Source organism: Cryptomeria japonica, chromosome 9, assembly GCF_030272615.1.
Source record: "Cryptomeria japonica chromosome 9, Sugi_1.0, whole genome shotgun sequence".
In the NCBI taxonomy this organism is placed as follows: domain Eukaryota; kingdom Viridiplantae; phylum Streptophyta; class Pinopsida; order Cupressales; family Cupressaceae; genus Cryptomeria; species Cryptomeria japonica.
The window spans coordinates 112215376-112503733 of NC_081413.1; positions in this window are offsets into that span (position 1 = coordinate 112215376).

The following is a 288358-nucleotide window of genomic DNA, read 5'->3' on the forward strand; positions in this document are numbered from 1 at the left end:
CAGGTAATACACTAATCTGATAACAACACTTAATGCCAAGGTAGATCCACTTCAGTTCCTTTACATCTGCAATCACACTCTACAGATCTCTACTCACTTCTCCGGTCTGGAAAGAATCACTTCACATACATTCATTTGCCAACAACTTCAAATGAAAATCATCATCGACCTTATAGACAACAATTAGGTCGGTGGCAAAAACCTAAAACCCTAAGCATCTAGGTTAACAATACAGTCAGTCCAATCCTGGCCATTTAAACACATTACATAGGGTAAAATAATCTTGAACAAATCTCAAAACATTCTCCATCGTTCGTTCTTCACCACTTCTGGAAGTTGATAACCCATCATGCGCTCTCCACCATTTACTAAGATTTTTCACATTCTTGAGGTGGATAGAATCAATCTTATTCATGCAAGATCCTCAGGGAAATTCTTCACGCGCACAAGGCTGATGTGGCAATGCGATCTAATCTTCATTTCAATGCTAACTCATCACAGGATGTCGTCGGTTGAATCACACAGAATTGGAACACATCAACCGGAAACCCTGAAGCCAAGACTACCAACCGATAGTTATATCAAATGAAACCCTGATAAAAACTTTGCATATACCGGTTCACACTCCAACATACCGGTTCACTTTTTGCATATACCGGTTCATACTATCATACCAGTTCACTTGCCAGTTTGCTTACTTCAATATACAGGTTCATACTTTAGCATATTGACATCAATGACAACATACAATATCATCATGTCATCAAACTCTGTACATATGCCAACATGCCAGGGGTCGAGGGACGTGCGATAGTCACAAGCATAACTATCTATGATTTTTGCATAGGATATTTGTCGAATGAACATACCAACACAGACACCCACTGGAACTATTGCCCCAAAACTTCATTGGTCCACACCACAAACAACAAACAAAGAAAAAGGTAATGCCACCATGACTCCTCGAGTCACTTGTGGACATCCTTGAGTAGCATAGGAACATAATCTATCGCCAAATGATAAAAGATAAAGACTAACTAGGACCAAAACTAGCAGTCATACTGATATGTGTCTTCATTTTGATTGTTTGATGTGACAGTTGATAATGTCTGATCTCATAAAGTTGTGGATCTCCTTTAAGACTGATCTGTCTAATTTTGAGTGTATCCATCTCTGTTTAAGACAAGATAATGATCACTTGATATGGATATTGATACCATTGATAAGACAGTTTGATTAGTTGATTGTAGATGTTTGATTAGATAGTTGTATCCTTTGTGAACTTTGTGCGAAGCGTTTGTTGGATATGTGCTAGGGTATTTGTTTCTTGCGAGACATTTTATTGCAAGTTTTTTTATTTTTTTATTTTTTTAGGACTTTATTTGATTTTTTTGGATTTTGTAAATTGATATTTTGTAGATTGATATTTTGTAGAACCCATAGCAGAAAAATGAAATAACAAAAGAGCACAAAAGCACAAGAGACACGCCCCCAAATTCACTCAATCAAGGTACTAGTGTGTGTACAATAGGCCATTTGCAAACAATGGAAAGTTGGACTTTTGATTTTGTTTTACAACTACCCCAATAGGTGAAGAACTACAAAGCAAAAGACCAAAATGATATATCTATGCAATACAAGTGCCAAATTGGCCAAAACAGACCATATGTTGAATGTACAATTTCCACTCAAAATCACTACAAAATGATAGTAGATTATGAAAGTAGACAAAAAATCATGCACTTTAAAAAAAATGACACCTGAAAAGGAGTTCGTATGATCCCAAACGGAGTCTTGGAAGTTGTAAAAATGGGGATTGGATAGGTACAATCACCAAAAACTAATTTTTATAAAAAATCTATCCACCCAAATCAGAAAAAAAAACAAAAAACACCACCATGTGAAATTACATGAAAAATTAGCACATTTCAAAAAAAATTGCACCAAAAAGGAGCAAAAAAGAGCAAGATATGGCCATTTGAAGTTGAACTGCAAAATCAAAAAGCTCAATGGTGAGGGGGAAAAAAATTTCAAAAATGTGATGATGTCAGTATAACACTATATTAAATTTGATGATCATATGACCATCACAAAAACTTCACTCCCCTGCTGACTGGGCATCCGTACAGTATGGACTGATCGATGTGGCAAGTACAAAGGTGTTTGCATGGACTAGTGATCAACTTCCACGTGTCACCAGGTGTCACTACCTGTTCGACCGAGTGCCAGTTCTAATGTGCCATGTGGCACTATCCGGGTGCTCATGACGCAAATGATAAGGTGCCATGTGACGTGTTTGCAAGTGAGAACGTGCAAAACAATTGGTAGGTCTTCGATGACTCTCAAAGTGCGAGAATCTTAGGAGGACGACGCTAGAGACCGGTGGGGAAGAATGACTGTTGGTGAGGAGCGCAACTAGTGACAGGAGGAGCTCGGGTGGTGGCCAATGGTTAGTCGGCGGCCAGGAACTATGGAGGCCAGAAGTGAAGAGTTGAGCGGAGCTGAAAAAAATATCACCAGGAAATGTTGGGTGTCGGTGGTGTTGAGGCAAGAGTCGGTGAGAAGCACAGGTCACCAGTAAAGGGTGTGTTCGATGCATGGGATGTGACGATAGATACTGCCTTGCATTTTTGTGGGTGATCAATGTATCCCCCCCTAATTTATATATTTTTTATTTTTATTTTTAAATTAAAAGAATCTTTTACAACAAACTATTAAAAAATGTGAATTTAAAATTATGAATTAAAATAATTCACAAAAATGATTTTTTTTAAATTTGTTTGAACAAATCTGTACCGTATCGCCCAAATTGGGCAAAAAATTTCCTTCGAGCCCCAAAATGCACTTTCGCCAATTATACACAAATTTATAGTCAAGATTTATGTAAATGACCACCTGAACTCAATGGCAAGGTCAAATCTGGTCTAGGACCTCTCCATAAGATGCTTGTCCTTAGATCTACCTCTTGACCTCCTTCAAAATCTCTCCAAAGGCAATACAAAGGTGCTCCAACTGCCCTGATACCATGTGAGATTATGCTTGAAGCAACCAAGATCAAAGAGACCACAAGATAGCACAATGACAAGAGAGATAAAATATGACAAGAATAAACTATATTCCTATCAATATGCAAAAGAGATCAACTAGATCATCAAGATTATTATATACAATGTAGATGAGCCTGCTTATAAAGGCAAGGCTAAGAGACAAGAGAGCACACAATGATGACATGTGGCTCAATGAGATGCAAGGGTAGGCAGGGGTAGGTAGGTGAAATAGTAAAATATTCCACATGAGGTGGATCACCCACCGAAGGTGGAATTATCACTCCACAATAAGTGGATATGATAAAGTAACAACTATATCACACCATAAAAGGTGGAAATTCTCCTACATACACACTCCCAATGTATGCACATCTCCCTAAGTGTCTCATATGAAAACTACAATGAGGTGCATGTACCTAAGTAAACTTAAGCAAAGTATAATTATATCCAACATAAATAAATAATTACACCAACATCCTCCATTATCAAAACCTTTATATCATTTATCAAAGAGCTAAATCCTCAATTATTATTCCCTACCCTCTTCTCAAACATTTTGTTCAAATTGATTTCCCACACATCTTCTATATTATAGAGGCATTGTCACACATGATAGAAAAATCTTCACAAGATCTTACTACACTTGTTGAAGCACCCAACTTCTGCACTTTAAGAAACCACATATGTAAATATTTATAATATTAAGTAGAATATGAAACCTAATGGATTTATTGAGGAAATATTCCTTAAACAATAACCCTATTTTTTCCTCCTATAGGTTTGGGTACAAATATCTTCATATTTAGAAGGTAATTCCAAAATTTTCAAGCACAACAAGGAACACAAGGATAATGCACAAATCTCTAGAAACTTTTACATGTGTGCAAGGAAAAGACAACACCATTTATTGTATGTTTGTAGTGTAATTTAGAGGTTGGCAACCCAAGTTGGAGGTTATTACTACAAAAGTTGATCTTCTAAACAACAACCTTAGAGGGGATGGTAGTGCACACCATAGGTCACCTACATGGTTTTATATTGGTCATGATCTCTTAGGTCACAATTATGACTTTTAGGTTAAGTCTATTTGAATTTTGTGTTAGAACCCTAGTTTTTGGAACCTTCTTTCATATATCTCTTATATTTTCTTTAGTTTTTTGTCTTCATTGATCATTGAATTAGAGATGCACTCCATATTATTCTCTTTCCTTTAAGGTTTCTCTTTCTAGGTCAGTATATTTAGACTTAAATTTTTTAATGCTATTTATTTTTATGATTACAATAAATGATTGAACATATATACTTAGCCAAATACACATAGAGTAGATAAACACCATTTCTTCCTTGATTCCATTTATAGTTTGAATAAACACCTTATACATGAGCAAAACACATATAATAAATCATGCTATAAATAGTAGTTTGTTTCCTACAATGAGCATTAGGGCAAGCTATAATGTATCATAGAAATTTGTGGGTGTCATGAAATGTGTGTAGAATTGACACTCCAACAATGGGTAGTGGATTTTGTGTGTCCAAATGTGTTCCCCAAAGAATATGTTTTCTTTGTTCTTGAAAGAGAAAGAAAAATCAACATTTGAAAGATGCAATAAAGGCTATGACTTGATATCTCTAGTGAGGGTGGGATCAACATATTAGGTGATGGAGTCTCTCAAAATTAAAATACCCTACCTACTCTTCTCTTTACTCATTTCTTCTATTTTAAGAGATGTATGATAGACGTGTAATGCTTAGGGAAACATCTTGTAGGAGAACATCTAAGTTGTCTCAAGGATCCACATGTTTTCATGACATGACAAAGTTTTTGTAATGACATATCTTTTAGTGCAAAAAAATGTTGACTTCATGATCACCAATAATAGTATTTATGGAGTGCAAGAAATTTTTTGTTTAGCCCTAAAGAGGCCTTGTCCTAAAAGAAAAGGAAAGGCCAATATTAAATTTTGTGGAGTAAGTTATGCTCATGCATGGACAAAATACATGTAGTATTGTATATATAGTTTTGTAACTCAAAACATAGTTCTATTTTGGGTTGATTTAATAACTCAAAACATTGCTTTGCCCCCTTTTCTAGGGATTTCTTTAATGATTTTGTGATTTGATGGTGGTTCTATGTTCATCTACTCTTCCTTCTCAATTTATGTATTCAAATATTGTGAATTCTAGATTGTTTGATTAGTCTTTGGGAGCCATATTTTCTTTGGGGAAACTTTTCATGTTTCTTCATTGTGGTTTTGTCTATGACACCTTACAAAATAAAACTTTTCTTCTTGTCTTTCAATATTTTTTGCTCATACTCCTATCACAATCTTTAGATTTGTCTCTCGAGGAAGGATGAAATTGTAATTATTTGAATTTGTGCTTACAAAATGGAATCATCTTTGACCATGCCAATTTTTAGCGTTTGCCCAATATTATCACTGATTTTGTGTATGCTTTCTATACACCATAATTCAAATGAAAAATTATACAAATGGATCCACAAAGGTTTTTCTTCTGAATTCATCACAGTGGGATCAAAATTTGGTACCCATCACTGTACAAAGACATAGGAGTTTTCAAATTTCCATGGACCATTTGCCAGAACTTCATTTTAGTCTACTTCATTTTTTATCTTTATCTACTATATTTGACAAATCAATTTTGACCGCCTTGTTGTTTATGCATGAGTTAGGTTTTTTCAATTATGAAGAAAGATGGTTTCTACTTTTCGCTCTATTCTACCTTTGCGCCATTTTTTAGCCTTTAGTTTATTGTAATTATAAACGAATTCATCAATTAAATTTTATTTATCATTGTATATTTTCATACTAAAATTTATTCTATTATTTTAGACACTTTAAAAACATTTATTGCTTTGTAACTAGTATTCAGTTATAAAATAAAGAGAAATATATATTAATATAACATTCTATATCAATGAATGGTATAAGTGGAAGAGGTGCACCTGCATGTGCAAGGGAGGAGGAGACATTAAATTAGAAAGAAGGGGAAAATAGAGAGGATGGTGGTGGTTCAAGAGTGGGGATTTAATGTTATATTTGTTCTTTTCTCTTCATAAATCCCACTACATGTATCCCATCATGAGCACTGAATATAGGACTGGGAAATTCATTATTCTTGGAGGAGAATTTACCACCTAACTTTTCTTTTATATGGGGAGAGGAGGTACTATGATTAAAGGAATGGATCGAAAGACAAGAAAGAGTAGAAACCTAACACTCCAGGCACACACTATCAATATACATAGAATATTGAACTAGTATTTAATCAAAGTTTGTATGCATAGATGCCTCAATATTAATCTTGTACCTCTTTGTCTCTATAGTCCTTGTTGGTTATTTCATGTGGTTACTTAAGCCTTCTTCTCATGAAGACTATCATCTAGCATTTAATAGAACCCATGTTTTCATTTTACTATTTGATACAAGTCTTCATTTTGGCTTAGTCGTTGGATAAAGTAGTGGGTTGAGATTCATGTTAGCTAAATGTATTAATATAAGTATTTAAATTATTTCTTTATATTTCTCTATTGTGGCCTTGATCAATACTAAAGAATGAATTTCTTAGTGATATATGCATTTTGTTGTCCCACAAATGCATCCACATTTTTGTATTCATGTCTTCTAGGTAAACACCACCACGCATGTACTTTCTAAAAATTCTCTTTACTTTAAAATTAAATTGTTGTCCTTATCTTTGTCCAATTTTCATTGCATTTAACAAAGAATTAAATCTGTGGGTTTTTCTCTAGGAAATAGAATAGTCATTTCAATTATTTATGCAAAATGCAACATCATAAGTAGGAAACTATCATTACAATTAGAGTTTATTTTATTTGATATTTAGTAATTTATTATTTAAGATATAGTTAAAACGGTTAAAAAATTATGTATTTTCTATCACATATGTACGCAAGTAGTTGAGGAACAATATAATATTAAATGTCATATGGGTTTAGTTTGTATTATTAAATGACTTTATTCAATCTTGTTTTGTTTACCCAAGCTAACAATAATATAAACAAAGAACAAATTATATTATTAAGTATTAATGGTAAGAACTTTAATTCTCTAATTGATAAAAACCATGTTTGAAATGTTATATATAAATATTATCCTTATTGATTAAATATTTAATCTACCTTATATAGTTTCAGTTGTATTAAAGTATAGTGGAAGAATCATCAAACCATATAATGTATGGAAATAAGGTTCACAAGTTCATACATGTAAAGTAGGAATTAAATTTCACAATGATTACATTAAAAGGAGAATGGACTCAATAGATTCAACCCCAACTCTATTAAGAAGAGGGTTGAATGCAAATTGGATTGCACTCCTCTTGATTGAGTTGAAAATGAGCTATTGAAAGGATGTGAATTGAATGTGAGAATTAGGGCTAGAAGGTGAAAAGTTGATAACAAACAACAAAAATAGATAAATGCAAAACTAATAATCATATAACCAACTTAGATCTGGAAAGAGGATGTAGAGGGGAACCTATGCCTAAAAATTGAGTTGAAATCTGATGTACAAGGTCACCCAGAACACCCTTGTATTTTGATGAATTTCTACAAATTGGTCCAAATATGGACCTCAAAGACACTATATTATAACCCTATCAAATTTCAGCCTAAATCTAATCTGGGAGAACAATGGTAGGCCCAAGTGCCCTTATCTAGGACAATGGTGAATAGAATGCCCTTGCCCTAGTGTTTTCGAGGTATGCTCTATCTCTAAATTTTAAGTGTTTTATGATCTTCCATCTCTTTCAAGTACTTATAGCTAAACCTAAATCTTCACATAAGAGGGGATGTTTGTGATGCAGAGCCAGACAAGAAACTAGGTGAAGACCTTCTCTCACCCACAACTACTATGTCAAAAATAGTTTCTTTTACTTGTTCAAGGTTTTAACATCACACCTACCAAATGCTCAACTCACACAACAATTTGTGTGACCGGATCCATACCGGTTTAGTCTCTTTTGGTACCGGTATGAAACACTCTGCCCTTGTGTGAACCGGTTTAGTATCTTTCGATACCAGTGGGATGGAAAACTATTGGATTTTGTCTATTGGTGGTCCAACCAACACAAAACACCCATAATATCTGGCTATCATATGTGTTAGGAATACTTTCCTCACAACTGTCCAATTGTCTAGTAGCCCTACCGATTGAGTTTTCCAAACACAACTTAAAAAAATTCGAAAGGAAAAGAAAAAATAAAGGTCGATTCAGATACCCTTTATCTAGTTACACAATTCCCCAGAAACTTAAACTCTAACCACAAGTTGAAAGGTTTTTACCGTTACTGTCCTTCCAGACGTAATTAAGCCAATTAGGCCTAATTTACAAAGCAAGTACACCTTGTATTAGTCCCCCAACTAAACCAACACTTTTTCAAGGTGGGTTAAGGTGTCAAATCACCAAATCCAAGGTTTCAAGATCTTCTCCCATCTTCTTTATCTTCTGCAAGTAATTTCCATTTCTACAGTTCAGGCGATCACATAGAGATGTTTGCCTAGGGTCAATTCAATCTCTTTGGTCTTGGATCCTCCCTACAAACCAACACTAAAATATTATGATACAATGTCCCTTATAAAATTTTACCCATAGGTGTTTGGTCCTCTAGTGAAAATTTCAGATTAAGGGCATCTTTACAGTGAAACCCTAGGTGTTGGTAGGGTTTGTGACCAGTTTAGTTAGATTTGGATGGATCCCTGCAACCCGATTGTTACAAAACCTCAAACTTGATTCAAATGAGAGGTAAGAGACTTACCTAACTCATTCAATTAGTTTTAGACATAGACCAATCCGTACTATTCAGAAATGAACCACATAAACACAAAATTTTAGAAAAATCCAAGTATATTGTATTGCTCCAAACTCCAAAACATCATCAAATTTCATCAACTTCAACAACTATGCCAACAAAAACCTGGAATTGATCCAAGTGGGCATAATATATCCTCCCTAATTATTTCCAACCACTTTTCAAACTTCGGAACCATTGCAGGATTAGTTATCCCTTTTTACAACATTTTCCAATGACAACAAAAGTTGTCAACTTGCACTTTTCAAACTTTGTCAACTCCAACATGTATTCGACCTATTCCAAAGATTGGTTTGATTTTTCTAGGACCAATATTTATTTTCCTAACTCATGCCTAGACTCCTACTGACCCACATGTTCATTTATCCATGGTGGCTTATAAAATGCAACCACGACAATGACTTACATCAATTGGGACTTATTGACTCACAAACCATCAACCTATTACAGATGATCATTTTCACCTTATGGGTGATATTAAGCTCTTTTAGACTTCATCTGTGTCCTCCTTTATGTCTTTGGGTGCTCCTACACCATACTCCTCGGGTGATTGAATCTCAAGTCCACTTGAGATGAGTTCCAACCATGTAGTCTTAGGTTTCTTCATCTGGTCTTCATCCATCCATACTGTATCTTCCTCAGGGTGTCCTTGCTACTTGACAAGGTATTGTTTGTAGATCTTATTCCCAGTTTTCTTTACAATCTTGGTGTCCAATATCCTTTCAAGTTTGGGTGGCCCTTGACTTGGAAATTCTTTCAATATGTCTGCAACATTCTCCACCGGAAATGTACCATCTTCCTGCACTGTACCTTTGAATGGTGTCAGATCTGCAACATTAAAAATTGGGGATATACTTATATCTAAAGGTAATTAGATTTCATATGCAATATTCACAAACTTATTGAGTATTGTACAAGGTCCAACCTTTCTCATCATGAGCTTTGTGTGTTTCCATTTTGGCAATCTCTCCTTTTTCAAATTTGCCCATACCATGTCTCCAACTTGGAACTACACATCTCTCTTTCTTTTGTCATCCTACCCCTTGTACTTCTCTACAATTGCATCTGGACTTGGTCATGAATCTCCTTTATCCCTTCAACAAATTATTCTCCACAAGCGTTGACATGTTCAGTTTAGGGTAGATCTCTCAATTCCAGCACACCTCTCAGATTCAGTCCATAGACAATTTGGAAAGGGCTCTTTCTGCCACTCCTATTGATAGAATCATTATAGGCATATTCTTCTTAGGAGATGATGAAATCCCACTTTTCACCATGTTGTTTGGTGAGGCACCTTAGCAAATTTATGAGTGACCTTTCCATAAAGTCCTCCAAAAATATCCTACAAATTTCACATCTCTATCTGACAGAATGTTCAAGGTTAAACCATGTATTCTCACAAATTCATTAAAGAAAAGGTTTACAACATATGCAACATCACTTATGCTCTTGCATGGCAAGAAATGTACCATCTTGCTAAACCTATCAACAACCACAAAAACATTGTCAAAACCTTTTTGAGTTCTTGGCAAACCCATCACAAAATCCATGCTCACACTTTCCCAAGGTCTTGAAGGAATGGGAAATGGCTAGTATAGTCCTACGTTTGTTGTTGTCCCTTTGGCCTTTTGACACACCACACATGAATCCACAAATTTTCTAACATCTATTTGCAATTTAGGCCAGTGATAAAATATTCTCATCAACTCAAGAGTTTTGTCTAATCCAAAGTATCCCCCCATACAACCACTACGTTTCTCCTTAATTATGTTATCCCTCATTGAAAATTTAGGAATTTATAAATGACATCCTTTGAAAATAAGACCATCTTGAATTAAATAATCAGAATACTCTAGATGATGTTGTCTACCAAACTCAGTGCATACCTTGTAAATGTCTTTGAAATCTTCATCTGTAGCATACATACCCTTGAGGGAATCAAGTCCTACACTCTCCAACTGGATTTTTGAAACTGTTAGTGCCCTCCTGCTAAGAGCATCTGCAACTTTGTTTGAGATATCTTTCTTGTGTTTGATTGTAAAGGTGTAGGCCTGAATGGACTCAACCCACTTCATATGTTTATGGCTTGATTTCTCCTGACTATTTAGGAAAATTAGTGTCGGATTATCTGTATACACAACAAACTCTTTGGGAAGCAAATAATGCCTCCACTTCTTTAGTGCTTGAACTAATGCATACATCTCCAAATCATAGGAAGAATATTTCTTTTTAGCATCATTCAATTTTTCACTAAAAAATGCAATTGGCCTACCCTCCTAACTAAGTACTACACCTATTGCGAAATGACTTGCATCACATTCAATCTGAAAGATTTTGTCAAAAGCCAATAAGGTAAGAACCGGTTGTTGTGATACCTTTTTCTTCAACATTTCAAATGCTTCATCTGCCTCCTTGGTCCATGAAAATTTTCACTTTTGTCCATCCCTAATGGTCTCTAACATGGGAGCACAAATCTGGCTAAAATTCCTGATAAACTTCCTATAAAAGGTAGCTAGGCCATGGAAACTCCTTACATCACCAATTGTTCTAGGAGTTGACCATGTGAGAATGACATTCACTTTATTAGCATCCATGTTCGTATTTCCTCTATAAATCACAAATCCAAGGTAATTCAGTTCTTCCTGCAAAAACACACACTTTTCCATGTTTATCATTAGTTTCTCTTCATTCAACCTTCTCAAAACCATATCCAAATGTTTTAGGTGCTCCTCCTCTATCTTGTTAAACACTAGGATGTCATCTAGACACACTATGACAAACTTAACAATGAACTCCTTCAACACCTCATTCATGAGTCTCATTAAAGTGCTAGGGGCATTTGACAACCCAAATAGAATCACCCTCCATTCATACAAACCTTCATTTGTTTTAAAATCATTTTTGTATTCATCACCGGATCTAATCATTATTTGGTGATAACCACTTTTTAAATCAATCTTGGAATAATACCTTGCACCTCCTAAACAATCAAACAAATCTTCTATTCTAGGCATAGGGAATCTATACCTGATGGTTATCTTGTTAATGTCTTAGGAATCAATGCACAATCTCCATGTTCCCTCCTTCTTTGGTGCTAAGACAATCGGGACTGCACAAGGGCTCAAGCTCTTTCCTATCAAACCTTTATCAAGAAACTCTTGGATCTGCCTTGTAATTTCCTCATTTTGTTGGGGAGTCATTTTATAGGCTAGCTTGTTTGGTAAGGTGGCACCAGGAATAAAATAAATGCAATGGCTTATCTCCCTTATTGGTGGTAGGGTTCTTGGAAAATCTTATGCAACTATCCTTGTATTTTCTCAACATTTCCTCCACCTCCTCAAGGACTGTCACCCTTTTCTTTTCTACTTTGCCATTTGAAATGGGCTCTTCTTCTTGCCTTGGTATTGACATGACTGCAAAACAAGGTGTTCCCTCTTCCTTGATTGCCTTGAGGAAATATTTTCCTTCCATGATCAAAATCTTGGCATCCTTCTCCTTTTGATCCTCACTCTGATCTGGTAGGGGTATCAATTCAATCACTTTATCATCTTTGATGATGGGGTAGGTGCTCTTGTATCCATCATGATGGGCCTTGAGGTCATATTGCCATGGTCTCCCAAAAAGAAGATGATAGTCATCCATATCGTTAATTATTTAAACATAAATTTGTCTTTGTATGCTCCTATCTGAAATTGAACCCATGATTTCTCTTCTACCAAGATCTATTTTCCTTTAGTAAGCCAAGAAACTTTATATGAAAATGGATGAGGAATTCTTCTCGAATTTAGTTTCTCTACCATTTCTAAGGATATTAAATTTTTCAGTTGAACCTGAATCTATTATAACCTTACATGCCTTGCCTCATTCTTTCCATGTGGTCTGGTAGAGTGTCTTCCTTTGTGGAGGTTCAGTATTGCTTGGTACCTTTAGCAATGTTCTCCTCATCATCAAGGCTTCTCCCCTCTCTGGAAGTTGTACGAATCAACTGAATTGACACTCTCACAATCAGTGTCTTGAACCAAATGTATTCTCCTCTATCCTTGGGAAATTGATTCGGTCATCTTAGGGCACTTAGCTATGGTATGACCTACTTGATTGCAGTTGTAGCATCTGAAAAGCTCCGAGCTTCTTCCACCAAATCTACCTCTATGGTTGGTTCTTCTTCCTCTAAAACCCCCTCTTGTGTTACCATCTTCATGCTGACCTTCTTGATTATCATCTCCTTGTGGCCTAGAACTTTTTCCTCTACCATTCAAAGGGCCTCTACCTCTGAAGTTTCTGCTCCCTCTACCTTTGTTATTCTGATCATTCTTTCTCTTTAGCTTCTCCTCTGCTCTTAGTGCTATTTGAAAGCACTTGTTCACTATCTTCAGTGCTAGTATGTTGATCTAATCTTGGATACTATATTTCAATTCACTATGATGTCTTGCCACTTTCTCTAGTTCCTCCTCATGGTGTCTAGTTCTTAGACTCAAACTATAGAACTCCTCAGTATATGTACTCACATCAAGGGCTTTTTGCCTCAAACCTTACAACTTCTTGTAGACTTGGACTTCATAGTCTACCGGGATGAATTGCACCTTCACTTTCGCCAACATTCTATCACATAAGGCTCTCATACCTCTGCCTTCCTTCACCCTCTCACCTTGGAGGTAATTCCACCAAGTGAGCATTGTTCCTTTCATCTTGGACTTAGCGAAGATAACCTTATTATTCTCAGGGGTCTCTTTGCATTCAAAATGGTTGTTCAATGCCTCAATCCAATCCATCACTTGTTCTGCATTCTTTTTCCCACTTAACATAGGGATGTCATCTTTACCAGATGAGGATTATCCTCCAATGGAATTTAGGGCCTCAATAAATGCCCTTTGATCTACAGGTAACTCAACTTCCTACCTTGGGGTCTCTTCTTCTCCCCCTTGTTCTCCTTCTTCATCAAAGTTACATTCACCCTCCTTTCCTTTGCCTTTGGCCATCTCCAACTCCCTCACTCTATTTTCAAACAACTTCTTGGTGGCATCTTGAGACATACTCTTAGGAGGCATGTTTCTAACCTCTCCCACACTTCCTTCCATGGACATACACCACAAATCACTTTCCCCAAGTGATCCAACTCATGCTTTGATACCAATATGATGCAGAGCCAGACAACAAACTAGGTGAACACCTTCTCTCAGCCACAACTACTATGTCCAACACAAGTTATTTTACTTTTTCAAGGTGTGAACATCACCTACAAAATGCTCAACTCACACAATAATTTGTGTGACCGGATCCATACCGGTTTAGTCTCTTCCGATACCAGTATGAGAAAAACACTCTGCCCTTATGTGAACCGGTGGTATGGAAACCTATTGGATTTTGTCTATTGGTGGTCCAACCAACAAAAAACACCCATAATATTTTTCTATCAGATGTGTTAGGGAATAGTTGCCTCACAATTGTCCAATTGTCTAGTAGCCCTATTGGTAGCCTAATAGCCCTACCAGTTGAGTTTTCCAAACACAACTTAACCAAATTCCAAAGGACAAGACAAAATAAAGGTATATTCAAGTACCCTTTATCTAGTTACATAATTCCCAAAAAAATTAGGCTCTAACCACAAGTTGAAAGGTCTGTACCATTACTATCCTTCCAGACCTAATTAAGCCAATTAGGCCTAATTTACAAAGCAAGTACCCCTTGTATTATTACCTCAACTAAAAAAACACTTCTAAAAGGTGGGGTGAGGTGTTAAACCACCAAATATAGGGTTTTATCACTTAATCCCATCTTCTTTATCTTCTGCAAGTGGTTTCCACTTGTACAGTTCAGGCGATTACATAGAGATGCTCGCCTAGGGTCAATTCAATCTCTCTGGTCTTGGAGCCTCCCTGAAAACCAGCACCAAAATCATGATAAAATTACCCATTAACATTTTCCCCACTTGTTATTTGGTCCTCCGGTGAAAATGTTAGATTAAGAGCATCTTTAGAGTGAAACCCTAGGTTCCAGTAAGGTTTGTGACCAGTTTGGTTAGATTTGGATGGATCCCTACAACCTGATTGTTAAAAAACCTCAAACTTGATTCAAATGAAAGGTAAGAGACTTCACTAACTCATTCAATTAGTTTCGAACATCCACCAATCTGTACTGATCAGAAATGAACCGCAAAAAGTATATTGTATTGCTCCAAACTCCAAAACATCATCAAATTTCATTAACTTCAACAAATACACCAACAACAACATATAATAAATCCCAATGGGCATAATATAGCCTCCCTAATGGTTTAATACCACTTTTCAAACTTTGGAACTATTGGAGGATTAATTATCCCTATTTACAACATTTTGCAATGACAACAAAAGTTGTCAACTTGCACTTTTCAAACTTTGTTGACTCCAAGGTGTATTTAACCTATTCCAAAGATTGGTCTGATGTTTCTAAGACCAATATTTATTTTCCTGACTAATGCCTAGACTCCTACTGTCCCACATGATCATTTATCCATGGTGGCTTATAAAATCCATCCAGGACAATGCCTTACATCAATTGGGTCTTATTGACTCACAAACTATCAACCTATTACAGATGATCATTTTCACCTTATGGGTGATATTAGGCTCTTTTAGACTTCATTTGTGTCCTCCTTTGTGTCTTTGGGTGCTCTTGCACCAGTTTGGTTGATAGGGGATTGCCTAGGTCAAACTATGGGTTTTGAATTAACCCTATAATTGAATTGAAATGGAAATGGAAAACATGCCTTGAGATGGCAGAGGCTAGATTTGAAATTGAAATTATTTAATGAAAATACTTAATTGAAATTGTTATACCTTCAATTGATGATGCAATGCTCTTAGGATAAATCCTCCATGTGTTGATGCAATAACATGATAAATCATCATAAACTCTATCATGAAATCATAATTGAAGATGCTTTGATGTAGTTTGTGTACTCCTTAAACTTAGATCTACTCTTGAAGTATTGTTTTGAATTGAAATGATAATAGAATATGATGAAATGAATTAGGAGGGGTAACTTATATATCGATCCCAAAGTAAAATAACCTTTTGGCTGACTTAGAATTATCATATTTTTTCATCGAAGATAGTTTTGGAAATTGTATGACAAACATTATATCCTCCCAAAATTTTAGCCAAAAAGCATCAAACAATGCTACACCAAGAACCATTGTCCAAACAAAATAGGCCCAAGTTTTTTGAGATGCAAGATAACATGATCTTGATACTAGAAATATATTTATGTGAAAAATTATAATATTTGGATGTGGGAAAATGGTCATCGAAATTTGAAATGACATGGGACCCATATAAGCATGAAATAAATAAGATGAAGGCTACACTTAAAATAAGGGCTCAAATAATAATGTGTTGATGTATTAAATTGAAATAGGACATAATAATAAATTGAATATTAATTTAACATAATAAAGGTTCTATAATGCATGTAGGAATGGTAAATATTAAGACGAGTATTAGGAGAGTGTGAAATTGGACACCCTAATTAAAGGTGTACAATTTATGATGCTATGTTTAGTCCACACTTTAGTGAGGTATGATCTTATGATCATACTCACGATAAAGTAGAAATGAAGAGATGGAACATCTAAGAGCAAGACAAGCTAGAGATAGGAGAACACTAAGTTTGAGGGATGATAAAGCCCCCAAGGATAGAATCTTATTAGTACATGCAAGTAACCTTTAGATATACACAAAGAAAACAATGTTAGTACCAAACAAAAGTTCCTAGTCAACTAGTTGAAGAGACCTTGGCATAAAGACTGTCTCAACCACTGACACTATTCTTGGTATTGTAGACACCTAAAATTGTCCTGTCTAATTAAATAAATGTCTTTTTTTATTTAATTATTTTAGCCTAATTCTTCTATTAATTGAATAAATCTTTATTTATTTAATTAATTCATTTATCCTCTTCTAGCCTTAATTATTTATTTAATTATTTTAGCCTAATTCTTCTATTAATTGAATAAATCTTTATTTATTTAATTAATTAATTTATCCTCTTCTAGCCTTATTTCTCATTTAAATAAATACCTTTATTTATTTAAATTGTCCTTTTCCTAAATTAAATAAATACTTTTATTTATTTAATTGATCCCACTTCTTCTATTAATTAAATAAATCTTTATTTATTTAATTAATTCATTAGCCCTTTTCTACCTATGACACATGCCATTCATCTCTTAATTCCTACACTACCTACCCTCTCATTATTTTCTTATTTTCTCTACCTACCCTCTAATCTTAGCCGACCATTTATCTTTTACATCTCTCAATTGTATCCCTCCATTTCTTATAGTGTCTTCTATATATGAAGCAAGATCAGTGGAGATAGAAAGAATGGAGATCCAAACCCTATTGGACATGTGATGGTATAATATTTGTTATTTCATTTGATTTGCATTGTCTTAGGTAATCTTCATATGTTATGGTGGATCTTTGTTGTTGTTAGGCTAGGGTTTTGTGGTTGAATTCATTTAGTCTTTCAATATTGTTGTTTTCATTTTTACCATAAACATTTTGGCACGCCCCATGGGATATGAATTTTTGTTAGATCTATGTTTTTGGTAGGTATTCCTAACCATATATTGCTATTTTGTAAAACAATTTGGAGAATAACCTTGTGCAATTAGGGTTTTGGACACAAAATCAAGATCTTGGAGATATTTGATCCGATCTCACAAACGGCTATGAATTTTTGCATCAAATTTTGTTTTCAAGTTGAAGACAGTATCAAGAGCTCTCAAACCAAAATTTAAATCTATTGGAGCATATTTTAATTTTCTATGAATTTTCATAAAAAAATAATTTTGAGAGCAAATGAGCGAATTTTTCAGATTTTCTTATATTTTTGGAAATCTCTCTAATTTATACACAGGATCCGTTCTTTGTAATTTTAATTTTGATGTAAAATATTTCCTAAAAAATTGGATCTTTAAAAATTAGGGTTTTTCATTATTTTGATCATATCTCACAAATGACTTTGAATTTTGGCATTAAATTTTTTTTGCAAGTCAAAATCAGTATCCAAAATTCTCAGTAAAAAAATCAGATTTTTTGGATCATACATGAATTTTCTATGAATTTTTTTATACATTTTCATAAAAAATTAATTTTGAGAGCAAATGAGAGAATTTTTTAGATTTTCTTACATTTTTGGAAATCTATAAGAATTATACATGGGATCTATTCTTTGTGATTTTAATTTTGATGCAAAATCATTCCTAAAAAATCAGATCTTTAAAAGTTAGGGTTTTGCATTATTTTGATCATATCAAACAAACTGCTTGGAATGTTTTTAGGAATTTTTTTATGAAGATTTGGAAGGCTATCAGGAGTGTCCAGTAAAAATTTTAGATTTTTTGGAACAATTTTGCATTTTCTATGAATTTTTTATGATGTTTCTTAAAAAATTAATTTTTGGAGCAAATTAGATTTTTTTTGGATTTTTTTACATTTCTGGAAATATCTTGAAATTTAACAGGTGGTATGTTTTTCATGATGCAAAATAACTCATGAAAAATCAGATCTTTGAATCTATAAAAAAAATGCATTGTCGAAGGCCCCTATTTCACAAAATCTTTTGGATCTAAAATTTACCTAACTTGTTTGCTTGCAGGAAGGGGTAATCATTTGAAACAACCCAAACTACTAACAAATATTTGTTGCAAGATCTTGGCAAGGGTTTTTGATCTTTATAGTGTGCCTTGTTTTCATAGATTACCAAACACTTCAATTGGTGCACTAAAATTGGACTAGTGTCTTTTGTGTCTTGAGCAATAGGCTCTTTTTGTTTAATCTCTAGAGGGCCTATCTCCCCGTGTGGTCATTAGGACTACTAGTGAGGAGAGGATGACCCAAGTGGTAGCAAGGAAAACCCACCTCTTCTGAACCACTATAAATAACTATATCCATGGTGAAAGCCATGGGTAACATGTGTTGATTAGTTCATACCGACACTATGTCTCCCCATTAACCTGTTTGATCAAACTTATTTGATCACTTGTAGGGCGTAATCCCTACCAGGTGGGAGCCTTTTTTATTTACAGAGCTGAAAGTGTTGCATGTATGGCCACATGAGCGGATGCCCTTACTAGCACCTTTTTGTTTTAGAAAGTCAAAATCATTCTAGTTGTTGGGGCAGGAGATCGGACCTCTGGAGTGGCCGACACACATACGGTTCTTAGTAGAGATACAAAGTTCGCCATGGGGAGTTTTTGTGAGGACTGATGCTTGGCTGCCCCAGAGAAGTGAGTGCTGAGGGTGGAGCCAATGGGGTCAAGCATCTAAGTATCCACTCTAAATAGTGTAGCCTCGGGGGAAACCCCATGTGGGATCAACAACTATTGTCCTGGCCAGCCATAAGAATTGTTCTTGTCTTCTATTGAACATTCAAACATTCAAAACCAAACATCAAAACATTATGTCTTTTGTGTCTTCAAGTGTATGCAAAATATTTTTACATCAAACAACACACTTTTCTTTGAGTCATTTTGAGTCTAAACACTTGCAAACATTGAGTCCTCATCAACATTGTGTCCTCATCAACATTGTGTCCTCTTGTCATGAAAAATGGTCACAAATTTAGATTTGATCACAACAACAACTTCACAAATTGGAAAAATTGCACTCATATTTTGGAAACCATGTATGTGAAGTATACAGGCACGTTTGTGTTCAGTATTGGAAAAATCTATAGTCCAACAAACAAGAGCAATCAGTTTCAAAATTCTTGAGCTTCCTAGGTTATTTCTCTATGTTTTCATCTAGAATTCAACCTATATTTGGGTCTCACAAAGTCCATCATTGCTTTACATTCACATTTGTCTAAATTTGAGTCAAAAGGTCACTTGCTTGTCCTCATCATACTTTGTCAACACACTACATACAACAACATTTTGCTAGGTGGTCCCTCATCAAGGTCTATCACCTTTGGGTCTCATTTGGTCTTACTTAGAGTCAAGGTCAACTTACCTCATCAAGAGAAACTATCATCTCTTTGGAAGCCACACCTACTCTACTACATACATACTTGGTCTTACACTTTGGACATTGCAAGTACACTTCAAATTCATTTACATTCCATCCAACTCTTGGTCTTCCATACTCTTTCCATTTTCATCTAGTCTCACACATTTTGGTCAAGACCTAGTTCATGGTTGAAACCCATTCCCAAAAATATAGGAGAGAAGATAAAGAGGCTCAAGAGTCCGCAAATATGAGTGCCTATGAGTATGAAAATGATATCTTTTTCAATTCTGATCATACCACATTACCTAACATGGATGCCTATAGAAACATTCCAAATGTTGAGAACATGGACACTACAAAAAACAATGATACACACAATGAAAATATGGAAAACTTTTTCGTACATTCAGCAGAAGTGGAAGACTCCATTATGGATCCCCGTTTTAATTGATTGGTTGAGGAAATAATGAGGAGAGATATACAATATTTCTTACAAGTGATGGCACAAAGTGGAGCCATGATCCTTCATGATTTTGACATGTCTCAAATAATGGAAAATCGACCTTTGCAACAACCTCACCTCAACATGGATCAAAGGAGGCCTAATAATGGAGGCAATAGAGGACCATGTATTTTCCTTGAATCACCATCATCCTTGTTTCAAAAACCTGAGGTCATACATACATATGGTCAAGCATATGATACTCACCTTCATAGACAATTATGGAAGTCTTATGCAGAAAAATATACTCAATCACATACCAATGCTAAGGACCAACCACCAAAGCAATTAGATATCCAAAGGCATGTTCAAAATTTGGACACAAGGAAACCCCACGTCAAATTTTGGGGCAACACATTAGAACAAACTCATGACATGCCTGTAGAGTATGGTATACATGGACAAAACATATATTCCATTCCTCATCGTGACTCTATACCAAGTGGTCCTTATACACAACATCATTATAGACCTCCTCCATATGAATGTGTATGATCAATACCATCTATATATGCAATATGCTCCTCCTCCACAGGGTGGTTCAGGCATGGGGTATGGTCCAAGAAGTCGGTCTCCACCCAAGAACAATTTGGAACAACAAATTAAAGACTTACAAAAGAAAACAGAGGACATTAATACACCAAAGCCAACTTACACAATGAGAGACATATGTCCTTATCCGTTTGAAAAAAGCATTCCAATGCCTCCATTTCCTACACACTTTGTGACACCTAATTTTGATAATTACAAAGGAAAAGGAGATCCTAAGGCACATTTAGGATAGTTTTTCATGGCTTGCATTGAAGTGGCAGCAGAAGAGACATATCTGATGAGATTATTCCCATAGATCTTAGGTGATCAAGCTATGGAATGGTTCTCCCAACTTCCACCCAAAATTAAGTCATGGGGTGATTTAGCAAAGGCTTTTATCCAACATTTCTCATACAACATAGAGACAGACATATTAGTCACCACTTTGTGCAACACCAAGCAAAAGGATGGAGAATATTTTTCATCATTTTTACAAAGATCGATAAATCTAGCCAGCAAATGCTCTTGTAAAATTCCACAAAAAAAAATGGTAGAGATGTTCACCCAGAATGTCCATAGAGAAATTGGTTATGATCTAAGGAAAGATTGCTTGTCCACTTTCTAGGACGTCATTGAAAAAGGCTTAGCAATAGAGAGAGTCCTAATTGAGCAAGGCATCGTTAAAATATTAAAAGAAAACAAAGAGGACTTTAAAGGAAAAGACAAACCAAGATTTTGGATTAAAAACAAGAACATAGTCAATGATGGTGTTGTTGATGCCAATATAGTACGGCCCAAAATCATTTTTTCTGGATCAAGCTCTACAAACAATCAAGTGAATACCCAAAAAACTTCAAAACCATGAAGGAAATACACCCCATTGGGAGAACCACTTGAATCAGCTTTCAGGAAGCTAGTGGCAAACAAGATAATAACAATTCCTAGTAATCCTCCATACGAACCAAAGGTCAAACCAAATTGGTGGAATGATGATGAGTATTGTGAATTTCACAAGAGCAAAGGACATAAAATAGGAAATTGTCATCGGCTGAAGAACATCATACAAGATCTTATTGATAGAGGTGACATTGAGATTGAAGGGCATTCCTCCAATCAAGAACATGAGATGTTTAAGGAACCATTCCCTAAACATGACAAGGGAAAAGCCAAAGCCACAGATGAGCAGACCAACTATACCAAAGCCTCTTATAACTATGATTCAACTTTTAATCACATTTCAATGGACAATTATGTCTCTACCATTATCATCAAGGACAAAACGCCTGAAAATTCTACCCAAAGACCTAAAATTGTCCTAAAAGGCATTGGACCCTCTTCTGAATCTACCTCCAAATGTAATGTCATAAATCATCAAGGTAAGGTCACTTTGCAAGGTGCTCCAGCTAAAAACACTGCTTCCTCATCAACCAAATCTGAGTATGACCTTGTAGAATAGTTAGGGAAGACACCCACGCTTATCTCAATCCTTGAGCTCTTACGCATATCCCCTACACATAAGGCCATTCTTGACAAAACTTTGAGAGACACTTCCATCCCCACTGATCTGAACATGGACCAGTTTCAAGCCATGGTGGGATACCTTTTTGTTCCACACTCCCTTGCATTCATAGAAGCTGACGATGCATCCATAGACCATCCGCATAATGCACCTTTACACATTGAAGCCGTCTTACAAAAACATCAAATAAAATGAGTCCTAATAGATGGAGGAGCTGGTCTCAATATATACTTTGAACACAATAATACAATTAGGATATTCTGATAAAGCTGTGAATGCTACAAACAAAATTACCATCAAGGCATATGATGATGAAGAGCGTTCATCCAAAGGCACAGTCACCTTACCTCTTAGAGTAGGCCCAGTTACAAAGGATGTGGTTTGTCAAGTCCTAGACCTCGATCTCACATACAACATATTGCTAGGATGTCCATGGATTCAGGAGATGAGCGTAGTACCATCTACATATCATCGATGTATCAAGTTTCCACAAAATGGAGTTGAAGTGACCGTCAAAGCTAACCCAAACCCATTCATATATTGCAACAATCTGCAACCTAGATAAAAAAATAATAATCCTAGTCAATCAAGAAGTTGTTTCTTCATCAACATATGTTGATCCAGAATCCTTGAAAGTTTCTACATCAAAACAAGCAGAGATCAAAGAAAAATTCAAGGTCAAAGACATGGGATATGGTGAATATATATTTCATGTTGATCAACTCCTACTATCTCCTAAGGCATTTAGTCAACAGGAACAACCTACAAACAAGTTGCAATATCAAGGAATTGGGTGTGAACCACCTAGTGTTGTGGCTACTAATTCTGAAGGCAAATATCCTCTAGTGGTGCAAGCAGCTCTTGATATCAATAGTCCTAATAGTGGTTCCATCAAAGAATTTGTTGAATATATCACCAACCCTCTTAAGAACTCACATAGCTTTACCATTTCATCCACTCATTCCATTTCCAGTCCTCTCCTAGACTTGGATCAACAAGAATCACAAAAGCCCTTATTTATTGGGGATCAAAAATCAAGCTATGAAAAGAAAAATATAAAAGTAAAAAATAAAGAGAAGTCCTTCAGTCCAAATCAAAATCAAAAGCTATTGGACTCTGCAAAAGTCAAGGATAAAAATCCTATAAAGAAAAAAGAACAAGAGTTGATCTCCCCTAATATTAAAATAAGTGGGGGCATAAGTTCTACAATTTTAATACAAAAAACATACTTGTTGATCCTAAGTTTCTATCATGCCATCCTACTTTCACTTTTTTTCGCAAGAATAAGCCTTCATCACTCATCCACTTGTTCTGCACATCCTTCCCCTTCTAGCGATACATCATGGACCTTTAATGGAGCTTCCTCAAGGGACTTTGTTATCAGGGATGCCCAAACTTCTTTAGGTGACATGCATATGGGACTATGTAGTCCACACATTAGTAATTCTATCTCAGTTTCTTTATCAAGAAAGACAGCCACTCGAGCTACACATCATTCAGTCAAGGAACAATCTAGCTACAATCATAAGGTAAAGCCTCATACATTTGAGGTGGGTGACTTAGTTCTCAGAGAAAATTCTAAAAATGAAAAAGATAGAGAGAAGAAGGACAAATTCGAACCAAATTGGCTTGGTCCTTACATCATCACAATAGCCTATGGATCTGGTGCATATCAGCTCTCAACTCCAGAAGGCGAACCTTTGGAGGATCCTATAAACAACATGCACCTTCACAGGTTTTACACATAGCTCTTCAGAGTATCCTAATTCAAAAATATAAAAAAATCAAAAAAACTCAAAAAAGACAAAAAATCATAAAAATAAAAAAATTGTTACTTGGTGAAAACCTGGCAAACAGGCGCCTTGTGATGTAAAGAGAAAACTTTTCATCCAATGGTGAAAACCACTTCAGTGGTGCCCTGGGCAAGTACCATGGTGAAAACTAGGTCACCGACACCATGTGTAGAGACATTGCTCCTCCCTCCTTCAGGATTCGATCTCATTCTTCACTTTCCACACACTCACAGCCTATCCATCCATAATAAACTTACCCATTCCCATCATGGCTTGTTATTGATCTACCTAAGATTGGTTAGCCATTCATAATAATCCTTCCTTTTCACTCCTTTCCATCCATAATAAATCAGCTCCTATCTGTGGCTAAGGCAAATCTTATATCTAGTAATGGGTGTGGAACTGAGAGCATCACACGCTTTGAGGAGTACAATTTTTTCTAGTTTTCTTTAGTCTATCCGCGCACAATCCACAATAAAGAAGCATTTTCATCGCCAATCTACAATAAAGTTTCATCTTATCCACAATAAAGTATCAGTTGCATGGATTCAGTCAGTTTCAAATGAAACACAACAACAACAATGGGCTTCAACAAATCAAATCTTTCAACAGACTTAGACAACATTATGGTTCAGTGTTATCTATCCTTTTGTGAAAGTAAACATAGTGACCACAATCAAATAGACTTATATAGGTGACAAGAGACACTAAACTTGAGGACTACAGTGGGTATTGGTGTCGAGTCTTGGTTTTATTTTGATTTTATCTTTTGGTGACATGTCTTTTAGCTTTTCCGGGATGTCTCTAACTAGAGATTTTATCTCCAGGATGTCTTTGAATAGAAAGGAAAGGATGGGGTATCGTCACCTATTTTTCTTTTGATGTTTGTGGATTGTCTCTTAGTAATTCTATGACTTGTCCAAAGATGTGAGGACACTAAGAGTCTATTATTAACTAGGGCATTTCTTGTTTGAGACTATCTTATCTCCATGCAAATGAGTACAATGACTTTCTGGGTCAAACATATATCTGGATTGTCATAACCTATTTGCCATAATAAAGCTCAATTATGATAATGCACAAGAAGCTCTTTCACTTCCATATCTTCTATCTTTCATCCCCCTTTCTTGATTGACCTCCATCATCATTCCTAAGTCCATGTAGCCTACTATCACATGATTGAGTATAATGACACCAAAAATATCTACATTTCATGTAACTTGCATCTGCATTATCACATGTTAGCATTTCATACATACATATAGATATCACAATTGCATCACATCCTGCACACAACACATATTAGCACATTTTATGTTTTCATCATATAAATAGTTATTTGCATCATATTCATTTTCATTTCATACATTTGCATTTGCATAACATATAAAAAACCCAGAAAAAGAACAAAAATATATTGCATTTCATCATGTACATATTTGCATCCATATCATCAGCATCACATAGAAGCATCACATAGGTACACATGCATATAGCTTCCTCAAGGATGAATCATCTCATATATATAATCATAAGTGTCATGATACAATGATGTCAAAATCATATGGCTACAATCACTCGAAGGTGTCATCATACAAAATGGTACAAAACCGATACATAGGGAGCCCTCTAAGGCTATGATGAACTCCCTCCCTCGGAGCCAGCTGGTCTTGACAGAGTTTGAGCCCTAGAAGGATCCACCCTAGGATCATCTCTCATGTCCCCTCTATCTGGTGGTGATGGAGGACCCATAACCCCACCGCTAGACGCCTGTCTCCTATCTCTCCCTCTGGTGGTCGTCGTAGTCCGCGATGGTCTATGAAAGCTCCTAGCCCACTGATCTGGTAGCACCACTCCATAGTATAGGTCTCTCCAATAGGCTATCTCCTCCCCTACCTACAAAACATAGGTGTATCTGACCCCTGTGTCCTCTGATGCTTGCCTCTCTGCCCTCAGTGTTGTCTCAGCCTCTGTATAGCGCTAAATAGCCTGATCCCTGTCCCGCTCAGAGTCCCTAAGCTGTCTCCTGAGCCTAGTCACATCACTCTCTAGATCTTGGATCTCATTTGCCTATCCCTGGAAGATCTCTCTCAAGGATAGTAACTCATCCCCATCCCACAACCAACCCACATGTCGCCCTATCCAGACATAGGAACCCGCTGATCACTCTGGCTAGAACCGTCGGTAGTGCCAATCCTGTTACTATCATGGTATCCAAAGCTACATGTCTAGCCCTCATCTCCAGTCTTGGATCTTGAAAAACTCATCTCAGTGCATCCCTGTCTCCCTCTCGATCGTAAGGAACTAACTCCCCATCAATCGGTATCTACAGTATCCTATATACATCCTCTAAGGTGACTGTCATCTCACCCATCAGGAAATGAAACATACATGTCTCTGAGTACCATCTCTTAGCTAATGCAGTCAACAATCCCATGTTCATCTGAAACTCATGAACATACAGAATATATTGCAATCCCATAGCCTGAATTGTTGCGCTATTCTATCTGGTCTGTCCATTAATACAACAGAGTACAAGGACATTTTGTGGTAAACACTGGCTCTCCTACATCTGCTGGCCTCTGATATCGACAAACACGATCGAATCTATGCACCAATGCCATCGCTATTGATTGTTGACTTCTCTCTTCTCTCTCTGCACTCTGATCTCTTAGATGTGTGGATGACAATGAGGATGTTTTCCCTCATATTCTATCTTATAGACTACCCTAGCCCTAGTCTCTCGAGTCAATCTTATTTATCCCATGACTCTGTCACTCTATCCTATCTGGTTAGTCATTTCTAGCCTTTCTTTCTTATTGAGAGATTGTCTATGATCTTTTCAAACAAATTCATCGAATCTCTCGAGGGGGCATATCATTCCCATCTTGGGGCAACTTTGCATTAGTTCATCTTATCTTCTTTGAAACAATGCGACAAGCTGCATTGTCTCAAAGAGGGGCAAAATGTAGACACCTAAAATTGTCTTGTCTAATTAAATAAAGATCTTTATTTATTTAATTATTTTAACTTAATTATTCTATTACTTGAATAAATCTTTATTTATTTAATTAATTCATTTATCCTCTTCTAGCTTTATTTCTCATTTAAATAAATACCTTTATTTATTTAAATTGTCCTTTTCCTAAATTAAATAAATACTTTTATTTCTTTAATTGATCCCACTTCTTCTATTAATTAAATAAATCTTTATTTATTTAATTAATTCATTAGCCCTTTTCTACCTATGACACATGTCATTCATCTCTTAATTCCTACACTACCTACCCTCTCATTATTTTCTTATTTTCTCTACCTACCCTCTGATCTTAGCCGACCATTTACTTTTCCACCCCTCAATCTTATCCCTTCATTTCTTATAGTGTCTTCTATATAAGGAGATGCTTCCATCATTATCAACCCAAATCATTTTAATCCACTATTCAATCCTACACGCATTCAACTCCAACCATGCTTTCAAATTTTCATATGCGATCAAGTCTACTTGCAACCATATTTTTCTTTCTTTGTTGAGCTCTTGTGCACACATAAAATTTGAGAGCAAATATATCAAGCAAGATCAATGGAGATAGGAAGAATGGAGATTCAAACCCTATTGGACATGTGATGGTATAATCTTTGTGATTTCATTTGACTTGCATTGTCTAGGTAATCTTCATATGTTATGGTGGATCTTTGTTGTTGTTAGGCTAGGGTTTTGTGGTTGAATTCATTTAGTCTCTCAATATTGTTGTTTCCATTTTTACCATAACCAGGTATATTATTGCAAGATCACAAGTGGACTTATATAAATAACAAGGATAGACACCAATTGGTGTTACAAGAAACCATGATCCAACATTGAAAAAGTGTGTTATGCTATGGGTGAGAGAAAGAGAGAGAGGAACATGGATTTCACTAGCTAGCAAGATGTGTTATGCTATGTGATCCATAAAAATATGAATTCTCATGGGACATCAATGTGTTATGCTTTGTGATCCATGTGAAATGAGAGTTGAAAGGTCTAGAAAGTTGTGTTATTCTAGTCAACCCATCCTACAAAAGGGGTTCCTAGAAAACAAATCTTATTGCAAGGCCATTGATCAATGAAAATTGAAAAAGGAGAGTCAAAAGGTCTAGCAAGTTGTGTTATGCTACTCAACTCACCATGCTATGATATTGTCTAGTTCTAGGAATGAAGCATAAGGATGCAACAACTTGTATAAGAAAAATTATAGATGAAATGCCCGATTTCAAGAATGAAACATGAGGATGCAACAACCCATATAAGATCAATCATAGATAAAATGGAAAATGTATGGTTCTTGGAATGAAACATGAGGATGCAGTTTAACCTGTATAAGACAAATGATAGTTGATAAATATTGCAACTAGGAGGCTCCATATGTGCCCCCCCCTAATATTTATGTTGATATCTTAAGGTAGAAAAGAACAAGGATAAACATATTCATCACTAGGAGATACCATTTAGGCAAAAATGCATGTATTTCAAGATAAAAAGAAAGACACATGTATAGGCTTTGTTTCTTTAAGCAGGGAAGAGATGATTGTAAAAGAGACATTTTGCAACAAATGTAAAGGGATTATTTTGAGGTATGCATGATTGAAGAAGGAAGAGATCCTTGCCTAAAGATATCTACTTCTGAAAATAGTGGAGATCTTTAATAAATATGACATCTTTGAACATAAGGGAGGATAAGGAGAACACAAATACTCACCTTCCCAATTGCTAGAAAAAAAGTATATTCTTAGTGAATGATTGTACACTTTCTATCACTAAGGAGAGATTATTCATAAAAGACATGTCATTTCAAGCAAGGAATAGGTCATAACCAAGAAAAACACATGTACTCACATGAAGGATAATTATATGCAAGAAAGGACATCAAGTTATGAAATATGCAACTCAACAAAGGAAAAGTGAATCCTTAGAAATAATGAATTATTAAAAAAATATTTTTGCACCCAAACATACAGACAAGAATAAATAGACTTTTATGTTGCTCACCAAGTATGATTACAACTAAAATTGTACCACTATGAATGAAAAAGATCCCCCAATGGTAAGATACCAATTTCACATAGTGAGGAGCAACATTATAGGTCATAATTGTTATTTAGAATGGTGGTGAAAAAGATGCCACTCCTTGTCACCTATCACTTGAATGATGCCAGAGTCAATGAATTGCTGAATTTTAGTATGCAAAGCTTGATATTCATTAGTGGAAGGGCCATGCAGTTAATGATACATAAAAAATGAATAATTATTAAGATAAAGTCTACGCTTCCTTCTTTGTTTGGACCAAAGTGGGGTAGTCAAATTGGATTGAAGAAGGTCAAACAAGACACTATCTTTTTGTAATGAAAAATTGGAATAAGAAGACATGGATGCATTAGACAATGAAAAAGGGGATGTGAAAAAAGGAAGGGGTTTGAAACCTAATACTTCATTGGAAATGTGTGATATATATTTTTCATGAGCATCCAAACTTCGTTTCACACACATCCTAAACAATGTCTATTGTATCTGTGTTTAGCATCACATAGGGAGTTGAAATGTCTAGAGAAGAGGGTTTAAAAGAGCACCATTCATCATTAAGGAATGTGTTATAATAAGAGGTGGGAATTGATTAGAAGAAACTTGGATAAATGACATGCAAGGAATCATACTTAGATTAAAGGACCTTATATCCATTAAAGGAAGGTGTAAATTCTAATGTACCCTAATTCTTTGTTAAAGTGTCATTAATAGGATACTATTTTGTTGAAGGAATCATAATGTAAAAGGGAGATATGAATTGTACTTCATCTTGAAAAATATCATGAGTAGAAGGATCAATATTGATTATGTGGATTTTTTTATTATGTATGAATTTGATTGTGAGGTGAAGAGTAGAAGGGACTACTTTCATAGCATGAATCCACAGTCCACCTAGAAGAATATTATAATTAAGATCATTGGGCATGAGATGGATAGGAGTGGGTAAAGTCACCAGATCCTACTTTGATAGGTAATATGACTATATCAAGTGACTCTCTAGCAATATTATCAAAGCAATGAACATAGAGAGAATCAAGTTGAATGGAAGAATAATCCAATTTATCTTGTCTAATAATTCAACACAAAAAATGTTAAGGGATAACCTATTATCAATTAAGGTACCTTTTATTTTATCTTCATAAATGCAAGATGTAATCATTAAGGGCTCATCTCTATTTTCAACCTCTAAAGAACACAATTTACCTTGTGAGAATGTTATATCATTTGGTCTAGTACAAGGAGGGGAAACTACACTTTTTAAGGCTTCATGGATCAACCCATGGTATAATGGTGAAGTCTGAATCAAGCCCTAAATGGATATCTTAGTTAAGGTTGCATGAAGTTGTTCAAAAAGATTAGGTTTCCTACCAACATGATTCTTAACATGAAGGGAGGAAGGAAGGGAAGTGAGAAGAACATTGGAATGTTGCTTGTTGATTCTACTGTCATATTTGTGAGGCACTTCAAGACCATATTTTCATGCTAGTTTCCTTTCCATATCACATATGTTTTATGCAACCCTTAAGAAATGGTCTTAGGTCTTGTTGGTTTGTTAATAACATTTTGTTTTTGAGGTTGGGTGGCATGTTGACTAGATTTAGGCTTCATGTGACTTGAAAGATGAGTAGGATTAACATCATTATGCTATTTTTTTCTCAAGTATTTATCTCTAAGATTGAGAGCTTGAAGGAAAGTTATCATAATTTCATCCTCTTGCTCATAGATATCTTTATGAGTAGGAAAAAATTTGGGAGAAGGATTAGAAATATCTATTAATGCTTCATCTCTAGGAGATATACCATGTAAGGTAGGTAAAGTGACATTATATAAGTTGTTTATGATATCATCCTCTTGCTCTAAGATATTCTCATAGAAGAGGAACATTTCAGGAAGAAGATCAACATCATGCTCAAAAAATTTCATCCTTAGGAGGGAGAGTTTTAAGAAAAGTGTTGATAGTCTCTTCTTGCACCAATATGTCTTCATGGGTAGGAAGATCTTTAAGAGAGGTTAAATAATAGCTATGGAAGAATGGAAGAGATATATTGTCATTATATGCATGAAAGGGAACATGAAAATATCGAACAAAACTTGAAATTAAAGTAGCAAAAGAAGATAACAACTCCATGTACACTTACGATCAAACAAGAAACTCATATGCCATACTAATAAATAAACATTTAAATAAAGAAATGTTTATTCAATGTATGCAATGAAATTATGCAAAATCAAATTTAAAACTAGAATATATGTAAGAGGGGTCTGGTTCTTCAAAATGTAATATATGAAAATAGGGTTCACAAGTTCATGCATGCAAACTAGGAACTAAACCTATTTCACAATGATTACATTAAAAGGATAATGGAATCAATAGATTCAACCTCAACCCTTTTAGGAAGATGGTTGAATGCATATTGGATTCCACTTATCTTGATTGAGTTGAAAATGAGCTATTGAAAGAATGTGAATTGAATGTGAGAATTAGGGATATAAGGTGCAAAGTTGACAATAGACAACATAAACAAATAAATGCAGAACTGATAATCATGAAACTAAATTAGATTTGGAAAGAGGATGTAGAGGGGAACCTATGCCTAAAAGTTGAGTTGAAATATGATGGACAAGGTCACCCAGAATGCCCTTGTATTTTGATGAATTTATGCACATTGATTTTGATCTAATCCTCAAAGACCCTGTATTGGCACCTTGTAAAATTTCAGCTCAACCTAATCTATGAGGACAATGGTGCACTAAGCACCCTTGTCCTAGTGTTTTTTAATGAGCTTGTGAGGTATGGTTTGTCTCTGAATTTTGAGTTCTTTCAAATCTTTTATCTCTATCAAGTGCTTCTAGCTGATCCTGAATTTGCACATAAGAGGAGATGTTGGGTTGATAGGGGTTTTCTTAGGTCAAACCCTATAATTGAATAAAAATTAAAATAGAAAGTGTGCACTGAGAGGTCAAATTATAGATTTGAAATTGAAATGCCTGAATGGAAATAATTGCTTGAGATGATTATACCTTCATTTGATGATGCAATGCTCTTAGGATAAGTCCTCCATGTGTTGATGCAATAACATGGTAGATCATCATGAAATCATAATTGAAACATATTTGAATATGACTTGATGTATTTTGCTTCTCCTTAAACTTAGATATGCTCTTGAAGTATTTCTCTTGAATTGAAATGATAACAATGATATGATAATTGAAGATGACGAAATGAATTAGGAGGGATGACTTATATGGGGATTTCAAAGTAAAATCACCTTTCGGTCAACTTAGAATTATCATATTTTTTTATTGGGGGTAGTTTTGGAAATGGTAAGACCAACATAATATCCTCCTAAAATGTTAGCCAATAAGCATCAGACAATACTACCCTGAGCGCCATTGTCCAAACAAATTAAGCCCAATTTTTTAGGGATGTGCAATAATCGGGTCATGATACAAATTTATATAAAAAATTGTAATATTTATATGTGTTATAAGGTGCATTAAACTTTTAAATCACATTAGATCTATATAAGCATAAAATAAAATAAGATAAAGGGCACACTTCAAATAAGGGGCCAAATAATAAAGTATTGATCTATTAAAGTGAAAGAGGACTCATAATATTAAATTAAATATTAATTTAATACAATAAAGGTCCTATAATGCATAGATGAATGGGAAATACTAAGATGAGTGTTAGGAGAGTGTGAAATTAAACACCCTAATTAAATATGTACAATTTACGATGCTACAAACACAAACACAAACACACACATAATCTCGTATATTCTTAAAAATTACTTTGTCATCTTGGATACACGTATTTTGTGCCAATAGATTGAAAAAATATTATAGTTACTTAGAATTTTCTATTCTTGAAAAAGGGTTTAAGAGGAAGTTAAAGACTTAATGAATAAGATAGTATAATGATATGATTAATAAAAACCAAATTTTTCTCAATAATACAAAATTGAGTCATCCTTGTTTGAAGAAATGTATAATATTTGATAGTTATCAAATAATTCACTTGGAGTAGAATTACATTTTAGAATAAAAGGCTAGGATGTATTTGGTAAAGTATAGGTTTATTATTGTTTTCATGTTTGACTCTAGGTTTTGATGATGGATACCATTGGAAAATAAATCAAAATATTGATAAGTTAACTTGTATATGAATATCAAAGGATCTAGGAAGTTAAACTTAAGAGTTAAGCATGCCAAAAATATGGTCTCCTAGTCTATCTTATTTAACATTATTTTCAATCATTGTTCAAAGTTAGCTTAACATAATGATCATAAACTATCAAATTATAGATGGTAAGATATGTTGTCTCAAATGTCATAGATTGTTGATCTTTGACTTAATGAAAGTTTCATAATGAGTATCTTAGCATATACTCATAATTTTCTAGGATAGGGTGTTGATTATCATCTTATGACGACTTGTTCTTAATTGGTTTTAGCTTGTTGAAATCAATATATTTTAGAGTAACTATTCATGATGTTACATTTCAGTCTTGTTAAGTAAACATGCTGATTTGCATAGATTGATGTTCTTGTATTCTCTTATGTGTTCTTATATGCTTTTATTTCTCGGCTATACTTTTGTGAGCTTTAATATGCATAAAATTCAATAGAAATTTGTACTATATTTTTATATGCTTATGAATGGATATATGTATTCTTATGTTTTTAATAATTGTTTTATGTGAGGTTGAACTAGTGTTGTGTGTGGATCAAAGAGAAGGGTAAGTTTCTAGAGAAAGGTAAGTCCCTACTTTAACTTATCTTCCAATAGTCAATTCAAAAAGGCTCTTTGGCCAAATCTTATTTGATCTCTTAGTATTTGCTTGTATTTCACCATTATGTCCACACTCTCTACAATATCATGATATCATTACATTAGCATCTAGAATGTAAATATATCATTTCACACCATATTCCATCACCCTACCAGTTCTAAGTTGCTAGGCATTCTCATGCAAGGTCAAGTACTCGGTGAAATAATTTTGGGGAAGCATAGTGCTTTTTAGTTGGGTGGTAAAACACTCTGGTGATGTTCTCACTCATTACATGTTCAAGTGGAGATCATTTTTAAGATGTTCCTAGTAGGATTGTTATCAACATTATACTTTGTGTAATCATTATATTTTGACCTGGTAATCTCTTGTAAAGGAAACAATTTCCTTCTTTTTTTCTTAATCATTGGGCTTATGTATTTAGACAATATGCCATGATTTAATAAAAAAATTTATCTTAAATATGTGTGAGCATATCACTTAAATGTTTATTTATTTATGTGTAATTGTTTATGTATGGTAATTTAATAATATGGAAGACCTTACAATAGAAAATGTGCATGTAAGAATGCACAAGCAAGAAAAGTATATGTACCCCCTTAAAATGTTAGCATATTTACTATGCTAATAATTTAGGAAAAATAAAAATGGAAGAAAGAAGAGAGTGAATCCTCAAGAGGGGAGTACACCTCCTAAAACAAAGGTGTCCTTTCCCCCAATGTATAGGTGAGGATAACTATGCAAGAAACTATTATTTGAGATTATGGTTGCACGTAAGATTGTACCACCATGAATGGAAATGAGAAAGAAAAGAAAAAAATGGCACATAGTTGATTAATAAAGAAATAGAAGAATAGAGATGTAAGAACCACATGAGAAAATACTTAGCATGTATAAAGAAAAAGATAGACATGAACATCAATATCACTTGTCATGTAAAGAGGAAGAAATAGGTTTATCAATAAATGAAGGATTTATGACACCATAGTCAACAATTTGTTATATTTTATCCTTCAACTCATTTTCTAGTGAAGTGGTCAAGCACTTAATGATTTACATAAGAATAAATATTTTATTTATCATGTTAATGAAACTTATTATTGTTGGGAAAATGGTGTCTCAACCTTGCATTTACATAATGTTACTATTTATAGTAAGATTTTGTTTGATCATGAATTGGTTTGAAATTTTCCTTAAAGTTTCAAATTGGCTAGATAAACATGTCGGTAAATTTATGTTGCAAGATCATAACTAGATTTGAAGATATTAAAGTTTCTATTATTAGAAGTTACAATAAATGTTTCAAACTCAATTTTGAGGACTTTAGAGACTCCAAAACAGCTTGAAAAGTGGTCGTAACCAATGTAGAAGACTATGAGGTGATAAATCATGTTGTGAGCTTTCTAGTGCTTCAAACGGTTCATCAATCAAACACCCAATTCAAAAGTTATGGCCTCTGGAAGTTTGGTCTCCTAAAATAGGAAATATAAATTACATCAAACACGTAAATGTGCTGTAAAAGGGAGGTAGACACATTGATGAGTGTTTTGACACATCATAGGGCATCTAGGATTGGAAATCTAAGATCAGTTCCACTTTATTAAGTGGTTTTAGCCCACGGTTTTGTAATACTATCTAACAGTTTCATGTATTGTATCTCTTATATATGAGGTGCATGAAATGGATGTTGAGTGTAAGAATATTATAGCTATTGAATTACCTCTAAATCTCTAGTTGGTGGTACTATTGTGAAAAAATTCTCTACAATTATATTATAATTTGTTATTGTTTTTTAAATAATCTATTGGGTGGATTTTGGAGTGTGGAGTTTTTCTCTTGAAAGATTTTTCCTAACATAAATCATTTTGTTCTGGTATACATGCTTTTATGTCTATTTTTTTTAGTTTCTATAACTATTATAATGATTTGTAAAAATTTTTACATTATCCTCCTCTCATGGTTAGTGTAGGAAATTTTTCTACTACTTAACTTCCTTACAAGTGGTATTAGAGCCTAATCACTATGGTTTCAGTTGTTGGTTGTTGGTTTTTTTTAACTAATTCAAATTTGAGTGGAAGCTCATGTAGAAGGTAATTTAGATCTTGTTGTAGGAGTTTTGAGATGGCAAGTTCATTAGGGAGAATAGAGGTGAAGAATTTTTTTGGAAGTAAATTTGGGATATGGAAATTGAAGATGGAGGATTTACTAATAGATCAAGATCTGTGAGATGTTGTTGATGCGAATGTCTCAAGACCTTCAGATCCTACTTCAGCTGTTCGGTATGATGTTATGAATTATAAATCCAAGGGTCTAATAAAATTATGTTTGAGACTCTTTTATAATAAATGTCCACAAAGAGACCTATGGAAAAAAGCTATAAATGAGGAGGAGAAATGTTAGATCTTTCTTTGTTCTTTGCTTGATTCATGGGATTCTCTTGTTATGGCTAGCAATAGTACTTATGTTGTTTTGAAGTCTGAAGATGTGGTGGGTGCCTTGCTTGATGTAGAGATGCAAAGGAAGGTATCCATCGGTTCAAAGGAAACCCTAACTACTCATGGAAGACTTAAGGAAAAAGACAAGAAGAATGAGAAGTTTAATAAATCCAAGTCTAGAGGGAGACCGAAATATCCTAGAAAGTCCATAATTTGTTGGAATTGTGGTAAATTGGGACGCATCCATAAGGACTACAAAGAATAAAATAAGAAGAAAAACAAGAAGTTCAATTCCAATTCAGAGTCTAATGTAATAACCCACCATAATTAACTCAACAAAATTTACCATTCTTTTTTTTTTGTTAAATTTAATCATTATGTTTTATTCAATCGCATACTCTGGGCATCCATCCATTTGGATTAGGCATTCATCCATCCAGGATGAGCATCTAACCATACAGGTTAGACATTTGTCCATACAAGACATAAGATTTCATCTATCCAATACGGGATAGGCATCTACCCATACAGGGTAGGCATCTATCCAATCAGGATAGGAGGTGCTTTGGCTAGAGACTTAGACTCATTGGGACCATTCAGGTCCTGAGCCACTCACTAAGTACTACACTCTTCTAATAGAAGTGCATTGAGGTCGTCGTCCTTAGGAGTAATTAATAACATAATACAAGCTTGAATTTCACCTCAGAATTTGGCTTAAAGCCTCGGGAAGTCAAGCGAATCCATACGGGATTCCTTCCGAGTATGCATTGAATTACTTTTTTCCAATTTAATTATCTCATCTTTCAAAATAGGATTCTTACTCAACCTTTCTATACCAAGCCTAGACCCCACCCACGAATGCCTGAGTATGAGGGACAACTCCATCCCAAGACTGCATACATACCCGCTTTGGCACGGGATCAAGGCGTAAAGTATGTAGTTCTATTTTCTACTCTATGGTTTGATGTAAACTGATTAGTGGGTACGCAACCCTTTCTAGGGTCAATGTCCCAGACAGTTTCTCTGCAGTTGCTACCCATGGTGGTAGCGCTTAAGAAAAGGCTCAAGATGGCCTATTGCTTGTGGCCTAAAACACTAGATCCTAAATTCTTATCATAAGCGTCACCCATGACCAATTGTCAATTGACAACAATTCTTTGAGATTAAATCAATTTCATAAAAGCATTTCTCTCAACATCCCTATAGGGGTTTACTATAGTTTAACTTAGCAAATGAAAGATCGTTTTAGAATTATCTTATTAAATTATCGATCCAAGGGGGATTACCCGCCCCTTGGATTTTAACTTCCAAGTGTCCCTTATTACTCCCCAACGATTTATAGGGACGATGCCACAGACGATGTAGCTTTATTAGGCATTAAGTGCAGTAGTTCAACATGACGGCATTACCTGTAAGTGTGACCCAGAGGCACTGTATATACCGAACGCTACTAGGTTTTGGTTTTCCAACTTCTTTTATTTAATTTTCTAACTTATGATAAACATCATGCTTGAAAAATAATTATGAATTTAGACATTGCAAGGCTCAATTAATTTAGATAACTACTTGATGAATTACATGGAATAAAAGCCATAACTAACATTATTTATTATTCAAAACTTGAAATATAACTTTGCATAATAATAACGAATGGGAAACTTGCATAATAATAATGATTAGGAAACTTGCATAATAATATTTAAACGTGAAACTTGCATGGAGATGGAGACGCCAATAAAGGTAATCAATGTAAGGAATTTGCATGAGGCGAAGGTAGTGTAATTACATGCGAGGATATCACTTATAAAGCCACTAATCCCAAAATAGAATTTAGCTTCAAATCATTTAATATAGATCAATTGCTTAAGTGGATTAAAAAAAAAGTCTAATTTATAATATTTGGTATAGTTTAGTTTGCGGTTTATAAATTGCTAAAACTAATTATAAATCTAAATTTTTTTTACCCAAGTTAAAATTTTATTAAACTAAAATTATATATATATAAAAAGAATTTAATTAAACTAAAACTTTATGTATATACAAAAAAAGATTTAACACTTAACATTTAAAATTGATTTTTTTTTGTTTAATGGCATGGTACCGGGGAGTGGGAAGGGCCCACGGGTCCCATCATCATTGCGGGCCTGTGGGCATAGGCCCACAGTGATGAGGGGACCATTGTGGTCCCCCCCACTACCCTGCGGCCACTATCGTAGGTTAGTGGAGGGTACCACTAGGTACCCTCTCAACCTGCAACATGACTATGTCATCCCCTCCCTGCAGTAGCCCTCATCCCTTTGCAAATCATTTCACTGTACATTTCTTCGTATTGTGTTGCATCATCATTTTATTTTCTCTTGCGATAATTTAACAACATATATATATATATATATATATATGGTTTCCAATCTAAATTATTTAAGCATAGAGAGTATTATATAACTAGTATATGAGAGATGAATATTAATGTAAACAATAAGGATTTATTTGCAGGAGTGAATAACACAGAGGGTTATTCACAGAGAGATCTATTCCTCAGTTTCAACTATTATTTTCAGAGAGACACAGATAACCAAACATAAAAACATTAATGGAACCAAATGAGAATATCACAGAGAATTATTCACAGCGAAATCTATCCCTCCTTTTCAACTAATTTTCACAGAGGAAATATATATAACCAGACTTAAATTATTAATGGAACCAAATGAGAATATCACAGAGAATTATTCACAGTGAAATCTATCCCTCCTTTTCAACTAATTTTCACACAGAAAATATATATAACCAAACTCAAATTATTAATGGAACCAAATGAGAATATCACAAAGGATTATTCACAATGAAATCTATCCTTTCATTTCAACTAATTTTCACAGAGAAAATATATAACCAGATAATAGAAAAATATTTATGGGATCAAATGAGATCAAGGATTCATTCACAGGAGATATATTCTTCAACTTCAACTGATATTCACAGAGGAATTTTGATTCAACTATTATTCACAGAGAGATCTATTTAAAGAATGAGGTTCAGATTTCCTATTCGAAAAACCAGAGAGATGAATTAGAGGGAGGAAATAAGGATCAATCTAATCTAATTCTCAGCAAGGAATTGAAACAAATTTTTTTTTTTTTTTTTCCTCTTACTAATCTAATACTCAGCAAGGAATTGAAACAAATTCTTTTTTTTTTTCTTCTTACTAATCTAATACTAAGCAAGGAATTGAAACAAATTCTTGTTTTTTTTTCTCTTACTAATCTAATACTTAGCAAGGAATTGAAACAAATTGATCTAATTCTCATCAAGGAATTGAAACAAGATTGATCTAATCTAATTCACAGTAAGAATAAGATGCATGATTCAAAATAAAACAAAACTGAATTAAAAGAACCTGGATACTTGAAATTGATGTAGAATCCCCTATGAATCCTTCAATTAGCCTCCCTTGATCCTTCAAGCTTGAAAAAAAAATCCTCCAAAGCAACCTTAGCTATTCTCCAAAATTAAATATGACTACCAAAAACAAATACTTGAGAGAAGAATTTCTTCAAGGAATAACCAACTCCCATTTTTGAAAACTTGCATATCATTTATAAGAAAATTCCCTCTATTCCATTATCTAGAAAATTTAATTAAAAAGGAGATTCTTTCCCAATTTTGGACTTCATGCAAATTGATTAGACTTAGTGGAGGAGTTACATGCAAGGTGGTGGAGAATCCTCTAGAAGCTTCTTATTCTTCCTACAACATGTGCCATAATTGAATGTGGAAAAATAAATAAATAAATAAGAAAAATGTATATTTTCCATGTGTGTGTGTGTGTGTTTTATTTTATCCTTTTATAAAATTCATTCAATCATTTAAATAGCTTATCCAAAAATATAATAGAATAGTATTTTAAATCTAAAAGTGATAAAGGAGGGTTGTGACATCTAAGAAGGAAGATGGTGATGCATTCATTGTTGCTTTGACTACTCATGCAAAAAATGATGCATGGTTAATTGACTCAGGTGCATCTTTTCATATGACTTTCAATAGAGATTGGCTTTCTAGATATGAAGAATTTAATGGAGGTAAGGTGTACTTGGGTGATGATTCATATTTAGATATTGTTCATCACAATAAAGTTAGAATCAAGTTTCTTGATGGTATAATAAAAATGATTAGTGGTGTGATGCATATCCCTGGGCTAAAATGAAATTTATTATTTGTGAGTAAATTGATAGATGTGGGTGTACAATTAGTCTTCTTTGTTGTAGGATGTAAAATGGTTAAGGGTGCTATGGTACTTGTTAGAGGTGTCATATTCAACACTTTGTACAGGCTAGAAGCATACACTATTCAGTGTAATAGCACTTTTGTAAAAAGTAAATCTATGGATACTTCATTGGAAGATTTGAGGGTTTCACCTTTAGTAGATGGACTTGGATTTTGGGTACCTGAGGGTGCTCTTTTTTCTAAAGTAAATTTACCTATAGAGAAGACTATGTTATGGCACTAGAGACTTGGCCACATTAGAGAAAAGTGTCAAAGAACCTTGAAAAATAAAAACCTTGTTGAAGGTTTGAATGATTGTAATCTTGACTTTGATTTTTGTGACCATTGCATTTATGGAAAACAAAACTGTGTTTAGTTTTACTTGCATTCTTATAAATCTTGTGGTGTTTTGGATCTTATTCATTCTGATGTGTTGGGCTTTGTAGATATTCCTTCCATTAGAAAATCCACTTATTATGTTTTATTTATTGATGATTTTAGTAGAGAACATGGGTATACTTTCTAAAGAGTAAATCTGAAGTTTTCAATTAATTTAAAGAATTTATGGTAATGGTTTAGTTGGAGACTATAAAGAAAATTTAATGTTTGAGGATTGATAATTTTGGTGAATTTTTCTCTAATGAATTTGATAGATTAAGTAAAGAATATGGTATTAATAGATAGAAGACAACTATATATTCTCCATATCATAATGGAGTTTCAAAAAGAATGAACATGACACTAATGGAGAAAGCTAGGAGTATGTTGAGTGGTGCTATTATAGAACAAAAGTTTCGGGCTGAAGTAGTTGCCATTGTTTGCTACCTAATTAACAGGTCTTCTACATCAACTATTTTTGATAAAATTCCTATAGAGGAATGGTCAGATCACAAGCCTTCATTATTCATCATCTTAGAGTTGTTGGTTGTGAGGCATATGCACATGTGCCAAAGGAGAAGTAAAAAAAGTTGGAGAACAAGACTATGAAATGTATGTTCATTAAATACAGTTATGGTGTAAAGGATACAAGTTGTTGGACCCCCTTGCACAAAAGGTAATACATAATAGAAGTATTATTTATAACAAAAAATTAAGTCTCCTTCTAATACATTGCATCCAAAATAGACTAAACAAAAATACATGTTTCAATTCCCTTCTACACTTGAAATAGTTGAATTGAGACCACTAAATAGGCAAGATGTTGAGGGGAGCTCATGTAGCTCTGAATCTTCAGAAGAGGAGGAAGAACCTCCAACTCAACTTGTTTGAAGGTGTACAAGACATAGGAAACCACTTGGAAGGTATTCACCTGATTATTGGAGATATATTTTTAATTTGAATACTAATGTGGATGAACCTCAATCTATAGATGAGGCATTAGGAATGAATGATGCATAATCTTGGAATATTGCTTTGGAAGAAGAAATGATAGCCTTAAAAAACAAAGATACATGGGATCTTGTACCATTTCCCGAAGGATGAAAACCTATTGGTTGTAAATGGGTGTTCAAGAAAAAGATTGGTTCTGATGGAGGTATTGAGAAGTATAAAGAAAGGTTGGTTGCAAAAGGCTACTCTCAAGTTGAGGGTCTTGATTATGGTAAGATATATTCTCTTGTTGCAAAAAAGACATCCATTATATTTTTTCTTTCTATTGTTGCTGCTTATGATTTAGAGGTTGAACAAATGGATGTAAAATTGCTTCCCTTCATGGGGATTTAGAGGAGGATATTTATATGACATAGCCAAAGCACTATGTGGTGAAAAGGTAAAAGTAATTTGGTCTGTAAATTAAAGAAATCTTTTTATGGCCTCAAATAGAGTCCTAGGATGTGGTACCAAAAATTTGATACATACATGTTAAGTTTGGTATTTGAGTGTTCTAGATTATATCATTTTGTTTATTATAAATTAGATGGTGATCATTTCCTATATATTGCATTATATGTTGATGATATGTTATTTATTGGTAAAGGGAAAGGTGTGATTTCAAAACTAAAGTGTTAACTTGCTGCTAAATTTGAAATTAAAGATCTTGGTGTAGCAAAACACATTTTTGGGATGAAAATTACAAGAGATAGAGTGAACAAAAATGTATGTCTAGGCCTAAGTAAGTATGTGAATTCAGTTTTATAGAGGTTCAACATGTATGATTGTAAACCATTATGTGTTTTTTTAATAGTTGGAACAAAATTATCTATTTTAGATTGTCCTACATCCCCATTAGAGATGGAAGACATGAGAAAAGTGTCTTACTAGAGTGTAGTTGGAAGTTTGATGTATGCTATGGTTTGCACTAGACCAGACATTACCCAAGCAGTGGGAGTTCTTTCAAGATATATGTCTAATCATAGTAGAGTTCATTGGGATGAAATTAAAAGTCTTTAGATATTTGAAAGGTACCTCAGAGTATTCTTCATGTTATCATGGTAATTTTATAGGAGATCTGATTTCCCTTGATATTCATGGTTATGTGGATTGAGACTAAGCAAGTGATATTGATAGTAGAAGATCCACCAATTCTTATGTGTACTTTATTTGGTGGTACAATTAGTTAGATGAGTAAGTGGCAGGTTGTAGTTGCTTTGTCCACTATAGAAGCAGAGTATATGGCAACTACTCATGCTTTTAAAGAAGCCATTTAGTTAAAATACTATGCTCAGTTATTGAAATAAAATAAGGTACAGTGACAATCAAAGTATGATCTTCTTAGCCAAGAACCTAATATTTCATGCTCGAACCAAGCACATTGATGTTCAGTATCATTTTGTTTGAGATATTGTCAAAGATGGTAGGGTGAAGCTAGTTAAGGTAGAGATTTTGATGAATGTTGTAGATTCATTAAATAAGGTTGTGAGCACAGAGAAGTTCAGATGGTGTTCGAAGTCTATTGGCCTCATAGCCCTTAGCAATTAATTTATGGTGTAGATACTCCTTTTTCTCTTGCAAGGTGTTCGACAAGTGGGAAAATGTTGAAAAAATTACTAGTAGAAATATGGCAAATAAATGACCAGGTGACTAAAACTTTTAGTCATGACAAGTAAAAGTGACCAAATTCTAGTTATTTTTGCAACCTAGCTATAAATGACTAATTTGATCATCTGGTAAGAAACACAACTAAATAATTAGTCACACAAATAAAAATAACTAAATAAATGACGATTACTCCTCTATTACAACTAAACACCAAGATTATGCTTGGACAAAATATATGTGTGTGTGTATAGATATATGTATATATATACATATATCTATATATGTGTATGTATAGATATATGTATATATATACATATATCTATATATATATACACATATATACATACCTACATACATACATACATACATACATATACATATATATTGTTGTTTATTGGAGCCTAATCAAACTTGGAGGTTATATATATGGGGATGACCCTTGCAACGTGATGGTTATGTCATGAGCCTCCAATTGGGGAGGTCATGAGTTTGAATCTCTACCCATCTGCACTGGTATGTTGGGTGGTTGGAGTGCCAACTAGCAATGGGTGCATCGTAGCTCACCAACACCAGAGAAGAGCTTGCAGAATATGCATGGATGGAATTTCTTGTAGAAGATCATGTGTGCAAGTCGACAACTGGTGCTCCAACCACCTTGATTGTCCATCAATAGCAGTAGAGTCCAGGGGAGATGACAGACAAAGGTTGTGTGGATGGCATCCCTGCATAGGTGTGTCCACATACCCAATGTAGTAGAGTGCCAGCTATGGTGGCACACTTGTGGAGAGATAAGGAGTACACATTATTGATGGAGCGATAAGGAGCTATGGAGAGATAAGGAGTCTTAACTTGAAGTCCTAGATATTGAAGAGATAAGGTGTTGCTTAGGTGTGGATGATAGAGTTAGATGACACAAGGAGGTATAAGGGTGTAAATTGTTGATTATAACTAAGGATGAGGCCCCTCAAAAATTTGGTCTCACTGGTATGCTTGTTGATGGGTGTTTTGACACACTCTCTAATAGTCAGGTAGGATATGAGAACGTATACCACCTCAACTAAAAAGGAGTCAATCTTAAAGACTAGAAACTCCATTTCTCTGTAGACGGGTCATGACGGTGTTAGATAACTTGATGGCTAATGTAACTATACCTGTCAAGGGGCCTCCTAGTTGGAACAAAACAAACAAAATCATTTTTTTTGTATTTTTTATTTTCACTTAATAAAGAAACCTTAAAAGATCGGTTAGGGTAACAAGAGACAATAAAAAAACTAATACTTAACAACAAAGTGAATTACAAAGTTGGTGTATCACAAAGGAGTATTATCAATAACATTCAATCAACATTCAAATAATGTTCCAGCAAATATGCAAAGTCAGTCAACTCACATATAAATGGAATTGGATATCAAAAGATCATAAAATTGCTCTACTATTTCATCCTCATATAACATTCACTTACATAAGACTCATAAAATAATAAAACTGAAAGGACAAGCTACTGATTAGAATGAGAGAAGATACTAGACTCCAAAGAACATCAACTATGAAAACACGTATTGCAGATCTGGAAATCCACAAGTTTCTTTCTATTGATCTACAAAAATGGATAACAAAATAAATCGGAGAAAGAAATTACAGAAAAATTATAAATTCTCTAACTAAATGGCTTTGAATCATTATTTTGCAGACCCTCTTGTTGGAATCAATGAATACTAAGAGGGTGTTGGACACAATATACCACTGAGAGGGGGGTGAATCGGTGGTTTCCAATTTCTTAACCCTTAATCTTCTAACTATGTGTACTGGTTAACATCCTAATACCTAGTGGGCCTATTGGTAAGATAAATCAAGACAATGCAATGCAAGCATACATAAGGGAACCTCACATAACACCAGTATATATGAGGAAATCCCAAGATGGGAAAAACCTTGGTGAGAAATGTTGCTGGAGTCTACTGCTCCAATCCAACCTCATAGTAAAATAATGTACTACAATTTCTAGGGCACCAACCCAAGGAGAACCAACCCCTGATAGTTTATGGGAACCAACCCCTATTGTTTATGGGTACCAAACCAAAGGACCTACAACCCCTACACCGAGCACCAACTCAGTGACCAAAATACATGATATCGTAACAAAAGTAATAGCCCGGTTATAAATGAGTTCTATAACCACTAATGGTTAAGTTCTCTGTTGGTTTCCCTTCTCATCAACTTTATCAATAGCATGTTCTATCTTCCACTCAGCTTCCTCTCTGTCAGATCACACTCTATCACATTCATTGTTGCCTCCTTCTATCTCTACTACTCTCTTGCCGACTCAGCCTCTACTGGTTGTTTATCTGATAGACTTTGTACTTGACTGCCAGTTACTCAGCTTACTAGTTTATCCCTACTATGTTCTATACCTGTTGAATCTTCTCTTCCACACTTGCACACAATTGCTTCACTATGAGATACCTTCGTGTTGGTTCTACCACTACTAGTTGTCTTCACTATTTCACTTTTTCAGTTTACCGGTTGCTCCGGCCTTATTGGTTAAACCTCTGCTAAACCCTTCCACTGGTTGCCTCACTCTCATCAATTGAACTCTTCAACTTGATTCTTTCACACACTCAGTCTCTTCTCTGATCGATGTTGAGTACTTGACTAAAAATGATACTCTTCACTTCTTCTCTCTCTCATTCAGTAGCGACAACAACATTCCTATCTTTGGCCTGCATACATATACATGAGTTTTCCCACCAAAGCTTCAGTTCAAACTTGGCGCCTTAGGGTTTCTTCTTCAACCAACATGACATATCATATCTAATCAGATCTGATTGGATCTCATCTCCTTTATTGATGATATACAACTCATCAATCAACACCACCATTGTCGTGCCTTCCAGAAGACACCTTCTATATTTAGCAATCTACATTTAATTCGTTGGTTGATCTCTTCATTGATCACCAAGAAAGGTTTGGCGGTTTCCTTCACCTACTTTGATATGCTCAATCAATCTATCCTAGATCTTTGTTGTCCTTTTGATCTCAAGTCGCAAACCTTTGATTTTCTTCCTCGAGCTTCGTAGTCGCCATTAAATGTTGGACCAGTCGCCAACGACCTCACCAACAAATTTCACCAACCAGTGCATGTATGCCACTTCACCTTCATGTGGCCCCTTTGTCAGCATCCACCTTTGATAGGTCATCTATCTTAGTCTAGATAGGATCACTAACCAATCCCATAACTAGGTTCATCTACTGGCTCACAAACCCTGCCGGTTATACCCTAACTGGTCTGTCTTCAACCTTGCACTTTTCTTCTCTTCTGGTGGAACACCTTCACCCATCATCACTCTTGCCAAAACACCTCATGCACATCTTCATTAGATGAGAGCCTAACACCTCTACACCTTGTCAGCTTTACTGGTGGACATACTTACCTTTAACCACTTTGATGACACCATGCCATCAATCTTCAACGAACTCCATCTTCAATTTGACAATGTCCTCTCTTTGCAACTGTTCCAACTTTTCCTTCTTCATCATTTGACCGGTCATCCTCTTAAGTAACCGGTTTTCCAAGATGGAAAACATATCCTTCCTTCTCTATACTAGTAACTCAACATGTCTACCTTTGTAGATTGAGTACACATCTCTGATCTTAAGGTCAGGAGGCTTCCTCATCATTCACATTTGTCATCTAGTCTATGCATCCAATCTTCTACCTTTGCTTCCTCTAACTGCCTTCTCTGAGAGGGATATGATGCATTCCATACATATGGTGAGATAAATTACACTTACTGGTGAGAGTGGATCTATGTCACCTTTTGGTATTAATGTGACATCTTTGAGAAGTAGATGCATCTTCAACTTGACATATGACCTGGCAGCTTTCCCATATGTCATATTTGATTACTGAAGCAACACATTCTATGTCAATCTTTTCTTCATCTAGTGGGAATCCAATTGTGTGACATCCAACTCATACTGGTGGCCTACACATTCTTCACCTCCGGTGTTGATGTGATTCTTAGTAAAATTCCCCCTCTTCATCATAATCAACAACCAACAACCTTGCACTCTTGCAGAAGGCATCATACCAGGTTGATCTCCAATACTTTTCTTTAACACAAGTCCACACTGACTTGTGTACCGGTGATCATCAATGACATCACAAAGCTGGTTGACATCAAAGACATCATGTTAACTATTCTCCCATACTGGTTATCCTTCTCTATTAGTAACATACAATACCGATGATAGATATACCGGTAATCTGCTATACCGATTGACATCAATGACAATACAATGCCAACAGAGGGGGGGGTGGGGGTGAATCAACGTTCTATGGGTGAGTAAATTTTCAGACTTATTCTCAGACTACCATAAGCAAATGCAAGAAAGGAAAATATAGGAACACAAGATAGTCAAACACAAAATCATAACACCAAGATTTTTACGTGGAAACCCAGAAAGGGAAAAACCATAGTGGGATTGGAACCAACAATATTCATATACTGTGATTAGGAGTATATAAATATTACATAAGGGGAATGCACTTGCATTCAGACACACTACCTAGAACCAATGGATCAATTACAATATGGAAGTATTAGTGACTTACAGATCATTTACAATGAAAACTACAATGATTGAACTCCAAAATAGCATCAAACAATGCCTGGATGAGTTCCGATTAAGTGCAAAAAGTCTGACTATAACTGCTCTGCAACTCTACCATGTTCTTCTTCTTAGTTAGCTATTGGATCAAGAGTGCACATGTGAAACTACACCAATAGGTTTCTCGGTCACTTCTTTCTCACATCACACCTCAAAAAGATCTTGTACATTGATCATATATATCCACAATCACAAAATGAAACATTCATTAAGTCGGCCATTCATATTATGCAATCTAACATGTAACCAAGTGTCGGCTTAGATCAGATCTCTAAAACATATGCGGATCAACTAAATGATGTCAAAATGATTTCTACATGTCGAACCTATCATCCTATGTATGAATCTAACTACAAAAATAATCACAAAGATTCCGAACCAAAAATGCTTTCTTATCTTGAAATATTGGTAACATGTTACCGGACCACATGCTCTACCATTTACCAAAATCCATAACTACCAGATAGGATTTCCATGAAGAGTTGCCATCAATAACAATCCTAATCCATTATCCATGCATTGCTATCCACCAAATGAGTGTCAATTGCCAACACCTCTAAATGGCCCAATCTTTATAATTTATAGTGTTTCCATCCCTATAACCTAGGAATAAACCATGCCAAAACTTAGGCTACAAAATGGTGGGAGTCGCAGTCGACATGCAAGTCACTGTCTATGAACTCCACTTAACTGTTACTAAAATGGTGCTTGCAATTTATGCTCTTGATGGTACATCATCTTCATAACCTCTAGGTGTGCATGGGCGGTGCAAGAGCATGATGAGTGTAAAAGTGCTAGTTGGTTAACTGTAGTGGTGACATCCCTCTAGCATGCATTTAGTTGCTAACTATATATTTGTCTCTTGCTCTTCTTACAGTTTTGGTAGTTTCTAATGAAGCATTTTATGGAAGCAACAGGTGGGTCAGCTATATAATCCATCCTGAATTTAGAAACTCTTAGGGTTTGTTTGGTGCTTTCCAACCTACTCACCATTTCGACCATCATTGATTCAACTCCTTGACAATGGAATACCACATACATATATCAGTTCATTATATACACATTGAATTCAACTGTGGTTGCAAAGTGATTAGTAGTGTAAGAATCCCATCTGCTAATATGGTCTCTGAATGCAATGCTCCATGTTGCTTAAGATTATAACCATATTTCCCTAGCAATTTGATAATGAATTTCTCGTATTGTTCAAGCACGTTGAGGAGTGAAGGGTGTTCTTTGAGAAGCTTGATGTGGCACTGCTCTATCATCTCTGCCTTTAAGTCCAAAATATCAATACATGATTGTAAAGTCTTTATTCTCTCACCTCCCAATAAGTCCTCCTTAATTATGATATCCTCCCCAAGTTCCTTGACTTTTCTTAATGTCTTGGCTTGTCTTGAAAACTTGGTGAGGTGTTGTTCCCATTGTGTGGAACAATGAATGAGGACCTTCTCATTGAAATGTCGAGCTTCTTCATATATTTCCATGGTATCTTGTAAAAATGATTTTACCATGTTTAGTTGGTCCTAGGCCCAAGTTTTCACTATGGTAGCCACCTTTCTCATCTCGTATAATGCCTTTACTTCACCTAGTGGAAGAGATGATGTAGACAACAAAGTTTCGTCTATCCTAGAATCCAGTAGATTGGCTATCTCTATGATCAGTTGTTTATATTGCCTCAATTATGCCTTGACTCTGCCTTTGACTTATGTTCTTTCTCTATCCTGGTCTTAATAGTAGAAGTCACAACATCAAAAGAAGCTATTTCCCCCCACTTGGTTTGTTTACCCAGATTGACCTCTGACACTTGGTACTTTGGGATGGTTTTAGATTGTCCTTCAGGTGCTAGTACGAGGGTAGCTATACTGGCAATCATGTCTCCTGAGTCACTTATTGATAGATGATGAATTGTTTTAACCCTTTTAGTTCTCCTTGGGGATTTAGTAATTGTTTCTTGTAAAGAGATTTTGGGGAGAATGATGTTTTATTTCTTCTTAAAACTAAAATTAAACCATTGAGGCATGTTATCATCTTGCAAGGAAATAGAGCACTTTGCGAGCATTTCGGCACTTCAAACGGTTCATCAATAAGACACACAGTTCTCAAGTTATGGCCTCTAGAAGTTTGTACTCCTAAATAAGAAATATAAAATACATTGGACACATAAATGAGTTGTAAAAGGAAGGGACACACGTCATAGGACATCTAGAAGGGAGATAACATCGACTGCACCTTATTGGGTGGTTTTAGCCCATGGTTTTGTAATACTGTTTAATAGTTTCTTGTATTATATCTTCTATATATGAGGTGCATGAGATAGAGGTTGTGTGTAAGATTCTTATAACTATTGAGTTACCTCTAAATCTTTGAGTAGTGGTACTCCTGTGAAGAGCTTTCTCTGCAAGTATAGTGTAATCTGTTTTGATTGTTGAATAATATATTGGGCGGCTTTTTGAGTGTGGGGTTTTTCTCCCAAAAGGGTTTTCGCCACGTAAATCAATGTGTTATGGTTTGAATGTTATTATATCTATTTCTATTTTCTGTAACTGTTGTGATGATCTGTAAAAAATTTTGCATTACCCTCCTCTCCATTGGCAATTGACACTCATTTGGTAGTCACCTTCGGAGGTAAATTGCATTTTGGGTTGTCATTGATGGCAACTCATCTTCAGGTGTTGGTATTTCTCATCTGGAAGCATTTCTTTATCATTTTTCTCTGATACCAATTGTTGGAATCCAAGAACACTAAGAGGGGGGTGAATCAGTGTTCTGCCAGTAAGTTAATTTCTGAACTTATTGTTGATCAACCGGTTAATAGAATATAAAATTAAAGTGCATAAAAAAATCAACACATAAATCAACAATACCATAAAACCAATATTTTTACGTGGAGTAAAGGGAAAAACCATGGTGGGGTTGATACCCACAATATCTATATACTTGATCAAGGTATACAAATATTACATAAAGGGGATTGCACATGCAATCAAGCTTACCACCTAGAGCTCATTGCTCAAAAAGAAGTCTCACTGACTTACACAACATTACATAATGATTACAAATAGAAATGAACTTATATAATGCATCAGACCATGCTCGATAAGTTCCAGTTCAATCTCTGACAACCTCCTCTAAACCAATTTTTTGATACTCTTTTATGTTATGTTCTGCTACCAGTTGGGATTGCGCATGTGTATCTGCCCACAAAAGCTAACACTTGCACACCCATTCACATACCATAAATCACTGACTGATTCATATCACAAATTGCATAACCACTCACATATAAAATCCATCGGTAACATGATCTCCCTTAAATACCCTTGTAACTTGTTTATCATGTCGGCCTCAAGATGAAAAATAAACTTCTCAGCTTCTGGATCACGAAGTATTTTTTGCATTAGCCCGATGATTATATCTGATGTTATCCCACACGCTATCTTAAATTCCTTCAAAGACATTACCGGGTCCCAAAATACCTTAATCGGGTCCTATACTTAATCAGGTCCCAAATATATGTTACCGATACCAAGACTAACCAGTTAACAAGTGTAAAGCAAAGTGTGTGTTGGTGTAAATAAATATTCATCATGGATATTATTACACTTTAATTAAGTTAATTTAGGATAATGCATCTCATCGTAGTTTGGATATGAGACACTTAGGGAAGTGTACACATAGGGATATAGCTTGTAGGAGAAATTCCACCTTTTGTGGTCTTATCTTGCTGTTACATTCCACATTCGGTGGGTCATCCACCTCTTGTGGAATATTTTATTCTTTCTCCTACCTACCCCTACTTTTTCTTACCTACCCTTGTTTCTCATTGAGCCACATGTCATGACTGTGTACTCACATATCCATATGGCCTTGCCTATATAAGTAGGCCCATATTCATTGTATTGGTTAATCTAGTTGATCATTTGCATATTGATGAGAATACAGTTTGTTCTTGTCATTCTATTGTCTCTCTTTATGCTTTTCATTGTGCCCTTGATTTTGGTAAAATCTAACATGGTATCCGAGCTATTAGGTCTTCATTGATTGGTTTTGGGAGACATCTTGGAAGGCTTTTATTTTTGGATTTGAGGTACTGTGCATTTTGGAGGCATCCTAGAGCATTTGTGACCTCTCCATTTCGTTTGGGAGGTCATTTCCATAAAAATCAAGTATAAACTTGACCTATTTTGGTGAAAGTCGAATTTTGGTTGTTGGAGGATTTTTTTGCCCAATTCGCGCGGTACGGTACAAAATTTTCAGATTTGCAAAAAAAAAAAAAATTATTTTTTCTAAAAAAAAATTTCCAGTTTGAAAAGTTTATTTTGAAAAAAAAAAAATCATTTTTGGGGGGATCTGTGACCTACCCCCCATAGTACCTGTAAGTAATGTTCGCAGGAGATTGCAGGTTATAGTAGTGTCAGCGTCGTACTCTGTGCAGACCCACAACAACTTCCTCGCCCACCATGCAACCACCGGCAACAACTTCCTCGGGTGTAGCTCTTAGCGGCTGCACCAACCACTCAGGCCCCTTCAGCCACCGCAACCCGCAACATCCCCGATGACACTGCCTCCTGCCAACCACTCTGGCCCTGACGGCCCCCCCTCCTACCGCCATCCGCTAGCTGACCAACTTCCGTCGCCGACCACCTCCCACCATTAACCAAACCTCCCGCCTGCCACGACATTCACCACGTCAAGTGCCACCTGACTTTTTCTGCTCAGTCAGCAACGTATAGTTAGCCGCCCAGTCAGCACCCAGTCAACCTGGTCTAGGGGCATGATGACCATTTTGATGGTCAAATGAATGTCAAATTTTACATAGTGTTTTTCTGACATCAGCATTTTTTGAAAATTTTAGACCCCTCTCCGTTGAGCAGTTTGGATTTTTGGGTCAACTTTGGAGGCTCATAACTTTCTCAATTTTCCTCCTTTTTGGGTGCAATTTTTTTTAATTTGGGCTAATTTTTTGTTCTCTCTGTAGGGGTGTGGTTATTTTCTGATTTTGGTGCATAGGTTTTTTAGAATTGTCAGATTCTCATAGTTGTACCTTTCCAATCCTCAATTTCGCAACTTCAAAGGCTTCATTTGAACTCATACGACCTCCTTTTTCAGGTGCCATTTTTTTTTAAAGTGCATATTTTTTTCATCTACTTTCATAATATATGATCAATTTTTAAAGATTTTGAGTGGATATTGTACTTTCAGATATTGGTCTTTTTTGGCCTACTTGGTACTTGTAATTTTCTTGGATCTTAGTTTAGATCTCTTGCCTTATTAGTCTGAGTCTCCTTTGGCCTCATTGAGGCAGTTGTAAAGTTGAAATCAAAATTCCACTTTGCCATTTCTTTGCCAGTGGCCCATTGTACATGCACTAAGTATAAAGTGTCAAATCATCATTTTTTTTGGAGGGGGGGGTTCTTTGATTGAGTGAATTTGGGGGGGGTGTCTCATTAGGGGGGGTTAGCTAACTTCTCCTTCCTCTCTTATGGGGGGGACTTTTTCCTCTTTGAGGTTTTGTCCTCCTTCTTTGAGAGTCTTTTGTACATTCATCTCTCTTTTGGGGGGGAGTTTTTTCCCATTGGGTTTTCTCCCTTTCTCCGTTTGTGAGAGATTTCATTGCATAGGTTTTCTTGTAATTGCATATTGTACATGGGTACCTATCATGGCCTAGTAGCCGGGACCCATCTTTCATCGTTGACTTGAGTCTTCATTCCCCTAAGTTGCACTTAAGGGGGGTGTTGGTGTAAATAAATATTCATCATGGATATTATTACACTTTACTTAAGTTAATTTAGGATAATGCATCTCATCGTAGTTTGGATATGAGACACTTAGGGAAGTGTGAACATAGGGATATAGCTTGTAGGACAAATTCCACCTTTTGTGGTCTTATCTTGCTGTTACACTCCACATTCGGTGGGTCATCCACCTCTTGTGGAATATTTTATTGTTTCTCCTACCTACCCCTACTTTTTCTTACCTACCCTTGTTTCTCATTGAGCCACATGTCATGATTGTATGCTCACATATCCATATGGCCTTGCCTATATAAGCAGGCCCATATTCATTGTATTGGTTAATCCAGTTGATCATTTGCATATTGATGAGAATACAGTTTGTTCTTGTCATTTTATTGTCTCTCTTTATGCTTTTCATTGTGCCCTTGATCTTGGCAAAATATCTCAGTGTGTATACCGGTTGGCCCAATCAAAGCAAAATGATAAAGCAATGCTTCTGGATGAGAAATACCAACACTTGAAGATGAGTTGCCATCAATGACAACCCAAAATGCAATTTACCTTAGAAGGTGACTACCGGATGAGTTTCAATTACCAACAATCTCCCCCTTTGGCATTAATGGCAACACTCATGTGAAAAATGATATAACCTCTGAGTCTGCTCCCCCTATCCTGTACATCCATGCAACTCTCAAGGTTAGTGTAGGAAGTTGTTCCGCTACTTAACTTCCTTACAAGTGGTATCAGAGCTTGATCACCTTTGGTTTCAGTTGTGGGTTGTTTGGTTTTTTACACTAATCTAGATTTGAGTGGGAGCTTGTGCAGAAGACACTTTTTGATCTTGTTGTAGGAATTTTTAGATGGCAAGTTTGTCAAGGAAAATAGAGGTGGAGAAATTTAATGAAATGAATTTTGAGATGTGGAAGCTAAAGATGGAAGATCTACTAATAGATCAAAATCTATGGGATTCTATTGATGTGAATGTCGAAAGGCCCTTAGATCCTACTGCGGCGGCTTAGTATGATGTTATAGACTGAAAAGCCATGGGTCTGATCAAACTATGCCTGGCAGAATCTATTCTGATCAATTTCCACGAAGACAACATTGCAAAGAAACTATGGGATAAGCTTGGTGAAATGTATCGAGCGAAATCTTTATTAAATTAGATTATTTTGAGGATGAAATTGTATTCCTTGAAGATAGAAGAGGGTGGACGAGTTGTAGACCACTGGAAGCATTTAATATGTTGGTGGCTCAATTAGTATTTGTTGGTGTTAAGATGAATTAAGGAGAAATGTCGAATCTTGCTTTGTTTTTTGCCTAATTCGTGGGATTCTCTTGTTATGGCTATCGGTAGTACTTATGTTGTTTTGAAGTCTGAAGATGTGGTGGGTGCCCTACTTGTGAAGAGATGAGAAGGAAGGTATCCCATAGTTTGAAGGAATCTCTAAATGTTCATGGAAGACCTAAGGAGAAAGGCAAGAAGAATGCGAAGCGCGATAAGTCCAAATCGAGAGGGAGATCGAAATCTCCTGGAAAGTCCAAACTCATTTTCTAGAATTGTGGTAAACCAGGTCACATCCGTAAGGACTGCAAAAAAAGAAAAGAAGAAGAAAAAGAAAAATGTTGATTCTGATTATGAGTTCGAGAAGGAAGATGGTGATGCATTCATTGAGGCTTTGGCAACTCATGTATGTAATGATGCCTGGTTAATTGGCTCAAGTGCATCTTTTCATATGACTGGCAATAGAGATTGGTTTTCTGAATATGAAGAATTTAATGGAGGTAAGTTGTACTTGGGTGATGATTCACATTTAGATATTGTTGGTCAAGGTAAAGTTAGAATTAGGTTTTCTGATGGTAGAATAAAAAATATTAATGGTTTGCTGCATATCCCTGGTTTAAAATGAAATATGTTATCTGTGAGAAAACTGATAGATGCGGGTGTGAAGGTAGTCTTTTGAAGCAAGATGTAAGATGATTAAGGGTGCTATGGTAACTGCTAGAGGTGTCAGGTTTGACACTTTGTATAGGCTAGATGCATACACTGTTGAGTGTAATAGAACTTCTGTAAAAAGTAAATCTGTGGAAGATTTGAGGGTTTCACCTTCAGTAGATGGAAATGGATTTTGGGTACCTAAGGGTGCTCTTTCTTTTGAAGAAAAGTTACCTGCAAAAGAGACTATACTATGGCACCAGAGGCTTGGCCACATTGGAGAAAAGAGTCTAAGGACCTTGAAAAATAAAAACCTTTTTGAAGGTTTGAATGGTTGTAATCTTGACTTTGATTTCTGTGAGCATTGCATTTATGGAAAACAAAACCGTGTTCATTTTTACTTGAGTTCTCATAAAACTTGTGGTGTTTTGGATCTTATTCATTCTGATGTATTTGGTCCTATAGATGCTCCTTTGATTGGAAAATCCATATATTATGTTTCATTTACTGATGATTTTAGTAGGACATGGGCATATTTTCTAAAGAGTAAATTTGAAGTTTTCAGTCAATTTAAAGAATTTAAAGCAATGGTTGAGGTACAGACTAGAAGGAAAATTAAAAGTTTGAGGACTGATAATGGTGGTGAATTTTTCTCTAATGATTTTTGATAGATTATGTAAAGATTGTTGTATTAATAGACATAAGACAAATTCGTATTCTCCACAACAGAATGAAGCTATAGAAAGAATGAAAATGACACTAATGGAGAAGGCTAGGAGTATGTTGAGTGGTGCTAGTCTAGAATAAATTTTTTGGGCTAAAGTTGTTGTCAATGCTTGCTACCTGATTAACAGCTCTCCTACATCAACTCTTGTTGATAAAACATCTATGGAAGCATGGTTGGATAACAAGCTTTCATTGAGACATCTTAAATTTTTTTGTTGCGAGGCATATTCACATGTGCCAAAGGAGAAGCAAACAAAGTTGGATAACAAGGCTATGAAATGTGTCTTCATCAGGTATAGTCATGGTGTGAAATGATATAAGCTTTGGGATCCTATTGCACAAAAGGTAATTCATAGTAGAAGTGTTATTTTTAGAGAAATTAAGTCTCTTTCCTGTTACATTGTAGCCAGAAGAAACTAAAAAGGAAGATGTGATTCAATTTCCTTCTACACTTGAAAGAGTTGAATCAAGATCCCTAGATAGGCAAGAAGTTCAGGAGAGCTTGTCTAGCTCTGAATCTTTAGAAGAGGAGGAAGAACCTCCAACTCAGCTTGTTCGAAGGTCTACAAGACATAGAAAACCACCTTAAAGGTATTCACTTGATGATTGGACATGTATTTTTTTTTTGAATACTAATGTGGATGAACCAAAATCTATAGAAGAGGCATTAGGTATGAATGATGCAGAATCCTGGAAGATTTCTATGAAAGAAGAAATGACATCTTTGAAAAAGAGTGATACATGGGATCTTGTACCATTGCTTGAAGGATGAAAGCCTGTTGGTTGCAAATGGGTGTTCAAGAAAAATATTGGTTTAGATAGAAGCATTGAGAAGTATAAAGTGAGGTTGGTTGCAAAAGGCTACTCTCAGGTTGAGGGTGTTGATTATGGTGAGATATTTTCTCCTATTGCCAAAATGACATCCATTAGATTTTTGTTTTTTATTGATGTTTCTTATGATTTAGAAGTTGAGCAAATGGATGTGAAAACTGCTTTCCTTCATGGTGATTTGGAGGAGGATATTTATATGACACAACCAGAGGATTATGTGGTGAAAGGTAAAAGAAATTTGGCCTATAAATTAAAGCAATCCCTATATGGCCTCAATCAGAGTCCTAGGATGTGGTACTAGAAATTTGATACATATGTGTTGAGTTTGGGATTTGAGCGTTCAAAATCAAATCACTATGTTTATTATAAATTTGATGGTGATCAATTCCTATACATTGCATTGTATGTTGATGATAAGTTTTTCATTGGTAAAGGGAAAGGTATGATTTCAGAACTTAAGTCTCATCTCGCTGCTAAATTTGAAATGAAAGATCTTGGTGCAGCAAAACACATTCTTGGGATGGAAATTAAAAGAGATAGAGTGAATAGAAAGCTATGGCTAGGCCAGAGTAAGTATGTAAATTCAGTGTTACAGAGGTTCAACATGCAGGATTATAGACCATTGTGTGTTCCTTTTACAGTTGGAACGAAATTATCTATTGCATATTGTCCTACATCCCCATCAGAGATGGAAGACATGAGAAACGTTCCTTACCAAAGTGCGGTTGGAAGTTTGATGTATGTTATGGTTTGTACTAGACTAGGCACTTCCCAAGCAGTGGGAGTTCTCTCCAGATATATATGTCTAATCATAGTAGAGTTCATTGGAATGCAGTTGAAAAGAGTCTTCAGATATTTGAATGGTACCTCAGATATTTGAATGGTACCTCAAAGTATTCTTTGTGTTATCATGGTAATTTGAGTGGAGATGACATTTCCCTTAATATTCATGATTATGTGGATTTAGACTGGGTAGGTGATATTGATAGCAGAAGATCTATTGGTGCTTATGTGTTTACTTTATTTGGTGGTGCAATAAGTTGGATGATTAAGCGACATGTTGTGATTGCTTTGTCCACTACTGAAGTAGAGTATATGGCAGCTACTCATGCTTGTAAAGATGTCATTTGGCTTAAGAGACTATGTTCAGACATTGGAATAAAACAAGGAGTCGTGATAATTTATTAGAGTGTGATCTACCTAGCTAAGCACCCGTCATTTCATGCCCAGACCAAGCACATTGATGTTCAGTATCATTTTGTTAGAGATATGGTTGAAGATGGCAGGGTGAAGCTGGTTAAGGTAGAAACTTTGATGAATTTAGCAGATTCTTTAACTAAGGTTGTGAGTACAAAGAAGTTCATATGGTGCTTTGAGTCGATGGGCCTCATGGCCCCTAGCAATTGATTCATTGTGTTGATACTCCCTTTTCTCTTGCAAGGTGTTCAACAAGTGGGAAAGTTTTTGGGAAAATGGTGTCTAAACCTTTCATTTACATGAGGTTACTATTTATAGTAAGTTTACATTTGAGCACGAAATGGTGTGAATTCTCCCTGAAGCTTTTGGTTGGCTAGATAAGCATTCCGGTAAAGTTACGTCGTAAGATCACAACTCATTTTTTAGATATTAAATTTTTCATTTTGGAGGGGTCCAATGAAAGATTTAAATTTGATTTTGAGGACTTTAGAGGTCTTGAAACCCCTTGAAAAGTGGGTGTAAATGGCATAGCCATTTAAGAGGCAATGGAGCACTTCACGAGATTTTCGACGCTTCAAACGATTCATCAATAGGACACACGGTTCTTAAGTTATGGCCTTCGAAAGTTTGTACTCTTGATAGGAAATATAAAATACATCAGACACATAAATGGGTTGTACAAGGGAGGGACACATGGCATAGGTCATCTAGAATTGAGATAAGGTTGACTACACCTTATTGGGTGGTTTTAGCCCATGGTTTTGTAATACCATTTGACAATTTCTTGTATTGTATCTTCTATATATGAGGTGCATGAGATAGAGGTTGTGTGTAAGAGTCTTATAACTATTGAGTTACCTTTGAATCTCTGAGTAGTGGTACTCCTACGAAGAGATTTCTCTGCAAGTATAGTGTAATCTATTTTGATTGCTGAATAATATATTGGGCGGCTTTTGGAGTGTGGGGTTTTTCTCTCGAAAGGGTTTTCCCCATGTAAATCATTGTGTTATGGTTTGAATGTTATTATATCTATTTCTGGTTTTTGTAACTATTGTGATGATCTGTAAAAGTTTTTGCATTACCCTCCTCTCAAGGTTAGTATAGGAATTTGTTCTGCTACTTAACTTATAGATCTCCACCTTGGGTTGTCACTTCAGTAGTTACCATATGTGATTCTACATGCTGCTCCTTCCCTTCATCTTCCTATTGTTCTTCATTTATTGGTTGCTCATGTGATTTCAGTTGTGAATGGTCTATTACATGTGTGGTTGACATTGCACCAAAAGATCAACCCATTAATGCCTGATACAACCACTAGACTTATGTAATCCATAGGAGGGCGTTAAGCCATGTCACAAACCTAAGTGTTGCACTACACAACACAAGGAGACCAACGGCACACACCTTGCAATAATCTCCCCAGGGCGAGTGAGGGGTTTGAACATATGACCAAGCTCTGATAGCACTTGTTACAAGTGTGGTTTCCATTGTACCAAAAGATCGACCTATTAATGCCTGATATAACCACTAGACTTATAGAATCCAAACGAGGCGATTAAGCAATGTCACAAACCCAAATTTTGCACTGCACAAAAAAAGGAGACCAAGGGCACACACCTTCTAATAGGGTCTTCATGGTGTGAAGGCAGTTGAGAGACTTGTTGGGTGAGGTTTTTTGAAAGCACTTGCTTGTGGGTCAGTTGGTGTTGCTTGGAAAATTCTTCTAGTTTCTTGCCAACCTCTTATTCAAAGGTCTCCTTTTTAGTTTCCTTGTGTTCCTTTTTCTTATTTCCCTCCAACTCTTTAAGAAACAATTCTTGGTCTTGAGGGGTTAGAGCCAAACATTCATCTCGCTCTTCATGTTCCTCCTCCTCCATAGGTTCTATCTGTTGTAAAAGTGTTTCTTGTTGAACATGTTGGGTGGCAAACTGCCTTTGCATTGTCTCACCTCTCTTCTTTCATGTAATCACTGAAATAGGTTCATCATCTTCATCCAAATTAGATTCAATATTATGGAAAGCTACCTACTCATGAGGTGGTATGGAAGATGGTGTGGGTGTCTGAGTGGCGGGAGGAGTCGGTTGTTCCTCATCTTGTACTTGTGTTTGATGGTATGATAAAAGAATACGTATCTAGTAGATTACTGAGAGGGGGGGTGAATTAGTAAACTGAAAAACTGATACAAACTCCCAAACTCAAAAATAAACTTATCAACAAATAACTTTGTCAAGATAATATCTCAAAGATTACGAACATCAACCAACATCAACCGATTTGACTATTATGACAACTTAACAGTAAACAACTTCAATCTTGTAAACATAAAAAATGCTTAATCATATGTCAACATATTCATCTCTCAATGCTTCCAATTATCATGCCTTATCAAAATAGTTAAGTATTTAATCAAATCAACTAATAAGATCATAACCACAAAAGCATTCACCACTTAACACAACTGTTTATACATGAAAAACCCAAATAGGTAAAAACCAGGTTGAGATGAGACTCACAAGGATAGCTATCTAAAATCTTCTGAAGTTCACCCTATTAGGAGCCAATCCTGTTAAAACTTTTGCAATAAGTCCTATTAAGAACTGGTTCTGTTAGGAATCACCTAGTTAAGGGATTTACAAAATGCCTTGATGAAAAAGCAAAATACCTTGTTAGGAGTAACCTAAGTAGAGGGTTTGAGAATCCAAGCTAATGGACCACCTTGCTAGAGGATTTAATAAGTAACCAAGCTTGTTAGAGCTTACCCAGTTAGGGGATTTCAATTTTTGTTGTAATTGTTAGAAAACAACATGTTTTCTTGATCTGTCTGAATAGCACTACATCTGCTTGATCAGATCCTGCTTAAGCTTCAATCTGCCTTTACTCAAACTATAGATCCATTCTCCAGTTAGGCAACCACACACTCAACTGGTTTTTAGCCAACACTTTGCCAACTTTGCCAAAAATCTACCCCTTTGGCATTGATGACAATACAAATATCAACGCCTCTGATTGTTTATGTGATTGGTGAATAGGAATCGTAGTTTACATTACTAAGTATTCACCATGCTCTATGTGTCTTCATTATGTCACTGGTTCACCTAATCAGACACATAATTCTTCTCCCCCTTTGACAACAATTCCAAATTGAAAGTAAAACATGTAATTCCAAATTCTCACTGTGCATCAACATACTGCAACTTGATGCTCTCCTATGGAATATATCCACTTCCATAAACATCAATCCATGTAAGATTATGCAAGTAATTCAGGGACTGATACAATCAACATCATGCTCAATTGACTTCATGAAGAGGGACAATCCCCAACTAACTTCTAAGATACTTAAAAGTAGTCTTAGGCAAAGGTTTGGTAATGATATCTACAAGTTTCTCCTGGGTAGAAACATGCTCTAGGATAACATCTTTACTTTGAACTTTTTCCCTCAAAAAGTGATACTTCAATTCCATGTGCTTGGTATGAGCGTGCAAAATAGGATTCTTAGAGATATTAATGGAACTTGTATTATCACATAAAATATTTATAGGTTCTGAGATCTTCATCTTAAAACCTTCCAAAATGTGCCTCATCCAAATAGCTTGTGTGAAATTCATATAAGCTGCAACATACTCAGCTTCAACAGTATATTGTGAAGTAGAACTCTACTTCTTACTACTCCATGAAACTAGCCTTCCTCCTAGAAAGAATGCTCCACCAGTAGTACTTTTCTGGTCATTAATATTTCCTAGCCAATCAGCATCATTGTATGCCTTCAAATCAAAGTTTCCTCCACATGGATACCATAATCCATAATCAACTGTACCTTTTAGATATCTAAAAATTCTCTTGGTTGCTATCAGATGTGCTTCCTTTGGATTTTTCTGAAATCTAGCAACTATACCAACTGCATGGGCAATATCCGGTTGACTGTGAACAACATAGTGCAATTTTCTAATAATTGACCTGTATTCCTTTTCATCTACAAACTTAGATGCATCTTCCTTGGACAACTTAGAACCTGTAACCATTGGTGTTCCAACTGGTTTATAGTCACTCATGTCAAAAGTCTTCAAAACCTCTTTCACATACTTAGATTGGGTAATGAAAATACCATTCTTCATTTGTTGTATCTGCAAGCCTATGAAATTTTTTATTTCCCATACTAAAGACATCTCAAATTCATTTTTCATTTCATCTACAAAACTGTTGCTCATGACATCATTACCTCCAAAAATAATATCATCAACAAATACTTCACTGACTAGTATTTCATCTCCTTTAGACTTGAGATAAATATTACTATCATCACTAGTTCTTGCAAAGCTTATCTTCATCAGATGTGTATGAAGCCATTCATACCATGCTTTGGGTGTCTGCTTCAATCCATACAAAGCTTTATGCAATATGCATACCATGTCTTTCTCATCAGTCAATGCATAACCATTAGGCTTCTCTATGTATACCTCTTCTTCCAATATCCCATTCAAAAATGCACACTTAACATCCATCTGGTATACCTTGAACTTCTTATGGGCTGCAAATGCAAGTAAAGTTCTGACACCTTCCAGTCTTCCTACTAGTGCAAAATTTTTGCCATAATCTTCTCCTTCTTCTTGTGCATAACTCTTGCAAACTAATCTTGCCTTGTTGTGAACTACAACACCATCTTCATTTAACTTGTTTCTGAATACCCATTTAGTACCTATAACATTCTTGTTTACCGATCGGGGTACCAGGGTCCAAGTTTTGTTCTTCTTAATTTGATCCAATTCCTCCTCCATATATTTAACCCAATGATCATCACCAAATGCCTCCTTAGCACTTCTAGGTTCAATGGTGGAGATCATGCAAGAGTTCTCTTTTATTTTCCTTCTAGTTAGTGTTAGGACTCAGAGGCAACTGAGAGGGGGAAGGTGAATCAGTTGTCTAATAATTTCATCCCAAATATAACTTAATCAAACTAGATACTTAATACCAGTAAACCAAACTTAATGTCGGTTAACAGATTAACAGTTAATACCAATACTGGTGAAACTTAATGCATGAAATAGAAAGAGAAACAACATCCACAACACATAACACAAAGATTTGTACATGGAAACCCTGTAAGGGGAAAAACCACAGTGGGAAACCTTACCCACAATCAGATGATACTAATGCAGATAGTATGAGTAGACAAATGGGGTCTACACATGCAGAAAGGCCAACCGCCTAGAGCTCACTGCTCAATCACAAAATAGGAGTCACACTGACTACAATTGGATGATTAAATCCAATGATAATGTACTGCTCAAAGTAGCATCTCCAATGTTGGATTCAGTACCGGCTAAGCTCTGATTATCTCCTTCTCTATGGTCTGCTCATATGATCTTTAATATTCACACATACCATGTTATAATACCATAACCATATACCTTCCACTTATTAATTCACTTACTCCTTCCTTTTTATTATCTCACAAATGAGATCTTACATATATACCAAAACCTAAGACCAAATGTGTAGGTCGGCTCACTAAGAATATTACAATAAAATTGATTACAACAAGCAAGTCAAGATGCAATGCATCATGTCGGCTCAATAACAATACCAATTGATTAATTTATCTCCATAAAATGTCGTGCTGATCTGGAATAGATAATGCATGTCGGTCCATAACCTAGACCAATTTGTTGGTAACAACAAATATGTCAACCTGATTAGACCAATAACCAAATCACCAAAACCAAGTGTCCAAACCATGTCTTAGACATAACCAAGTGATCTCTAGTTGATAACAAGTCATCCTCAGTGTCGGTGAACAATATAACCTGTCAGTGAACCAAATACTGGTGACTGTGCATACGTCACTAAACTTGCCGGTGAACAAAACCAAAGATCTCCGGAAGGATAAGCGTTGATAAGTGTTGATAAGTGTTGACATCAATGACAAAACAAATGCAACATATCCATAATACCAATAGTTAGTACTTCAACATCCTTATCCCCAATAATCTGCTCAGGATTGTGGTTTAGTATCACATACCTAGGAATAACATGATCATTCTCTTTAGGTTCAGCTTCTTCATTGTCATCTTCTTCTGAATTTATTTGTTTCGGTTGAACAAGTACATCAGGATTTGCTTTACCAGTTTATGATTTAACAGGTTCAATTTTTAAAAGAAAAATGCAAGGATCTTCATCCTTCTTCTCTGAACTGGTTCCATCTAAGACTCCAGGACATTCATCTACACGAACATTAGCACTCTCAATAATTCTTTGTGTCTGGTTGTTGAAGAATTTATAGGCTTTACTCTTGGTGGAATAGCCAAGAAATATGCCTTCATCACTCTTAGCTTCAAACTAGCTAATGTAATCACCTCTTTTAATAAAACATTTGCTACCAAATATCTTGAAATAGCTAACATCAAGTGATCTCCCATACCAATATTCATAAGGGGTCTTGTCCTTACCTCTTTTCATCAGATCTCGGTTCATTGTGTAGACAATTGTACTTACATCTTCTTTCCAAAATGTTTTTTGCTATATTTCCTTGTATCAACATTGTCCTAGCAGCTTCAACCACTAACCAATTGTTCCTCTATGCTATACCATTTTGTTGTGGTGTCATTGGTGCAAAAATTTGCCGCTTGATACCATTCTCATCAGAGTACTTAGTGAATTCCTTAAAAGTAAATTCACTGCCTTGATCTGTTCTCAAACATTTTATCTTTTTGCCACTCTCTTTCTCAGCTAAGGTCCTAAATGCCTTGAAATTACCAAAAGATTCATTCTTATCCTTCAAGAATGTGACCCACATCATCCTTGAACAATCATCAGTGAAGATCATGAAATATGTATCACCTTGAATGCTTCTTGTTCTTATTGGTCCACATAGATCAGTATGAACCAAATCTAACAAGTTCTCTGCTGAGAAGGACTTTCTCTTGAAAGTTGAAGAAGTCATCTTTCCTAACTGACATTCTTTACAAAGAGCATTAATCGGTTTCTCTATCTGAGGTAGACCTCTTACTATCTTAGACTTTCTCACTTGAACAATATTATCAAATTTTATATGACAACATCTCCTATGCCAAAGACAACTATCATCTACCTTTGCAATCAAACAATTGCTAAAGTTAGGATTAAGCTGAAATAGATTACCTCTGGTCTATTTCCCGATTGCAATCAATTCACCTTTGTTGTCAAAGATTTTGCACATACCATTTCTAAAATCTAGTGGGTATCCTTTGTCATTAAGTTGTGCCACACTGAGAAGATTGTGCTTTAGGCCTTCAACCCAATAGACATCGTCAGCACTGCTCTTCCCATTAGGAGAAATAACTCCCTTACCTTTAACCATACAGGGTGAGTCATTGCTAAATCTAACAACACTGCCATCAAATTATTTCAAGGAAATAAATTTTCTTTGATCACCGGTCATATGATCTGAACAATCAATCATCAAAGTTATCCATCCTGGACACTAATTCATTATGATTTGATATCTCTTCCTTAATAGCTACAAACACAATATCTTCACTAGCATCATTATCAGATTCTTCATCAGTAATACCACCATCAACTACTATAAGACAAGCTCTCTTGCCTTTACCCTTATACTTCTTTAATTTGTCTCTCTTATATTCATTTTCACCATCAGGACAGTTAGCTACTATGTGACCAATCTTGTTGCATGCAAAACATTTTAAAGGTAGCTTACCTCTATATTTCCTAGTGCCTCTAGGTAGTCGTTTTGCCAACAATGCTTCAAGTTCCACTAAGTTGTCTTCATCATCAATATCTCTACTGGATCTGGATTCATAGCTATGGCCGATATCTCTACTTCTTCTCATAGATGGGTTAGAGATAGAAGTTTTGAATGCAGATTCTCATTTTTGTACACTACCATCGTAGCCATTTAATTCAAAAGCAGTAAGTTTGCCAATGATAGAGTCAAGAGTTACCTTTGTTTTGTCAATGGACTTCAACTCCTAAATAGCTACACCTCAGATAGCATAGACCAGTAGCAGGGTTCTCAATACCTTACTGATCACTATGGAATCTTCTACTTTTGCTCTTGCACTCTTTATTTCACCAACTATCTCTTTTATCCATTGACCATACTGTTGGATATTCTCACCTCCAGACATTCTCATGTCATCAAATGTTCCTCTTAAACTCTCCTCTTTAGCAATATTAACATGTTCATCACCACTATAGATCTCTTCAAGGTTTTTCCATACTTCATATGAAGTTTCAAGACCATGAACATCTACATATTCAACATCAGATAGGGAACTGATAATAGCCTCTAATGCTTGATGATTATCTTGTTGTTCTTTCTTCTGATCATCAGTGAGAGTTCCAGTAGCTGCATTATACTTAATTTCTACATGATCCCAATACTGACTTCCAAGACTCTTAATGTAAATCTTCAATCTGTCACTACATATGCTATAGTTATCTTTGTTGAACTTCAAACCTTCTTTCTTTATCATGATCTAAAAGATATTTTCCTCAAGCTATTAGGCTTTAGGTTAAAGAGGACCTGAGATGCTCTGATACCAATTGATAGTATGATGAAAGATAAGTATCTGATAGATTACTGAGAGGGGGGGTGAATCAATAAACTGAAAAACTGATACAAACACCCAAACTCAAAAATAAACTTATCAACAAATAACTCTTTCAAGATAATATCTCAAAGATTGCCAATGTCAACCGGTTTGACTGTTATGACAACTTAACAGTAAACAACTTCAATCTTGTAAACATCCAAAATGCTTAATCATATGTCAACATATTCATTTCTCAATGCTTCCAGTTATCATGCATTATTAGAATAGTTAAGTAGTTAATCAAATCAACAAATAAGATCATAACCACAAAAGCATTCACCACTTGACACAAATGTTTATACGTGGAAAACCCAAATAGGTAAAAACCACAGTGAGATGAGACTCACAAGGATAGCTATTTGAACTCTTCTGAAGTTTGCCCTATTAGGAGCCAAGCCTGTTAAAGCTTTTACAATAAGTCATGTTAAGAACTAATTCTGTTAGGAATCACCCAGTTAAGGGATTTACAAAATGCCTTGATGAAAAAGAAAAATACCCTATTAGGAGTAACCTCGGTAGAGGGTTTGAGAACCCAAGCTAATGGACCACCATGTTAGAGGATTTAATAAGTAACCAATCTTGTTAGAGCTTACCCAGCTAGGGGATTTCAATTTTTGCTGTAATTGTTAGAAAACAACAGGTTTTCTTGATCTATCTGAATAGCACTACATCTGCTTGATCATATCCTTCTTAAGCTTCAATCTGCCTTTACTCAAACTGTAGATCCATTCTCTGGTTAGGCAACCACACACACAACTAGTTTTCAACCAACACTTTGCCAACTTTGCCAATGGTGTTGTACTATAGGATGAATAAAGGTCCGCGACACTCCTTCCAACCTAGTTGTGATCTCGTGCTCAGATGTCATCTTGAGGAGTTGGGACTCCTTCTTTTTTGCATCAATTTGTTTCATTAATTCTCCCTTATCAATGGTTTGAGCAGTAATTTTTGGATCTATAAGAGTTTTTTTCCTTGATTATGATCTCACCTAGTGTACCCCTTGGTTGTTTTGGATATAGGATTATCCATAGCTTTACCTTTCTTATTTTCCTTTGTCATTCTCAGACAAATCCTCAAATTCAACCACTACATTGTTCTTTAAATTAATATTTTGGAAACTGTATCCACATACACAATTTCTTGATCTAACCATCAGATAGGAGAGAGTGGTTTCTTATCAATTCTTGTTTCTGTATACATGGGATCCAATATCTCTCCATCATCCCTAAGATCCTTAGGAAGATTAGTTCATATATTAAAGTTCCTAATCTGAGGAACTATCATCTTGATATCTTCTTTCCCTAGCCTCAAAATTGTCCTACAGGTTTTCCCAAAAGCCCTCCAAAGCAGGCTCGTGACCTAGATATGAGTTTGATATCATTTGTTTCAGTTTACCCATCAGGTCATACCTATCTCTTGCATAGTCAAACTCCTTTAGGTTTAGGTCCTATATGTTGGCAATATGCTATATTTGGTTAAGTGTTGTCATTGATGTCAACACTGTATCTCTGTTGGACCTCTCCCGGTTAGTCTTGGTGATCATCTTGGTTTTGGCTATGATTGTGATCTAGTATGATCAGATCTCTAGAATCATTTTTGGATGCTTACTCTAGATGGTTATATATTTGCAATATTCTATTGGCTCATTTTCTGGTGCTCTGATAACTATTGCTTATGTTCCCGGTTGGTATTTCTCAGTACCGATTAGCTTTACCAGTAAGTGATATTTGGTGTTTTGGTCAATCGATTTTGGTCTAGCTTATGGAATCAGTTTCTATCATGCTGAAGGTGTTTTTTGATCATATTCTGAGTATTTAGTGACTTTGCATTGGCTGGCGTGTTGTTATGGTGGTCCTATTTGGATCCGGTTAGAATTTTTGTGTTACTTCACTAAGGGTTTCTACCGGTTGGTGAAGTGTGTTGGATTTTGGTCTTAGCACAATTTCTAATGGATGGAATTTTTTGGTTACTTGATTTAGGTCCATGCTATGTAATGTAAATCATAATATTGGTCCAGTGATACCCTGTAATGTAATTTTTGTTATTATGGGTTTATGGGTTTAGGGTTTAGCCGACCTTGTCAATAAGGTTGATGATCTATATTTATAGGTGACTTATTCATGTAATTTGAATATCAGTGAATGGATGGGATCAATGGTTATGTCTTCATTATCAGAGGAAGGTTTATGTATGAATAAGTAATACATTATTTGGTGAAGGTTTTTGTATTGTAGGGGAGAAATATGTTCTTAACCAGAACTATATCAAGCATTAGGAGATGCTACTTTCACAAATCATTCTTTTAGGATTATAGTTTGATGGTTTTGTAAGTTAGTGAGCCTTCTTTTTGTGATGAGCAGTGAGCTCTAGGCAGTTGGCCTGATTGCAAGTGCAATCCCCATTGTAACTTCACATATTGATGTAGAAGTATTATCTGATTGTGGGTAGGGTTTCCCATTATGATTTTTCCCTTTATCGGGTTTTCCATGTCAAAATATTGGTGTTGTGTGTACTGTGATTTCATGTTCTATTTTTCATTGTGTTGGTTTCTTTATGTTCCAGTTTAATGGTTTTGATATACATTAGTTCTGATTCCTGATGGTAAACTGATTCACCCCCCCCCCCTCTCAGTTTACTCTCGGTATTAGATTTGTCTGACACTATAACTCTTGCTTAGTTTCCTTAGTTGTTTTAATGTTTTGACATGTATTATATTCCAATGAAATCAGAAAAGTAACTCTATCTTTATGTTTGAGGGTTAGAAGTGCTTGCAATCCCACAATCTGCCTAGTGTATTCAAGAATAATTATCTTATTGCTATAGAATCGGGGAAGGGAGAATGGGCTCCTAGTGAATTCACTTACTCTAATGTAAGTAGAGTGTTGGTTTTGAAGGAACCAACAACCCCACTCACTTATCTTTTTCATTGCTTCCGGTGAGATTCTATAGCCTACATCACCCATGAATTTATTTATGACCGCATATATGAATGTATCATTTATTCTTTTAAAGTGGAGGTTTGCCTGCGTGATGGGAAGTTGGGTGTAATACTCCCACACCTTCTTTTGTCTTGGGTCTCCCCCCAATTTTCCCTCTATTTTCAAGCTTGGGCATTTTCCAGCTCGTGCCACTATCCATATAATGTAAGAAGTCATAAAGAACTTCTTCGTTTGTAGTATTGTGGTTAACTGGTTATGGATGTTGTCAGAAATAATTTGGGGCCAATCAAAACACTCTTTCCCAATTAGGATTGTATGCATATAATTAAACTTACATAAATGAAAGAATCGACAATTTGGTTTACCAAAAGCATGACTCAACATAATTACTATGTCCTTGGGTGCTTCCCTGAAGTCCACCCTTAACATGTATGTCACTTTGAGGCCTATATTACTAGGTTTCTCTAGCCAAGCCTCATTGATGTGGCACTTATAATTTGAGACATTCTTCTTAAATATGGAGGTTGCTTCCTCTTATGTATTTTGGAGGACTTTATCAAATTTAGGAATTTGAATGTCATACCAATCATTTTAGGAGAGAGGTCTACTATAACATTACCAGTTACATCCACACTTTTCCTGGTCTCTTGGTTATAGTGTTGAGCTATTGTGAGTATCAACTCAGGAGATTGTAAGGCCTAAGGAAATATGGTAACCTCAACCAAATTTGATCTTCTAAATCTATCTGTAAGGTGCATCCAAATTAGGCTGACTAATTTGCCTTTTGATATCTTCTACCTCATTGTGACCTACTTTAGTATCAAGAACCCATTGTACCTCATTATCTAGTTTGGATACCAAGGTTTGTCCCTGGTATTGGTATTTCATTGTGGATGGGTTCTTCTCCAACTTTATCTCTTTGTTGGTCTTCTTTTGATTGGATGTAGATGGTTCCATATGCCTGCTTTAGCCTGCAAAAAAAGATACATAATCAACTTCATGATATTAGCAAAGCATGAGAGAGTTTGGAACTTCAGGGTTCCAAGGTTCTGAGGTCTAAAAAAACTATTACAAGTGATTCTAAGATTCTGGGGTTTCGGGATTCTAGGGTCTCAAAAGAGCTTATGACAGTCAATTTCAAGATTTCGGGGTTCTAGGATCCCAAGATTTAAAATATGGGAAAAGAGACCTGCTTTGGGGTTTTGGGACCTCAAAATGGTATAAGGCATCAAAAGAGTTCATTTCAAAACTCTAGGATTCTGGAGTTTCGGGGTAGGAAGACTTTTGCAAGACTGGATTTCGGAACTTCGGGGTTCTGGGGTTCTGAGGAGATCATAACACCTCTCGAGATAGTCTTTGGAATTTTGAGGTTCCAGGATCCCAGAGAGGCTTTTTCTTTCATGGTATAAAGGGTTTTGGGATTCTGGGGTTTCGGACTCCCAAAGGATCTTAAATTTAGGCGAGGAGAAGCTTCGAAACTTCAGGAACCCAAGGTTCTGAAGTTGGGCAAAATGAAATTCTTTAATTTTGGGGATCCAAAATCCCAAAACATTGAGACAAGGGCAACAAAACCCTAAGGTTTGATGAACATCAAACTTATCAGAAAGCATAAAACTAAACTAAACCCTAAACTAAGGAAGCAGGAGACAAAAATTGAAAAAAAAAACAAGAAGAGGAAGACAATGACCTACTTGGAAAAGGAAGGATGGTGAAAAACATGCACCACGGGAAGCAAGATCACCGAAGGAGAGAAAGGAATTCATAGAATATGAGTACACAAATGAGCTGAAATGACTCACACAACACTATTTATACCCCTCCTTTAGGTGACTATATATCCCCCTTAATGCAAACGACCTCGAAGTTTCGAGATCCTGAGGTTTAACAAACAACAAAACATGAAGAACCTAGGAACTCAGACACCCAAGATCCAAGGGCTTCAAAACAAGGAGCAAAGAAAGCCCAACAAGACTTTGGGATTTTGGGGTTTTGGGATCTTGAGGTCTTGAGAAACAAAATAAAATGAGGATTTGGGATTGGGAACTCGGAGTTCTGAAAAAAGGCTTTGAGGCTCCATAATTCTAAAATTCTAAAGCATGATAAAGAAAAGAAGGAAACAAATACCCACCCCAAGGTTTCGAAAACCCAAAATCCCAAAGGAATAGAACAAAAAGAAAAAGAAAAAGAAAATAAGGAAAGCAAAAAAGGGGGACCCATATTTTCAAGACAAAGAAAAATGATGGAGCTAGATATGCAAGGCATAACAGTGTTGCAGTTAAAAAGAAACTATACCACTAGGACTATTGATAAGCAAAATAGATATCAATAGATAGATAGATAGATAGATAGATAGATAGATAGATAGATAGATAGATAGATAGATAGATGGGTAGGTAGATAGATAGATAGATAGATAGATAGATAGATAGATAGATAGATAGATAGATGGGTAGGTAGGTAGGTAGATAGATAGATAGATAGATAGATAGATAGATAGATAGATATAAAACAAAAATAATAAGGTTATATTTTATTCCTCCCTCTTCTCTTGATAACTCTTGCTTTTTCTTTTAAATTATATTTTCAATTGTCTCAAATAAATGAAACTTAAATAATTTCCCTTCATTAACCATAATGGGTTGTGCAATGAATCTCATCCATTAGATTGTTTTAATCCTACCGTTGGATCTAGGTATCAATGGAAAACCCTAACTTCTATTATGAAGGAAAGAAAAGAATTTCTAACCCAATTCTCTCATTTTTCACATTTTCTCAATCTCTCTAACCCTAGCCTCCTCCAGGGAATCCATTGTTGTAGGTTGATTTTCTTTTCTTTCCCTCTTATTTTTGCAGATATAACCCTTGATCTAATGCATCTTTTCCTTTTTTTTTTTGAAAATATCTCAAGTGTGGATTGGGAAAGAGTGGTGGCCATGAAAAATCCATTGTTGTAGGTTGATTTTATTTTATTTCCCTTTTATTTTCCTAGAGATAACCATTGATCTACTGCATATTTTCCTTGCTTTTTATTGCATATATCTCAGGTGTGGAATGGGAAAGAGTGGCAGCCATGAAAAATTTATAAGGGTTCGCTTCTTTTTAATGTGCAACATTTTATATAGTTTTTTTTTAGAGGGAGGGGTTTGAAACCTACCCTCGCCCCCCCCCCCCCCCCACTTTCAGCCCTATCATGAGGACCTGTGACCTCTATGGAGGTCACAGACCCCACAAGTTGTGGGTTTTGTGGCCTCCATGGAGTCGCAGCCCCCACAAGTTGTGGGTGATGCGGCCCCATGGAGTCATAGGCCCCACAGGCTATGGGTGTTGCGGCCCCACGATGTCACAACCCCCCATAGGTTGTGGGTTCTACGACCTCCATGGAGGTTGCAAACCCTGTAGATTGTGGGTGTTGTGGCCCCTTGGGGTTGCAGACCCCTTAGCTCAAATTTTTTTTTAAACAAATAATATATATATTGTATTATATTATATTATATTATATATATTTATACATAGTTATAAATAATATCATTATATATATATATGTATATATGTATGTATGTATATTTATAAATACACACACACACACACACAATGACAAGATCAAAATTGTGGTTTCTTTATTTTACTTGCAGCTAATAAATGTACACATATTCTATAAATTTACCTATGAATTTGATAGTATAAACATCCATATGCATATTGTTATGCCCCACATTCTAGCCCCCTCCATTTCATTCCTAGAAATGAGGGTCCCCCTTTCTTGTCTTGTTTTCTTGGTGTCTTCCTTTTCTTTTGGTGTTCTCTATTTTGCCTCTCCAGAGTTTTGGGTTTTTGAAACCCCAAAGTCTCTTTTGTTTTCTCCTTTGTTTGCACTCTGGAACCCCAGGTTCTCAAAATCCCAAAGTGTGTCTTGTCCCTTTATTTCCTTTTTCTTTTGTTTGGCTTCGAGATTTCAGTTTTCCAAAAACCCAAAGTCTCTGTTGTTTCTTTTTGGATTCTTCAGGATTTTAGGATCTTGAAATCCCAAAGTATCCCTTTGGTTCTCTTAGGTTTCAAAACTCTAAGATTCCGAAGTCCCGAAGTCTTGTTGTGCCTTGATATTTTAGGTTTTTGAAACCTCGAGGCTCCCCCTTTTGTTCTCACTGGAAGACCTCAGGATCCTAGGTTTTCAGAATCTTGAGCCTTCCCTTTCATCTTTATATGGAGCCTAGGAGCCCCATAATCTCATAACTATAGGTTTCTCTTAATGTGTGTGGTCTTCCTCTGGAGTTTAGGAACTCTAGAGTTTTGAGGTCAATTTTTTAGTGACCCATGAAACTCTGGGATCCCGAAACCTCGAGGTGTGTCTTGGTTTCTATGCTACATCAGGAGTATAAATAGCCTCATTGTGGGTCTTTTTGCTCATTTGCACCCTTTGGTTTCTTTACGGCTCCTTGCCCCCTTGTGATCCAATTGGTCTCCCATGATGATCTTTGGGTATTCGCCTTCCTTTTTTCGAGTAGGTCCTCTTCTTTGTGGTCTTGTGGTCTTGTGTTCATGTTTTCATTTTATTTTCTTTGTGGTTCATTTTTCTTTTCATTTTGCGTGTTTCATAGCTTAGCATTTTTGCTCCAATAAGTCGAATCTTGTTTTCGATAGTTAGGGTTTTTTTTTCAATCTTCTAGCATTTTGAGATCCCAGGTCTTCGAGATCCCAGACCCTTGGCCTTTCCCTCACTCCAAAACCCTTGGTTCTCAGGTTCACAGAGTCCTTTGTTGGTTTTCCTCTCCCTTACTCTGGAACCCCTAGTTCCCAGGATCCCAGAGTCCTTTTCAAGGAAGTGCCTACCCCCATGATCGTCCAAGTTTGGAACCCCGAGTTCTTGGGGTCCCGAAGTATGTTCTCAAGCTATCTTTTTGTCCACTCAAGAATCCTGAAGTTCATTGAAGCCTGTCTATTTCAAGCCTTCATAACCCTAGAACTCCAAGATTTTGAAGCCATTCCATGAGCCTCTTTCCTTTTGCTTTAGAATATCGAGATCTCAAAGAATTGAGTTTATTGTCAAACTCACCCTAGAGTTTCAAAACTTTGGAACTTTGAGGTAAGTCCTTTGTTGAGTTTCCAAGTTTCAGGACTTTGGTATCCTAGAATCATGCTTAAGGGTTTATTTTGACCTCGAATCCTCAAGATTCTAGAGTCCATTATTTTCAAGAGAATCTGCTAAGGCACTAATTATGCATATTCCCCTATGCAGATTGAAGCAGTCCTATGGAAACATCAGTCAGTCCCTAGAAGAAGACTAGAAGTGAAGTTAGGCTTGAGAAGAACCCAATCATAATGAAGTACTAGTATCAAGGTCAAAAATTGGTCTCCAAATTTGAAAATGAGATATAGTGGGTTACCGATACAGAAATAGGGAATATTGAACTAGATTCAATTAAGAAGGAAATGACTCAACCAAATGTCAAAGCAGTATATAGGAGGATCAAGAGGTTTGGGCTCATGGAAGCAATAGTATTTCCTCAAGTGGTGCAATCCATAGAACTAATGTTAAAAATAGCTTGACACTATGACAAGGATACCTGGAGATGCATGGACACAAAAGAGAATGCAATGGTCGACCTCTCACATGACATGTTTGCAATTACCTTTGGTAACAGTATGAGAAAGTCCTTCAAACAATTGAAAAGGAAGCAGTCCAAATTTTCAATAAAAATGTTACAAACAACAGGCACCATATAAATGAGGTGTGGCTCGAAGAACCAAGGAAATTGAGATTAAGGGTCATAAACAACATCCTCAAGGCTAACTTCAAAGATGCACCAATGGACCTAATCATTATTCTTAGCCTAGTCTTTGGCAAAGAAGATTGTAGTTTTTACCATTTATGGATGTTCCACTATATTCACATTAATCTCATAGGGAAAGAATAATTTTAATAGGCACAAATTATACCTGATAACGTCCATGAGAAAATGTGTAATGTATTGGCAACAAAAAAGTTTTGTATGACCTCCTATGTAATCTGGGTAGTGGCTAGGAGTAGTATCTACCTTGGGTTGAGTACTAGTGGTAGTCTTGGAGAAGCACCTGGGGAACAAAGAGCATGGGAATACTATACTCAGCTGCACATCCAACAGGCCAAGCTTCATTTAAAAAGGATCAATGGCATTTCATATATGCGGTCATATGTAGACTTATGGGTGATGTTGGGTATCAAATCTCTCCTGGGGCCATGAAAATGATACAAGAATTGGGAACATGGTTCCTCTAGAACCAATGCTCCACCTATATCCAGTTAAGCAGATTCATAAGAAAACCCCTCCTCCTTCCCCGATACTGCAGTAACCGTATCATTATTCTTGAATATGCGAGGCAAGTTGTGGTACTTCAGTCCCTCATAACCCTAAAGCATAAGACCGGGGTCACTTTTCCAATTTCTCTTTAGTACTATAAGTGCCATAACTTGCAAATAGTCAAAACAGTTATTCATGAGTTGCAAGATCTCGGCCTCAAAGAATTTGACTATGCCTGAAAATGGTATGATCCATTTGGAAAAATTAAGGCTATGATATTGATATCTTATGATTTCTATCTACCTACATTGAAATATTTTTGGGAAGGCATGCAAGATAGTTTTAAAGCTGGTAAAAGACGGTTCTACAAATTAATAGTTCCCTAAATCAAGGAATTCAAAGTGGAAAAAAATACTCCTAATGAGCTCAAGGATGATGGGGTGATACTCAACATGACCTATGATGAAACCGTGGTTGAAAAAATATATCTCTCTAATTAGATGGTTAGAACAAGAGAAGGTGGATACCAACACTGACATTGAAAGGTAGTTGAAAGGATGAGGCAATGGTTGAGTCTCAAGATATGCCCCAATGTGTCTAAGGACAAGAAGAAAGGAAAAACTATAGGTAATCCCTGGTCAAAGACCACCACATAATATGTGAGAAAAATGAGATATAAATATAGAAAGAATACTCTAGTGGACCACAAGTTATTATGTCTGCCATGGGCAAGGAAGAATTGATGAAACAATTGGATGCAAAGATGAAAGAGTCTCAACTCCTTAAAATAGCAGTTGAGGATGGAATAACACATAGGCTACTAGTAGTGCCCCAGAATTCAATCACACCTATTGTGTCATCAATGATATATCTCCTGGATAAGGCACATCACAAGCACAATACACCAAATACTGGGCTCCTCCTACTCAAACACCGACATCAACCTTGACTCCATCTCACGAGAAAGTGATGGTTCACAATATTAATTCAAATTTAGATCAAGATGATGATCCAATCTCTATGTTGGCCAGTAAAAGGAGGGATAGCCTTACGCAAAGGCAAACACCTTCCACCCCTCAGCATGAACAAATTACCCAAACATTGGTTGAGGAGATTAAGTACCAAACAATAGGGCTGCCCCAAACACAATTATATAAGAATCAAATAGAGACCATGAAAGTGGATGAATAAGCTGAGCAAGATGAATGAATGGTACTCACTCCATAGGACTAGGAATTACTCCTCAAGCAGTTAGAAGGAGCCCAACCAAAGCAACAAGAGGAAATAGATAAAGGGGAATTTGAACAAGAAGTGGGTGAGAAGCTAGAAGAGTTTGCTAAGCAGCAACAACAAGGTGTCAAATAGGTTCTTCAAGAAAATATTGCTCAACAAATTCCACAACCTCCACAACAACATGAGGATCTCATACAACAAAAGCCATATGAGCAGCATCAAGATATAAATGAGGAACAACAAGAAGAGGAAAGATAAGAACAACAAATAGGAGCTCACATTATAACCGCCCAAGTCACCACCTAAGGTGAACAACAAGACTCTAGCATGCCATAATGGTTAAGTTTCAACTTCCAAAAGAAGATGAAGACTATTCTCCTGAGCATCACCTTGCAAGATGCAATTGCCAATTCCCCAAGGAGAACCAAAAAGGTAAAAAATCTCCACCATCTTTCGAGAAGTGACTTAGGAGATGTAATAGATAGTATAGCCACCTCAGTATAGGATTTAAAAGGCGAACAATAAACATCCCCAAGATACCAAGTCTCCCAAGTAAATCTTGGGAAGAAAACCAAATGGGGAGAGATAGCTTCTCTTGATGTCATCACTTCTACAATAAAAACAAGGATAGAAAAGGAGCATAGATCCAAAAGAGAGGTTAAGGCGCAACTACAACAATATAATTAATTTCTCATTGAAATTTCAAAATCATTAGATTCAAGGTCTAATGACACCCTACCTTCCACTTGAATTCTCCCATAAGAAGAGGTCAAGGCATTGTATGAAATGAGAAAAGTGGCAACCACAGTCAAAACTTGGACTAGAGATCAATTGAGAAAAGTGAGGTCATTCTTCCAGGATACTATAGAAATACATGAAGATGATCATCTCCTCGATTGAAAACAGGATCATCCTCTGTTCTACATAGTGGGAGGCTCAATCTGACAAGTTCTCATAGGAGGTCAAGGTGCTTAAGAAGATTAAGGGGTTGGGTGAAGATGTAATAAAGAACCGTGACTTGTTAGGGGGAGAGGACCTTATTAGTTTGCGATCATGTATTGATATCTTAGAGATAAAGGTGGAGATGATATATCAATGCAAAGACAAAGTGCTCAAGAAACACCCACCCGTCTTTGGTTTATTGGAACAATATGAATAGTATATAACAAAATTGTTGGGTAAGTATGGGATAAATTTAATGTAGTCTAATGCACTCTACTCAGAAGCGGTCCTCAAGAAATGGGATACATATTTAGCTAACTACTTCTTAGCGACTACTAAGTTTGATGTAGTAGTAATGGATAGATACATGCACTTGATTCTTTAGGGTTACCAAGCCACACAAATACTAGATGAACTGATCAAAAAGGTAGAGGAGGCAAGGGAGGTGTTAAGGGTTTAAAAATTCTGGATTGAGTACATATATGACCCACCATCCACCTCAATAGACTAGAACCTAGGTAATTACTGCAGCTACAAGGCAAACTGGCAGCAAGCAAGGAGTTAACTCTCAGTTCATCTCTATTACCAAAGAGGGGGAAACCGTAATCTTGGTGATAACTAGTATTTTGAATAATACCCTGGATCACACTTGTCATGCATAGATACCATTGCCAGGCAAACCTATAAAGAAGACTCAAGGTTCACATGCATGAAATGATAGCTAAGTGGAGTTCAAAATCAGTGACTTACATGTCGACTCCAACTACTACCATTTTGCAACTAGGTTGTAGGCATATTTTGTTCCTAGGAAATAGGGAGCGTGGTACTATAAATGTAACTAATCAAGCCATTTCGAGGGTCTAAAAATTGAAGATTGGAGGTCCCAATTTAGGATTTTATTTGTAATACTTTCATTTCCAACATTTTAAGTTTCAAACTTTGTTAAGATTACTAAGTATCAGTGCTCATTGGTACCATTATTCTTTCATAAGTAATCAATGCAAGTTGCTTTCGTGGATCACCTGTTCCATGATCCGTGTTGAATAGAGTTAGTATTTATGTGATTTGATATCTACTTTCATCTTAGATACGACTATTGGTCTAGATTTTATGGATTTCTTCTTTATGTTGTGTGAACTTTAATCGATTTAATTTCACGTAAGATCATAGATCTTACATGTGGATGAAAGTTTCATCTGTTTCTATCTAATTTGTTATCGATGATATATAATTGTTTGAAGTATTTATCTTTAAATTAACAAACTTGCATGATTATTTATATTTCTTCTTTCCCCCTTATATCTTTTGCATTTTATTTCTAAGTGACTCTTGTAAGTGTCTTTTGTAACTAAAAATACCACCTTGATTGAACAAGTCAGATGAACCTTGAGTTACCTTTGCATCATTGTGACCCAACAAACAAGACCTTGGGGAGCAGGGATTTCATAATCCTAGCTCTTTTTTTGAGAGGCTCCGCTTCATGAATCTTGCATGTTAGGTGAGTATAAAAGGCCCATCATCTCATAAATATAACTTCATATTCAAGCACTTTTTTTTTTACTCTAAATTTAATGAATAAAAATATAACTCAATATACTAAACTTAATGAAAATATAACTAATTATACTACCAATGGACTGAAGTAAATAAAAATGACTAAATATACTACCAAATTGATCAATCAAAATGACCAATAAATGACTAAAATAATTTATTCATAAATTTGTTCACGTTATAAATGATTGACAATAAACTACTAATGGTCACATGACCAAGATTAGTCATTTATATTAAATTTTTAGTAGTTTTTTTAGTCATATATTGTTGTTTTTGTACTAGTGATTGGTGTCTCAACTATGCATTTATATAAGGTTACTATTTATAGTAAGTTTTTGTTTGAGCATGAATTGGTTCAAAATTTTCCCCAAAGCTTCAGATTGGCTAGATAAACATGCCGATAATTTTTTGTTGCAAGATCATAACTAGATTTGAAGATATTAAAGTGTTTTTGGAAGTTGCAATGAATGTTTTAAATTTAATTTTGAGGACTTTAAAGGTTTCTAAATGGCCTGAAAAGTGGTCGTAATTGATGTCGAGGGTTACGAGGTGATAGAGAACATCATGAGCTTTCCATCACTTCAAACAATTCATCAATCAGATGATTCAAAAGTTATGGCCTCCAAAAGTTTGGTCTCCTAAAATAGGAAATATAAAGTGTCTAACATCTAGGATTGGATATAAGATTGGTTCCACTTTATTGAGTGGTTTTAGCCAATTGTTTTGTAATACTAATTGAAAATTTCATGTATTTTATCTCTTATATATGAGGTGTGTGAGATGGAGGTTGAGTGTAAGAGTCTTATAGCTATTGAGTTACTTGTGAATATCTAGTTGGTGGTACTTTTATGAAAATCTTCCTCTATAAGTATATTGTAATCTATTATTAATTTTTGAGTAATCTATTTGGCGACTTTTGGAGTGTGGGGTTTTTCTCCCAAAAGGGTTATCCCCACGTAAATCACTGTGTTGTGGTATGCATGCTATTATGTCTATTTATGTTAAGTTTTTGTAACTGTTATAATGATTTATATTTTTTTTGCATTATCCTCTTCTCAAGGTTAGTGTAGGAAGTTGTTCTACTATTTAAATTCCTTACAATTATGTGTAGGAGGAGAAAGAGTAATCAAGTGGGATTTAAGAAGTTGCATTAAGATATGATTTTTTTTAAATAATTGATGGGGAGAAAGAAAAAACCACTTCTTTTGTAGATAAAAGTTTGACTTTTGACAAGAAGATGACATATAGATATTAGACAGTGGAGTAGGAGATGTAGATAGACGAGAAGGTTGTAACCTAAACCCATTGTAAAAGAGTGTGGTGTTGGTTCCAAAAGGACCCTAACTACTTGTTCCATGCACCCAAGACCAATTCATTTGTATCCATACTTAGATAGAACATTAAATCCTAGATCATAACATGATTGCAACTCCTTAAGAAGGGGGGGATCAACATTACTAACATAGTTAATAGTGTTCACACTATCTCATGATATAGAAGAATAATCATCTTTGATAGTAGGTGTGAATAATATTTTTGGGATGTTTAAGTGGATGGGGTTGCCTTTATATTCTTTAATGAATGATTCTATAAAATCCAAGGGAGCCCAATCATTACTAAGGAATGTGTTTGATAGAGAAGAAGAATTTGAAGAATTGTTTTTAAAAGAAGCATTATTCTCAAGAGGAATATGATTGGTAAAATCATCCTCAAAATAAGTATTGGAGGATGATGTTACATTATTAAGAAATATAGAAGGAATATGTTTTTCTTAAATATGAGGATTCAAAAGGTGGCAAGATGCAACCATTTGACACAAATGCATAGCATCAAGATTATTTTAGCAATGAATTTGATTGATCGATACAAGGTAGCAGGGTTGCACACATAACATAAGAAGAATTTTATATGGTAGATGACCTAGAATTAGATGTACTAGAATGGGAATAGTAATGGTTCCAAGTTAAAAAGGTAGCATGATTGTACCTAGAGCTTGGTGGCCAACATTATCAAAACCATGAATATATAGAGATAAAGTAGAAAGTGAACTAATATTTATTTTAATATTAGGTAATATATAAATACTGCAAACACTGAGTATCAAAATGATATCAGTGAGAGTATTTTTATGTTGGATTGTTGGATTTGGTTATTGTCATTGCTGCTGCTAGGATATGTTGTTGTCATTGATGTCAACATATTCTTGTGATTTATTTTGGTGAGTTTGGAAAGAGTTTCTGATCCGGTTTTGAAGTTTGGTTTTGCTGATCACTATTTTATGGAATCCGGTATTTCCTTTGATATATTCCAGTATGATAACATCTTGTGTCAAGAATTTGGGATATTTATTAGGATGATCATGTGTATCTTCATTTCTAATGGTTTGTGATTTGGTGCTCTGCAAGTTATCTTTCTTCCTGATAGTTGTCGATTGGTTGTGTTCTTGAGCTTTCTAGATGTTGATCGATAAAGATTTGAAAAGTGGTGTTAGTGCAACTATTCGAGATGGTTCTAACATGCTTGATGGTGTTTTCTAGTCATGTCATATTTGTTTTGGTGATTTCTATGAACCGGTGATGATTTTTGTATTATGCGGTATTTCTGGTGGTGTAGCGTGTTGCGGTTGATCTTGGCATGATTTCCAATGGATGTGATCATTTGGGAATTTGAATTAGGTCCATGCTATGTAATGTAAATCATTATATTAGTTTGGTGATCAATCTTTGTATCGTGTAACGTAATTTTTGTAATTATGAGTTGAGGGTTGACGGTTTAGCCGACCTTGTTATCAAGGTTGATGATTTGTATATATAGGTGAGATAATTATGTAATTTAGGTGTTAGTATTTGTAGTGTCATAAAATTGTGACCCCTACAATTTTAACTACATTTGGGGTCCTCACCTTGGTGACGACATCTCCTTCCTTAATCGGGACCTATTTTTGCATTTCCAACCCTTCTCTCTTCCTCCTTCATGTCTTGTGTCTACTTTAGACCTTTTCCGAGCCCCAAAATAGGCCAGGACAGAGGTGCACTTGTCCCCATAGGATAGGGGTGTGGTGCCCTTGTCCTCACCCCTTAGGGTGGTCCTATGTTCGGTCTGCCCGGTCTCCTATGCATTTCTTGTCTTCGAGGTTTGTTATTCATCTTTGTCGGCCTTCGGTGGTTGAAAATTAATCCTTGAGGCATGTATAAAAGGGAATTAAATACCCTCATTCATGGATGGATGACAGATGGACAATGAAAAGATAGACAGAGAGCATAAGGAGAAGATACAAGATTTCAAGGTCATCATCAAGTATTCAAGCATTCAAGTCTTCTTCATTCATCCATTAGAGAAACATTACAACATTCATTTGCAAGCATGTGTGTGTTATAGTTTTTTCATGTTACATGCCATTTCATACAACATTTGTGGTTACATTCAAGAAGCAAAGCAATCATCATCAACAAGTTGAAAATCTACAAGGTATACATCTCCAATGTTTACATTCAAGCATTTGCAATTACTTTCTTTCTAGGTTGATTCCTCAACCGGGGTTTGACTGAGGTAAACCCATATCCACAACCCCCCTTTCTTCTATTTTATGTGTGTAGGTTATCGGTGTGCAACTGTAATATTAGGTTTTGGCTTCATTTGCAAAGGTAGAAGAACCCTTTTCTTTTCATGGATTTTGTGGCGGATCATGTACATTCCCACCACGGTCCCGATGAATTTTCTCCAAATTTGTAGGGAAGATTTGCATCAGTTTAATTAGCTTAGATTTGAAGTTACAACTCGATCCTGAACTAGTATCTCTTCATTTCACTCATTCCCCCTCTCTTTTCCACATAGTCAATAAGTCAACTTTTTCATTTACAAAAGAGGGTAAATCACACTTCAACCACTTGCAATCCACTCTGAATTCACATCCTTGCTTCCCTCAAATTTGGATCTAGCGGATTCAACCCCTCTTTTGAATGTAAAGTTCTTTCCAAGTGAAAATCATCCTAGTGGCTTCCTTTCTCTCTCCTGGGTGGGGAGTCACTAGGATCCAATTTTCCACTTTACATTTTGGTGAACCCGACGTCTTACACATTAATTCTAATTTCTCATTCTTAGATTTGATTAATTGCAATTTGAATTTCAAAATTTCATTTTCAAGTTTGATCTATTTGCAAATTTTAGAGGTTAATTGGATAAAAAATCTAATTTTTCATTTTGAGCAAATTAAGCTTGTGAGGTGTAAAATTTAATTACTTGTTACAAATTTATTTTCTATTTCAAAGTTGTAATTCAAATCTATCTCTTTATTCTGAAAATTTTGTGGTTAAATCATAAAACCCTAATTTTTAAGATTATTCTATTTTCGACCTTTGACGACAATTCTGACTGATCTAGAAGTCTCCAAATCGGTTGTTTTTTTGGATTCCGCATTAAAATCATAATCTCTATCGTCCCTAAAATTTTTGAAAAAGTTGGTCGAACCATGTGCGTTCCCGCCACAATCCTCGACTTTTTTCCGAAATTTTGGGAGACGGAATTGACTATATTTTTCTACTCAAATCCAAAAAATTGGCATACTTTATCAATTTTAACACTCTCTAAGGTCAAACACAAATTCAAATCTTAAAATTAATTTTCATAAAAAACTCCTAATTTTAGATCTGCTTTTCCAGCAAATTCAGATTTCAATTAAGAGACTTTTAATGACAATTAATAAATTGCATTTACTTGCTCTTTCGCATGTAATTACATTAATTTGTGCATATATTTATCATGTGTTGGATAAGAGTTTCTTCCATTTCCTATTGATTCTCTTTATTCATAGCACTTGGTCATATTGTGTTGTTAGGATTTCCAAATTAGTAGATTTCAAAGCTTTCATGTATTATTTATGTTGCATTATGGTGATGTTGCTGACAACATGCATTTCCTATGTTAATCACCTTAAACCTTTAGTAGATCCTAAACCTAGAGATCCTAATCTTTGTACCCCTCCTAGGGTATCTTGTATGAAAGAAATGAGATCTAATGCTTTACCCAATGATCTTTCTACAAGAGAGAAAGCATTGGAAAGTAATATGGATCCATCTTCTTCTTCAGCACATACCCTTGAGAAAGGGGGACAATATGAAAACATAAACATTATTACCTCTTTAGATCCTCCTTATTCTCCTAGGACCTATCTTCAACATAAAAGTCTATGTAGAGAGGATGATGTCATCCATTTTATTCATCACCTTTCTCCTCACATAGAAATCACTAAAAATGATCTTTTAGATGATGAAGATATTCCTCCCCAATCTTCCAAAGAGGATAAGCTTGATAAAGGAAAAGAGATTCTCATTCCACATGATACTCCTCCTTCATCTGCAAATCCTTTTCTGCCTCCTTACACATCAGATTTCAAAGAAATTCATGATCTTGTTCCTCGATCTAGTCAATTGCAATACTCTTATAGTCGTGGCTTTCATATAATCACAAAACAAGGTTTTAAAGGACAAGGAATTGGGAAATTTGAGCATGGAATTTGTGTCCCTATAAAACCTCCTACACAAACTACTGCAAGAGGCCTAGGAAGTGGTACCCCTCTTTCTATGGATGAATTCCTTCAGCTTCAAAACTTTAAAGATTACCTTCAACAACAACAAATCAAGAGAGCCCACAACAATGCTTCTTCTCCAAAGTGTCTTTTTTGTTCATTTCATCAAACTCATGACCATAATGTTGATGATGTTGGTATTTTGGTATGGTTTTGTCATTGATGTCAACACCTACTAAACACTTATCAACTCTAGTACTTTGGAGAATTAGCAACATTCACTGGTATTTGGTACACCGACAAGATATAATGATCACCGACACTTGGAATGATATGGAAAACACTTGGTTATGTCGAAGACATTGTGTGGAAACTTTGTCTTGGAGTTTTGTTCATTGGTACATTAGCATTTGCATATTTGTTGTTACCGGCAAATAGGTCTAGGTTATGCTAGCAGGTTTATCTTTTCCAGATCAGCATGGCACGTTATGGAGATGACTTATTATTGTTGTTAATGCATTAAGCCAACATATTGAATTGGTTATTGCATCAGGTATTAATTGATATGTAAATTAATTTTATTGTAATATCTTGTAGAACCGACCTACTAAAATTGGTCTTAGGTTATGGTATAAATGTAAAATCTTATTTGTAAGATCAAGTGTGGAATGTGAAAAAGGATTGTGTGAAGGTATATGCGAGAATAAACAGAGCTGTACATGCAGACATTATTTGAAGATTGAAGGAGGGTTTTTGTGAAGACAATCAGAACTACACTGGTACTGAATCTAGTATATGAAGATGCTAATTTTAGTAGTACATTCTTATTGGATTTAACCATCCAATTATAGTCAGTGTGACTCCCATTTTTTGATTGAGCAGTGAGCTCTAGGCGCTTGGACTTTCTACATGTGCAGACCCCATTTATGTACACTTACTATCTGCAGTAGTATCATCTGATTCTGGGTAAGGTTTCCCACCATGGTTTTTCCCCTTACAGAGTTTCCACATACAAATATTGGTGTTATGTGTTGTGGATAACTTTGTCTTTATGTTTCATGCACTAATCCTTACCGGTATAGCAATTAACTATTAAAACTATCTACCGACATATTGAACTAGTTTACCGGTATTAAGCATTAAGTTGGTTAAGTTGTTTTAGGTTTGAATTTTTTTGACAACTAATTCACCCCCCCCGCTCATTTGTCTCCAGGACCTAACAATTGGTATCAAAGCCTAGTCCTCTTTTGCAGAAGTTTAACAACTTGAGGAGATCCAATGTTTACTAACTATTTCAAGAAGAACAATCCTAAACTTGATGGAACCAACTATGACATATGGAAGATTAGAATGGAGACACATCTAAATTGCATTGGAAAGGATATCTGGGATGTTACAAAGAATGGTTATACTACTCCTACTCCAGGTCAACCTAATCCAACTACCTTGGGAAAGGATGAAGAAAATGATTGCAAAGAAAGAGAAGCACTTTTGAGCGCATTATTAGATCAACAAATCATGGGATTATCAGATAGGTTCACTGCTAAAGCTATTTGGGATCATTTGGAAACACTAAATGAAGGAGATTCCACAATCAAAATTGTAAAACTTGAAAGCTTCCGGGTTAGGTATGAACATCTGAAAATGGAAGAAAATGAAAGGATTTCTTCTTTTATGGAAAGAGTAAATGAGATTGTTTTGGGTATTAAATGTTGTGGAGGAACCTTAAGTGAGGATGAAATTGTATCAAAAGTTTTAAGAGGATTGCCACCGGCATATAAAATGAAAGTCACTACTATAAATGAGTTAAGAACAATGTCTAATACATCAATAACTTGGGATACATTGATTGGGAAACTTTTAGCTTTTGAAATTGAAGAATTTGGTCCTGTTGCTACTATAAAGATAGATTTGGCCTTTAAAGTATCAACATCATCTGCTCCATCATTTGACAAATCTGATTGGAAAGCCTTTTATACAAGAGAACTTGAAGAAAGCAGGAAAGAAAATGAAGAACTTGAAGCACTATTTGCAAGGAAAATGCCTAAAGGTCCTATTGGAAGTAAGTATGAAGGTAAAGCACCCTTTAAATATTTTAACTGTGTAGACACCCAAAAATGGTCAACGCTTGTGAGGTCATACTTTAACATTTACGCATTGCCTCATTTTAGGTTTTTGCGTCGCATTAACATTTCTCCTATGTCACGCACTTGGTCTTTATCATTTGCGAGCATCGAGTCATTCTTCTACATTCTTCAATCATCTCGTCCTCGAATTTGGTCTTGTCGACAACATTATCCAATCATGATTTTGATCGAACTTATCTTGTTGCATCAATGTGTGTGCTAATTTGTCATCATTTTGGACATCATCAATCCTAATTAGGGTTTTGTCCTCTTATCAATCCTGTCGTTTTGCAATATATTCTGTCATCGATTGTTGTCCTCCTGTCAATCTTGCGATCGATTTGTCATCAATCGTTGCTCTCTTATCAATCTTATCATCAATCTTATCATTTTGGACATCATCAATCCTAATTAGGGTTTTGTCCTCTTTTCAATCTTATCATCTGGCGATCGGTTTATCAATCTTGTCGTTTTACGATCAATTTGTCATCGATCGTTGTCTTGTTCAATTTTATCATTTTGCGATCGATTTGTCATCGATCGTGGTCATTATCTTGTCATCTTGCAATCTATTTTGTTGTCGATCCTTGTCCACTTGTCAATTTTGTCATTTTGCGACCGATTTGTCATCGATCGTTGTCTGTCTCAATTATGTCAATTTGGAGCAATTTGTCATTGTTCCTCGTCAATTGGTGCATTTTCATCAATCAAATCATTTTTGTCACATTGGTCATTTATCAATTCAAAATCATGACATTAATTATCTTCAATCAAGACCTAATTGTCATTTTCGCATTTCTAATTCGTCTTCTAGGGTTTTATGATTTAGTCATTTAACCTAATTTGCCATTTCTTCCTCTAGGATTACTAAATTATTTATTAATCCTAAGTCTTCTCATTACAATTAAATCTTTATTTAATTGGCTAATTATTCCTCTTTGTGAATTAATTAATAAATGAAAAATTATTGATTAATTCACTAAATTCTAATTTCCATCAATTTCTAATTCCTAATTGTCATCAATTTCAATTTTCTAATTTTTCTTAATTTCTTTTTCCTCCTATTTCATCTCCTAATTCTATGGGAATGACATTTCAATTTGTCATAATTTGTCATAATTGACAATCAATCAATTTTGACATAGAATGTGTCATAATTTGTCATCAATTATCAATCAATCAAATTGTGCATGGAAAGTGCATAATTTGTCATAATTTGTCATATTGATTTGCAATTTCCATTTGAATTGCATCATGCCAATCTTGTCATTTATCCAATTCTTCTATAAATTGGATAATTTTCTTCAATCAATCCCTTCATGAATCCCGAATTTCTATCAAACTACCGAATTTTCGTTTCTAGTACTCTTGAGCTTTTTGCTTTCAATTGTGTGAGCACTTGTAGGTGAGATCCACAAACCCATTGAAGAGGAAAGAACAACAATGGAGCCGCATGGAAGAAGCATCCGAATTGTTATATGGTTTGCATGACATTTTCTTTTAAATGCTTTGTTTTTGTGCCTCTATTGAATGTGCTTTGGAATTAGGTTCATTTCAATGAGTGTTCTTTTGATTGAGTTATCATGTCTTGTGTTTTGATTGATCTACTTGTTTTGATGATTCCTAATTTCTACGCTACAAACTGCAATAAGATTGGTCATATGGTTTCAAGATGCCCTGATAGACATTCTAGACTAAGAGAAGAAGCTAGAAGAACATACAAGCCTAACTTTGAATATCAGAGATACAGATTTCAGAAGAATAAAGACAAATCTTGTTACATTATTGATGAAGGTGTGACTGATGATTCTGATGAGGATCCGACAGACAATGGATGAGTTTTTGTTGCTATAACAGAAGATCAACCAGCACCTACTGCTCAACCGATAGAACAGACCTTGGCAGCTAAAGTTGAAGTAAAGGATGAATGGATCATTGATTCAGGATGCTCACATCATATGACAAGAGACAAAGGTAAATTCTTGAACTTTCAAGAATACAATGGAGGCTTAGTGAGATTTGGAGATGACAAAGCTTGTTTGATCAAAGGTAAGGGTACAATATCTCTTGATGGTAAGCATAACACTGACAATGTTTACTATGTTGAAGGATTAAAGCATAATCTTTTGAGTGTTGGTCAATTAGTTGAGAAAGGATTTCAGTTACAATTCAAAAATGGAAAATGCAAAATCATGAATAGAACTGGTTTGGAAATTGCAACCGGTAATCAGACTAGAGGTAATATCTTTCATTTGAATAATAGTGAAAAGACATGCTTAATTGCACATATTGATGAAAGTTGGTTATGGCATAAGAGACTCTATCATGTAAACTTTGATTGCATGGTGAAAATCAGTACTATTAAGGTAGTTAGAGATTTACCTAAAATTGTCAAACCTCCCAATACAGTATGTAAGGAATGTCAATTTCGAAAACAAGTTAGAGCTAGTTTCAAAAGTATTCCAGAAAAATCCAATAATGCTCTTGATTTAATTCACACTAATTTATGTGGTCCATCTAGAACTAAAAGCTTACAAGGTGATAGATATTTCATGCTAATCATTGATAACTATTCTAGAATGTGTTAGGTTACTTTTCTCAGAGAAAAATCAAAAGCACTTGGAAAGTTCAAACTATTCAAAGCAATGGTAGAAAATGAAACTAGTAAGAAAATCAAATGTCTAAGATCAGATCAAGGAGGAGAATTTACATCTAAAGAATTTAATACATTCTGTGAAGTAAATGGAATAAGAAGACAACTATCAGCACCTTGGACACCATAGCAGAATGGAGTTGTTGAAAGGAAAAATAGAACTATCTTGGATGTAGCAAGAAGTATGTTATCAGAAGAAAACCTACCACATGTTTATTGAAGAGAGGTAGTCAGTACAACGGTCTATACATTCAACAAAGTTCACATCAAAGGTGAAACCGGTAAGACCCGTCATGAACTATGGTTTGGTATTACTCCTACTCTTAAATATTTCAAAATTTTTGGAAGTAAATGTTATATCAGAAGAGATGAGTATATTGGAAAATTTGATCCTAGAAGTGATGAAGGAATATTTCTTGGTTATTCATCTAAAAGCAAGGCATATAGATGTTTTAACAAAAGATTGCAGAAAATTGTTGAAAGTACAAATGTAAAGATTGATGAACAATTTAGGGGAACTTCAAGGTATATAGACTCTGAACCGGCAACAAATTTTTTGACAAATGAACCTACACTAAATCCAGTGGTATAGAATGAAGATCCAGTTACCCCGGTATCATCTGAGAATTCCATAGTAACTGAGGAACAACATTAAACAGAGACACCCCGATATGTTAGACTGAATCACTCTAAAGATCATATAATTGGAAACAAGTTTAAAGGAGTTATGACAAGAGGAAGATTGAAAAATGAAGAGGTATGTCTTATTTCTCAAATTGAACCATCATCAGTTAATGAGGCATGTGAAGATAAATTTTGGATTAAAGCTATGGAAGAAGAATTAGAACAAATTGAGAAAAATAACACTTGGACATTAGTTCCTTGGCCTAAAGATAAAAATGTAATTGGAACCAAATGGGTATTCAAAAACAAAATTAATGAAGATGGTAAGGTTATCAGAAATAAAGCAAGACTAGTGTGTAAGGGATATTCTCAGAAAGAAGGAATTGATTATAATGAAACCTTTGCACCGGTAGCTATAATTGAGGCAGTTAGATTATTTTTGGCTTTTGCAGCACATAAGAACTACAAAGTATATCAAATGGATATTAAATGTGCATTTTTGAATGGAGATCTTGAAGAAGTTTACATTGAACAACCTGATGGATTTTCTTTGACAGATAACAAAGATATGGTTTGCAAGTTAAGAAAAGATTTGTATGGATTGAAGCAAGCTCCAAGAATTTGGTATGCAAGATTGGATAAGTATCTTTTGAAGATTGGTTTTTCTAAAGGTAATACAGACAACAATTTATACTATAAAGTGACTAATGATGACATCCTAGTTATAGAAGTATTTGTTGATGATATAATCTTTGGATCAGAAGATAGATTATGTAAATAATTTTCTCTTAAAATGCAGCAAGAATTTCAAATGTCTATGATTGGAGAAATAAAATTCTTTTTAGGATTGTAGATTTCGTAGATTGATAAAGGTATATTCTTGAGTCAATCCAAGTACTTAAAAAAGTTACTAAAGAAATTTGGGATGGAGAACTCTAAACCAGTAAGCACACCTATGACCACAAATGACAAATTATCACTAAGAGATGAATCTACACCTATTAATCCAACTAGATACAAATCTATGATAGGAGGTTTATTATATTTAACATAAACCAGACCTGATATTATGAATGCAATATGTATTGTTTCAAGATTTCAAAGTAATCCTAGAGAAAATCATGAATCAACAGTAAAAAGGATTTTCCGATACTTACAAGGTACTATAAATCTTGAATTATGGTATCCTAGAGATGAAAATTTTGAATTATGTGCATACACAAATGCAAATTGGGCAGGAGATGTGGATGATAGAAAAAGCACCACTGGCAGAGCATTCTTTCTTGGAAACAGAATAGTTTCTTGGTTGAGTATGAAACAAAGGTGTACATCTTTATCAACAGCGGAATCAGAATATGTTGCAGCAGCAACTAACTGTACATAGGTACTATGGCTCAAGCAAATGTTGAAAGACATAAAAGTGAAATGCAAGGAACCTATTACTATCTATTGTGATAACACTGCAGCAATTGATATATCTAAGAATCCGGTATTACATTCCAAAACCAAACATGTTTCTATCAAACTGAATTTTCTAAGGGAAAATGCTGAAGCAAAGGAAATAAAATTGGTTTATGTGAATACTAAAGAGCAGATTGCAGATATCTTTACTAAACCTCTGCCTAAGGAGACTTTTGAATATCTCAGAGATCATCTTGGGGTCATACCCCCACCAGTAGAGACTTAAGAAGTTGATGATTATCATCAACCGACAGAATTAAACAGAAAAATCTTTTATTCTGGCTTTGATGGGAATCTACTTCTCAGGGGGAGTAGTTGGTATACTAAATTGATTGGTATTTTGTATATGAAATTTTCTTGGTAAGAAATTTGGCATTTGATGTCAAAGGGGGAGAGATTGGTATGGAAAAACACAAGGAAAACACATGTTGCTCCTAGGGGGAGAGATTATTACTCTATGTATCTGTATTTTGATTTCGGAATTTGTTGGTTTTTGGGTATTTGGCATTTCTATTATGGCACTTTGATGTTTTTTCCATCTTGTGTTGCCATCAATGCCAAAGGGGGATATTGTTGGTATTGTGGTATAGTTTTGTCATTGATGTCAACACCTACTAAACACTTATCAACTCTGGCACTTTGGAGAATCAACAACATTCATCGGCAAGTGACTCATGCACAGTCACTAGTATCTGGTACACTGGCAAGATATAATGATCACTGACACTTGGAATGATGTGGAAAACACTTGGTTATGTCGAAGACATTGTGTGGAAACTTTGTCTTGGAGTTTTGTTTATTGGTACATTAGCATTTGCATATTTGTTGTTACCGACAAATAGGTCTAGGTTACACCAGCAGGTTTATCTTTTCCAGATCAACATGGCATGCTATGGAGATGACTTACTATTATTGTAAATTCATTAAGCTGACATATTGAATCGGTTATTGCATCGGGTATTAATTGATATGTAAATTAATTTTATTGTAATATCTTGTAGAGATGACCTACTAAAATTGGTCTTAGGTCATGGTATAAATGTAAGATCTTATTTGTAAGATCAAGTGTGGAATGTGAAAAAAGATTGTGTGATGGTATATGCGAGAATAAGTAGAGCTATACATGCAGAGATTATTTGAAGATTGAAGGAGGGTTTTGTGAAGACAATCAGAACTACACCGGTACTGAATCCAACATATGAAGATGCTAATTTTAGCAGTACATTCTTATTGGATTTAACCATCCAATTGTAGTCAGTGTGACTCCCATTTTGTGATTGAGCAGTGAGCTCTAGGCACTTGGCCTTTCTGCATGTGCAGACCCCATTTATGTACACTTACTATCTGCAGTAGTATCATCTGATTGTGGGTAAGGTTTCCCACCGTGGTTTTTCCCCTTATAGGGTTTCCACATACAAATATTGGTGTTATGTGTTGTGGATGACTTTGTCTTTATGTTTCATGCACTAATCCTTACTGGTATAGCAATTAACTATTAAAACTATCTACCGACATATTGAAACTATTTACCGGTATTAAGCATTAAGTTGGTTAAGTTGTTGTAGGTTTGAATTTTTTTGACAACTGATTCACCCCCTCCCCCCTCTTAGTTGTCTCCAGGACCTAACAGATGATTGCCCTGATTTTTAAAAATCTATTCAATATGGCATAGAAAGTGGCAAAATTAATATTGCGGATAATGAAACACCTTCTTCTAACAAACTTTCTTCTTCATGGGAAGATGATATTTACCATCTTGATAGATTAGCCGCAAGAATCTATTGGAGATTGAAATATGACAAGAACATTTCCTTTCCTCCTCAAAATAAAAACAAAAATATTAAGCAAGTGAAAGGTATTTAGTATTGCATTTTTCATGATTTATATTCACATTCTATTGGAAAATGTTATGCATTTAAGAAATTTGTTGAACTACAATATGATCTTGCACACATTTGTCTCATAGAAGATCTAGTTTTATTTCTTGGTAAAAACATCATGCCTTAGCACTTTTTTTCCCTTCATGTTGCTCTTCATCCTATGGCATAATTAGCCCATTTATCGGGGGCTCTTTATCATTAGTGGTGGTAGTATTTTACTTTAACATACTTTGGGGCAGCAACATGAAGTCTATTTCTCTTCTTCTTTATATACATTTATCTCTATCTTGGTGCATTATTCATTTTTAATTCTCTTTTCTTGCATAGGGCTATTCCTATGTGAGAATATAAAATTTATTTGGTTTTCCTCTTTGCTTGGAGAGGGGCATCTGTAATGAGTATTGCATTTCTTCTCTTTCCTTTGTTCTCTTGGAAATCTTACCTCTTCTATGGTCTCAATTATTTGAAAGTTTGATATGCCACTTAGCAAGGAATGATCTCTTGGGAGGAATGTATCCTTTCCTTGAGAGGATTTGTTCCACTAGGATGACATATCACTTGAAAATAATCACCATCTAAAAATGTGTAATATTTCTCCTTGTTCTCCTCACTTGGGGGGCAAGGATTTTTGTTGTTTTCCCTTGTATCATAATTTCCTTCAGGGGATGCATTTTTTATATGTGATTATCATTTCTTACAATGGTATGCTTTTATGACTAATCCCCCTTGGGGAATGTATAATGCTTTTTCTCTTCTTTTTGAAGATTACCACTTCTTGAGACATTATTTTACATTTACTAATGTCTTTTCTTGCATGCATTCATGTAAGTTCATTGCACATTTGCTTATGTTTAATCTCTCTCTAGTAGATTGTGTAATGTCATGCCCAAAATTTAGGGCAAAAACGGAACAAATTTTTTTTTAAAGATACTAATTTAATTAATAAGCACACTCTTGCGACAAGCATTAGAGAAAATTCTATTAATAAATTCGAGCTCATTCTGAAACGAACGAAGCATCGACAATCTGTTATATTTTAATTGCGGAAAAACCTACTGGTTTAAATTCTATCTCCAAAAGATATTTAGTTAATAATTTTATTAAATTAATCATACTAATAGTATTAAAAGAGTTATTTCAATTTGTCCTCTAACCTGACTATATAGTCTTAGCAAATTTAATTAATTTCTTCTTTATACTTCTTTTTTTTAAATCAATATTGTGTACATATAAAATGTACATATATATACATATAGATTATGCATATATTCTGTATAGTAATGATTTTAATTTCTTAAATCATTTAAACTCAAAGAGAAACATACATATATATTCATATATATATTCCCATATATATATATATGGAAACATATATATTATTATATATATATTCTACATATATTCCAATATTTTAATCCTAACCTCCTAAATCCATTTCACTTTCTAAATATTATCACTTAATTTCCTCAACCCTAATTAGGGTTCTAAATTCTTATGTAACCATTACCCAAATCCAAATTACATATTATTTTTTTGATCTAAAAAAAAAAACTAAACTTCCCTAGCCCCTATCGGGCTAGGGTTTTACCCATTTTCTTTTTTTTTAACAGGCGAAGAGCTCATGGCGGGCCGAAGATTCTACGGCGGCCATGTCCGAAATAACTTGCAGGTCGCGGAGGTTGTTAGGTGGTGGCTGGTCGCGCGCACCACTGTGTGAGCGCACAGTGGCGTCGCGGCACCACTGTGTGCTCACACAGTGGGCGCCGCTGGCGGCACCACTGTGTGGCCACACAGTGGCGGCCGCGGCCGTCCACTGTGTGCCCACACAGTGGGAGCCGCAAGCGGCTCCACTGTGTGTGCACACAGTGGGCGCCGCGCGGGCGTCCACTATGCGTACACACAGTGGAACCCGCGGGGTCCCCAACATAAATTTTTTTAAATTTAAATGTTAATTTTTTTGTAAATACCATATATATTTATATATATATATACATATATATATATATAAATATATATATTTATATATTTATATATATATATATATATATTTAAATGTTAATGTTTTTTTTTTTTTTTAAAAATTTAAATTTAAAAAAATTTATGTTGGGGACCCCGCGAGTTCCACTGTGTGTACGCACAGTGGACGCCCGCGCGGCGCCCACTGTGTGCACACACAGTGGAGCCGCTTGCGGCTCCCACTGTGTGGGCACACAGTGGACGACCGCGGCCGCCACTGTGTGGCCACACAGTGGTGCCGCCAGCGGCGCCCACTGTGTGAGCACACAGTGGTGCCGCGGCGCCACTGTGCGCTCACACAGTGGTGCGCGCGGCCAGCCACCACCTAACAACCTCCGCGACCTGCAAGTTATTTCGGACATGGCCACCGTAGAATCTTCGGCCCGCCATGAGCTCTTCGCCTGTTAAAAAAAAAGAAAATGGGTAAAACCCTAGCCCGATAGGGGCTAGGGAAGTTTAGTTTTTTTTTTTAGATCAAAAAAATAATATGTAATTTGGATTTGGGTAATGGTTACATAAGAATTTAGAACCCTAATTAGGGTTGAGGAAATTAAGTGATAATATTTAGAAAGTGAAATGGATTTAGGAGGTTAGGATTAAAATATTGGAATATATGTAGAATATATATATAATAATATATATGTTTCCATATATATATATATGGGAATATATATATGAATATATATGTATGTTTCTCTTTGAGTTTAAATGATTTAAGAAATTAAAATCATTACTATACAGAATATATGCATAATCTATATGTATATATATGTACATTTTATATGTACACAATATTGATTTAAAAAAAAGAAGTATAAAGAAGAAATTAATTAAATTTGCTAAGACTATATAGTCAGGTTAGAGGACAAATTGAAATAACTCTTTTAATACTATTAGTATGATTAATTTAATAAAATTATTAACTAAATATCTTTTGGAGATAGAATTTAAACCAGTAGGTTTTTTCGCAATTAAAATATAACAGATTGTCGATGCTTCGTTCGTTTCAGAATGAGCTCGAATTTATTAATAGAATTTTCTCTAATGCTTGTCGCAAGAGTGTGCTTATTAATTAAATTAGTATCTTTAAAAAAAAATTTGTTCCGTTTTTGCCCTAAATTTTGGGCATAAGCTCTTCTCATTGTCCCTTAACTTGGGGGGATATTATCCTTCTCTCTCTCTCTTTCTCTAGGGATCCACTTTTTCCTATTAAGTGGATGGTGTGTGTTATATTACTTGGTGTCATTCCTTGTGTAGAATTGTTGGTTATTGACTTAAGGATTCTATCTTATACAAGAAGTGTTAATCCTTGACTACAATCTCTTTTACACTTGGTAATGTACATCTATGATAAATCCAACCATCCCTCTGGGGGCTAAACATGAGTCATCCCTCGTCAAGAATCCCTTTCACCTAGAAATAGGAGGAAGGATTGCATTCTTGTTCTAGAAGATGTTATGCTTGTCTAAGACAACTCCTCTTGTGGGTAGATGTATTTTTGAACAAAGATCTCTTCTCCTCCAAGGATCACCTTTACACTTACAACAAGATATCTCTTTTCAACTATCTTATTCTTCCTTGAAGAGTATTCCCTCTCTTGTTTGGATTTATGACATTGTTGCATGGTGGATATCTTCTTTGTGATGAAGGTAGGTATCCTTGTTCTTCTTTCCTTAAGATATCAAAATTAACCTATGTTGACATCTTAAAGGGGGGGCACCCACACTGCTCCTTTGTACTATACTTCTCTCATGCATTAAATAGTGGGACATTCTTGGAACCAGAGGGAAACCTCTTAGAGAAAGATGTCGTTAGTTTTTGTACAGTGGGTCATTCTCAAAACCAGAGAAGAGTCTCTTAGAGTGGGATGTCTTCACTTCTTCTTGTCTTGTACAGTGAGACAATCTTGGAACCAGAGGGAAACCTCTTACAGAAAGATTTCATCACTTTTCTCTTATATAGTGGGTCATTCTCAGAACTAGAGCATGGTGTCTTAGAGAGAGATGATGCCACTTTTCTCTTATGTGGGGTGATTATTCTTGGAACTAGAGCATGGTCTCTTAGAGAGAGATGTCACACCTTTCTTAGTACTTGTACTATACATTCTATATAGGTTGTAGTGTACTCAGGCATAGACTCATATGAGGTGCTTTGAACCTCACTTGCACACATGTGCATGAGGTTGAGTGGAACTAACGGTGTTCTCACTCTCTCTCTTTACATGGATCACCTAGGCAAGCTCTAAAGGCAAGATTTTCCATGTCCTTCTCTCCATGGATCACCTATTTTTAGGGGTGAGACATCCATGGTTTCTTTCTTCTTTTCCTTTCTTCTCATGGATCACCAAAGTGTGTATTCATGTTCTCTCTCTTATTCCTCTCATGAACTCATAGTTTTACTATTAATAGTTCATGGATGATGTAAGATTTACTCTTTTATGTGATCACTCATGTTTATGTGATGGTATTAGTCTTTGTGTCATGATTAGTTATTGAGACATCTGAGCTTGAGATATCTTCATCTAGTTAGTTTGTCATCTTGTGTCTTGTTCTTGTTGTGTGTCTTTTATGCACTTTGTCTTTGTTTTGTGTGTCTTGTGCCTTTTTGTTTTGTGTTCTCTTGCATATGTTGGCATGAGTTAAGACCCTAAGATTGGGGGATTTTTTCTCCTCAATAATTAGTGATGTCTTACACTCCTTGTGGCATTGCTCTACATCTCTCATCTTCATCTCTCTTTTCTTCTACTTTGCCGACAATAGTGGCATAAGCCATACTCCCTCTAAAGTGGGGGCTAAATGTCATGGCATAAAATTGTGACCCCTGCAATTTTAACCACATTTGGGGTTCTCACCTTGGCGATGACATCTCCTTCCTTAACCGAGACCTATTTTTGTATTTCCAACCCTTCTCTCTTCCTCCTCCATGTCTTGTGTCTGCTTTAGACCCTGTCTAGGCCCCAAAATAGGGCAGGACAGGGGTGTGGCACCCTTGTCCCCCTAGGATAGGAGCATGGCACCCTTGCCCTCACCTCTTAGGGTGGTCCTATGTTCGGTCTGCCCGATATCCTATGCATTTCTTGTCTTTGGAGTTTGTTATTCCTCTTTGTCAGCCTTTGATGGTTGAAAATTAATCCTTGAGGCATGTATAAAATAGAATTCAATACCCTTATTCATGGATGGATGGTGGATGGACAATGAAAAGATAGATAGAGAGCATAAGGAGAAGATACAAGATTTTAAGGTCATCATCAAGTATTCAAGCATTCAAGTCTTCTTCATTCATCCATTGGAGCAACATTACAACATTCATTTGCAAGCATGTGTGTGTGTTAGGGTTTTTTCATGTTACATGCCATTTCATACAACATTTGTGGTTACATTCAAGAAGTAAAGTGTTCATCATCAAAAAGTTGCAAATCTACAAGGTATACATCTCCATTGTTTACATTCAAGCATTTGCAATTACTTTCTTTCTAGGTTGATTCCTCAACCAGGGTTTGACTGAGGCAAACCACTATCCACAACCCCCATTTCTTCTCTTTTTTGTGTGTAGGTTATAGGTGTGCAACTGTAATTGTAGGTTTGGACTTCATTTGAAGAGACGAAAGAACCCTTTTTGTTTCACGGATTTTGTGGTGGACCATGTACATTCTGGCCATGGTCCCAACAAATTTTCTCCAAATTTGTAGGGTAGATCTGTGTCAGTTTAATTATCTCACATCCAAATTTACAACATGATCCCAAATTGGTATCCCCTCATTTCACTCATTCCCCCTCTTTTTACCACATAGTCAACATGTCAACTTTCTCATTTGCAAAAGAGGGTAAATCACACTTCAACCAAGTGAAATATACTCAGAATTCACATCCTTGTTCCCCTCAGATTTGGATCTAGCAAATTTTGTTGGCATTTGCATGAAGATTGCATTAATGATATGTTATGTTGTCATTGATGTCAATTAAATGGGTAATGATATTGTTGATATTGTTGTAATATTGTTACTGTAACTGGTAAGAAGAATTTGTGGAGTGAATCAGTAACTGGTGTAAACCTTATCTATTGTTGTAACCAATAAACCCTACCTATTATTTTTTATAAACCCTAACTGATTAAGTCTGGTGAATTGGTTATATTGGTTTATGATCTGATAATGAGCGGTAATGATTATGACATGTATGATTATTTTATGAAAACAATTCCAAGATATTTTGGCGAGTTGTTGTAACAGTTTTTATCTAGCGAATGAGAAAACGTATTGCATCTAATACAGAGCGCATGATGAGTTACTAAGTTCGATGAAGTGGTGATGAAGGGGCGGTCAAGGTTTTCTTGATTGATGTGTAGAGATTGCTATGTAATCCAATGGTCATACTTGAACCGATTTGTTTGTAATCTTTATGAGAATTAGGTTTTTGTTGTCTTACTGACCTGATTGATTTTTTTATAAGGTTGATGAAGTTATTTAGTTTAATGAGTTGGCAAAGAGATAAACATAGTTTAGTTGAGTGTGTGGTTGTCGAACCAGATGATGTATCTATAGTTTGAGTAAAGGTAGATAGGAGCATGAAATGTATCTAATCAAGCAAGTGTAGTGCTATTCAAATAGTTCAGCAAAGCTGGGTTTTTTTCTAACAATTACAACAAAATTGAAATCCCCTAACTGGGTAATCTCTAACAAGCTTAGTGTTATTCAAATCCTCTAACAAGGTGATCCATTAGATTGGATTTTCAAATCCTCTACCGATGTTACCCTTATAGGTTATTGCTTCTAACAAGGCATTTGTAGTCAATGTGTTAATTGGGTGATTCCTAACAGGATCAGTTCTTAACAAGACTTTTTGTAAAGCTTTAATAGGCTAGGATCCTAACAGGGCGAACTTTAGAAGAGTTCATATAGTTATCTTGTGAGTCTCATCTCATGGTGGTTTTTACCTATTTTGGTTTCCACATCAAAAAATATTTGTTAGACACAATGCACCACTGAGAGGGGGAGGGGGTGAATCAGTGGTTCTCAAAACTCTTTCCCTTTTGCAATCTTACATGAGCATACCGGTTGATAGATTTAACTCAAAGTAGACTTACTGGTTATGGATTAGACTACCTTAATTGCAAACACACTCACAAGGGGACATCAGCATATACGAGGAAAACCCAAGATGGTGAAAACCTCGGTGAGCAATGTTGCTAGAGTCTACTGCTCCAATCCAACCTCACAATAAAACACATTTACAAAGTTTAGGGCACCAACCCAAGGAGCACCAACCCCTACCTGATTTATGGGCTACAACCCAAAGGATCACCAACCCCTGACTTTAGGGTACCAACCCAAGGAGATACAACCCCTGCACCGAGCTACAATTCAGTGTTCACAATATAAAACATCAAATACAAGCTAGTAATCTAGTTACAAGTGAATCTTATAACAACTTAATACAATCTTCCCTGTCGGTAAGGGATCTCCTCAGCCTTACTAGTTCTCTGCACATTCTAACTGAATCTTCACCAACTCAGTCACTATTGTACTAGTTCTTCTCTTCTTACTTACTGCTCTCTCTCCTCACTACTATTGCTTACCATTTCACCTTTCTCTTTGTCGGTTCTCTCTTCCTTCAACACTCTGCTGCTCTCCACCGATACTATACTTAGTCGGTTCTATGCCTGCCTATTCTCCAGCTTCCTTCACCTTTTCTCTCCAAGTATGGACACTACAGGTTCTTCTCTTCTACCAATTGAGCACTTCAACCTGGCTCTCCCTCACTCTTACTCTCTTCTCAAATATTTGTTGAGCACTTGGTTGTTTTCCTCTCATGTGTAGAAGTAACTCTTAGTCACTTGGCAATAGCATAATCTTCTTCCCTTCAGCAACATGATCTATCTTTTAGGCTCACGTATTTATAACTCAGACTTCCCACCAAAAACCAATTCAAACTTGGTGCCTTTGGGTTTTCTCAACTGATCACCAGACATACCAAATCTAATAAAATCTAATTGGATCATAAATCAGAGATGTCTATGTGTACATATCCACCATTTACGTGTCTTCTAGAACACACCTCCTTTCTTCAGCAACCTGCAACCATTCTATCGGCTTAGCTCAAACAATCGCCATAAATAGCCCAGCTACCTCCTTTGCCTACTTTGATCCACACAACCAATCTATCTTGGATCTCGAGCTGCACAACTCTGCAACTCTACCTCGATCTTTGCAATCACCATTAATGTTGTACCGATCACAACTACCTCACTGACCTTACTTCACCAGCCCGTGCATGTTTCATCTGCCACTTCATGCATGTTTACCATTTCATCCTTATGTGGCATCACTATTGGTATCCACCTCATCACATTGTTTTGTCGGTTCATGCCTAGTCACCGAACACCCACATAACCAGTTTCATTTACTTGTAAGAAAACCCTACTGGCTTATGACACCTTGCTAGTTGTCCTTCTTGTCATGACCTTTCCTAATCTATTGGTGTAACCCTCAAACTAGTCTTGAGACATGTCAATCCAATACATGCACATTCTCATTAGGTAGGAGTCTTCTGTACCTACACCTTGTCAATATTACCGGTGGGATTTCATACCGGGTTACCACTCTTGATGACATCATGTCATCAATATTCAACAAGCTCCATCTTTATTAGGTGAGAACCTTATCTTCCTTGTCTCTTCTTCGATGTTTCACCGGTTAACATAACATGTCAACTATCACCAATGCAGATTTTGGTTAATGTGTCTGCCAGAGGGCAACATGCTTTCCTTCTTGTAGGTGAGACACATTGATGACACCAAGTCATCACACTCCAACTGTTTTGCATCAACCTCTCTTCAGTATTCTAGTATCCCATGTATATTCCTGCAGACTCTTCATCATTCTTCTTCATCAACCTGATTCTACTCTCATTTGGTTTGTCAAGATGACAAACACATCATCTCAACTCCTCATTCATCCTTCACTGTCCTGGTAGCACACGTAGCATGTCCAATGTGTATTTCTGATCTCATACTCCTACTTCTCCTCGGGTGTACCAAGCAGTATTCTGCCACTTCAACATGACCAATCCTCATCATTCAATCTCTTCACCTCAGTTGTATGCAACATCATATCGACAACTTCTTGTTCACTAGTTGACATCAATGTCAGTAATACCAGTAACATCCCATACCGGTTGACATCAATGACAACACAATACCAACAATATTTGTGTCAAGTGGTGAATTTTTTTTGGTTATGTTTTCATGGTTGATTTTCTTAACTACTTAACTATTTTGATAAGTCATGATAACCAGAAGCATTGAGAAATGAAGAATCTATTTACTGTTAATTTGTTGTAACATTAAACCAGTTTATCTTATGAGTTTTTATCTTGACAGAGGTATTACATTATTATTCTAAGTTTACTTTGAGAGATTGATTTTTGAGATTGGTGAAGTTTGTATTAGTTTTTCTATCTACTAATTCACCCCCCCTCTCAGTAGTTGACCAGATACATATTATTTCATCATACCATCAGATTCAACCCCTTTTTTGAATTTAAAGTTCTCTCCATGTGAAAATCATCCTAGTGGCTTCCTTTCTCTCTCCTAGGTGGGGAGTCACTAGGATCCAATTTTCTACTTTACAGTATTGTGTCTACATTATCAAAGAGAGGTAATTGTGCAAACAAGAGACTTACCATTTAGTATAGTGTTGAGGTGAGATTAGTGTAGCAGATAAAACTATTGTGCTTAATCAAAACTGTCATCAAGCATTTGTAGATGCTATCATTGCAGTTCATTTCTTTCAGATCGTAGTCTGAATCATATTATAAGTTAGTGAGACTTCCCTGAGGGTTGTAGCCTTTCGAGCATGTATATTTTGAGCTATGATCTCTAGGAAGCATGCCTAAATACACGTGCATTCCACATTGTAATATTTTCACATACTACTATAGAGTATCATCTAATTGTGGGTAGGTTCCCACCATGGTTTTTCCCTTAATCGGGTTTTCCACATCAAAATCTTGGTGTTGTGTGTTGTGTTGTTAATTTTCTTATCTGATTCATTGTTGTAGTTGATCAGTTTAGGTTTTGAAGATTAATTTTCTTTGATCCAGTGAAGACTGATTCAACCCCCTCACCTCACAGTCTTCCTTATTGTTGCTAACAATTGGTATCAGAGATAGATCCTTTGGTAGAAGCTCAATCGCTTGAGGAGAGCTGAGATGGAATCTCAAGGTATTCTTTTTGAAAAGGATAGTCTGAGGTTTGATGGAAGTAACTATTTTATATGGAAGAGTCAGATTAAGGTGCATTTCAAATGTATTAGAGAAGATTACTAGAAGATTGATAAGAATGTCTAGTTTTTCCTCAGAATGGACCATCCACTCCTGATGAGGTTAAGTAAGAAGAATATAACATTAGAGTGAAGGAAGCATTTCTTAGTGCATTGACTGATTCTGAAATGACAAATGTTATGGGACTTTAGACCATACATGAGATCAAGGAGAATCTTGACATCCTGTATGAAGGTGATAGCCAAGTGAAAGTTGCTAAGTTGCAGAGCTTGAAAGGAAAGTATGAAACATTGAAGATGGTAGATGATGAGAACATACATTCGAACATGGATAAAGTAAATGAACTTGTCCTTGGTATCAGGAATGTTGGTGGAAAGATTGAGGAAGATGAGATTGTTGCTAAGGTGCTGAGATCTTTTCCTCCTTCTTATAAACATAATGTTGCTACTATTGATGAGATCCAGAGTGTGACTATAGTGACAAGAGATGTGTTGGTTGGAAAACTTATTGCATTTGAGTTAAGAAAATTTGGATAATCACATGGAGAGTCTGATACTGCATTTAGAGCACCATTATCTGTATCTAGTAAGAAGAAGTATGATCCTGATGAGTGTAGGATATCTAGATATGAAAGATAAAGAAGAGAGATAGTAGAGAAAGAAAAAGAGTTTGATGAGCTTAAAGCATTGATTTCTCGAAGATTGCATAAAGGTGCCGGTAAGTATGATGGAAATTTTCCCTTGAAATGTTTTTCTTATAATAAAATACGACATTTTGATTCTAGATGTTTGGAGAGAATGGATAAGTATGAAATACATGACAAGTTTGATAAGTATGATAGGAATGATAGATATGAGAAGCCTGAAAAGTATGATAAGCCTTACAAGTCTAACCAGAAGTTTAGAAACCAGATGAACTATTATTATGTTGTAGATGAAGGTATTACAGATGATGAATCAAAAGAAGATGAAGTTGTCTTTATTTCCATTACAGAAGATAGACCTATACCTATTGATTCCACTAGCTATTCAGTTGAGGGGAGAGCTTTGGCCACTAAGGTAGAAGAAAAGGGTGTATGGTTGATTTTCAGTGGTTGTTCACATCATATGACCGGTGAGAAAATTAAATTTGTAAGCATGGAAAGGTATGATGGTGGAATAGTTATATTTGGAGATGACAAAGCCTGTGTAATCAATGGGAGATGTTCTATTTCTTTTGATTATAAGCATAATACTGATGATGTCTTGTATGTTGAAGGTTTGAAGCATAATATTTTGATTTCTGGATAGATGGTTGATAAGGGTAATGATTTAGAATTCAAGGATGGTAAATGCAATATCTTGAATGCCTTTGGTATAGAGATTGCATCTGGGATTAAGATTGAAGGTAACATTTTTCATTTGAATGCTGATGAGAAAAGTTGTTTGATTGCTAAGATAGATGAGAGTTAGTTGTGGCATAGAAGGACATGTCATGTAAACTTTGATTCGTTGATTAATATCAGTTCTACACAAGTTGTTAGAGATCTACCTAAAACTGTTAAACCTGTTAATCTGGTATGTAAGGAGTGCCAATTAGGTAAGAAAATAATGATTTCTTTCAAGAGAAAACCTTATACATTTGATGCATTTTTGGACCTACAAATGTTAGAAGTGTGTAGGGTGATAGATACTTTATGCTGATAATTGATGATTATTCCAGAATGATGTGGGTTGTCTTTTTGAAGGAAAAATCAGAAGTGTTTGAGAAATTTAAGATATTCAAAGCTACAGTTGAAACTAAGTCTAGATTGAAGCTGAAGTGTCTGAGATCTGATAGAGGTGGAGAATTTTGTTCTAGTGAATTCAATTCATTCTATGAGATGCATGGAATCAAAAGACATCTATATGTTCCTAGGACTCCACAATAGAATGGGATACTTAAAAGGAAGAATTGTAATGTTTTGGATGCTACAAGAACCATGTTGATTGAAGGAAATGTTCTGAAGGTTTAATGGAGAGAAACTATTAGCACTGCAGTTTATACATTCAACATAGTTCATATCAAAGGTGATACTGGTAAGACCTGTTATGAGCTTTGGTTTGGTCATATTCCTAATATGAAATATTTCAATTCTTTGGTAGAAAATATTCTATTAAGAGAGATGAGGATCTTGGAAAGTTTGATGCTAGAAGTGATGAAGGTATCTTTTTGGGTTATTCCACAAAGAGTAAAGCCTATAGGTGCTATAACAAGAGACTGAGAAAGGTTGAGAGTGCAAATGTGAAGGTGGATGAGAACCTTGGGAAGGAGATTAGAGCTTATGATGATGATCAACATGTTGTTCTAACTCCTATTCAGCCTGAAGAGCCTATGAAGAATGATCTGGTAGAAACTGTTAATCCAGATGTTGCTACTGGTGGTGATGATGTGCAAGAACTTAAGGATCAGAACAATCATAAGACTTTGAGGTATGTTAAATTGAATAATTATGAGAATCATATTATTTTTTACAAGAATAAAGGTGTGATGACTATAAGAAGGTTAGCTGTGGAAGAAGTGTGTTTGATTTCTAATGTTGAACCTAAATATGTTGTTGAAGCCTGTAAAGATGAAAATTGGATAAGAGCCATAGAAGAAGAGTTGGATTAGATTGAAAAGAACAAAACTTGGGAACTTGTGCCTATACCTAAGGATAAAAATGTTATTGGTACTAAGTGGGTTTTCAGAAACAAACTAAATGAAGTCAGTGAAGTAGTCAGATATAAAGCTAGACTGGTCTACAAAGGGTATTCACAACAAGAAGGGATTGATTATGAAGAAATTTTTGCCCCAGTTACCAGAATTGAAGCCTTTATATTCTTTAATGAATGATTCTATAAAATCCAAGGGACCCCAATCATCACTAAGGCATGTGTTTGATAGGGAAGAAGGATTTGATGAATTACTTTTAAAAGAAGCAGCATTCTCAAGAGGAATGTGATTGGTAAAATCATCCTCAAAATAAGTATTGGAGGGTGATGTTACACTATTAAGAAATATAGAAGGAATGTTTTTTTCTTAAATATGATGAATCAAGAGATGACCAGATGAAGCCATTTGACACAAATGCATAGCATTAGGATTAAATTTAATTATGACTACCTAATTATTAGCAATGAATTTGATGGATCGATACAAGGTAGATAGGGTTGTGGGCATAACATGAATTCGTGGTTTTCCTAGAAGAATTTTATATGGTAGATGACCTAGCATTAGATGTACTAGGATGGGAATAGTAATGGGTCCAAGTTAAAAAGGTAGCATGATTGTACCTAGAGCTTGGTGGCCAACATTATCAAAACCATGAATATATAGAGATAAAGTAGAAAGTGAACTAATATTTATTTTAATCTTAGGTAATATATAAATACTGCAAACATTGAGTATCAAAATGATATCAGTGAGAGTATGTTTATGTTGGATTGTTGAGGAGATTGTTGGATTTGGTTGTTGTCATTGCTGCTGCTAGGATATGTTGTTGTCATTGATGTCAACATATTCCTGTGATTTATTTCGGTGAGTTTGTAAAGAGTTTCTGTTCCAGTTTTGAAGTTTGGTTTTGTTGATCACTATTTTGTAGAATCCAGTATTTCCTCCAATATATTCCGTTGTGATCAGATCTTGTACTAATACTTTAGGATATTGATTGGGATGATCTTGTGTATCTTTTGTTGTTCTCTATTTTGAAAACTTTTTTTCTTTCTCTTGAAAAGTGAAAACTACTGCCTTTGTGCTGCAATGGAAGAGAACAACAAAAGTTTAAAATAAAGACAACAATATGAGGTTCCAGACTTAGGAAACCTCCTACACTTTAAGCTTATAAAAGCTTGGGTAGGTGAACCCTTTAAGACTATTTTCTCCTAAAAATATAAATGTTTTGTAGGAAACCAGTGTAAAATCTTGCAAAATTTCCTTACTGACTAGTACAACTAAAACATAAATGGAAAGTTGATTTTGTCTTTTGAATAGGATCACAAAATGCACCCAAAGAATCAACAGATAAACCAGTGTCTTATCTGGGCAACAGAGTCATCTGTAACAGACTGCAATCTGACACGAGAAACTAATACACACATCACAAATTCTTGATCTATCAACCCTGAATATGCCTGACATATACAGAGTCCCAATCTACACTAGACTTCATCATCCAATCCACACCAAAAGTACTGATATCAATGATTTTGTTTCAAGTATATTTATACTTTCCTCCTTGAGAAAAAGACTAAAAACAACATCATTAGATGCCTAGCAAATCATTCAAAATAAGTGATCCTTGATTACTTAAATGGAATAAACATCGGTACAATGACACAGAGACAATATAAGTCTGAGTTTAAATTCTCTAGACTGTATATTTCATTCTTCTATCAGAAGGTTACAGTTACTTCATAATTGACTCAAAAATTGTTAAGACAAAGGCCTGCATTAATTTTGTGAGAGTTTAGCTACAAAATTGTGTCCCCTTCTCTAGGTAGCCTTGGTATCCTTTTATATAAAATCAGGATGCAACTAGCTTCGGACCACCTAGAAAAAAAATATTACCCTAACAGTCATTTAATGCAAAAGTTCCATTGCAGTTGAGGGAGAGATCTAACATTCCTTCTGGGATGCATGCCTCATTAATTCACTAGGAATTCACTTGGAAAATGGCCGAAAGGGTAGGCTCCTATTACCCAAAAATGGTTGCAACAAGTGGCAGCATCATAATATCGGTGGATCATCTCATACTAGAGAATTGATGAATTCTTATCTTAAGAAAACACATAGTTGTGCACCATTATGTTATCTATACATTGCCTTGAGTACCTCTCACCAACCCACTTTCATCTTGAAGCAATATCTGATGGGAGTTGCACATCTCTGCCATCATTTCTTTTGAATATTTAAATTTTTTTAGTGCCAATGGATCAGGAGGCCTTCTCTTTGAGCACTTTTCCTTCAGTCGCCAAGTCGCGGCCTTTAAAGTTCAGATGTAGTTTCCATCATGGTATAGTGATAGCCATAGATCTTCTTTGAACTTGCTTGTTCTTTACTTCCTCCAAACTACTCTTCCTTTCTATCAGGCCCTAGCACTTGGTCGCCGAGTCACAAATTTTAGCCATTGAGCAACTTTCCATTGCGACTTGGCGATAGCTGTTGGTCTACCTCAGATCACCATTGATCTGCCCTAACATGTCTGGCCTTTACCTCGCCTCTATCACTTTCTCTTCTGACAGGCCCGACATGTGGCATCCCTAGATTGGCTCCAAGGTCCCAGTCCTGCTGCCTCAGCATGACTTGGACTCATGATCATAATGAAACCATGGTCGTTCGATCAACCTTCATCTACTTCTCTTAGCGGTCCCCAACACTCAGTCGCCAATCCATGGTGATAAACATCACACATCTCCTGATCACAATATAGCGACCATCATTTGATCAAATCGATCGACCATTAGATCTTTATCAACCTGCTTGATCCTTATCTCTTTCTATGTGGCTCTCTATTATGTCATGGTGTAAGCATGTGGCACCCTCTGATTGGCTCCAGAGTTCACAATTGGGTGCCACCTATCACAAGGGTATTCATTATGGGCTTTCCACTCTGACACCTTAGCATGGCCCCTGCTAACCGGTGGAATGAACCACCTGCCTTAACCTCTTGCATTAACTGTCAGTCATGGTTCACCACTGGAATGGAGCTCTTCTTTGTCGCGGGGTCGTGAGGGATATGCCAACTAGTAGTTTCTCATCATGACCTAGCGACCACCATTGGATCATCTGTAGATCTGCTCGATCATAAGGTCTCTAGTCTTTTGGGTGTTAGCATTTTATGCTAGCGAGCTAGAGATTGGGTTTAAGTCGCGAGGTCTCAAATTGGTCTTTTCCGATCACCCCCTCTGGCGGTCCTGCCACGTGTCAGCCATTGGTTCACATTTGGATCCAACTAGGAGCCACTTGTCACCACGTCACTTTAGGCTGGACCCTCCATTGGACCTGGGCCTACCTTGTCACCTAGTCATGATGGATACTCTAACGAGCAGCTTCCCATCGCAACCTAGCAACCACCGTTGGATATGCCTTGACTTTATCACTGGTTATTTTGCCTTTCTGCTACAAAATTTAGTTGCCTCAGGATGCATGCACATGTGTGGGGTCCACTGGGTTGCTCAACTAGCTCCTTGTCAAAAGCCCTTAAGATTTGACACTATGAATGTGTGCAGCTTTACACTTAAATGCTAAAACGCTCCTTCCCACCACCAATGTAAGATAAATGGTTTCTTCCTGTCCCTTTACTTGAAAACCCTTTGGGTCCTTTCCCCTATCACGCGACTCCTGCCATTTACTTTCGCCTAAATGTTTTTGAGCCTCTTAAAGAACCACACAGGGGCACTGGCAATACACCAACCAATTGCATTTACTTGTAATTTTCACACAAGGGGAGGATACAAACTAGGTTTTCTTTTTTCATTCCTTGTAATGAATCCTTATTGATTTGACCCATTAGGTAGTCCTTTGATAGAAGATGAAAAAATTAGAAATGGGCCTCCCAAATTCATCAAAATTTTATAGGTCCCAACATATTCATTTCTGATGGTTTGTGATTTGGTGCTCTGCAAGTTATCTTTCTTCATGACAGTTGTCGATTGGTTTATTCTTGAGCTTTCTAGATGTTGATCAATGAAGATTTGAAAAGAGGTTTTGGTGCAACTATTCTGGATGGTTCTAACATGATTGATGGTGTTTCCTAGTCATTTCTTTTTTTTTTGGTGATCCGCATTGATCTTTGTGCAAGTTTTTGGTGATTTCTATGAACCGGTGATGATTTTTGTGTTATGCGATAGTTCTGGTGGTGTAGCATGTTGCGATTGATCTTGGCGTAATTTCCGATGGTTGTGATCTTTTTAGAATTTAAATTAGGTCCATTCTATGTAATGAAAATAATTATATTGGTTCGATGATCGATCTTTGTATCGTGTAATATAATTTTTGTAATTCTGAGTTGAGGGTTGAGGGTTTAGCTGACCTTGTTATCAAGGTTGATGATTTGTATACATAGGTGAGATACTTATGAAATTTAGGTGTCAATATTGTGTCTTCTTTATCAGAGAGAAGTGACTGTGCGAACAAGTGACTTAGAATTCAATGTAGTGTTAAGGTGAGATTGGTGTTGTAGAGAAGAAAATTGTGCTTAACCGGAACTATCATAAGGAATTCATAGATACTATCATTGCAATTCATTTCTTCCGGATTGTAGTCTGAATCATATTGTAAGACAGTGAGACTTTCCTAAGGGTTGTATCCTTTCGAGAATATATCTTTTAGGTAGTGAGCTCTAGGCAGTGTGCTTGGATGCATGTGCATTCCCCATTGTAATATTTTCCCATACTCCTGCAAAGCATCATCTAACTGTGGGTAGGTTCCCACCATGGTTTTTCCCTTAACCGGGTTTTCCATGTCAGAAACTCGGTGTTGTTTGTTGTGTTATAAATTTTCTTATCTAATTCATTGTTGCAGTTGATCAGTTTATGTTTTGAAGATTAATTTTCTTTGATTTGGTGAAGACTGATTCACCCCCCCCCTCTTAGTCTTCCTTCTTGATTGTTGCTAACAGTTTAATACCAATATTGACATGGACTATAATCATCAACAAATTAGCTTGATTTTTCACTTTAGAAGGAGGAAGTTAATGTGGATGGAATTTAATGTCTAATGTATCAAAGTGCATACAATCCATCCAATATTTCATATCATTCCATCTCAAGGATCTTTTGTAGAGCCTCTTGAAGCTTACCGTGATAAAGAGAATTTTGAAGAAGATACATGTTGTCACAAAGGATTGCACCCATGAAGCTAAGTATGAAACCCAACAATCCTGTGAAACATGGAAACACTTTCGAGCTTGTGGGTTGCTCAAAGTGAAGGTGAATCTCAAAATTATAGGTTGGCTTCCTATATGATGAATCTCTTTCAATTTAACTTTTGATGGAAAACGTATAGAAAATCTTGCATGTAATGAAAACCTATCCTAAATGGGGTGATTGCACCAAAATTGTCTAGTTCTACTTGTCCTAAAACTATAACCAGCTGCAATAAAGATCAATATTTATCTCACAAATTAAATAAGATCATGAAATTCATCAATATTTCATGTGAAAGCTCAAAGTTATCCAATTTTGTATTAAGGAAAAGTGAATTTTCACAAAATGCAACTGATTGGAAACCAGATGAACACAACCCACAACCTAAATTTACTATGAAATCTTCCTATTTTTGCAAAGCATAAATGAGATGGAGAAAAGGATTCAGAATTAAATCACAATAACTCTATCAAATCATTCATCCGATAATGGAGTAACAAAAATAATTGACAAGGAAAACTGAACTCTCTATTGCACACTGAAAATAAACTCTATTACAATGCTGAAAATTGATAGAAAGTTGAGCTACAGTGCTTTTTGTTGTATGTGTAAGCAAAAAGAAAGAACCGGAAAATAATAGAAGAGAAGATGAGAATATATAGAAGATAACTCCTAAATATAGAGAGCTAAATATAGCTGAATGGTTTTGTCTCAAAATATGCATTAAGAAATCTTTGGTTGAATTTGCCTCAAAAAGTGTGCAAAGAGCATGCAAAAATCTGCCAAAATTAGTCTCTGCTGCTAAAAATAGGTCCCCATCTCAAAAGGTATGCAAGTGTAACTTTGACTACTACAAACTTCCACATATTGCTTCTCAAAAAAGCACTTATCCCTCTGTAAAATCCGCATGTTGCACTAATGCCAAATATAGCCAAAAGATAAAAAAATCTCTCTGAAAACTACATGAAACCCTTTCCTTGCCTTTTTTAATTATTTTATTTTAACATTTATTGAAATAATTGATAATATTAATTTCAATAAATGATAAAATAAAATATTAATTCTTTTTGATTTTCCCATAGTTATTCCTTTTATAAATTAACATAACCTTATTAAGATTTTTAATAAAAAAATCTTAATAAAGTCATATTAACTTATAAATTACATGCAAAGTAAATATAAAACAACTTAATTGAAGCTTTTGCTCTTTATTTGGCTCTATACGTAGCCTAGGTCGAATACTTAGAAATCTTGACCCCGGGCCCTTTTACATGCATGATTTTATTTCTTAAAAAAACAAAACAAAATAAATGAAGCCCATTCGAAACATTGAGCTAGGCATGCAAAAAGGGGTTTGAACCCTAAAAATATTATGCATTCCTTCATTTTGTCTTCACAAAGAAGACACATTGTTGTTCCAGCCGCCATGCATGCTTTGAACTTGAATTAGGGTCCTTCCATGACCCGAACTGGTGTTGAAGGCTCAACAAGCACCTCTCTGCATGATGATAACATGATATGTAGCTGACTTTTCTCTCCTTCATGCAGAGATATGAGGGATTTTTTACTTTTGTATATCTATCCTTAGGGTTTAATATGAAATATTTATTTTCATACCTTCTTTGCATGGTCTTCAAGATTGTAATTGCTTTATCCAAGAACCGATACTGATTATGCAAACAGAAAACTGCTTTTATTGTATTTTCTCTGAGATAATAATGATGGCTCTATGGTTGTTCTTGTGATCTTCTATTGGTTGTTGCTCACTATAAATAACTACATGGTTTACTATCCTTATGTGTATCCTTTCCTTTAGGCATTATTATCTATAAATACAAACATGATGACTATAAAAACAAACATCATTATAAATAAATACCACCATAATGATTGGTTTTGACTGAAGCTCCCTTCTTTTGGATGGACGATTGTGTAAATGCTCTTATGTGCATAATTCTTTTACTACTCTTCCTTTCACTATTTTATGCTCATTCCTTTGAACTATTATTATTATGTGGACCTGTAGCATATAGGACATTTGATAGGTCATGTCAATGTGGACCCTGCCTAATGATACTGTCCATAACAGTATTTGTAGTCTCCTCTTTATCCTTTGTGAATTCTTCATTCTTTTCTCTTTGAATGATAGATGCCATCATTTTGATATATAAATATAGTTGTTTCCCTAAAGTCGTGGACTGCAAATCTATCTTAATACCTATCATTGTATAAATTTATTGGACATTCTTTAAGACTCAAACTCTATGATTGCACTTGTTTGACACTATCATTGTTATTTGCCTTTTTCTTGAGACTCTATCATTATAATCATGGCTTATTTGATTTGGTAAATGGCTTCTTTGGGGCTATAAATCTCCACACCCTTCTTTGTTTACACTAGGCTTCATGTTGTATTATGATCATTACTCATCAAGATATTCACTACCTTTTTAACCTAATTCATTATGTTGAAGTTCTTTATGGTTACTATTGTTCATTCATCGAGCTTAGTTTCCTCGAGAGATGACTGCTTTCTCCTTAATACTCATACACAATTGTCCTTGTATGGTGTCTTCGTGATTGCATTTATATCATGATTGCAACCTTAACTATATTGTTTATAAGGCCTTTGACTGCAAACTCTTGAGGGATTCTTTTTTTTTTAAAATGGATCCTTGAGGCTTTGATCTTTGACATCATTATGACTATCCTTTTGTGCTTATTGATGGCTCTATACCTTATATCTTCATGGCTTAATGTTTTTTTATGTACTGTCACTTTCTAGTAATGGATTGGCAATGAGGAAACTATGACTATAACAAGATTTTTTTGTGGTATAATCATGATTGTATTCTCTAATTGCAACACATGAAGACTATGACTTATCTTCTCTTCATAGACTATCAAAGGGCTTTAACATGGATGCAAATTGTTTGACTATGAATCTTTGTCCATTATTGATTAACATATTTGACAGGGACTGCTTTGGATATCTTTTATCAAAATACTACTTTGATAGCGAAAGGTGCTACTATTGAGACCTTTTGGATTTTCACAGCTCACTGTCATAACAGTGATTATCTTTTGTTTGCTATTCAAGAACAAAACATGATTGAAAGATTGACATGCTATCACCATTAAGAACTATATCTCCCTTAAATGTCTTTGGACAGTTATTTCATTTGGCTCTTGAATTTATCCCTTGATCTGAAACAAAACTCAGATGCTTTTGTTTGATAGTGTTACTCATTGTGTTTTACGAAGCTCATTATGATTGGTATAATGCTTTTTACTATCTTTGATCGATTATCCATGTTCCTCTCTATGATGAAGTTGTGTTCTAGTTGCTCATATATAGTTTTATTCTTATATTTTATATCTTTGTTACATTCTATTGCTTCTTGTGTGTGCTTGTAAATTTGAATGCCCATTGAAGGTCATTGGATCTTGAGGCTTTCTTCCTTATTTAGCTATGAGTTGTCATTGTGTCATTATTGTATTGCTACAAAAAAGCTTACTGTTACTGCTTTATTGTCATGGTCATGGATGTGAGGATGACTGCACGTTTCTCTTTCAGTTGTTGTGAATAGTGGTGTTTGAGATGCTCTATATATTATACATTTCATTGTTATTTTTGTAACTATAATCGATGTCATTTCTATTGTCGCATAACTTTGTCATGTATTTTCCTATGAATGAAAGCACTATCAACAATCAAAATAATACTTTTATATTGATTTCTCAAGATCACATTTCTTTATGACAGGCTGCCATTTTGTTCTCTCTGCTCATTAGGGTTGTGCATAAACTAGGTTGCTATCTTGAAAGTAAAGACAATGGTTGCTCCTTGTACAAACTATTACTACCTTTTTAGAAATTTAAGATTGTTCCATATTGGCTTTGTCCTCATATGCTTGCAACTTGTTGTTTGTTGTTATGAAAGCATCATATATTATTGGCTCTTTTATTTGTGATTGAATCTACACTTAGACTTGTGAATGGTTGATCTCTATTTTCATCTTTCAGTTTTACACTTGGTGTTATAGATCTTCAATGCAATTTCTTTGATGGTGATGATCCATTCATTGGCAAGGTGTTTGATTACGGTTGTTTGTTGCTACGGTCTGCTCCTTATAGCTGTTAAAGGTTTGTTGTGAGTCTACCTTTGGACTACTCCATTGTCATTGATTCAATGTGTACATTTACTATTTTCAATGGGTGTCACAAACCCTATTTATTCATAATTATTTAATTAGGAAAATAATATTTACTTTTCGCAAATGAAATAAAATTGAAATGGAAAAGGAAAATTTTAGAGGAATTAGATGATAATGTGAAAGAAATTCAAATGCAAAGAAATGATTGATATTATTGAATGATCGGTATTATTTTTATTATTGGGGATTATCATTGCTAATGAGCAATTGAGTGCAAGTAAATGCACGAATAGGCGAACACAGATGAAGGCAAGAATAGGGTTCAGGTAGAGTTGTCTTAGCTCATGGACTTCGCAAGAATAGATGGAATCTCACACACCACTTTAGAATACTTACCCGTGCATTTAATATATAATTGGAGTTTGTTATAGAATTAGAATTGAATTACAATAGTGATTGTGAAATATTATGCTTTATTGTTAAAAGAGATGTATTTTGTTTAATGATTTAAAAAATGAATAAATGACCATAAGATTTCATGTTCTTTTGTGTAGATATGTGTAATTTAATGAACAATATATTTATTTGCTTGATTATAGATGTACTTATAATTACACATATTATACATATATATGAGCTCGGATAATGATTTGATCATATACATGTTTATACATATATAATTATAATATATATATAGATAGATTTGATAATAACTAGTGATTTAATTAAATGACATATTAACCGAATGGTGGCAGATTATAAGTATTATGTTATAGGCAAGGTGGGAGTTTATTTAATGCAAAATAAATGTTAAATGAGGGAAATCGATAGTAATATCAACCACTCCCCATATTTATAGGGAGGGGTAGGTATTACCACTGACCACTCCTCCTCCCCTTTTTACTTTCCATATCAACCAAGTTGCAGATTTTGTTTTCCTTTGACCACATCGACCAAGCCATGGACAATGCAGTACATGGTGAAATTTGTGGGTTACCAACCCACATAAACCCACCGATATTAATATCTTTGAACAAAATGTGCAATGTGGTGTGACATAAGAAGTTAATGAATAACTTTGCATCGTGAACACATAAGTGTTTGAACCCGATCAAGACTGTTATGTTACAATGAAACAATGTGTGGTGTCATATAGATACCAATAAATCAGTCCACCTCTATGAGAGAATTGGCTCTATTATAGGAATTAATATAGATTTTGATCAATATAAATAGACTGTTGATTTTGGAGAAAAACACAGTGAGAAATATGCAGAGAATATAGATGAAAGAATAGAGAATAGAGATGATAGAACACAGAATGGAGATGAAAAGAACACAACAAAAGGACACACATAAAACAAAGGATTAGAGAATTGAATGTAGAAAAGAAAAGAATTGGAGATTTAGGAGTATTACGACCAGTCGTAAAAGATTAGTGATGATCATCTCAGTATTAGCATCAAATTTTAGAGGTAGGCTCTTAAACAAGCATTAATATGTTTTACTATTAGAAAATGGAAGGGAGAGAAGACAATATTGTGAAAAAGAGAGAAATTTGTAGAATATAGAAAAGATAAGAACTAAGAATAGAGAATGGAAATATAGAGTAGTAAGTAGAGAAGAGAGAGCTCATGAGATAGAATAGCGTGGAGGGGAAAAGCATTGGAATCTAGACGTATTACAAACAGTTCTGGGAGAAGTTATCAGTGATCATAATAAACTTGGATCGCATTTCAGAGGTAGGATCTATTCTAGCAAGTTTTGTTGTAGAACTAATGATCAGAAGAAAATCTGAAACAATGGAAAAATATTTTTTATATTTTTTTGTTTAGTTTTTCTATACATTAGTAATTGGCATTTTTGAAGGCCTTCGGGGCATTTTTAGCCCTTGAAAGTTTGGCCTATCCTTTTGAATATTTTCATAGACACATTTTTTCAGGACTTCGCCTCCAACTCTTGGAGACCTTTCCAATGAGTTAAATGGCTCATAATTTCGAGTCCTGTGAAGAAAGTTATGCCTAGTTAAAGTTAAGACAAAAATTTATATAGTTTTTTTGAAAATTCCATAGTTTTAGATTTTATTATGTAAATAAACAAGATGTGACTGTTGGGTTTTGATTCTCAAGGAGTTGTTGGTGACCCTTGGAATCCCTTAGACTGATATATGTTGGATTTTTGAATTGAATAGAACACTTTTTGGCTTGCTTCAATTCTATGCTTTCTTGTTCATGTAAACAGAATTTACAATACTGCAGGTTCTCACTCAGGGGTTGTCATCCGAATCCATAATTTGGATCGTCTAAAAGATAAAAGAATGTTCTATTTTGTTCAGATTTATAGAATAATCAAATGAAGGAATTAGAATCATGATATTCGATTTTCTGATATGAAACCATTTTAAATTGTTTTAAAATACGTTCATGTAAATAAAGATGCAATAATGAAATATTTTCTTAAAGTTTGTTGATAAACTTAGTGTAACTCATAGAAATTAGATCACAAAATCCTCTAGAAATAGAGCAAAGGGATAGAGAGAGTTTGTGCATTATAAACTTTGAATTTGAACCATAAAGAAGATGAAATACTAGGATAATGAACTATTAAATATTGAAGCTTATTTTGATTTCATGAAGAAAAGAGTTACACTCCCGAATTTGATCCTTCCATTAGAAGTTAAGATGATTATCTCATTTGAAAATCCATATAGGTATGCGCATTATGAATTTTCATCATGTTAAATGCTATTATGGAAAATTAGCAAAATCAATCAGTTGAATTCATAAATCATGAAAAACCTGTTGGTATTTTGGTATGGTTTTGTCGTTGATGTCAACACCTACTGAAAACTAGCACTTTGAGATCCAGCAACATTCACCAACAAAGCAAGTAACTATTGCACAGTTACTGGTATATGGTTCACCGATAGGATATAATGTTCACCGGTATCTGGAATGATATGGAAGACGCTTGGTAATGTCGAAGACATCATATGGACACTTTGTTTTGAAGAATTAATCATTGGTATATTCATATTTGCATATTTGCTTTTACTGGCAAATAGGTCCAGGGTTATCTAGGGTTACACCGACAGATTTATCTTTTCCAAATCAGCATGGCATGCTATGGAGATGATTTATTATTGATGTAAATGCATTAAGCCGACATGTTTAATCGGTTATTGCATCAGATATTATATTGTTTGTAAAATGATTTTATTGTAATATCTTGTAGAGCCGACCTACTAAAATTAGTTTTAGGGTATGGTATAAATGTAAGATCTTATTTGTTAGATCAAGTGTGGAATACGAGAAAAAAGAATTGAGTGAAGGTATATGCAAGATTAAGAAGAGGTATACATGAAGACATCATTTGAAGGTGAAGCTAGGTTTTTGTAGAAGCATATCAGCATTACACCGGTACTGAATCTAGCATATGAAGATGCTATTTTGTGTAGTACATTCTTATTGGATTTAACCATCCAACTGTAGTCAGTTTGACTCCCATTTTGTGATTGAGTAGTGAGCTCTAGGATGTTGGCCTTTCTGCATGTGCAGACCCCATTTATGTACAGTTACTATCTGCAGTAGTATCTTCTGATTATGGGTAAGGTTTCCCACCATGGGTTTTCCCCTTACAGGGTTTCCACGTACAAATATTGGTGTTATGTGTTGTGGATGACTTTATGTTTATGTTTCATGCATTGATCTTTACTGGTATAGCAATTTACTGTTAACATTGTCTAACGGCATACTTAACTAGTTTACCGGTATTAAGCATTAAGTTGGTTAATTGGTTTTTGGCTTGAATTTATTAGACAACTAATTCACCCCCCCCCCATCTCAGTTGTCTCTGGGACCTAACGGTTGGTATCAAAGCTCAGTCCTCTTTTGCAGAAGTTTAACAACTTGAGGAGATCCAATGTCTACAAATTACTTCAGGAAGGATAGTCCTAAACTTGATGGAACCAACTATGGGATATGGAAGATCAGAATGGAGACACATCTGAATTGCATTGGTAAAGACATCTGGGAAGTTACAAAGAATGGTTATACTACTATTGTAGCTGGTCAAACTACTCCAACTACCTTAGCTAAAGATGAAGAGAATGATTGCAAAGCAAGAGAAGCACTTTTGAGCACATTATCATATCAACAAATCATGGGATTATCAGATAGGTCTACTGCTAAAGCTATTTGGGATCATTTGGAAACACTAGATGAAGGAGATTCCATAGTCAAGATTGCAAAACTTGAAAGCTTCCAAGTCAGGTATGAACATCTGAAAATGGAAGAAAATGAAAGGATTTCTGCTTTTATGGAAAGAGTAAATGAGATTGTTTTGGGTATTAAATGTTGTGGAGGAACCTTAAGTGAGGATGAAATTGTTTCAAAAGTTTTAAGAGGATTGCCACTGGCATATAAAATGAAAGTCACTGCTATAAATGAGTTAAGAACAATGCATAAGAGACTCTGTCATGTAAACTTTGATTGCATGGTCAAAATCAGTACTATTAAGGTAGTTAGAGATTTACCTAAAATTGTCAAACCTCACAATACAGTATGTAAGGAATGTCAATTTGGAAAACAAGTTAGAGCTAGTTTCAAAAGTATTCCAGAAAAATCCAATAATTCTCTTGATTTAATTCACACTGATTTATGTGATCCAGCTAGAACTAGAAGCTTACAAGGTGATAGATATTTCATGCTAATTATTGATGATTATTCTAGAATGTGTTGGGTTACTTTTCTCAGAGAAAAATCAAAAGCACTTGGGAAGTTCAAACTATTCAAAGCAATGGTTGAAAATGAAACCGGTAAGAAAATCAAATGTTTAAGATCAGATCAAGGAGGAGAATTCACATCTAAGGACTTTAATACATTCTATGAAGTGGATGGAATCAAAAGACACTTATCAACACCTCGGACACGACAGCAGAATGGAGTTGTTGAAAGGAAAAATAGAACTATCTTGGATGCAACAAGAAGTATGTTATCAAAAGAAAATCTACCACATGTGTACTAGAGAGAGGCAATTAGAACTGCTGTCTATACATTCAACAAAGTTCACATCAAAGGTGAAACTGGTAAGACCCCTCATGAACTATGGTTTGGTAAGACTCCTACTCTTAAGTATTTCAGAATTTTTGGAAGTAAATGTTATATTAGAAGAGATAAGTATGTTGGCAAATTTGATCCTAGAAGTGATGAAGGAATATTTCTTGGTTATTCATCTAAGAGAAAGGCATATAGATGTTTTAATAAGAGATTCCAGAAAATTGTTGAGAGTACAAATGTAAAGATTGATGAACAATTTAGAGGAACTTCAAGGTATATAGACTCTGAACTAGCAATAGAAATTGTGACAAATGAACCTACACTGAATCCACCAATACAGAATGAAGATCCAGTTACTCTGGTATCATTAAAGGATTCCACAGTAATTGAAGAACAACGGCAAACTAAGACACCCCGGTATGTAAGATTGAATCATTCTAAACATCAGATAATTGGAAACAAATTTAAAGGAGTTATGACAAGAGGAAGATTGGCAAATGAAGAGGTATGTCTTATTTCTCAAATTGAACCATCATCTATCAATGAGGCATGTGAAGATAAATTTTGGATTAAAGCTATGGAAGAAGAATGAGGACAAATTGAGAAAAATAATACTTGGACATTAGTTCCCTCGCCTAAAGATAAAAATGTAATTGGAACCAAATGGGTATTTAGAAACAAACTTAATGAAGGTGGTAAGGTTGTCAAAAATAAAGCAAGACTAGTGTGTAAGGGATATTCTCAGAAAGAAGGAGTTGATTACAATGAAACCTTTGCACCGGTAGCTAGAATTGAGGCAGTTAGATTATTCTTGGCTTTTGCAGCTCACAAGGACTACAAAGTTTATCAAATGGATATTAAATGTGCATTTTTGAATGGAGATCTTGAAGATGAAGTATATATTGAACAACCTGATGGATTTTCCTTAACAGATGACAATGATATGGTTTGCAGGTTAAGAAAAGCTCTGTATGGATTGAAACAAGCCCCAAGAGCTTGGTATGCAAGGTTGGATAAGTATCTTTTAAAGATTGGTTTTACTAAAGGAAATGCAGATAGCAATTTATATTACAAAATAACTAATGATGACATCTTGATTATTGAAGTATTTGTTGATGATATAATCTTTGGAGGAGAAGATGGATTATGTAAGGAATTTTCTATTAAAATGCAGCAAGAATTTGAAATGTCTATGATTGGAGAAATAAAATTCTTTTTAGGTTTGTAGATTTTACAGACTGATAAAGGTATATTTTTGAGTCAATCCAAGTACTTGAAAGAATTGCTAAAGAAATTTGGGATGGAGAACTCTAAATCGGTAAGCACACCTATGACTACAAATGACAAATTATCTCAAAGGGATGAATCTACACCTGTTAATCCAACTAGATACAAATCTATGATAGGAGGTTTACTGTATTTGACACAAACCAGGCCTGATATTATGAATGCAGTATGTATTGTTTCTAGATTTCAAAGTAATCCTAGGGAAAATCATGAATCAGCAGTGAAAAGGATTTTTTGGTACTTACAAGGCACAACAAATCTTGGATTATGGTATCCTAAAGATGAAAATTTTGACCTATGTTCATACACAGATGCAAATTGGGCAGGAGATGTGGATGATAGAAAGAGCACCACTAGAGGAGCATTCTTTCTTGGAAAAAGATTAGTTTCTTGGTTGAGTAAGAAATAGAGTTGTACATCTTTAACAACAACAGAATTAGAATATGTTGCAACAACAACTAATTGTACACAGGTATTATGGCTTAAGCAAATGTTGAAAGACATAACGGTAAAATGCAAGGAACCCATTACTATATATTGTGATAACACTGTAGCAATTGATATATCCAAGAATCTGGTATTACATTCTAAAACAAAACATGTTTCTATCAAACTTAATTTTCTAAGGGAAAAAGTTGAAGAAAAAGAGATAAAACTAGTTTATGTGAATACTAAAGAACAACTTGTAGATATTTTCACAAAACCTTTGCCTAAGGAGACTTTTGAATATCTTAGAGATCAGCTTGGAGTCATACCACCACTGGTAGAGACTTAGATAGTTGATGATTGTCATCAACCAACAGAATTAAAAAGACAAATCTTTATTCTGGTCTTTGATGAGGAAGCTACTTCTTAGGGGGAGTAGTTGGTATTTTGTATAAAATTATTTTTTGTAGCTTTGGCATTTGATGTCAAAGGGGGAGAGATGTCTATGGAAAAACACATAATCTTTTAAGGAGGGTTTGAAAATAAATCTTTGGATAAACACATGTTGCTCCCAGGGGGAGAAATGGAGATTGTTGGTTTTTGGTATTTGGCATTTCTGTTTTGGCACTTTGATGGTTTTTCCATCTTGTGTTGCCATCAATGCCAAAGGGGGATATTGTTGGTATTTTGGTATGGTTTTGTCATTGATGTCAACACCTACTAAAAACTAGCGCTTTGAGATCCAACAACATTCACCGGCAAAGCAAGTAACTATTGCATAGTTACTGGTATATGGTTCACTAGTAGGATATAATTTTCACCGGTATCTGGAATGATATGGAAGATGCTTGGTAATGTCGAAGACATCGTATGGACACTTTGTTTTGAAGAATTAATCATTGGTATATTCATATTTTCATATTTTCTTTTACTGGCAAATAAGTCCAGGGTTATCTAGGGTTACACTGACAGATTTATCTTTTCCATATCAGCATGGCACGCTATGGAGATGATTTATTATTGATGTAAATGCATTAAGATGACATGTTTAATTGGTTATTGCATCAGATATTATATTGTTTGTAAAATGATTTTATTTTAATATCTTGTAGAGTCGACCTACTAAAATTAGTTTTAGGGTATGGTATAAATGTAAGATTTTATTTGTTAGATCAAGTGTGGAATACAAGAAAAAAGAATTGAGTGAGGGTATATGTGAGATTAAGCAGAGGTATACATGAAGACATCATTTGAAGGTGAAGCTAGGTTTTTGTAGAAGCATATCAGCATTACACCGGTACTGAATCTAGCATATGAAGATTCTATTTTGTGCAATACATTCTAATTGGATTTAACCATCCAATTGTAGTCAGTGTGACTCCCATTTTGTGATTGAGCAGTGAGCTCTAGGCTGTTGGCCTTTCTGCATGTGCAGACCCCATTTATGTACACTTACTATCTGCAGTAGTATCATCTGATTGCGGGTAAGGTTTCCCACTGTGGTTTTTCCCCTTATAGGGTTTCCACGTACAAATATTGGTGTTATGTGTTGTGGATGACTTTATGTTTATGTTTCATGCATTAATCTTTACCGATATAGCAATTTACTGCTAACACTGTCTACCAGCATACTTAACTGGTTTACCAGTATTAAGCATTAAGTTGGTTAATTGGTTTTTGGTTTGAATTTATTAGACAACTAATTCACCCACCCCCTCTCAGTTGTCTCCAGGACCTAACAAAACCACATATTAGTATCAAACTAAATATGTTATTCAAGAAAAGAGGTAGACAAACCAAAACACATGGAAAGATAGAGAACTTAGATGATATAAATGTGGAAATTCGAAACCATATAAAATAGAAAGAAATTTAATGATTACGCTCTTTAAATTTTATGATAAATGAATAAAAGAATGTGTACTCATTTTTTATTCAATTTTTATGTAAAGATACATACATATGTTACACCTTCTTATGTTTAATTCTTGTCTCAATTTACTTGAAAGATTGTTTTCTTGACAGATATAATTAGTTGCAAACGAAAGATTATTTTCTTCTATATCTATCTAACAAAAGCTTGTCTTCTTTAATATTGTATTTTTTTTATTATGCTTAAAATAGGAAGCTAGAATTGAGAAAAGAAAGATTATCTTTTACGTATTCATTATGATGAACATTAAGAAAGATAGATATGTTTGTATTATGGGGAAAGTTACCTTCCAGGATGGGTGCCGAATGTGGGTTATAGAGAGAGAGAGTTTTCTTTTTCCAAACTATATTTTATTGCTATGCATGGGATTATACTCGAGCGAGTAACCAATTGACCATTGAAATAGATGGATTTACTTATTTATCCACTCTACCACATCCTTGATCGATCTTGTTTGTTTCTTAATAGAAATAGAAAATTGAAAATACATGTATCATTCTTGGCATGCACCAGATTCCATCTTGTCTACCGAATTCTTTTTGCTAAGCAATTCGTGTAGGGTCGGGTATTCTTGATTGACCAATAATTTTGAGAAAGTGTAAGCTTCAAGGTTGGGTAGAAAAAGCACCTGAATCTTGACCGCGTCTTCATTCTAAAGATTGCATTGAAGATAGCTTGGATTACAGATCAAAGGATGCATCTCATCCTTTACTTTGTATCCTTTTGTTATTGAACTTAAGGCATTTTGAAAATCCGAATTATTGTATGATTGAGATACTACTTATATCTTTTTATTGAATGAAGAATCTTTATCTTTTTATAGAAATTTTGCGTTTATTATGATATAAATGGAATTCTCAAATGAAGTTATGGAAGGAAAAGTAGAATGAAATAGACTTATTAAAGGAATTATGAGTTTATTTAAGAATAAAGAGTGTTTCATTTTATTATTGAAGTTAGAATGATTTACATCTTTACATTTTGGTATTAGAGCACTAGGTTTGAAACACTAGGGCCTACGACCATTACGCTAAAGAAACATTCCTTGATATAGGAATTATTAAATTGAAATAGGTTCTAGAACTACTAGAGCTGGATCAAGTAGCAAGAATGAAAGACTTGACCAAATTCTTGATCTTTTGAATTAGTATAAAGCTAGGAGGGATGGAATTGAACAAGAAGCTCGAAGAGTTGGTGAGGTTAGAACAACCTCGTCAGGAAGAACAACCTAGTAATAAATTTCCTAGAGCTAAGGAACAACCTGATCATTGAGTTAGAATTGAAGGGGAGCTAGCTAAAGACTTGAAAAGGATAGTCCCACCTAAGTTCGATGGTAAGACCATTGGTGATGGTGTTGAAGCTTAGGTAATTGACATGGATAAGTATTTTGAACTTCATAACATGATAAATGAAACTAAAGCAGTATGGGTTGTTTATCAGAACTGGTTTATAACTCTAGGGCCTATGAGTCCACTTCATGAATGAAACCATGTTGCTATCTAATACATATTACAAGGTGAATTAATGACAACAACCCAGAAGAAGGAGGGTGGTTGAGTAAGGAAGAAATATTTCCCTCCTACTTTGGAATGAATTCATGATATTCAAGATGAGAATGATATGGTCAAGGAAGGCAATTGTCTATTTCTAGGATGAAATAAGAAAGGAAACAACTTCTAAAAAAAAGAAAAGCTAATGAAGCTGAGTAGGGTAAGGGAAATCTCACCTACCCCATTCCTTTGGGAGACAAGAATAGTTGGACTACCCTATTAAAGAGATAGACAAAGAATATCTATATGAGTGTCTCTCTATAGAGTTAACCATATTTAGTTTAGATGAATCAAAAGGATATACCCCATTGACTCCATGAGAAGAGATATAAATTTGGGTGATATTATTTATGAACAATTGATAAATAAAGTCACTTTTGTGAAATTGACATGGTGTCACGATAGGCGGAGAAAGACTATCTCCTAGAGTTAGCATACTTAATGGACACATACATTGGATAATATTTTATTGAGTAAGAGTTGAGCACTTATATAGTAAACCTGTAATTGAGACTATTCATATAAAAAATGATGGTTTTCATTAGAACCTAGATGCTTGGGATTCTTGATTTATTAGACTGGTAATTATTCTAACTTATCTCTTGCAAAAAATATTATTCTATATCTATAGTGTACGAGGTAGGTACTATATGGATATGAATTATGGTTGATATGATGAAATCTTCATAGGACTTTTGTATCTAGTCCTCATCTTCAACACATGAAATTGTTGGTACTATGTTTGATATTCTCTAGCACACTTTGGAAAACATACCCCAAGGTGTTGTAACACCCCCTCATATGTGACTACTCCTAGTCACTCGATACATTTGACATGTATTCAGTTTGATGCTTTATTTGGTTTATTTATAAATTATTTGATCATTGATTTTTGGATTAGCTTTGACTTCTTAACTTGATTATATATATATATATATATTTTTTTTTTTTTTTTTCTAAGTGGACGAGTCACCAATTTTCTATTTTTTGGCCCTTGGTCACACTTGACTTAATGTTTCATTATACGCATTTTATAATTTATTGTTGAAATTGATCACTTTTTCTCTTAACCTTTATGGTGGCTGATCTAATGTTTAAAATTTTTATTGTCTTGCATATTGCATTCCTTCCTTATCATGTTCATATTGAACCCCTGATAGTATGTCCAAGAGAGTAAAAAGCGGAGAGTGTACCAAACATAGGTGTTGTGTTAGTTAGGGCAATAATACTATGTATATGTGTAATTTTTAGTTTGAGTAATTTCAATTAATGGAATAAGAGAATAGGCCTTGCAAAGGTATATATTTAGTAGATAGACAAATTTGAATTAGTTCATCAATTTTATGTGATCTTACTTCCTTGGTTTTACCTTCGAGATCATGTGACCATGTAAGATGTCTTTTGTTAAAAGTTGGTTTTGGAGTCTTGAACATCCAAGAATATATGGTCTTTGGCATAAAGACACATTTGAGATAATTAAGTATAAGGTTGCACTAGTAGTTTTATAACATATGTTATGATGTTAAGAATTTTTTGTCATTATGGTTACCTTGTTATTTGTTGATTAAAAGTATACCTAGTAGTTTGGAAATCTTAATGGATTGATAGAAGTCAGAGGTATGAAGCAGATTTAGTTGGTTGAAATATTTGGAAATAAAAATGAAGGCAAATGATGTGTTCTCGTAGATCAAGGAAATTTTTATCTACCTTGGTTACTATAAGGTCAAACTTGAGATAGCAATAGTTGCGGAATCACTTGGAAGTGAAACATTATCTAAGGGTTAAGCAAGTTTTGGAAGTAGATATTATGGATCATAGATTTGATAGATTTGAGATAAGGACTTGAGGGTAATTAAGAACGTCAATGAAGGATGTACTCACTTAGAGGTAGAAACTTGAGGAAGTTAATATTAAACCTTATTTAGAACATTTGGAAATACCTAGTTAATCTAGAGATTGTTGATAAAGATGTGATGAAACTAAGAACTTTGGAAAAGGTAGTTGAGTATGTGGCATAATGTTTAGTGAGTGAAAATTGAGCATGATCGTCTAATAGGACTTTTGTATCAAAACCATAAACCTAAGTATAGGTGTTAGGAAATCAATATGAAATTTATTCAAGAATTGCTTTTCAGTAAGAACAAGAATGATATCATAGTTGGTCATTGTCAACATATTGATAGAGATTGTGCATTTCATACTTGGACATATTTAAAGATCAATCATTGAATCTTGTGAAGAAATTTATTCATTCAACTTATCGATTGCATGGAGTTCCAAAATTTTTTTAAAAAAAATCATAATATCAAATAGGAATGTCTAGATGACATTTTGGTCTTGGACAATATTGAATACATATTTGGGAACTAGATTGAATTTTAGTCGGTATGAAATCTTTAGATAGATGACTGAACATAAAAGAGTTAATCAGGTAGTGGAGGATTCCTTTGGGTGTATTGCATGGATTAGAAATACAAGTGGGATAAGTATTTGCCTTTGGATTGAGTTTACATACAACAAATATTTTCATGCATCTTTAAGGAATGACACCCATTAAGATGATCTATGATGGAAATGACAAACATTTGTCAGTTGGGATAGAATAAAGAGAGGATTATCATTAGTTCAGAGATGCTTAAGGAAATGGATGAGAAAATAAAATTGATAAATGTTACTCTTTTGAGGGAGAAGCCTCATAAGAGCTCTATTTTATTGAGGAAATAATTGAAGTTGGTACCAAGATATGTGGGACCCTTTGATGTGTTGAAGGTTATGAATCCAGTTGCTTATGGCTACAGGATCCAGGAATGGTGCTAGTGGAGAACATCCAAATTCTTGATCAGTGTAGTGTTCAACTACATAGCAGAGATTTCACTCAGTATTAGGTCTAGTGATACCGATATTTTGATGATAGTGCTACTTGGGAGGATGATGTGATGATTGACTATCATATTCCTCTTTCGATTTCTTAGAGTAGTATTTTCTTGATGCACGGGATACTTTGATACTTTGATTTTTGATTTACATGTTGTAAATTTGGATAGTATGGGTGGTACTATTTTTGTTATATTTTATTTGAGACCACAATGTATGGTCAATGTTTATGATGTTGAGAAAGTATGTGCTTATTGATAGAATAATAAGACATCGGGATGATGTTTCTTTTAAGAGGGGAAGGATGTCACGAACCCTATTTATCCATAATTATTTAATTAGGAAAATAATGTTTACTTTTCACAAATGAAATAAACTCGAAATGGAAATGGAAAATTTTAGAGGAATTAGATGATAATGTGAAAAAAATTCAAATGCAAAGAAATGATTTATATTATTGAATGATCGGTATTATTTTTATTATTGGGGATTGTCATTGCTAATGAGCAATTGAGTGCGAGTGAATGCAGGAATAGGTGAACATAGATAAAGGTGAGAACAAGGTTCAGGTAGAGTTGTCTTAGCTCATGGGCTTCACTAGAATAGATGGAATCTCACACACCACTTTAGAATACTTATGCGTGCATTTGATATATAATTGGAGTTTATTATAGAATTAGACTTGAATTACATTAGTGATTGTGAAATATTATGCTTTATTGTTAAAAGAGATGTATTTTGTTTAATGATTAAAAAAATAAATAAATAACCATATGAGTTTATGTTCTTTTGTGCAGATATGTGTAATTTAGTGAACTATATATTTATTTGCTTGCTCACTTATAGATGTACTTATAATTATACGTAGTATACATATATATATATATGATAATAACTAGTGATTTAATTAAATGGCATATTAACCGAATGGTGGCGGATTATAAGTATTATGTTATAGGCAAGGTGGCGGTTTATTTAATGCAAAATAAATGTTGAATGGGGGAGGTTGTTAGTAATATCAACCACTCCCTATATTTATAGGAAGGGGTCAGTATTACCACCGACCACTCCTGCTCCCCTTTTTCCTTTCCATATCGACCACGTTGCAGAATTTTTTTTCCTTTAACCACGTCGACCAAGCCATGGATAATGCAATACGTGGTGAAAGTTGTGGGTTACCAACCCACATAAACCCACTGATATCAATATCTTTGAACGACATGTGCAGTGTGGTGTCACAAAAGAAGTTTATGAATAACTTTGCATGGTGAACACATAAGTGTTCGAACCCAATCAGGACTATTATGTTATAATGAAATAATGTGTGGTGTCATGTAGATACCAATAAATCAGTCCACCTCTATGAGAGAATTGGCTCGATTATAGGAATTAATATAAATTTTAATCAATATAAATATATTGTTGATTTTGGAGAAAAACACAGTGAGAAATATGCAGAGAATATAGATGAAAGAATAGAGAATAGAGATGATAGAACACATAATGGACATGAAAAGAACACAGCAAAAGGACACACATACAACAAAGGATTAGAGAATGAAATATAGAACAAGAAAGCGTTGGATATTTAGGAGTATTACGACCAGTTGTAAGAGATTGGTGATGATCATCTCAGGTTTAGCGTCAAATTTCAGAGGTAGGCTCTTAAACAAGCATTAGTTTGTTTTATTATTAGAGAATAGAAGGGAGAGAAGATGGTATTGTGAAAAAGAGAGAAATTTGCAGAATATAGAAAAGATAAGAACTAAGAATAGAGAATGGAAATATAGAGTAGTAAGTAGAGAAGAGAGAGCTCATGAGATAGAATAGTGTGGAGGAGAAAAGCATTGGAATCTGGATGTATTGCAGATAGTTTTGGGAGAAGTTATCAATGATCATAACAAACTTGGATCGTATTTCAGAGGTAGGCTCTATTCTAACAAGTTTTGTTGTAGAGATATAAAAGATAAAAGAATGTTCTATTTTATTCAGATTTATACAATAATCAATGAAGGAATTAGAATCATGATATTCAATTTCCTGATATGAAACCATTTTAAATTGTTTTAAAATACGTTCATGTAAATAAAGATGCAATAATGAAATATTTTCCTAAAGTGTTGATAAACATAGTGTAACTCATAGAAATTAGATCACAAAATCCTCTAGAAATAGATTAAGGGGATAGAGAGATTTTGTTCATTATAAACTTTGAATTTAAACCACAAAGAAGATGAAAGAATAGGATAATGAATTATTAAATATTGAAGCTTATTTTAATTTCGTGAAGAAAAGAGTTACACTCCCGAACTTGATCCTTGCATTAGAAGTTAAAATGATTATTGGGTATCTCATTTGAAAAGCCATATAGGTATGCGCATTATGAATTTTCATCATGTTAAATGTTGTTATGGAAAATTAGTAAAATTAGTTAGTTGAATTCATAAATCATGAAAAACCACATATTAGTATCAAACTAAATATGTTATTTGAGAAAAGAGGTAGACAAACCAAAACACATGGAAAGATAGAGAACTTAGGTGAAATAAACGTGGAAATTCTAAACCATAAGAAATAGAAAGCAATTTAATGATTACACTATTTAAATTCTATGATAAATGAATAAAAGAATGTGTACTCATTTTTTATTCAATTTTTATGTAAAGATACATACATGTGTTACACCTTCATATATTTAATTCTTGTCTTGATTTACTTGAAAGATTGTTTTCTTTTCAGATTTAATTGTTGTCCGTGAGAGATTGCTTTCTTGACAGATATAATTAGTTTCAAACAAAAGATTGTTTTCTTCTATATCTATTTAACAAAAGATTGTCTTCTTTAATAATGTATTTTTTTTATCATACGAAAAATAGGAAGCTAGAATTGAGAAAAAAAGATTCTCTTTTATGTATTCATTATGATGAACATTAGGAAAGGTAGATATGTTTGTATTATGGGGAAATTCACCTTAATGACTGGTATTTGAATGAAAATTTCCTTTTACCTTCACTGCTTTGTCATTAAAGATTGTCTTTGTATCTTTGGTTCACTATTTTGCATTGATTCTTCTTCTATGCATAAACTAGGTTGCTTTCTCCTTATTCATGTACTGTGAAAATCATGAAGGTTAATAATGACTACAACCCCTTGTTAAATAGTGACTTCTTTGGTTTGGCTTTTGGTGCTAACATTCTATGTGAAAGCTCTTTGTCATGACATTAGAGTGGATTGATAGTGAAGCTCTTTGTGCATTGTTATGAATGTAGTTTTCTTGTATACAATGTATCAGAGGGTTGACTGTTCTCAGTAGACTTTGACTATCATGACACTTGATATCATATCTATGATCTATATTTATCTCTTTGACTTCATTACTTATATAGAGGACTACTATCTTTGTGTCTGCAACTCCTTAATGAAGAACTTGACATTGCCTTTGTCATTATACATGATCTTAAAACTTTAATGGCACTGCTCATTACCCTTTGTAGCTGACACTTTCGTGATGGCTCTTGACTATTCTAAGCCCTGATATGGGACTGCATATAATGAAATTATTTGTTTCTTCTAGTGATAGTGTTGACTATTTTTTGTTCCTTTCATGATAGATAATGGGGAGTGCATCCTTACTCTACTTGGACAATCAATGTTCTTGTGAACATTGTATTTGATCATCTTATCTTTGCTCTTAATCTTGGTCCTTATACACTTTTTGGTTGTGCTAAAACCATAGGGCTTCTTTATTACTCTCTCAGGGATGTTTGTGATACCTTTTAACCTTCATGGCTGCACTGTCCTATGGGCACTGTTACTGTATTTTCACCTTTGTCCTAGACCTGTGTTTTATTGTTAATGGTTGGGTTTGCACTTTTGCTTCGTGATTAAGGTCTACCCTTAACTTTAGACTGTTGATTGTTTCTTGATATTGTCAATACATTGTCTTGAGATGAGCTGCTATTATTATTTTGAGACCCTATTAGGTTTGTCTGGCCTTTCAATACATCAATATAGTTCCATTGGACACAGGCACATCATTCATGACAATGATCCTAAAAGTTTCACTGTTATGGATGATGGGTCTCTGTTCTATAAAACTATATTGGCATATTAGCATGCTGGTCTCAATCCTTGTGGGAGCCTCATTTAATCCCACATATTTTATGATGAATCAGTAATGCACTATATGTATGTATCTCAACAATGAACAAACATGCTAGATAAAACATGATATTTGTTGTTATCTCATGGCATTCCTGATTCCTTGCTTTTGAATCTATTATATTGATAGCTATAGGCATATATTTTGGTATTTTATATGCAGATGAACTATATTCCCATTGGGTTTGGACCTGAAAGTATGATGATCCTCATTGCTCTAACTCAAAATGTAAATTATTTTGCAGGTACTCTTGGAATGGGAAAGAAAGAAGTTGGAGTGGATGGGAAGCTGAAAGTTTCAAAACTCCTTCAAATGTGGGCTCATCATTCTAATAAATGATGGGTCATCCTATTTCTATGTTCATTCCTCTCTTTTTTTGTATAGTTTGTTTTCATATTTATATGAAAATATATGTTTATAGCTTAGTCAACTATTCCCATGGCTTGTGTGGGATACCTTACACATTTTTTGTAATGGAAAATTTATTTCAATGCAAACTTTTGTTGTTATTTCCTTGAAATACATTCATATATGAAATAAAATTTGAATTTTAAACCATGATGTGCAAAATGAAGAACTTGTGGAAAACAAATTGTGTACCTTTCTTCAAATGCAATATGTAAGGCCTATAACAGACCACCAAATTTAGTTGTAACAAAATTTAGGTAACAATACCAAAGAGAGATCTTAGCAAGAGTTACAAGAAGTTTCTCAGTAATGTCATGTTGTTGGGGATTGAGAAATGGGCTTAGGAGTAGATGGAATAATAGGTTGAGAGAGTGGAAGAGAAGTTGGAATATTAATGTTTTGTTTATTTTTATGAGTGTTGTAGGTGTGGGCTATTGTTTTATAATAAGGAGCCTTACACCCCTTAGAAGTGATAGATTGAGGAAAATTTAAGAAGGAATACTATTGGTGGCTTGAAAAACTTTTGAGATGCAACAAAGACAAAAACTACATCAATAGGTTCATTAAAACTTATAGAAATATTTAGTTGAATGAATATGCTTAACATCTATCCTTGAAGGTTTTGATGTGAGAGAAGATTAAACATTCACTAATTCATCATCTCTAGGAGAGATTGCATTGGAATGAAGAGACAATGGAGTAAATTTAAGAAAAGTATCAATAATCTCATCCTCTTGCAATAAAATATCCTCTAAAATAAGATGTAATAAAAGCATATACTAACATAGGAACACGTAAGTCACCATCGTATCAGGCCCATTTATGGGCCTAGGTAGGATGATCTATCTCTATGGGATGAAAACTCACATTTCAATTGTAAATGGAAACCACTGAAAGAAGGATGGATCAAGGCTAATTTTGATGGAGCGTCAAAAGGTAATCTAGGAGATTCTGGTGCAAGGGTGGTGTTTCAGGATTGGAAGGGAAACATTATTGCATGAGGTGCGAAAAGTATAGAGAAGGGAATGAAAAATGAACCTAAGGTGCAAGAAACACTCATGATAGTTGAATGGGGATTAAAACTTGGCTTCAAAAAATTGCATTTAGAAGGTGATTCATTGATTATAGTAAATGTAGTAATCAACGGGAAATATAGGCTTGGCTTTTAAATATGTTCAGAAAATTAAATGTGACAAATTGTTTTAGTGACTTCAAAGTCACTCATGTGCTTAGAACTAGGAACAATGTGGTGGATGTGTTGTCCAAATGGGCCACATTGTTTGGAGAGGTCCAGGAATAACAATTGGAGGATCTTCGCAGTTTGTTGAATGATGACGTGGTGGATGTCAATATTTCTAGGGAAACCCCAAGAATGTTGGAAGGATGAAGTGATGGATGGTAGACAAGTTAAATGGAATGATTTAGAGGTGGAATTAATGCCGAACTATGTGGACAAAGTGAAGGATAAAGCTCAGACAATGCATTTGCAGCAGTGCATTGATGATCTTGGTTTATGACGGCAGAGTAGGACGTTGGTGTTGGGTGTGATGTTAGGAGTATTGATTTTTATATTTACATTTAGTGGCTCTACATATTATTTCTATCATCTCAAATTTTTTTGAAAGTGAGTTGCAGTGAGTGGGGGATAAGATAGCAGAGATGGTGATACTGTAGAAGTGGGAATATGGAAACAAGCTTCACCTTCAAAATGGAGAAGAAATTACTACCTTTTGTGGGAAAGGTGTCAAATAGACGACTACATGGCATGTTTCTTTTCACGGATGAAAGACTATTTCATGTGATAAAACTAATGTTGGAGGAGGATATTGCATTTATAAGCCATAGATATAGGACTCACATGGATATTTACTCTCTAATAGTTGCTTGGGGCTTAGAATTTGGGGATATTGTTGATAAGGTAAAGAGGGTTTTGCATGAGTTAATAGAAGAAGAATATTTGGGAGGTATGGATTCAATTTTTGAATGGGCTACTCTGGGAGTGGGATTTGACATTTCTGAAGGGATGGTGGAGCTTGTGAATCTTTTTCCTTTTGTTTGTTGGCAAGAGGACGAGTTGAAGGCAAGGTGCAGAGCTTTGGCAAGACGAGGTTGGGAGACGTTCAATACATTTGCATAATTAATGTGAGTTGAAGAGGTCGTCATAGTAGTGCATGAAGTGGCAAGGGTGGAGATAGGTCGGGAGTTGAGACCAAGAGTACACATAGAGGAGGTGATGAAAATCTTGTCCAAGTTCAAAGATGATCCTAAGAAAAGTAGTTAAGCGCTTAGTTTAATGTAGCCTATTTTTTGTGTGGTAGTTATAAGGCAATGAAATGGTTTTTAATATAGCTTGTATATTGATAAATGCTCACTAAACTATATTTTTTTGCACTCTTTCATTTTGGAGTGACTTCAGTGGGGGGTATAAGGGTTTTTATTAGACTTAGATCTAGTGGTAGTATGCTATTTAGCTGGAAAGATTGGTGTTTTTTTGTGAATGTACTCTTTTTTGATGAATCTTAATAATAAAAAACTATATTACCGACCAAAAAAAAACTAATTCACCATCATATACTTGAAATGGACCATCATTAGCACTTTGAATAAAATTAGAAATTGTATTTAATTAAAGAATAAAAAAAAATATAAAGCTACACTTAAGAAGATTATAAGCTAAACAAAAAGATTGATGGTGTTGGGTTTAGCACAAAGTGGTTTTCACATTGGGTTCACCAAAATGTAATGGAGGAAATGTAACTCTACAAAAGGAAAACCATGTTCCTTTGAGAGCCAATTTCATTACATACATTCAAATATCTTGAACTAGATAAATTAGAAAAATTATCTCATTACAAATTAATAAAAATAAATTTTCTAAATATAAAAATGGGAAATATAGAGGATAGAGTGTGTTTAGCTAGAATCTGAGCATCTCAACCAAGAAAAACAACATGACACATGGACATCTGAGTAGGGTGCTACATTCTTGTATGGATCACAAACAAAAAGATGCATAAAAAGCATGAAAAATGTCTCATCTAAAAATAGTTAGTATCGGATTAGTAATCATTATAAACCAAAACCATTCATAACAAGATATCAAGAAAGATTTAAATAAAAGCATAATGGGAATCAAACAACATAAACAAAATACACTCATGAATCTCTCATTGCCATATATCTTTCTTGTCCTCCTCATCTCCATGAACTTTGCTAGCTCCAAAGTTGACCAATGAAGAGTGGGAGAGAGAGATGGGGTGAATGTGGAATTATCTCAACTAGGATAACAACATGGATGAGACGATGTGGATATGATGGAAAAAATGGGCATTATGATTGTGCTATGATAAGTGCAAAAAGGTCCAACATGATGATGTATAAAATGTGGATGATTTGATAAGAGGGAAGCGTTCAATTTATAGATTTTGGGGCTTGTCCATGAATGGTCAAGATCAAAAGTTGATCAATGGCTCAGATGGAAGGAAAGAGAAAGGTGTGCTCACACATGTGTGAGCACATCTTGGGAAGATCAATTGTCATAGGGAAAAGAGAAAAGTATGCTCACACATGTGTGAGAAAACTTTGGGAAGACCACTTGTCCTAAGGGAAAGGGGAAGGTGTGACCACACATGTGTGAGCAACCTTGGGAAGTTTATGAAGTTGACAAATGGAATCACTTGTGACAAAGGTGTAAGGGCTAGCAAAGGGGGTTTATGGCATATGGGCCAAAAGAGGAAACTGTAGAGTGGTTCCATGGAGAGGAGAAATTCCCACACATCTGTAAGCACCCTTTTGTCAAAGATGATGTGTCAATGGGTGAGGTGACATGAGTAGGTGAGTAGTATTTTTAAATTAGAATAAGTACTAATAAGGATTAGGATTTGGGTTAATTAGTTTGATGGGGGATTAAGATGTGGGTTTGTAGGAATCACTAAATCAGCCTAATTAATTACAAATTAATTTAGCTAATTTTCGATTAGGAATAAAGTTGGAATATTCCTTAAAGGTTAGCTTGATTTATTAAAATAAATCAAACTTTAGGATAAATGAGACATGTATAATTAATTAATAAATTAATTATATATGTAGGATGGGAAAATCAATTAAATGTAATTTATTAATTTAGGGGAAGAATGGGATAATATGATTAATTAAATTAATCAAGGGATAAAACAAAAATTAATTAAATATTAATTTAATCAATTTATTGTGTCTACAAAAATATAACTCAATGTTCTAGCTAACCTGGATGTGATTGAATGCCTTTAAGAAACCAACACACAAATAACAAAAATGATATTTAGGTTTGTTTGGGCACTTTCCTTTGTCAAGTCCCTTCTTTGGTGTATTCACCTCCACATTAATTAGATAGATAGATTGATAAAATGTAAATAGACATAGTGGTAAATAGGCAAATGATGTGACAAATACTAATATGCTCAAAGGCACAAGACAAATAGATATTACTAGAAAGGCTTGAGGAAGCTAAGAGAGCTATAAAATATTTTGTGAGAGACTGCTATAGCAAACTATAGGGAGTTGTGTGTGGGCAAGAGAGCAAGAGAGACTTATGATAGTCAAGACAAATACTAGAGAATATCCACAAGTGTTTGTGTGTAGTGAAAAGATAGATTCAAAAGTGAGAAGAGGGGGGAAAGAAAGGCTTTTTGAGCTGTTATAGAATATTATGAGCCATTTCCACTAACTTGGCAAGATGACAAGTGGAAAAACATCAAAGATGCTTTTTAAATGTATTGTCATCGATTTCAATTAGCCTGAATTGTGGGACAACCCCTATGAAACTTGTTTGTTTCATATACCATGTCCTCCAAGCTCAGTCGACTTGTAACCTCGTAAGTCATGTTAGTTCACGTCTTCACTTTGCATCTTTTTAGTTTTTGAATTAGTTTGGAAAAACTCCTCAAATTACACTTCAGATTTTAAAACTCGAAGTGCAATAGTTATGAATGTTTTTGCACTTCGAGTTTTAAAACCTGAAGTGCAGTTAAAATTTGCAATAGTTGCAGATTGGGTTTTAAAACCCGACCTACTTGTCCTTTCAATGTGACAGGTCAGGTTTTAAAACCCAACCCGTTGGCTTTCTTGTAGTGCATGTCTGGTTTTAAAAGTTGATATGCAAGTTATTACCTATTGAAGATCAGGTTTTAAAACCCCACCTACAACATGCCACAAGACTTTAGTAATTTAATGCACTTTTAGTTTATGTTATAAACTTAGTTTTAATGTTTTAATTCGCATTTTAATCTTGTTTTGTCATCTCTGAGATCTGAGAGCACTACTTGACCATGGGAGTTGGATTTTTCCTTTTATTTAATCATTTTAGAACCTCTTTATTTGATCCCCACTACTTCCAGGTACTTATTTTCTTAATTTTTATGCTTTTATTGTGCTTTCATTTTTATTCTTCGAGCATTTGATAAGTCTAGGGTTTTGGTTTATTTGTTTGCCTTGGCCGTATTTTGGAACCTTTCCTTGATTTGTTGTTTTTGTTTTGGTTTGTATGTGTTTATCTCTGAGAGAGAACATGTCGGGTTTCAAACCCCAACATACTTATATTTCTTTATCCCAGTTGTCATCAGGTTTTAAAGCCTGATGCGCAAATGAGACATACCCCAAGCGAATGTTGGGTTTTACACCCAACGTGCCTTGGTTCTTTTCCATGATTGACATGTCGGGTTTTAAAACCCAACATGCCCTTTAGCTTTGTTTTTCCTATTTGGCAGGTTGGGTTTTAAAACCCAACACACTCTTTAGCTTTGTTTTGCATATTTGGTAGGTTTGGTTTTAAAACCCGACCTACGAGTTGATCTGTCCATTTGACATGTTGGGTTTTAAAACTACACATGTCAGTATGACTTTTTTATGCTGCAGTTCAAGTTTTAAAACCCGACCTATAGATGTATGTTTTTCTCTTAACATTTCAGGTTTTAAAACCCAACATGTTGATCCGTCTTACCCAAGCTACAGATCGGGTTTTAAAACCTAACCTACAACTTTTGTTCCATCCAATTGTAAATCGAGTTTTAAAACCCGACCCGTAGTCTTTTGACCTTCCTCTTGCAGATCAGGTTTTAAAACCCAACCTACAGTTTTGATCCGCTTATCTGCAGATTGGATTTTAAAACCCAATCTATGAGATTTCCTGCTTTTTTGTCTAAGGTTGTTTTGGTTCTTCAAACTTCATTTTAGTCAGCAAAGTCAACAATCTAATGATGAAAATTGGTTCCTGAGTTGATCCGTGATTAAAATTATAGATTCTTGCAGATGTTTGATCCTTCCCCAAGTAAATCCGGAGGAAAGAAGATGAAGTACAAATATCAAAAGTACTTGAACATGTTTCCAAAAAGTTATGTGAAGACCAATGTGGAACAAATTAGGGATACTAAGATTGGGCACATTGACATGAATGAGTTCTTGGAGTGTGTTGAGAAATCTCATGCTAAGATGACCAACCTCATTGCAAGTGGTTTGCATAAATATGTGTCATTTCTAGTTACAACACATGATCTTGATTTTGTTCTAATAGTAGCTGATTGCTTTGATACTAAAACAAGACAAGTCAAGGATGTTGATGGCAATGTAGTTATCTTTCTGGATAGTTAATTTTTCAATAATGTGTTCAAAGGACCAACCTTGGATGAGGTTGTCGATATTACACCTATGTCTACTCAGGCCCACTATGAGGAGAATATGAACAGGTGTAAGAAGACAATTAATACCATTTTCTTGCAAACTACCAGATCTTCCACAACATCTAGATGGCCTAAATCATTCCATAGGAGTGATTTTAATATGAAATACAATGATATGGTTACAATGCTAGCAGGAATCAAAGGCATTCAAGACTCACATCATTTACAAACTTGGATGTTCATGTACATGAATATCATCAAGAAAGGCATTGACAAGATAGATTGGGGAGAATAGATTAGTGATGTCGTTTATGCTCAGTTAAAAGAGGTCAGAACTACTTTAAAATTTTACATGATCTCTTACCTATTGTATGCAGCTGCCTCCATGAGGCATTTTATAGGGTTGTCCACAAGAGGGGATAGGAGATAGATGCCAGTTTAGGACTATTACTATCAATTGACCATTCATAACTAGAGAAGTCACTTCAAAAGGATCAATGATACAATATTTGGTGTGTGGAAGTGCATGTTTGACAAGGAACTTCAAATGAAGAAGCTTTCACAAGAAGCCTATGACAAGGTCAGTGAGTATGGTTGTGTTTTCCTCCAATTCCTGACCTTCACTTATATCTGTGTTGGTTGTTATTCTGGTGCTCCATTTAATTTGCAAAGATATCCATCGAATAAAATTATTGTGATGGAGCTCTACAAATAGCTAATTCATGTACATGAGAGACAATCAGTGTCACATAAAACTGGTCTTAAGTTTCCTCAAGCAATAGGAAGGTATTCAGTACTAACTTCTCCTAAGGCTAAAAATATGGAGGATGAAATGCAGTGGGTAACAATGAGAAGGTTCAAGGCTCATGATAATTTTTATTGTCATGAGATGAGGAATAAGATCCAGAGAAACTATGTAATAGGCTGGAAGATGTATGGGCAGACTATGGAGATAAAGAGGACATAAGAAGATTGGATTTCACTTATCTTACATTGGAGTAGATTGAAAATTTAGATTTGGCCAGGATCCCAGAAATAATGGAAGGCATTGATGATATTGTTGATCCTAGGTATTATGAAAATAATATTGCTAACACTCCTTTACCTACTATTCAATGGTTGCAGAAGGAAAACAACTCAATTTTGACAAGGTTTTCTCCCATTATGACAAACACAAATGCATGACTATTAAAGAAGGGGATAAGGATGAAACAAATTTAAGTGAGTTTTGGTGATGAAGAAGATGAAGAAGGTCCTATAGGAAAGATATCAGAATCAAGAACAAAGAAAAACAAGATACACAGGAATCGGTACCAATCTCATCTTCTACGCCAAAAGGAAAATCTCCCAAGTATAAGTTCATAGTGAAAGGCCCTAAGGGGCGAGAATCTTCCTCCTCAATTAAAACAACACAACAACCTACTGATGAAGAACCAGAAAATGAGAAAGAGGAAGGATAAATCCCATTAGAAGAGGAAATGCATGACGTGGAGGAGTCAATACCACTAATAGTTAGTACTTCTTCAGCAACACCACAGGTTTTTGCTTCTAGTTCTTAGGTCCCAACTTCATCAACACATTTGATCATTCATTTTATAGATTCTAATTCAGATGATGATGATGATGAAGAGTTAGCATATGTAGTTTCTCAAGGAGAATGTGAAACTGAGTTTATATCATTGTCAAGTCTTCCAAGTTTTGATGATGTCCCAACTTCGATGATTGAGTCCTCTATTTTGGATTTCAATGAAGCAATGGATCAAATTTCTTGAGCTGGACAATCAGTTTTAATTCCTACCACTAGCATCACTACCAAGGCACCACCTCTTGTTACTACTACTATTTTTTGGACATCACAAGTTGAAGTACCTACATCAAGTGGTCAAGACATATTGCAAATAACTGCTTCTACTCAAGCGAGATTCACATCTCCGCCACCCCAACCAAATCTTCCACCATGGCTAGATATTGTGGCTCCAAAAATAAATAAGGAGTTAATTTCTCTTGATGAGTTTGATTTTGGTCAGCTGGCTCCTATAAAACCTAAGACCTCTGAGAAGGCCAAGACTGTTTCTAGAATATTGGTTGATCCAGCCAATAAAAGGAAGTATGCTGAGGTTATAGTGTCACCTCCAGATAAAAATTAGGATGAATTTTAGCCTATAGATTATGTGATGCAAACTCTGGGGTAGGGAATAGAGACTAATGAAAGTTTCAAGCAGGATACTCAAGCTTCACTGAATTCTGTCATGCAAAGATTTTATGAAGAGAGGGTCAAGAAAATGGAATGGAAATAGAAATGTGAGTAGGCAACCCGTGTTCTCCTCAAAGTTACTCCATCATCATGAGAAGTAGAACCTTTGAATTCTTTTGTGGATGAATTGGCTCTCAAGAAGGCAAAAGATGTAGGCATTGATAGTCCTGAAAATGACCATGCAAAATTTGGTGTCCTTGACAATGTTTTATCATTTTGAATTAATGTTGCTCTTTGTTTTTACCCTCAAAGTTTATGGTTTCTAGGTTTATGTGTTCCCAGGTGAGTCTTTTATTTCTTCATTACCTTTTTACTTAAACTTGAGGGTCTTTCCCATCGTCAAAGGGACTGTGTTCCTTTCCCTAGGCGTTATTTCTTCTGCCGGCCTTTTATTTTTTCCTAGACCTTACATCTTTTTTACCATGGTCAGGCCTATTTTAAATATTTTTGCGGTCATTTATTTTCTCTAATTCCAGCCTTAGTGTTCCGACTTATATCTCCATGTTTAAATACCGAGCAACTAAAGGTTTCATGATTTTGCATGTGCATCAAATGGACGGTGATGTTTTAACTCATGTGAAAAGATGCTCGAAGGATAGCGACAAGTTTTTGGCAGACTTTGTAAAGTTGCACGTAATGAACAAGCAGATCGGATGGCCCTTGTAGTCCCATGAAGGAAGATGCAGAGAAGTTAAGGATCATGGTATCACAAGATGATGTTGCATGTCCTAGGCAGATCAAGAAAGTGAGAAGGTGGGGCCGCTAACATAATTAAGCTGGAAGATGATTGGATGATGTGCAGTCAAATTTTGTGGACCCATCTTGCTATGTTGGAAGGTCAATCAATGTTGACCGATGGTGATCGCACGATGTGACATGTTGGACAAATGTATGGTAGAAATAGAGAGTTTTTCAAAGGGAGTGATTTAGACTGTTTCATTGTTAATCACATAGGAAAATTGAAGGCAGAAGAAGATAAGCTTATTGACATGGAATAAACAAAGACGTGTTGAGAAATTTGGTTTACAAGTCTTGGGATCGAGAAGATTGGTCCACAAGTTTGGATCCAAACCCTTGGTCATGTATAGTGAGGCTAAGTGAAATGAGCAAGCTGTAATAGGAATTTGCAGAGAAAATGAAATGGGTCTTGTGTCTTATTTTGTTTTAGGTTCTTGAAGGAGTTATGTGTAAAATAATTTGTAATAGAAAATAGCTTATTAAATGAATGCAAGCATAGTTCAAATTCATTTTCTCCAGTATGTAACTCTGTTATGTTTTGAATGAGTAAGATCAAGGGTTTTTCTCATTCGTTGCATTATTGTGATGTATGTGTTTTCTATCTTATGTTTTGATCTAAGGGATTTGTTAAATTTCTAAGATAGGATCCATAGGCTGATGGGGCATATACATGGATTCTAACAAGTATTTTGGTGTGGGACAAATAGATGAGATGCATTGTAAGGCAGTTTTATCTTAAGATCTCCAGTTATTAGATTAATGTTATGTTTAGCTATATTTCATCTTATGTTTTATAATTTCAGTTGCCTAATGGATAAGGCATTGTTTGTGGCTTTAGTCATTTCCAGTAACAGTTCTCTACTCATATTTCATTGACAACTTTCTATAAATCGATAATATCAGAATATCTTTTCATTTATGTATATGTCACTACTTGTCAAAAAGTTGTCTCATGCTCTAAAGTAGGTCGAGTATCACTGAGAGCTAGCCACTCTATAGCATTATCCCTCTTTTTTGAGCTCCTTTTAGGAGTGAGAGCTTCTTCTTTATTTTAATATCATCTACAAGTGTGGTGCGGAGATTGCAGGAGCATTAAGGGATCACCCTCTTGGGTTTTGCAGAGCCCAAAGTGAAGAAGGGTTAGCATAGTCCTTGTCATATGTTGGTCCAAGTCCCCGAGTATCCCAAAAAAAGTCTAGAGTTTGCCTCTCCATGCATGATTCGAGGGCCCGACTTGGTTCCTACCCCTATGGTAGTGTAAAACCCCACCGTGTACAATCTAGGGAACAAACAAAAATGGAAACTCTGCTAGGCAATAATATTTAAAATATCTGGTTAGAAACAGATTGAATCATCATATTGGTTGAGATTACCCCATCCGAGCCACCAACAAAAATGGCGACTCTGTTGGAGAAGAATGTTTAAAATATTTGGTTAGAAACATATTGAATCATCATATTGGTTGAGATTACCCCATCCAAGCCACCATCAAAAATAAGTCATGAGCTTATAAGTTTCCAGATCCTTTGTTGGTTGAGTCAATTCTCATAAATGTTTCCTGAGAATATGTTATTATTCATCTTTCAATGTAAGTTCTGTCAAGATTGGTCCATATTTTAGGATTAGTTTATAATCTCTCACAAATTGTGGGTGGCGATTTTGAGATGTCTGCACCAATGTGCATTATTTGAAAAGGAACTAAAAGAGAATCATTGAACTTGTAGTAGAGATGGAGCAGATTTGAGCTCTTATGATGAAGTACCCCGGTAGGTTGAGGAAAGAATTCACATGACGAAAAAGGAGGCGTTGCAATGCTAGTTTAGGATCAGATCTGACCTGAGAACCTAGAGAAGATACGTAGATATTTTTAGATCTATCACTACAGTGAGCCAGAAAAGTTGATTTCTAGCCACTATACTACTTCCAGATACTTTAGATTTTCATGAGTCAAGTGTATTTTTGTGAAACTCATTTGTAGAAAATACTTTCCTATCAAGTGAGATAAGAACTAAGGAAGGGAATGGTAGTAATCTTGTTACATACTTCTGAAAATTAGTTTGCAAATTTTGTAATAAGTTGAGTGAAGTATGTTTCTGAGTCATACATTGTAGTATTGTAAGACTATTGAATAGATAAATTGTTGCTTGTATATCCCTAATAAATATTCAGTGTAAACATTCAACATATGCAGTCATTGTCAAGCCATAACATAATTTTTTCTATTGAAAGATATAGAACATTAAATTTTAATGGTATCCAAGGTTTCCCAAACCCTGTTCCTGTTAATATTAGGGAGCACTTACCAAGTTTTAATGGGAAAGGATTAGAATCAGCACATCAACACCTGCAGAGGTTTTCTAATTTAATAGGATATTTTGAGATAAGTTAGGAAGATTTTTGCATGAATCTTTTTGTTCAATCTTTAAAAGAAAATGCCATAGACTGGTTTTCATATCTGCCTACGGGTTTTATCACTTCATGGCATGAGCTAAATGCATCTTTCATGGAACAATTTGGTGAAAGAGTTAATCCAAGTTCAACTATAAAAGGATTCATGGGTATTAAAGGAAAAGATGATGAATTGCTCCCTATTTTCAATCTCAGATTTGCAAGAACATTGGATGATATTCCTAGAGGTTATAGGCCAAATGATGCAATATGTTTGGTTGTTTACTTAGCAACATTTGATGAAGAAATGAGCTATTTACTAAGGGATAATGATCCTAAAACATTGTACCAAGCTTATAGGATAGCAATGGATATTCAAAACAATTTGAAATATGGAATACCTAAGGGTTATTTCACTACAAGAGTGTGTTGTCCTAAGATATCAGACATTGAATAAAGATTTGAGCCAAGAGGTGAAGATCAATGTCAAAGCATCTACATCCCTCCTAATTGTATGAACCATACTATGAATTATGATTCAAACAAAAATATGGGTGAAGAGAACTTGTCTCAGATAGTGGTTACTCCTCATATTAGTGAAGATGAGGTTAATGAAAATTTATATGATATAAATGATATAGAGATGGAGGTAATTTTAGTGGCTACACCAGGTGACAGAATTATTAGTCCTTCAAGTAAGGATGCCACACAAAGGGTCTATCTTCCCTCTTATGATGGATATGATAGCCTATATGAAGGAAAATTGGAAGGTTGTACATCTGAATGTTATAATGCTAGTGTGCAAGATTTTGATGACATAGATTCATCTTTTCAAGAATCACTCATGTGTAATGATGGAATCTAGAATATCATTACACCATTCCTTGTTTATAATGCTCATAAACTAGAGAACTCCATGGCATGTTCCAATGAAAAAGATATGCTTTAGCCTATGCTTATGCCATGTCAATTTAGTCAGGGTGATGAGTGTAAAGAACTAGTTAGCGTAGATATGCTTGAAATAGATATTATAAGTAATGATATACTACCTATCCCATTACAAGTAACACTCTTTCCAATGGATCAAATTGTTCTTGAACTCTCTAATCATGAGAACACATGTGAACCAACAGATGCGGTTGGAAAAGATGAAGAGAAGGGCCAAAGAAGTCATGATGATTTGTTGAGACTTATGAGAGTTACAACACTAAATGTTATGATGCTGAAAGTTTTTATAGCTCAGATTATGATTACCTTATATAAGGATGAATGTGAATTTGGGGTAGGCAAAACTTTCAATGAATCTTTTAATACATTGTTTGATGAGGAAGTAGATATGGATCAGCCTCTACTTTGCCTAAACATCTATGAGAAAGGCTTTCATATGATTTCCAATCCTTTGTATCAAGAGATGGTTGAGAAACCATAAATAGTGAAGATTGATCAAAATGTGAATGCTGAGTTAATTTTCTGTGATGAAGATCAGTTTTATCCCATGATTGGCTATGATAGAAATTTTGAAGGTGTTTCAGATGCTTTTAAGAAGGGTCTATATGATAAAGAAAGAGTCATCAAAGGTGATCAAGGATTTTTATTTGTCCCTGCTAATAGAAATGTGCAAGAATACAAGTAAGAATTCTTAATTACTTGCCAGTTGAGTGTTTTCTTAATCAAAAGGGCCTTGGATAATGTCAAATGTAGGATGGGTTTACAATTTGCAAATGTTTTTGAATGTGGTCAACATGTATATGGGAATATTTTCAAGTCATTGATCACATATGTAGATGAGAATTAGACTTTTGATAAGAGTAAATATTGATGTTTCAGTTTTCATGGCCTTGGACCACCAGTCAGAGTTTGATTTTCTCAAACTACAGTATAGGGTGCATGGAAAGGAGGTCGAATCTGCAACCCAATGGATATGTACAAGTGTATTCATACTTGTACTGGTAATATGAAAGCTAAATACAATTGAAGGTTGAAGCTTTGATGAAATGAAATGAAGCCAGAAGAGAAGTTGATACCAACATGCTAAATTACAAATGCAGGTTATAAAAACTTGTACGAGGAACAACTATAATGAGTTTTTAAATAAAGGTTTTAATCTTGATATGGAATGCCAGATAGGAAGACAAAGGAAGGAATGGTAAGTTTGGTGTCATCTACTCAGGCTCATATCTGATTCAAAGCAAGTAGGGAGAGGATTTTCATTTCATATCTTCTCTAAGGAATGACAGATGTAGTCCTTGAATTGCATGTTCATAGACTGTTCTTGGAATTTTACTTCTCTTGAAGTATTTATTTTCCATGAGCAGTAGATTAGGCCTTGTAGATATTAGAGTAGATTTATTTTTCTGCTTTGGGCTACCCTGTCCAGGTAGTTATATTTTTGGTCTTCCATATATATGGTTTGTTTAACCATATATTTTGGATCCTTGTATCATCCTTGAGTGATGATCATCCCCAACCAGAGCCACTGATAGTCCTGAAAATGACTATGCAAAATTTGGTGTCCTTGACAATGTTTTTTCATTTTGAATTAATGTTGCTCTTTTTTTTACCCTCAAGGTTTATGGTTTCTAGGTTTGTGTTTCTGGGCAAGCCTTTTGTTTTAAACCTAAATCCTTTTATGTTTCATTACCTTTTTTACTTAAACTTGAGGGTCTTTTCCATCGTTGAAGGGACCGTTTTCCTTTCCCTAGGTGTTATTTCTTTTGTCGACCTTTTAATTTTTCCTAGACCTTACGTCTTTTTCATTATGGTCGGGCCCCTTTTAAATATTTCTGTCGGTATTTAATTTGCCTAAGTCTGGCCTTAATATTTCAACTTATATCTCAGTGTTTAAATACCGAGCAACTAAAGGTTCCATGATTTTGCAAGTGCATCAAATGGACGATGATGTTTTAACTCAAGCGAGAAGATACTCGAAGGATAGCGACAAGTTTTGGGTGGACTTTGTAAAGTTGCACGTAATGAACGAGCAGATCGGGCGATCCTCCTAGTCCCATGAAGGAAGATGTATGGAAGTTAAGGACCGCAACATCACGAGATGATGTCACGTGTCCCAGGCAGATCAGGAAAGTGCGAAGGTGGGGCTACTAATAGAATTGAGCTGGAAGATGACTAGATGAAGCACCGTCAAAATTTTGTGGACCCATCTTGCTATGTTGGAAGGTAAATATCAATGTTGATTGATGGTGATCGCACAATGTGGCATGCTGGACAGATCTAGAGTAGAAATAGAGAGTTTTTCAAATAGGGTGATTCAGACTGTTTCGTTATTATTCACTTGGGAAAATTGAAGGCAGAAGAAGATAAGCTTGTTGACATGGAATAAACAGAGACATATCGATAAATTTGGGTTACAAGTCTTGGGATCGAGAAGATTGGTCCACAAGTTTGGATCCAAACCCTTGGTTGTGTATAGTGAGTCTAGGTGAAATGAGTAGGTTGTAATAGGAATTTGCAGAGCAAATGAAATGTGTCTTATGTCTTATTTTGTTTTAGGTTCTTGAAGGAGTTATATGTTAAATAATTTGTAATATAAAATAGCTTATTGAAAGAATGCAAGAATAGTTCAAATTCATTTTCTCCAATGTGTAACTCTATTATGTTTTGAATGAGTAAGATCAAGGGTTTTTTCGTTCTTTGTATTATTGTGATGTATGTGTTTTCTATCTTATGCTCTGATCTAAGGGGTTGGTTAAATTGTGAGGATAGGATCCATGAGTTGATGAGGATTATACATGGATTATGATAAGTATTTTGGGTTGGGACAGATAGATGAGATGCATTGTAAGGCAGTGTTATCTTAAGATCTCCAACTATTAGATTAATGTTCTATTATGTTATATTTCATCTTATGTTTTACAATTTTAGTTTCCCAATGGATAAGGCACTGGTTGTGACTTTAGTCATTTCTAGTAATAGTTGTCTACTCATATTTCAACGATAACTTGCTATAAATCGATAATATTAGAATATATTTTTATTTTTGTATATGTCACTACTTGTCAAAAGTTGTCTCATGCTCTGAAGTAGGTCGAGGATCACTGAGATCTAGCCACTCTATAGAATTCTCCCTCTTTGTTGAGCCCCTTTTAGGAGTGAGACCTTCTTCTTTATTTTAATTTCATATGCAAGTGTGGTGTGAATATTGTAGGATCATGAAGGGATCACCCTCCCGGGTTTCGCAGAGCCCAAAGTGAAGAAGGGTTAGCATAGTCCTTGTCATATGTTGGTCCAAGTCCTCAAGTATCCCAAAAATAGTTTGGATTTGGCCTCTCCATGCATGATTCGAGGGCCTAACTTGGTTCCTACCCTTGTGGAAGTGTAAAACTCCACCGTGTACAATCTGTGGAACCAACAGGCATCAAAGACAGAGTGGTTAATGAGTGGATTGATCGCCTAAGGTTAGAAGGTTCACATCTTTTGAGTTATGTAGTTAAACTCATGCTTGATTTTGAGATTGTGCAAACTCAGGTTCAATATGTACAATCATTGTTATCCCAAGAAGTAGAAGATCTTGAAAAAGATTTAGCACTTTGGGATAAGATGAGGGAATACAACATGGACATCCTTTTGAAAAACAATGTTGTGTTGTCTCAAGGTGAGTACGTCCAAACTCAAGCAATATTGAAGCACAAAGAAGAATCAATAAAACTACTGGTTAAGGATATACATCAAGACAAAGACGCATGTGATGATGGAATTTCTAATATTTCATCAAGAATAGCTGAAATACCTTTCTAGTTGTATGATGAAGATCAAAAGGTTTTACCCCTTGACACTATTACACAGGAATTATTTTTAATGGTAGATTGGCTAGTGGATGGTGAGTTTTCTTTGACATCATTTGATAAGTTGATTGAAATTAAAGTCAACTTGGATGATCTTGCGTCTATCTTGAAGAAATATAAGAAAGGATATGTGAAGGTCAAAGATTCAATTTCTTGCATTCACGCAATCGCCAACTCAACATTAGCGCCAGACAAGTCTGAGATGTTGTCTACACTAGCCAAATTTGAAGAATTCAAAAAGACAAATGATGAGGAGAATGAATAATAAAGTGTCATCTTGACAATAAGTAGTTTAGATTCATGTAGTTTCATTTTCTTTTGTTGTAAGTTTTTATGTAGCTTCACTTTTATTTATTCACAAGTTGTAAGCATTTTGGACTCTACAGTTGAATTAGTCAACTATGCCCATGTTTTTCTCAACTCATTTCCTATAAAAGGAGGAGCCTCATTTGTATTTTTGTATCTTTTACAAGCTAAACAAAACTCTGCCAAAATTTTGTCTCAAGTGAAACTTTGTGTTCTCTTTTGTTAAATTTGATCAAGAAAATATAGGAAGCAATTTTATGATTCCAAACTTTGTGTTAGACAAGAATTGTTGCTTATAAGTAGATGTTCTTATGTCATTTACTTATACGTGTTATTAATTTACTTAATGGTATTTGCATATGTTATGTGAGTGAAGGACCTTTCTAGATGTGAATGTAAACTTTGAGTTATATTGCACATTTGGAGTTTTATTGTAATAGAGTGATTACACGGGAGACTTTGTGCTACTGTTGGTTGCTTTCCGTGGTTAGAGATTATTTATCTTGAAGACTTTGGGCTAAAATATATCTTTAGTTGTTAGATTGGAAATAGTATCTTTGTTCACATATGATGTAGGAGCATCTCTGGTCTATGAGAAATCTTGCATCAACCAAAAATATTTCCTTAGTTTTATTCCTATTCAGTTCATGTAGTAGTTTTTTCTATGTTTCTTTCAATATATTTTGGTATTTGTTTATCTTTCATTACAAATTAGATTTTTGGGTTCTAGGCATGTTATTGTGCATTATTCTAGATTTCCAATTCATTTGGGTTCTTTTCTAGTGATTTGTTCCTTTCAGAGTAATTATTTCTACGTTCCGGAGCAATTTTGAGCTTATCGTCTAAGTTGGAGATTTCTTCTTTTTTGGAGTGATTTATTGGACTGTGGATCAGTTTGCAACCACACTCGATATTCTTGGGCCCTTCCCAACCTTCCTTTGTGGTACGCACTTCTATATTTTTCTTGGTGGATGAGATCTTCACATTTTGGGACCGACATGTCTTACACGTTTCATTTTCTTTCCTTGGTTTATATAATCTTTTGAGGCTAACCCGATGTGTTCCGAAGGGTATATATATTATTGTATGTGATCCTTAGGAGGTAGTTCAAATGTTATGAGATCTAGACTCATGATTATAGATCTGGATGAATCTAAAAGTTTCAGATGGATTGTAATATGGCATGTTAGCCTGCATGTAACCGGTTGATTATCAGATGTACTATGATGATAATATGATGATGTGGATGTCTAATTCTATAATATTTCTATGTGTTATTATTGCTTCCATTATGTTAATCTTGTCGCATGATCTAGTTAGTTCTCTTTGAGGACCCACCGAACCATGGTTGCATCAAATAGTATCAAAGTTGCTTGAGAACCTTGAGGTATTCCTTTGGGTGAATTGATCATCAAGTGGAGGCAAGTTACAAGTATATTCAATAGATTGTCGAGCATGAGGAAATTTAAACCTACAGTCGGATCATCGAGTTGAGGCATTTCCATTGAAGAAAAGGAGGAGATGTCACCTAGAAGGATGAACCCCTAGAGGGTAGAGCATATGATGGAGGATTTCAAGAATCAGATGAGGAATGAAATTTGGAACATATTGGCTAGTTTGTGGAGGAATCTAGAGTCTAAGGATGAATATGAAGAAGTTGGAGAAGAGATTGAGCTAGAAGAGGCCAAAGGACTAGAAGATGGAAGAGATGAAATATTTCTGAGAGAAGTAGAACAAACAAGTAAAATACATAAAGTGGAGATTTTAAACTTTTATGGGATGTTGAATTTGAAGTATTTGATTGATTGGATTGGAGAGTTGGAGGACTACTTTGAATTTGAGGATATTAAGGACCTCCAAAGGGTTAGGTTGGCACAAATTGAATTGAAAGGAAATGTTGCCCTATGGTGGAAGGATTTGTAGAGAGACAGAGTGGAGAATGGTGAAATGAAGATCACCAAGTGGAGATATATGGTTGCAAGATTGAAGGATAAGTTATTCCAGGAGACTATGAGTTGGAATTGTTCAATAAGTTGTAGAACCCAAAGGAGAGAAACATGAGTGTGAAAGAGCATACTGGGGAATTCTAGAAGGTAATGATCATATTGGGACATAGAGATATGGATAGGGAGAAAGTGGGTAGATACATAAATGGAATTACATTTAATATTCAGGATGAGATGATTATGCTAAAGATTTCTACAGTTCAGGAGGTTTACCAATATACTTTGAAAGTTGGGGAGAAAGTGAAAAGAAGACAGCAGAATAACCCTAGAGAAAAAGATATATAAGGGGTAGATGGGCGGCATTTTAGAGAAGAATAAAGTGGATGAAGAACCAAAACCTAAATGGAATAAAAAACCGGATCAGAAGATAGAGAGAAAAGGCAGTAGCAGTAGCGGTAGAGGGTTTTTGGGCAGATGTTTCAAGAGTGGAGACACTGGACATAGATCTTATGAATGCAAGCAATGGGTGGCAAGAAATTGTGTGGCAAACAAGGATTAGGAAGCTAGAGTCACTAAATCGGAACGTGCACCAGAGCAAGGATAATATCTTATGTTCAGGAGGAACTTGATGGAGTAGAGTAGTGAAGATACCGAACCTACTTAGAGGAGTCTCTTTTGGACCGTAAGTAAATCAGGTGGTAAGTGTTGTAAGGTTATTGATAGGGAGGCAGTGCAAGTGGAATGCTCAAGTGACTTATATGTTCACTAAGTAAAGGACCTTACTATTTTCAAGGAATTGTTGCTATAATCAGAGTGCAAAGGTTCATAGACCATCTCAAACTTCCTCTTGTTTCACCTCCCTAAGTCAAGTCCTCTTGTATGCTGAAAGGATTCAACCCCATAACCACTCTAGCTTGCTAAAACTATGTTCTTGGGGTATGTCCCTCAAAAGGTGTCAAATTCATGTGAGGACAACTTGTTTCAAATGGCATTGATGTCTTTTGTGCTTTTCATTCACCATTTGTGTACCCGATTTGACCAAAATTCAATTTTAAGGCCTAAAAAGGCTACAAGCAATTAGCCCCCCTTTTGGGGTTTTGTGCTCACCTTGTTCAAGCGATGGACTTCCAGACTGAAAGGTTCATATTTTTGGATACCCTTTTGGGAGTTCTTGAAGATTCATCAAGTTTGGGGGTCCCTAAGTCCTTCTCCATGACTGTCCCAAAAATGGGCATAAAAGGAGGGTTTTGGAAGGGTTTGTTGGAAAAATCCACATTCCAAGCTTGGGAACCTCAAAATGACTCAAAGAAACCTATTCCTATCTTGTTGTTGGTTAACAAGGCTATAAACAAAAGGTTTAAACCTCACAAAGTGAAAAACAAGATTTTCATGATATGCACCAAAAAGGAAATGCAACATTTGACAATTTTTCACTTTTGCCTTCTACAAGCACTTTTGTTTTGCAAAATACCAATTACAACTGAAGCATATGAACATAACCAACATTAAATACAAGGAGGAATCCAATTTTCCCTGCACAAAAGGCAATAGGCAATTACAAATAGTAAATAGTTGGCTATCAAGTAAATGGGACTGCACTTTTCCTCTTTTCACTGTTTTTCCATTTTGGACCTGCACTTTGCAATGTTAGAACCCCTTTTCACAGTCTGCTTTTGTGTTTTCTTAACAAAAATCTGCCTTTTTATGTTTATTGTCCTTCATACCTCTAAATTTCAAAAGGGAGATTACATTTACAATCCTTAAACAGTGTAAGAATTAGTCCTAGATGACTGTGGCAGCCTGCTAGGCGTTTAACATTTTTCCTAAAGAGATCATTGTTTGATCTTGGCATTTACAATACCCATGGGCAGGGCTTTCACCTCTCCTTGTTATTTTTTTCAAACAAACAAAGTATTGAAAAGGTCTTCACACACCAATAAATGGTGGAGAGCAAAATAAAGGAAGGAAAAATTATTACCAAACAATGACTCACTGTTTTGGATTACAATTCTTAAAACTGAAACATATAACCTTCCTTTTCTAGGTTTAGGAAGTCTCTTTGCTTTCTTATATCACTTTGACAACAAACAGATCCATTCATCAAAAGAATGCAATTGCTATGGAAGAGCAAAGCATTAACATTTCTTCAAGACCCTAGCCAAATGGCACACTTGCCTAGGGCTTAATGGCCATAAAAACTCCTTGTACCTGCACTCTTGAAACCAAAACTCATATTTACATACTTTAGAAATTGACCAATTGGTTCTTGAGAAGCCACAAACACTTTAGGACTCCAAGAAACCAAGTTGGTCAAGCATTTTGCCCAAATTCCTAGACTGGGCAGTGAAACTGTCAAAACCAAATATTTTTGCACAAAACTCAAAACTTGATGAAATCAAATGCCACCAAAGGGAAAAGTTTAGGAAAAAATGTTAGAATCAGAAAATACAAGAACAGTATGGCCAAGTATAGCAAGTGTACAGACTCTTGTTCACATGGAGCCAAAAACTAGAGAAAATCAAGTAAAAACTAGTGCAAGTTTGCAAAACTTCTCATAACTTCGAATGATCAACCCTTACAAAAGTTAAAAAAGGAGTTTAAATACCTCTCCAAGCTGGTTAACCTCCTATATGGACAGGTACATGTCCAAAGGCACTTAATTTTGACATTTTGATGCCTAAATGACAACTTTTGGTGCCTAGAAAATGCAAGATTGACCTCCAAAACTAACCATCATCTAAAAACACTTCTTATACCTTAAATCCAAAAATAAAACATGTCTAAAACCTTTCAAAAATAAAAACACACTAAAAACTCACTTTTTACAACATTTTGCCAGGCAACACCAAAACTGGCAATTTTGAGCAAAAGTTGAAAACAGGAAACCAAAACCACACAATGAGTTCAAAACTCATCCAAACAACCTAGAACAACTTCAAAAAGCATGCTAAACAACTTTCCAACTTAAAATAACACAAATCAAACCTGAGATGAAAAAGAAGCTGAGAATGAGCTAGGTGCTCCTGCACCATACTCCCTCGATGACAAAGAAGTCATGTGACTCCTTTGGGCAGAATAGAGAGAGGAAGACCAGCCTTGGTGAAGTCACTTTCAGGTATCCAAGTGGCTTCAAAAGTTGGTTGATCTTTCCATTTGATCAAATGCTCAAAGTAGTCATGCCTTCTAGTCTTCTTGATGATTCTAGAATCAAGTACATGTTCAAGAATGGGAGAAGAAGAAGAGGGGAGAGGTAGATCAGAAAGGGAATTTGAAATGTCTGAAACTCTTTGATTCTCTACTGGAGGCTGCCCCTTGAAAAGTACCAAATCTGCAACATTAAAGATAGGAGATAAAGAAACATCAGTAGGTAAATCAATTTTATAAGCATTTGGACCATACTTAGCCAAAATCCTGCAAGGTCCAATTATTCTCATCTGTAACTTGGTAGGAACTCCCTTCTATAATCTAGACTTGTTGAGATGCACCATCACAAAATCCCCAACTATAAATTGGACATCCCTCTTTGAAGCATCTACCCTTGCCTTGACTCTTGCTATGGTATCCTGCAAAGACTGTTTAACCTGTTCATGTATCTCTTTGAGAGATTGTGCCATGTCTTCTGTTGTCCCACTAACATGTTGCAAGTTAGTCACATCATGTAACTCAAAAACACCTCTTGGATGCATACCATAAACAATCTAAAATGGGCTCTTACCAGTGGATCTGTTTACACTGTCATCGTAGGCAAACTTTGCCTGTGGGATAAGCTGATCCCAACTTTGTCCATACTCCTTGGTGAGACATCTGAGTAGATTACCCAATGTTCTATTCACCACCTCTGTTTGACCATCTATCTGTGGATGGTAAGATGAGCCAAAAGACAAGTTAGTACCCAATTTCTTCCAAAAAGTCTTCCAAAAATGACCCAAAAACTTAACATCTCTATCTGATACAATACTAGATGGCAAACCATGTATTCTGACAACCTCTTTAAAGAAAAGAAAAGCAATATGACTAGCATCATTAGTAGTTTTGCAAGGAATAAAGTGAGCCATTTTACTAAATCTGTCCACAACCACAAAGATACTGTCATGCCCTATTTTTGTCCTTGGTAAGCCTACAACAAAATCCATACTGATGCATTCCCATGGCCTAGAAGGAATGGGAAGTGGCTGATATAAACCAGCATTAGTGCTATGTCCTTTGGCCTTCTGACATATCATGCACTGTTCAACATACCTCCGAACATCTCTCTACATCTTAGGCCAATAATAAAAATGTTGAACCAACTCTAAGGTCTTGTTGAGACCAAAATGGCCACTCAAACACCCATTGTGTTTCTCTTGAATGAGATTTTCTCTCATGGAACCTTTAGGAACACATAGCTATCCTCCCCTGAAAAACAAACCATTCTGCAATGTATAGTCAGCATACTCACTATGAAAATGATTCTCAAAAGCAAGACAAACTTTATAAGCAGCAGCAAAATCATCATCATTAGGATATAAATCTTGAAAGCAATCTATCCCAACACTCTTTACTTGGATCTCCTGGATAGTCAACAATCTCCTACTTAAAGCATCAGCTACTTTGTTACATTGGCCTTTCTTGTGCTTAAGAGTGAAGGTATATGCTTGTAGGTACTCTACCCATTTCACATGCCTATGGTTGAGTTTGTCCTGAGAATTCAAGAAACTGACTGCCTAGTTGTCTGTATACACAACAAATTCTTTAGGAAGCAAGTAATGCCTCCACTTCTTGAGTGCCTGCACCAATGCATATAACTCTAAATCATAAGATGAATACTTTTTCTTTGCATCATTTAGTTTTTCACTAAAAAAGGCAACTGGTCTATTATCCTGACTCAAGACTGCACCTATTGCAAGTTGACTGGCATCACATTCTATGGTAAAAAGCTTATCAAAGCTAGGAAGGATTAACACTGGTTGTGTAGCAACTCTAGTTTTGAGTAACTCAAACCCCTTATTGGCTGCTTCGGTCCATTGAAACTTAACCTTATGACCACCCTTTATTGTATCTAACATGGGTGCACAAATTTCACTGAATCCTCTGATAAACTTTTGGTAAAACTGGGCTAAACCATGAAAACTCCGAACCTCACTGGTTGATTGTGGGGTTGGCCAACTTGTTATGGCTACAACTTTAGAATGATCCATCTTAAGATCTCCACTGGACACAACAAAACCAAGATAGACTAGCTCTTGCTGCATAAAATCACATTTCTCAAGATTTATGGTTAACTGCTCATCAGATAATCTTCGTAAAACAATAGCTAAGTGTTTCAAATGCTCCTCTTTAGTCTTACTAAAGATAAGAATATCATCTAAGTAGACTACCACAAACTTACTGAGAAAATCCTGCAATACTTCATTCATTAACCTCATAAAGGTACTGGGAGCATTAGAGAGTCCAAAAGGCATAACCAACCATTCATAAAGACCCTCATTTGTTTTAAAAGCAGTTTTCCACTCATCACCCTCTTTTATTCTTATCTGATGGTAACCACTTTTTAAGTCTATTTTGGAGAAATACCTCACACCCCCTAAACAATCCATCAGATCTTCTATCCTAGGAATGGGGAATCTGTATCTTATTATGATCTTGTTGATAGCTCTGGAATCTGTACACAATCTCCATGTGCCCCCTTTCTTAGGTGCTAACACAGTGGGCACCACACAAGGAATTATACTCTTTCTGATTAATCCTTGACCCAATAACTCTTGAATCTGTCTAGCTACCTCTTTGTTTTGTTTAGGAGTCATCTTGTATGCTTCTTTATCTGGCAAAGAAGCTCCTGGTATAAAGTCAATTTGATGACTAATGGCTCTAGGAGGAGGTAATGTTGCTGGGTGTCCATCACTGATGATGTTCTTAAAACTATCAAGAATTTGCTGCACCTCTTGTGGGATCTCTACTTGTTTTTCTTTCTTATCCTCCTTACGTTTCACTACAAGTGCATAGCCAATCCCATCTCCCTCTTTCATGGTTTGGATGAACTCTTTTTCCTTGACTAATAGCACTTTAGGTGCCTGTGGTTTGTTGGTCTCTGTCTCTTCAGTAAGGGACTGAATTTTGTAGACAATGCCATTCTTTTGAAAGGAATATGTGTTTTTTTCACCATCATAGTGTGCCTTTCTGTCAAATTTCCAAGGTCTACCCAATAGTAGATGGAAAGCATCCATGGGAAGGATGTCACATAGAATCCTATCTTTGTACTCACCTATATTGAAGTCTACCCATGCTTGTTCATTCACTAGGACATGTTGCCCCTTGTTTAACCAGGTTACCTTGTAGGGTTCACTATGCTTCATTCTAGGTAGGTTCAATTTGCCAACTGCCTCCTCTGAGATGATATTATATGTGGAGCCCGAGTCAATAACAACCTTACATACCTTGCCCAAGATTTTGCACTTTACCCTGAACAAGGCTCTTCTCTGAGACACTTCACACTTATGAGGTTCTTGCATCAATACTCTCCTTATCATTAAACTCTCACCATCTTTGGGTGCTAGGTGCATTGTTGGAGTTCTTGTACTACTCCCTTCCTCCTGAACATAGTTCACATTTCTTTCACCTCCATGGGAAGAAGTAGGCTTTTTAGGACACCTATAAGCAGGATGACCCAATTTCTGGCAGTTGTAGCATTTCATTGTGGAGAAATAAGACCCTCTACCTGGGCCACTAGACCTACCCCTTCTTGGGTTGCTTGATCCCCTTCCCCTAAAATTAGGTTTTCTCTGAGAATCCCCGCTTTGCTCAATAAGCTTAGATTCCCCCTCGGACCTTTGGTCTATGTGTCTTCCCCCAAAACTACCTCGATGGCCTCGACCATCTCTGCCTCTTCCTCTCCCTCTATTATGTTGCTCTTGCTTCTTCCTACTCCTTTCCTCTACCTTGAGTGCAAGTTGATAACACTTCTAGACTATTGTAGGGCACAACAAACTTAACTCTTCCTATATGTTCCATCTCAAACCATTGAGATACCTAGCCACCTTAACATTCTCATCCTCTTGAATCTTTGACCTAAGGCATAACTTCTAAAACTCCTCGGTGTAGGTGCTGACATCTAACTCCTTTTGCCTAAGGTTTTGCCTTCTCCTATGGAGCTGTATTTCATAGTCCTCTGGAATGTAAGCCTCTCTAATCTTGGACAAAATTCCCTTCCAGATTGCTATGGGCCTTTTGCCCTCTTTCTCACGTTTATCCTAAATGAACTTCCACCATGTTAAGGTAGCTCCTCCCAACGTAGACTTAGCCACCTTCACTTTCTGGGCCTCTGTCACACCATCACACTCAAAATGGTTCTCAAGCCCCTCAATCCACTCCATGACCAATTCTGGGTCCATTTTACCACTGAATAGTGGGACTCCTTCTAGTGTTCTCCCACTCATAGCCTTCAAGGCTTTCAAAAAGGGCTCATTCTCTATCACAGGGTCTGGTATAGGGGTCTCATCCTCTATAGCTAATAGCTTACCCTTACCTTCTGTTCCCTCTATCTTATTGTTGGCTTCATCTGCCTTCACTTCTACTTCACCCAACTTCTGCTCTAAGAGATCTAACTTCTCTTTGAGTAACCGATTTTCTTCTTCCTGGTCTTCCACTTTCTTTGCTAATTCTGCATTTGTCACCATGGTTGTCAAACTGCTACTTCGTCCCAAGTGTAGCTCAGCTCTGATACCACTATGATAGGGAGGCAGTGCAAGTGGAATGCTCAAGTGACTTATATGTTCAATAAGTAAAGGACCTTACTATTTTCAAGGAATTGTTGCTGTAATCAGAGTGCAAAGGTTCATAGACCATCTCAAATTTGCTCTTGTTTCACCTCCCTAAGTCAAGACCTCTTGTATGCTGAAAGGATTCAACCCCATAACCACTCTAGCTTGCTAAAACTATGTTCTTGGGGTCTGTCCCTCAAAAGGTGTCAAATTCATGTGAGGACAACTTGTTTCAAATGGCATTGATGTCTTTTGTGCTTTTCATTCACCATTTGTGTACCCGATTTGACCAAAATTCAATTTTAAGGCCTAAAAAGGCTACAAGCAATTAGCCCTCCTTTTGGGGTTTTGTGCTCACCCTGTTCAAGCGATGGACTTCCAGACTGAAAAGGTTTATATTTTTGGATACCCTTTTGGGAGTTCTTGAAGATTCATCAAGTTTGGGGGTCCCTAAGTCCTCCATGACTGTCCCAAAAATGGGCATAAAAGGGGTTTTGGAAGGGTTTGTTGAAAAAATCCACATTCCAAGCTTGGGAACCTCAAAATGACTCAAAGACACCTATTCCTATCTTGTTGTTGGTTAACAAGGCTATAAACAAAAGGTTTAAACCTCACAAAGTGAAAAACAAGATTTTCATGATATGCACCAAAAAGGAAATGCAACATTTGACAATTTTTCACTTTTGCCTTCTACAAGCACTTTTGTTTTGCAAAATACCAATTACAACTGAAGCATATGAACATAACCAACATTAAATACAAGGAGGAATCCAATTTTCCCTGCACAAAAGGCAATAGGCAATTACAAATAGTAAATAGTTGGCTGTCAAGTAAATGGGACTGCACTTTTCCTCTTTTCACTGTTTTTCCATTTTGGACCTGCACTTTGCAATGTTAGAACCCCTTTTCACAGTCTGCTTTTGTGTTTTCTTAACAAAAATCTGCCTTTTTATGTTTATTGTCCTTCATACCTCTAAATTTCAAAAGGCAGATTACATTTACAATCCTTAAACAGTGTAAGAATTAGTCCTAGATGACTGTGGCAGCCTGCTGGGCGTTTAACATTTTTCCTAAAGAGATCATTGTTTGATCTTGGCATTTACAATACCCATGGGCAGGGCTTTCACCTCTCCTTTTTATTTTTTTCAAACAAACAAAGTATTGACAAGGTCTTCACACACCAATAAATGGTGGAGAGCAAAATAAAGGAAGGAAAAACTACTACCAAACAATGACTCACTATTTTGGATTACAATTCTTAAAACTGAAACATATAACCTTCCTTTTCTAGGTTTAGGAAGTCTCTTTGCTTGCTTATATCACTTGGACAACAAACAGGTCCATTCATCAAAAGAATGCAATTGCTATGGAAGAGCAAAGCATTAACATTTCTTCAAGACCCTAGCCAAATGGCACACTTGCCTAGGGCTTAATGGCCATAAAAACTCCTTGTACCTGCACTCTTGAAACCAAAAATCATATTTACATACTTTAGAAATTGACCAATTGGTTCTTGAGAAGCCACAAACACTTTAGGACTCCAAGAAACCAAGTTGGTCAAGCATTTTGCCCAAATTCCTAGACTGGGTAGTGAAACTGTCAAAACCAAATATTTTTGCACAAAACTCAAAACTTGATGAAATCAAATGCCACCAAAGGGAAAAGTTTAGGAAAAAATGTTAGAATCAGAAAAGACAAGAACAGTATGGCCAAGTACAGCAGGTGTATGGACTGTTGTTCACATGGAGCCAAAAACTAGAGAAAACCAAGTAAAAACTAGTGCAAGTTTACAAAACTTCTCATAACTTCAAATGATCAACCCTTACAAAAGTTAAAACAGGAGTTTAAATACCTCTCCAAGTTGGTTAACCTCCTATACAGATAGGTACATGTCCAAAGGCACTTAATTTTGACATTTTGATGCCTAAATGACAACTTTTGGTGCCTAGAAAATGCAAGATTGACCTCCAAAACTAACCATCATCTAAAAACACTTCTTATACCTTAAATCCAAACATAAAGCATGTCTAAAACCTTTCAAAAACAAAAACACACTAAAAACTCACTTTTTACAACATTTTGCCAGGCAACACCAAAACTGGCAATTTTGAGCAAAAGTTGAAAACAGGAAACCAAAACCACACAATGAGTTCAAAACTCATCCAAACAACCTAGAACAACTTCAAAAAGAATGCTAAAAAACTTTCCAACTTAAAATAACACAAATCAAACCTGAGATGAAAAAGAAGCTGAGAATGAGCTAGGTGCTCCTGCACCAGTTATCCTAGACACTGGAAGTACTAATAATTTGGTATCTGAGGAGATGGTGGAGAAGCTTGGATTGCATAGGCTTAAGCATCCTTGTCCTTACAAGGTGATTTGGTTACGAGATGATCAAAAGATAGAAGTGAAGTAGCACTATTTAGTGTATTTTAATATTGGACCTTTTAGAGAAGAGGTCTTATGTGATGTTGTGTCTATGAGTTCTTATGATGTCTTGTTGGGTAGACCTTGGCAGTTTGATAGAAGAGATATTTATGATTGTAGAAGAAACCTGATCACTATTGAGAGGGGTGAGCATAAGCTCACTTTGACTTCCTTGAGGGAGGAGGAAGAAGTGAAAAATTTAAATCTTGGGAAGGGTTTCAGTGGTGAGAAGCCGGTTGCAGAGGCTACACTGGTTGGTGGCATGGATTTGCAGAAGGATCAAGTACATAAGTCTGATAGAAGGATGGAACTGGATGACTGTAAAGTTATGGTGGGAGACTAGAAGAAGTCTTGTGGCATAAATAAATCTGAGTTATAGAGTAAAGAGGGAAGCAATAAGTAGAGACAGTGTGTGGGTAAGAAGCAAGGAAAGAATAATAAAGAGAACCAGAAGTCAGAGGATATGGCTGAGGTTCCAGAGGAGGAAAGGAAGCGGTTTGTAGACAAGGAATATGTTTGGATCAAAAATGAGTATGGGGTTTATATTCCAAATCCTTTTTGATGTTCATAAGTTGTCACTCATGGAACATCTCTTTCTACCTAGGGTGTCTGATGCAGGATCATCTCTGGTCTATGAGAAATCTTGCATCAACCAAAAATATTTCCTTAGTTTTATTCTTGTTTAGTTCATGGAGCAGTTTTTCAGTGTTTCTTTCAGTATATTCCAGTAGCTGTTTATCTTTTTTTACGGATTAGATTTTTCAGGTTTTAGGCATTTTATTGTACATTATTCCAAGTTTTCATTTCATTTGGGTTCTTTTAGGTGATTTGTTCCTTCCGGAGTAATTGTTTCTGGGTTCCGGAGCAGTTTTGAGCTTATCGTTTAAGTTGGAGATTTCTTCTTTTTCAAAGCGATTTCTTGGATTGTGGATTAGTTTTGAACCACACTTGATATTCTTGGGCCCTTGGTCGACCTTCCTTTGTGGTCTGTACTTTCAGATCGTTCTTGGCGGATGAGATCTTCACATTTTAAGGCCGACCTATCTTACACGTTTCATTTTCCTTCCTTAGTTGATATAATCTTTTGTGGTCGACCCGGATGTGTTCCGGAGGGTATATATATTGTTGTATGTGATCCTTAGGAGGTAGTTTTAATGTTATGAGATCTATATTCATGATTAGAGATCTGGATGACTCTGAGAGTTCTGAATGGATTATAATCTGGCATGTTAGCCTACATGTAACCGATTGATTACCAGATGTACTATGATGATAATATGATGATGTGAATTTCTGATTCTATAATATTTCTATGTGTTATTGTTGCTTCCATTGTGTTACTCTTGCTGGATGATCTAGTTAGTTCTCTTTGAGGACCCACCAGACCATGGCCGTATCAACATAAGACTTTGTGCTTATGTTAATATAGAGTAAAGTGTAGTTTATTATTGTAAGAAGATTGTATCAAGAAAAGGGATTAATGTTAATTCTGAAAAAGGAGAATTATACACCCTAATCTTACCCCCAAGATTTAATTTTTAGTTGTTGAAATATCAAGTTCTATTAGGGAACCTCCCCTTGCTGAGAGGAGAGACTTTGTATCATCATAGCTATGTGTGAAACAAATAGTTTGTCTTCAGTACACTGGTGACAAAATATTCACCCAACAAAATGGAAAAATATTGCAAGATTCTAAAACAATTAATAGACATTGACATTATGTGCAAATTTACAGATAAATCATGCTAAAAAATGATAGGAGACAAGAGAAACACATGGGTAACACAAAATTGACACAAGAAGGTAGAAATAGAAAGGAATATTGAGCATCTTGAGAGGGAAAAAGGTTGATGCATGGGTTGAAATGAGCCTACACAATTTACAAGGGAACGAACACCAAATTAAATACAATTTTTTAGGTGAAATTGCAAGGGTATGCAATTTTCAACTCTACAAGAAAAAGGGAGGTGTAAGAATATCATGATAAAATTATTTTTCAGCTAGAATAAATAGGATACCCTAGTGAACCTCAATATCACTTGTCATGCAAGGAAGAAGAAATATGTGTGTTGATAGATGGAGGATTGATGACACCCAATTCAAGAAATTATTTTATTTTATCCTTCAAAGATCAACATTCATTGATGGAATGGACAAGTACTTGATGGTATGTGCATAAAATAATGCTTTATTTTATCATGTTTATAAAAAAATATTATGTGTAGGAGGAGGAAGACTAATCAAGCAAGATTTGAGAGGCCACAAAAATATTCTCTTGTTTAGATAAAGGATGAGGAGTGGGAAGAAACCATTTCTCATGTGAAGAAAAGTTTGATTGCTCACAAGAAGAATACATAGAGACATCAAACATGGAGGAGGGGATGAAGATAGAGGAGAAGAATTGTAACTTACAGAAATTATAAAAGAGTATGATGTTGGTTCCAAAGGGACATTAAATCCTTATTCAATGCACCCAAGACCATTTCCTTTCAATCCATGCTTATAAAAAATATTAAATCCTAGACCATAACATGATTACACCTCAAATGATAGAGGATCAACATTAGTGACATGGTCAATAGTGTTCATGTTGGCATTGTGTTGTCATTGATGTCGACCGGTACTGTATGGTAATCGGTATGGGAGGTTGAAGTGTATAGTTGTTATTGATGTCAACTAGTATTGCAGGTCACCGGCACACAAGTTAGTGTTGTCTTGTGTTGATGACAAGTATTGAATACCGGTATGGTATGATGACCGGTAAAATAATGTGTTGGCATTGAGATGTTGCCAACCGATAAGAATGTGCCTGGTAAGTTAGTAGGGTGAGATAATGACAAAATATAGAACCGGTATGCAGGTGGATGTAAAACTGCAAGACTCCCACTGGAAGACTAGGTCATCATAGGATGGTGATATGACCGACAGAGTTTGGACTACTACAAGTTAGTAAGGTAGACAAAGGGGATGTCTACCGGGTTATGTGTAGGAGATATATCTGCTCACACAAGGAGGTCATAATAGTGCAACACTGGAAGCAGAAGAGCACAATATGTTGATAATTGATTCTCTCCAATCAATGGCCCGTAGGAGACAAGGATTCACTTCTACCAATAAGTGGTAATTACTTGGCTTATCTCCTAACATGAATGGAATGCATTATGACTCCCTAGGATAAGACATAGTAAGCAAAGCCAGGTGATTGGATGCATAGACCAAACAAGAAAAGTGGAAGATGAGGAAGCCTCCAAAGTTTAAGATTATAGATATTCGCTAGATCAACATGTGAAGACAAGATATGCTACCGGGATAGAGAAGGAAGTGTTAAGATGATGAGTATGATACCTTGACAAATTCATTGGGAGGAGAACCAGTCAGATGAAGAAGGATGGAAGTGAATCTACAATTACAAACATGGAGTTACCAAGATGCAGATGGTGAGTGGTGTTGCCATAGGTGTATAATAGTTGGAGATTGATGGCATGGTGTCATCAAGGCTATCATCGATGTGCAAGCAAGAGATTTGTCCATTGGTAAACATATCTATCGATACATTAGAAAATCTACACTGGAGACATTTGATATGTTGGGTCAAGTGGTGAGAGACCAAAGAGGCAAAGGTGAAAGGTTCTCACATGATGAAGAGAAGTAAAGAAATGGAGGTTAACCGGAAAGGTTAGTTCACCGGTAGGCAAGTTGGACCAATAGTATGATACATACATCGATTGTGTGTTGTTGGTTAGTGACCTTGTCTAGACCGACACAGAGATTTAATATGATATGGATACTGATAGAGGTGCCACATGGAGTTGAAGTGGCAAACATGCACAAGCTAGTGAACTATGTTGGTGAGGTAGTTGGCAGTAGGCCAACATTAATGTCAACTATGTATTTCACAAATCAGCTGCAGAGGTGCACAACTCTAAGTAAATTGAAGGATGCCCCTTGATGAACTGATTGATACAGGACTACGAGATCATTCAATGTGATTGACAGAAGCAAGTCGAAGGTGGTTGCTAAAAATAGAAGGTGTGTACTAGAAGGCATGATAATGGTTGTTTTATTCAAGCAACCATATTTGAGACATGATCTGATAATATTTGATTGGATCTGGTATGCCAAATTGGTCGGTGAGAAAACCCTAAGGATCTAAGTTGAAACTCATGTTTTGGCGGGAAAGCTCGGGTATAAGTATGTAAACTGGAGACCAAATTGTTGGATGCTGCATGTCAGATGTGGGAGAAGAGATGAGTTGATCAGTCTGAAAAGTCCATTGAAGATCACCGTGACTGAGTGTTGGAAAGTAAACCAGTAATAGGATTCAAAAGAGGGTTAAACCAGTGAGGCCAGAGGTTGACTGAGAAGCTACTAAAGAGTGAGATAGTCAAAAAACTGATACTGCTAGAATTGGCTAGGAGGTAGAAAAGAATGTGGTAGTGAAGTGTCGGCTCAAAGGAGATCCAACAAGGTAGAGGCAAAGTAGTAGGAGAGTCAGATAGAAAGACAAGAGAACCGACAGAGAACAGGGTTGAGGTAACTAGTGGTATCAATACCGATATGATAGCAGCAGAGACAGAAGGAGGCAACAGTAAATGAGACAACGTGTGAACTGACAGAGAGGAGGCCGAGTGGAAGACAGAAGATATTACTAGTAAAACTAAGGAGAAGGGAAACCGGTAGAAAGATTATTTATAAGTGGTTACAGAACACATTTGTAACTGAGCTATCACTTTTATATTTATATCTTGTATTGTGATCACTGAGTTGGTGCTTGGTGTAGGGGTTTTAGCTCCTTTGGGTTGGTGCCCACAAACAACAGCGATCGGTGCTCCTTTAGGTTGGTGCCCATAAACTATCAAGGGTTGGTGCTCCTTGGGTCGGTGCCCTAAAAGTTATAATACATTGTTTTGACTGTGAGGTTGGATTGGAGCTATACAATCTAGCAACATTTCTCACTGAGTTTTTTCCCATCTTGGGTTATCCTCGTACATCTTGTGTTATGTGATGTGCCCTTTGTGTAGTTGCATTGTGTTGCTATGATTTATCTTTTCGCTAGGATTACTTGGTCATTAGGTTGTTAACTAGTAATCACTCTTAAGTTTAAAAGGGTTAAGGAATAGGAAACCACTGATTCACCCCCTCTCAGTGGCATCTTGTGTCCAACAATTGGTATCAGAGCCTTGATTCTTGGTTAGATAAGATTTCTCTAGCTTGGGTAGATTCGAGTATTAGGACACAATGGTTAAGTTTGAGTCAATCCCAGCTCCAGTGTTTTATGAATCAAACTATTATATTTGGAGTTGCAGAATGGAAGTCTACCCGTCTTCCCTAGGGTTTGATGTTTGGATGTCCATTTTAAATGGTATCCCTAGTCATGTTAGTCCTCCCACCGGTCCTGAAGTAGAAAGAAGATCTAAGTGCAATGTTGAAGCCATGAAGGCTATATTCAGTGGACTTACCGATGATGTTTGCTCACAGGTGGATAAGTTCAGATCTGCAAAAATTCTATGGGATAGACTGAAGAAGCTTTACAAAAATGAACCTTGCACTACTAAATCATATTTTGGAAGCATGAAGAACAACAAATTAGACACATGTGGAGGTGTTGAAAGCAGATCGGTAAGCTACTGCAGTAATGGTGAAGGGGAAACTAAACTCTTCATGGCCCAAGAGACACAAAGTGAGGAGCACACATCAAAAGGTTATAAGGTAGATAGATCCCACCAACAAGATGTGTTTGGTAGTGATGAAGAAAATGAAGCAGAAGTTGATATTGAAGGATAAATTATGAGTGCACTTAACGAACTCAACAGAGTAAGAAAAGAATACAAGATGTTCAAGAATGTTGTTGTTGTAGAACAAAACCAGTTGGTCAAGAGTCTTCAAGAGTCGAAATTAGCTATTGGTAATTTGAAATCACAAGTGTAAAGATCTAACATTGGAACTAGAGGCCAAGGACAAAGAGTGTCAGAGACTAAATGAGGAAGTGGAGAATCTTAGGAAGGACCTTGAGAAGTGTCAAGGAGAGCTCAAGGTAGGGATCTGATATGATGGCAACACTAAAGTTTTGGATAAGATGTTGAGCCAACAAAAACACTCCAAGAATACCCATGTATTAGGATGTGGTACCGGTGAATACTCCACAAGCAAGGAGACCTCTCACAAAGATATTCAGTTTGTCTCCTCAAATGCAAATGGCAAGGGTCAGACCTTCACAGTTAGAAATGCTCCAAGGAAGAAGCTTGATCTAACTGCAACCAGTGAGGACTTAAAGCTAAACAAGACTGATGTTGCAGGAAGGAACATTGCAAATTCAAAAGAAAAAGGGAATTTGAAAGAAGATAGCTTCACTGGTAACAAAAATAAGAGAAGACAGTTCAAAAGTTCTTTTAGCGGTAGAAGACAAAGGAATGTTGCTAAGCCCAAGTCAAGACAAATGTGGAAGCAAAAGGGATCAGATGGAAGGACTACAGAAAGTGGACAACCCAAGATCCATCCATGGAGAAGAAGAAATGGAGATGCCAAACCGGTACAACCACCTCATGTTTGGAAAAACAAATTTGTAAGTAATACGCCCTCTTTTTCCGGTTACTATTTTGCATGTAATGGATATGGCCAGAGAGCAGAAGAATGTAGAAAGAGATCTAGGAGAAACAATTTAGGTTGCCATAGATATCTTGTACATGGGCATAAAGTTTCAAAGAGTAGAAACATGCATATCCCCTCTCCTGGTTATGAAAATGTTATATGTTATCAATATAATGGATTTGGCCATAGAAGTCATGATTGCAGGAAAAAGGATTCTCACTCCTATGGCAGCCGATGGAACAATCATGTTGAGTATGAAAGTATTTATAGGACATATGAGCAACAAAGACTAGTAGGGTACAAGAGGAGAATTGTTCCTATGCAATCAAGGAATCCATGGAGACCAGTAGCCGGCTACAATGGCTTAATCAAAAAAGGAGGAGCAAACCGGTATATTAGAAGGTCCCCCAATCATTTGATTGGCATGAATGCTATGTGCTACTACATCAATGCTTCTAGTCATGTTGCAGAATCTCATAGAGAAAGGACCAATCAATAGAAGAAGGTCAGACCTGCTCCCATGACTGAAAATGAGGAAAGGAAAGAGATCAAAAAGGTATGGAGGAAGAAGTAGGAAGATAAGAGAATGGACAAACATTATGCATTCAATGCACAAGTGATATCTCCTAAATATTAAAGGAGATGGAGGACTAAGGGGGAGCCACATATTGATCAAATCATTCACCCCCATGCTTAAAAAGGACAAAGGAGAAGACAGGTTGTTGTTGGTAAGAGGAATAAAGTGTGATAGAAGTGTGTGTGGTTACTGCCTTGACTACACATCCATACAGAAAAGATGAATTATTGATGCATGTGTCAATGGATGGTTCAAATTGCAACTAGGATCAGAGGCATTTGACACAAGAAGATAGAGGTTGATGGACAAAGTGTCTCGATGGAGACATTGAACTAGTAGAATAGACCAGTATGTGTAGTATGCTACTAGTATAGTTAACCAGTATTGCGGAATAGGTAAGTCAATGTGTTCTGGTAGTGTTGTAGTGGATCTTGTGGCTTGGATAAATGAAACCATATCTCAGACGTCACTAGAGAAGCCCTGAAGGATAATGTGTAGGACTAGTAGTCAACCTTATGAGCGTGAAATTTGTATGAGTCAACTGGTTGGATAATTGGCATAGGGCTGATGTGGATTGGCATTGTGATCATGAAAGAGGATGTCACAAACAGGGATAACTTTAAGAAACCACCCCCCGGGCAACTATGTAAAATCCTGGTGAATCGGACATTATTTTCAGGGGGGAATTTTCATATGGATGATAAAACAAAAATTTTAATGGGGAAAAAAATTATTTTTTATTGCCGATTTTTTTCTAGGGTACGAAAATTCCATAAATTTCTGGCGAATAATACCTTGTTTTATGGGGAAAATATTTATTGTGGGAGGCGAATAATTTTTGTTAAAAGGAATAAATATATAATTGTATGAGCGAAAAATTTTACTTCGAAGGAAAAATTATTTAAATATATTGGCGATTTTTATCCACTGCTTCACAATTATTTAAATGTATTGGCAATTTTTATCCACCGCTTGAAAATTATTTAATTTGTTTTGGTGGATATTTTGTTATTTATGGAAAAATATATAATTTATTGGTGATTTCGTGAATTCATTGCCATTAATAGACAAGGCACATCACATCACATCAGTACATCACATCAAATACTCGCCAATTTGGTACTGGTTTATAGTTGTTTTCATTTTTGCACAATACTGCATTTATGGGAAAGATTTGCAGAGATACGAAAGATTTAAATTTTTTATAACAATTAATACGATTAAAGAAGTAATTATTACAATCAAAAACTTCAACTATTTATATATGATCTCTGCTTCTTTCATCTTCAATTAGCCTTTGCCATTTGGTAGATAAATCGTCGGAGTTCACGGTATTTCAATTCTTCCTCTGGTTTAGGTTTATAGGCTCAGGTTGTTTAATTTGTTAATCTATTTTCTCAAGATGGACACTCCCATCCACTTGAGAAGTGTTTCTATAGAGGACCAGAGGGCCTTTCTAGGCTCTGTTAGAGACCCAACCCTCCAATCAGTCTACAAGGAGGTTGGGTCATTCACCAATGAGGTTGTACGGATGGTGTTGGGCAGAGAGTTTCTGCGAAACAAAAATAGGTACCGTGTTAACATGAACATTACATCCCGCTTCTTAGCGTCTCTTCTGGACCTTGGAGGAGACAAGGTGGATATGTTGATGCTGTTGAGGAAGGTTTTTAAGGAAGACTTCCTTGGAGACAACATTACTCTTTTCGTCCTTGCAGAAGTAGGGGTGGGGATCCCTTGGGCAAGTGAATTATCCAAGCTTCTCCTCCCTGACCAAACAGTGCTAGTGGCCAGGCAACTGTTTCTCCTTAACCTGAATGCGAAGTAGTTGACACGCCACAAGAAATGGGCGCAGATTGGCACGGACTTCCTCCGGAAATGGTTTCTCCTGGATGACTTTCCAAACTACATGTGGCTTGAATAATTCTCTCAACTTATGTTGTCTAAAGAATTCTACATGGAAGGAGGGCCAAATTCTTAGGGCAAACTTGTAAACAATTCCACTACCTGTGCCCTAGCCCCGCCCCCCGGGGCCCCTAGTAGTTTTTTTTTCCTATGTCCTCAAACCCTAACAGGCTCAGTGCCAGTGGCTCACTCATTTTAGCTTTTAAGTTTTTGAGAGACTCAAGTCTCAGACATAAAAATTGTAAATTTCCAAAGCATAAATATTAATGATAATTTTTCAAATTGCAGTTTGTTTCAGTTTGCCTCTTAGAGTCTTATGGATATAAAATTGCTTTCTATAATTCTATTTCATTTTTATTAATTAAAGTTTTTCAAATGTTTTTTGTATTTGAGCTACGCTATTTCAATTATTTGTTAAACAATGGAAATAAATTTAATATTGTGATCTTTTTTATGTAATGCTTCTTCCTCTATATTTAATATATATAAAAAAAAGTTCAGTTCGTTCCATTAATTATTTGTACATTGATTATGGTTGATTATAATTTTATAAATATATAGTTAAGATTTGAACTAAAACTCCAACTTACTTATATTAAATTTACTTATTTTAATTATACTAAACTTACTTATTTTAATTATATTAAATTAAAATCTATATTAAACTAAATTTATGTTGAACTTTTATATATATTTTTAGTCTTTATTTATTTATTAAATTAAAATTTATATTACACTAAATTTATGCTGAACTTTTATATATATTTTTTAACTATTTTTAAAATTATATATCGTAAACATATTTTTAAAGAATTTTGTTAAACTTTAAATTAATACACTAAATTTATGTTGAACTTTTATATATATTTTTAAATTATATATCGTAAACATATTTTTAAAGAATTCTCTTAAACTCTAAATTAATATTTTAGATTTAATATTGAATGTTTTCTTTTTTATATTAAACTTTTACCTTTCAAATTGAATATCAGAATTTATATTTTTATTTAGTTATTTGTTTTATTCTAGAAACTAAGTTTCATGTTTTATACTATTTTTCAATTTCATATTTTTACAAATAATATTAACATTAGATTTAATAGTTATCTCAAACTATTGCACATCTTTAAAATTGAAATGTCTCTTATTATGGGACTGACAACATCTAACAACACTCAACAGGTATCATCATCCATTGGATGAGCAAAGCTCAACGACTTAGGGTGGATTTCGGCCCAAGTGGGGGAAATGAACACATTTGTGAGAACTTCGCCTGGAATTTAACATTTTAAATCTAATTAAATATAATTAAGTCTATAAAGCTCTTTTTCGAGTGAAAATTTAAAATGATTAAATAGACTTAAAAATAGACCCGAAAAGTGACACGAGTATGGTGATGTGCTAGAAAAATGGCAGAAGCCATGAGACCCACGACATCTGACAAAAGGTACCATCGTCCGTTAGATGAGCAAAGATCAACGACTTAGGGTGGATTTCGGCCCAAATGTGGGAAGTGAACACATTTGTGAGAACTTTGCCAAAAATTTAACATTTTAAATTTAATTAAATATAATTAAGTCTATAAAGCTCTTTTTCGGGCAGAATTTTAAAATGATTAAATAGACTTAAGAAACAGACCCAAAAAGTGACACGAGTATGGTGATGTGCCAGAAAAATGACAGAAGTCATGGGACCCACAACATCTAACAACAGGTACAATCGTCTGTTGGATGAGCAAAGATCAATGGCTTAGGGTGGATTTTAGCCCGAATGTGGGAAGTGAACACATTTGTGAGAACTTCGTCCGGAATTTAACATTTTAAATTTAATTAAATATAATTAAGTCTATAAAGCTCTTTTTCGAGCAAAATTTTAAAATGATTAAATAGACTTAAAAAACAGACCCGAAAAGTGACACGAGTATGGTGACGTGCCAGAAAAATGGGAGAAGTCATGGGACCCACGACATTTGACAACAGGTACAATCATCCATTGGATGAGTAAAGATCAACGACTTAGGGTGGATTTCGGCCCGAATGTGAGAAGTGAACACATTTGTGAGAACTTTGCCCAAAATTGAACAATTTAAATTTAATTAAATATAATTAAGTCTATAAAGCTCTTTTGCGAGCGGAAGTTTAAAATGATTAAATAGACTTAAAAACAAACCCGAAAAGTGACACGAGTATGGTGACGTGCCAAAAAAATGGCAGAAGTCATGGGACCCATGGGCCACGACATCTGACAATAGGTACCATCATCTGTTGGAGGAGAAAAGATCAACGGCTTAGGGTGGATTTTGGCCCGAATGTGGGAAGTGAACACATTTGTGAGAACTTTGCCTGGAATTGAAACGTTTTAAATTTAATTAAATATAATTAAGTCTAATGTCCTCAGAATTTATACTAAAGTAATGAATGTTTTGTCCTTCGATATGGAATAGTTATTAATAATAATTAATAGAATTACAACATGATTCTAGATATTTTGCCATCGTCCATTGGATGAGTTAAGATCAATGGCTTAGGGTGGATTTTGGCCCGAATGTGAGAAGTGAACACATTTGTGAGAACTTCGCCCAAAATTGAATGTTTTACATTTAATGTCCTTAGAATTTATACTGAAGTAATGAATGTTTTGTCCTTCGGCATGGAATAGTTATTAATAATAATTAATAAAATTACAACATGATTCTAGATGTTTTGCCCTTTAGGTATTACTTTTGTACTTTTAAGATTTTTCAAAATAAGAGACTTGTAAATCATAATCGTATTTCATTTCATGGACAAACCTATAAATCGAGGGAGATTCAAAAACAACTACTAGATTGAGGAATGCAAGTTGCAATAGAGACTGTCTGCGCTAGTGAAATATAAATTCCGAGTAAAATCTACAACACCTACATCCCGCCTTTTTGCTTTTTTTAATCTCGTGTTCCAATTTGAGGGTTAGCATTTTCAAGTTTTTATCTAGCATTATTTTGAATTATTAACAATAACAACGTTGGGGAAAATGGGAAGCAGTAGTTCAACACGAAGCCAAGTGAAAAACAAAATTTACCTAACCGAACTGGTTAAAACACCAGGTTTCACTGATGAATACCATGATATGTATGACCCTGCTATCCATGGTGAAAATCGTATCATAGATATTAGATATGCATTGTGTAGTAAGACGACAGATGCATGCTGGGTAAAATTTACTATTTTCAACCCAATGTTACAACAAAGAACGTATAAAATCGCATCGTGGGATGCTGGATTGGGAAGCATGGTGTTACCTAAAGTATTCCCTTACCCTAATTTTGTCATGGTATGCACCAAAAATTATGATGAAGATAAAAAAGCAATTGTCAATAAAAATACAAAAGAGGAAATTCTATCCATAAACGAGGGAGAATTTGCTCGTTTGTTGAACCTAGGATTTGAAGCCCAAAACTCAAACATCCAAATTGACCTTGGAAAGCTGGCAAGGAATTATGAGAGTCTTGATCCAAGTCGTAGAGATCATTTATCAAAGCTCTAATAAAGAGTGGTACTGGTATTGTGTTAGATCAGAATCATAAGCCTCCTTATGATTCTAACATTTTTGTTCCATGGGTTGGGGATACTATTTCCTTGCTGTCATTTTGCCTGGGATTGGAAAATAATAGGGAAGTGGGTGCAAGCCTTCTTGAAATGATTTATAATATCAAATGTGTAGGTCAGCCAGTAAGATATAATTTTATTGAGCACGTCGTTCAATCCATGCAAAAACAATTACTAATGATCAAAAAAGGTTCCTGTAAGACATTTATGTTCTCATCCTACTTGTGCTATCTCCTTCTATCCAAGTATCGTGCAATATTCAAGACCAACAAGCTTCAAATTGTAAACTATAAGATTGATGAGAAGACTGGGAAGAGAACAAAGTGTCTAATATATGAATGGACACCAAAGATAAGGATGCATGATAACAGAAAGAACTACAACCATTTTGTAGACTTCTTTTTGGCACCAACGTATAATGAAATTACAAGCACTCCAATGCTTAGGTTGCCTATGTCTTGTAGAGATTGCATTCAACTTGGAAGTCAAATAGAATTGGTTGACTGGTTCTTTGTGGAAGAATTCATTGTGTTAAGGTTTTACGGATAGGAAGTAAAACCATACAAACTTCCAATACATGTGACAGAGAGGGTATTTGCATTGGAGTATGTACGGCAACTGGAGAGCACAAATAGGCACTTTCATGGTCAGCAAAAGAAGAGCATATTTCCTTCCTTGCCTTTCTCATGTGGAGGGTTCACATTTGAGAGAAAATCATTCAATGTGGCACATGATTTTTTGACAATTTTTAACTTTGGTGATGAGGGTCTCTGGTAGTATGATCCAATCGATGTAGTTCAAGCAAGGCTTAAAAAAATGGGAACTCTTCAATGTTATGTCAACATGAAAGTAAATCATTTCTATAAAATCTTAGAAACATGGACTCCTAGGATGAGGTTAAAAAAGAGATGGAGAAAAATGAAGCTAACAATAACATTTCAATAGAAGAAATTTCATCACAAATTATGGCATTGCACACATAGAGGACAACAAAGGAGGGCCAAGGCATCCAAAATAGGAGGTCCTACAATTTCTACCTAAAATATGCTAATCCATCTAAGAAATCTATTCCCAAATCAATTCTGCAAGAATGTAAAGAGATTTTTTGGACTCAAACCAAAATAAATGATTTTTGGACTATGAGGAAGAACCTCGGTGAACTAAAGACCAGTGCAAAATTTGAAACCATCGACGAGGATGAAGAGTTTAGAAAATTGTGGAATATGGAGCATCCCACAACAACACATGATAGGAATGAAGATGATGATGAGTATGAGGTTGAGCCCACTTCAACAACTACTACAGTCCCTAAAATATTAGGTGCAATCCATGTGTCCATGAAAGAAAAATATAGCAAAGGGGCAAGCATTGTGGAAAAAATGGGTTTTGAAGGTGGTGGTCTAGGTGCCAGAGGAGAGGGCATTTGGTATCCACTTCAAGTACAACTTCCATCAGGGTCAAAATCAAAAGCTCCTATTAAACCAGTCATTGGATTTGATTCTTCAGATTCATCATGGATAGGTACTACTCATTACCCTCAGGGTCCACCTACATTTGTTTCAGGTTCAAATCCACAACCACCACCACATCATGGTATTCCCATTGGTGTTGAATCAAGTGTCACTACCACAGGTGGGGAATCTTGGGATAGTGTTCCCATTATTGTTCAGTCAAGTGATGCTATGATTGGTGGGGTTGGCATGGGTACTACTAGTACTACTGATACTAGTTGTCTAGTTGTTGGACAAGGGCTACAACAAAATATCTCTCGCGAGAGGCCACTAGTGGTAGATACTAATTCTATTCAAAATCCTATATCAATTTCCATTAACACTACAAAACAATCATTTGCAGCTTCAAATCACACACCTAAAAAGATTATGAAAACTACACATGAAAGTGTCAGTGGGAGTGGGACAGTATCAGGAATTGTTGTTGGTAATCCTAGTCAAGCATTAGTTAAAACCATAGGAATAAGTGGAACTGGAGCCTCTGGTATTCCTTTGTCACCTTTCAAACATTCAATTGCTTTAGCAAGCCCAGATTTTTCAATCTCGTGATTACTACGAAAAATATGAACACACAACAAAAAAAAAAAAAAAAAAAAGAAAGCATTTCATAGGGTTTCTCTAACTGAAGTTTTAAACGAAGAGCCTACAAGGAACAAGGTATTTCTAACATATTACCCACATAAAGATATGATGGAGTTCATGGTTGTTATGCCCCCGACCCCAACTAAAGATAAAAATCCACCACACAGTCAGATAGATTCCTCTGAATTTCAAGTTAGCACCCTCCAAATGGATTTTTCCAAAGTACATAATGTGGAAAAAATTAGTGTGTCAAAAAGGACTAACGAAGTGATCGACACCTCACTGCTAAAGGTGGAGAGAGAAAAAAATAAACTGGAGAAACAAAAAGAAAAGTTATAGGCAGACCTGGCAAACAAAAAATCAAGGAGGAATGCAGCAGATAGCAAGTGCAATGATTTACAGAAAAGGATAAAAAATTTGAGCTCTATAGTAGAAATTGCAGAGCAGGAGAAGATGGATGCAGAATTGAAGGACCTGACAGAAAAACTAGCTAAAAGCAGTAAAAAATTTGATGAGGAAAAAGCCAGTTTTGAAAAATTATACAAAAGTTATGAGTCTGCTGCTATCGAAATGAGAAAATTATAGGACCTATTGGATCATGGGAAGGAAAAAGAAAAACATTTGCAAGAGGAAGTAGAGGAAGAAAGAAAAAAATCTGCACAAATGAAAGAAGACCTACACAATGCAAATGATAAAATAAAAACTTTGGAGGGTAGACTGAAAGATAATATGAAAAATACAACGAAGTATATACAAGAAAACATTTGGCAGCAAGTAATGCAGAGGAGTGACAAGTTGTGGGAATGGTTTGAATTGAATGAAAGTCTGAGAGTAATTTATATGAAAATCAAAGGGCACTTTGAGAAGAGCACACATGTTTATTCAAAATAGGATATTGCAAAAAAGATTCTACAAGTAGTCTACAGTTCTAGTGACAACTACTTGGCATCCAAGGGAATTAAGAGCCACTTTGATGCCACAGTTAAGACATCATCTATCATTCAAAAATGCCAAAAACTAAGGGAAACATCAGAAGTTATGGAAAATTGTGGAAAAAAGATATTGAAGCTGCAAGAAAAGAAAAATAATTTGATTAAACTTGGTTTGCCTAAGACCATTGACCCATCAAATAAATTCATTGGAAAAGAAGATTACAAAAAAAGCATGGAGATAAATATAAAGTCTGATTTAGACTTGCTTCCTAAGGACACAACTCCCCAAAGCTTTCTGGAATTCATCCAACCATCTACAACTCTAAATTCGGTATTGGATGAAACAGTGATGTCAAGTCAATCTTCTAAATATGGAATGTTGATGAAGTTGCAGTTGACTTTCCATAGTTTACAGAATATTGACCTTCCATCAGATGAAGAGTGGAGCACCCTACAAAAACTGGCATAGAAATCTTAAGAATCATAGTATGTATTGCACAATTTTCTTCATACTCTTAATTTCAAGGTTTTATGTTTTTTCCGTTTGGAATTTGGCATTGCTTGAAATAACTCTGTTTTGTGAATAGGAAAAAACCAGCACTCCCACAACTATGATGCACAATGCAAAACTTCAACTAGTAAATTTGTATTCTCAAATTCTCCCTTGCTTTAACATTTATGCATTTCTCTATTTTTGATTACTAGGTTTTAGGCACTGCTATTATCTATATTTAATTTGTCATGACGTGAATTAATATTTAATTTTGAACTCTGTTTTTTGAACAGGAGACATCAGACATGTAGCAGATGTCAAATTACTAATACGGCATGTGATGGCCATATAAATATGTGTTGAGTTTGTGATTTTGATGTTGAGTCTTCACATGTTGCAAAATTGCAATTCGACTTGAAGCTGTTGTTGCTCCCTTGTTTCTATAAAAGGGAATTCAGGGTCATTTGCAAAGGGTTCTGAAACTTTGTATTCACTTTTGCATGGACATTGGAGAATCACACAGGAGCTATTGTTTCTCTCTTGTTTCTATAAAAGGGAATTTGGGGTTATTTGCAAAGGGTTCTGAAACTTTGTATTCACTTTTGCAATTTGCATGAAGAATCACACAGATTGGTGTATTACTATTGAATGAATTGTATCATATGGCTAAATTTTGAAAGAATTAATGAAAATCTAAGTTCTTGACATGTGTATTACTATTGAATGAATTGTATCATATGGTTCTGAAATGTATCACACAGATTTGAGACTCAAACATGTCTAAATAAACAATAAACATCTTTGTATCAATAAACACATTATGGTCTTTTTTTATGCTATTTTAAGTCTAGAAAATTGGAAATAGGAAGTTGAAAAATACAATTACAAATCAATTTTAAATTCTAATTGCAAAAGTAATATGCTTTTGTAATATGAATGATGAGATACAGTAATAAAATTAATAAATATCAATATCTTGCAGTTGCCATTCATCCTCTTCAAATTCAGAGCTTTCTTGATTCTTGTATGTGGTTTCTTCACTCTGAGTCTGCATACCTTCGTTGAACTGCATCTTAATGCTACCAGTAGGTCTAGTAAATGAGTCAATAGTCCCACTGGCACTTTGGTTTGAAGTGTTACCCAAACCTCTTCTTTCACATTTGGACCTCTATATTTGCAGTGCCCTATCATAAGGAAAAGTGTGGACATCATACCTAGATGTATAGAGCCTCAAGAAATTTTCCATATTTATGTCTAGTTTGTTTCTTAGCTTTGATTTTAGGAACCCCAAAGCACTGAAAACTCTCTCATCTTCCACCGAACCCAATATCATGGTAAGACATAAATCAACAAGCTTCACATATTCTGGCATTGAATCACGCAACGTTAAGTTCTCAGCTATAGTTTTCTAAAGCCTTGTTATTGATCCCTCTTCATGGGGGTTCTCTATTTTGGCATATTGTTCTCTCATAGTGTATTCAAAATGAGATGATTTCTCTTGAATATGAGTTTCATCTAATATTCCATTTATAGTTACTCCATTCTCTAGATGTGCAAAATTGTTTCATCAAAATCAGTAGCTTACTTCAAAAATCAGATGCACTGTCGAGGCTCCAATAATGAGGAAACATAATAGACATGGCTTCGAGAAGCTTGTCAGGAGGGAATCTGCTTCTAATTTGTAAGGAAATATCATATGCAATTTTCTTCACAGAAGTAGTTATAGTTTCAACAATCTTGTCGAAATCTTCCCTTGTAACTCTTGCTAGTTGCTTCCTGGGGTGCTTTCCTGGTTCCTCGGGGTCGACCGTGTCGACCGTGACATAGAAGTGCATTGGTATCTCAACTCCCCATACATTGGCACATACCTCCCTGTCTGCACTGATTTGTAAAAATTTATCAGGATTGTTCAAATCTGTGAGTGTCGGCCACTTAACAAATTTTTCATCAGATAGTGTTGGTTGATTTTGATAGAGATTGTCGAGGGTCATGCAAGTCATCTTACGCAGCATAGCATATTCTACAATATACAAAGCTCTTTTTTGGGCAGCCTTTATAATATTCCTCATTTCCTCTAGCATGGGCAGAAGAGCTGCTAAAGTTAAGAGTGTCTCTAAATTACTTAACCTCTGAAGAAGGTCAAGAAATTTTGGTTGATCTGATTCGTCATGAGCTGTGCGAAATAGTCCAATCAAGGATGGATATTCTAAAAACACTCGATGTGCTAGACCATCCAAAGAGATCCATCTAGTATCATTATCCTTGAGAAGCTTGTTCCCATCAGTTATTCCATCAGCAAAGTGTTGAAATTCCATAAATCACTTGGGACTTCAACAGAAGTGTGAGTAGAGATCTTTGATTAAAATTTCAATTTTTTTAACTGAAGCAAACTTGCTCATAATTCCAAAAGCTAGATTCATTATGTGAGCCATGCAATGAATTGAAGTAATGTATGGTGCAAATGAAGTTTCAATCTTTGTACAAAGACCATTCCTATGACCTTGCATTACTGAAGCTCCATCTGCTCCAACACAAACTAATTTTTTGGCTACCGTCATGTCATCCATACCTCCATATTCAATTAAACTACTCTTTACTAGTTGAAATAAATTTTCCGTTGTTGCACTCTCCTTCATTTAAGCAATAGATAGTAGATGAGGTTGGTGGGTATGATTCTCTATAGTATAAACATGCATGCATACCCATGAAGTATTGTCTACTGTCGTAACTTCGTCTAAAGAAAATGCAATAAATTTTGACTCTCTTATCTTTTCCTTTACATCTTCTTTTTCAACCTCAGCAAGACAACTTGCCCATTCCCATCCACTATTTACTGACCAGTGTCTATTAGGATAGTTAGGAACTTTTAAAAAGTGTAATAAACCACTATTTGATGGGAAATCTGTCCTAGCATGCCCTCTGCTCAAAATATAAAAAACAACGCTTAACTGAACAACTTTTCCCAATTGTTCTATTTTCATTGCTTTTCCAAAAGTAGCTTCAATAGAACTTTTAACTTCAATAGGCTTCATCTGTATTTTCTCATAAAAATAATACTCTTCGGCATTCCTCACATGCTTACATTCCTCCTTTGTTTTCCATCTTATCATTGATTTTTCACCCCTGTCTATCATTTTTTTTCATAAACTTTACCCATATGCTTTTCTACGGTGTCAAATTTCAGTTGCAACCTAATTTCCTTGTTATGTTTCCAAGTGAAAATCTTACACCTGCATTCTATTGGAGGCTCGCCTTCAATTGGATTCTCCACTGGTTCAATGAATGGATACTTTGATGCCCAATTAATTTGAAAATTCCTCACTGACATATCCCACTCCCGATCCTTTTTTGATTGTGGTTCACCCTTTTTTGATTTGGCCTTTCTTTTCCCCTTTCGTGCATTATCATCAATGGCATTATCACCCAAGTCAATTATATCATTCCAACTAGCTTGGGCATCTACCAGATAATCTTCTTCAAGATCATCCTGATCTGAGATATCAGGTTCGTCGTTGTCTTCAACATGCGATGTAGGTGGCAAATTTTGTACTTGTACTTGTGATGATGTACCTTCCTAATTTTCACCACAATCTTTTCCAATGCCAAAGTACAAAGGCAACGTTCTTCTTTTTGTTGGCCCCTCATGGTCTTCCCCACATTCAGGTTTCCTACCCCTCTTCCTGTTTGACATCTCCAATGAAATAAAGGCTGGCAAAAAAATATCAATTTGTTGAAGAAGCAATAATAGACTATAATGTATAATATATGTTTCATTGGCCCTATGACCTATAATCTAGATGTCTGAGGTCTAAATGTCCCCCCTGAGTCCTGACTACTTGGCACTGACGGGTCACCACTGAATAAAAATAAACTCAACAATGCAAACAAATTACATAAATTTAGAATAATATTATAGCACTTCAAAAATATGATCGCTCACCTTTAGGTCACTAGCAATCGCCAATGCAGTCAACGACAATGATTTTCCTTGGTCTGAAACTTCGCTATTGATTGGAATTCAGAGCCTAGAACCCACCAGATTGTGTTGAGATAGATCTGATCTTTGCATGTATTTATACCAATCCTTATATGGCAAATTCCGCAGGAATTTTATATGGTATACAGATATTTGGCGAACCCCGCGTAACTATAACATGACTTATGTAATTTTCCAGGCGATTATAAGTTGTCCAAATATGACATGTAATTTTTGAGGTGATTATAGGTCATCCAAATAATTTGCAAATACAATATAGTTGCCGAAAGTTGGGGTGAATGGAGACACGCGTCGACAAAATGGTGGGCGAATTAGGTCCTCCTGGCTAACAAATCTTCACATGCCTATAGGCGAATTATGGTCATCTATTAAGGCAACCTCGGAGAGTGTAGGCAAAAAAATTAAATTTATCGTGTGTCCACCATATATTGTATTGGTGAAATCATCGCATAGAAACATTTAATTGCCTAAAACATATGGTGATCGGGCTGTGACTTTGACAGAAATTGATAATGTTCTGGCGACATGGCCACTCCCAGTCAGTACAAGATATTTACCATTTCCCATGTCGTCGACGTGAAACATTTGCCATTGGAAAATATTCACCACTAAAGTAATCTCTGGTCACAAAGTGTGATGGTCATCATGAGTAGGGAAGACCATCTGTAGATCACATATGCGAGGTATAAGGTGCAGATTGGTGTACCGGTTTAAGACCTAACACACAAAGAAGATTAGAGATCTATGGCTCAGGGGGAATTCACAACCATGTCATCTGATTGGTATCAGATATAATTTACACCAGAGGAGATCAAGTGGCATTGTTATTGCACCAGACACCGAGTGAAAGGAACACTGGACCAGTATATAGGGAGAGTTGACAAAGAAGGAGAGTTACCTGCACAGGGGGAGAATATGTTAGATTGATATCTGATCAACAATTTGGTGATAGAGCAACCCCCATAGAGGAAGAATGCATCATTGATATCAAATTGGTATCAGTTCCTGCATTAGCAATTGGTATCAATTGTTAATACTCATAGTATAATCGCATTTGATTCTTAAGAGAAATTGGTATCAGATGGGTGAGATGCAGTCTGACCGGCAGGTAAGTAGTTCTCACTGACACACTTTTCAACAATTGGTATCTGCAATTAGTATTAGACCGGTATACACAATTTGTGTCAGTTAGTGTGTGATCTCTCCATTTCTAGTGCTGCTAGTTGAGAGGTTGCAAAGCATAGTGGTCAAAAAGGAAGAAGAAACCGGTAGAAAAGGGGAGAGATAATATTTGCAGTACCATTTAAACAAGGGGGGGGAGAGCCTGTAGTTTGATGAATAATGATGAATAGTAAATACTTAATAGATACGGAGAGGGGGGCTGAATTAGTATAGACAAAAACTTCTTTAACAACTTAAACTACAGAGACTACACTAACTGATAAACAACATCACCGATCTAAATCAGGGCACTACCGGTAAAACATAGTGAGACTGTGAAAGACATAAACCGGTAACACTTAGATCTTCACAAAACCTAATATCTCATTTCCACTTCACCCATATGCTTAAAAAAGTAATACATCATCAGAAATATAATGACCACTGGATCAGCATGCTTTACCACTCAACAGAAAACACTAATCATCACATGAAAAAGCATCACACATGACATGCTTATTTTTCACGTGGAAACCCAACTGGGAAAAACCACGGTGGGGATGAATACCCACAAGTTGTTCTTTGAACTCTTCTAAAGTCCACTCTATTAGGAGCCTAGTTTAGTTAAGGACTTTACAACAGGTTCTACCAGGAATCGATCCTCCTAGGGATCACCCGGTTAAGTGATGGCTAAATACCCAGTTAGAGGTTAAAACCCTGTTAAAGGTTACCTTGTCAGAGGATTTAAAGAACTCAATGATTTTGAGTCACCCTGTCAAAGGATTTACAAAAATCTTGTTAAAACTACCCAGTAAACGGATTTTCCAATTGATGAAATGGTTAGAAGTCGATAGGTAAAACACTGATCTGATAACAAAACTCAATGACAAGGAAGATCCTCTTTAGTTCCCTTACATCTACAATCACACTGTAGATCTCTACTCACTGCACTGGTTTGGCAAGAATCAAGTATCTCTTCACTTGGATACATACACAACATTTGCCAACCAATTCAAATGAGAATCATCATCGACCTTATAGACAACAATTACGTCGGTAGCCAAAACCTAAAACCCTAAGCATCTAGGTTAATAATACAGTCAGTCCAATCCTGACCATTCAATCACATTGCATAGGGTAAAACAATCTTGAACAAATCTCAAGGTGTTCTCCATCGTTCATTCTTTGCCACTTTTGGAAGTTGATAACCCATCACGCGCTCTCCACTATTTACTGTGACTTCGCACATTCTCGAGGTAGATGGAATCAATCTTCTTCATGCAAGATCCTTAAGGAAATTCTTCACGTGCACAAGGATGATGTGGCAACATGGTCTGATCTTCATTTCAATGCTAACTCATCACAAGATGTCATCAGTCGAATCACACAGACTTGAAATGCATCAACCGGAAACCCTAAAGCTGAGACTACCAACTGATAGTCATATCAAATGAAACCTCGATACAAACTTTGCATATACCAGTTCACATTCCAACATACCGGTTCACCTTTTCGCATATACCAGTTCACATCATCACCGGTTCACTTCATACCATCATACCGGTTCTCTTGCCAGTTGCTTTCTTCAATATACTATTAGGATTACCATAGATACTGAGAGGGGGGGGGGTGAATTAGTATCTAACTGGTGAATTGAATTTCTTAACTTAAAACATGTAGAACATATTATAACAGTGTACCAGTATGCAAGATATAATGCAATAAACAGAATTAAAAGCAACCACATGAAAAACACACCATAACACAATGTTTTAACGAGGAAACCCGGTGTGGGAAAAACCTCGGTGGGATTTGTGACCCACAATATTCACTTACTGGTCAATAAGAGAATATTACTGCTACAAGAGGGGCCTACACATGCAGGAAGGCCAAGTGCCTAGAGCTCACTGCTTAATGGGAAGTCTCATTGACTTACAATGATGGATTATATAAATCCAATATCTTGTACTGCTTTAGAATAACATCTATAATGAGAGATCCAGTACTGGTTTCTGCTCTGCTTCTTACATAAACCCTTAACCTATATTTCGCATAATAGGTCTACCTAATTATATTCTACCATTCATCTTCTTTTTGTTATTAAATGTCCTACAATGATCTCTTATATATATGAGTCATTTTACAATGATGCCAAGTCATCTTACAAAGATTTTACAATAATAAACAAAATATAACATAACAAAAATCATGTCGGCCTTTGTGCTTGTATGCTTCCTTTCTCTATCGATGTCGGTGGTCTGAGTGTCGGTATAGAGCCTGATCTTGCTAGTGTCAGTGTAATGCCTTGCCAGTGCCATAGGATTGTAAGGTTGCCATCAATGACAAAACCTTCAATCACTTACAATGTCTCATTGGAGTGTGCATATGCCAACAATCTCCCCCTTTGGCATTGATGGCAACACTCATGAGAAAATTCAAAAGTGTATCCAAAACTTGTAATCCAAAAATGTTTCCAAAAATATGTTACCAAAAATATAAGAGCTCCCCCTAAGTAGATAAGTCTTTTGTCAGTTATTTTCTCATACTACTACTCCCCCTTTGACATCAATGGCAAAGGTTGTCAAGATGTCAATAGAGTTGTAGTCTCAACCTTGTAACTGGGTGGTTACAATTTGAAAAAGATCTCCCAAAATCAAGTTTATACTTTCCATAAACTTCTTGATGTCCTTTATTGTTGTCTCTATTCTTTGAACTGTACCGGTGAGGTGTTGCATATGCTTTGTCGGTGTTCTTTGTCCCTGTACTAGTGCCTTAGATATTTCCTTCTGTAATGATGCTAGATAGTCCAATCTTGGACTCAATCTTAGTCTCAAATTCTTTGCCTTATTTACTATTCTCTCCTTTTCTCTTTCTAACTTAAGTAACTCTTCCTCAAAACTTGTTATCCTTTTCTCAAAATTTGATAATGTATTAGGTGAATTAACAAAATTGTCAGCAAGTTTATCGATTTCATCCTATACCTTGCTCATTTTCTTATCTATGTCTATTGTCAAAAATTTTGTCTTGCAAGTATCTTTGTACAGAGTTTTAAATTCCTTCAATAAGTTACATAGTTCCGGTAGAAGTGTGTCAAATTCCCTAGTACACTTCTTTATCTGATCTTCAAAGAATTTTTGCTTTTCAATTTCTAACTTATCCTTCAATGCCTCTTCCTTTATTTGCTCAACAGTCACTATATTCTCAGTGATGTATTTACACAAAGTGTCAAGTTGTCTTAAGAATCCTTATTGTCTATGTTATAGTTAGGAGCTATCATCTTCAAAATTGGGATTGTGTCATCTATAGCTTTATAAGCCTATGAACTACAATCTGTTATCCTTTTGATGGAGTCCAAAAGTACTTCAGTTACATTTGTTGATTTGTAACCTGTTGAGGAGGAACCAACATTCTTAATTCCACTAGTGGAGGAAGTAACCAAGCTTGTAGTGACCTCTAGTAGGTCTGTCTGTATTTCCATCTCCTTAAGAAATGGTTTTTGATCTTCTCTTGTTGCCGATGAAACTGTTTCATTGTGAATCTATTCCTGTTCCGGATCCTGTTGCTCTGCTTCTCTCTCTGTTTGTTGCTTTGTTTCAGTCTTAGTCTGAGTCTCTACATGTTGCTCTGTGTTATCAACTTCAACTTTTCTTTCAGTATTGTCGATGCTATCAGTTGTCGGTGGCTCACTAGCCATATCTGTCTTGCCGGTTGTATCTTTGTCTATCATAATGTTGACCTTTTGTGTATCAACATCAACTGTGTATAGTACTTCAGGATTAGGATTAGTATCCTCTTGTGATACATCCATACTTTCATCTGTCGGTTGATCTTCAATAGTTGTTACCAGTGATGTAATTGGAGGCGGTGGGAGTAAGTTGTCTTTTACTTTGATGCTCAGAGGTCCACCAACCTTTCCTTTCCTTTGTCCTTCTCCTTCTAGTATACCTTTATTGGTTTGGGGTTCCTGTACTCTTCCTATTTTTCTTTCTCAACAAGGAATATGTCCCATGCATTTTTTGTTTCCTCTGTTACTTCATTCACTCTTCCAACCATTAATGCAATATGCCGGTGTGCAGTAGAGAATACTGACTGGTTAGCTTATGCAATTAAGTCATCTATCTCCTTAGGTGAGTTTACTGGGTAAACAACAAGTAACTTTTCAATTTTGATTTTCTTATCAAGCTCTACAACATCTTGTCTTCTTGCTTCTGGTCTTTTGAACAATTCATCGGGTAGTTCATCTATCACTTCCATTAAGAACTTCTTATAGATGTCCATGTGTAAAATGACACTATTTTCAACTTGTTCTTTTTCATCTGCTAACAGTGTATCATAGACCTTTCCTATGTTCTTGAGTTTCCCTTCCTCTGTGATTTCATTTAGCAATTTGTCAAGAGGGGCCATGTTTTGTTTAGTCTTCTTCTTCTTTGGTGTCAACTTTTTCTTTGGTGTTGTCTTTCTAACCAGAGACCTCACTGCTTGTTGTTTTTGTCTAGTCCTTCTAGGCGAGGGTGTGGATGCTGGTGAAGGATCCCTTTTCCTTACAACTCTTTTGAAAGTTGCAGGCATGTCATTCTTTGAAGAAGTAGCTACCGGTGATAGGTGAGTCTTAGGATATAGAGTTCCTAACTCATCCTCAATGATACCAGTTTGTTTTAGTACATCTTCTTTAATAGCCTTAGCCTATCTAGAACCTCTACTCACAACTGCTTCAACATTTTTCACTCTCTTCTTAGATTGAATTTGACTTTCTATGGTCTCAGCACTACCAAATACTTCTTCCTTTGGTTCCCTGGGTGCTTCCAAAAGTGCTTTAGCATAAGTCTCAATTATTTGATCATCGGTCTCATAACCCATTTCTGTTATCCAAATTGTTCTTGGCATGACTGCTTCCATCCAGATTTCATCCTTTTTTATCACAAAACATATTTCATCCTTGTATTTGTTGACAATCTTCTGTGATAGTCTAATCCTTTTCTTCATCCTAACCTTTAGTGCTTGAAAATAGTCATGAATATTCTTTTCTTTGTTTTCACCCATGTTGTTGAATAGGTCTGTTAACTATTTTCCTACCGGTATATCAAATCCAAGGTTCTTATTGCCTATACCGGGAACCTGTTTGGTTATGTTTAGCATCAAGAATACAAGTAGATTTCCAAATCTAAAAGTTCCTTTCTTATCCTTCTTGATTTTGCCTAAGTTATCAATCAACTCATCTTTTAACCATTCACATACATCAATTTTGACATTGTCTTTAACGATGTCATAAGCACTCTTAATGCATAAACTGGAAACTGAGTTAAGTGTGTTTGCATGAATTGCTTTGCACCCTAAAATCATGCTAACAAATCTCACATTTTTATCGGTCACATCATTAACCCTTAGAGACCTTCTGTCTGATGTTGCACTAGTTAAGTTCATTACTAGGTCATTGGAGACCTTCTTAGTCTTGTCTAGTCTGTTACCAGTGGAGGGTAACCCTGTTATAGCTTTCACTGCTTCCTTGGTAATTTTATGAATTGAATCAAGCCAAAAGAATGAACCATGTACCCTGCTTAAAACTATCCTAATCACTTCCTTGGGAAATTCAGGGATGCAGAGGATTTCATTGAATCCTAGGGTTTCAACAACTTTATGTTCAAGTTTTACATTTTCAGAATTGTCACATATAATAGTCTTATACATGTTTTTAATTTCTTCATCTCCTAATTCCTCTATGTTGCAATGAACGTATATTCTGGGATCTTCTGCAAAAACAACTCCTTTTGGAATTTGGGAAAAAGCACCTACATTGTCATCTTTCTTAGCTACCTCGGGAACTAGCTGAAATACGGGCCTAGGGCATTTTATAACCTCGACTACTATAGGGTTTGCCATGAATTCAGGTGCAGAGGAGGATTCCATGATGATAAATACCTTTTTCTACCTTTGGATGGATTGATTGCTGAAGTGCTTTGCCTCTTTGCTCGAAATGCCTTAGCTCTACAAATTTCGCGCTCTTCGAATGTTTGAAATCTTGGTGAAATGAAATGGAGCCAAAACCACAAATTTATAATGTTTATTTGCCATCTACCACATTTAATGTATGCTGGTTAAGTAGTCACTTAACATTGTCTGTCAGTATAGAAGTAATTTCGAACTTCTCACCATTAACTGAGGGAATTATAGCATATGTCTTATTTGATTGACAAACCCTCAAGAAAATTTTCTTCAATTTGATGAAGAGCTTCCTGTTGGTGGAGTATTACTCTGTCCTACCAGTGAAGCACTACTCTATCCTATTGGTGGAGTGTTGATTGGTTCTACTGGTGGAGGAGTATTCCCAACAATATTTAGGTCTGACTTTCTAATCCATTGTTTTGAGAATTCTTGCTTAACCTTTTCAACTTTTTCTTTTCCTTTCAAACTAGAACTTTTGTTGTCTATCGGTAATCCTTTACTTCTATAGAATTTTGCAACATGCCCAATCTTGTTACATGCATAACAAGTCACATTATTCTTCTAAATAGCTTTCCCATAACCTATGTCAATATGTGTTGTACAATGATTAGATAGTTGTCCAAATCTTCCACAAACATAACATCTCACATTCATTCTGCAATTTTCAGAGTTGTGACCAACTTTGTTGCATTTTGAACATTGACCGATGGGTGTGTTGATATTCTGATAATTTCTAGATCTACATTGATTTTCTCTATGACCATACTTATTACAGTTAAAGCATTTTCCATTGAATTTATAAGCATTAGGTTGCCTTACCATTTTGCTATGATCCTGAGTGTTTGCAATATCAGAGCTTTCACCAACTTCAAAGTCAATTCCAGAAGTGTCACCTTTAGGTTTTTGATTCTTTAGCAACTTACCAAGTTCTTCTGAGCTTTTCTTGAATTTCCCTTTATGTTGATTTGCAGTACCTAGTTCTCTTTCTAAGACTTCTTTCTGCCTCATCAGTTCATTGGAGTCATTCTGAGTGTGCATCAGGTCTGTCTTCAATAAATAATTTTCATAACTGAGTCTTGTGTTTTCATTTGCAGCATCACTTAGTCTTTTGGTCAAATCTTCTTCATTTTTCTTTCTATCCTCAATTTCTTTACAAAATCTCATATTCATATCCTGCATCTCATTCTTTGTTGTCAAGTTCTCTTGTTTTAGCTTGTTTATCATATCATTAAGAGTTTCTTTTTCATCATTCTCATTTTGCATCTTTTCACAAAGTTCTCTTCTCTTGTTTCTCGAAATAGTAAGATTTTCTTGAAGTGCTTGAATAATATCTTGAGTAGCCTTTAGATCATCTTCAAGTTTGATATTTTTTAGTTTTTCTGCATCATAGTCTGAGAGAGCTGCTTCTAGTTGCTTCATCAGATTTTCCATCTCTACTGGTGTCAAGATCTTCCTCAAGTTGTTAGGCTTCTAAAAATAGAGGACCAAGCTCTAATACCAATTGTTAGGATTCCCACAGATACTAAGAGGGGGGGGTGAATCAGTATCTAACCGGTGAATTGAATTTCTTAACTTAAAACATGTAGAATATATTATAACAGTGTACTGATATGCAAGAAATAATGCAATAAATAGAATTAAAAGAAACCACATGAAAAACACACCATAACACAATGTTTTAACAAGGAAACCCAATGTGGGAAAAACCTTGGTGGGATTTGTGAACCACCATATTCACTTACTGGCCAATAAGAGAATATTACTGCTACAAGAGGGGCCTGCACATGCAGGAAGGCCAAGTTCCTAGAGCTCATTGCTCAATGGGAAGTCTCACTGACTTACAATGATGGATTATATAAATCCAGTATCTTGTACTGCTTTAGAATAGCATCTATAATGCTAGATCTAGTACTAGTTTCTGCTCTGCTTCTTACATAAACCCTTAACCTATATTTCACATTATAGGTCTACCTAATTACATTCTACCATTCATCTTCTTTTTGTTATTAAATGTCCTACAATGATCTCTTATATATATGAGTCATTTTACAATGATGCCAAGTCATCTTACAAAGATTTTACAATAATAAACAAAATATAATATAACAAAAATCCTGTCGGCCTTTGTGCCAGTATGCTTCCTTTCTCTGCCGATTTTGGTGGTCTGAGTGCTGGTGTAGAGTCTGATCTTGCTAGTGCTAGTGTAATGCCTTGTCGGTGCCATAGGATTGTAAGGTTGCCATCAATGACAAAACCTTCAATCACTTACAATGTCTCATTGGAGTGTGCATATGCCAACATATACCGGTGCATACTTCAGCATATTGACATCAATGACAACATACAATATCATCATGTCATCAAACTCTGCACATATGCCAACATAGTTTACTGGATGTCAAGACCCTTTGCCATTGTTGTCAAAGAGGGAGAAAGAATCTGTAGTATACTGAATACTACTGGATGTCAAGACCCTTTGCCATTATAGTCAAAGGGGGAGAAAGAATCTGTAGTATACTAAATACTACATGTGTTAACATCAATGCCAAAGGGGGATATTATTGGCATTGTGTTCTCATTGATGTCAACCAGTATTGTATGATAACCGGTATGGGAGGTTGAAGTATATTGTTGTTATTGATGTCAACTAGTATTGCAGGTCACTGATACACAAGTTATTGTTGTCTTGTGTTGATGACAAGTATTGAAGACTGATAAAGTAATGTGTTGGCATTAAGATGTTTCCAAGCGAGAAGCATGTGCCCAATAAGTTAGTAAGGTGAGATAGTGACAAAGTGTAGAACTAGTATGCAGGTGGATGTGAAACTGCAGGACTCCCACCGGAAGACTAGGTCATCACAGGATGGTGATATGACTGACATAGTTTGGACTGCTGCAAGTTAGTAAGGTAGACAAAGGGGATGTCTACCGGGTTATGTGTAGGAGATGTATCTACTCACACAAGGAAGTCATATTATTGCAACACCAGAAGTAGAAGAGCATAATATGTTGATAATTGATTCTCTCCAGTCAATGGCCCATAGGAGACAAGGATTCACTTCTACTGGTAAGTGGTAATTACTTGGCTTATCTCCTAACATGCATGGAATGCATTATGACTCCCTGGGATAAGACAAAGTAAGAAAAGATAGGTGATTGGATGCATAGATCGGATGAGAAAAGTGCAAGATGAGGAAGCCTCGAGAGTTTGAGATTAGAGATATTCATTGGATAAGCATGTGAAGACAAGATATGCTACCTAGATAGAGAAGGAAGTGTTAAGATGATGAGTATGACACCTTAAAAAACCGGTTGAGAGAAGAACCGGTAAGATGAAGAAGGATGGAAGTGAATCTGAAATTACAAACATGGTGTTACCAAGATGCAGATGGTGAGTAGTGTTGCCATAGGTGTATAACAGTTGGAGATCGATGGCATGGTGTCATCAAGGGTATCATCGGTGTGCATGCAAGATATTTGTCCACCAGTAAACATATCTATTGGTACATTGGACAATCTGCACTAGAGACATTTGATATGTTGGGTCAATCGGCGAGTGACCAAAGAGGAAAAGGTGAAAGTTTCCGACCTAATAAGAGAAGTGCAGATGTGGAGGTTAACCGACAAGGTTAATTCATCGATAGGGTTAGAGAACCAGTAGGCAATTTGGACCGGTAGTATGATGCATACATTGATTGTATGTTGTTGATCAGTGGCCTTGTCTGGACTGACACAAAGGTCTAAGTTGAGATGGATACAAACAGAGGTGTCGGAGTTGAAGTGGAAAACATGCACAGGTCGGTGAAGCGTATTGGTGAGGTAGTAGGTGGTAGGTTGACATTAATATCGACTATGTATTTCATGGATTAGCTGCAGAGGTGTGTAACTCTAGGAAAATTGAAGGATGCTCCTTGATTAATTGATCGATGTAGGAGATTTGATCAGTATGTTAACCTGGAGAAGATAATTGTGAGATCATTCGATGTGATTGATAGAAGCAAGTCAATAGATAGGACCATGGTTGCTAAAAATAGAAGGCATGTACTGGAAGGCATGACAATGGTTGTGTTATGCCGGCAACCATATCTGAGACATGATCCAATAAGATTTGATTGGTTCTGGTATGCCAAATTAGTGGGTGAGAAAACCTTAAGACTCCTAATTCAAACTCATGTTTCGGCACAAAAGTTTAGCTATAAGTATGTAGGCCAAAGACTGGATTGTTGGATGTTGCATGCCGGATGCGGGAGAAGAGGAGATTTGATCAATCATAAAAGTCCACTAAAGATCACTATGATTGAGTGTTGGAAAGTAAACCAGTAAGAGGATTCAAAAGGGTTAAATTGATGAGGCCAAAGGTTGATCGGCAAGCTGCCAAAGAGTGAGATAGACAAGAAACTGATACTACTAGAATTATCTAGGAGGTAGAAAATAATGTGGTAGTGAAGTTTCAACTCAAAGGAGATCTGACAAGGTAGAGGCAGAGCAGTAGGAGAGTCAAACAAAAAGAGAAGATAACTTGCAGAGAACAGGGTTGAGGTAACAGGTGGTGTCAATACGATATGATAGTAGTAGAGACAAAAGGAGGCGGGAGTGAATGAGACAACATGTGAACTAGCAAAGAGGAGGATGAGTGGAAGACAGAAGATATTACCAGTAAAACTAAGGAGAAGGGAAACCAGTAGATAGATTGTTTATAAGTGGTTACATAACACATTTATAACTGGGCTATCACTTTTGTATTTATATCTTGTATTGTGATCACTGAGTTGGTTTTTGGTGCAGGGGTTGTATCTCCTTTAGGTTGGTTCCCATAAATAGTAGGGGTCAGTTCTCCTTTGGGTTGGTGCCCATAAACTATCAGGGGTTGGTGATCATTGGGTTGGTTCCCTAAAAGTTGTAATACATTATTTTGGCTATGAGGCTGGATTGGAGCAGTAGACTCCAACAATATTTCTCACCAATTTTTTCTCATCTTGGGTTTTCCTCATACATCTTGTGTTATGTGATGTGCCCTATGTGTGGTTGCATTGTGTTGCTATGATTTATCTTATTGGTAGGATTACTTGGTCATTAGGTTGTTAACTAGTAATCACTCTTAAGTTTAAAAGGGTTAAGGAATTGGAAACCACTGATTCACCCCCCTCTCAGTGGCATCTTGTGTCCAATAGTTCACATTACTCCACAATAAGAAAGAAAAATCATCTTTGATAGTAGGTGCAAATAATATTTTTGGGATGTTGAGGGTCCAAATCCTATGGAGAATTAAAACATAATAGAAGAGATACCACCGAGACTCTCCAATATGGACCCACTACATTAAAAAAATAGGGTAGTTTGTTAAAATAAATAATATAAAAATATAAATTTATACCTTGTTATACAATGATGATATTAAGAAACTTGTAAAGGTTTTTTCAGAACAATATCCTAAAGGATTTGTTATGATGAAATAAATAGGATATGATAGACAAAGTGGTCTTGAACACCAAATGGATGGACTAATAGAACCTATTCAGGTGACTAGAATACCAAATCATCAAGGGTTAGGTTGTGGTACACATGAACTTGAACCTTCAAATGTTGATTTTATCCTAAATGAAGTGGCAAGGCCATTTCCTTATGCCAAGACAACTAATAAAAGTACCTTTGAATAATTATTCATGCACAAAACTAAACCATATAATGACTATTGTGTTAATACCATAACCTATGAACCTTACATGTAAATAACTTTCATACTCCCATTATTTTATCCCTAAGTTGGCAAGTGAGACCAACATAGACCACCAAGTTTAGTCACATTCCAAAAAATTGAAGCTATTGTCAAGTTCATGGGACTCTAAGGGTATATCATTGGGAGATCATATAGAAAGGTTTTCTATTGAATTGAACAACACAACATATTTTGGTGAGGATACCAAACCTTCCAGATATAAAAATGTAAAAATTAGAGAAAATTCCCATGGTGAAAATTTAAAGGCACCATTGAACCACAAAAAATAAAAATAAAAACAAACATCCAAGTATGGAAATATTTCTGACGCATCTAAGGATGGAAGGTTTGTCATCCTTCCCACATTCACCAAGTAAGAAAAAACCATAGTTATTATTAATAAATTAGAAGAAGTGAATATTGGCACAACATGCATTCCTAAAATCATTCACGTTAGATCTTTGTTATCAAATCAAATTAAGGATAAGTTCAATAAATTATTTCAAAGAAGACAAAGTAATTTTCTTTGGTCCTATGTTGATATGTATGGCTTAGGTCCTGACTTGGTACTTCATCATTTAATAGTAGCTCATGGGGTTAAATTGGTGAAATAAAAGTTAAGGAAAACGCGTCCACATATTGCACTACTTTTCAAAATTGGGTTATATAAACTATTAGATGTAGAGTATATCAGGTTGATAGACTATGTAGAATAGATCTCCAACTTGGTACTTATCACAAAACTTAGTTGAGGCATCCAAATTTGTATCGATAAATTAGAGATCTTCATAAATCTTATTAAAAAAATAATCTTACATTACCCAACATTTATATGATTGTAGATCTTGTAGTTGTCAAACATTGTCTCTAATTAATGGCTTCTCAAGATACAACTAGATCAAAATAACACCAAAAGATCAACATTTGGCACTTTTACTTATTTGTGACAAGCCTACTATTGGAATATCATGCCCTTTGGACTCAATAATGTAGGGATACTTATTAGAGATATATTACAAAAATATTTAGTGATATGATGCATATTCTCATGTAAGATTATAATGATGACTTACTAGGAAAATCACTTACAAGATAAAGTCATCTAGATGTCTTAGATAAAACCTTTGATAGACTTAAAAAGTATAATGTAAGTTTGAATCCCAAGAAATGTGTCTTTGGGGTAACTTCTAGAAAGCTCCTACGATACATTGTTTCTTGAACATGAATTAAAGTAAATCTGTAAAAAGGTAAAATAAATCGTTGATATGCCCCCACCTACTAATTTGAAATAATAGCTTTCAAGTAAATCTACAATCAATAATAAGATTTATTTTAAAACTATCTAGTGTACTTCATCTCTTCCAACCTTTCCTACATAAAGGAGTTACATTCAAATGGGATGCAAAGTGCCAACAAGCCTTCTAGCAACTAAAGATTAATCACCTCTCGCCTCCTATACTTATTGAGGGGATACTATTACTATTTTATATATCATCAATAACATCTAAATTAAGAATTATCCTTGCACAACATGATTATTTATAAAGGGAAAGAGCCATTTATTATATTAGTTGAACATTACTAGGATATGAGCTTAACTACACCCCTATTGAATGAGCACATGTCTAGTTATCATTTTTTCTTATCAAATGCTACAACATTATATGCTAATCCACGAAGCTAATCTTGTTTCAAAAATTTACCCACTTACGTATATTTTATTTACATCAACACTCATATGTAGAATTGAAAATTGGGTCATTTGATTTTAAGTGAATTTGGCATCAAGTAGATAGTGAAGCCATCAAAGAACAAGTAATTTCAAACAACTAGAAAATGCACCAATGGTCATTGATTACCCTCTACTTTTTGACTTTCCTAATATAGCAATATTCACTTTTGTCTTTAAAAACTCATGGAAACTATATTTTGATTGTTCTTTTACTCACCACGGTGTAAGGACAAGTATTTTGTTCATTACAACTTAGGGATACTACATACTAAAATCATACCATATTTCTTTCCATTGTACCAAAAATATATTAGAGTATAAGGCATTGATTAATGTTCTAATAATGGATATACAATAGAAAATCAAATAGCTACAAGTTTACATTGATTCTCAATTAGTCATTCGACAAGTCAATGATGATTATTAGACAAAGCATGAAAAATTCTTGCCCTATATAAGAATGGTGGACAACTTTAAAGACTAATTTTTTGAAATATTATTTCTCTAGATTCTCAATACACAACTATTTATGCAATGGTGACCATTGCATCCCTACTAGATATTCCTAATAATGCACAAAATTGTGAATTCCTGATAGAACAACTCTTCATACCTGCATTTGATGTCTCTAAATCTAAACTTGTTTGTGAAGTTTTTGGTCCTAGATCAACCTAATATCTTTATATTTACATCTATATTTGATATCACATTTTTCTTCCATACTTATCCACTTCTAAAAATGAGCCTTTATCTGCCAATCCTCTTACTTCATCATACTCGTCGATACCTTATACCAAAGTAGTCTGGATGGTACCCTTCATTGATGTGTTGACATGGATGAGGTTAAAACCACTTTAGAGGTACACAATGATATATGTCTATCTCATGTTAGTCGACCTTCCATAGCTAAGAGGCTGCTCAGAGTCAGATACTAGTAGCGTATTATGAATCATTATGTCTATTTTTTAAAGAAATTCCATTCGTTTCAAATACATGGAGTCCTTATTCACACACCAACACAAGAGATCCAATCGATCAAAAATTTATGGCCCTTTTCACAAGGGGGACTCAACCTCATGGGTAAGATCCATCCACCTTATACTAATGGTCATTACTTCATTATCATGTTACCACATTTTATTTCACAAAATGGACTGATTCCATACCCCTCACTTATATCATTGAAAAATAGATTACAAAATTCATACTAATTATATTATTTATCTATACAATGTCCCACAATCAGTTATCAAAGAAAATGGGTGCCCTTTCAAAAATTAGGATGTTTGTGCACTTTGTGACAAATTCCAAATTCAACATCACTTTTCTACCCTTACTATCTATAAGGAAATGCCAAGTTGAAGCCTCAATTAAAAAAATACTCACAATATTGAAAAATGGTTAATGATGTTGGTCATGATTGCAACATTTAACTTAACCCTGCCTTGTGGGATTATTGCACCAACATTCACACTCCCACAAGAGCTACTCCATATTCACTTGTATTTGGGTATGAAGACATCTTTTCCATTGAGGTCAAATTACCTTCATTAAGGGTATCCTTGTAGCATGTCATGAAAAATGAAGAATACATTATCTCTCACCTTCATGAAATTAAGCTACTTGATGATTAAAGATAGAATGCACTAAACCATCTACAAGATTACCAAAACTGTCTCCATGGAATAACAAAAGGATAAAAGAGAAAAAATTTGAAGTCGGTGACCTAGTCCTAAGAGAAAACACAAAAAAAAAACAAGATTAAGAAAAGAAAGGAAAGTTTGAACCAAACTAGTTAGGACCTTATGTCATCATGACAACATTTAGATGAGGTGCCTATCAACTTGCACTCTTGAAGGTGGATATCTTGAAGAACCTATCAATAACATGAACCATAACAAATTATATATATATATAACTCTTTGAGTATCCCAATTGCCAAAAAATTTTTTAAAAAAATAACAAAAATAGTAAACAAAAAAATTCCCTTTAAGTGAAAACATGGTAAACAGGCAGATTGGGGCAATCACCTTGATGAAAACCTAGGAAATAGGCATCGTGTAACAAAAAAAAAATGTTCTATGGTGAAAACCTCATTATAAAGAACCTTAGGAAAGTACCATGGTGAAAATATGGCAACTAGGCATCATGTGTAGTAGACTATTCTCTATTATCTATCAAATCCCTATTGGTTACCCATCACCCATTCATAACATATTTCACCATCCCTAGCAAGGCTTGACACTTGTAAATATTTAACATCTACCTATCCCCCCTTGTTTCACGATATTGTTATTCCATCTTTTTTATCTTATTATAGAATAGTTTTTGTTCATCCATTTCATAATTAACATATCCTAGGCCTAACTAGGGGCATTTTCCCCAATCTAGTACTTGGAATGGATCCTTGAAGTTCATCTTAGAGGAAAAGAAATTTACTATCACAATCCATAAACATACTGATCATAATAAAAACTTCACACCTACCATATATCCATAATAAAATACACCCTATTCATCACAATCGAACAATAAATCATTTATTTCCTAAACTACACAATGGCTTAATGACACACTTTAAGAATCACCCAAAAAATTGATCTTTCATAAAATCAACACAACAAAAAGATCATTATTGAGCTATTGTCTTTGAAATCCAATTGCCAAATCAGCTTTATTGACAACCATCCTCATATTTTTTCATAGAGGAAACATCTTTCCTACAATAGGCATTATGTTATATCATCTTACATTAGTACCTATCTTTGGCAATAAAATTTAAATGACTATTGATTTGTTTGGTATTTGGTGGGTCTTTATATTGCTTGATTTAGCTAATGTTGTGTTCTTATGCTACTGAAGGATATTTGCAAATGATTAGAAGAGTGAGGATGGGGCATGATCATTTTTTTTGTATGCTATATTTGTGTGTGTTATTTTAATATGGTAATGGCTAATGTGTCTCTTGTGTATATTCAAACTACCTCTAGCATAAATAATTCATGCAAACAAGGTCATCTCATACATTTTCACTAGGATTATCACGTTGGACTAATTCTTCACATATATTGACAAATTTCTTGTGTGTAGGTAATTGTGAGTAAGCAAAAAAAATTGAAAATGGAAATCTAAACAATCTAAACTACTCAAATACCCAAGAAAATGCTCATAATTGGACGTTAAAAAAAAGAAGCTAAGAAAATAAATGAGTAGGCAAATAATTCAAACTCCAAGCTCCTTTGATACAATTGTCCTTGAATTGATGTGTGCTCACTTTGACAAGAGTGCTTAAAATTGCTCCATGATTATTTAAATATGAAATCTAAGCTAATTATGGATGCAAGATGTACATAGGTTAAGGATGCAAAATGACATTATAACGCTACTATGATATGAGAGTGGATAGATTGTGAGGAAAAATGGAGACATTAAATAGGAACAAAGGGAGATATGAAGGTGCTTCAAAATGTGTCACTTGTCTCCTATGAGGCCAAGAGGAAAGGAAAATGGTGACAATTTTCCCCTTTGAGGCCAAGTGTCAATGCATATGATGACAAGTGGAATGAAGTCCACATGTCAATTTTGGGAGCAAGATACCCAAAAATTAGATTCTTTTCTAATTTGTAAAAAATGGGAAATATGCACATATTAGGATAGGGTTGGTTAGGAGGATAAGGTTGATTAGCAACCAAGGGTTAGTTAGTGGGTTAGGATTAGAGGAAGGGTTAAATGGGGGTTAAGGTTAGGAGCCATGTGCTCCAATTAGAAATAATTTAATTATTTAATTCAAATTAGGGAAAAAGAAAAATGACAAAGTGAATTTAATAAAATAAATAAATATATTTACTTTATTTAATAGAAGAAAGGGGGGAATTAATTAATTAAATGATCAACAAGATGCATTAATTAATTAAAAAGGCACAACTTAATTAATTAAATTATTTTAGCTAGGGAAAAAGATATATTTTAATTAAATAATACAATTATCTAATCAATAAATGTGACAAAGGCGACCAAATTCAATTAATGAAATTAATCAAATTTAAGTGTCTACAGTTCTATTATGTTTGGTGTGAATGAAAACGCTCCAACTTGTTTGCAAAGTCAATCCATGTAAAGGATACCAAAGTCACCATGGTTTTCTTTCATACCTTAGTGAACATATATCCACTTGCAAAATTAAAATGATGATATACAACACAATCAAAAGCACAATCTCATTGCCAAATCTCTCATTCAATTTTTATATATTCATCACTGTGTCTTCTATCAATTACTTCTTCATTAACCTTTCTTATCTTCTCATTAACTATTGTTCTATCCATCATTGTAAGTTTGATATAACAAAAATAAGGCTTTTTGTCATCCTTGTGCATCCTTCACATCATCTTTCATCCACCATCATATTAGGTCATATTACATAAAATCACATCATAATCCATGATATCTTTAGAACACATATCCCACAGCATTGTATTAAAATCATAGTCCACAAAATTCAAATCATTAGATCATATTCATTTATTATATGTCACAACATGCATTTGCATGATAGTATCATTTTCATACCATAATTTAACACACAAGCATTGCCTCATATAAATATCCATAAAATATCACATCCAACATACTCAATTAGGTTAGAATCATAATCCATAAGGCAACCATAAATGCATCCATCACATCATATAATAAATATGCATATAAATTAGACCAACTCATAAACAAAAGCATTCATAATCATATAGATATCACATAACAAATATATATATCTCAAACAAAAGGTGTCAAGACACAACATTAAATGTATGTAAAATAATCAAGCTCATAAGCTACATCATACAATGTGTATATATAGTTTGAATATAAAGAGATCTATGAGGAACTACCACCCTTTGTGAGGGTGCATTTTATCGAGACAATGACAACCCTAATAGGTTATCTATCCTTATCCTCTAACTATTGGTGGTCATGGTAACCCCATGATCCCCTCACTCATTGATATGTGTGAATGATATTTTCCAATCTTGCTTCATGTATAGCTAGATGCTCATCTATCTACATGCACAAAACTCTCATAAAGATCTGTGTAGTCTTATATCTCCCTAGCTGATTGTACTAACTCTATAACCAAGCCCTCTATTGGACCCTATACAATGTCAATCACCCTTATCATAGCCTACTTTATCCTTTATGCTCTAACTATATCTCTATCCCTCTCTACCTAGAGGATATTTATCTTAGAAGTCCACTATCCCAATAAGACCTCAACATGGGATGATTGAGCATGTGTATATATCCCTCTACCTATAATTGATCTCAAAATCAAGCTTCATCATGCTCTAATAATGTGGTGGCAAGTTAAACCTTTAATTCCTCTATCCTATCACCCCCTCTAGCCACCTACACACCCCTGTCTCCATCACCTCCACCCACATCTTGATTCCCTCTATCATCTCCTCCTACATTATCCTCTCCCATCAGATGATCCTCCTACTTTTTATGTTATCTATTAGGGTCCCCAATAATATGTACACTGGGTATTTGTCCAATTTGACCATCCTCATCCTCAATCTCCTCTATAATAACATCCTCAATAATCACATTGTGAGCCATCCAACTGGCCTACCTTATTTGTTGTCTCCTACCACCTCTTCCACCCTGCTTACCTTCTATGAGTAAAGAATCCACTATTCCTATAAGACACATCGACATATGAGTGTCAAACCAAGTCTAGTACTCAACTTTCACACCAGCATTGACTACATGTCTGTGTAGGTCTCAATGCACAAGAATAAATCCCTCAAAATGAATAACTACCAAGTCTATATCTATAATGGGTACCCACTATGGCCTCTCTTTGTGTGAGTAAACATTGTAACACCATGAGGGACTTCCTGGGTCTGTCTACTCTTCATGTGTGAGAGTAAACATTACAACACCATGAGGCACTCCCTAAGTGTGTCCAAAATTTATTTGTACTTGTGTTAGCATGTATTACCTAACAACATATGTTGTCTAACCAATCAAAAATTGTGGTGACAAACAATAACCAAGGTGTGGTTAGTCCTCAAGACACTCCTCACAACCCAGCTAAGGTCTTCATATTACTATGTCTAAATCATCAAAAACTTGATGCCAATATCATATCTTGCCCAACTCATATTGTGTAATCATTTTTCTATACATGTAGACATGTGGGCATCTTACTACATGCACTTTGTGGGAAATAGACCTCCTCATAGAGCTCTATATTCTCCCATGCCCAGATATGGAGAAAAGTTGTGTCATAGCCATCACTGTAAAACCTCTATACCCTACCTAGTGCATATCTCAATGCAAATGAGCTAGTAAACATGATCCCCATGTAAATTGCACCTTATTATTGACTATGTGCTCTAGCCCTCAACCTCATACAATTGACAATCTACATGATCTTTGATTTGGTAACAAAATACCCCTAATGACCCCAACCATTAGTGATGGATAGGCCTCAAACTATCTTATTACCCACTCCAAATCAAACTCCCCATATGATATATCCAACTCAATAGTCATAAAGAACCCTCTCCAAATAATTTGTGTTGTTGTCCATGTCATATATGATTCACTCATCATAGATAGGTATCCAAAGGATACACTATGCATTCTCCAACATCATTTTTATATCACTAGTCAGTAGATGGAAAGAATTGTGCTCAATAATGCCATCACTCTATAAATATTCTAATCATGCTCAAATTACTCTTGATTCATGCTTATGAGTGACATGTTATATTCCAACAAAACTCAAGGAAATGCACTCAAGTTTGATCAACTTTGGTATCAAAACTTGTGGCGATGTATGTCACTACCTCATAACAAGGAGTCTAGGTTCTCCAGCATATTACAATCCACATATAAAAAATTGATCCTAAAAACTACAAAAATATTAGCTTTGAATAATTGCATAGGACAATTTGACATGAATGCATTTGTTTTATAGGTGTTCAACTCAAATTGATATTAGCACATCTTTTAAGATTAGTTCAATGCCATTTGACATTTGTGCAACAATTTTGCATTAGCACAAAACTACACAACAAATGTGCATTAGTTTTACACCTGCACATACTTGGAAAATATTTGCAATACAATTTCACATATGTGTTAACACCAACATTTGTGCAATGCTTTGTCATATGCACAATCGAAATGAATACTGGCACATCATAAATATACATGTGTTAAAATAAAAATAATAGCACATTTACAAATGCACGTCAAAAGAACATTTGCACTAGACAAATATACAACGCAAATTTATATATGTAGCATAAAATAACACATACACAAAACTATTCTACCATGCAATTGAATTTATTTATTTTTAATTACAAAATTGACCAAAAAATGCATAAAATGACAATAAGAGGATCAAAAACATACCAGTGATATCCAAAATTGTGTTAGCATGGTGATCTACATGTGGGATGTCTGACATCTTGCTAATCTTTCAATACACTCTAAAAAGAGACTCTATATGTGCAAGTGTGAATGTACAAATGAAACTCATGGGCCCTTCCCATTTCCATTTATATTCTCCATGTTGACCTAACCATGCTCCCTAAAGCTATTGTAACTCATCTATTTTCTTGTTCTAGCCGTTTTCACCATGTTATCTTTGTATTAGCCCTTCCATCTAGTCTTATGATCCTATCGTGATATTGACCTTAAAATTTATTTTTTTAGCCAATTCCTCGAGGGCTCATCCTACTTCCATCCCTCGGTTTATTAGACACATGTTGTCATTAATTTTTTTAATTTCTTTGAAACAATGTTAATCTAAACATTGTCTCAAAGAGGGGCAAAATATAGACACTTCAAATTGGATAACACACTTATTCACCCTCTTTCATCTATAACCCATTTAAATATTAATTAAATAATGTCAATTATTTCATTAAGCAAATATTTCCTCTCTCTAATACAAAAAATAATTTCTGAATTATTTAATTATTTCAAAATTCAAGTTCTCTCATGTATTAAATACTTTTTGAATTATTTAATATAATTACTAATTATTATTTTTCTTCTAAATAATTACATAAGTTTAATCATTTAATTATTTTTATTTTTGTGCACTAATTAAGAAATTTTTGAAATTATTTGATTAATATCATTCCAAAATCTTTCCAAACAATATCATTCCTCTTTGCTTAACTAATTTTTCAAAAATAGCATCTTTCCCATTCATGTTCGGTCTTTTTTGGAAACTTACCTTATCTCCTTAGTTTTAAAATGAAAACTAAATCTGCACATTCACTTCCGTTAAAAATTTGGAAATATTCTATTATCTTCCTTACTCAAAGTTGTCATTTTTCAGATATTCTTATTCTCATCTCTTCATCTTGAGAATATATAAATTCTTCCCTTGGAGAATAATCAAAATAATCTCAATCTCATAATTTGAATCTAAGCAATTTTATGTGCAATTTGATACTTGTGCTTCATTCTTTTTTAGAGAAACATAACAAGATGCATGCCTTAATGGTGTGTGGCCATGGCATGATCCTCTCCACCATGTTCTTGGCTTAGAGACTTCTTTATGAATTAGGTTCACAAGCTTCTGAAAACTAGGAGGTTATTAGGTTTTCATGTGAGGTATCATTTACTATTTGCTATTATTTGTATGCTTATTCTCTCCTTTATTACATGATCCTGAAGCAAGTATTTCTATTATTTATTTTGTTGAATCTAATCACTTTCGTATCAAAAATAATATCTTTATCTTAAATAATAACTTATTTTGATATTTTATTATCTTATTATCTAAATTCTCTCTTGCTTTTAAAAATCTAAAATGATATTCAAATTTTTTTAATAAATCTTATCTAAATGTCTCTAAGAATATTATTGGGAGATAGGTTCTTTACAACTATGTGGTGAAGACATTGATTTCGGTGAAGGGATCGACCCCTATGTGTGGAGGAGGTGGTAATGCCTACTCCACGAGGGTAAGCCATTTCTTTGCCCTATTTTTAACCATCTTTTCTGCATTTACTACTTCTTTTGTCTATGTGTACCATCCTTCTAGGAAGCATGCGAGGGTTTATAATCCATTATGGGTGACTCTTCTAGAGAATAGCCAATTAATGTCAAGCACCCACTAGCCTTGTTGGATGCGGCTAAGGTTAGTAATGGGAAATCCTTTAAAGATACCCTCATAGACTCAGCGTTTTTTGTTCTCTATGAAGCCAAATTTGATGTGGTAAGTTCCTCAAGCCCTGATAGTAATGACGTCAAATTAGGATGAGGTGAGTACCCGTGCCTTCCCCTACCTACATTCTCTATTATTCCTAATGAATTTATGTCTAAAGCTATTGAATTAAAGAAACCTAGATTAAAAGATGTTGCAATTTTTTGGTGGTCGTAGATGTGGCTAAATGCCCAGACATAATTTTTTTGTATGATCCACTATGGACGACTCTTCTAGAGGATAGGCAATTAATAGCGAGCGCCCATTGACCTTGTTGAATGTAGTTGAGGTTAATAATGGGAAATCCTTTAAATATTCCCTCATAGACTCAACTTTTTCTATTCCTTGTGAAGCCAAATTTGATGTGGTGATTTTTGAACAAAGGGAAAAATCCACAAGAGGGTTAGTGGTTATAATGAATAAAAATAAGCATAAACATATAATCAAATACAATAGAAACCATTATACCTTCATGTGAAGCTCTCTTGTCCTTTGTTGGGGCCTTTGATGAAGTAGAGAAGCACCCTATCTCCACTTGATTGGATTGGATCCAAGATGTGATGTAGATTTCTCTCCACTACACAAGAAAAGGATAGGATAGGAATGATAAAGTAGATAGATGGATTGGCTATGTGTGGAATGATTTTTGCATTATGTTGGCATGACGGATGATTTTGGATCTTAAATGGACATAATAAGATTGGATGAAAAGTGGATATGTAAATGAAGGGAGGAGAGCCCAATTTATAGATTGGAGGAGGCCAAAATGGAGGGCCAAGATTTATTTTAAAATGAAGGGTTGAGATTGATTTGAAATGGAGCAGAGAATTGAGAGGAAAAGGTGTGGGATTCAAGAGACTTTCCATAAAGGCACTTCTTGTCTCCACACCTCTTAAGGTACATGGGGAATAGCTCACAAGTACATTGGGAAGAGAAAAAGAAATTAGAAATTCCTTGGAGAAAGGGGAGAGGAATTAAAAATTCCAAAATAAGAGGATGTGTGGCAACACTAAATGGATAAAGGAATTAAAAATTCCTTGGGAAGAGGATGCATGAGAAGATTCAAAGAATTTTAAATTTCTTTGAAAGGATCAAGGTGATTAGTGATGTGCAAATGATTAAGGAGATTTATTAGGTGGGTTAATGAGGGATTAGAGTGCAAGTGGGAAAGTTAGGAGGATGTGATATGAGGAGAGAGACTGAGTGGATGAATTAAAATTGAGGAATAATAATAAGCATGCTTCTAGAAGAATTAATTAGGCTAGATGATAGGATTAGAAAAAGTGATTTTTAGGAATCACATGATTATCATAGTTAATTTAAATTAATTAACTAAGTACAATTTAGAAGAAATAATGATTAAGATGACTTTAGAAGAATGGAGAAATAATTAATTATTGGGCTCTAGTGATCGAATTAATTAAACTTGATTTAATTAATTTTAAGAGGAATAAGGAGAAACATAATTTAATTAATTAATTATGTAGAAAGGCTTAAATTAAATAAATATTAATTCAATTAATTTTAGGTGTTTACATTTTGCCCCTCTTTGATATAACATCATGAAGTGATATTATATCAAAGAAGAATAAAACATAGTGGATGGAAAGGGTAAGGACTAGTAGCCTGATGCCCCAATCATAGGTGAGATGAGGAACGATGATGAGGAAGTAGTGGTATGCCCCCTTGAGAGGACATGCAGGTTCTAAGAACATAGACCTGTGCTCTCGAAATGGATTAGAGGACTAGAGGATAAAGGATGAAAGAATGTAAAAAGGATAAGGATGGTGAAGGGGGAATGATCGAATTGGAGTCTCCAAGGTAAATGGATGAAATGAGATGGATGAATGAAATTAATTAAGTGAATGATATTTCTTGTTGTGTAGATGTGGAGAGAAAACCTAGTTTTGATATTGCCATAGATTATCCACACCAATGATTATAGGAATTAGGATGTTGTGAATATCTGAGGCATGGACTAGACTCTCCAAAAATAGGTATCTCTATGTACACAATTTCACAAACATCAATGATGATGTAAATGCAAGACAGTAGGATCATACAAGAGAAACCATCAAACATGTCATACCACAAAAAGAATGCCCCATTATATGCCAACCAATACATGCCAAGATATAGGATGATCAGGGCAGCCTTGAATAAGTGTAGTCCTGAGACACAATAAAAAAAAATAGAGAAAAAAGATCAATCACGCAAACAACTTGCACATGGCCAACTAAGATCTCTTGCCAAGAGTGGAACATGGATTTGGTTAAGCTACCAGACATGGGAAGGATACATCCCAATGGGCGAGAAGATGGATTTGGATAAACTACCAGACATGGGAAGGATGCATCTCGATGGGAAAGGTACAGATAGAATTATTACATGCAAGAGACAAGATGGTGTGTGGGATCTCTAGGTGAGAGGATTTTTGCTTGGATTTGATTAACACAATATGGATGGGTGTTTGGATTACGTGTGAGTCAATATAAGCTCAGATATATGAGAAAATATTAGTGTGATGGGGGTCATGAATGGATGGGAGGGGGATAAATGATTGAATAGCATTGGATAGGATGGGGAATATGAAATGATATGATGGGATTGGTTTGTGGATATAGGATAAATGGAGGGGGGCCAATGACAAGGGAGAACCCAGGCTTCGTAAGAGGATGGATGGATGGGGAGATTTCTTGGATAGGGGGTGAAGGGATTAAGTAGATGGATGGTGACATAATATGAAGGACTAAAGGATGGAGGATAGGTGGAATGGGGATCCAAGAACTATGTTGCAAAGGAGGTAAATGCCCCAATTAAGGCTAGAAGGATGGTGAATAAAGATGTGTGAGATTGAAGGATAATGTGTGGTGGATATAATGGGGGAGGAATTTGGGCTTACATTTTCCCAAAGCATGCATATGCATTATTTTTCTCTAGTGCGATCAAGACCAAAGTTAGGAATGAGGGATGAATATGGATAAAATGAGGGATATGAGACGTAGGATATGGATAGGATAGTCAAGACCAAAGATAGGAAAGGAGAATGGACTTAGGATGTGGATAGAGGATAATGGATATGGATAATGCAGATGGTAGGATAGCATGGATGAATCTTGCCCCCAAGTGTAGAGTGCAAGAATATGGGGGGATTACACATCACGCTTATTTCATACATCTAGTTGTGTGGATAGTATCTATGCTATAATAGACCAAGAAGGATAAGAGATGCAAGATGATTTGGGATTGACTTAAAGTAAATGGGTTGGGATGGGAGACATGGATAGATGGAAGTTGGATAATTTTGAGGCATCTATGAGCTAGATGTGGATGGTTGATAGGGTGATCCATGAACTTCCATGAGCATTTTCTCATACCAAGCTTTGAAGTTTGGATATGGATTTTGGGTAGCCATGTAACCTTAAAATGTTGAGAATTGGATAGACTTCATCAAAAAAAAGTAATAAGATGATGTTAGATGAAGATGAGGACTAGTAATTAGAAACTTTAGATTAGATTGATAAATTGATTTGATTTTTTGATTTGCTTGAATCAGGTTGAATTTGATTAGATTGGATTGGTCATTGGGTTAGGAAAAGATTGATTCAGATTAAAATGAAACCTTAGCCCTTGGATTAGGACTTAAATGAGGCATTAAATTCATGATGCAAACCACAAAGCAAGGTGACAACTAAGCTAGGTAAAATTCAGACTTTTGGATTAAGCCTTCTTCTACTTAGGGTGGACTTACATTCTTAAGAAAAATAAGGAAAAAGGATCCAAATGATGAAGCCTTCTTCTACTTAGGGTGGACTTATGTGCCTAAGCAAAATAGGGAAAAAGAGATCCAAATGATTAAGCCTTCTTCTACTTAGGGTGGACTTGCGTGCCTAAGAAAAATAGGGAAAAAGGATCCAACTAATTAAGCCTTCTTATACTTAGGGTGGAATTTTGCGCCTAAGAAAAATAGGGCAAAAGGATCCAAATGATTAAGCCTTCTTCTACTTAGGATGGACTTGCATGCCTAAGAAAAATATGTTGGCATTATGTATGAATTGATTATGTGTTTCCTTGATGTTTTTCCATTGATGTCAACACTAGTTGTTGTGGTTGGTTACCAACAGATAGGTTTTGTTAACCGACAGACAGGTTTTGGTTACCAATAGAAGATCTAGTGTTACCGGCAAAAGGGACTATCTATTGGACACTTCTGACATGTTTGGATCAATGGAGTATGTTTGATTTTATGTGCTACATGTTCTTGGAGCATGTTTTGGTCAGTTGGTATTGACTTGGTAATAGGATGCTATCATACACTCTTGTAAACCCATATCGGCATTGGTTTAAGGTTTAACCAGCGGAGCTTTCATTGAGGAATCTTGATAGGATACATAAGTGGTGTTGGTGTGGCTTCTACATGGATTTTAGGATGCTAAAGATGTTCTCTAATCATGCTTCAAATTCTTAAAGACATTTCTTTGGTGCGTTGGACCCAGAATAGATCTGGTACCTATCTAGGTTATGGAGCGATATCATGTTAATGTGTACTCTACACATTACTGGGATGTTTCGGGATGTTCTATGGATTGTTTATTATTGTTTTGGTCTTAAGCCGAAATGGCATATCATTGTAATATGGATTTATGTAATGATCTTATTGTAATATCTTTTAGGTGGCTGACCTAATTGGTTTAGGCCTTAGGGTTGGTATAAAATGATGTAAGATCTCATTTTAGATTATGGGAAAGATGTGTCATGTTCTTGAAATGCAATATCATATACGAAGGAGATTCGGTCAATCATAAGTGATCGAATTGGGATTAAGGAAGAGGTTAAAGGCCTCTGGTATAGAGCTTAACTGGAACTATAATCAAACAGGGTAGATGCTATCTCTAGTAGTTCATTATTCTGGATTGTTGTCCATTTATCTTGAGGTGTTTATAACCTCTCTGTATTGAGTGAGACTCTTTTGTAATGAGCAGTACGCTCTAGGCAGTGTGCCTTCCTGCATGTGCAGGCCCCTATTTGTATCACATACTTTCTGCAGAAGTATCATTTGACTGTGGGTAGGCTTACCACCATGGTTTTTCCCTTTCTAGGTTTTCCACATACAAATCATGGTATTATGTGGTATGGTTGCATTGTGTTCATTATCTGCTTTATTCTTAAGTTTCATTGCTTACCAGTATCTATTTCTTATATTCTGGTACTTAATATTTATATGCTTCGGTTTAAAGTTATTAAGTGGATTAATTGATATAATATGTTAACAACTAATTCACCCCCCCCCCTCTGAGTTGTTCACTAGTTATCCCAACAATTGGTATCAGATCTTTTGTCCTCTTTTGTAGAACCTTAACCGTTTGAGGTAGATCCTATGGCAGCTAACACTTTAAATTGACCGACAACTATTTTCAGAAGAGAAATCCCTAAGCTTGATGGAACAAATTATGGGATATGGAAAATTCAAACAGAGGCTCATCTTAGATGTCTTGGAAAGGATATTTTGGATATCACTGAGAAAGGATACACACCTTATGATCTGGCATCCAGTAATCCTGCTCCTATAGACCTGGACAAGAATATTGAAAATGATTGCAGAGCTAGAGGAGCCCTCTTGTGTGCACTTCCTGATCAGCAAATCATGGGATTGATTGATAAATCATCAGCAAAGGTTATGTGGGATAAATTGAAAACTTTGAATGAAGGTGATCCTACTATAAAAATTGCTAAACTTGATGGCTATCGGGTAAGATATGCAAACTTCAAGATGGAAGATAATGAAAGAATTGTTGTGTTTATGGAAAGAGTAAATGAGATTGTTATGGGATTTCAATGTTGTGGAGGATCTCTAAGTGAAGATGAAATAGTTTCCAAAGTCTTGAGAGCCTTTCCACCAACTTACAAGATGAAGGCAACTGCAATTAATGAGTTGAGAACAATGGCAAACACTTCAATTAATAGAGACATTCTGATTGGGAAATTATCTGCTTTTGAGCTTGAAGAATTTGGATCTTTTGGAGCTGTAAAGTTTATACCTTCTTTTCATGCATCATCATCTACTGGCAAAAGTGATTGGAAAGCCTTATATGCAAAAGAATTATAAGCTATGAGGAAAGAAGATGAAGAATTTGAGCAACTTGAAGCCTTATTTGCTAGAAGAGTACCTAAAGGACTGACAGGAAGTAAGTATGAAGGAAAATCACTTTTTAAATGTTTTGCATGTAATAAGAATGGTCATTTTGCATCTAGATGTCCTGAAAGGAATGCAAGATTTGAGGAAAGAGTTAAGAAATCATTTAAACCTAGCCAGAACAATATAGACTCAAGAAAAGTAAAAAATGCTACATAGCAGATGAGGAAGGAGTAAGTGATGACTCTGGGGATGAACCGGTAGAAGACACTGCTAGTGGATCTGGCAATGGAAAGGAATGGGTGTTCTATGCTTTAAAGGAAGATGAACTGGAACCGGCTATCATGAATGAAGAAAAGGCCCTGGCAGCAAAAGTTGAAGGTAAGGATGAATGGGTAATTGATAGTGGATTCTCACATCATATGACTGGAGATAAAAGAATGTCCCTACAAGAATACAATGATGGTCAAGTCATATTTGGAGATGACAAAGCATGTATGATCAAAGGTAGAGGTATTATTTCTCAAGATGGAAATAATAATACTGATAATGTCTATTATGTAGAAGGTTTAATGCATAATCTTTTGAGTGTTGGTCAATTGGTGGACAAGGGTTTCCAACTTCAGTTTAAAGATAAAAAATGCAAAATCATTAATAAGACTGGTTTGGAGATTGCAACTGGTGTTCAAATTGGAGGTAACATCTTTCACTTAAATACTACTAATAATACATGTTTGATTGCTCATATTGATGAGAGTTGGTTATGGCATAAGAGGTTTTGTCATGTTAATTTTGATTGTATTGTTAAGATCAGTTCAACTAAGGCAGATAGCGATATACCTAAGATTATGAAGCCTCATAATTCGGTATGTAAGGAATGTCAATTGGGAAAGAAATTTAGAACTTCTTTTAAGAGCATACATGATAAATCTAATGATGTGCTTGATTTGATTCACACTAACTTATGTGGTCCTACAAGGACTAGAAACTTTCAAGGTGATAGGTATTTCATGCTGATTACTGATGACTATTCTAGGATGATGTGGCTGACTTTTCTTAGGGATAAGTTTGAAGCCTTTGACAAAATCAATATCTTTAAAGAAAAGGTTGAAATAGATCCTCGATTAGAAATCAAATGTCTAAGATCAGATCAAGGCAGTGAGTTCACTTCTCATAAATTTAACAGTTATTATGAGACAAATGGAATTAGGAGACAGTTATCTGCACCTCGGACTCCTTAGCAAAATGGAGTACTGGAAAGAAAGAACATAATCATTTTGGATGCAGCAAGATCTATAATGATGGAAGACAAATTGTCTCACATCTACTGGAGAGAAGCAATGAGTACAACAGTCTACACATTCAACAAAGTTCACATCAAAGGTGAAACCAGTATGACCCCTTATGAATTATGGTTTGGACATTCACCTACTATTAAATATTTTAGAATTTTTGGAAGTAAATGTTATATCAAAAGAGATGATTCAATTGGGAAGTTTGATCCTAGATGTGATGAAGGGATATTTCTTGGTTATTTAATTCAAAGAAAAGCATATAGATGTTATAGCAAAAGACTGCAGAAAATTGTGGAGAGCACTAATGTGAAAATGGATGAGCAATATAGAAATCAATCTATATCATATGACAAGGAATCGACAAAGGAAATGATCATAACTGAACCAGCAATGAAACTGAGACAATTACACCTACAATCAAAAAGTTCAACTGTGACTAGTGATCAAAGTAGTGAACCTGAAGTTCAGAAGACACCAAGGAATGTAAGATTAAATCATTCTAAAGATCAAATCATTGGAGATAGGAACAAGGGAGTTATTACAAGAAGACTAGAAAATGAAGAGGCATGTCTTATTTATCTAATTAAACTGACATTTGTTATTGAAGCTTGTAAAAATGAACATTGGTTAAAGGCTATGGAAGATGAATTAGATCAGATGGAGAAAAATGAAACTTGGACTTTAGTTCCCCGACCTAAAACTAAGAATGTTATTGGAGCTAAATGGGTTTTTAGGAATAAACTGAATGAGGATGGTCAATTTGTAAGAAACAAGGCTAGATTGTTTTATAAAGGATATTCTCAAATGAAAGGAATTGATTATGGTGATACATTTGCACCTATAGCTAGAATTGAAGTTGTTAGACTATTTCTTGCCTATGCAACTTATAAGAACTATAAGGTTTATCAAATGGATGTTAAATATGCAAATTTGAATGGTGAACTTAAGGAAGAAGTATACATTGAGCAACTTGATGGATTTTCACTGACAGATGATAAAGATATGGTTTGCAGGTTGAAAAAAGCTTTATTTGGATTGAAACAAGCTCCTAGCGCTTGGTATGCAAGGTTGGATAAATATCTTTTGAAGCGTGGTTTTACTAAAGGCGGTGTTGATAGTAATTTATATTATAAGATCACTGATGATGATATTCTAATTATTGAAGTATTTGTTGATGATATCATTTTTGGAGGAGAAGATAAATTATGCATGGAATTTTCTAATAATATAAAAATTGAATTTGAAATGTCCATGATTGGTGAGATGAGATTTTTCTTAGGTTTGTAGATTACTCAAATTGACAAAGGCATTTTTATTTGTCAAACTAAGTATCTAAGGGAATTGTTGAAGAAGTTTGGTATGGATAATTCCAAACCGGTAAGTACTCATATGGTGACAAGTGAGAAATTATCTATCAAGGATACTTCTACATCAGTAAATCTGACAAAGTATAAAACTATGATTGGTGGCTTGCTATATTTAACTCAAACTAGACCAAATATTATGAATGCAATAATTATTGTTCCAAGATATCAAAGTAATCCTAAAGAAAATCATGAATGTGTCGTAAAGAGGATATTCTGGTATTTGCAAGGAACAATAGAATATGGCTTATGGTATTATAGAGATGATGATTTCACTTTATGTGCATATACTGACTCAGAATGGGCAGGAGATACTGATGATAGGAAGAGCACTTTTGGTGGAGCTTTCTTTCTTGGAAAGAAACTGGTTTCATGGATCAAGAAAAAATAGTCATGCATTTCTTTATCTACTGCAGAAGCTAAGTATGTTGCAACAACAACTAATTGCACTCAAGTCTTGTGGATGAAGCAAATGTTGAAGGATATCAAGGTAAATTTTAGTGAACTGATAGTTATCTACTATGATAACTCTGCAGTTATTGGCATGTCTAAGAATCTAGTATTTCACTTTAAGACTAAGCATATATCAATAAAGTATAACTTTATGAACAACAAGGTAGAAGGAAAGGAGGTCAAATTGTTTTATGTGAACACAAAAGAACAGATTGCAGATATATTCACTAAACCAGTGTCTAAGGAATCATTTGAGTATTTGAGAGATAGGTTAGGGGTTTCTTCCCCTCCAACAAATACTTGATTGATGCATTTTATCATCAGTCTGACATACATTATCAAAGATACTATTCATTTTGGCACTGATGAGTGGTGCTACTACTTAGGAGGAGTAGTCAGCTTTGAGATTCAGAAGTTTATATTCTTGCTTTGATATTTGTGTCAGATTTCTAGCATTGATGTCAAAGGGGAAGAGATAATGATGTGAAAAATAAATTTAGAACTTTACAGAGATATTATTCATAGGGGGAGCATTATTGATATTTAGGAGATTGTTGGTTGTCTTCCACAGGGGAAGACTTGTTTGGCATTTTTTGGTACTTAGATGTTTTTCACATCTAGTGTTGACATCAATACCAAAGGGGGAGATTGATGGCATTATGGATGAATTTATTATGTGTAGGATTGATGTTTTGTCATTGATGTCAATACTAGTTGTTATTGTTGGCTACCGGTAGATAGGTTTTGCTTACCGATAGACAAGTTTTGGTTACCGGTAGAAGATCTAGTATTACTGGCAGAAGAGACTATCTGTTGGACACTTCCAACATGTTTGGATCAATGGAGTATGTTTTATTTTATGCGTTACATGTTCCTGGAGCATGTTTTGGTCAATTGGTATTGACTTGGTAATTAGATGCTATCATACACTCTTGTAAACCCATATCGACATTGGTTTAAGGTTTAACCGATGGAGTTTTCACTGAGGAATCTTGACAGGATGCATAAGTGGTGTTGGTGTGGCTTCTACATGGATTTAAGGATGTTGAAGATGTTCTTTGATCATGCTTCAACTTCTTGAAGATATTTTTTTGGCATGGTGGACCCAGAATAGGTCTGGTACCTATCTAGGTTATGGAACGGTATCATGTTAACGTGTACTCTACATGTTACCACGATGTTTCGGGATGTTCTATAGATTGGTTATTGTTGTTTTGGTCTTAAGATGAATGGCATATCATTGTAATATGGATTTATGTAATGATCTTATTGCAATATCTTTTAGGTGGCTGACCTAATTGGTTTAGGCCTTAGGGTTGGTATAAAATGATGTAAGATCTCATTGTAGATTCTGGGAAAGATATGTCATGGTCTTGAAATGCAATATTATATGCAAAGGAGATTTGGTCAGTCATAGGTGATCGAATTGGGATTAAGGAAGAGATTAAAGGCCTTTGATATTGAGCTTAACCGAGACTATAATCAAGCATGGTAGATGCTATCTATGGCAGTTCATTATTCTAGATTGTTGTCCATTTATCTTGAGGTGGTTATAACCTCTTGTAAAGTGGAAAAATCGAACCCTAGTTGTTCTCCCCTCCCCAACTCCAAGGAGAGAGAAGGGAGAGTCACTAGCGTTGACGGTTTTCACTTAGGAGAGACTTTACATTCAAAAGAGGGGTTGAAACCCACAAGATCCAATCCCACGCAATGCAAGATTGGATTCTAAATGAGTTTCAAGGGTTGTGACATCAAGGATACCCTTTTTTGTAAAGAATGTAGATAGAATGATTGAACTAAGAATGCATGTAAAGTAGGAAAGATTCGCTTATAAATAGAGATAGGGATACGGGATGAAGCTGCGGACCTGGAATTAGCAGTAAAATGTCGAGATGATGCTGTTCTGCAAATTTGAGCGAAAGTTGACAGGACGATGGTGCCCGATGTGCACACGGTCCTCCGAAAAATCCGCGAAATGAAGGGGGATATGTTCGTCTCTGCACAAGGATTCCAGATCTTCAATTACAGCCGCGTACCTGCAACCTACACACAGAAAAGAGAGGACGATTCGGGGGTTAGGGATTAGGGGTTTGCCTTTAGGTCAAACCCCGGTTTTGGAATTAACCAAGAAATGAGAATGCTGTAAATGTAAATGTTTGTAATGTAAACAAGTACTGATACCTTGTTGTAAGAATGTTTGTATTCTTACATGCGAAGGTGTAATGTATGTAGTATGTTGTATGTTGTATGTGATCTCCTCTTCAATGGTTGAATCCTTCTCTTGAATGCAACACCTAGCCTTGAATGGAGACTTAGAATGCTCAATTGCTTGAAGGAATGCTTGAATGCTTGAATGTTTGAATATCGCTTTCGCCTCTTGCTCTTGCTTATTTCCTTCCTCCCTTTCTAGGAGAGGAAAAGTAGTTTATATACTTGTCAATTAGGGTTGATAGACTGATTTTCCTGACCTTAGGCCGACTAGGAAACATTATTTTCCAATTTGCAAACTTCAAGACCCGATGCCCAAAAGGAGACCGGGCCCAAAATAGGGCCAGGGACCAGGGCGCTGGGCGCCATGGTCCTGGGAGACCAGGGCATTGGGCACCCTATTCCTTAAGGACCAGGGTGCTGGGCGCCATGGTTCCACCTCCCGGGATAGCAGGGTGCAGAAAAATGCAGTTTTTGGTGTTGTAAACAGGTTTCGGGGTCTCCATTCAGGTTCAACGTTGCGCCGCCATCGTGAAGACCCAAATGCAGTCAAAATTGCAAGTGTCGCAATTTTAGACGCTACATTTAGCCCCCACTTTAGCAGGAGTATAAGCGTATGCTCATACTTCCGGTAAAGTACAAGGAAACAACATTGAAAAACTTTCACCACGTCAAGGAGGCAAGATACACCAAGCCCCCAGTGGACTAAGAATCTTAGGAATTCGATTGACAAAGTAAAAGGGAAGATCACGAGGGAGAACCATGACTATCAGTAGTAAGGTTCCCTCACTATGAGTCATGCAAGAAAGATATCAAAAATTTTCAAGGCAAAGCTAAATTTGTCAAGAAATTTTCAAGTATCTTGAAAAGATATGAACGGGATGTATGCCCCCCTATGTTAAAGCGATCGCAAATGCCTCACCGGGGGTGATTGCTTTAAGGTAGTGATACATATAACAAATGAGAAAGGAGCACGTTATCACAAGGATTTAGCCCCCAAGTGTGAGATAAGCCCAAGGATAATAGACACAAAACACAAAGCACGAGGTGACTTCGCTTTCCTTGGGGTCAGTATGTTGTATGATAATTCATGTATATCATATGTATGTATGCATAATTGTTCTTCATTCCCCAATCAAGGAAGGTCACCTAGAAGAAGGGAACACATGTGTCTTTTGAGTCAACATGAGAGAGACCAAAAGAGATCTCAATGTTTTGCATCGTCCTCAAGTAGACAACACTAAGGACAACAAATAGAAGAATGAGAATAACACATAGAAGAAGTAACAAAAGAGATCAAGAGAGGAGGAGAGAGTCTGCTATGCTAATGAAACTAGTCTAGCACATCATCTACCCCCCGATCTTGCTGATCAATATTTTGGGAAGGTAGGAAACACGCTAGAGGAGGAACATCCAACACAGCAGATGGAGCTATCACAAGATCCAAACAAGGGCTATGTTCATGTTCTGAGCCACGTTGTTCTTGTCTAGGAGCTAGGATAAGTGCTTTAGAAAATTCGTTAGATAAATGGTTATCAACATCAACATATTCATATTCACTATCAGAATGAATAGGAGTAACACTTTCATCATGAATAACATTTTCATCTATATCATCATCAAGATTTATAAAAATAGGATCTTTAACTCGCACAGGATCAAGACCATCATGCATCTTATGTTTAGGAGATTTCGGCTCAATCGTCGGCTGAGGAGAAAATGGAATAATACTGGCTGAAGGTGTTTTTGGGGATTGCAAAGTTTGAGAAGCAGCTGCCTGAGCTCTAAGATGATGCTTTCGTCGGCGTTCACGTGCAAAATGATTTTGTCTAGTCTTAGTAGGGAGTTGAGAAGATTGAGGAGGAGGAATGTTCTCATCCTTATCACTTGGGTGTTTAGGTTGTGGTCTCTTAGGTTGAACAATAGGAGAAGAGGAAGGTCTCTTCTCTCCATAAGAGGAAGGAGGAGGAACTGCTCCATATAAGGGAGGAATATTTGGTTTAGGAAGGAGACCAAGTCCATCATGACGAGGAGGTATAGGTCTACTTTTAGGAAGTTTATTAGTCATAGGCATAATCACATTCATAGGGATGGGTTGGGAATCTTCTTGAGGAAAGACATTAGTTTTATCTTTCAAAGGAAGAACTTCCTTCTCAAGAACGATAGGAATATCAAGTTTGGGTGTTCTAGGTTCACTTAGAGATAGGATCATATCTTTTTTCGACTTTTGATAAGATTTGAAAAGATGATCACTTCACGGAGGAAGAGATTGGAATTGTTTAGGCCAAAAGTAATCCATAGGAACGCTAGAAGTTCTTTCAGCTGGTTTAAAGAGACTATGATTGACAGTAACAACTTCACCATTATGGGGAAATTTCAAACACTTGTGAATAGGAGAAGCAATAGCTTTCATGGAAGATAGCCAAGGATAGCCTAGCTTCACACGAAATTGTTCGGACGATGGAATAATAGCAAAGCTCACATCAAGGGATTTGTTATGAACCTCAATAGGCAATGTAATAGAACCAATTGCAGGAGAAGAAAATGCATCAAATAATTTCACAACCACATTTGTTTCATCATAGATCACTTGATTCAATTGCAAAGTAAAAAGAAATTCTTCAGTAATGATATTAACCATACAAGAAGGATCAATAAGCACTCCACGGCAAGGTGTATTCTTGACTTTTGCAACTATATATAAAGGACCATCAGGTGCCCTGATAGTTTCACTGGAATCAAATGTGATGGAAGGTTCTTTAGGGATTTTCTGCTGCTCTACAAAGTTAATCACATTCGGAGTCATAAACACAAGATCATCAGGTGAGATAGAGGAATCATTAGTATCAATCACATTAGAGGTATGAGAAGGTAATGGATCAGTAAAAATCTGAAGATTTTGGTTAGGAGGAGCTACAGATGTGTTGCCTTTATCATTCACACCAGAAACAAAGATAGTATTATTATCAATCAGATCTTGAATTTTACCCTTTAAAGCAAAACATTTTTGAGTATCATGCCCAGGATGACGATGAAATTGACAAAAAGATTTGTTATCAAAATAGGGTGAATCAATCTTTGTAGGATCTATTTGCTTTATAGGAGGGAGAGTAAGCATATTTTGTTCCAATAACTTATTCATAATACTATGCAATGATTCATTCAAAGGAGTAAACTTTCTTTCTTTCTTGAAAAACTTAGAAATAGGAGGCACACCTGATGCTGCATTCACATTGTTGTTGATGATGTTTTCATTGAATTTAATGGACTCTCTGTTCGGTTTAAACTTCCCAAATGGTTGTTGACTACTATCACCCTTATCACTCGGAGCCATAGGATTTGCTTGTTCCATTTGACTCATAGTCAGTTGATAATTGTGAAGAGTTGCGCACAACTGTTGGAAAGAAGTAAACTCAGAAAACAGAAGTTTTTCTCTAATATCTTTTTGTAAATTAGAAATAAAGATTACTTGAATATCATTGTCAGGTACTGGAAAAGAAATTTGAGCATACAAATGCTTATATCTACCAATGAAATCAATCACTTTTTCTTTAACACCTTGTTTACATTGCATTAAATCAATCAAAGTAACTTTAGGACTTATATTGTTTTGAAATTGTTGAATAAAAGCATTTGCAAGTTGTTCGAAAGAAGTAATAGAATAGGAAGGCAACGAGCAATACCATTGTAGGGCTTTATCTCTTAATGTTCTAGTAAACAGTTTTGCAAGCAACCTTTGGTCATAAGCAAAATCAGTACATATTGTTTGAAAGGTCTTAACATGTGTTAAAGGGTCACCCTTACCATTATAAAGCTCCAAATGCGGAATTTCAACATGTTTAGGGGGAATAGCTCGAACAATGTCAAGAGAAAGTGGGCTCGCAACATCAAATGTGGGCACACTAAACTTAGATTGATTCATAGAGGCAATTTGTTGCTGCAAAGAAGAGACAGTTTGTGCAAGATTGTTAATAGTCGCTTCAGTCGAAGAGTTCATATTAGACGTGTTAGATTGTGATGGAGGTATTATGTTATTGAAAGAAGGTATTGATTGAGAGTAAGGTGGTGGGACACTATGATAGTTAGTCATAGGAGATGATTGGAAAGGAGGAACACTAAAAGGAGGAATGGAATGGTTAAATGAATTGCCCCCTTGTGTCATGTTCATTTGTGGAGATATAATAGGAACACTTATTGAAGGAATGAATGAAGAAGTTGGATTGAATGAAGGAAGAGGGTTGATTGAAGAAGAAGGATTGCCCCCATGACTAGTGATCATAGGAGGAATGTCTTGTATTGAAGTAGTCATTATGTTTGATGTAAAAGTAGGTATACTAGCAATAGGAGTTGTCAAAGGAATAGAATGATTGACTTGAGTAGGAGGTTGTGTATAACCTAAAGTTTCAGCACAACTCTTCATAGGCATCACATTCAAATCCACAATGTGTGCAATACCATGCAAAATATCAATTCCATTCTTATCACTTTGAACCATATGTTTTAGACCCTCAATTAATGAAAGAGCTTCGCTATCAGGGTATTCTTGAGACATCCATTATCGAAAATCATCAAATTGGTTATCCAATTTTGAAAGTTGTTCTACAGAAACCTCATGGAGAGCTTCTTCATCATTAAGAGGATTAGAGGAATTACCCATGTCCTCGTTAAAAAGGCCATTCAAATTAGGTTCCATCTCCTCAGTAATTAAACCTTGGAAGGACTTAATTCTAAGGCTTCGTCTAACAGGAATAGTGTAAGTAGGGCTTATTGTTGTAAAACTCATGCACTAAAGAGAGAGAGAAGATTTTGAATTTTAGAGGTAGCAAATTTCAATAAAATCAGCCAATCTCCTAGATTTAAGCTGTTAAATGCAATCAGGACAATCTCCCAAAATTTCAGAAAAAATGTCCAGGACCGTGGCGAACGGAGTGCACACGGTCCTCGCAACTTTTTTTGAAATTTTCAGGGATGAAAGTTATGATGATTTTAAAGCTAATCTAAAAAAATTGAGTGATTTTACGATCTGTAGATAGGCCAAATTAAAGTTGCAATCTCAAAATTGAACCCTACCAAGATTGTTGAAAAATGTAAAATTTGAATTTTGAAAAAGAGGGGGAAACTGAAATTTTGAATTTTATGATTTTAGAGGGAATACTAAAAGCAATGCAAGTTTTGAAATTTAAAAGTTGACTCAATTTCATGCAAAATTCAAATTTGAAAGTGGAAATCAAGGTTGCTGCAATTAAACACTTAATTTCAAAAGTCACAAACTGCAAAAATTTGAATAAAGCACTGAAATTTCGAATGAATGCTAACACATTTTTCAGATTTAGTACAGTAAGGAACACAATTTTGATATGAATTTTGATTTCAACAATTTTTGAATGATTAGAAGCCTTTATCCAAGTAATCACTAGACCCACTTTGACTTTAATTTTGAAAGTGTTAAAATTGATAAAATCAGCCAAAATTCTGGATTTTAGCAGAAAAATACAATAAGATCTAGCTCCTGAAATTTCGGAAAAAATGTCAGGGACGATGGCGCTCGGGGTGCACACGGTCCTCGCAACTTTTTTCCAAATTTTTAGGGATGAGAGATATTGTGATTTTGTTGCGGAATCCAAAGTTACAGCCGATTTGGAAGTGTTTTGATCAGTGGAATTATTAGTCAAAGGTTGAATCAAGAAGGTTTTAAAAATTAGGGTTTTGACATTTAACCACTTAATTTTCAGAATTAAAGCACAAATATGAATTGACAATTTGCAATAGAAGGGTAAATCTGAAACAAGCATTAACAATTAAACATTCCACAAGCTTAATTACTAAAAAGAAAATTTTAGGGTTTTTATGCAATTAGCCTCTAAAATTTGCAAAAGATCAAACATGGAAATGTAATTAAGGAAACAAAATTTTCAGATCTAACCATGAATAACTAGAATGAGGATGTTCACGTCGGGTTCACCAAAATGTAAAGCGGAAAAATTGAACCCTAGTTGTTCTCCCCTCCCCAACTCCAAGGAGAGAGAAGGGAGAGTCACTAGGGTTGATGGTTTTCACTTAGGAGAGACTTTACATTCAAAAGAGGGGTTGAAACATACAAGATCCAATCCCACGCAATGCAAGATTAGATTCTAAATGAGTTTCAAGGGTTGTGACATCAAGGATACCCTCTTTTGTAAAGAATGTAGATAGAATGATTGAATTAAGAATGCATGTAAAGTAGGAAAGATTCGCTTATAAATAGAGATAGGGATACGGGATGAAGCTGCGGACCTGGAATTAGTAGTAAAATGTTGAGACGATGTTGTTCTGCAAATTTGAGCAAAAGTTGACGGGACGATGGCTCTCGGCGTGCACACGGTCCTCTGAAAAATCCGCGAAACGAAGGGGGATCTGTCCGTCTCTGCACAAGGATTCCAGATCTTCAATTACAGCCGCGTACCTGCAACCTACACACAGAAAAGAGAGGACGATTGGGGGGTTAGGGATTAGGGGTTTGCCTTTAGGTCAAACCCCGGTTTTGGAATTAACCAAGAAATGAGAATGTTGTAAATGTAAATGTTTGTAATGTAAACAAGTACTGATACCTTGTTGTAAGAATGTTTGTATTCTTACATGCGAAGGTGTAATGTATGTAGTATGTTGTATGTTGTATGTGATCTCCTCTTCAATGGTTGAATCCTTGTCTTGAATGCAACACCTAGCCTTGAATGGAGACTTAGAATGCTCAATTGCTTGAAGGAATGCTTGAATGCTTGAATGTTTGAATATCACTTTCACCTCTTGCTCTTGCTTATTTCCTTCCTCCCTTTCTAGGAGTGGAAAAGTAGTTTATATACTTGTCAATTAGGGTTGATAGACTGATTTTCTCGACCTTAGGCCGACCAGGAAACATTATTTTCCAATTTGCAAACTTCAAGACCCGATGCCCAAAAGGAGACCGGGCCCAAAATAGGGCCAAGGACCAGGGCGCCATGGTCCCACCTCCCGGGACAACAGGGTGCAAGGAGGGATCAAGCCAGGGTGCAGAAAAATGAAGTTTTTGGTGTTGTAAATAGGTTTCAGGGTCTCCATTCAGGTTCAACATTGCGCCGCCATCGTGAAGACCCAAATGCAGTCAAAATTGCAAGTGTCGCAATTTTAGGATGATACACCTCTCTATAGTCAGTGAGACTCTTTTGTAATGAGTAGTACACTCTAGGAAGTGTGTCTTCCTGCATGTGCAGGCCCCTCTTTGTATCACATACTTTCTGCAAAAGTATCATCTAACTGTGCATAGGCTTCCCACTATGGTTTTTCCCTTTCCGGGTTTTCCACTTACAAATCATGGTGTTATGTGGTAAGGTTGCATTGTGTTGATTATCTGTTTTATTATTAAGTTTCATTGCTTACTAGTATCTATTTTTTTATTGTGGTACTTAATGTTTATATGCTATGGTTTAAGGTTATTAAGTGGACTAATTGATATAATTTGTTAACAACTGATTCACCCCCCCCCCTCTTAGTTGTTCACCAGTTATCCTAACAAAATAGGGAAAAAGATCCAAATGATTAAGAATTCTACTTAGGGTGGACTTATGTGCCTAAGAAAAATAGGGCAAAAGGATCCAAATGATTAAGACTTCTTCTACTTAGGGTGGACTTGCGTGTTAATCCTGTGAGGATCCGATTAATACTGAGAGGGGGGTGAATCAATATTAATACCAATTTTCAAGATTAGGCCAAAATCAAACTTATATCAGATCTAAAATCATTTATCAAATATCTCAACTTCTTTTATCAGGTCTAACAACCTCTTTATCAGATTTGCTAACACAATAATTAAATCATTTACCACATCTATCAATTCTTTCACCACTTAAGCAGTCATATAAATTTGATCATTTACCAACTCATTATCCTCATCTATTAGATCAAACACTTTCTCTACCAACTCTTATGAGTACTGGTAACCTTTGATAAACCTCTGATAAAACATCATAGCCGGTGTACTCAAAAATAGTGCATGAAATGTAACATAAACAAGAACATAACATGAAAAGAATTCCACACATGAACACCATAATTTTTGACGTGGAAACCCAAATAGGGAATAACCACACTAGGAGTTGGTATCCAAAAATATTTGTACTCTTTTGAATTACACCCTGTTAGGAACTTACAATACGCCCTATTAGGAGAAGACCCTATTAGGAGTCACCCGGTTAAGGGATTTTCCTAGCAGCCCGGTTAGGAGCTTGATGATCTGTTAGGATCAACCTCATGAGAGGATTTGCCACTCTTTTTTATGACTACCCTATTAGGCGACTTAAATGTTTAAGGCATGTTAGGACCTACCCAGTTAAGGGATTTAACCTGCTACAACTATTAGGGAACAACAGTGAAAAAGTGAGTTGTTACTTGCACTTATCAGCTTGCTAGATTAGATCCAGTTATGCTCAACATTCTGTAACTATCAGGAAGATCTCAAACTACTCTTGGATGGCTCAACATATTCTCTTAAGACCATTGAAACTATAAAAATCAACTAGGTTAGCCACTAAACCATAATTACATCATGAAATTACAATACAAATCATAAGAGATCATCTCATATTAATATAAAGATCATTACATCAAATTACAATGCAATATCAATCGTTGGTTGATCGAAACCCATCATGAAAATCTAATCTGTACCAAAGTCAAAACCTCAAAACACTCCACTAAGCATTTCGTTGTTTCCCAAGAAATTCTTCCTTGAAACGCACCAAAATAGAACTCAAACATTTCATGCGGGTTGTGCCATGTTAATGCCTTCATCTAGACTCATCATTGATCACCGCCATAACAAAAATCATTACCAGTTTGATGATATCTTCCCCAGTCCTTAAACCCTACTAAAACCCTAGCAAAACTTCATCAAAAATTTGAAGCATACCTTCCGATAGTCATCACAAGTTCTGGTTATGGTCAGATACTCCTTTCCATGATACAATCTCACATTCCAAACTGCAAGTCACCAATCATCATTGATCGCCCAATTCAACCAAAACATCTCTGCTTTACCGGTTAAAGTCCTAATTCACAATCTTCTATTCTTTGTAGGTAAACCTTGTCTTTTGGTAAACCAATTCACTTAGAGGAGAAAACAAAACATCAGGAACATCAGTATTCATCATTTGATATCAGTTGCCATCAATGACAACACAAATAACTGACCAACTTATCTAATCACAAAATCTCCATCTCTTCATCACAAATAGTCTTCTATCCTCTATTACTGCAGCCATCAGTCTTCAACTGCATCACTTGCACCATCTCATTAAACATTATTTAAGCCAGATGCCAACATTCTCCCACTTTGAAATTTATGGCAACACCAATCAAATATACAATCAGAGTAACATCATCATCTACAACTTGCTTGTCGGTATCACATCATCTGTCGATTCTCCTCCTTTTGTCTTCTCCTCCTTAACCAATGCTTCTCTTAATCTGATCTTCAACTTCTCCCATAGCTGATTTCTTTTCTTCTCCCATATCTGATTTCTTTTCTTCTCCCCCTTTGATAGCAATGCCAAAGGTATAAATGCATCACTTGTCTTCAATTCTACTACTTCCTCTTCCATCATATTTGCTAATCAAATAAGAAAAATTATATCAAAGCATTAAATTAGAGCTTTACATTAGACTTGCTCCCCCAAAGGAGTATCCTACACCTTCATCAATCCTTAGTGAAAGATAAACATGAAATCCATAGGATTGATGCATCTCCATCATTCTAGTTCTTCCGTTGTAGGGTTCTAACCCCTAGTTTACCTCTAAGAAACTCAAAGGTAGCTTTTGGTAAGGGCTTAGTAAAGATATCAGCTAACTAGTCTTTACTCTTCACATATTCCATCTTGATATGTTTTTCTTGAACTCTTTCCCTTAGGAAATGATACTTAAATTCAATGTGATTGGTTCTAGCATGAAGTCCAAGATTCTTAGAAATATTTATTGTACTTTTGTTATCACAATAGATAGTCACTGGTTCAGACATATCTATCTTGAATCCTTCTAGCACATGTCTCATCCATATTTCCTGCATGCAATTCATGGATGCAACTACATACTCAGCTTCATCTATAGATTGAGATGCACATGTTTGTTTCTTGCTCATCCATACCACTAATATTCCACAAGTAGAAAAGCTCCACCAGTTGTGCTTTTCCGAACATCCACATTACCTGCCCAATCAACATCAATAAAGACATCCAAAGTAAAATCTCCATTATAGGGATACCATAAACCATAGTCTACTATGCCTTTGATATACCAAAAAATTATCTTCACAACCACCATGTGACTCTCCTTAGGCTCTTTTTAAAATCTAACCACTAATCCAATAGCATGAGCAATGTCCAGTCTGCTATGAATAATATAGTGTAGTTTGCCAATCATAGATGTATACTCTTTTTCACTAACAACAGGGGAATCATTTTGCTTTGATAACTTATAGCCTGTTACCATCAATGTTCCTACCAGTTTGCAGTCTTCCATACCAAAAGTCTTCAGTACCTCTTTCATATACTTGGTCTAACAAATAAAAATACCACCATCTAGTTGTTGGACCTGTAACCCAATAAACAACTTTATTTTATCGATTAGAGACATTTCAAATTCCTTTTTCATTATATCAGAAAAATCCATACACATATCATCATTTCCACCAAAAATTATGTCATCTACAAACACGTCTACTATCAGCATCTTGTCTCCATTATTCTTCAAATAAATGTTGATGTCCTCACTGGTACGTTGGAATCCAATTTTGATCAAATGTGCATATAATCTCTCATACCATGCTCTCGGTGCCTACTTTAGACCATATAGTTCTTTATGCAATTTACACACCATGTCCTTATCATCAATCAAGGAAAATCCATCTAGTTGTTTGATGTATACTTCTTCTTCTAGAATTCCATTCATAAAGGCTGATTTGACATCCATTTGATAAAATTTGAATCCATTATATGTAGCAAATGCCAATAGCATCCTTACTCCTTCTAATCTAGCAATCGGTGCAAATGTGTCACCATAACCCTCACCTTCTTCTTGAGCATACCCTTTGCAAACTAGCCTCACCTTGTTTCTTACAATTTTTCCTTCTTCATCCAATTTATTCCTAAAGACCCATTTTGTTCCAATTACATTCTTATCCTCCAGTCTAGGAACAAGTGACCATGTCTGATTCTTCTTAATTTAATCTAATTCTCCATTCATTGTATTCACCCAATCATCATTCTTTAGTTCTTCCTTAACTGTCTTGGGTTCCACTGTAAAAATCAAAAATGAATTCTCTCATATCTTTCTCCTAGTTTGGACACCTGCATTCTTATCACCAATTATATGCTCTTGTGAATGGTTCAATCTGACATATCTAGGTAATACCTTTATCGGTTTTGCATCTTCTACATCAGGTTCTTCTTTTTCTTCCTCACTATCATTTCTTACCGATTGAGCATCTAATTTTGCATTTGCCGGTTCTTCATTATTCTTTACCTTTGATTCAATGATCACAATTTTTTCCTCATTATCATCCTTTTCAGGTTCTAATTTGCTTGTACCTTCATACTTATCAGATAGATCATCAACTTTTACCTTAGCACTTTCAACAATTTTCTTAGTTCTCTTATTGTAACATTTATATGCCTTACTCTTAGAAGAGTAACCAAGAAAAAATCCTTCACCAGATTTTGCATCAAATTTCTCAGTGTAGTTATCTCTCTTAATAAAATATTAACTTCCAAAAATTTTAAAATAACTTACACAAGGTTCTTTTCCATACCATAGCTCATAGGGTGTCTTATCGTTACCTCTCTTTACTAGTAACCAGTTTAAAGTGTATACAACAGTACTGACCGCTTCTCTCCAAAACATTTTGGATACATCACCCTCTAATAACATGGTTCTAGTAGCATCAATTATTGTTTTGTTCATCCTTTCTTCTATGCCATTTTTTTGTGGTGTCCTCGGAGAAGACATATGTCTCTTGATACCCTGTTCATCACAATAATTCACAAATTCATCAGATGTGAATTCACCTCCCTGGTCTGATCTTAAACACTTCAGGTTCTTACCGGTTTCATTCTCAACTAGAGCTTTAAATGATTTAAATTTACTAAATGCTTCTCATTTCTCCTTTAAAAATGTCACCCACATCATTTTAGAATAGTCATCAGTGAAAATCATGAAATATCTATCACCATAATAACTCTTTGTTCTCATAGGGCCACAGAGATTAGTATGCACCAAATCTAAAATATTCTTAGAAGTACAATTCTTTCTCTTGAAAGAAATAGAGGTCATCTTACCGATTTGACAATTTTGTATATCACGTTATCCGATTTGACAATTTGTGGAAATCCTCTTACAACACTTGACTTGCTTACTTTAACCAAATTATCAAAATTAACATGACAACATCTTTTATGCCACAACCAACTATCTTCCATTCTTGCAACTAGACAATTATTAATATTACTATTCAAATGGAATAAGTTACCTCTAGTTTGCTTCCCGGTAGCAATCAGCTCACCATTACCTCCAAGAATTTTGCAGACTCCACTTTTAAACTCAAGCAAATAACGTTTATCATTGAGTTGACCAACACTTAAAATATTATGCTCTAGACCATCAACCCAAAACACATCATCAACATTACTCTTCCCATTAAGAGAAATTGATCCTTTACCTTTCACCATGCAGGGAGAGTTATTTCCAAATCTAACAACACCTCCATCAAATTTATCAAGAGTTATGAACTTACTTTTACTCTGGTCATGTGGTATGAGCAACCACTGTCTATAATCCATTCATCACTATTCTCCATATGAGATATAAGTGCCTTTTCATATGTCAGTTCCTCCTTCATGACTACAAACACAATTTCCTCATTGTCATCTTCATCTTCAGACTCCTCATTGGTCACACCTTCATCTACTACAACATATCAATGTTTCTTTCCCTTTCCTTTGAATCTCCTAAAATTCTCTTTCTTATCAGTGTTAGGGAAATTAGAAGCAATATGACCAATTTTACTACAAGAGAAACACTTCAAAGGTAGTTTTCCTTTATGCTTACCGATGCCTCTTGGAAATCTTTTTGCTAACAGTGCCTCAAGTTCCATCACTTGATCTTCATTGTCTTCATTTCCCTGGTTACTTCCATGACTTAACCTGCACTCATGATTTTGACATAAATCTTTTCCTTTTCTAGAAGATGAACTAGTAACAGAAGCTTTAAAAGAAGATTTAGTAGATTTTATCACACTATTGTCAAAACTATTTAACTCAAAAGTTGTAAGCTTACCAATCAATGAATCAAGTTACCTTTTCATTTGAAATAGATATAAGTTCTTGAATTGTAGATACTCTTATAGCATACTGAGGTTAAAGAGTTCTAATAATTTTACATACTATTGTGTCATCATCCATTTTACCTCCAACACTCTTTATGCCACCAACAACTTCTTTGATTCTTTGACCATACTGTGCAATTGTTTCTCCTTCAAGCATTCTCATGTCATAGAACTTTCCTCTCAAGCTTTCCACTTTGTCTCTTTGAACATACTCATCTCCTCCATAGATTAAATCTAAATTTTGCCAAACCTCACCTGCAGTTTCCAATCCTTGAACATCAATATATTCTAAATCAGATAAATTACTAACAATAGATTCTAAGGTTTGCATGTTATCTTGTTGCTCTTTGATTTCATCTGGTGTCAAGGGAGTAGTAGTAGGAACAACATATTTTATTTCAACTTGCCTCCAATATTGTGCACCAAGACGTTTAATGTAGATCTTCATTTTGTCTTTCCAGATCTTGTAGTTATCCTTGTTGAACTTAGGACCCTCTTTCTTCATCATCTTGACTTCCTCAAATTCTTTCCCTCAAGTAGTTAGGCTTTCTGCACAGAGAGGACCAAAGCTCTGATACCAATTGTTAATCCTAGGAGGATCCGATTAATATTGAGAGGGGGGATGAATCATTATTAATAGCAGTTTTCAAGATTAAGCCAAAATAAAACTTATATTAGATCTGAAACCATTTATTAAATATCTCAACTTCTTTTATCAAATCTAACAACCTCTTTATCAGATTTGCTAACACATTAATCAAATCATTTACCACATTTATCAATTCTTTCACCACTTAAGCAGTCATATAAATTTTATCATTTACCAACTTATTATCCTCATCTATTAGATCAAACACTTTCTCTACCAACTCTTATTAGTACTGGTAACCTTTGATAAACCTCTGATAAAATATCATAACCGATGTACTTAGAAATAGTACATGAAATGCAACATAAACAAGAACATCATATGAACACTGTATTTTTTGACGTGGAAACCCAAATAGGGAAAAACCATAGTGGGAGTTGGTACTCACAAATATTTGTACTCTTTTGAAGTATGCCCTGTTAGGAGCTTACAATATGCCCTATTAGGAGCAAACCCTGTTAGGAGTCACCAGATTAACGAATTTTCCTAGTAGCCCAGTTAGGAGCTTGATCATCTATTAGGATCAACCTCGTGAGAGGATTTACCACTCTTTTTGATAGCTTCCCTATTAGGGGACTTAAATGTTTAATTCTTGTTAGGACCTACTCGGTTAAGGGATTTAACTTGCTGCAACTGTTAGGGAACAACAATGAAAAAGTGATATGTTACTTGCACTTCTCAGCTTTCTAGATTAGATCCAATTATTCTCAATACTTTGCAATTCTCAAGAAGATCTCACACTACTCTTGGATGGCTCAACACATTCTCTTAAGACCACTGACACTATAAACATCAATTGTGTCATCCTAAATAGCCATCTCAACTAGGTTGGCCACTAAACCCTAATTACATCATGAAATTATAATACAAATTATAAGAGATCATCTCAGATCAATATAAATATCATTACATAAAATTACAATACAATATCAATCATTGGTTGATCGAAACCCACCACGAAAATCCGATCTATACCAAAGTCAAAACCTCAAAACACTCCACTAAGCATTTTGGTGTTTCCCAAGAAATTCTTCCTTGAATCGTGCCAAAATAGAAATCAAACATTTCACATGGGTTGTGTCATGTTACCACCTTCATGTAGACTCATCGTTGATCACCACCATAAGAAAAATTATTATCGATTTGATGATATCTTCACCAGTCCTTAAACCCTACTAAAACCCTAGCAAAACTTCATCAGAAATTTGAAACATGCCTTCTGATAGTCATCACAAGTTCCAGTTCTGGTCAAATACTCCTTTCCATGATACAAGCTCACATTCCAAACTACAAATCACCAATCATCATCGATCTCCCAATTCAACCAAAACATCTCTGCTTTACCGATTAAAGTCCTAATTCATAATCTTTTGTTCTTTGTCTCTAAACCTTGTCTTTTAGTAAACCAAATCACTTAGATGACAAAATAAAACATCAGGAACATCAGTAATCATCATTTGACATCAATTTCCATCAATGACAACACAAATAACTGATCAACTCATCTAATCCTCTACCGGTGCAGTCATCAGTATTCAACCTCATAACCTACATCATCTCATTCTACATCAATTATGTCAAATGCCAACATTATGTTCCTAAGAAAAATACGAAAAAAGGATCCAAATGATTAAGAATTCTTCTACTTAGGGTGGACTTGTGTGTCTAATCAAAATAGGGCAAAAGGATCCAAATGATTAAGCATTCTTCTACTTAGGGTGGACTTATGTGCCTAAGCAAAATAGGGAAAAAGGATCCAAATGATTAAGCCTTCTTCTACTTAGGGTGGACTTACATTCCTAATAGAAATAGGGAAAAGGGATCCAAATGATTAAGCATTCTTCTACATAGGGTGGACTTATGTTCCTAAGAAAAATAAGGCAAAAGGATTAGGGTTTTGATCAACCCGAAATGATTAAGCAAAGGTACTTGGGGGAGATTCTTTCCCAAGCACAAAATATAATTGATGATTAATTGAAGATAAAGGTCTAAATCAAACTTTCACAAAGTGTTTACTTTGGATAAGGATTGATGATTGATGATTGGATTAAAGGAATATTGATTGATTAATTGGAATTTTTGGATATTCAATTAGGTTAATGTGATAAGTCCTCAAAGGTGGAAGGAAAATGATTATGGAAGAATGAATTGATGATAAGAAGATGAAGGGAAAGGTTACCCAAGATTGGATTTATGATTGGATAGATATATTAGTTTGGGATTGACAATTGTCTGGATGGATGAAAATTGGTCGGAGATTCAACTCAAATGGAGATGATGAAATAAGGGTTTGACAATGACAAAGTAAAAATTGAAGATTTTGGTCGAATGTTTGGTTAGATTTGGGAAGTTTTTAGATGTTATCTTGTCTTGCCAAGAGAAATCAAATAATGACAAGCACATTGACCAAGGCAATGCTTTATGACAAGCGTGAAAGAGAAGGGGGCCTAGATTAGCCCAAACAAAATTTCACTTGTTTTGCACAAAATGAAGACACTCATCAAACATACAACTTAGGCTGGAAAATCGAAACCATTCAATAGGCCTCTCGTACAAGCGATACCTCAAACAAGTGGATAGATAGAGATTTGGGTAGCACTAGCTCCCCCTTACTACATACTCACTTCTAGGGCATACCAGATTCTCTTACCCCGGATATCCGAAGATATTTTAACCAAGGGATTCCTATCTCATCTTGAGTGAGTACATGAGAGGTAACTTTAGGGTACGATCTACATCCCCTACACTATGAATGTGGGATTTTTTGCTACTACAATAAGGTTCTTAGTATAATTCTAAGGGATCACCAATACAATGATGGATTCTCAAAGAAATCCACTTAAGGCTCTAACTAAGCTTATTGGTGCAGGGAGGATCCCCACATACGTCTAATTCACTCAACACCTCAATTACCTAACAAACTTATTTATATAGCAGCTCACAAAACCCACTCGAGATCATGTTAGGAGAGTTGACATCCCTGCCATGTCCCAATTTGAGATAGCCTTGTGGAGTGATCAAATCCCCATCAAGTATAGCCCTCAACTACAAAAGAAAAGTTGAGTGTTGTTAATCACTTTTCTCTTGCACCCAAGATCCACGAAGGCGAGGGGAGAGGATACTAAGCATAATGGTGGGTCAACCCTACACTATGTGCAAGTGCACCAAACACAAAATACACATGTTCTTTCTAGGCCCAAATGAAATATTTTTGCTAATCTAGAATGCAAGAAAAAAGAAACTAAATCTAGTGGAAAAGATGATGGTCTTCAACAAAACGTCCTACAAAAGAGTGTTAGTAGTCTGATTTTATATCTTAGATATGTGAAAAAGTTGCAAGGACACAGCAAAGTTATCAAAAATTTGAAAATAAGTAGTTCAAGTGGAGACGTTGAAGTGTAGACGCAGATGTTGAAATGTCTGCGCAGACGTTGATTAAGGCCCTGCACAGAGAAAGCTAGAATTCAAAAATTTCAAATTTTAAATTTTTAAAAACAAGTGGGAAAAGTATCCAGGAAGAGATGTTGAAGGCATGCACATGCATTGATTTTTGAATTGAACTATGATCATACATTGAAGCCATGTGCATATGTTCATCTATGAATTGAACTATGCTCATACATTGAAGGCATGCGCATACGTTGATTTTTGAATTGAACTATGCTCATATGTTGAAGGCATGCACATACGTTGATCTGTGAATCAACGCATGCGCAAATGTTATTTTGTAATTTTTAATGAAAAAATTAAAAAAGGTTAGCAGGAAAAATTTAAATTTAAATGGAGACATTGAAGGACTAAAGCGGAGACATCGAAATAGAAGAGCAGAGATGCTGAAATGCAAATGTGGACATTGATCCACTAACCTACGAGGAAAATGCTTAAAAAATGACAAAAATCATTAACTAAAAGGAACATTGGTCCCACTGGGCATGCCAAAATGAACCAAGGGAAATATCCACAAGAGGGTTAATGGTTAGAATGAATCAAAATAAGCATAAAACATATAATCAAATGCAATAGAAACCATTATACCTTCACGTGAATCTCTCTTGTCCTTTGTTTGAGCCTTTGATGAAGTAGAGAAGTGCCCTATCTCCACTTGATTAGATTGGCTCCAAGATGTGATGTGGATTGCCCTCCACTACACAACAAAAGGATAGGATAGGAATGATTATGTAGATAGATGGATTGGCTATGTGTGGAATGATTTTGGCATTATGATGGCATGACTGATGATTTTGGATCTCAAATGGACAACATAAGATTGGATGAAAAGAGGATATGGAAATGAGAGTAGGAGACCCCAAAGTATAGATTGGAGGAGGCCAAAATGGAGGGCCAATATTGATTTAAAAATGAAGGGTTGAGATTGATTTGAAATGGAGGAGAGGATTGAGAGGACAAGGTGTGGGATTCAAGAGATTTGTCATAAAGCCATTTCTTGTCTCCACACCTCTTAAGGTACATGGGGAAGAGCTCCCAAGTATATTGGGAAGAGAAAAATGAATTAAAAAATCCTTGGAGAAAGGGTAGAGGAATTAAATATTCCAAAATAAGAGAATGTGTGGGCCAAAGACTAAATGAATAAAGGAATTAAAAATTCCTTGGGAAGAGGATGCATGGGGAGATTCAAAGAATTTTAAGTTTATTTGAAAGGATCAAGGTGATTAGGGATGTGCAAATGATTAAGGAGATTTATTAGGTGGGTTAATGAGGGAATAGAGTGCAAGTGAGAAAGTTAGGAGGATGCGCCATGAGGAGAGAGAATGAGTGGATGAATTTAAAATTTAGGAATAATAATAATAAGCATGCTTCTAGAAGAATTAATTAGGCTAGATGATAGGATTAGAAAAGTGATTTGTAGGATTCACATAATTATCATAGTTAATTGAAATTAATTAACTAAGTATGATTTAGAAGAAATAATGATTGAGAAGACTTTAGAAGAATGGAGAAATGATTAATTTTTTGATAAATTAATTATTGGGCTATAGTGATAAAAATTATTAAGAGGAATAAGGATAAACATAATTAAATAAATTAATTATGTATAAAGGCTTAAATTAAATAAATATTAATTTAATTAATTTTAGGTGTGTTAGCAACAATCAAGAAGGAAGACTGAGAGGGGGGTTGAATCAGTCTTCACCGGAACACAAATAATCAAACACCAAAGCATAAACTAATAAACTGTAGCAACTGAAAGATAGGAAAATGAATAGCACAACACACAACACCAAGATTTTTGACGTGGAAAACCCGATCAAGGGAAAAATCATGGTGGGAACCTACCCACAATAAGATGATACTTTGCAGTAGTATGTGAAAATATTACAATGGGGAATGCACATGCATTCAAGCACACTGCCTAGGCTCACTGCCCAAAAGATATATGCCTGGAAGGCTCCAACCCCCTCATGGAAGTCTCACTAACTTACAAAATGAATCATGCTACAATCCAAAATAAATGAACTACAATAGTAGCATCTACATATGCCTGATAACAATTCCGATTAAGCACAGTTGTCTGCTCTGCAACACCGATCTCACCACAACACTTCACTGAATGATATATCTCTTTTTCACACACATAACTCTCTCTGATAATTCAAACATCACATCAACTACTAAATTACATAAGTATATCACCTATATATACAAATCATCAAACTTGATAGCAAGTTTGGCTAAACTCTCAACTCTCAACTCATAAATATAAAAATTACATTACACGATACAAAGATCGACCACCAGACCAATATTATGATTTATATTACATATGATGGACCTATTTTAAATTCCCAAATGATGGCATCCACCAAAAATCATGCCAAGATCAACCGCAACATGTTACACCACCAAAAATACCGCATAACAAACAAATCATCACCGATTGATATAAATCACCAAAACTCACACAAAGATCAATGCAGATCACCAAAACAAATAGGAAATGATTAGGAGGCACCAAAAAACACATTATAATCATCTAGAATAATTGCACCAACTCCTCCTTTCAAATCTTCATCGATCGTCTTAAAACTCAAGAACATAACCAAATAGCAATTGTCATGAAGAAAGATAACTTTCCGGTCACCAAATCACAAACCATCTGAAATGAAGATACACAAGATCATCCCAAACAACTTCCTAAAGTCTTAGCACAAGATTTGATCATTCTAGAATATACTAGAGGGAATATCAATCGGAACACCAACAGGAACACTAGGAACCAGTAACCAAATAACAACAAATCGAATCAGAAAATCTTCACAAGCTCACCGAAAAATATCACAAGAATATGTTGACATCAATGATAACAACATATCCAAGTCCAACAACTAAATCCAATAGACTAAAACAATCTCCCAACAAAATCAACAAATCAACAATCTCCCCCTTTGGCATTGATGACAACATATGAATGTGAAAAACAGTCAATGCAAAGAAAGAAGATATCACTAGTAAACTCTCCCTAAGATCAGGATAGCTAATGCAGTTTTTCACATGATCTCTCCCCCTTTGACAAAACTGTCAAATATCTCTAAAAACAAAAAACCAAACACATTCTCCCCCTTTGAATATGAAACACAAATCTCTCTCCACCAAAACACAGAAACATGAATCTATTACAACCAAAACAACAGACTACTCTAGTAGAGGAGCAACATCAACACATCAATTTGGATAAGAAGAATTAGGCTCTAAAATCCACCGGATCGATGCAACTCAATTCATCTAGTTCTCATTAGGAGGGGTCGTTACCCCTAACTTATCTCTCAAATAGACAAATGTATCTGCAGGTAAAGACTTAGTAAAAGTATCAGCAATTTGTTCCTTTGTAGATACATATTCCAGCTTCATCTTCTATTCACTGAGTTTCTCCTTAAAGTAATTGAATTTGATTGATATATGCTTAGTCTTTGAATGTTGTATCAAATTCTTTAACATGTTTATAGCACTGGAATTATCATAGTATTATAAAGCTCTGATGCAAATAGTAAACAAGATGAGAGGGGGGGTGAATCATACAAACTAAATCTTCAATAAATTCAACAGATTCAACCTCAGTAGCTTATACTTCTGAATACATAACCAAAACTGTAAAACATTCAAACTCATGACTAGATAATCATCACAACACATATAGCACCAGAATTAACGTGGAAACCCAAATAAGGAAAAACCACTATGGGATTTTGGACCCACTAAGAAATATACCCATCTAGAGTATGCTCGGTTAAAAGCAAATCCTATTAAAGATTACAAACACATTGCTAGATGTGACCCGGTTAACGGATTTCCCTCAGACTTGTTAGAGTCTTGCACTTTGTTAGAAGTGACGTTGTCAAAGGATTTCAAACACTCATTTAGAATGTTACCTTGCTAGAGGATTTACAAATAAGACTGTTAGGTCCACTTGGTTAAGAGATTTTCTGTCACTTACAAAATAAACAACACTAATAAAATATATCTGTAACTTCACATCTGAAATGCTAAAGCAGATTCTTATTTGCTCAAAACAATCTTGTCATAAGACTTATCTAATCCCTTGATGGGCTTGCTAGGATTCTCAATCTATTCTTCAATCAGATCTCCAATTTTCTAAGCTCGGTAAACATTCCTATAGCATCACTGTGCATACATTTGCCCGCATATATTGTTTAACAACAATTCCTTATTTATAAACAATTTCTGACCGCTTAATCTCCTTGATCACATTTCCCATGATCAATCTTAGCCATCAGATCATCAAACTTGACTAGGTTCAATGTATCCTTCGATCTAAAAAAGTTTTACCGAGCCTAGGAACTTGTGCTAGGTTATTGCGGTTCAATCTATTCACTAGATCTTCCTCTTGATTTTTCATTGTCGTAGATCCTTAACAAATTTCTTGTGTGACAAACCAATCATTTATTCATCTCCAACTCATCAGCATCCTTCATTAAATAATGCTTTTATCCATCCAATGCGATCTCTTATAACTTGGTTGTTACTCGGTTAATACTGAACTTCACTCGGTAGACATTTTACCTTCGTTAATCGACATCGATAACCTTAGGGTTTACCGACTAGGTTCCTTGTTTGGTAACATAATACAATATTAAAATTATAATCAAGAACATGTGTAGGATATCAAAATAATCAAAACAACATGATCTCATCATTGTCTAACTCGGTAATAGTTGCCCATTGAATAACTTATATCTCCCCTTTATTATCACATTCTTCTGTGTCACTTACTGACCTCTTAATACTCATCAAAACATACTTCTCAGGATATGGCAACATCATACTAAATCAGAAAATCAATTTCTTGACATCAATGACAAAATAATATTATTAAGACAGTAATCATCCTTCTTTAGTTATATCAACAATCTCCAACAACCTTCTCAATATCCTTATTGAAATGCCAACAATCTCCTTTCTATTGCAATGCCAACAATCTCCCCCTTTGGCATTGATGGCAAAACTAACAATTAAATGATAATACCAACTTGATGTGTTCCAACTGATTTGGATTCAGATTGTTGTTTAGTCTTCTCCTGTTATCCTTGAGCTAATTGAACCTTCTCCCCCTAGCATTGGGTTTCTATTGTCTTCTCCATTTAGTCTTCTCCCCCTTTGACAACAATGCCAAAAAGAAAAAGAGCTAATTCATGGTTTCTTCCTTTGTGAAGTGATTTGCCTTGCTGTGTTACTCATGTATTATCTCAATCTCGGTCAAAGCAACTTGTCTCCAATCACTATTTCCTACACACCTTTATAAAACCTCCTAAAGTGCGTAAATCGGCATCAATCCACAAATAATATGTGATAGAGTCATCAAATTGATGCTTTCACCGAGCTCTGTCAGTTAGTAGAAGATAGGGGTAGGACCCCTAACTTGCTTCTGAGATACTCAAAAGTGTCCCTTGGCAGTGGCTTTGTGAAGATGTCTGCTATTTGCTCCTTTGAACTAACATATTCCAGAGCAACTTTCTTCTCTTGTACTTCTTCTCTGAGATAATGATACTTTATAGAGATATGTTTTGTCTTAGAGTACATTACCAGATTCTTTGAAATGTTAATGGCACTAGTATTATCACAGAATATAATTACTGGCTCGGTAACTTTCTCATTTATACCTTTCAACAGTTGCTTGATCCATGCTATATTGGTACAATTCAATGTTGCAGTGACATATTCAACTTCAGTTGTTGATTGTGAAATGCATCCTTGTTTCTTGCTAAGCCAACTTACTAGTCTATCTCCCAAGAAGAAAGCTCCACCACTTGTGCTTTTCCTATCATCAAAGTTTCCTGCCCAATCAGCATCAGTATAAACTTTTAAATCAAAATCATTCATTTTTTCATATACTAAGCCATAGTCTTCACTGCCTCTCAAGTATCTAAAAATTCTCTTGATTGTTGTCATATGGGTTTCTTTGGGATCTGCAAAAAATCCTGCAACTATTCCTACTGCATGTGCTATATCTGGCCTACTGTGAACAACATATTGTAGCTTTCCAATAATAGACCGGTAAAGTGTCTCATCAACAGATGCAGATTCATCATTCTTTGATAGTTTACAATTAGTAGTCATAGGAGTACTTACAAGTTTAGAATCCTCCATTCCAAATTTCTTCAAGATTTCCTTTATGTACTTGGATTGAGTAATGAAAATCTCATCTTTCATTTGCTGTATTTGTAAACCTATAAAATACTTTATCTCTCTGATTAATGACATCTCAAATTCTTTGCACATTTCATTTCCAAAATTCTTGCATAGAGAATCATTTCCACAAAAAATAATATCATCAACAAATATGGTTGAGATCAGTATTCCATTGTCCTCATCATTCTTCATGTACATATTGTTGTTTTCACTTGTCCTTATAAATCCAATCTTGATCAAGTAAGAGTGCAGTCTTTCATAACATGCTCTAGGTGCTTGTTTCAGACCATATAAAGCTTTGTTTAATTTACGTACCTGATCTTTACTCTTGTCTTCAACAAATCCTTCAAGCTATTCAATATAAACTTCTTCTTCTAGTATACCATTCAAAAATGCAGATTTAAGATCCATTTGATATACCTTGAAATCTTTGAAAGCAACATATGCCAACAATGTTCTTACTCCCTCAAGTCTAGCCACAGGTGCAAAAGTCTCACCATAATCTATTCCTTCTTCTTGAGAATAACCTTTGCAAACTAGTCTTGCTTTGTTTCGAATGACCTCACCTTTTTCATTTAGCTTGTTTCTAAAAATCCACTTTGTACCAATTACATTTTTGTCCTTTGATCTTGGGACTAGTGTCCATGTGTCATTCTTCTTGATTTGATCAATCTCTTCTATCATAACATTTACCCAATCTTCACTGTTAAATGCCTCTTTTACTATTATCGATTCAAATTCAGATATCAGACATGTGTTCTATCTCAGTTTGTTCCTTGTCATCACTGGATCATCCTTATCTCCTATAATCTGACTTGATGCATGATTTCTTCTGACATATTTGGCTAATATAGGCTCTGTATGATCTTCTTCATCACTCTGTAACTAGATATTATCTTCATTTTCTTCAGCAACTTTCTCGGTAGGACTTCTCGGTTGAACATAAACAAATTCTTCATAATTTTTTGGTTCCTTGGAATTTCCTTCATTTTTTTCTGCAAATTCATCAATTTTCATATTTGCACTTTCTACTATTTTGTTAGATGATTTGATCAGACATTTAAATGCTTTGCTTCTAGAAGAATAACCAAGAAATGTTCCTTCCTCGCTTTTCTGATCAAACTTTCCATTCCTATTGTCATGCTCTGTGAAGTGTACCTGTACCTGCAACCACAATGCACTCAATAAATCATTACAAGCAATGGTTAGAAGATATAATCAATGAAACACAAAACCATAGCTAATCGACTTATTGCCTCCTAGTAAATGCGAGTATGAATTTTGCTCTCAAATCTTGTATGCAAATTCCAGTGACTTGACTACACTTAGATGGAGGATTTGAATGCTGAAAATGCATGATCTAGCAAGAATAGCATGGTTAAGCTATATGAATGATTTATTATCCTAGCATGATTAAGCTAAGATTTAAGCTAAATTGAGCATGATAACATTGCTAAGAATGATAAACTATAAGCTAGATGCCTATAATAACAATGATGAAATCAAATTGGGAGCCTTATTGCTCCAAAATGAGGTCTATTTATAGGATTTCCCAAGGCTAGGGGTGAGTTGGCATGAATCAACGGTTGAGATTGATCTGAAAATATCAATGGTTAAATTGGAGGAAGTTGGCAAAGGGAGTTGGATTAAAGGGAACACTTAGTGAGAAGTGTCACAAAGGTTCTAGAAGATGTTGGATGAAAGGGGACAAGGTGGTAGGTAGAATGGGTTAGGTTTAGGAATGGTTAGGTTTAGGAGTGGTAGAAGTTAGAAGAATTTGAATTTAGAAATTCAAATATTAGGAAAATGACTAAATAATCTCAACAACTCATAAATGATTTGTTTCAATTAATTAGAAGTTGGAAGAAATGATTTTGGTAGAGGGAATTTAATTAATTTGAATTAATTAATTAAAGGGGTGAAATGAAATGAACCTATTTAATAAATCCTTAGATTTATTAATAAGTAGATGAAAAGGGAAATTTAATCAAATTGCTTAGTGAATTCAATTAAATTGGGAAGGAGAGATTAATTAAATAATTGCTTATTTAATTAATTATCTTCAGACCATTTTTAGGTGTATACAGCTATCATCTTTGTGAACATAACATCTACTTCCAAAGATTTTAAAATAACTTACATTAGGTTTCTTATCATACCAGATTTCATATGGAGTCTTCATAGTTCCTTTCTTCAGTTGTACTCGGTTTAGGGTGTAAACAGGAGTGTTGATTGCTTCTCTCCAAAATGTTTGAGGTACCCTCTTTTCTATCATCGGGGTTTTGGTAAAATATACAATTGATCTATTTCTTCTCTCAGCTATCCCATTTTGCTGGGGTGTTCTCAGTGCAGACACTTGCCTTTTTACACCATGATCATTGCAGAATAAGTTAAACTCATCATAAGTGAATTCTCCTCCTCTATTAGATCTAAGACATTTCAGCTATCTTCCTGTTTCATTTTCAAATCTTGCCTTGTACCATTTAAACATTTGAAAAGCTTCTGATTTTTCTTTTAAAAACATAACTGACATCATCCTTGAGTAATCATCCACAAATAATATGAAGTATTTGTCACCATAATAACTTTGAACTTTCATGGGACCACAAAGATCAGTGTGTACTAGATCTAAAATTCCTTTAGAAGTATAGGACTTACTTGTAAAGCTTGATCTTGTCATCTTACCCATCTGGCATCCTCGGCATATAGCATTCTCAGGTTTTTCCAGGCTCGGTAAACCTCTTACTCGGTGCTTCTTACTTATTTTGATCAGATTATCAAAATTTACATGACAAAACCTTTTATGCCATAATCAGGTATCTTCTATTTTTGCATATAGACATTTTTTCTGAGTTGATTCAAGATGAAATGTATTACCTTTTGTTTGTGTCCCAGTAGCAGCCAGCTTTCCATGTTTGTCATGAACTTTGACACATCCCTTCTGGAATTCTATTCAGTATCCTATATTGTTTAGCTGTGCTACACTCAACAAATTGTATTTCAAACCTTCAACCCAATATACATTATCACATTTAGCATTGTCAAGAAGTGTTATAGATCCTTTACCTTTCACCGGACATGGTGCATCATTACCAAATCTTACATATCCTCCATCATAGTCTTCTAATTTAACAAACTTGTGTTTATCACCTGTCATGTGATGTGAGCATCCACTGTCTATGATCCAAGAATCATTATTATTTATGTGAGATATTAGGGCTTTTTCTTCATACCTTTCTTCATCTGATCCATCTTTAATAGCCACGTAAACAAATTCCTTTGTATCAGTTTCATCAGATTTGTCATCGTTGGATTCCTCATCAACTACTAGGCATGTCTTTCTATCTCTCCTTTTGAAGTCTTAGTGTCCTCTGTAGTGATTATCTTTATGTCTATCTTCTCAGTATTCTCTCTTCTCACTAGATTCTTTGTCAAGGAAGTTAGAAGCCATGTGTCCTATTTTATCACAATTGAAACATTTTAGAGGTAGCTTTCCTTTATACTTACCTTTGCCTCTCGGTAACCTTCTGGCCAATAGTGCTTCAAACTCTTCTTGCTTCCTGATTTCCTCATACAGTTTGTGTACTTCTTCCATATTTTTATGAAATCTCTCACTTGCTCCACTATGATTTCCTTCAGAATACTTATTCATTCTATCATTATAGTCATCAGATTCACCACTATGAAAAGAACTGAATGCAGGTTCTACTTTATTTACCGAAGACCCACTATTATCAAAATTACTTAACTCAAATGCATGTAGCTTACCAATAGTGGCATCCAAAGAGACTGGCATGTTTGGTACAGCCCTTAATTCATTGATTGCAGATACTCGAATGGCATAAGAAGGTAGAAGGGTTCTCAACAACTTACTTGTTAAATCCTTTTCTTCAATAGTTCCTCCTGCTCCTTTAATTTGATTGACAATTTCCTTTAACCTTGTACTGTATTGGGTTATGTTCTCACCTTCATTCATTCTCATCGATTCAAGTTGTCCTCTTAGACTATCTACTTTTTCTCTTTGGACATGTTCATCACTGCCATACACAGATATGAGCTTGGTCCACATTGCTTTTGCATCATTACAGCCTTCTAGATCATTAAACTCCAAGTCGGTCAATACTAATGTTATTTCAATCATAGCTTGGATATGTTCTTGCTTTGCATTTATCTCTTCCAAGGTTATCGAGTTGGTGCTAGGTGCTATGTAATAATTCTCCAAATAATATGTTGCATATTCTCCAATTCCTGATAAGTGCAACTTCATCCTTTTCTGCCATGTGCAGAAACTTGACTTGTTCAGCTTTGGTGCATCCCTTTTATACATCTTCGGATCTTTGCCTCAAGTGCCTTTAAACTTTTCTTCCAGAGTCCATAGCTCTAATACTAATTGTAAAGCTCTTATGAAAATAGTAAACAAGATGAGAGGGGGGGTGAATCATACAAACTAAATCTTCAATAAATTCAACAGATTCAACCTCGGTAGCTTATACTTCTGAATACATAACCAAAACTGTAAAACATTCAAACTCATGAACAGATAATCATCACAACACATATAACACCAGATTTAATGTGGAAACCCAAACAGGGAAAAACCACTATGGGATTTTGGACCCACTAAGAAATATACCCTTCTAGAGTATGCTCGGTTAAAAGCAAACATGTTAAAGATTACAAACACATTGCTAGATGTGACCCGGTCAAGGGATTTCCCTCAGACTTGTTAGATTCTTTCACTTTCTTAGAAGTAACGTTGTTAAAGGATTTCAAACACTCATTTAGAATGTTACCTTGCTAGAGGATTTGAAAAAGAAGACTGTTAGGTCCACTCGGTTAAGAGATTTTTTGTCACTTACAAAATAAACAACAGTAATAAAATATATCTGCAACTTCACATCTGAAATGATAAAGAAAATTCTTATTTTCTCAAAACAATCTTGTCATAAGACTTATCTAATCCCTTGATGGGCTTGTTGGGCTTCTCAATCTATTCTTCAATCAGATATTCAAGCTTCTGAGCTTAGTAAACATTCCTGTAGCATCACTATGCATACATTTGCCCGCATATATTGTTTATCAACAATTCCTTATTTATAAACAATTTATGACCGCTTAATCTCCTTGATCACATTTCCCATGATCAATCTTAGCCATCAGATCATCAAACTTGACTAGGTTCAATGTATCCTTCGATCTGAAAATGTTTTACCTTGCCTAGGAACTTGCATTCCTTCCTAGGAACTTGTGCTAGGTTATTGCGGTTCAATCTGTGCACTAGATCTTCCTCTTGATTTTTTATTGTCGTAGATCCTTAACAAACTTCTTGTGTGACAAACCAATCATTTATTCATCTCTAGCTCATCAACATCCTTCATTAAATAATGCTTTTATCCATCCAATGCAATCTCTTATAACTTGGTTGTTACTCGGTTAATACTGAACTTCACTCGGTAGACATTCTGCCTTCGTTAATCGACATTGATAACCTTAGGGTTTACCGACTAGGTTCCTTGTTCGGTAACATAATACAGTATTGAACTTATAATCAACAACATGTTTAGGATATCAAAACAATCAAAACAACATGATCTCATCATTGTCTAACTCGGTAATAGTTGCCCATTGAATAACTTATATCTCCCCTTTTTTATCACATTCTTCTGTGTCACTTACCGACCTCTTAATACTCATCAAAACATACTTCTCAAGATATGGCAACATCATACTGAATCACAAAATCAATTTCTTGACATCAATGACAAAATAATATTATTAAGACAGTAATCATCCTTTTTTAGTTATATCAACAATCTCCAACAACCTTCTCAATATCCTTATTGAAATGCCAACAATCTCCTTTCTATTGTAATGCCAACAAGTATATGACAATAGTCTCATCATAAATAATTATGATGTCTTTCAAGATTTGCTTCATCCAAACTATCTAAGTGCAATTACTAGCATCAGCAATGTACTCAAGTTCAGCAATAGATAGAGATATTGAGTCTTGTTTCTTTCTAGCCCATGAAACCAACTTATTACCCAAAAAGAATTCTCCACCGGTAGTACTCTTTCGGTCATCTACAGCACCTGCCTAATTTGCATCAATGTAAGCACATAACTTGAAATCATCTTTCTTAGGATACCATAAACCATTATCCACAATTCCCTTAAGATATCTGAATATTATTTTTAACAACAATAACATGACTTTCCTTCAGATCATCTTGATATCTAGTAGCCATACATATAGCATGCATAATGCCAGGCCTAGTCTTAGTAAGATATAATACTCCACCAACTATAGATCTGTACAAACTCTGATTAGATTTAGGAGATTCATCATTTTTAGACAGTTTACAACTAGTTACCATAGGAGTTCCAACCGGTTTGGAATCATCTAGTCCAAACCCCTTCAACAATTCCTTCACATACTTATTTTGAGATATAGAGATACCTTTCTCTATCTGTGCAATCTGCAAACCTAAGAAAAATTTCATCTCACCAATCATAGACATTTCAATTTCCTTTTTCATATCACCAGCAAACTTCATACGCATATCATCATTTAGTGAATCCTAATTTCAATAAGTATTTATCTAATCTAGCATACCAGGCTCTAGGAGCTTGTTTCAATCCATAAAGTTCTTTCTTCAACTTGCATACCATATCACCATCATCTGATTGTGAAAATCCATTAGGTTGTTCAATGTAGAGTTCTTCTTCTAGATCACCATTCAAAAATGCAGATTTGACATCCATCTAATATACCTTGAAATCTTTATAAGCATCATAAGCAAGAAACAACCTAACAACTTCAATTCTGGTAATCGGAGCAAAATTTTCTTCATAATCAATTCCTTCTTGTTGTGAATACCCTTTGCAGACCAGTCTAGCTTTATTTCTAACTACTTCACTGGCTTCATTCAAATTGTTCTTAAAAACCCATTTAGTACCAATACCATTTTTATTCTTAGGTCTAGGCACAATTTCTCAAGTATTATTCTTTTGAATCTGATCTAATTCTTCTTCAATGGCCCTTTTCCAATTCTCATCTTTACAAGCTTCAGCAACATCTTTAGGTTCAACTTTGGATATCAAACATACCTCTTCTTCAGCTGACCTTCTTCTAGTCATCACACCTTTATTCATGTCACCAATAATCTGATTCTCAAATATTTAATCGAACATATCTCAGAGTCTTCTAATTCCCAGATTCCTGCACATCATCACCAGCAGCAACAACATCTAGATTAAAAGTCTCTATCTCTATTGGATCATTTTCCTTAGGTCCTTTAGGCTGAATAGGAGCTAAAACAACATGCTGACCTTCATCATAAGCTTTGATCTCCTTTCCAAGATTCTCATCCACCTTCACACATGCACTCTCAACAATCTTTCTCAGTCTCTTGTTATAGCACTGATAGGCTTTACTCTTTGTGGAATATCCCAAAAACATACCTCCATCACTTCTATCATCAAACTTTCCAATATCCTCATCTCTCTTGATATAATATTTGCTACCAAAAACTTTGAAATATTTCATAGTAGAAACATGACCAAACCAAATCTCATAAGGGGTCTTACCATATCACCTTTGATATTAACTTTGTTAAATGTGTAGACTACAGTACTAATGTCTTCTCTCCAGTAGATCTTTGAAATATTTCCTTCAATCAACATAGTCCTTGCAACATCCAAAACAATATAGTTCTTCCTTTCAACAACTCCATTTTGTTGTGGGGTTCTAGGAGCAGAAAGTTGTCTTCTGATTCCATGCATTTCATGAAAAGAATTGAACTCACCAGAACAAAATTTTCCACCTCTATCAAATCTTAGACAATTCATCTTCAATCCAAATTCTATTTCAACTTTAGCTTTGAATATCTTGAATTTCTCAAATGCTTCTAATTTCTCCTTCAAAAAGACAACCCACATCATCCTGGGATAATCATCAATTAGAAGCATAAAGTATCTATCTCCTTACACACTTCTAAAATTTGTAGGTCCACATAGGTCAGTATGCACAAGATCCAGCAATTCATCTGATGTATATTACTTGTTCTTGAAATAAATTATTGTTTTCTTACCCAACTAACACTCCTTACATACCGAGTTAATAGGTTTAACAATTTTAGGCATATCTCTAATAGCATGTGTAGAACTAATATTGATCAATGAATCAAAGTTTAAATGACATGTCCTTCTATGCTATAACTAACTCTCATCTATCTTAGCAACCAAACAAATTCTCTCACTAGCATTCAAATGAAACATGTTACCTTCAGTCTTAGTCCCAAATGCAATCTCTATACCGAAGGCATTCAATATTTTGCATTTACCATCCTTGAATTGCAGATCATAACCCTTGTCAACCATCTGTCCAACACTCAAAATATTATGCTTCAAACCTTCAACATACAAGACATCATCAATTTTATGCTTGTCATCAAAGAAATAGAACCTCTCCCATGGATTAAATAGGCTTTGTCATCTCCAAAACTGACTATTCTACCATCATACTTTTCCATACAAAATTTCTTTTATCACCGGTCATATGATGTGAACAACTGTTGTCAATCACCCATACACTCTTTTCTTCAACTTTTGTAGTGAAAACTTTTTCTTCAACAGAATAACTAGTGGAATCAATAGGCACGAGTTCATCTTCCTTAATGGCAATAAACACAACTTCATCTCCTTCTGATTCTTCATCTGTAACATCTTCATATGTAGCATAATAATAGTTTTTATGGTTCCTAAACTTCTAGTTAGACTTATAAGGCTTATCATACTTCTCATATCTATCATTCCTATCATAATTATCAAACTTATCATGTATGTCATACTTATCCATTCTCTTCGTACATCTAGAGGAAAAATGTCCTATGTTATTGCAAGTAAAATATTTCAAAGGCAACTTTCTATCATACTTATTGGCACCTTTAGGCAATTTTTGGGCAATCAATGCTTCAAGCTCATCAAGCTCTCTCTCTTTCTCTGCAATATCTCTTCTTTCTCTTTCGTACCTAGATATCTTGCACTCATCAGGATCATACTTTTACTTACCAGAGATAGATACTAATGCTCTAAATGTTATTTCATAATTTCTATGTGATTCTCCAAATTCGCTCAGCTCAAATGCAGCAAGTTTTCCAACCAACATATCTCTTGTTACTATAGTTACACTCTGGACCTCATCTATAGCAGCAACTTTATGTTTGTAAGCAGGAGGCAAAGATCTCAACACCTTAGCAATAATCTCATCTTCCTCAATCTTCCCACCGGCACATTTAATACCAAGGACAAGCTCATTCACCTTAGCCATGTATGAATGTATGTTCTCATCATCTCCCATATTCAATGTCTCATACTTTCCTTTCAAGCTCTACAACTTAGAAACTTTCACTTGACTACCACCTTCATACAGGATCTCAAGCTTCACCCAGATCTCATGTGCAGTCTGAAGTTCCATTACATTTGTCAATTCAGAGTCAGTTAGGGCACTGAGTAATGCTTCCTTTGCTCTAATATTATATTCAGCTTCCTTAACTTCATCAGGAGTGGATGGTCCTTTCTGAGGAATAACATAGACATTCTTAGTAATCTTCTAGTAATCTTCTCCAAGACATTTCAAGTGCACCTCCATCTGGTTCTTCCACACAGTATAGTTGCTTTCATCAAACCTCTGACTAACCTTCTTGAAAAGAATACCTTGAGCTTACATCCTGAATCTCCCCAAGCCATTAAGCTTCTATCGGAGGATCTAGCTCTAATACCAATTGTTAGTACCAATCAAGAAGGAATACTTAGAGGGGAGGTGAATCGGTTTTCACTGGAACACAAATAATCAAACACCAAAGCATAAACTGATAAATTGGAGCAATTGAAAGATAAACAAATGAATGGCACCAACACACAACACCAAGATTTTTTATGTGGAAAACCTGGTCAAGGGAAAAACCACGGTGGGAATCTACCCACAATAAGATGATACTCTACAGAAGTATGTGAAAATATTACAATGGGGAATGCACATGCATTCATGAACACTACCTAGGCTCACTTCCCAAAAGATATATGCCTGGAAGTCTCCAACCCTCAGGGAAGTCTCACTGACTTACAAAATGAATCGGACTGCAATCCAGAAGAAATGAACTGCAATAGTAGCATCTACATATGAACAGCACCAACACACAACACCAAGATTTTTGACGTGGAAAACTCAGTCAAGGGAAAAACCATGGTGGGAATCTACCCACAATAAGATGATACTCTATAGAAGTATGTGAAAATATTACAATGGGGAATGCACATGCATTCAGGCACACTACCTAGGCTCACTGCCCAAAAGATATATTCTTGGAAGGCTCCAACCCTCAGGGAAGTCTCACTGATTTACAAAATAAATTAGACTGCAATCCAAAATAAATGAAATGCAATAGTAGCATCTACATATGTCTGATAATAGTTCCGATTAAGCACAATTGTCTACTCTGCAACACCGATCTCACCACAACACTTCACCGAATGATATATCTCTTTTTCACACACACAACTCTCTCTAATAGTGCAAACATCACATCAACAACTAAATTACATGAGTATATTACCTATATATATAAATCATCAACCTTGATAGCAAGGTCAGCCAAACCCTCAACCCTCAACTCATAAATACAAAAATTACAATACACGATACAAAGATCAACCCCCAGACCAATATTATGATTTACATTACATAGCATGGATCTAATTCAAATTCCCAAATGATCGCATCCATCAGAAATCATGCCAAGATCAACCACAACGCATTACACCACCAAAAATATCACATAACACACAAATCATCACCAATTGATAGAAATCACCAAAAATCACACAATGATCAATGCAGATTGCCAAAATAAATAGGAAACAATTAGGAGACACCACCAAACATGTTACAATCATTCGGAATAGTTGCACCAACTCCTCCTTTCAAATCTTCATCGATCAATGTCTCAAAGCTCAAGAACACAACCGAACAACAATTGTCTTGAAGAAAGATAACTTGCGGGTCATCAAATCATGAACCATCAAAAAATGAACATACACAAGATCATCCCAAAGTCTCAGCACAAGATCTGATAATTCTAGAATATAACAGAGTGAATATCAACCGTAAGACCAACAGGAACACTAGGAACCGGTAACAAAAGAACAACAAACCATATCAGAAAATCTTCATAAGCTCACCAGAAAAACTCATATGAATATGTTGACATTAATGACAACAACATATCCAAGTCCAACAACCAAATCCAGTAGACTACAATAATCTCCCAACAAACTCAACAACTCAACAAGGTGTCTACAAGTTCCTCAATCCTTGATAGTAATGGTGTCAAAGGAGGAGGAGGTGAGTACCCTTGCCTTCACCTACCTACATTATCTATCATTCCTAATGAATTTATGTCTAAAGCTATTGACTTAGAGAAACCTAGATTAAAATATGTTGCAATTTTTTAGTGGTCGCAGATGTGGCTACATGCCTGACCATATATTTTTTTGGATGAATGGTTAAAAAATGTATGGGTTAAAAGATTAGGGTTTCATATCTCATTTTGTCAAATGATTCAGAAAGGTCTTTTTGTTATTTTCTTTAAAGATGCCAAGTCTTAGGCGATCATAGTGTAGAAATAATTTTGGTCAGTTGGAAATTGCACTTTTCGTGCCCTCAACTGGTACAATGATGATGTGAATGAGAAATTCTCACCTTATCCTGCCCTAGGTGGATTGAGATTAAGAATCTCCCCCCAATTTTGTGGAAGATCATCATGCAGATTTTAGAACCTATTAGAAGGGTTATTAGGGTTGATAACCCACAAGCCCTTGTGCCTCATTTGGATGCTCATGTTCTGGTATCAATTAATCTAGGCTAATAATTCCCTAGGTATATTGAAATCAATATGGATAATAGGCCCATCTCCTATCGTATTGAAACCCTTAGTGGGATCAATGCGTGTTTCCTGTGTAAATGTGAGGGGCATATTAGAAGAAATTGCCCTATTATTGCTACTCAAATAACTCTCATAGTAAGTCTGGTAATACCTTCTCTGAAGGTAATTCTGGTGGTAAGGGTCCCTCCCCACCTAATAATGACCATATTAATCACTGCCCCGTGTTGGGTAAAATGGAATTTCTCAAAGTGGTCATTAAAGATGCAGTCTCTAACCCTGTTAAAGATCTTCCCATTCTTGACCAGTCTGTTAGATTTGGGGCTTTTACTAATGAATCCCCTCCTCACTCGGTAGTTGTTGAGGCTATTTCTTAGCTTGGTGAGTCTTAAAAGGACTCTGACCAATTTGTGGTGCCTAAATCCTATAAGACTAGAAGGAATAATGCCCACCAGTTGGTTTTGGACATAATTAGAGAATCTATCAAAATCAACTTAGATAGTTCTCATTTGGACCCCCATAGTAATGGCTCTTGCTTGGTGCCCATGGATGATAACTTTGGTATTGCCTCACTTGAGATGAGGTTTTGCAAGAGTAATATGACTTCTATGGTTAAAACTATTGTTAAAGGGTTTGAGGACAAAGAACGAGCCAAAAATCACTTGGTTGGGTTAGAGGGAAGAATTCCCCCCCCCCTTCCCCCCCCCCCCAGGGAATTCTGAGACCCTAGTTGTCTCCAATAAGTTTGATATTCTATTGGAGACTCAATCTAAGATTTCTTCTCCTATTGAGGACCCTAAGGATCTAGATACCTAAGGGTTGGATCCTTCCCTTCCAACCCCCCAGGTTGTTGTTTTCTTTGGGCTTGACTCTTCAAAGCCACAAAAGGTGGTTGATAAAGATAGTGCTTATTTTGATATCATTATTGTTGACCCATCAATTAGAGCATCTATCCCTGACAAGTCTCTCAATAGGGATGATGAGTTGAACTACTGCAAAGATTGCACTAAGAATTTCATCAATGATTTCAAAGTGGACGCAGAGTTGAATTCCAACAATTCATTCACTAGTGGGGATCTTGAGTGTGAGCTTGATATTCAAGGGGATGATGATCTCGGTAATTGTGAATCTAGTGTGCCTATTGATAAAGGAAAATCCACCCAACCAAGGTAGAAAAGAGGGAGACCTAAAGGTTATAAAGGCAAAATATTCCCCCTCCCTAAAAATATTGATGCTAGGGTGGAGTTCCCCAAGTGTTTAAGTAGTTTTATGACTGCCAAGAACTCTAAAGAGATTGTATGTTCTTGATGATGAAGTGCATCTCTTGGAATATTAGGGGGATTGAATCCCCTAATAGGAAGCATGTAGTTAAAAGATTTCACAGTCAACATAGGGATGCAGACATAGTTATTCTCCAATAAATTAAAGTTGTTAAGTTTACTTCGGAAGTGAACCTAAATTTCATATGGAAAGATGTTTGTCAAATTACCACCAAGCGTGAGAAAGGTAAAGGTGGTGTTTACCTACTTATTAATGTAAAATGGAAGGATGCCATCATGGACTCTAGATTCTCTCCATGTAATAGATCTACTTGGGTTACTCTCAACCTGTGTCATACTAAAATTGGAATATTCTCTATATACGCTTTCAAATATTATAGAGAGAGACCTTATATGTGGCAATGGATCTGCTTTCTTCCATACCTCCCCTAGATTCTTGGGGGGGATTTCAACATGATCAAATATCTTGAGTATAAGATGGGAGGTTTGAGCATGGATTGGAAGGGGAGAAATAATCTACACTAGTGCCAGATGAAAAGTAAGATGAGGCTCTTTGATCTCCTAGAAGGTTTAAAGGAGTATGAGGGGATTTGGTTTACTTAGTGTAACTTTCAAAGAGGGCATAGAAGAATCTATTGTAGGCTTGATATATTTTATTGCAATAAGGATTATTTCTCTTTTATATAATATGGTAAGGGTTTTTTTGTCAAGGTATTCCCATACACACTATTTAACCATCACATGATTGTTTCACAGGTTTGTTTTATGAACAAGGCTCCTATTAGGAATATTAAAGAAGACAAATTCATTCTGGATACTAATATCTTGGAAGACCAACATGTTCTTATTGCTTTATATATGATAAGACAAATCAATAGATGGAATAATGGACCAAAGTTCAAGCATTGCTAGATGGAATCAAAATATTAGTAGTCGGCAAAGTTTACTTAAAACTCTTGGTAGAAAGAGAGCCAAAGATAGTAGGTAAATGGAAAGAGATCTGATTGATAATCTTCACAAGATGTAGATTTAGGCCCAAAAATATCCTTGTAATATTATTTACTCCAAAGTAATAGCCCAAGCCAAGGATTGTCTAAGAAACATACATCATATCAAGATTATAGGAGCAAAAGTTAGGGCTAGATTGAATTGGCTACAACAAGGAGACAAAGGTTCTAAATTTGTTTTTAATATGTTGAAGCAAAAAGTGTATAGAGATAAAATTGACACAGCTTGGGTTGAAGGGAGGGATTTCATGGATGATGAGGGGATAAAGACTGAATTCTTTCAATAATATCATAATGTGTTTGCCTCTGAAGGTAGACCCTCTTGTGTCATTGCTAGGGATAAATGTAAGAGGCTTATACTGAACCTTATTTCTTTAGATGATTCGCTTTCTCTCAAGGAGCCCATATCTATTGTGGAATTTAGGAGAGACATTGATGCTATGAATAATGGTAAGGCTCTCGGCATAGATAGACTTCCCACTAAGTTTTACAAGGCTAACATTGACTCGATTAGTGAAGATTTGTTGTTAGTTTATAAGGAAGCAATAGAAAGGGGTTATTTTGGTCCAAACATCAATAAGGGAATGATAAAACTCCTTCTTAAGGAAGGGGATAAATCCCTGATAAAAAATTGGAGGCCTATTAATTTTATCAATGTCTCCAACAAGATCCTTGCTAAGATTTTGGCTCTCAAACTCATAGATATTCTGCCAGGATTAATTTGTTCTACTCGAACAGGGTTCATCAAACGAAGGTACATTATGAATAATCTTATTACTAGTTGGGAAGCTATGAGTTGGGCAAGAACTACTAACCAAAATGTAGCCATGTTCCTCCTGGATTTTGAGAAGGCTTATGACCATGTGGAATGGGGTTTCCTTATCATGATGTTGGAAGCCTTCAGATTCTCTAATGAGTTTTTCCATCTAGTTCAAGTCCTATTTAGGGATGGTTCTACATAATTGGACATCAAATATCTTTAACCAAATCCTTTAAGTTAGGTAGATCCATTAGATAGGGATGCCCCCTGGCACCCGCCTTATTTGTCATTGCCTCTTATGTTATGTTCTACTTGTTGCAGGATGAAACTATCTCACCATGAGTTAGAGTTATCAATATTCCAAATAATGTAGACATGTTGAACATCCAATTTGTTGATTTTTGGAATCCAATAACACTGAGAGGGGTGGTGAATCAGTGCTATACAAGAATATTCAATTTTAGACTTATTAAAACATGCACATACCAACCGATATACCAGTACATACATAATTGAAAGAAGTAAAGCAACCAATAAGCCAATCACATAAATGAGAACCATAACACACAAAATTATATGTGGAAAACCTCAAAGAGGAAAAACCACGGTGGGATTTGTGACCCACAATATCAATTCATTGGCCATATGAAGAGATATTACAAAATATGAGGGGGTTGCACTTGCAAGAAGGCTTATAGCCTAGAGCACACTGCTCAATCACAAAAGGAGCCTCACTGACCACATAAAAATCCAGACTACAATCTGGAGAAGTGTTGAACTGCTAAGATAGCAACTTCTATGCCAGAATACAGTTTTAGTTTAAGCTCTGTCTGTTTCAGTCTGAAACCCTAAACCCTTTACCAGACTAACCCTTACATAAATATTCTCACATACATAATCTCTCTGATATATTTAAAATCACATTACAATCGCATATCCATAATCTCCTATTTTATATCTATATCAAAATGATCTATCAAACTAACCTATATACCCTATACAAATTATCATGCCTTATGTCGGCTTACAAATATATATACAATATCAAATTACATGTCAGCCGGATAACATAAATGCATAAATATTAAAACCAATTGCCAATGCTAGATCTAAGAGATGTCGGCCTCTAATACCGATAACCTTATTCTAAATCATGATGGCTTTCATTGCCGCTAACCAAAGAAATCCTTCTATCTTGTCAGTGTCGGTGTCGGTGTAGTGTCTGTGAAGTTCCTGTTAGTACACAACTAAATCAAAAACATGAAGCCGAAACACAATACCATGTTGCCATCAATGACAACATAGTGAAATTAACCAATTGAGTGTCAATTTCCAACAATCTCCTCCTTTGGCATTGATGGCAACACTCATGTGAAAAATAGTCAAGGTTTCATCTATTGGTTTCATCCTGCCTACTCCCCCTGGGCTAAATATTCATTAATGAAAAATACTCCACATCTCCATAGCTCCATATCTCCCCCTAATGTATACAAATCATTCTATTTTTCACATCTATATCACTCCCCCTTTGACATCAATGCCATGAAAAATTCTAAAAAGAATGTCAAAGATTCAAAAATCTGTTCAATGAATATCCCAAAATATCTTACCGAAGCTTAACAAATTTCAAAATTTCCGGATAATCCTTCTCCAATAGCTCAAGATAGGTATCCTAACCTATTTTGAAAGTGTCATAAATGGATACAAGTCCATTTAGTATATGTGCAAATGACTCTTTCTCATTTACCTCTGTCGGTGTGGGCTTTCCCATCATATCCATAGACTCTCTCTTATGTACACTGAGTGAATCCAACTAGGGACTCACCAAGCCTCTCAGACTTCTGGCTCTTCTTATTATTTTATCTCTCTCCTTCTCAAGAACAAAAATTTGGTTTTCCAAAATCAAAATTTGATGATAAATGGATGTAGTCAATGAAATCAATCCATCAAAAGAATTAGATATATTTGTAATTTTCTCCTAAAGTTCTTTTATCTTCTCATCCACATTAGCTATAAGTATATCTATTGGTATTTTGGTATGGTTTTTTCACTGATGTCAACACCTACTAGAAAACTAGCACTTTGGAGATCCAGCTACATTCACCGGCAAGCAAGTAACTATTGCACAGCTACTGGTATATGTTTCACCGGCAAGATATAATGTTCATCGGCACTTGGAATGATATGGAAGACACTTTGTAATGTCGAAAACATCATGTGGACACTTTGTTTTGAAGAATTAATCACTGGTATATTCATATTTGCATATTTGCTTTTACCGACAAATAGGTCTACGGTTACACCGACAGGTTTATCTTTTCCAAATCAGCATGGCACACTACGGAGATGATTTATTATTATTGAAAATGCATTAAGCCGAAATGTTCAATCAGTTATTGCATCGGATATTATATTGTTTGTAAAATGTTTTTTTGTAATATCTTGTAGAGCCGACCTACTAAAATTGGTCTTAGGTTATGGTATAAATGTAAGATCTTATTTGTAAGATCAAGTGTGGAATGCGAAAAAGGTTTGTGAGAAGGTATATGCGAGATTAAACAGAGGTATACATGAAGACATCATTTGAAGGTGAAGCTAGGCTTTTGTAGAAGCATATAAGCATTACACCGGTACTAAATCCAGCATATGAAGATGCTATTTTTTGCAGTACATTCTTATTGGATTTAACCATCCAAGTGTAGTCTGTGTGACTCCCATTTTGTGATTGAGCAGTGAGCTCTAGGCTATTGACCTTTCTGCATGTGCAGACCCCATTTATGTACACTTACTATCTGTAGTAGTATCATCTGATTGTGGGTAAGGTTTCCCACCATGGTTTTTCTCCTTGTAGGGTTTCCACGTACAAATATTGGTGTTATGTGTTGTGGATGACTTTATGTTTATGTTTCATGCATTAATCTTAACCGGTATAGCAATTTACTGTTAACACTATCTACCGGCATACTTAACTGGTTTATCGGTATTAAGCATTAAGTTGGTTAAATGGTTTTTGGTTTGAATTTATTAGACAACTGATTCACCCCCCCCCCCTTTCAGTTGTCTCTGGGACCTAACAATTGGTATCAGAGCCCAGTCCTCTTTTGCAGAAGTTTAACAACTTGAGGAGACCCAATGTCTACTAATTATTTCAGGAAGGACAGTCCTAAACTTGATGGAACCAACTATGGGATATGGAAGATCAGGATGGAGACACATCTGAATTGCATTGGTAAAGACATCAAGGAAGTTACAAAGAATGGTTATACTGATGTTGTAGCTAGTTAGACTGCTCCAACTACCTTAGCTAAAGATGAGGAGAATGATTACAAAGCAAGAGAAGCACTTCTGAGCACATTATCAGATCAATAAATCATGGGATTATCAGATAGGTCTATTGCTAAAGCTATTTGGCATCATTTGGAAACACTGAATGAAGGAGATTCCACAATCAAGATTGCAAAACTTGAAAGCTTCCGAGTCAGGTATGAACATCTGAAAATGGAAGAAGATGAAAAGATTTCTACTTTTATGGAAAGAGTAAATAAAATTGTTTTGGGTATTAAATATTGTGGAGGAGCCATAAGTGAGGATGAAATTGTTTCAAAAATCTTAAGAGGATTAACAACAACATATAAAATGAAGGTTACTACTATAAATGAGTTGAGAACAATGCCTAATACATCAGTAACCAGGGATACATTGATTGGAAAACTTTCAGCCTTTGAAATTGAGGAATTTGGTCCTATTGCTACTATAAAGACAGATTTGGCCTTCTCCATCATTTGACAAATCAAACTGGAAAGCCTTTTATGCAAGAGAACTTGAAGAAACTAGGAAGGAGAATGAAGAGCTTGAAGAACTTGAAGCACTATTTGCAAGGAAAATGCCAAAAGGTCTAGTTGGAAGTAAGTATGAAGGTAAAGCACCCTTTAAATGTTTCAACTGCAATAAGATTGGTCATATGGCTTCGAGATGCCGTGATAGACATGCTAGACTAAGAGAAGAAGCTAGAAGAACATACAAGCCTAATCCTGAATATCAAAGATACAGATTTAAGAAGAACAAAGACAAATCTTGTTACATTACTGATGAAGGTGTGACTGATGATTCTGATGAGGATCTAGCAGACAATGGATGGGTTTTTGTAGCTATAACAGAAGATCAACCAACACCTACTTCTCAACTGGTAGAACAAGCCCTAGTAGATAAAGTTGAAGTAAAGGATGAATGGATCATTGACTCAGGATGATCACATCATATGACAGGAGACAAAGCCAAATTCTTGAACTTTCAAGAATACAATGGAGGTTTAGTAAGATTTGGAGATGACAAAGCCTGTTCAATCAAAGGTAAGGGTTCATTATCTCTTGATGGTAAGCATAACACTAATAATGTCTACTATGTTGAAGGATTAGAGCATAATATTTTATGTGTTGGTCAATTAGTTGAGAAGGGATTTCAGTTACAATTTAAAAATGGAAAATGCAAAATCATGAATAGAACTGGTTTGGAAATTGCAACTAGTAATCAGACTAGAGGTAATATCTTTCATTTGAATAGCAATGAAAAGACATGCTTGATTGCACATATAGATGAAAGTTGGTTATGGCATAAGAGTCTATGTCATGTAAACTTTGATTGCATGGTAAAAATCAGTACTTCCAAGGTAGTTAGGGATCTACCTAAAATTGTGAAACCTCAGAATACAATTTGTAAGGAATGTCAATTTGGAAAACAAGTTAGAGCTAGTTTCAAAAGTATTCCAGAAAAATCCAATAATGCTCTTGATTTAATTCACACTGATTTATGTGGTCCAGCTAAAACTAAAAGCTTACAAGGTGATAGATATTTCATACTAATTATTGAAGATTATTCTAGAATGTGTTGGGTTACTTCTCTCAAGCAAAAATTAGAAGCACTTGGAAAGTTCAAACTATTCAAAGCAATGGTTGAAAATGAAACCAGTAAGAAAATCAAATGTTTAAGATTAGATCAAGGAGGAGAATTCACATCTAAGGAATTTAATACATTTTGTGAAGTGAATGGAATCAGAAGACAATTATCAGCACCTCGGACACCATAGCAGAATGGAGTTGTTGAAAGGAAAAACAGAACTATCTTGGATGCAGCAAGAAGTATGTTATCTAAAGGAAATTTACCACGTGTATTGGAGAGAAGCAATTAGCATTGTTGTCTATACATTCAAAAAAGTTCACATCAAAGGTGAAACTGGTAAGACTCCTCATGAATTATGGTTTGGTAATACTCCTACTCTTAAGTATTTCAAAATTTTTGGAAGTAAATGTTATATTAGAAGAGATGAGTATATTGACAAATTTGATCCTAGAAGTGATGAAGGAATATTTCTTGGTTATTCATCTAAGAGAAACGCATATAGATGTTTTAATAAGAGATTGCAGAAAATTATTGAGAGTACAAATGTAAAGATTGATGAAAAATTCAGAGGAACTTCAACGTATATAGACTCCGAACCGGCAACAGAAATTCTAATAAATGAACCTACACTAAATCCACTAGTATAGAATGAAGATCCAATTACCCCGGTACCATTAGAGGATTCCATAGTAATTGAAGAACAACAGAAAACTAAGACACCCCGTATGTAAGATTGAATCATTCTGAAGATCAGATAATTGGAAACAAATTTAAAGGAGTTATGACAAGAGGAAGATTGGAAAATGAAGAGGTATGTCTTATTTCTCAAATTGAACCATCATCTATCAATGAGGCATGTGAAGATAATTTTTGGATTAAAGCTATGGAAGAAGAATTAGGACAAATTGAGAAAAATAATACTTGGACATTAGTTCCGCAACCTAAAGATAAATATGTAATTGGAACCAAATAGGTATTTAGAAACAAACTTAATGAAGATGGTAAGGTTATTAGAAATAAAGCAAGACTAGTGTATAAGAAATAAAGCAAGACTAGTGTGTAAGGGATATTCTCAGAAAGAAGGAGTTGATTACAATGAAACCTTTGCACCAGTAGCTAGAATTGATGCAGTTAGATTATTCTTGGCTTTTTCAGCTCACAAGAACTACAAAGTTTATCAAATGGATATTAAATGTGCATTCTTGAATGGAGATCTTGAAGAGGAAGTCTATATTGAACAACCTAATGGATTTTCTTTGACAGATGACAATGATATGGTTTGCAGGTTAAGAAAAGCTCTGTATGGATTGAAACAAGCCCCAAGAGCTTGGTATGCAAGGTTGGATAAGTATCTTTTAAAGATTGGTTTTACTAAAGGAAATGCAGACAGTAATTTATATTACAAAGTAACTAATGATGACATCTTGCTTATAGAAGTATTCATTGATGATATAATCGTTGGAGGAGAAGATGGATTATGTAAGGAATTTTCTATTAAAATGCAGCAAGAATTTGAAATGTCTATGATTGGAGAAATAAAATTCTTTTTAGGATTGCAAATTTCACAGACTAATAAAGGTATATTTTTGAGTCAATCAAGGTACTTGAAAAATTACTAAAGAAATTTAGGATGGAGAACTCTAAACCGGTAAGCACACCTATGACTACAAATGACAAATTATCTCAAAGGGATGAATCTACACCTATTAATCCAACTAGATACAAATCTATGATAGGAGGTTTATTGTATTTGACACAAACCAGGCTTGATATTATGAATGCAGTATGTATTGTTTCTAGATTTCAAAGTAATCCTAGAGAAAATCATGAATCAACAGTAAAAAGGATGCAAATTGGGCAGGAGATGTGGATGATAGAAAAAGAACCACTGGAGGAGCATTCTTTCTTGGAAAGAGATTAGTTTCTTGGTTGAGTAAGAAATAGAGTTGTACATCTTTATCAACAGCAGAATCAGAATATGTTGCAGCAGCAACTAACTGTACACAGGTACTATGGCTTAAGCAAATGTTGAAAGACATAAAGGTAAAATGCAAGGAACCTATTACTATATATTGTGATAACACTAGAGCAATTGATATATCTAAGAATCTGGTATTACACTCTAAAACTAAACATGTTTCTATCAAACTAAATTTTCTAAGGGAAAAAGTTGAAGAAAAGGAGATAAAACTGGTTTATGTGAATACTAAAGAATAGCTTGCAGATATTTTCACAAAACCTTTGCCTAAGGAAACTTTTGAATATCTCAAAGATCAGCTTGGAATCATACCACCACTGGTACAAACTTAGACAATTGATGATTGTCATCAACCAGCAGAATTGAAAGACAAATCTTTTACTCCGGTCTTTGATGAGGAAGCTACTTCTTAGGGGGAGTAGTTGGTATATTGAATTGATTGATATTTTGTATATGAACTTTGGCATTTGATGTCAAAGGGGGAGAGATATCTATGGAAAAATACATTATCTTTGAGGAAAGATTGATAGAAATATTGGTATTGAAAATAAATCTTTGGATAAACACATGTTGCTCCCAGGGGGAGAGATTGTTGTTTAGGAGAGATTGTTTGTTTTTGGTATTTGGCATTTTTGTTTTGGCACTTTGATGGTTTTTCCATCTTGTGTTGCCATCAATGCCAAAGAGGGAGATTGTTGGTATTTTGGTATGGTTTGTCATTGATGTCAACACCTACTGGAACACTAGCACTTTGGAGATCCAGCAACATTCACCGACAAGCAAGTAATTATTGCACAGTTACTAGTATATGGTCACCAGGTAGGATATAATGTTCATCGACACTTGGAATGATATGGAAGACACTTTGTAAGGTCAAAAACATCATGTGGACACTTTGTTTTGAAGAATTAATCACTGGTATATTCATATTTGCATATTTGCTTTTACCGGCAAATAGGTCTAGGGTTACACCGGCAGGTTTATCTTTTCCAGATCAGCATGGCACGCTATGGAGATGATTTATTATTATTGTAAATGCATTAAGCTAACATGTTCAATCAGTTATTGTATCAGATATTATATTGTTTGTAAAATATTTTTTTGTAATATCTTGTAGAGCCGACCTACTAAAATTGGTCTTAGGTTATGGTATAAATGTAAGATCTTATTTGTAAGATCAAGTGTGGAATGCGAAAAAGGTTTGTGAGAAGGTATATGCGAGATTAAGCAGAGGTATACACGAAGACATCATTTGAAGGTGAAGCTAGGTTTTTGTAGAAGTATATTAGCATTACACCGCTACTAAATCCAACATATGAAGATGCTATTTTGTGTAGTACATTCTTATTGAATTTAACCATCCAACTGTAGTCAGCGTGACTCCCATTTTGTGATTGAGCAGTGAGCTCTAGGCTGTTGGCCTTTCTGCATGTGCAGACCCCATTTATGTACACTTACCATCTGCAATAGTATCATTTGATTGTGGGTAAGGTTTCCTAATGTGGTTTTTCCCCTTATAGGGTTTCCATGTACAAATATTGGTGTTATGTGTTGTGGATGACTTTATGTTTATGTTTCATGCATTAATCTTTACCGGTATAGCAATTTACTGTTAACACTGTCTACTAGCATACTTAACTAGTTTACTGGTATTAAGCATTAAGTTGGTTAAATGGTTTTTGGTTTGAATTTATTAGACAACTGATTCACCCCCCCTCTCAGTTGTCTCTGAGACCTAACAATATCAGTGTTACAACATACCCTATAAATATTTGTACATTGCTTCAAAGAATTTTCTATCAATTTCATCTTCGCATCAATCTTTTTCTTCTCTACTTCAATTACTTGATCAAATGCAGCTCTCTTAGCCTGAGTAATCCTCTCCAATGCTTGTCGGTTTGAAATCTACTATAAGGATTGAAAATCCTTTGAAATATCCTCATTAATTATCTTAATCTTGTCAGATGGGCTTGCTTAATTATCAATCTTGCACTCTGGTACTAGTCAATGTAAGACAATGATTGACAGATCAATAATCCCTTTATCTATAGATCCTTCCTTCATTAGTTTTTGTGTTGTCATCATCATGAGTTTAGTAGGACTCATCTCCGTTATATTTTTTTTGGACCTGTGAGCTATCAATTGACAAAAATGATGGACCAGCTACCGGTTCCCTACTGGATTCTCCTTTCTTCTCCTCTAAAGATTTATCCTTATAACCTCCTCACTTGCACCAGTGGCTTTTCCACTTGGTGCAGTCTATGTAACTGTTAGTTCATCTATAAGAACTATAACCTCAACCTGTACATTTGTATCCAGAGGATTGTTATCCTCAACATTAGTATCTTGTAAAACATTAACTTGTTCACCCTCTGTATTAGCCGGTATCTTAATGTTTGTCTGTACATTAGTATCCACCGAGGGCTTGATTTCCACTATCTTAATATTTTTCAAAACTGAGGGTGAAGTACCCATAATCCCCTTTCCTTTTCCTTTAACTAGGGTATCTATAGTGTCTATCTTAGTTTCCGGTGAAGTAAAGAATCCTCTATTCTCTCCAAGGAACTTAACCCATGCTTTTTGAGTCTCCTTTATTATTTCATTTATCCTTCCTAGCATCAGACTAGTTATTCTATGTTTGCTATTAAATACTTCTCTATCTACCATCTCAATTGTCTTCTCCATTTCATCTAGAGCAATAGTAACATAAATAGATAATAACTGTTGAATTATGATATGCTTATCTTCTTGCATAGCTAGCAGTCTTCTAGCATCTAACATATTATACAGCTCAACCATTATTTGATTTTCAATTTCTATTAAGGCTTTCTTATAAATATCCAAGTATAATAAGACTGCTTTCTCTACCTCTCATTGTTCATCCTCTTCTAAATGATCATAGTAGAACTGTACATTCTTTAACATTCCATCCTTAGTGATTTCATCTACTAATTTTGCATAATTTTTAGGTGGAACCTTACCAGAATGAGTGTCAATCTTCTTCTTCCTCTTTGGAGTACCGGATGCAGCTAAAGTGGTTACCTTTGGTGCTTGTTTTTGTACCAGTATTTTGAATGTAACCTTCCTGACCGGATGCTTCTTAGCTTCTACCCTTTTTTCCTCTGTTTTCTTCCTTACAACCCTATTGAATGCCAATGGTGTGTCATCCTGAGATTCAGACTCTGCAGTAGCAGGCTCAATGTGTACTTCCAGATTATTTCTCTTCCTACTTTTCTCTGGGACAACATCAATTAATGCCTTAATGTCCTATGAGACCTTCTCAACAAATTTGCTTTCTTTTCCTTCTTGATTCTCTCTCTTCTTCTGGTTGAACTTTGTTTCAACCTTATATGTTTATTGTTGTGCAGTACCATAGGGCTTCTCTGCCTCATCAATAGGTGCATCAATCAATATTTTTGCATAGGCATCAAGAATCTGTGCATCCACCGCATAGCCAATTTCCTCAATCCAAATCTTCTGAGGCTTAACCGCTTCCATAAGTGTTTCATCCTTCTTTACCATGAAGCATATGTCGGTTGAATATTTTTCTACAATATGCTCAGGTACCCTTACCCTAGACCTCATAGATTTCTAGAATGCTTTGAAATATCCCCAAACTTTATCATCTCTCTAGCTTCCTAAAGCAGCAATTGATTGTTTCAATTGTCTCCCTACTGGGATGTCAAATGCCCATTTCCTTTTACCAAAACCGGGTGTATCATTCATGAAATATAACATTAAGAAAACTATCAAGTTGCCATACCAGAATGTACCCTTCTTTTCACCCTTAATTTTTCTTAGGTTTATTAACAACTCATCTAGCATCCAACCGCATAGATCCAATTTTACATTTTCTCTCATCATTTTATATGAAACCAAAATGCATGAACTAGAAATAGAATTCAATCGGTTTGACTGAGTTACTTTATACCCGATGATCATGCTACCAAATCTGATGTCCATGTCGGTAATAGTGCTCACTCTCATAGATCTCTTGTTAGATGTTGTGTTGGTGATTTTGTTCACAAAATCATTTGAAACCTTCTTATTTGGATGTTGCCCAGCTAATGGTAAACTAGTGATTGCCTGGATGACTTCCTTGGTGATCTTGTAAGGTCTGTCTAACCATATAAATTCCCCATGTACTCTGCTCAAAACATATCTGATTATCTCATCTTCAAATTCTAGAATATCCATAATGTCAGTAAACCCTAAGTCTTCAATGTGTTTGTATGTCGGTTTGATCTTTCCAGATTCTCCCATCAACTCGCTCATATACATACCCTTAATTTCTAATATTTCCAAGTCCTCAATGTGATAGTGAATATATGCCCTAACATCTTCTACATAGACAACTCCCTCTGGAACATGGGAAAATGCACCAACCGAATCTTCCAGGGTAGCCACATGCGGATACCGCTTGAAAATTGGTCGGGGCAGTCCTTAACCTCTACTACAGTTGGATTTGCAACAAAAGTAGGAATAGATGATGATCTTGCTTCCATATTTAAAGATAAATACCTTTTGATTGCTTTCAGTGAAAACCTTCAATAAATTCTTCCAAATAGTAGTGAAATTGCTCAAGAAGAAATATGATTACTCTGTAATGCCTTTGATTGCTCTTAGTCACTCTAAATTGTTTTGTAATTGCTCTGAATGCAAGGTGATTGATAATGAAGTGAATTCAACCTTTTAACCTCTATGAAAAACCCTAATCTTCCATTGAGTTAAATGACTATCGGTGAAAGATATCGGATCTCGCACAGATCATATCCATGCCGAATAATCATCTCCAATGTCTGGAAACTCTTCTAGAACCTCTTCTCGGGGCACATGTAGTATCTTCATGAAATTTGCCTACCCCTAAGGCATCTACCTTAGTTACTAGATGAGCTACCTATCAGTGCACGAGCAACCTCTTCTGCCGGATAAGTAACCAGGAGATTTCTATCTGATGATTGTTCTTCAATCTTCCTAACCCATCCCTAAGTATGATCTTGCTGGATTTCACTAACCTTCTCTTTCCCTTTCTCATTTGATCCTCCATTACCAACTAGTGGATTTCTGATTCTACAGAATTTAACAATATGTCCAACCTCATTGCATGCATAACATGTAACATTGTTCCTTTGAATTGCTTTGCTAAAACCAATGAAATTTCTTGGCCTACATTGATTAGCCATATGTCCAAATTTTCCACATGCATAGCATTTAACATTCATTCTGAAATCTTTTGTCTTATGACCATACTTATTGCATTTAGAACATTTACCGGGATTAGAATCAGGGTTTTGATTTGCTATGTTGCTACATTGCCTAGCCATGTGACCAAATCTATTGCAAACAAAACATCTACCATTAAATTTATAAGCATTAAATTGCCTTACCGATGCCTTATTGTTTTGATCTTCTTTAGTAGCACCAGAACTTTGTCCTTTCTCAAATCCAAGTCCACTAGAATCTCCAATCTACCTTTGTCTCTTCAATAACTCATCTAGCTATGTTGAGCTAATCTTGAATTTTTCTTTATACTCACTTGCAATAGTTAAGTCTTCTCTTAGAATTACCATTTGTCTCTCAAGCTCTTGTTCATTACTCTGGGATTGTACTAAATCAATTCTCAACATATAATTCTCATGAACCAACCTACCACATTCTTCAAATTTCTTCTTCAAGGATATAGCAAGATTTTCTTCCTTTTTCTTCTGGTCCTCAATCTCATTAGACATCCTCATAGTTATAACTTGTATTTCATTTTTCATAACCATGTTCTCCTGACTCAATTTCTTACATTATTCCTTAAGTGTATCTTTCTCTTCATCATCCCGATTTTGCAAAAGTTCCTTCCTCCTAGCTTGAATAGATGATAGACTCTCTTGTAGGATAAGAATGAATTCCTTAGCAAAATTCAATTCATCTTGTAGCTTTAAGTTCTTCAACCTTTCAGCATCATAATCTTCAAGTACCATCTCAAGTCTCTTTTCCAAAGCCATATCCATGCATTTTGGATTCAGGATCTTCCTCAAGCTATTAAACTTCCTCTAAGGCACAAAGCTCTGATACCAGTTGTTGGAATCCAATAACACTGAGAGGGGGGGTGAATAAGTGTTATATTGGAATGTTCAATTTTAGCCTTATAAAAACATGCACACATCAACCGGTATACCGGTAAATACAGAATTGAAAGAAGTAAAGCAACCAATAAGCCAATCACATAAATGAGAACCATAACACACAGAATTATACATAGAAAACCTCAATGAGGAAAAACCATGGTGGTATTTGTGACCCATAATATCAATTCATTGGCCATATGAAGAGATATTACAAAATATGAGGGCCATGCACTTGTAGGAAGGCTTGCAGCCTAGAGCACACTGCTCAATCACAAAAGGAGCCTCACTGACTACATAAAAATCTAGACTACAATCTGGAGAATTGTTGAACAGTTAAGATAGCATCTTCTATGCCATAATACAATTCTAGTTTAAGCTCTGTCTGTTCCAGTCTGAAACTATAAACCCTTTACCAGAATAACCCTTACATAAATATCCTCACATACATAATCTCTCTGATATATTTTACATCATATTACAATCACATATCCATAATCTCCTATTTCATATCTATATCAAAATAATCTATCAAACTGATCTATATACCCTATACAAATTATCATGCCTTACGTCGGATTACAAAGATATATACAATATCAAATTACACGTCAGCTAGATAACATAAATGCATAAATATTAAAACCAATTATCGATGTTGGATCTATTGGGATCCAAGAACACTGAGAGTGGGTGGTGAATTAGTGTTCTACTGGTAACACAAGATTTTATCCTTTTATACCATACACATATGAATCGGTAAACAAATAAATATCTAACTTGAAGCAAATAAACCATCCACATAAGTGAACACCATAACACACAAAATTTGTACGTGGAAAACCCTAGAGCATACTACTCATCACCAAAGAGTCTCACTAACTACAAGCATCTTGTTGAATTAAAACAATAAAATTAAACTAAAAAATGCATCTGCTATGCCAAATAGAGTTCTGGTTCTAGCTCTGCTCTATACCGGTTCATAAACCCTGAACACTACTACCGGTATCTCTTCTCCTTCAAGAATTCTTTCCAACCTATCTACAGATCATTGCATGATATAACACTTGCATACATATGATCTACATACATATACTTTGATTATACAATTCTGATATATTCTCCTATGTCGCATCCTATATCATATCCTTATCACATATATCAAAATGACCTAGCAGACTGACCTATATACCATTACAAGCAATATGCCTTATGTCGGCTTACAATGCATTAAAAAAGATATTCGATGTCAACCTTAACAATAATTACAAAATTATTTACTAAATAAATCTCCCTTGATGTCGACTTCCTTCAAGTACTGGTATCGGTGTCGGTGTCGGTGTCAGTGTCGGTGTAGCCCTGAATGCTCCAAAGCCAGTATATGCCTCCTAATGCTGGTATATGACTTCCATCTAATCGTGTTGCCATCAATCACAACAAAATGAATCCAATGAGTGTCAATTGCCAACAATATCCCCCTTTGGTATTGATGGCAACACTCATGTGAAAAACGGACTCCCTGATGGTTCAACTGAATTATGCTCCCCTTGAGAAATATACTCCTTCTAATATCCTGATATCCTTCCCATGTGATCCTGTCTGATTTTTCTGATATTTTTCACATATATACATACTCCCCCTTTGGCATCAATGACGAAAACCGGTGAAAAAATTGAAAGAATTCGGAACAAAAGAATAAATGAATACTGTTAATTTCACTAGAGCTTAACCAACTTCAAAATTTCAGGGTAAGCCTTATTCAACAACTGAAGATATGTATCCCATCCAATTTTAAAAGTGTCATATATGGATGCTATTCCACTTAGTAAGTGGGCAAGTGTTTCTTTCTCTTTGACATCTATCGGTGTGGGTTTAGAAATCATGTCCATGCACTCTCTCTTATGAACACCTAGTGAATCCAATCTGGGACTCACCAATCCTCTAAGAGTCCTTTCTCTCGTAATGACTTTATCTCTCCTTCTCAAAAGAAAAAATTTGGTTCTCCAAGGACAAAATTTGTCCATCAACAAATGTGGTCAGTGTGGTTAATCCATCAAAAGAGTTAGCAATACTAGCTACCTTATCATGTAACTCCTTTAATCTTCTATCTACATTAGCTATAAGAATTCTTATGTTACAATAGACCATGTAGATATTTGTACCTTGTTTCAGACAATTCTCAATAAGAATGAGTTTGGCCTCAATTTTCTTTTTCTCTATTTCTATTATCTGGTCAAAGGCTGCTCTTTTAGTTGTAGTGAATCTTTCTAAAGCCTGTCGATCTGCAATCTACGTCAGAGATTGAACATTGTTATAAATATGCTCTATTAGATTTTTGAGCTTGCCGAAAGGGCTTGCTCCGTCTTCAATCTGACAATCAGGTGTCAATCTATGCAATATTGTAACTGATTGATCAATTGTTCCCTTGTATGCAGTACCCTCCTTTAATAGTTTCTAAGTTGCCATCATCATCAACTCACTGGGACTCATCTCAATAATGGATTTCTTCTCAACCTAAGAAGTGTCAATTGCCAAAACCTTTGTTAGGGAATCAATTTTAACTACCCGTATAGATTCAGTTTCCTTTACCTTATCCTATACAACCTCTTTTGCATCGGTGGCTTTGCCACTTGGTGCAGTGTCAAATACTATCGGTGGAGTATTATCCATAGTATTTATAGTATCTTGTACATTATCTTGCTCAGAAATAGTTTGTGTCGGTACAGACTATACACTCTCCTTTACTGTCGATTGTGTCTATACGTCTATAGTTACTATCATTGTAGTCAAAATTGGAGTTGAACTACCCAAAATACCTTTCCCTTTTGATTTGTCAGGAATGGTGGAAGATGTAGCTTTAACAAATTATTCATGAGATGTGAGAAATCAGGATTCTTTTGGAAGAATTTGGTCCAACCCTTACTGGTCTCATTTATTACGTCATTTACTCTACCCATCATCAGGCTTATTTGTCAGGGTTTACTACTAAAAATTGTCCTATTTTCAACATCTATGTACCTTTTCATTTCCCCATTGTTTATAAAACCACACATTTCCAAAAGTGTTACTTCCTTAATCTCCCTATCACTCTTAATAGTGTCAAGTCCTCTAGCATCAAGTTCATTATACAAAGATAGAGGTATCTCCTTCAAAATTTCTATTAAGGATTTCTTATAAATATCTATATGTAACAAAATAGCCTCTTATATTTCATTTTGCTCATCATCCTCTAAATCTTCATAATATATAGATACATTTTTTAAAATTCCATATTTTTTCATTTCATCAATTTGCTCAGCACAGGTCATTTTAGTCTTACCGGTTTCAATGTCATCACCCTTCTTCTTTTTGCTTGTGGTTGTCGGTGTAGATGTGACTAGTTTCCTCTTCTGTATAGGCTTCCTTGCCGGAGGTGGTGGTGAAGTTGGTTTAGTTTCCTTTCTAACAAGTCTCATCCTAGGCTCTGCCTTCTTCTGTTCTACCGGTGGTTGATCCACTTTCTTCCTTTGTACCCTTCTAAATGCTAGAGGTTCATTGTCATCGAGGTCAAAATCAGAAATGATGGTAGAAATGTAAGTTTCAGGCTTCTTCACCTCTACAGTACTAGCCACTATCGGTTTTGCTATCGGTTTGGATCTAGAACCCAGTTGAGTTTCTATCTTATGAATTACATCTTGTAAATATGTAGATATCTTTTCTATTTTCTTCTCTCTTCTCTTCCTGTTAAAACCAGTTTTGACCTCAAGTGCCTTCTCTTTTTGTTGTACCAAAATGTTTTGTTTTGTCATCCAATGGGGCATCTAGTAGCATTTTTGCATAGAGTTCAAAAATGCTATCATCTACCTCATATCCACGCTCATTAATCTAGATTGTTTTAGGTTCAACTACCTCCATAAGAGTTTCATCAGTTTTCACCATAAAACAAATATCAGTGGAGTACTCCACAATTTTCTTTGAAATTCTCTCCCTCTGCCTCATGTTTTCTTGGATTATTTTGAAATAACCCCAAAGTTTCTCATCTCTGCTAGTACTAAGACCAATGATTTCTTCCTTGATCTGCATACCTACCAGTATGTCATGAGCCCAACGCTTCTTGCCAAGACCTGGTAGCTCATTCGGGAAGTAAAGCATCAGACATACAATGAGATTACCATATCCGAAAGTTCCTTTCTTGACTCCCTTGATCTTTCCAAGGTTCAACATCAATTCACTACTCATCCATTCACATAAATCATATTTTGCATTATTCCTTAGCATCTCATATGCAACATGAATGCATGAACTAGAAATAGAATTCAATCGGTTGGATTAAGTTACCTTATAACCTATTATCATGCTTGTGAATTTCACATCATTGTCGGTGATTGTGTTGATCCTCATTGATCTCCTATCAAGAGTTGCACCGATGAGTTTCTCGACCTCTGTGTTGGAAATTTTCTTGCTAGGTTCTTATCCGACTTTGGGTAAGCTAGTGACTACTTGAATAGCCTCCTTCATGATTATGTAAGGCCTATCCAATGAGATAAACTCATTGTGAACCCTACTCAGAACGTATCTGATAACTTCATCCTTGAATTCTAGTATGTATAGAATATCGGTTAACCATAAATCCTTAATTGCTTTATATTCCAGTTTGATGGTTCTGAAGTCTCCCAATATCATGGATTGATACATACTTTTGATTTCCTTTGTGCCTAAATCCTACAAGGTGCAGTGAATGTATGCCCTTATGTCTTCAACATACATCACGCCATCAGGAACCCTAGAAAATGCTCCCACAGTCTTCTTTCTTAGCAATTTTAGGAACCTCCTTGAATACGGGCCTGAACCTATCCTTGACTTTGACAATGGTGGGATTTGCAATGAAATTAGGAGTTGAAGATCCAGATGCCATTTCAAAAGAATACCTGAAAGTGAATGCCAGTGGAAGATTGATAACTACTCAAAATCCTTTCAGAATGCCTTTGCTTACTCTTAATTCACCTAAAATTCATCATTTCTTTTCTCTGAATGCTTGAATTCTCAGTGAGTGAAAACAAATTCAGTTACCCCTTTTATTGGTGAATAATAACTATAATCTTTCTCTATAATAAATGCTTTGGCAACAACCCTATAGATGTTGATTTCATAGTCTTGTGTCAAGTGAACCTTCATCATTGATGAACACAACTCTCTAGAGCTCTTTAAATCTCCTCTAGGGTAATATGAAGGATTTTGCAATGACTTTGCCAACCCCTAAGGCTTATTCCTCAGTTACCAATGGAATTTCCTTTCTATGGAGGAATACCCTATTCTACCAGTGGAGTTTCTGGTGTAGATCCCTCCACTTGGTTCTTCAGATTTTCTAACCCATCTCTTGGTGTGATCTTGTTGTATTTCATCTACCTTCTACTTTCCTTTCCCATTGTCTCTATCATTGCTAACCGGTTGAGTCTTTCTTCTACAGTATTTAGCAATATGACCTATTTTGTTGCATACACAACATGTAACATTGTTCTTCTGAATTGCTTTGATGAATTTGATGTCATTCCTTGACCTATAGTGATTAGAAAAATGTCCAAACTTTCCACATGCATGACATTTAACATTCATTCTACAATCTTCTGATCTATGACCATACTTCTTACAATTTGTGCATTGACCGAGAACAAAATTGTAGTTTTGATTTGCTTTATTTCTACATTGTTTAGCCATATGCCCAAATTTATTGCAAACAAAACATCTAACATTGAATTTTATAAGCATTAGATTTTCTTACCAGTTTCCTCTATTCTAATGAGTTCTGCATATTGGTTGTCTGATCTTCATTTGCAGTACAGGAGATTTCACCTTGTACAAATCCAAGTCCTCTAGAATCATCAATCTGTCTTTGTCTTTTTAATAAGTCATCCAACTATATAGCACTAAACCTAAATTTTTCTTTATACTCACTTGCAATAGTTGGATCATCTCTCAGAGTAGTTATTTGTCTTTCAAGTTCTTGTTCATTGATTCGAGAGTGTGTCAAATCAGTTCTCAATAGATTATTCTCATGAGTCAATCTGCCACCTTCATCAAATTTGTTCTTTAGAGATATAACAAGATTATCTTTCTTCTTCTTTATTTCCTTAATATCTTTTGATAACCTCATAGTCAAATCTTATATTTCATTCTTCATGAGCATGTTTGCATGACTTAGTTTCTGACTCTGTTCCTTAAGTGCATTCTTCTCCTCATCATCGGGGTTTTGCAAAAGTTCTTTTCTCTTGGCTTGAGTTGATGATAACCTTTCTTGTAGGATAAGAATGAACTCATTTGCAGAATTCAATTATTCTTGCAATTTAAAGTTCTTTATCCTTTTAGCAATATAATCCTCAAGAGACATCTCAAGTTGCTTCTCCATAGCCATGTTCAAAGATTCTAGTTTTAGGATCTTCCTCAAGCTATTAAACTTATTCTGAGGTACCAGTCTCTGATACCAATTGTTGGGATCCAAGAACACTGAGAGGGGGGGTGAATCAGTGTTTTGTTGGTAACACAAGATTTTATCCTTTTATACTATACACATATAAATCGGTAAACAAATAAATATATAACTTGAAGCAAATAAACCATCCACATAAGTGAATGCCATAACACACAGAATTTGTATGTGGAAAACCACAAAGAGGAAAAACCACGGTGGGATTTGTGACCCACAATATTAGTTCACTGGCCATATGAAAGGATATTACATATAATGGGGGAATACACATGCAGGAAGGCACACTGCCTAGAGCATACTGCTCATCACTAAAGAGTATCACTGACTACAAGCTTCTTACTGAATTAAAACAATAAAATTGAACTCAAAAATGCATCTTCTATGCCAAATAGAGTTCTGGTTCTATCTCTGCTCTGTACTAATTCATAAACCCTAAACACTACTACTAGTTCTGAATTAAAATAATAAAATTGAACTCAAAAATGCATATGCTATGCCAAATAGAGTTCCAGATCTAGCTCTACTCTATACCGGTTCATAAACCCTGAACACTACTACCGGTATCTTCTCCTCCAAGAATGCTTTCCAACCTATCTACAGATCATTGCATGATATAACACTTGCATACAAATGATCTACATACATATACTTCGATTATACAGTTCTATTATATTCTCCTATGTCGCATCCTATGGCATATCCTTATCACATATATCAAAATGACCTAGCAAACTAGCCTATATACCCATTACAAACAATATGCCTTATGTCAGCTTACAATGCATCACAAAATATATTCAATGCCAACCTTAAAAATAATTACAAATTTTTTTACTAAATAAATCTCCCTTGATGTCGGCTTCCTTCAAGTACAGGTGTCAATGTCGGTGTCAATGTTGGTGTCTGCTGGTATATGACTTCCATTTAATCTTTTTTCCATCAATGACAACAAAATGAATCTGATGAGTGTCAATTGCCAACAGGATCCAAGAGATGTTGGCCTCTAGTACCAATAACCTTATTCTAAACCATGACGGCCTGCATTGTTGGTAACCAAAGAAATCCTTCTATCCTATCGGTGTCAGTGTCGGTGTTGGTGTAGTGTCTATGAAGTACCTGTTAGTACACAACTAAACCAAAACATGAATTCTGAACACAATACCATGTTTCCATCAATGACAACATAGTGAAACCAACCAATTGAGTGTCAATTTCCAACACTAATGACACTACACTTTTTCTTGAGTTTAATGAAAGGAACATGTACTCTCTAATGGCTAAACTCAGTGCATTTAGTGAGGAATCTGGGGAAAAAAATTCCCAATCCAAATATATATTATTAGGTTGTAGGATAACCCCCCTAACTAGCTAAGTAAATTTGGGTACCAATGGGGAGGGCCATCTGAACAAGTCAAATACTTGGGTATACCCTTCTCTGTATGCCCCTATTTGAAGGAAATGTGGCTTTGGATCAAGAGAAGGTTGGACACTAAATTAAGAAAGTGGGATAAACATTATTTGTCCCTTGCAGGTAGACTCCAGATTTGTCAAAATATTTTTTCCTCTTATAACATATACTATGCGCCAGTCTGGACATTTAGCAATTGTCAAATAAATGATCTTCAGAAAAGCATTTTTTGGTTGGATAGGAGAGGAAATAAAAAGAGACACTTTTTTAAATGGGAATGGTACTATATGGAGAAGAGGATGGGGGTTCTAGGGTTGAAGTGCCTCAAACTTCAAGGCATTTCTCTTGCTACTAAATGGATATTTCATGTGCTAGAAGGTGAAGAGCCTTGGAAGGTTCTTATCAGGAATAATATCAAGATGGTTATTCCAAGGCAAGCCAAATCTTGGAAGTCTCTCCCCTTTAGTGATCTAGTTGTTGGGAGCTTCCATGTCTCCACAACGGGCTCTATTTTGTTTAAAGTGATTTGGAAGGCATGGGAAACTATTAGGACATGGGTCTCTAATTTTAGGGTCAACAACAATGGCACTATTTGTGGGGAGAGGTCTATATGGTGAAAAAAAAAAATACAAAGGCAAACCCCTTGCTCTTATTCAAGATTGCTCAACTAGGAGCTAGGCAAGTAAATGCATATGTTGTTTTAAAGATATTATCATTAATGATCATCTAATCTCATGGGCTGAATTGTCTAAAAAATTTAGAATTCCTGCATCTAATTGGAGGACTTACTCTATGCTAAGAGAAGCGTGTAATATTCTTCAACTCCCTAAAAGTTGTTTGGCAAATAACAACAGGTTTCTATCCTACACGTGGATGGATGGCACTTAGCTTATAAGGACAAAAGAAAAATTGGTTTATAATGCTTTATGTTTTAGTAATGATTTTATTGCTCATATTAATACTGTGTGGCATTTTGATTTATTTAATAAGCAATGGCATAACACTTTTATTATATTATGGAATAGTGTTATGGCTCCAAAAAAGAAATGTTTCAAGTGGTTATTTATGCTTAATAGGTTGCCTTTCAAGAATTTTCAACATATTATTGATGTGTGTAGCGTGTGTAAAGTAGCAGAAACTGCTAACCATTTATTTTTTGAATGCATAATGGCTAAGGAGATATGGCTCCTATTTGGTATTTCTATTCTTGATACTATTAACATTGTGAACATTGTCATCAGTTTCCTTCATGGTTTTAAAAAAGACTGTAACTATTTTTGGTTTTTACTTTCTTGTGAGATTTTATGGTTCATATGGAAAATTAGAAATGAAGATAAGTATCAGGGAAAAGTTAGGGTGCTTATTGAGTCTTTTAGAAGACTCACATTTTATCTCATTGATGCGCACGTCACTATTGTGATAAGGCTAGCGAAGAAAAAGTTTAAAAGGTTCTTAGAGGATGGACACATATTAGTGTACACATCAGAAATCTCTCACAGTTACACACGGACCAAGGCCAATATGGAGAGGACTCCCTTTGTCAATGCACTAGCAACCTTATGAACAAGATCAATGAAGGTGGGAAGATGGAGAGATAATACATTTCCTAGTCGATTGCCCATGGTGTAGTCTTGATCAGGAATGACAAACAAATAATATGGATGGAGGGTCCCCTTGGCTAAACAACCTAGGTGGACTAGTGATTCTTATTTTATGTTGTCTCACTCTTTTTGGGTTGTATAGAGCTTTCAGATTCTCAAAATCTATTTTTGTATTGTGGGTCTTATATCATAATAGGTTGATTGCTCAGGACTTGGCATATTAAATGATATATTGTTAGTTTCAAGGGAGATTACAATATGACATGAACTACTATTTTTTTTGTATGGTTTTTCTACTATAATCAATATAAAATATATATAAAAAAATAAATCTTGTCTTATAGTTTTAAACTTTAACCTTAAAAAATCTTATTTTATTCTCTAGATTATTTTAACTAATTAAAAACATTTATTATTGTTATTTAAATAAAATCTTATTTTAACACTTTATTATCCTATTATCTAAATTTCATTTTGCTTTTAAAATCTAAAATAATATTAAAAATTTTCAAAAAAATCTTATCTTATTTTTTAATGTAAATAAATCCTAAAAATCTTATCTTAAAAATCAAAATTTAGTATCTTTGTTGATTGTTATCCTTTGAGCCAAACAATTTCATATAATGGATGCAAAAAACCTTGTAAATAAAAACTAGAAGCATTAAATTTGGCATCCTTGTTGTTAGGTTAGCATTAAGTTTGGCATCATTGTTGTTGTGCATCACCCATTCTATTGATATCCAGAGGAGCCTAATGGTCTCCAGAATATTGGACCCAACAATAACCAAAAGGTGAAGCCTAGCATATCTATAGGAACAAAATATGTAATCCCCAACAAAATGATGACAATAGGGAGTATCAAAAACTAAAAATCCCAACCTTAAAGTAGATACAATATAGTATTCACTAAGTTTGACATACATAGTTCTTAATTATTATAATATTGAATTTGGTATTTTAAAATTATATTATTTTAATTATATTTATATAATATCAATAACTCTCACTCTAATAAAAAATTAATTATATTAGTATTCTAATGACTAAATTAAACATAATTAAATTTATGGTTACAAGTTATTAAATCATCTTTATATATTAAAATGATAAAAAAATATATGATTTTCAAAAAATATTTTAAAAAAGAATGATTTCAAAAAAATATATAAAATATTTTGAAATAATAATATCATTTAAATTGAATTAATGGTTGTAAAATTTAATGATTTTTTTATTTTATTTTTCATATTTAAGAATTTAACAATAAAAAAAAAACTTTCACATTTACTTTATTTAAAAACTAATTGTTATATATTTATAATTTTTAAAATCAGTGAGAATAATTTTATTATTAGAATTTTGTATATTATTTTTAAAGTAGTTTTATTAAATATTTAATTTAAGACTTATATTAAATTATTATATTGTGAAATTAATAATATCATTTAAATTGAATTAATGGATGTAAAATTTAATGAATTTAATTTTATTTTTCATATTTAAGTATTTCATTTTTCATATTTAAGAATTTAACAGAAATAAGAAAAACTTTGACATAAATTATAGAAAATTCAATTAAATTATAACTATTACCAATTTAATTTAGAATAATGAATTAAGATTTACAACAAGTGTTTAGTTTTGGATTTGATATATACTAAAAAATATCTATGAATCAAATATTTTTGAACTAAAAATATTTTTTATAATATAACTAATTTTCATGAATACTGATTGTCGAGAGGCATATTACACTCACATAATGAATACATAATAAAATTTAAGAATTGTGTAAGAATTAAAAAATTAAATATAGTAAATTAAATTAATAAATTAACTTAAATTAAATAACTAAAAATTAAAATGAAAACTATAAATAATAAAATCTAAGAATTGCGTAAGAATTAAAAATTTAAACACAGTAACTAAAATTAAATTAATTTACTTAAATAAAATAAAATAAAGTAACTTAAATTAAATTAAATTAAATTAAGTAATTTAAATAAATTAAATTAAATAATTAAAAAATAAATTAAATTAAATAATTGTATTTCTTTACAAAAACAAGAAATTAAAGTTAAGTTTCTTTACATGCATCACTTATATTAATAAATTAAATCAAATAATTGAAATTAATTGAAATTAAGTAACTTAGATTAAATTGATTTAAATATAGTAAAATTTAAGTTAATTAAAATTTAAAACTTATATAAAAAATTAAAAAAATAAAATAAAACAACTTAACTTAAATCAAATTAAATTTTAATCAAATAAAATAACTTGATTAATTTATAATAAATTAAATAATTTAAACATTGTAAAATTTAAGTTGATTTAAATTTAAGAATTCTATAAAAAGTTATAAAATCAAATAAAACAACTTAACTTAACTTAAATTAAATTAAATTAAATGACTAAAGTGAAATTCAATTAAATAGTTTTTTTTCTTTAAAAAAAGAAGAAAGTAGTTTTTTTTCTTTAAAAAAAGAAAAAAGTAATGTTAAGTTTCTTTACACGCATCATTTAAATTAATAAATCAAATTATAACTAATTTAAAATTAATTCAAATTTAGTAACTTAAATTAAATTAAATAATTTAAACATAGTCAAATTTAAGTTATTTTTGTGATAACATGTTTATTTATGTAATATTTCATAAAAATATCAATAAATTATTTTATGTACCAAAAAAAAATTAAAGCTAATCAAAATTTAAGAATTGTACAAGAATTAAAAATTAAATAAAATAACTTAAATTAAATTAAATTAAATTAAATATCTTAGATGAAATTAAATTAAATACTTTTCTATTTTTGTTTAGAAAAAAAATTAAGTTAAGTTTCTATATTTAATAATAAAACTAAAAGCTAACTTTAAGATACTAAGAAATAAATATAAAATAATATCTTCTAAGAAATCATCTATTTTCAAAAGAAAAGCATATATTTTTCTTAAAACAAAGTGAATTTTGTTAAATTAAAAAACTAAAAACAAAATAAACATTGTAAAATTTAAGCTAATTAATTTTTTTAAATCAAATAAAAAAACAAAACTTAAATTAAATTAAATAATGTAAATAAATTAAATTAAATAACTAAAATGAAATGAAATTAAATAGTTTTCTTTCTCTAGAAAAAAAAGAAACTAAAGTTAAGTTTCTTTACATGCATCACATAAATTAATAAATTAAATTAAATAATTTAATTTAAATTAAGTAATTTAAACATAGTTAAATTTAAGCTAATTAAAATTTAAAAATTGTATAAGAATTAAAAAATCAAATAAAACAACTTAATTAACTTAAATTAAGAAAATTTAAATTAAATTAAATTAAACAAGATCCACATCAGCAAAATATGTAGGCATGTACATAAAAAATTTCAAACTCTGTAGAATGACACAAAGTGTGTAGGGAGGGTGCATGCCTAAGGAAAAAATGAGGTGTGATGGTTTGCAAGTAGTTATTTAATTAGTAACAAAAGAAATCACATATTTAAATATATAAAAATCATGCCAATTAATGAAATATATGAGTTTATATTCATTGTAGGTCTAAAGCCCCTTGGTCTTTGAATCTAGAAGGATACAAATTGTTGGCATTTTTTATGATTATGTTGTGATTGTCATTGATGGACACACACTTGCTATGAGATCACTTTTTGTATGTACGAGTTATGCTCAACCGGTATTTGTTTCAAACCGGTATTATGTTATAGTCTTTAGACTATCAATGTCTTGCAGAAAGTGTTTACCGATCTCAAGCGGCATGAGGACCTCAAGCGGTTTGAGGATCTCAAGCGGAACGGAGCAAAGGAACTAGAAGCGACAGTTATCATTTTTTGAGTCTTCATTTCTGTCAACAGATAATCTGCTAAACCGGTATTACTCTGAGTTACCAACCGATAATCAGTAAAGTTGTATAAACCGATAATACTCTGTGATGAGTTACCAACCGGTATATCCTTGTGATGAGTTACCATCCACCGACACTTTGACGGTGATTTTGTGTCGTGTTACCAAATGTGTCTAGATATAATGAACTTAGGAACTTGCAATGTAATCCTATTGGACCGACATGAAATCAGATTCATTTTAAGGACATCATGTCTAGGGTTTTAATGTGTGTGTAGCTGTTAGGGTTTGAAGTGGTTGATGAGTTCTTGTATGTGCGATCTTAACAAAAGAGATCAAGTCTATGTACTGTAACAGAGTGTGGATTTACTAAAGACTAAAGTAATGTTGAAATGCATTAGCAATGAGCTATCATGGATCTTGTTGGCATTATGTGAACATAATGACATTGTATATTGTCATTGATGTCAATACACTGAAGAGGTGAGAATCGGCATATGTAAGAACTGGTATAACACTGTGAATCGGTATCTGTACCAAAGTGAAGCGGTGTGCTTGTTCAAGGTGAACCGACATAAGGTTATGGGAACCGGCACATGGAAGCAATGCATGACTACCGATTGGTGGTCTCAACTTCAGGGTTTCCGGTTGCAATGCTTCAAGGTGACTTTATGTGATGAAGTTAGCATGATAAAGAAGAACAGATAGTGTTGCCACGTAAGCCTTGTGCGTGTGAAGGATCTTGCATAAAGAAGAGTGTTCCTATCTACCTCAGGAATGTGTGAAGTCTGTAAGCAGTGATAACGTGTGATGGGTTATCAGCCGCCACGAAATCAGTGGAAAATGAACGATGGAGAATGTCCTAAGATTGGATCAAGACTATTGTATTCAATATAGTATGATCAATGGTCAGGATTGAACCATTTGAATTCCTTAACCTAGCAGGTCTAGGGTTTAAGGTTTATGCTACCGACCTGTTTGTTGTCCTATAAGGTCGATGTTGTGATTCTTTCAGAGGTTGTTGGCAAAACCTATGTGTGTATCAAAGAGAAGAGATACGTGATTCTTGCCAAACCAGAGGAGAGAAGTTACATCTGCAGAGTGTAAGTGCAGAAGGTGAAGAGGAGCTTAAGCAGATCTGCATTGGCATTGAGTGCTATTATCAGGTCATTGATATACCTGTTGATCTTTAACCACTTCAACAGTTGTGAAATCCCCTAATAGGGTAGCCTTAACGGGCTTGTTGAAAATCCTCTAACAGGGTAACTCGAAGCTACTGAGTCATTGATATCCTTTAGCTATTGAGTTCTTGAAATCCTCTAACAAGGTACCCTTAACAGGGTTTAACCCTTAACTGAGTGATCCCTAACAGGATCGGCTCGTAATAGAACCTATTGTAACTGCCTTTAACCAGACAAGGCTCCTAACAGAGCGGACTTCCAAAGAGTTCAAAAACAAGCTTGTGGGTATTCATCCCCACCGTGGTTTTTCCCAGTTGGGTTTCCACGTGAAAAATATGTGTGTCATGTGTGATGCTTTCTTCATGTGATGTTATGATTGTTTTCTGATTAAGTGGTGATGCATGTTGATCTTGCTATAATATGTAAATCTTTGATGGTAGATTTCTTGGTCATGCATTAGGGTGAAATGGGAATTAAGAGTTAGATTATATGAGAAGATAAGTGTAAACCGGTCTTTGCTTGTCTCAGTTACACTGGGTTTTGCCAGTTGAACTTTGTTGAAGGACTGGTGTTGTTGTTTGTCTGTCAATACATAAGTGTTAGTTGACAAACCGGTTTAAGGTTATGTTTTTTCCTGTACTGATTCACCCCCCCCCTCTCAGTACCAGTTTGGTACTATTCGTTCATCATTAAGTTATCAATTGGTATCAAAGCATCCTCCAGGTCCTCTATGTTGTAAGTTTAACCGCTTGAGGGAAAGATCCTGTTGTAATGATGAAGAGGGAAGGTCCAAAGTTTAACAAGGAAAATTTCAATATATGGAAAGACAGAATGAAGATATTCATCAGAAGCATGGGTGCTCAACACTAGAGCTATGTTGAGAATCCCTATGTTGCCCCTACTGGTACTCTCACCGATGATCAAAAGAGAGAGATACAGGAGAATGGGCAAGTCATAGAAGCCCTAATCAGTAGTTTATCTGATATTGAGTTCATTGATGTCCAAGATAAGGTAAATCCCAAAGAGGTATGGGATGCTCTTGAAAATATCTATGGAGGTGATAAGCATGTAAAACAAGCTAAGGAAGAAAGCCTTAGAGGAAAGTTTGAAGACATGCGAATGGTTGAAGGTGAAACCATTCAACAGTATGGTATTACAATCAAAACTATTGTTAGAGATATCAAGAGTGTAAGTGGTAAAATGGAAGATTCCACTATGGTAAGCAAAGTCCTGAGATCTCTATTGCCAGTGTACGCAATAAGAGTTGTTGCTATTCAAGAGTTGAGATCAATAGACAAGACTAAGTATCCCTGGATTCCATCATTGCAAAGTTGACAACATATGAGCTAAATAGTTTTGATGGCAGTGTTCAAAAGACTAAATCAGCTTTTACAGCTTCTGTTGTACCATCCAGAAAAGGAAAAGAAGCAAGCACTAGTGGTGAACCAAGACAAAGAAGAGTAATGGATGATGAGGAGTTTCCGATGGAATTTGAAGCTTTTCTTGCTAGGAAATTTCCAAAAGAAACTGATAAATACAGAGGTAAGCTCCCTTTGAAATATTTTTCTTGTAACCGGACAGGACATATTGCTATGAACTGTCCTAATAGTGACAACAAGGATAAACCGGAAAGATTCAAGAAATTCAAAGGAGGAAACCAGAGAAACTATTTTGTTGCAGTTGATGAAAGTGTCACAGATGAGGAATCAGAAAATGAAGAGAATGAAGACATTGTGTTTGTTGTTGTAAAGGAAGATGTGTCAGACAAGAAGGCTCTTGTCTCCCGCTTTGATAATTCCAATGAGTGGATCATTGACAGTGGCTGTTCTCGCCATATGACTGGTGACCGGAGCAAGTTTCCACCCTTGGAAGAGTATGATGGTGGTGTGGTTCGCTTTGGAAATGATGCACCATGCATGGTCAAAGGAAGAGGGTCCATCTCTCTAAATGGAAAGAGTAGTGCTGATAATGTATATTGGGTTGATGGTCTCAGACACAACCTTCTAAGTGTTGCCTAGCTGAATGACAGTGGTCTCAGCCTGAAATTCAAGAATGGAGTGTGCAGAATCAAAGGAAAGAATGGAAAAATTGTGGCTACCAGTATGCAGACTAAAGGCAACCTATTTAAGCTGAATGCAAATATAAGTACATGTCTTATGGCTAAATTTGATGCTAGCTGGATATGGCACAGGAGACTCTGCCATGTAAACTTTGATAACATTGTGAAGGCTAGTAAGATCAAGGCAGTTAGAGGGTTGCCTATGCTAAGCAAACCAGATAATACCTTGTGCAAAGAGTGTCAATTGGGGAAAATGTATTCCTCAACCTTTAAAGGTAAATCTTTCATTGCTGACAACTTGCTTGATCTTGTGCATACTAATTTGTGTGGTCCTATGAAAACTAGAAGTGTGCAGGGTGATAGGTACTTCATGATTCTCACTGATGACTACTCAAGAATGATGTGGGTCACATTCTTGAAAGACAAGTTTGAAGCCTTTGTGAAATTCAAAGCTTTCAGAGCATTAGTGGAGAAGGAAAGTGATAAAAGGATCAAGTGCCTTAGAACTGATCAAGGAGGGGAATTCACTTCCAGTGAATTCAACAAGTATTATGAAGAATTTGGCATCAAGAGGCAACTGTCTGCCCCCCAGACTCCATAGTAGAATGGCCTAGCATAGAGGAATAATCGGACTGTGGTTGAAGGAGCTAGAACCATGTTGATTCAAGGAAAGGTAGCTCACACCTTTTGGAGAGAAGCAGTAAGCACTGCAGTCTACACAATGAACTGGGTCCTCATCAAGAAAGGTAAGGACAAAACTCCTTATGAGTATT